General features: G+C 41.6%; 2 protein-coding genes across 8 annotated transcripts; both read right to left on the bottom strand.

The window, feature by feature from the left end:
- Positions 1 to 27301: 27301 nt before the first annotated feature.
- Positions 27302 to 62850, bottom strand: TGFBR1 (transforming growth factor beta receptor 1). Of its 3 annotated transcripts, XM_075417016.1 has the most exons (9): positions 62724 to 62850; positions 56384 to 56635; positions 55733 to 55975; positions 49576 to 49806; positions 42036 to 42203; positions 41155 to 41311; positions 34807 to 34931; positions 34008 to 34138; positions 27302 to 31737 (listed from the first exon to the last, which is right to left on the bottom strand). In XM_075417016.1, the coding sequence occupies exons 1-9, from the start codon at positions 62803 to 62805 to the stop codon at positions 31612 to 31614; spliced, it is 1515 nt and encodes a 504-aa protein (XP_075273131.1). In that variant the 5' UTR covers positions 62806 to 62850; the 3' UTR covers positions 27302 to 31611. The 3 variants fall into 3 exon arrangements, with proteins under 3 accessions (XP_075273131.1, XP_075273132.1, XP_075273133.1); XM_075417017.1 differs by lacking the exons at positions 27302 to 31737; positions 34008 to 34138 and adding an exon at positions 38304 to 38392 and having other exon boundaries at positions 34824 to 34931; XM_075417018.1 differs by lacking the exons at positions 27302 to 31737; positions 34008 to 34138; positions 34807 to 34931 and adding an exon at positions 38666 to 39135.
- Positions 62851 to 81288: 18438 nt separating this feature from the next.
- COL15A1 (collagen type XV alpha 1 chain) lies at positions 81289 to 246346 on the bottom strand. Of its 5 annotated transcripts, none has more exons than XM_075417010.1 (40): positions 246082 to 246340; positions 245875 to 245957; positions 185741 to 186288; positions 182292 to 182366; positions 181759 to 181854; positions 176727 to 176853; positions 175383 to 175501; positions 170897 to 171025; positions 165100 to 165162; positions 159433 to 159528; positions 157341 to 157403; positions 154290 to 154415; positions 148614 to 148676; positions 145988 to 146023; positions 145244 to 145387; positions 134970 to 135038; positions 128190 to 128252; positions 127265 to 127300; positions 127086 to 127169; positions 123047 to 123112; positions 120687 to 120722; positions 119094 to 119156; positions 116953 to 117030; positions 116793 to 116828; positions 112179 to 112232; positions 112039 to 112098; positions 109909 to 109977; positions 109489 to 109530; positions 107074 to 107119; positions 103541 to 103630; positions 98783 to 98832; positions 96903 to 97013; positions 95354 to 95498; positions 89464 to 89528; positions 87592 to 87720; positions 87374 to 87433; positions 85943 to 86002; positions 84830 to 85015; positions 83506 to 83621; positions 81289 to 83174 (listed from the first exon to the last, which is right to left on the bottom strand). In XM_075417010.1, the coding sequence occupies exons 1-40, from the start codon at positions 246090 to 246092 to the stop codon at positions 82958 to 82960; spliced, it is 3810 nt and encodes a 1269-aa protein (XP_075273125.1). In that variant the 5' UTR covers positions 246093 to 246340; the 3' UTR covers positions 81289 to 82957. The 5 variants fall into 5 exon arrangements, with proteins under 5 accessions (XP_075273125.1, XP_075273126.1, XP_075273127.1 ...); XM_075417011.1 differs by lacking the exons at positions 245875 to 245957; positions 246082 to 246340 and adding exons at positions 218096 to 218348; positions 239974 to 240174; XM_075417012.1 differs by lacking the exon at positions 103541 to 103630.
- Between the last annotated feature and the right edge of the window lie 6445 nt (positions 246347 to 252791).

Raw genomic sequence — 252791 nt, 5'->3', positions numbered from 1 at the left:
CTCTTCAGCTGCACGCTGTGCTGTGTGCTGCAGCCTAGCTGGCGGTGACCCTACCTTGGTCTGCAAGGTGGTCCAGAGAGCCTCTCCAGCAGGTTCATCGTCTGGGTCTCACACCTGGACAGCGAGGCTGATGGCTGTCACAGGACAGCTTTTGGGACAGGCTGGGACAGGGTCTCTATCCCTCTTACTGGGCAACAGAGGTTCGCCCACCTGCTGATGTGCCTCTGTGCTTCTTCATGTCTGTGGGGACAACCTGTTTATCACATAAACCAACATTGAATCAAATAATCTAATCCACTTTCAGATCTCTTAGTGTGTTATCTGCAAGCCAAAGAAAACCAGGACACAATCAGCTAGCTGCCTCTGGATCACCAGCCTTATGGCAAGCAGCTTGAGACCCCCTCCTTTGAAAAGGTTGTGAAGGATTTTACAGTTATGCTAGGAAACCAAAATGGGGAAAAATAAATTATGATACCTATTAGAAGTCACTCAGAATATAAACTGAAGAAAATATGCAACAATGGAAGTAAAACAAGTGGAAAAAATCCCAGTGAATGGAAAAAAAAACCCAGCTGAAGACAGACCCCATGTCTACGAGCTAGCACACTACTGCAGGAATTGTACGTGTTCCTTGCCTTTCCTCTTGCACTCCCCGAATTTTTCCAGCATGAGCCTATTGTCATTCCCATATCTCTGTAAAGCATGCTGCGGCTTCTGAATACCTTACGTAGGAGCAAAAGATGCCATCGTAAACAGCAGCACGCAGTTTCCAAGGTACGATTTCCACAAAATGCCTAAAGGCTCCATCCTGCTCCTAAAAAGGGGGTATGCAACAAACAGAGCAAACTCGTTCTTCCTAGAAAGCATCGAGGCCATGCTGCTGAACGCAATGCAGGTAAGGGAAAAGAGCATTCTGGCATATCGATTTTCTGGCTGGCTAAATTAACATCTGGGTTTTCTTCTGTGTTTATTGTTACTGTAGAACAGATTTTGTACTAGTAGTGCAATTCTAATATTGCTAATTAGTCACTAAAACACTAACTTATGGACAAGGAATCCCTAATTCTACTTACAGATTTAGAAAAACTCAGAATTTAATTTTTCTTTTCTTTTTTTTTGGACTTATCATTACCAAATGTTTTTCTTGCTATTGGTCAAAGATCCTGAACAAATGCCCACATGTCAATATGCTTATGAGCATCAAAGCTATCAACCAAAGTCAAGTAATCAAGAAGTTCTGGTGCCATTGTACCATTTTGTGCCAAGTATAGGAGTGTTTCCAACATCTGATCAGCTCTTTGTCCAGGAACGTGTTACTGCAACGCCTGAAACTGAGATTAAAAATACTTCAAAAAGAAAGTTTAATTCATATAGATTTGAAGTTAGCATTATCACATTTAATAAATCAGTATTATCTATTTAATACCAGATCAGGTATGTAGAAAGGCTGAAGTGCTACCGCAAAGCAGAAATGCTCTAACATGAAGTGGCAGATTATTTCATCTATGCTAATTAAACCCTGAAATTACTGGAAATTGCTAGCTAGCTGCCTATGGCCCTTGGTGAGGAAAAGTGAAAACAGGTAGAATATTGCCTTCAAATTAGTCCAAGGTGATGCATTCATTACAGACGTTTAAAGAAACAGCTGAAGTAACGTTGGGACTTGGTGCTATTTTGACAGCTTGTGAAGGATTGGGAATACACCAAAAGGTTAGGAGAGGGGGCAGGGATTCTTTTAATGAAGGACAAAGGAAAGTGATAAGAAATTATATAGCAGTCAATTTTGTTTTGATTGTTTGCGGAAAAAAAATGGAATGAAACATCCAATGTTATTTTTGAGTGCCACCATGACAGCAAGCAAGTCCACATGCGTTTTGTCACAAACAAGTTGTGGCAAACGTATCTTATTTCCCTTCCCAACAACCGAAGCAAGGAAAATTCAGGTTGGACACCAAAAAAAGCTTTCTAAAGATCAGGCTAGTGAAGTAATGAAATATATGGCCTATGGGAGTTGTAGAATATCCACCAGAAACAACCTGGCACATCTTTCAGAAACAGTCTATGCAAATTTTTGCCAAGTAGATGGATATGGTTTATCTTGCTTTGGTGGAGCATGAAAGGTTTGATGAGTTCCGGAGTCTTTTTCAGGGCGATTTTTCTCAGATTCTTCAGACAGACCTGCAGACTATGTCTCAGAAATAAATGGAGCCTTCACTAGCAGGGCAGAGAGCGCTGTAAAGGGCGTTTGGCTGTGAAGGGCAGATCTGAGGCTCCTCAGAAACAAACCTGAAGCATCTTAGAGCACCCTTGCTCTGGCTGGACCTTTGTAAGTGACTGCCTCTACACGGCTCTGCAAGAGAAACCTAGCAAAGCAAGCTGTTGAAATTTTTCAGCCTTTCTGGGGATTAAAAACAAAAGTTACATTTTCAACCTCAGAGTAAGACCTAATCACCACGAAAGACAGCAACAAACACTGTGTCGTCTCTGCATTTGAGAACAGCTTCTCAGTGTCAAGGCTCATCTCCCCCATTCAAATCCCTGGGTTGCATCTCTTTTTAGCATGAAGTTCAAACTCCTTGTTGCATATCTGTTCTATCCATTTTCTGCGTGGCACATTCCTAGATTTGAAGATACAGCAGAAACAAAATGGGATTACACATCACAGGATTTATGGCCTCAAATGCTTCAAAGGACATAGAGAGAAAAGGGGGGGGGGGGGGATTACTTCACTTATTATATAGTTGCAGGAGAAGTTGTGTTTGCTCGTGTGAGATTAATTGCTAGATCTTATCAGGTCAACTTAACTTTTGTAAAAAGTTCACTCAACAGCCAGTGAAAGTTCCCATGAGTGTGTTTTGCCCTAGCACGGCCACTCAGTGCGCTGCAGTGCTGTATCACAGTCGCCCTCTGCAGCAGCCTCGTAACACCACTACTCTCCGCTCCAGAACAGAAGGGATTTTTGAAAAACAATTAATAAAAATAGTCTGTCCTAGTCATGAAAACGAAAGGAATTATAGATATTGTGAAAGAAGTGAGAAATAACCTTGCAGAATTAGTTCCAAGAAAATTAGTTACATATACACCTTCCTTTCCCTATTGCTGCTGCAGGTGCTGGAATGACAACAGACAACAGTAAATCCTGACAAAATCTGTGCTTCGAGTTCAATATATTTCTAGAACTATTTTCTTCAGAAGAACATACAGCATAGGTTTATCTGGGAAAGCACAGTGCAGAAAATACATAGATAAATAAAATGAGCTAGATGCCAAAAGATATAAAAGAATTAGTTTTGCACATTTATGAATTGATGTGCAGTAGAAAGATATAAAAGAATTAGTTTTGCACATTTATGAATTGATGTGCAGTAGTTTATACTTTTTAATGTAGGATATTACAAAATTAAATAATATTTTATTTAGTATTTTGGTTAATTATCACAAAATTATTAAAATATTTAAATTAATTGTTAAAATGATTGTTCAATTATTTGATTATTTAATCTTAACTGTCAAGTGGCAAAAATCCGGAAGGTTTCAAGAAATGTTATGAATAAAGGCAGTTTAGATGAAGAATCTTTTCTAGTAATATTTATAATTTATTGAGAAGTTATCCTTGCTGTGTTTCTACCTTACTTCTGGAACATTGATTTTATAATCACTTCAACTATCACCACTGGTAATTAAAAGATGTGACATTCTTTTGTGAAGTACAATGCAGCCGCACAGACATTACGTATTTTCATCACAGTCTTTCTATTCTTTTAGCATTTTCTGTGTACAAGTGAATAAATCATGAACCACAAGTTATCAGTTGTAAAGTATTAGGATTAATTGAGTAGGACTTCTGATCAGGTTGGTATCTTATTCCTGAGACTACATATCATCTAGTGTTTTGTACGCAACACAAGCTGTCCAATAAATGCTACATTTTCCTCCTTCAAACACATGGCATATCTACTAACTGCAAGGAGAACAGGACATTTTAAATCCATAATTTGTTATGGAAGAGATTATTTTTCAAACAATGGAAATTCCTTACCGAGATCAGCAATGACGCAGCACAATTCCTAACAAAGATATTTTTACTTTTTAATGCCCATGTGCTGTTGCTGGTTTACCTTCTGACTAAAGATTTTAATATGCATATATACAAGATGACTTGCAAGAAATAGCAGAAAATGTAAGCAACCATAAATTATCAGCTGTCCGTCACTGCCAGTAGTTATACAGTGACTCCTTTTTGTGGTAGCAAGGCTGAATTTCTACTGGAATTTCTTGATGTCATGTCGGATACCATGAACCCTAAAACAAAAAGGAAATTATTCTCATTAACTTGCTTTACTATGCTTTCATTTGAAAATAATTTGATGTGGTGGGAAAGGATCAGTAAATCTGTCAGTAGAGCTGATAATTAACGCCACCAGTTTTTATCATTTAAAAAAAAAAAAAACAAAACACAATCCTTGTTTCTTATCAAACCATCTTTTTGTGCCAATGACTGTGAACTCACTAATCAGTAAGAGTTGTATTCTACAAAGAGATCACTTCCTCCTAGGTCTGATTTTAAAGACTACTTTTCTGTTTCACCAACTTACTAAGTAAAATTGTTTTTTATTAGAATTTAAGTAAATGAATGAACTATGAAAATTATAATTTTAGACAGATTCATAATGGACACTTTTCTCCAGTCACATAACATGTAAGAGAGCCTGAATGTTTGTTGCTTTAGTTTGAAAAAACAAAATTAAAAGCCTCTGTATCATATATTTCTAACCTCTCTCAGAAAAAAACCAACCAAAACCAGAGAGATCACTACCTGCAAAGTTACCGGCTTGTGAGAAAAAATATTTCAAAGCCATATAATTCAGATAGTTCAAGTATCTGAAGCAAGTTTGCTGATGACACCAAACTGGGAGGTGTGGTAGATACACCAGAAGGCTGTGCTGCCATTCAGCGTGACCTGAATAGGCTGGAAAGCTGGGCAGAGAGGAACCTGATGAGGTTCAACAAAGCCAAATGCAGGGTCCTGCACCTGGGGAGGAACAACCTCATGCACCAGTACAGGCTTGGGGTGGACCTGCTGGAGAGCAGCTCTGCGGAGAGGGACCTGGGTGTCCTGGTGGACGACAGGTTAACCATGAGCCAGCAGTGTGCCCTGGCTGCCAAGAAAGCCAATGGGATCCTGGGGTGCATCAAGAAGAGTGTGGCCAGCAGGACGAGGGAGGTTCTCCTTCCCCTCTACACTGCCCTGGTGAGGCCTCATCTGGAGTACTGTGTCCAGTTCTGGGCTCCCCAGTTCAAGAAAGATGAAGAGCTACTGGAGAGAGTCCAGCAGAGGGCTACAAGGATGATGAAGGGACTGGAACATCTCCCCTACGAGGAGAGGCTGAGGGAGCTGGGCTTGTTCAGCCTGAAGAAGAGAAGGCTGCGAGGGGACCTAATAAATGCTTATAAATATCTGAAGGGTGGGTGTCAGGAGGATGGGGCCAAACTCTTTTCAGTGGTGCCCAGTGACAGGACAAGGGGCAATGGGCACAAACTGAGGCACAGGAAGTTCCGTCTGAACATGAGGAAGAACTTCTTCCCTCTAAGGGTGACGGAGCCCTGGCACAGGCTGCCCAGGGAGGTTGTGGAGTCTCCTTCTCTGGAGATATTCAAGACCCGCCTTGACAAGGTCCTGTGCAGCCTGCTGTAGGTGACCCTGCTTCGGCAGGAGGGTTGGACCAGATGACCCACAGAGGTCCCTTCCAACCCCTACTATTCTGTGATTCTGTGATTCTGTGAAAAGTTCTTTTCTCTAGACAAAATTTCAAGTAAATTATAGACTTGAACAAAAATTAATTACAACATAACTCCTCTCTTCCCCCCAAAAAAAAGAACCCTGAAAGGACTTGACTAAGGTTTTCTCATTTAAAGAGAAATCTATGAAAAATTTGTTCTTTTTAGTTGGAAATAATGATACCATTGTACACTCATGTTGAAGTAGCATGGTACTGAAAATGCCAGCTTCTTTAGATCATGACGTTTTTTATCACTTTATGAAAATATTCTCAGAGCAACATTCTCTCCTTGCCACTGAGCTTTCCAGGCTTCTACACTGTGGTCTCTTCTTAAAAAAGCGGTATCAAGTTGTTGAATAATGATACATATTTCTGTTCAGAGATGGGTGCAGTTTAAGTAGATGTGTATGAAGGACCTTCGTTGTTTTTCTCTGCAGCTCTTTAGCTTTTATAATAAGATTAAAGGTGGGAGACAGTTGCAGGATTTCAGAGTGGTGTGGTGAGCATTCTGGAGGGTAGACCATCTAACCGCAATATTGCAATAGGTTTTTGTAAACAAATTCATTGCCGTTCAGTTCTCAAGGAATGATGTCTCTGATGCCTAAAGCAAAAATGTTCCGGTCTGGGGAAGAATAAAGATAGTAGACTTCCACTTGCAATTAAAAGATTGATTGCTATCTTGAGTCTTTGATCTTCAGCAGGGAAAGCAGAGCTGGCAGCTGTTCTTTCTCATTCTCCGTCTTCAAGCAGTGCTGATCTTTCAAAAAATCTTTTAATTATATTGCAGCAGAACAATAATTAATTGATGTTACAGCAAGTATATTCTTATTCTCATAGGTCCAAACAGGAAGCTGAAAGAGTTGAGTAGTTCCCTAACCAGACTCATATGAATGAAAAAATGACATGCATTATTTGTTGATGAGAAAAAGAAACAAACAAGCCAAAAGCCCAACAGAAAAACTCTTTCATAGGTATATGGAAAGCATAGTATTATCCAGACTAGCTCCACCTTCTGCCTCAATGAACTAATTACATCTCAATCATGCAATGCATTGCAATTTCAGTCATCCCCTCCAGTCTATCTACAGCAATATACTACTGAATGCTTTAAAATTAGAAGATGACTTGAGAAACAGAAATATTTTCTAATACTAAATTACAGTTGACTTCACCTGTGGTGTAGATGCATTGAACATGGAAGGCAGGAGAGCAATTGTTATTAAGACTTTACAGCTCATTGTCTTTACATGTGAAATAGCATTTGCTGTTTGTACATAAGCAGATCACTAAAACCAGCTGAGTAACTATCCAGTCCAGCCTTCCTTCCAACAAAGAAAATATGTATCAAATCATTTAAAGGTAGAATAATCTTATGTAACAAGACTTGTAAAGTTTTTAAATTCAGCTGTGAATGCTTCACAAGTATGACAAGTTTTGACAAATTGTTTTGATTAGGTGCTTTTACATTTTTGCTGTAAGACGTGATTAACTCTTGACCTACCTACATCTACCAGTGCTTTGCAGTAAGAATAGCAGTGCTGAGCCACTTCCTGAGGTGCAAGAATAGTCCAATAATTCCTCAACATGGGGGAGATTTTTTTTTTTTCAGTTAAAACAATCAAATTCTTGAAATAAAGCACAGATTTTATGAAGAGTTTCAGAATTTTTGGCTGGCATCACTTAAAATTGTCCCTCCTCTCTCCTGAGTATTAAGAAACCCTTATTTTCCAAATGAGCTAGATTTTGCAATGAGTACTAAATGCAATATTTAGTAAAGAAATATCTTCTTTTACAGGTTCAGCATCAATGTGCACACATAACTGATGCATTTGAGTTTGACCAGTTTTGTGGCAGGCTGTGACAGCCAAAACTGACAGAATTAGCAGCACTACAAAAGGGCTTATGACAAACGAGAGAAGTATCAGTACTGGACTCTATTGCATCAGATACTGAAAAAAAGAAAGCACACAAACAGTTTGCATACCTGCTTTTACTTCACCTAACTCCAGTTTTCTGCCAGGTCCATAGAAGTATGATAGTTTGTAGAAGATTTGAAACTTATTCCAAATAAATTAATTGCCTCTGATTAAAGTGAAATCAAGCTACCTACGTGGCTGTCAAGCTCACGCCTTTGAAACCAAAGAAACAGAAAAACCAGAACAGAGGCAACAAATACATGCTGTCTGAACATGGCAGCCAAAGAGGAAAATGGAAGTTGTTCCAATTTTTTACTAAGTACTTTGTCAAAAAAGAAAACTCCAGGTATTGCAGCGAGGAGAATAAAGGCGTTAAAAAAAAAAAAAAAAAGAAAAGAAAGGAAAATGTTTTGAACCACAACCTGATTTCTTTGTCAGTTAAGTGAGGAGTCCTTCTTTATAAGCTTTTTGTTAATATATCAGTAAATAAGACACTCACAAAACTGAGTGTAGGAAATGCCCGACTTCAATCCTGTGCCATGTGATGAAGAACTAGACTGAGATTTATAGAAGTATTTTACAAGAACTGAATGTTTCTGATCTCCTGCGCAGAATAGTTCTGTGTCTTTGTAGATAAGAATTTTTGGCAAGGAAGCGTCCGATTTTGATCTAAATAGTACAGTCAGTTGCAACAAAACCAGAATCCAAATACCAAAAAACTTCAACAGCATGAAAGCAATAAATCCTACAGTAACCAGGTCAAAATACTTGCCATATCCAGACAGATTTGTAATTACATAACAAACATATGAAAAGGAGTTTCATATTTACTAATCTGTGTAGTAAACACATTAACCAGAATAATAGAAATTAAAACACTCGTATCTTGGAAGTAATGGCTTTTCACTGATCTTCCAATTACAGAGGTTCCATAACAACACACAACACCCTGACTTACTGAGAGTGCAGGCCTGCATATAATTTCTCCATATTCTGGAACAGTAAGACTTCTTTTCTGGAAAACATACATGTCGCCATCCGGGATCAATGAAGGAAAACACTGCTGAATGAAGCAGCAGTTCTTTGTTTACACAATGGTGACTGAAGAGAAGAGCAAAACCATGCAAGAAGCATCAGGCATGCCTGCAGCTGAACCTAGGGAACTGTGAGTAAAACACAACAGTCTCTGAAAAATAAACAAACTTCCACTTCTCAATGCATCATCATTCCTAGACTCTTGGAACACGGGGTGAGAGCCCTGTGCTGTAAACCTAGGGAAAAAAACTGGTAGTTGTAGAGCTTCTGGCAGAAAAAGCTTCCCCTTCCCGGGAGATCCAAGTGCAGCTTTGATAAGCGCAGCACAACATGACTGCATGTGCATAAAACACCACCCGAATGGAAAACCTACTTTTTCCAGTCAGGAACATACAAATTCTACGGTGGGCAGCCTGGAGACAGCAGCGATGCTGGAATTTTCCCAGCTGCAGTGAATCCCTATCCTACTGTCCTGGGTTTGGCCAGGACAGGGTTAATTTTCAACGGACTTCAGGAAGGGGCACAGCTGGGCAGGCTGATCCCACCTGGCCAAACAGAGCAGGGTATTCCATACCATGTGCCATCATGCTGGGTTCTGGTGGGGGGGAGCTGGGAGGGCGGGAAAACTCACTCGCGGTTCGGGAGTTGACGGTGGCGGTCGTGGAGGGCGTCTCTCCGGGTTGTGCGGTTTGTTCTGTGTTTTCTCCTTATCTGCATCGTTTTTGTTCCTGTTCCCTCTGTTTGCTGTTCTGTTAAACTGCCCTTATCCCAACCCATCAGTTTCTGCCTGTTTCTTTCCATTCTCCTCCGCACCCCGGCGGGGGGAGGGGCGGCCGCGTGGCGCTTTTGTTGCCGACGGCAGCCAAACCAGAACATTAAATTTGGCGCCCAAGCATGGGGCGGGGATAACGGCAGGGCTGAGCAGCGTGTGTTAAAACTGCTTTCTTAGATTTTGTTAAATTCTGTTATACGCATTTTTCTGTGTTAAATAGTCGCCGGTAAAAATGTTTCTGACTTTGATCAGATGTCTGTGGTTTTTGAATTCGTACTTTCTGTACGTGTTCCCTGTGGTGCTGTTCATCATCGCGGGGAAAAGGATCAGGCTTATGATTTTACTGTACTGTACGATGTCAACTTATGACATGATAACATCACTGTGCATGAAATTAGGCTTGTATTTGCTTGCGGCACTGCGGTCATTTCCATACCTCGGATCCTATGTCTTGGAATTTGTTAATAATCAAACCCAGCCTGTGGGGAAAACCGGAGGTGATACCTTCCCCCACTCTTTTGCCCCCCCCCTCTCCTTCAGGCTGGTCCTAATGGCTTTTGAGAATTTCCAGTACCCATGGGATGCTCAGTCCAGGGGGTTTCTATTGTTATGCGTCCTGAATGGGTTGCAGGTTTTGTTTAGGGTTAAACAAGTCGTTAAGAACATCGTGCAGAGACCTGCCCCGGGGCTGGATAGCTGTGAGTGGCTGGGTGTGTGGGACAGCATGGGCAGGTGTCTAGGGCAGTGGGCACCCCCGGTGTGTTTTAAACTCACCCCTGAACAAATACAGAATCCGGACAATCTGGTAAAATATCTGCAAAAAGTGTGCTGCCACCCTGGGAACTCCAGAGAGACACAAATCACCGCAATGTGCTGGGGTCTGGCCCACGCCTACCGAGCCCTGTTCAACACTGTTCAGTGCCCTAAAGGGGAAAGGGGGGGAAACGAAGCGGCAGGCACTGCGACTGGCGCTGCCCCCCCAGCCGGCCCTGCAGCCCCTCCAGCCCAGCAGGCAGTCACAGCCCCCCTGACCGGCACCACGGCTGCCACAGCCACTGGCCTTGTCCCAGCTACCCCGGCAGGCACGGCAGCGGCTCCAGCCCCAGCTCCAGCTGCAGGCATCGCGGCTGAGCCCAATGACCAACCCGTGCCGGTAGCAGTCGCCCCCGTAGAACTAAAGAAAGACGCAAAGAGAGCAGATTGCTCCGGGAGGGATGACGATGAGCCAGGGTCATCGTGGGAGATAGACAGAAATCATCACCCGGTCCCTGTCCCCGAGTGAGCTGCGAGACATGCGGAAAGATTTCAGCCGCCACCCAGGCGAGCACATTGCCACCTGGCTGCTGCGGTGCTGGGATAACAGGGCCAGCAGCTTGGAATTAGAGGGCAAGGAAGCCAAGCAGCTGGGATCCCTGGCCAGGGACGGGGGCATTGACAAGGCCATTGGGAAAAAGGAACAAGTCCTCAGCCTCTGGAGGAGACTTCTGTCAGGCGTGAGGGAGAGGTACCCCTTCAGTGACGATTTTGTATGCTATCCTGGCAAGTGGACCAATATGGAGAGGGGTATTCAGTACTTGAGGGAATTAGCTGTGCGGGAGCTGGTTTATAATGAACCAGACGATGAGCAGTTACCCACAGACCCAGATGAAGCCCAGTGCACAGCATCTATGTGGAGGAAGTTTGTGCGGAGCGCACCATCCTCATATGCCAACTCACTGCCGGTTGTAAACTGGAAAGGTAAGGAGGCACCAACAGTGGATGAGGTGGCTGTCAGACTCCAGCAATATGAGGAAAGTCTCTCTTCCTCCCTTGTCTCAGCTGTGGAGAAACTGGCCCGGGAGGTGCGGGAAATCAAACAGAATATATCCTACTCCCAACCTGTACGGGCCAGCATCTCAGCTGTTAGGGGCAAGTGTTTCTCTGCTCAGGAGAGGGAATACAGAGGCTACACACCACGGGGCACCCTGTGGTTCTACCTGCGTGACCACGGAGAGGACATGAGGAAGTGAGATGGAAAACTCACCTCAAGTCTAGAGGCATGAGTGCGTGAGTTGCGAGGTAAAACAATCACCAAAGGGGATTCTCTTAGGAAAAATGCTGCTCCGGTTTCCAGCAGTCAGCTCTCCAGACCAGGTAGACAGTTTGATCTTGATTCCGATCCTCTTGAGGAGACCTCCAAGTCATTTTTACAGCAGGTGAGCAGCAAATTCTCTGACCAGGATTAGAGGGGTCCTGCCTCCAGCCAGGTGGAGGAAAGGGACAACCGTGTTTATTGGACGGTGTGGATTCGGTGGCCTGGCACATCAGATCCACAAGAGTATAAAGCTCTAGTGGACACTGGTGCACAGTGTACTTTAATGCCATCAGATTTCCAAGGGTCAGAGTCCATGTGTATTTCTGGAGTGACAGGGGGGTCCCAAGAGCTGAGTGTATTGGAGGCTGAAGTGAGCCTCACTGGGAAGGAGTGGCAGAAGCACCCCATTGTAACAGGCCCTGAGGCTCCGTGCATCCTTGGTATAGACTATCTTAGGAGATGGTATTTCAAGGACCCAAAGGGGTATCGGTGGGCTTTTGGCATAGCTGCTGTGGAGACGGAAGAAATTAAACAGCTGTCCATTTTGCCTGGTCTCTTGGAGGATCCTTCCGTTGTGGGGTTGCTGAGGGTTGAAGAACAACAGGTACCCATCGCAACCACAACGGTGCACCGGCGACAATATCGTACCAACCGAGACTCCCTTCTCCCCATTCATCTGCTGATCCGCCAGCTGGAGAGTCAAGGAGTGATCAGCAAAACTCGCTCACCCTTTAGTAGTCCCATATGGCCAGTGAGAAAATCTACTGGAGAGTGGAGACTGACAATAGACTACCGTGGCCTGAATGAAGTCACACCACCGCTGAGTGCTGCCGTGCCAGACATGCTAGAACTTCAATATCAGCTGGAGTCAAAGGCAGTCAAGTGGTATGCTACAATTGACATTGCTAATGCATTCTTCTCCATCCCTTTGGCAGCAGAGTGCAGGCCACAGTTTGCTTTCACCTGGAGGGGCATCCAGTACACCTGGAATCGACTGCCCCCGGGGTGGAAGCACAGTCCCACCATTTGCCATGGACTAATCCAGACTGCACTGGAAAAGGGTGAAGCTCCAGAACATCTGCAGTACATCGATGACATCATTGTATGGGGTGTCCATAGGAGGAAGTTTTTGAGAAAGGGGAGAAAATTGTTCAGATCCTTCTGAAAGCCGGTTTCGCCATTAAGCAAAGTAAAGTCAAGGGACCTGCGCAAGAGGTCCAGTTTTTGGGGTTAAAATGGCAGGATGGGCGCCGTCAAATCCCAATGGATGTCATCAACAAAATAGCAGCTATGTCTCCACCAACCAGCAAAAAGGAAGCACAGGCCTTCCTGGGTGTTGTGGGTTTTTGGAGGATGCACATCCCAAATTACAGCCAGATTGTAAGTCCTCTGTACCACGTGACCCGGAAGAAGAATGATTTTGAATGGGGCCCTGAGCAATGACAGGCATTTGAACAGATTAAACGGGAGATAGTTCATGCCGTAGCCCTTCGTCCAGTCCAGTCAGGGCAAGACGTTAAAAACGTGCTCTACACCGCAGCCAGGGAGAATGGCCCAACCTGGAGTCTCTGGCAGAAAGCACCAGGGGGGACTCGAGGTCGACCCCTGGGGTTTTGGAGCCGGGGATACAAAGGATCCGAGGCCCGCTATACTCCCACTGAAAAAGAGATTCTGGCAGCATATGAAGGCGTTCGAGCTGCTTCAGAAGTGGTCGGCACTGAAGCACAGCTCCTCCTAGCACCATGATTGCCGGTCCCGGGATGGATGTTCAAAGAGAGGGTCGCCTCTACGCATCATGCCACCGATGCTGCGTGGAGTAAGTGGGTCGCGCTGATCACCCAGCGTGCCCGAATGGGAAACCCCATTTTCCCAGGAATTCTGGAGGTAATCATGGACTGGCCAGAAGGCAAAGATTTTGGAGCATCGCCAGAGGAGGAGGTGACACGTGCTGAAGAGGCCCCACTGTATAACCAGCCGCCAGAAGATAAGAAACAGTATGCCCTGTTCACGGATGGGTCCTGTCGCATTGTGGGGAAGCAGCGGAGGTGGAAGGCTGCTGTATGGAGCCCTACACGACAAGTCGCGGAAACTGCCGAGGGAGAAGGTGAGTGCAGCCCGTTTGCCGAGGTGAAAGCCATCCAGCTGGCTTTAGACATTGCCAGTCGAGAGAAGTGGCCAGTGCTCTATCTTTACACCGACTCTTGGATGGTGGCCAATGCCTTGTGGAGGTGGCTGCAGCAATGGAAGAAGAACAACTGGCAGCGCAGAGGCAAACCTATCTGGGCTGCCCCATTGTGGCAAGATATTGCTGCCCGTCTGGAGCAGTTGGTTGTAAAAGTCCGTCACGTGGACGCCCATGTCCCTAAGAGTCGGGCCACTGAGGAACATCAAAACAACCACCAGGTAGATCAGGCTGCTAAGATTGAAGTGGTTCAAGTGGATCTGGACTGGCAACATAAGGGTGAACTGTTTATAGCTCGGTGGGCCCATGACACCTCGGGCCACCAAGGAAGAGACGCGACAGACAGATGGAGCCCGAAGTCATGGATTAAATGAACTCGACGGACACTTTAGAATGATGATCCATAGACTAAGGGAATGATATCTGGACACAGGAGAAGTGGTAGTGATCAACTGGACAATGGGGGACCTGGGCATGACGTAGATGGTATGGAATAAGGGGTGCATAATGTCCTGGGTTTGGCCAGGACAGGGTTAATTTTCACCAGACTCCAGGAAAGGGCACATCTGGGCGGGCTGACCCCACCTGGCCAAACAGAGCAGGGTATTCCATACCATGTGCTGTCATGCTGGGTTCTGGTGGGGGGGAGGCTGGGCGGCGGGAACTCTCTCGTGGTTCGGGAGTTGGCGGTGGGGGTCGTGGAGGGCGTCTCTCCGGGTTGTGCAGTTTGTGTTGGGTTTTCTCCTTATCTGTATCATTGTTGTTCCTGTTCCCTTTGTTTGCTGTTCTGTTAAATTGCCCTTATCCCGACTCACCAGTTTTCTGCCTGTTTCTTTCCATTCTCCTCCGCACCCCGGCGGGGGGAGGGGCGGCCGCGTGGCACTTTTGTTGCCGGCAGCAGCCGAACCAGAACACCTACCTACAGACATGGTCTTCACATTCCCTGATGGACTGCGTCTGCTAACAGAAATGTTAGAGCTGCCCAGTAGTGCTTGCTACAAGATAAAGCTATCAGTTGCTTTTCTGTGAAAGCAAAGGAAGAAGCCTCATCGCAGCTGAGGATGCCAGAGCTCCTGTTCCTGGCTCCCTTAAGCCATCAGCAAGACGCCCTTTGCAGAATCGAATAAGCAGGGATAACGTATCTCCTACATTCACAGCAGAAACATGATTTACTACGTCACTATTTTCTAGCTTGCTTTATGTCTTTTCACTATACTGGAGATGGCTGATACATTATAAGAATCATGGTTTCCCTCCTACATAAGGAGCGTGTTTTCCTTCAGTGGTTATCGTTTCACTCCTCTTTTGTTTACTGGAGAGCTGTGCTTTCTCAGTATCTCAGTGTTCTAGCTGCCTAGATTACAGCAGTCCATGTTTTGGGGTCTTTTTGCTGTTGTTGTCCAATGTCTGTATGAAAGCAAAATGCTTCTGGGATGATTTTCCATACGAAAGAACAAAGATAACAGTACAGACAATGCAAAACTTGTGTTATCTTTAACACCGCCTTCAAAATAGGATGCATCAGCAAAATTCTGTCTAGCACCTCCTCATATGCACAGATGGCATGAAAACTGCTAGCGATACATCTTGGTTTCTTTCTTTCTCACTTTCCTAAGCCTTGATTTTTCATCCTTGATTTTCACTTCCTTTGAATTTTTATTGCATAAGATCATGTTTGTGGTCTTGCACAGCCATTTCTTTATTGAGAGATTCAAAAATACCTGCATTATTTTCCTTGCTATGATGCTTTTTCTTTCTATAAATATTTTCAGATTATTAGATGACTCCCAAGCCTTCCTCGAGGAAGATGACTTCATTTCTCAGTGTGTGTGTCACTGTCTCGATACTGTTTTTAACAGGGTATTGGAGATACTTCCCTGGGTAAAAAGCCACCAGTCCATACTACATTGCACCTAAGCAACACCAAGTGATGGCCAGCTATCTTCTTCTCCTTTCCTCTCCCTGATCATCTCTGATTTTAAATACCCTTTCCCTGCTTTTATGCAAATTTTCCAATGCATTTCTTTGGGTAGGCCTGGCATGAACAACTTTGCTTGAGAATCAGCTTTGATTTCTTCCATCAATTCTTCAAAGTATTTCCCGTGTGAAAACTGGATGAGCCAATATCCCTTCAGCCTGGCCACCTCATTCAGGCCCATGGTCACATAGGCTGGTCGGACTTGTAGCTCCTACTTCCCTAGTGTCAGGATTCCTCTAGGGAGGCAGTTTGAAAGAGGCTGCCAGGGAGGCAGAAAAAGCACACAAGTCTGTGTTTGAGGGATTGATTCATATCCTAATCAATCACTTCTATGTAAAACATCTGTAATCATTTATAAAGTTACTGTACTCCAGCTTAGACATGGTAAACAGATCATCTCAAGAGATCACAGCTTCCTGAACTTTGGCCTGTATAAATCACCTCCAGTAGTGTTTAAGACTACAAATGAGAAACAAAGGCACCAAAACACAGGGAAACCTCAGTGACTAGACCACTGCCTGAGCAGTTATGCCGTAGGACAGGAATCAGTAACATAGAGCTAGTCTTGGAAGCTCCTTAAATGCTACTGCTGCTTCACACGTGCATGTCTGTCTATGTCTTGGGCAGAACAGCTAATTTTTTGCAATACCACTTCAATAAGGCATGTGCATGCGACTAAAACCCACAGGAATGCAGAAAAAAAAATTCTCCAAACTTCTTCTAAATCTCCTGGCTTTCTGATCAAATATGGAATCTGCAGGAGCTCTGTTGCCATGTTCAAGTATTACTGTAACCCAGGACTGCATCAACCTCTATGTGAGAAACTCCAACTAATTTAGACCTCTAAAGATCACAGTATCTCATAGCTTTTATATTTACCTCAGGGCGCAGCTGCCTTCTTAATCATGTCTAACACATGGACGCTGAAGGAAACTCATGTTGATATATATTGATTAATGAGCTAGTACTTCCAAGTGCCATCACTAGTCTTTGGATTTGATTCTTTTTCTATCTTTTTGGTTTTCTTAAGGGCTGTTGTAAACAAAGTGTTCTTTAAAGCACAGATTTTAGGAATTCCAACCAGAATGACTTTCTATCTTTTTACAGTTAAGATGGGAATGACATGACAATGGTTCTTTCACTCAAGGTAACACTGAATGGTCTCTAGTCTTGTAACCCTTCTTCCTTTGTCTCCCAAGCAATTTCATGAAAGAAATTATATCTAGCTACTGTATAGATATTTCCCAGGATGATATCATGAACCGTTACAGAAGTCTACTTCTGTAACTCACTGAAATCTTGCAACTTATTTCAGCCAGAAAATTAATACAGAACAAATAGAGCATTAAAATTTGCTCTCTTTTACTGTATACTTTTGAACTGCTTCATGCATGAAAACAGGAGAGATTTTGAATATTAAGGATGCTGGAGTCACAGTCCATACCAACAGAGACATTTCATTCTGCAAACTTCAAGCACACGATGCAGATATTTCATCCCGTGAAATTCAAGCAGTAAGGGACCAGAGCAAAAGCAATCACCTGTGATGTGTTCTGTGTGAAGGGGCGCACAAGTAAGGGAGCTCATGTCACAAATGGTCTGGGAAAATTCTTCTCCCCTCACCCAAGCCGATGGAAAGCCCTCTAGCCTGACAAGGCACTCCCACTTACAAGAAGCCAAGCAACCCTGCTATCAGTAAGGCAGTACAGCGTACTTTTAAAGTGCTGTCATACATGAAGACAGATTTGGGCCTGCAACAGATGCAGTGCAGTGCCAATTATTGACTGCGTTACTTTTTCTCAGCCAGACGCCCAATAGTGCAAACAGCAGTTAGATTCATGGCAGCTGGAAAGCGCAGCCTGATGTTTACTTTGGGTTGAAAAGGCCTGGAGAAAAACCTCTAGGACTAGGAGAATTTTCTTTTAAAAATTACATTCTATTAAAAAAAAACCCCACAGTTTTTTATGCCAAGGGGCCAAAGTCCTTTCATAATGCAACGGCTGATGCCAGTTGAGACCAATCAACAGCAAAGATTGGACTGCAGGGAGAAGGAGACCTGCTACTGGGATAAAATTTGTCATTAAAGGTTGCTTATGAAGAAAGTCTTCAAGAGCCACGCTGGAAGAAAAGCAAGACAGTTGCTGAAGAAATTCCAAAGATTACCTTTTCAAATGAAGTAAAACAAACCAGCTTTCCAAGTGGACCTCTCACATGGAGCAGGAAATGCAGCTGGTGCCGTCTCTTCTGGGGGAGACGGCGCGTGAGCAAGAGACTCAACACAGATACTAGCAAGCAGAATTCTGCATGAGCTAAAAAAGAGGAGGGGAAGCAAGCAAGAGGAGAGCTGGAATTGTCTTTCTCCACACTACAACAGTACATACACACAAAAAGCAAGACAAACATACCAGTGTAGTTATTCCCATCAGAGAAGATCCACTGGATGAAGAAAGAGCCAAGCTGCCATTAACTTTCTAAAAATGAGAGTGATGTGACATGAAAAACAGTAGTACTTAAACATATATCTGTTGAACTACATATTAAAGAAATTTCCTTAACCTGAGCCAGGTTTCAAATGGTCTAAATAAACCACCTGTTTTGAATTTAAAATAAGGGTATTGAATATACTGCCTTTAGGATAAATTCTTTGTTTTTAAAACAACTTCAAAATATCTTCAGCTGCAGAATGCAACTCCTTTGGAAGAGGAAACAACAAAACATACATCTGGCTACAGGAAACTGGAAAAATGGCTGCAGCAACACTGTCATGAAGGAAAAAATCATTAAGAGACTAAACTATATAATTTTTCTTATGCATGAGAATTCAAAAACTAGCAGAATAATGAACAAAGACAGGTTACTTACCTGGAATTTTTCTCCAAAATGTGTTATCTGTTTGTACAGTTCCACTGAGATTATCTGTAAGCAAGCACTCAGGTAAATTTTACCATGAGTTTCCTCAGTATTGTACTTCAAGCCTTCTGCGTGCAACTGCAACAACAATAAAGGGAGCAAATCATCCACCTCCCTTTCTGGAGATTCCTCTTCACCAAAGAGCCAGAAGATTTGGACTTCAAAAGAGAGGGCTGTGAGCATACTGTACGTGCTGACAACACAGCCTGAAGAAGTTAAAAAAGATATGTTGTAAAACTTTCCTTTTCCCAGTATTCCCTCCCTCTTCAATATGCTTTAAGAACTGGGGAGTGCTGACCTACAGTACCAGCGACGATGTGCAGAGAAGCCCCAAAGCGGCCGTAAGCCACTGTGATCACGTGAGCCTTAGCAGATGCAGCCTTGGTCAGAAATGGAAATCAGCAGTTCAAGAATATTATTGCAGTGAAGAGACAAAGAGTCCATGGATCTTTCAGACACAAACAGATGGAAATCAGGTTCTCTGTAAGGGCTCAGGCCTGCGAATACAAAAATGTAACGCCCTCCAACATCTAGTGTGGGAAGCACCATCTTTGCAAAACCAGCACAGGCAAAGCAGTTTCCCGAAAAAGGTAAGAAAAAGGTAGCTTGCTTTCATGAAGAGTTGCCCAGAGGGGTTTGGGAACTGAATCATAAAATCATAGAATCATAGAAAGTTTTGGGTTGGAAGGGCCCCCTAGAGGTCATCTAGTCCAACCCCCCCCGCAGCGAGCAGGGACACCACTAACTAGATCAGGTTGCTCAGAGCCCTGTCCAACCTGGTCTTGAATGTTTCCAGGGATGGGGCCTCCACTACCTCTCTGGGCAACCCCTTCCAGTGTTTCACAACCCTCATTGTAAAGAATTTCTTCCTTATATCCAGCCTAAACCTACCCTGTTTTAGTTTAAAACCATTACCCCTCATCCTGTCACTGTTGTCTCTACTAAAAAGATTCTCCCCATCTTTCCTATAGGCTCCCTTTAAGTACTGAAAGGCTGCAATCAGGTCTCCCTGCAGCCTTCTCTTCTCCAGGCTGAACAAGCCCAACTCTCTCAGCCTGTCCTCATAGGAGAGGTGCTCCAGCCCTTGGATCATTTTTGTAGCCCTCCTTTGGACCCGCTCCAACAGTTCCATGTCCTTCTTGTGCTGAGGGCTCCAGAGCTGAATGCAGTACTCCAGGTGAGGTCTCACCAGGGCAGAGCAGAGGGGCAGAATCACCTCTCTCGACCTGCTGGCCACGCTTCTCCTGATGCAGCCCAGGACACGGTTGGCCCTCTGGGCTGCCAGCGCACATTGCCGGCTCATGTCCAGCCTTTCATCTATCAGTACCCCCAAGTCCCTCTCAGCAGAGCTGCTCTCGATCCTTTCATCCCCCAGCCTGTATTGATAGTGGGGATTACCCCGACCCAGGTGTAGGACCTTGCACTTGGCCGTGTTGAACCTCATGAGGTTCACACAGGCCCACCTCTCCAGCTTGTCCAGGTCCCTCTGGATGGCACCCCGTCCTTCTGGTGTCTCAACCGTAGCGCTCAACTTGGTGTCATCTGCAGACTTGCTGAGGGTACACTGGATGTCGCTGTCCATGTCATTGATAAATATATTGAACAGCACTGGTCCCAGTACGGACCCCTGAGGGACTCCACTCGTCACTGGTCTCCATCCGGACATTGAGCTGTTGACCACTACCCTTTGGCTGCAACCATCCAACCAATTCCTTATCCACCGAACGGTCCACCCATCAAATCCATGGCTCTCCAATTTAGAGAGAAGGATGTTGTGGGGGACCGTGTCAAAGGCTTTACAAAAATCCAGATAGATGACATCCATTGGTTTTCCCTTGTCCACTCTTGTTGTTACACCATCACAGAAAGCCACTAGGTTGGTGAGGCAGGACTTGCCCTTGGTGAAGCCATGCTGGCTGTCTCGAATCACCTCCCTGGCCTCCATGTGCCTTAGCATATCTTCTAGGAGGATCTGTTCCATGATCTTCCCAGGCACAGAGGTGAGGCTGACGGGTCGGTAGTTCCCAGGGTCTTCCTTTCTACCCTTTTTGAAAAGGGGCACAATGTTTCCCTTTTTCCAGTCACTGGGGACTTCCCCTGACTGCCATGACTTTTCAAATATCATGGAGAGTGGCTTGGCAACTACATCAGCCAGTTCCCTCAGGACTCTGGCATGCATCTCATCAGGTCCCATGGACTTCTGTACATTTAGGTTCCGCAGGAGGTCCCGAACCTGATCTTCACTTACAGCCGGAGGGATTTTACCCTCCTGGTCTCCTTCATGCCATTCATCGACTCTGGAGGGGTGAGGAGAGAGGTTGCCAGTGAAGACTGAGGCAAAAAAATTGTTTGGTACCTCAGCTTTCTCCTCATCTGCTGTTGCCAGTTTGCCGGTCTCGCTCATGAGCGGGGGTACGCTTTCTTTGACCATCTTTTTCCGGCTGACATACCTGTAGAAGCCCTTCTTGTTATTTTTCACATCCCTTACCAAGTTCAGCTCCAGCTGTGCCTTGGCCTTCCTGACCCCATCCCTACACAACCGGGCAGCTTCCCTATACTCTTCCCAGGAAGCCAGTCCCTAGTTCCCTCTTCTTCCTTAGTTTGACCAGCATCTCTTGCCTCAGCCATGCCAGTCTCTTCCCTTCTCTGCTCGACTTCTTACACTTGGGGATCGAGAGCTCTTGCGCTCTGTGGAATACATCCTTAAAGACCTGCCAACTCTGTTTTGTTCCCCTGTCCCTGAGGACCGTTTCCCAGGGAGTCCTTCTGACTATCTCCTTGAAGAGCTGGAAATTTGCCCTCCTAAAATTTAGGGTCCTGACTATGCTCTTCGTTATTCCCATTTCCCTCAGTATCATTAGTTCCACCAGCGCGTGGTCACTGCATCCCAGGCTACCTCTGATCTTGACATCCCCAACGAGCTCACTCGCATTGGTGACCACCAGGTCTAGTATCGCATCCCCTCGTGTAGGGGTGCTTATTACCTGGCTTAAGAAGTTGTCTTCAATGCATTCTAGGAACCTGCTGGATTGCCTACAGCGTGCCGTGTTGCTTTTCCAGCAGATGTCGGCGTGGTTGAAGTCCCCCAATAGGACGAGAGCCTGCGAGCGCAAAGCTTCCTGGAGTTGGAGGAAGAACGCTTTGTCTGTCAGCTCCTCTTGATCTGGCGGCCTGTAGTAGACACCAACCACTAGGTTCCCTTTGTTGCCTCTCTCTCCGATTCTTACCCATAAGCTTTCGACCTGCTCGTGGCTATTCTTCAGGGACAGCTCTTCACTCTGTAATGTTTTCTTGATGTAAAGGGCAACGCCCCCGCCCCTCCTTCCTTGCCTGTCCCTTCTGAACAGCCTGTAGCCATCAAGAGACACATTCCAGTCGTGGGATTCGTCCGACCAAGTTTCCGTGATGGCAATCAGGTCGTAGCTTTCCAGCAGCACGACTGCTTCCAGCTCCTCCTGTTTGTTTCCCATGCTGCGTGCGTTTGTATAGAGGCATTTCATCTGAGCTGTCGGCCTTGTTACCTTCATAGCAGAGCACTCCTTTTTTCCCTTGAGGTGCTTCATGGGTATTTTCTTGTTGGCACCTGATACCTCAGGCGCCTCCAGCTCCCTGACCCTTCTGGTAATAGCATCAAAAGACTGTCTTCAGGGAATAAGAAATAAGATAACACAGTTTCAAAAAGCCTCTTGCTCCTTAGGAAGCAGATGTAGATCAGGGAGGCCATTCCACAGTTGGATGTTAATGGATGTAAGCAAAGCCTGATTTCCACTCTTTAGAAACATGTAAGAATCAGACAGCAACTGTGGTATCAAAGACTTCTTACATTGCCATTCCTTAGCCTGTTCTTGTACTCATTGCAGATTTGACCACTGGGACCATACTCATGAGTACAGGCCCACAGCATAGAAGGGAATGGAAATACATGATACATGGGAAAATGCATGAATGTAAATTTTAAAATGAGGGTGTCCAGAGCAATAGGTATGCTGTAACAACTCAGAGTCATCTTGGGATTCATCGCCATTCTCCCTTTACCTCATGTTTTCCTAAGACTGTTACCGCTTCTTTTCATTTTTTTAGATATTTAACTTAAAACCACAATAAAGTAGATGTTTTCTAAGTATGTTAGTCCCTGTGGGCAGATGACCAATGTCAAGAATCAAACCAGTGACCTCCAGTTCTGGAAGTACAAGCTTCTATTGCCCAAACTGTAAGAGGCAGGCATGTAATCTCAAGAACTGCATTGGGCCACAAATATTCACGCAAAACAAGTAACTCTGAGTATGTCTACACTGGCAGGTAACGCAGAGCTATCGGAACAGAGGGATAGATCAGAACTGCTAATACTAAGGACCTGACATCTACACTATACGTGTTAGGATTTTACTTCAGATCATAGTTAACCTGGCCCTTTGGACTGAACAACCCCCTTCAACATGGGGCTTGAAGCCATTCAAAGGAAAGCTCCAGCACAAACTCGCTTTCTGAACTGTAGCCCCTGAACAAGCCATGAGAAAGGGCCACATCATCACTTCTCCCGTCTCACAAGGGTGGGCCATACATCCGTGGCCTATTTAATAAATTTTTTAGGCATGTAAGCTTCATGGCTGTTAATGCTTGTTACAGGTGACACCTGCCATATCAATAATCTATCAACTCCAAGCACGGTCACCAGCCAACAAAGGGCAACAAGAGGAGGATAAGAGGACAACAGACTCAATACTTGCAGCAGCGACCTGAGGAGAACTAACCCTGACCCTCCTAGATGTTCTTTTGTCTGAGAAAGAAGACAAGCCACATGACTTCCCAGGTGTCATGACTTTCTAGGTCTCATCGCAGTGACTGCTTTGCCCTTAGCTTACCACAAACTCTCAGCATGCTAGCTGAACTCAGACTAGTGGCAACACACTGATCTGTAAGATGTGGGATAACTGGCAACGGTCACAAAAATGTTCACATGTAGACAAGCACAAAGTCCTCTGTTATGTCTTCACCAGGTTCTTCAAGGAGACTGAGAGCCTGTATTCTCACCAGTAGGAGGCCAGACAATTCTTGATGGACAACAGAGCCTAACATCTCTCTGTCCACCTCCCATGCCCTCTGTGAGTCACCTAACTAAACTACATTGCTCAGAATCTCATTCAGTCAAGTTTTGAAAGTCCCCAAGGAAGAACAGTCCATAACTGCTCTCAGCAGCCTATTCCTGTGCTTAAGCACCCTCCTGGTGTTTTCCTTCTGCCCAGTCAGAGCTCCCAGTCTGTGGCTGCCACCTCTTGTCCTTTCTGCTGCAAATTTGTCAGAAGAATCTGCCTCTGTATTCTCCATAGGAAGCACACGTGAGCACTGTGTCCTCTGCTGCCCCTGGGATGATGCGAGTGAGCCTTTCCATTCCACCTGGAGTCATATGGACTACTTTCTTCAGCAGCAGTATACTTTGTTCTCTGAAACTGCAGGATGGCAGCTGCACCCAGGCTGTCACCAGTGACATTACTGCCGATGGGCACAGCCACAGCACGCATCCACAGCCTCGCGGGAGCATGGAAGCGTGGGATTATATATTGCTACCTTTGCACGCAGTTTTGATGCACTGATTAAAAAGTAACTGACTTCCAAGACATATTTGTGAAGCAGAAAATACCATGCTAGATCCAACAGTCCAAGAGAGGCAAGGCTGCTGGAGCTCTGCATCCCCAATCTGGCCAGCAGTGAGGCTGAGAATGTATTCCCAGTATGCACACAGGATATGTATGCAGCACGTGTGTATGTATACATGGCTGGCCACACAGAGCACCCACAGGAACCAGTGGCCTCCGCCACCTCCTCCGCTGTCTGGCTCAGCAGGATGGAGGTCTGTTGGTGGGAACACGTATGTACAGGGTGGACCCCCACAGCAGCTGGACTCAGACACGCACTCTGCCCAGCAGCTACCCCAGGATCCCAGTCTCCCCAGTTGCTGGTGCCTGGGGCTGCAGTCCCAATCCAGCTGCTGGCACCCGGACCCACACTTGCTCCAGCCACTGGCACTATGGACACGCAGACCCCCATGCGCCACGGTCCCACTCCGGCTGCTGGAACTTGTGTCTGCTTACCCTGGTCTCTCCCGTGGCTGCACCACAGACACACGGAACCTCCCACCCAAGGTCTGGCTCTGGCTGCTGCACTCAAACACCCCCAGGCCCCCAGAACAGAGTCCCTCACACAGGAAAAGATGCAGAAAGGGACTTAAACAGAAGGTAAGACAGGCTGCACAGGGCAGGGCCAGACCAGCATACTGACTTGCTAACTACCTACACAGGACCTGCCTTTTTATCCCCTTATCCCTCCATTTGCCCATACTCACTCCTTTCTCGACCACCTAAGCCTCTCCCCTTTCCCCACCCTTTGTTCCTCCCCTACACATCCCACAAATCTGGCATCCTCCTCAGACTGAAAGGTGTATTTCTAACCCCTTCTCCCCTCACTTGAAAACCTACACAAATATATTTGATATTATATAAAATGAAAAATGAATATCAACTTAAGTGCTGAATTCTTCAACAGCTCTCCCAAACTTTGTTACTGGCAACTGGAGAGTTCTTTTCAGTTTCATAATGGAGCTAATTAGAAACACATCTCAAGGACGCTCAGTCTGCATCTCCATATACCTATTTTAACACCAATAAACATTCCAATTCTGCATAGGACCCTATCAGCATGGCATGCTCTGGCTTCTTCCTCTTCAAAAGAGAGGTAAGACTTCAGGTACCATTACATCTCAGAGACTAGGGATTTAAATCTTATTTTCAGTAAACTCTCAGGAAGACTCAAGGCTGTGGGTTTCCTAGGGACTTCTGGACACTTTATGTGCAGTCTAGTCAAATAAATGAAGGAAATGCTGTGCCTACATTTTTTTCCTCAACCTGGAAGACTTGGGAACAACCCCAGCCACTCCATGCCAGAACTATGAGACTCATAAAACCACAGCAGTCCATCATGTCAGTCAGAGGACCTGCAGTGTCAGATTTTAGTAACTCTCCTCCACCAAAACTACGAACACACAGAAATACCAAGACAAAAACATTCTCCAAGCAGTGTAAGCAAACCAACATACCTTCCACACCTATCTCAACTGATGAAACTCGGACCAAGCCCCTGTCGCTCGCCAGAGGAGCCCTCCCGTAGTATCCCACCACACCAGTGATCACTCAGACGGCTGTAAGAGTTACGCTGCAGTACACCCCCTACAAAACGTTCCTGTGCTTATGTGCTTCCCCACTGTTAGTACCAGTTAAAACATCACAGCTTGCTAGATAAAGAAAGCTGGTAAGAGCACTGAACAAGAACTTTGGAATTTTTAATTTCCTATTTAAAAGGAATCTATTTTCTACCAGGACTACCCATATGCTATACTACAATTACCTGGTACATTACAGTACATTAGTTACACATTTCACAAAAATTGGTAAATGGAAGATTGCAGTACTTACTTGGTACTGCATAAAAGTGTTTATACACTCGTCACGGTGCACCGACACAAAATATTCATTACTTCAGTGCAGTGGGTATTAAAAACCACCTATTTCAACAGCACCACACTTTTAAAAATAAAAATTATATCAGGCACAACCAACCAGCTGAAAGTCTGCCACTCTTCACACTGACTTGTAATCCAAGCTACAAGGCAGACCTCCTGAACTCAGCATCTCCTCTAAAACGATCTTAAAACATCCTCACATTTAAGTTACTTGTGGTTACTGCTTGCTGTTTCATCTTCAGTTGTTTGGTTCAGTCCCTCAAGGTATGAAACACACAAGACTGTTTAATACAAGCTAAGCTTTGTAGCCAGCAGCATTACTATGCTATTTCCAGGACATACGTTTCCTCTGCTAGAAGATGTATGAGTGACTCAGGAGTTTACTGAATTCTTGCTGCTTGCAGTGGTAGGAGAGGCCTTCCTTCAGCCACTCCTGGGAGAGGGGCATGTTCTCAGACAAATCATCACACCTCCTGTGAAAGAGCTGAAACAGGAACACAGCATTTTGACATGGCTTTTGGTTTTCTCTGGACACCTTATGGCTTCCCATTTTGGAGAAAGAGTTTGCTGGAAGAAGTGCTTTTTGGTAACTCCTGTCTGGTCATTTCTGAGCCAAAATTGATGCATGCGCATAAAGTTATGGAAGGGCAAGATCTCATTTTTTGTTGCGTCTACACCTTCACCTTCCTTCAGAAATGTAACACCAGTCTAAAACTGAGTTTTGCACAGAAACAATCCACTCCAACACAACCTGATTTTACCTGCTGTTCTATGATGCACTGAGGTCAGCTGTTTCAGTAGCCTGAAATCCTCAGCAGCTCTGTTGCTTCTACGTAAACATGAACAGAGAGAAGGAACACTTTGTCATCAGTTACTTTGTCCAAGAGATCAGAGACACCAGCAAGGAATTACTCCAACATTATTGCAGGACACAGGGAAGACCAGGCACTTTATCATTACCTGTACAGCATCCATGAGATGGATTGCCTCAGCATTAGCAAACCCCTTTATCATTTTTCCACCAGCAGAAATTCCTTCTGAGGAAAGGAATTCACAGTAAACCCACATTCTGCCAGGTAAGAACATCACACCCAACCCATACCTACCTGCAACTTCTTCCTCTGAAAGACAACTCATGCAATTTGAAAAAAAGTTATTTATTTTCACTGCTTTAATCTCTCTACTGTAGTGTTAGCACTTAACATAAGCATCCACTCTTCTACTACCGTATTTACAATCCATTGAAATGTATACTCTACAAATACAATACATATTTTCAGAAATGTAAGGGAAATGCACAATTTCGTAAGGTTTAAAAAAGTGTCATTCATCTGTACAGGATCCTCAAATCATCCAAAAAGTAAAATTTACAAGGCAGTATCCACACAGCTATGTAAGGGCAGGTGCTACACTGACAAAGCAGCAAACTGGCTAATACAGTAAAATATAGAAAATTAAAGTGTTTTGGGGCACCAGATAATATGTTTAGTACCACTGAAGTTGTAAATTTAGTAATACCCATATTTCTAGAAACACATAACTGCAAACCTGGAGAATGTTCTGAAAAATATTAAACATTATATACACGAGGTAAATGTACCTTGGTCTTTTAAGAGGTAATCTGAGTTTAAAGCAACTGATATGGTGACCTTTTTTGTTTATTTTTTTAAACACAAAATGATTAACACTTTGCAATCGTTTCAATGGCACAATATAAACAAGGAACTAACTACAAGGTGAATTTCATGGCAATCACACTCAGAACCATTACTGAAAAAAATAAAATAGCCTCTTGTTTCATTTGACACCTTCATGTCCCCATACAGTCAATCCCAATGTCTTTACCTATATACAAAGTCTTTCTTAGAATTACAAGTGGAATCATGGGAGGGTGACAGTGTGTCATACTTGGAAAGTCAGCTTGAGAAACATCCCAGAATTCCAGCTTTTAAGGTCCCTGAAGAATTCCAGCATTTCAAAGACAACGTTTGAGGCTTTTCAGCATCACACCATTTCCAGCGCTCCTTCTTCTCCATGTCCATATCCACCTAGTCACAAATCTGTAAACCAAACTGAGGCTTCAATGCTACTAAAACATCAAATTGATTAATCCACAAAACTTAAGTGACTCTATAATGTATGTAATATTTACAATAAACATTTGCATCAGTATTCATCAGAAACTGTTTTGGTATATACTTGAAATGATACAAAATTAATATTTTGAATGCTAAAATATTTTGGTCCCCCTGGATTTCCAAGAGCAGATCTGGTGATATTACAATCTTAATTTAAAAAATACTTATGTGTACCTGTGTCCATATATATAAGATATGATCTTACACAGGTAAAATTTAAAGTTACATAATATGTACAGACACAGCCTTTGTAAAAGGAGTTCAGTTTATATAATGGAAAAGAAGAACAAAGCTTGACGGTGTGGTGTCAGAACTGAGGATACATATAGCTCTATTCAGAATTTTCCTGTTCTGCATTCCAATACGAATAATAAGGTTGTCCCAAAATAATGTTCCTAATGTCACATCACATATTGTATCAAGCATCCTTCCTGTGCTTTGTTGTCACAAGCTTCTATTACAAAGCAAAAAATTAGAACAATGTAAGAATAGTCACTAGCAATTCTGGAGAATGAAGACTGGTAAGTAGCTGAGATGCGACAGATGTAACAAACCACCGTACAGTTGACTGAATAATCTGCATGCCATGACACTGTTCAGCTGCTGTAGAACCAGCAGAAATGCAACAAAACTGTTCCTTACATTTTAGGAAAACTAAATGTTATGGTGATAAGGTTTTGTAGGTGCTAAAATAAGTCACTAATTAAATTATTGGATGAATTGTATTAGAAGCTCTCTCATGATACCATCAAGATCACCATAAAGATCTGAAGCATGCCAGTAGCCTGATGATTCTAAAAGTATGAACTATACCATTTGTATCTATGGTGAAGATCCAGCTACGCCTATGAAAAACTCAAAATTTAACAAAGTTAACAAATTGTTTAAATAGGAAGCCTTTGAAATTAGTATGGTGATATAGCAGGTTCTACTTTGATGCTGATCTGTGTTCTTTAAATACTTGTCTAGATACATAGAACTTGTTAGAGAGGCATGCCAGGACAGCCAAGTAGATAGACTTCAGAGTTTAGTTATAGTCAATCATTTTTGTAGAACAGTTATAACTGAAAAAACTCTGTCCATTTGCACAAAGGCATAGCTTATTTAAAATACCTACATGAAGTAACTTTTGGTCCAGCTTTGATAAGAGGCCTGAAGGACATAAGCCTGACTAGTCAGATAATGCCAAACAAACATAAGCGTGACAGCTGTACATATGTTTAAAGCCAACTGCTTTTTAAGAACTTCTCTTATCTTTACCTCTTCTCCTTGATGCCATCTTCCAGTATCTGTAAACTCATCCATGAAGGTGGTTGAATAAAGCATTTCATTATTTGCAGTTCGACCTCTGAAGGTCTGTTAATTCCTCATTATTTAAACCTATCTCCAAGCAAGCATTAAGAATCTGGAAATATGCAAGAGTCAGTGAAGTGCTAAGGCTTATCTCGGCTGTCTTATGTCACCCATATAGCCTCTTCTTACGAACACCCATCCATCTTACAGCTTTAACTACCTTGCATTGCAGACCATGGAACACAACCTCAGCCATGCTTCTGTTAGCAGCCACCCTGCCCCTGCTACTAGTACTGTGAAAAACTCAATGGACTGTATGCTGAAGAATGGAAAGTAAGCAGATCTAAGACTGCCGCGTGTGTTGCATAATAGGATGGATACTGATGCGTTCTGAAGAGGAGGAGGGGGTTAAGCGGCATATTAATTACCAGGCATCTTTACATACTGAAATACTACTGACCGAGTGTTTTGGGCATTAGTGAAACCAAAGGTCAACCAGACTCTTCCTAAAACTGCAATTAAAAAAATATCCTGGTAACAGCAGGTTTTTTTAAAGACAATTTTCCATATTAATTCCTCCATCCCCCTCCAGAAGTTGCACAGTTGGGCAGGAAGCGATTAGATTTCTAAACTAGTTTGCGAAAATCTTGTGATATCCTTAATATCTCAGGCAAATCTTGAGTAAAGCCATGCACATTCTTCTGTGTTCTTACGACAACACAAGCCACCATAAGCTTTGTTCTTGTATCTATGAAGAAGATTGCTGGAATCCTCTGGTATTCGTATCCAAAGACCTGCAGCTCACCACTTTCCGTGTATGAGGCACATACAAAATATATGCACATATAAACTTATAAGCAGCTTTGAACTTTCTAGTACAAAAGCCCTAATAACTTCAACCTAATTACAGGTGCACTTAATCCTTGTTTAATTGTAAATATTGCTCTTTGAGCCTTAAGACTCTGCAGAACTGAACAGAAAATACGCTTTTCATATTTGATTTAATGGAGCAAAATTTCCTTTAAGAACATCTTACTCCTCTTGCTACTTTTCTGAAGTAGATAGGTACTTCAAGCATTTTAGAAGTACCACTTGATAAAAAAATCTTGTATATAATTATGACTCATGACTTAACAATTAAAAAATATGACAGTGAATTAACTATCTTACACTATTTAAAACTCCTACAGTGGTTTAAAGTGAGATTTTGGTAAAATTAAAGGCATTCCACAAATTATTTACTCACTTGCTGAAATGAGTGTGAATTAGATCTTACCTAGGCAAAGGAACATTTGATTTTTAACTTGTATTTTTGAAACCAACAGTACCATAGTTTTTGTATGCACCTACTATTTTGCATTAAAAGACTCAAAAGTGGCACTTACTGGTATAATACAATCTATTCTGAAGGCAATGTAATGTTCTGAAAAAGTGGAAAAAAACAGTAATCACGTATAAAGTATTGTTGCATAAATTACGTTCCCACAACTGAACGAGGTCCATTTGCAAATCAAGGTATGAGTCCAAATGATATACTACCTCAATAGCTAGCAAAGTATACTCCAACAGTACATTCATACTCTGAATCAAAGAACTGTGACAGTGGTTCAGAACAGTGAATGTACCAGCTAGGAAAAAAAATGCTTAAAGAGCCATCAATGCACTCTAGCACAATATAGCGAACCAGTTCCATTTTAAAAGTGACCTCCTATTTTTAGCACAGTCAACTAGAGGTTAAGACCAGCTATCAACTTTCTAAATAAAAAATTGTAGGTTAATCAAACTAGACTACACACTGTTTTGTAAGTAATGTGGGAAAGAGGTTCATAATGCACAGAAAGGACCCAACACAACTGTTCAGCACATCCACAAAAATCCTAACAAGTGACATTCCTATGAAGTACTAAAAGGCAGCAATATCCTTCTGTTCCCCCAGTGAGGTAGAACAATTAACCTTCTTAACACGCCACTCTGGTGCAGATACAGATTTTTACAGTGTTCTTCGGTAGCAAATCCAGGATTACATCTTTATCCCCTCCTGTTGACTAAGTTGTGATAAAGTTTTCTTAATGCGCAGCGCTGTTAGCCTCGCAGCTCCGTTGGCATACCAGCATTCCCGCATAATTTTTGCCATTACTCGTAATGCCTGCAAAGGAAAGACAAACAATTATATGTACTGCTGTTCCAGTGTAGTCCATGTACCCTCTGCTCTGCCTTAGCCTCTTCATGCATTTTTGAAGTTTGTTACTAGTACTACAGCTGCATGGAAGAATGTGTTCTATAAAAAAACCCTCAAATTTTTACAGCATTTACAGAAAAATGAATTTCTTAAAAATACTCTAGAGCAGAACCAATATTTTTCAATAAATTTCAGCCCATGCAAAAAGGTTTTAATAAAAAAATTAGTAGTTTGCCTGCAACTGTTTTCTGAATTTTCACATTAGACAAAAACACACTCTTTTTATTGTACCTCCAGTTAAGGAGTTAGTTCAATTTACAGCAATTAAGAACTTTATCAGCTGTCTTCCTCAAACTGAAGCTCTGTAATGACTGAAAATTTTTGGAGTCTTTTTATCCTTCAAACAGTCATTCTTTGAAATCTGTGAATGCTACTACACAAGTAACAATGTAAATAAAAACTGAAGATGAAATAAATAGCTCTGTGTTACAAGATTTTACACTCAGAGCTGTATTACATTGAGCTGATTAATAAATTTGCAGGATTGGAATGGCAGCATTTAAAAAATGACTCTACAGTCCGTCAGCGCGTATCGTCGCCCTTCTCTCCTAACCTGCATTCTCTTGCCCAATCTCTTATCTCGGGGCTTCACTCATGTAGTCATTTCACACATGCCACAACCCAGGTCCCTCTTCCATCTCAAGTACATTATATCTCATCAATCCCTTACTCCTGCTGTTGTCTGCCGCAGCTATTCTCCTAAGCTCCGAATCAAAAAGTGTTGGTTCTAGCCCTCATTGGGTTCCTCGATCAATATGAACAAAGTTGGCTGGAAAGGCAAGAGCTGGCTGCTGCACGTACTACTGCCCCTGCAGCGACCACCAGCATGATGAACTCACCACACGAGCAAGTAAGCACTTCTGCGGAGGCATGGTCAGGAGCAGTCACTACATGTACACCTCGGTTCTAAGTCTTTGGCTTACTAGAGTCTCAGCTTCCTAATAACTGTGTTCATCTTTGAGTAAGTACATACAGTACAACCTCCAACACAGACAAAGTACTAAATCCACCACAGTTTTGGATAAAAATTCCTAAAGGCATTTACTGTTTTGGCCAGTCTGTAGGATATTCCTTTACTACACAATGATAGGGCAAAGACCCCTGAGTGAGTAAGTTCCAAGCGAGCACTCACAGAAGGCAGCACAGCACTGTTGAAGATACCATTTGCATCCCAGTAAGCAGCACTGCTGTGCTGGCAAAGTACTGAGCTGAAACTAGCAAGTCCACTTCTTGAAAGAGATAACCAGCCTGGTCACAAACCAATTGGCACAGACCTGATCACATCATTCATATTTACTACCCCTGTTACGGGTTAACCCCGGCCAGCAGCTGAGCCCCACACAGCCACTGACTCACTTTGCCCCAGTGGGATGGGGGAGAGAATCAGGAGGGCAAAAGCGAGAAAGCTCATGGGTTGAGATAAAGACAGTTTAATAGGCAAAGGGGGCAAACAAAGCCAAAACAAAGAAAAAAAGTGATACAAAACCAACTGCTTACCACCATCTGACTGATGCCCTCTAAGTCCCTGAGCAACAGCAACCCCTGGAAAACTCCTCCCTCCCCGGTTTTATTGCTGAGCATGATGGTGCATGGTATGGAATCTCCCTCTGACCAGTTTTGGTCAGCTGTCCCAGTTGCATTCCCTCTGCCTCTTGTCCACCCCTAGCCTACTCAGCAGTGCAGGGGGCAGTGAGAAATGGAGAAAGCCTTGCAGCTGTGTAAGCACTGTTCAGCAACAGCTAAAGCATGGGCGTGCTATCAAACTGTTTTGGTCACAAATACAAAACATAGCACCATACAGGCTACTATGAAGAAAGTTAACTCCAACCCAGCCAGATGCAGCACAAGCCCCAGGAGCACAATTTATCTGCAGTGATGCTTCCTGTATAATGTAATTCAGACAAGCTTTAACTTTCATTAGTGTCACCTACACTTTACAGGAAGAGATCCTAGAACCCTCCATGCAGGGTTAGCTATTAATTTTTGTGAAACTACATTAAATGTTAATGTATAACCAAGGATCAATGACATTCAATAAAGCCATAATGATCAAAATGAAATTAAGTTCTCCTAGAAGCAACCCTTCTCCCTTCAAAAACAAGCAGAATTTTTAAGCCATTGAAATCAATAAAAGCTCTTGTGTCTGTTAAAGCAACTTTAGCAAGGTTAGTTAATACCTCACAGCTTTGCCATCTGTTTGGAATATTGGGCCTTAACTTCTGCTCACATACAACTTTCCGCATTTCTTCAACAGAAGGATCTGAAGGAACAAGGTCATAGTATGGCAACTGGTAATCTTCATGGATTCCTGTAATAGGTTGAAAATAGCTTTATTTCAGCTAACACTAAATAAATTACACATTCTTCGCTTTTTACTGTGTTCCTTATTAGTACTCTACCTTTTTTGTTTTTATATTTAAAAATTACATTACAATGACTGACAATTTTTTAAAAAAATCCTTAACTATACCTTAGGAGTTGTTTACATTACCTTTGAAGAATTTTTAACTTTGAAATTTATACATTTGGAAAAGATGGAAGCTATGTCAAATCTTTCATAGGCTATACTAAAGACATGCTTCTTGGAAGCATATGATTTATAATAGCATGTTTTATTTTAAATAAGGTATGGATGTTATTTGAAAACATTCTAGCTAGCCCTTACTTGTGGTATTTGTCCTTTGCTCTCAAGGACATTTAACTTCACCCTTTTCTCACCCCTATGTAAAGCTTTTTTCTAAAAGTTAATATGGACAAGAATATTTCCTATTTTCTTCAACAGGTATGGTTCATCAATTTGTAAAGAGGTCAAACAACCCAGTCATCATTTACAGCATTAACAGTTAGAAAGTCTGGGACATACTGGCTATTACGTTGCATCGTTTTTAGAGCTAGCTGTTTACTTAAACTTATTCAGGTTCTGTGAGTTACTTATAATTCCTTAGTATGTCCAGTTTTGTAAAGGTTGCCACATACCACCGATTGAGCATCGCCGAGCTATTTCCCAAAACACTAATCCCATTGCATAGATGTCTGCTCGTTTGAATGACTCAAAATGTTTCATGTTTATGGAATCATCTAGAACTTCAGGTGCCATGTACCTATTCGCAATGATAAAAAAAGAAGAAAACATTACATTTCATAAATACTTACTGCAGAGGAAGTTCACTACTACTGATCGGCTCAAAGCCAAATTTAAATATTTATGTGAAAAAGGAGACAAAGGAAAATCTGCTTCATTAAGGTTATCCAATCAAAGACCTTTCAGCACAAAGGGGACAGTAAGTAAACAGAGAGGAACAAGCAAAGGAATAGGGGAAAATAAGTGAAATGTGAAACGATAAACAGACAGAGCCATAAACCTGACAGACACAGGATAAGAGACAATGCCAAAGACCAAAAATCTCCAGTTGCTAACTGAAAGGCTATTGAGAAACTCCAAACATAGCTTTAGAGAGGGCCGGTCTGGACATTGTCACTGTTAGTAAGTGGGAAACAAGAGGAAGATGAGGATTGTGGATATTCCAGGGGAGGCCTGTGGGACTATGCCATGCTTATCCAGGAATGTTTTGGAGAAGGGTAACTGGGAGAAACAAAAGTGGGGAATAGATAGAAAAGCTTATCAAAGGGACCAGTTGCATGAACAGTTGCCAGTCACTGTGCCTGTCTGACTAAGTCCTGCACCTGCTCACAGCAGGGTATCTTTTCTTATTATTAAATCTTAACTGTATTTCTATGCATTCTCCCTCTCAAGCCCATATGCATGTGTGCTCTAAGGACTACACGCCAGCAGCTCAAGGCAGGCATGAGCAAACTCAGGACTAGCAACTGGAGTTAGACCAGGGATGAAGCTGCCCTTGGGTGACAGCAACTGGAGAGAAGGAGGGCCTTGGCATTAGCAGCTGAAATGGGAACTGTGGATCCTAGGAGCACATGTCCACAGGTGTTAGGAGCACATGCCTTGAGCTACTGTGGAGGGACCAGCGTGAATTAATTCTGGGCCAGCCACTGCAGTCAGATAGTGGGTGAAGGCAGCCCTGGTGCCAGCAGCTGGAGCAAATGAGGGTCTCTGCTTCAGCTACTGAAGTGGGACCATGGGTCACAGGCTTCACAGTCACATGCTTACAGGTACCAGCTACAGGGGAGAACTGCAATGAGAAAAGCAGAGTATGGGTGTCTCAGCACCAGAAGCTAGTTGGAATCACAGGTCATAAGGTCTATGTGCCTGGGTGCCAGCTGCTTCGGTGGGCCAGGTCTGTACTTCCCCCAAATCTGGTACGCATGGTAGGTGTGCATGGGTGTAATTCACTAGCAAACTTCAAGCTGGTCTAGCCAGCAAATAGGCAGCACAGGCAGGGATGTTTTACAGGGAGAAGGCCTGCACTGGTATGCGAGGGAATCCAAGCATGGAGGTGTGCACACAAGTACATGCAATATTTGCTACTGTGCATTAATCCAGCCCAACTGGTGAACAGGAGACCTACGGAGCACAGAAAGGTGCATTAGACACACTGAGGGTTGTACTCATAGTTGAGGGATTCATAAACATGCATGGGCTTGTGAGATTACAGCAGGGGGTGTGTGTTTTCACTAACGAAGTCCAATCCTGATCAGCTGAAGAGAAGGAAGGAGACTTGGCTGTCTATAATTATATTTTATACAAGTTCTGACAGTATTTTATGTGGGTGGTGAAGACAGCGCATGGTGTATAGCAACCTGTATGATCAGCCCTGTCAGTATTGTACACGTCTATTTATGCCCATCTTCACTACTGGCTGAATCTCAGGTAAGAAAGCAGCAGCCACATCCATGGGCCTGGGATGAACAGAGCTCCAGCCCTTTGGACACACCATGCTGGGCTCCAGCGGCCAGGCAGGAGGAAACCCCAGCTCCTGGAATCTGCCAAGATATAGCAGCCACTTACAATGTACCCTAGCAAGGCTAGGAGGGAATAGACATGAAGGGCTAGTTAAAAAAGCAGCATTGTTAAAGATTCCTTGGGAACAAAGGCGGTAACTGATTCTTCATCATACAGTTTGTAAGTCCCATCATAAACCACGCTTGGCTTTTTAAATAATAAATCCTATTTGGGTTATACATTAGCAACTAAGCTCACAAGAAAAGTTTACTTTATCAACATTTTCTGCAATAGGAAAATCCGTGACAGACTGTCAACAGAGAAACAAGGACTGAAAACTGGTCATGGCATCCAAGTGATTGTTACCTTGTTTAGTGACTAGGCCTAATGTGGGAACATCAAGCAAAATGTCAGTGTGGACCACATTGTGATAGTTACTGACAGCAATATGCCTGCTGGCTGCTGGAAGTAATGAATGGTATTTGCTGCATCAGTCACCATCAGTTGTAGTATTGCGCTCTCCATCTGGTATAGCTCTGGCAGCTAAATCCAGTATGTTCTGCTTAGCAGAGTTCAGTGTGTTTCTCCACATCACTGCCCTGTCAATCTCAAGCTGACATATTAATGAAGCAGGCAAACAATGACACCAGTGTTTTGGAGAGCACAGTTAACTGGTAAAAAAGCAACATGCATAGATTACTGGAGTGGAATGCAGGTGTCAGGCAATAGCTCAACCTCTGGAACAGCCACAGAAGACTATGCACAATTTCATTTAATCAACATAATACTAGGATTTTCTTTTCCTAGTACCAGGAATAGTAGGCAGAATACAAGACACTACTTCAAATAAATTTCAGGACTATCAGGCCTTTCAGAACTCTCTCAGCACTACTGTGTCTGATGGAAATGACATACACACAAGGTAGCGAGGGCTATCAACAAAAGAGAAAAAGTGTAACCAGTAGTCCAGAACTTCACAAAGGGTTGCCAACATGAGTGTTCTCCTAAGCACTGTACAGGCATATAGATTCCCCACAAGTGACAAACAAACAGAGGACAACTGTCTAGAGAGGAACATAAGGTTTACTTTGGCAGTATTTATTGAATAGAAGAAGAGTCTTAAGTTTACGTATGTCACAATCTTTGATATGGACAAGGCTCAAATTATTCTGGGCCACCTGTATCAAAAACCTTTTAATCAAGAATGCAGGATTGTGGTGGGTGCTTTAATGCTCTCCAAGGATTTTGCATTATTGGATAATCTTCTTACGCTACTACATGTACTTGACAGTATAGTAATCAGCTTTTGGCCTAGAAGAAAGAATATTTGATCTGTCTTAAAACTACACGGGGATGAGAAGAGTGATGGAGCTGGAAAAACACCACACCAAAAACCCCAACCATGCTGCCAAACTGTCAGCCAGAATCACCTATACAAGCAGTAAAGAAGATTGTCTCAGTTTCTGTAAATCATCCTAATGACAAAGGTTTTAACAGGGAAGACCACAAAAGGCCTGAATGTGGCAATGGAGCTGAATTCATACCCTCAAAGGAAAAAAATCCCTCCCCCCACAACGTGTCTTCCATTGAATTTATTGGCAAATTGACCTCTTACCATGATCCTCCATCAATGCACTTAGACTGGCTTTGGCTTCCATAACACAGAATGGTGACTGACTGCTCAAAAAGTCTGAGAGATTATTGCTGGAACAAGAGAGGCGAAAGGCAAGAAGGTCATCTAGTGCAGTTAGCAGATTAGCCATTTAATGGCTATCAGACAAAAGGGAGAGAAACATGCATCTCCTTGTCAGTTTATATATTGGAAATGCATTGCTTGTCAGAAACAGTATTTTAGGCTATGGAGAGTCTATTCTACATAGACTAACTTTGACCTTCTGCAGCTCAGTACTCTCCAAGAACGAAAGGACAAGTCTACAAAGAAGTTTACAGATTATGTTGAGCACAGCCTTGCCAAACTTTGGGTGCCTGCTGACCTCTTCCCCCCACCCCTTTTGGTCCAAAAGCTCTCTATTAGTTGCCTAAGTTTCTTGTACAACGTACAGGGAGCTTGGTGTCATCAAACAGGACCCATACGCAACAAGTCGAGTGTGAAGTCTCCCTTCAGCAAGCCAGTTCTCCACAAGCATAGCTAGAATTCTGCTCATACTAGGTTTAGGTAAACTGCAGAAAAGCACCCGTGTTAAGGTAGAATTTGCAGCCAAACTTCTTTTAAACACAGCCTATTTCAACCAAAAGTAACAGCTGGGCCACACTTCTCAAACAAACAAACAAAAAAAGGTGAATTAGTCAATTTTTTTTTTTACTTGCCTCAGGGAGTGAGAGAGGGATTCTATTTCCTTCTCAGTTTAAAGCTCACATTCCCTGCTTTATGCTGCAGGCTGAGCTGTGAAAGCACATAGTTCACACCCTCTGGTAAAGCTAAGCCTCTGAACAGAAAAGAAATAGAAAGAAATAGATTCATTCAGTCAGAGAGAAGGATCATCAGTCTGACTCAGCACCTGGATCACTCACCCAAGAGTGAGTCTTGCTTGCTCCCTAGACCATATATTTTTTACAACAGACAATCATTAATCCATGTGCAGAAGAGGTACCAGCAATGGCAATCAATGGGAGTTAAAATTGTCACTGAACAGATATGAACTTTATTATGAAAAATTAACCAGAAGTGCAGAGTTACTTACCTAAGAATGCACAAGAAGGAGGTAGAGGGGACCAAGCCTTTTTTGAGAATGAACAATTTTGAGAGGCAGAAGCGACTAATGTCTTTAAAGTGGGAAACAGACTTAGTCCTGCTGCTGCCCACTGCAGCAAGCAAGAGAGTTACTATAGCTTTACCCTTGTGAAGAAGCATAAGGCAGATGACCACGTAATTTAATAGCGCCAACGCAAGAAGAGATCTTGTAAGTGGGATCTACCGACATAGCTGAAAGGATGCTTTCTTTAAAGACTAAAGAAAGTAACTGCACATCATTTTTCTTTGCATGTAGGTGTAGTAGCAAATACTAAGTGACATGTAGTATGCGCCCTGCACACAGCTAAGTTTGCAGTGACAAATTCCAAAGTAGCCTGCTGTTTTACTGCCAATGATTACTGGAGACTTTCAGAAGCAGTAATGCCCAGTGCTTTGTAATCTAGGAGTAGTTCAGAAAATAAATCTCATCTGACCATTTGTGTGGTATTTTGAAGCTGGCAAATGACTAGTACTGCAGAGCTTTAAAGTAATTTCAGTGAGATAATTGTCAGTAAAATAAGTTTTCAGCACATGTTCTAAAAGCTTTTGTTCACTGAGCCTTAAAAAAAAAAAGGCTTTTTCTTCCAAAAAGCTAAAGGGGCACCCTAGTTCATTGTAAAACCCCGATCACACAAGCCCCGCCTCCTCTGCAGTATCACTCACTGAAGAGATACATATAAAAAAACTTCTATGTATGGATTGGAGATTGGGCAACAGCAACACAGAATTTTCTCCAACACTGCTATGGCATATGTTGAAGTTACTCATGTGCAGCCCTGAATCACTGGGCTTCCGCACATTTCTCTGTGACAGGTGTACAAACTTCAGTTTGACATACCACTGAACCTACATGCATCAAAAGCACAAAAAGTTGCCCACATCACATAACTCTGTTGCTGTGCTTCACTGTTAGTGCTGCTATCTCTGTATGCTGTGCAGCTGCACAGATTGCTACAGGAAATTCATCTTCTCTTCCAAACAGCTTCCTGTTATTATTGTCTGAAGGTCCAGCAATGGTAAATTACAGTCAGTAAGTTTTAATGCACTTGTGTTGATGGAGTTAAACACTTATGAGTTCTTCTGAGGATAAGAAAAATCTGTATTTCCAAATTCAGAAGCAGGCCTTTAAAAGAAAGGGAGTATACCAACTCATCCACTGATAATTCTATTTACGCATTAGCTGACAAAGATGACTGCTGTTTTAAGCTCTTGTATTTCTCTCAAAAACATGATCCCATGAAAGCCTGCATCCAAGACTCTGCACCTTGTATGTTCTATCACAGATTTTTCACACTGAAAAAAATCCAGCTTTTTACTTTCACTGTCAGTATCCTGTCTTAGACTCCTGATTGGGCTGCAAATAACACTTCCATGCAACACAAGGCAAAAAGAATGAAGATACAGCAGTGAAGTCTCCAAAACTGCCATTCATCAATTCTCCTAACTGTTTTAACATATACTTGTGCCCTACAATGTTTTGCAAGTTTTCGGTACTTTACACATGCTAGTAACAGATACTGAGATTCAACATACTTTTTAACACACCTATGGTCCAACCAAATTACAAGCTGGTAAGAAGTGCCTAGGAACTCTGCCTGCCATTATTTACATTTTCCTGCTGCTTGTGTTTATACAGACAAAAATCCTCTATATGGGACAAGAAAAAAGCATTTTACTATAAAAGTTGCCTGACACATCACGTTAATGATTTTACCTTTTTGTTCCCACTCTGTGGTTTGGGGCAATATCAATTGTGTCTGTAGCTGAATCGTGTCTAACAGCCAGTCCTAGGTCTGCAATGCAGCATGTTCCATTCTTTTTTACCAATATATTTTTTGATTTCAAATCTCTGTGGGCAATCGCTGGTTTGCCTGGAAGAGAGAAAAAAAACCAGAAATAACACATTTGTAAAAAAGATAATTACTACTATTCCATATTATTATTCTATCTGCCTGTTGCAGATTTTATTTGAAGTTACAGAATTCCTTCCAGTTCTGCTGCTTTATGTGCATCAAGGTAACTCCTGAAATCATTCACTGTGGACTGGCTGGCTGTCCAGAAAAGTGCCTTAGATGTCTACTTTATTACTTCACTCTACTGCTCCTTTCCCTCTTCCTGTAAGTATTTATTGCATATACATAGTACTTGCCACAAAAAAAATTTCTAACCTGTCTAGAAATAGACCCACAGTGCTGTCTCAAATCAAAGTTAAGAAGATACTACAGGCACGATTACTTAGTGCCTTTTAACAGGTGTTTTGTCAGAAGGATTGTTACATCACAAAACTTGCATATACCATAGAAAGATAGGTAAAAAACCCTTCCAAATTAAGAAGTTCTATTAGTTCAGAAATTATCACAGGTCCCAAACAGACATTTTTCAATTCACTCAGCTCCACAAGGGATTAACTTGGGTATCGATGCTTTCAGCTGCCTTCTCATCACGTAAGTAAGTAGCTGTGCGCAAAGCAACTACGCCCTTAAAAGGTTGAATGTCCTAATCAACAACAGAATTGCAGTAGAAAGAGCTATGTATGTGTCATTTCTTAAAAATCCAGAATTATCCACAAGACAGGCTGAATAGTTGTAAGATTACCTTGAGTGCCAACAATTTCCATGTGAAGATGAGCAAGACCACTGGCAGTGGACAAAGCTAGTTTTATCATTCCTTCTACTGTTACTGTGTACCTGTTCAGGTAATCAAAGAGTGATCCATGCTCATGATAGTCTGACACCAACCACAGCTGAGTCCATGTACCATTGTCTGCAAAATAACACTGGCATGAATACCACACATACACACACAGAACACAAGCAAACCATATATGCCACTTCTATACAATGCTTATGAAGTACAAGTCATGTTTTGCAAGTAACCGCAGCCAACTGGACTCATAAATCTTTACTTCTGTCCCTGCACTATTTAAATTCTGTAACGGCTGGGACTACCATGCAAGACTTTCTGAACAGGTTAGTGAGTAGTCTTTTACTTAAACTAAAAGACAAGCCATAGAAAGGCAATGCCACTCTGATCCCGAGGTGAACTATTCAGGGTATTAGCGAGGCCCTGCATTCCTCTAACTTTTCTGCTTGGGGGGAACCATGCTCAACGCATGATGCAAAATTAATCCTGGCACTATCGGTCTAGTACAACATTGTCCAAAGGAAAAAAAAAAAAAGTCTCTCAAGCTTTGTCATAACCTATCTGGCCTCAGCCTGGGAGACAATTTCCTTCTTGAGCAGAAGCTTGCAAGCAGCAGACACATTACTTCAAAAACAAAGTCAAATCCCACCTCTGGTGAACTTTAAGTTGCTGGCCAAAATTGAGGTTTCCAGGAGGTGCAAGGGTAAAAAGCATGAAAAAACACTGATTATGAGAAAACCAGTTGGCTGTATGATTTTTCACTGAACTATGAAGAACAAGACAGGCTATAACACATTTGCAGATATCGAAATGCATTCATATGACAGATAATAACTGAACGGTTCACCTTATTAAACTAGTGGACTCAAAATACCCTGATGCTTAAGCTGCAGAGAGAAGACTATTAAAGAAATTCAAATCAAGAGGGGGCGAAGTTTGGTTTTTTTTTACCTAAGAAGTAGAAATACACCCAGAAAAGACCAATCCTGCCACCAAATAGGTTTTCCAGTTTTGTTATAAAAGCAACTCTCATGTGGCAGATCTGCGAAGTGTTTTTATAGCTAGCTACTTTTGTAGAAGAGTCTTTCATCTCTAAGAGACTAGTTATTCCAGAAAAGATTTCAGTTTGAGTTCTATCCTGTATTACACAGCCAGTATTCCCTAAGAACAAGCGAGAAAACTCAGCCAGAAACTCTCTCTTTATGTGGTAGTCTCTAAGGATTATCAAAATGCATACTCAAGAATATGAAGAACAGGAAGGAGAGAAGTGAATTCAGAAGTTAGTTTCTATCATAAACATGCTGAAAAATTTTTAGTTTCCAGGCAGCAGGTTCTTACATTTCCCTCCCCTTCTTCCTCCACTCCCTTCAAAAAACCACTCTTGGCCCATAAAAGGGCCAGAGGCACAAAACGCCCGATCCACAGATTGACAGAAACTACTTTTATAAAAGTACCTGTGCTTGCCTTTAAATAAGCACTTGGGTGGGGGTGGGAACACTTCCAAGCATCCCTTCTACTTGGATTTTTTGAGGGAGGCCAATGATGCCATTAAAAATTAATTAAAAAGCCACCAAATGCTTCAGAGAAGAGAAATAAAAGTCTAATCTACATTCAAACAATTCTCATAACGGAAAGAGAATTCTGCCTTGCTACATTCACAGAATAGTCTCAAGTTGTTAATTTAAACACGCAAAAGAAAGCAGTCAAAGGCTCTAACCTGTAAAAGACTGTTAGAAAGCTGCTATTGCAGTGGGAAGCTTCTTATAACACGCCCACAGAAGTGACTCCTAAGCTGTGTTTTTTTAAAAAAGAAAAAAGGAAATTAAAGGGGTTTATTTAAAGTATCATCAATTATTTTATAGTTATGACTGATGCTTCTTTGCTACTTCGCATATCCAAGCATGAACTTGTAGAATTCAGCATACTATTAAATGTGACTTTTTCCAAAGGTAATGATGGTCTCTGAAAAGTCAGTCCAACAGTATTAGCTTCACTGAACCAGTTTGACAGAACCATTAGAAACAGGTATGTGTTCACAGGCATATAAAAGGTGACCTCAAATACATAGAGAGCTCCAAAATGCCGTAGAAGCTCAAAATAAACTTAATCAGCTGAGAGTATCCCCTTCACTCAGTTTTATTCTACTGCTTCACCAGTTATGACCCTATATTGCCTAAAATAATCCTCTCCTGGGCATTAACACTATACAAACTCCTCGCTTAATCCTGCATATGATTTCTTCTCCTGTTTGTTACGAACGGATACCTCATCAGGTGTCTAAACTAGATCACAATAAGTAGGGAAATTAGCAATCTAATTTTAAGTAGTCTACCAAACCTATTGTGTTCAAACAGATCTTCTAAAGATGTCACAAAGTTTCTAAAGAATTACCATTGCTTTGAACCAAGATTATAGCATCTTTGCATAAAGATTTTCCCATCTTAAGTCTAGATGCCCACCTAAGAAGAGAACATGCTGCTGATTACAGACTCTTCTACTTTACTTTTATTTATTACACTCCAGTCTTAATATTCAGTCTGTTTTTACTTTCCTCCCAAATGAGAAAATATAAAGCTGGGCTTACTATCCATTCTGAAAGGACCCGTGATTCTTTCTTATTGTATGTCATATTTGTGTCCCTTCAACCACATTCTAAGAAGGGATGGTGTTACATCCAAGCTTACATGAATAATATTAATTACAGACAAGCTGAAACGCAGCAATAAGTACAGTGTCCAGCTGTTAGATGGGACCCACTACATTTTCTTTACCTTGCTACATTTGACAAGCTACGCATTCATTTAGCAATCTAAGCAGAACACGTTATGATGAACTTAAGTCTTCTACTGTTGACAGTAGTTAATTATTACTTGGTAATAAGTAACCTGATCCTGAGTATTTTTGGCTGCACAGTAAACAGCATCTGCCATAAAGCTTTCAATCACAGGATTTGCATTATCAGGTAAGAAAAAGTAATTACACTCAGTTGTAGTCACATACAGTAGCACAGCCCTCCATGACAAGATAACCTAACCTAGTTCATATATGCACCATGATCAATAATCTAAAAGCAGTTTCAGAATGTTCAAGAACATTAGAAAAATTTACCTATGTTCTTGCAAACCTATCTAAGAGATTAATTATGGTTATTTCATCTGTTTGCAGGAAACCTGAACGTACTTTACATCAAAATCACTCGGATGATGTTTTTCTTTTGCAGTTCTAACAAAACTCGAAATTCTGAGTAAAGATGCTTTCAGATGTGTTGTCAGAAGACCGATTACAGTTTGAGAAAAACATTAGTAAAGTCCAAGCAACACCCGTTTTAGACAAGCTGCCTCTTGAAGCAAGGAATTTATAACAATTGCTTTATCAAATTAAAATCAAGTTTCAATTAAAACTGAATTGACTGAATTCACTTAAGTGAATGCTAGATGCTTTTTTCACATTGGTACTAGCAAAACAAAAATTTGGACTTGGTACATGCTTGATTTTAAATCTTATATTAGGTTTGAAGTTCAACTTACTAAGCTGAACGTTTAAAAGAAGTTACAGAAACTGCCTAATCGCATGTGTTCTCTAGTGTCATGTAGTAAAGTGTTACAAAGCAGAGAGTGGGATACATTAGCCTTTCTTGGCATGCAGATCACGCAACAGAAACCAGGAAAAAGCAGTGAAAAGATCAGATACAGATGGGATCTATAACTAGAAAACTCCTAGAAATGAGATATTCAGGGAGATGTCAGGGCAAACAGTCTTGTCTGTGGCTGGAGGAGGACAGATCTTTTGTTAGTGAAACAGCTTGACTCTATCACACTGAGACAGTCAGCTGATTAAATTGCTGAAAAGCACTGGAGTTGTGTAGATTAGCACGATTTTCCAGTCAAATTCCTCCTTCTCAGGCTAAAGCCAGAGCTTCAAAAAGAATAAATGGCTCAAATCTTACTTTTGTCAAGAGGAAGGAATTCTGCTCACTGCTCTACAGCATACTGCTTAACATCATTCTTGCGGATCTACTTACCACGTAAGGTAGTCTGACTGAATGAAACTTTCACCTAGAGAAATGCAGCTCTCAGTTAAGGGGAAGGAATGGAGAAGCCAAAGTGCACCAAGTTCCCTGAAAGTGTGCAGTACCAGACTTCACCTTACTTGTAACACCACTACAGACAGTTATGGTTACAGACAGCTAATCCAGGGAAACCTTTAGGACTGTAAATGGAGGTTGCTGTCACTGCTCTTCTGCTAGTACAACAGCACAGATAAGTAAACTCTGATTTAAATATTTAGGTGAGAAAGAACAAAACAAAAAAGCTCACCCAAAACCCAAACTGTCTGTTTCGGTGGTTCAAAATAAGGCAACGCATGGCCCAGAATGTAATTTCTATGACCTAGCAGTATTTGAAAGCATATACTCCTGGGTAAGTAAAGAGCTACCCAGCACACAAACACACTAGCCAGACGGAACACAACTGCAGCTGAAATCATTCATTGCTTCTCCACCCTCAAGCTGGCTTAACAGCAGCACCTAGTTCGCAGTAAATTTTTGGATAGGAACACAGACAGACTGGACCAGCTTCTGTGGCCTTCCGAACACCACACAGCTGTGAGGAAGTAGAGGAGGAGAACGTGCCTAAGGCACATGGAATGTCAAGCAGAACGGAGAGTGAAGACTGTAGTTCGGCCACAAGCTTTATGACTCCGCCATCGGAGCCGAACGCCACTGACTTAGCTGATGTACCTGCACTTGTAAACACTTTCTAATCTATACAGGCACTCTTCTACCTGAAGACACACCCCTCCTCCACAATTCTACAACTACAATGGCCAGCCAGATGCTCCCCAGAAGCTGTGAAAAATATGCAGCTGGGTTAAGAGAAGACACCTAATTAACGCCTTTACTAGTAGTGAGTATTGCAGCATGACACCAGCCCACATTTACACCACAAACTATACGTCAGGGGATACTAGTCCTCAGCGTTCGTTATGAATACACAAAAATCTACTCCTGAGAATTCTTCTCCACTTATCACTGAAGTTTTTAGCAAGCCCTGAATTGGAATTGCACAAGTAATCCCTTATACTGCTCTATCTCTACAGTCATCTTTGCAAGGTCTCAGATACACAGTTGGATTCTTACAGTCTAACGGCTTTGTGCGTTCCAGCTAGGCTGTAGTGACTCCTGAATGCATTCCAGTCTGCCCTATGGAGAAATGCAAATCCTTCACAGCTATTATTGCTGTGAACTAATACTTTGTCTTGCACCTGGCACCTAATAAGCATTTATCAGTTAGAACAAGCATCTACAATGAAAGACTGTTAATAAGTGTTTTCAAGCCATTGGTCTCTAAAGCCATGTTGTGATAGACTTGCTCCTTTCAGAGTACCATGATAGCACACCTGCTAAACTGGGAGAGCCACTCCATTAAGGGTCCCTCTATGTTCATTCATTTAATGGGATACAGGTGGCCTGAAGTATTCTAAACAAGAGCTGAAGTATTAACCTCCTGCAGTATTCAGGGCTTCTGAATACTTAACCTAGAGAGAGAATGGTGTGTAGATATTTCCTCACTGAGAGACTGCAGAAGGTTTTACTGAGAATTCTGTATTGTTGGGTTAAAAACAATAATCCAGCTTTCCACATTTGTTCATACAGCAATACTGTTAGAAAACAGAGTTGAGAACACCAGCCTTTTCAAAACACATCTTTATCCATGTTTTGTAAACCAGTTACCAATTAAACCTCAAGAAAACAGAAAAGCCTTGCCCTAAAGCCTTAAAGCCTCAAGCAATGGCATGACTAAGGATTATTTCTTTGTATACACAGCATATTAACAACAGAAATGAGAAACAATTTTATATCACCTTATATTATACTAAAAGGAACCTGAAGATGACCACTCAAACAATTTCATCCTATTGCATCTGGATCCTAAGCCAGCCATCAGGAAATTATTTTAAGAACCCATTTGTCTAGGAAACCTTCCTTGTAACTCCTCTGCGCAGCAGTCAAGTGTATTATTGGCACAAATGATCTACAGGTTTGCAGCAAAACAGGAGACTGGTGTGCTTAACTACCGATAGATTTTGTTAAAAGTTACATCTAAGGTATTGCAATATATTCTCTATGCTTTTCAGTGAGACATAGAATCTAAGTTTTCCGCAGAGATGGATTTTCATTTATGTCTTTAATGCAACTGATCTACTGACTTTAAACCCAAGCTCCAGATACTCCACTGTATCAGCAGAACAAACTCCAGCTCTGGCAGGTGCTATTAACATCCGATACAACTTTAGGCATGAAAGTAAGACAGTTTCTAACGGTAAGCATAATAAGCTGTAGGAAAAAGTTGCCTGGTATGTTGTACATCTGCAAGCTCTTGGAGGTTAACAAGTTGCACAAACATCTGCTGGGAGCAAGTTAGCTCTGGCTAACCCTTTCCTGGAGAAGGGCAGTATTCTGCAAAACCTCTTGGGTTCTACTCCAATTCTACAGATTTATATAGATATAGAAACTTGAAATTAATCTAGTGATAATTAAAAAGAACTCTATTTACACGCATACTACAACTCCTAAAACCATTTTGGAATTTTCCACAAAACCGATACCCCTTTAAGAATCCAGGATATGTGTGGATTCTTGACTTCTCCCCAAGGTGACAGAATTCTCTGCTAATGCTTTCTTCGCAAAAAAGTCAAAGGTCATTTCTGGTGAAACATGTAATTTCACATTAAAATAACTGAATGAAACAGCATAACATTTTAGCTCCCCTTAATGTAAGAAATTCAAAGCTTTTGTTGGTTTTGCCAGATTTTTGTGTCTTGAATTAGACTGCAGGAAAACCCAAGAAACTTTCATCTGACTGAAACCGCAACTAGTCAAGTTAAAAAAAATTAAAAAAAAAAAAAAACCTGTTCCACTTAGTGGATATTTACAAGATTATCAGAAGAGCTTCAGGAAAGAAATACAGTTTTTTCATGCCACGAACAAATAATTAATTCCCTTTTTCCAATTTCTTTTCTAACTAGAGTTTTAAATGAGTAACTTCTATCTCAGCCTTAAAAACCAATCGTCTACCTCCTACTTTATATTAGGACAAAAGGATTAGACATGTTCTCTTTTGGTTCCACACATCTATCTTATTAGGCTATTAGGGAAGTACAGGTATTCAGCAGATGTGTGGGCTGACAGGATAAGGCATCTCCTTTTTGATAGCAAACTTAGCCAGTATTTTAACTTGCTTGTAGAAATTACACCTCATTAAATATGCATTTTTTTCCTTTCAATTTAAACAACATGTTCTCCAGAAAAAGGAAAATGTACTTTTTTCCTTCATTAAACCTATGAAAAGCCTGCCAAACCCTGAAATGTTCTAGTAACAAAATTGGGTTTTGCTGCTCTTAACTGGATCCTCACAACTTTATTTTCCCCTCCATTTACCATCTATTCTGACTGCGTACAAAATCAGCAAAATTACTTCATAGTATCACTAACCTTTGTTGTCTGCAGCTATAAATCCAAGAATGTTTTCATGTCGCAGCATAACTGTTTGATAAATTTCTGCTTCGCGAAACCATGAGCGCTCCTCTCTTGAAGAGAAGATCTTCACAGCAACTTCTTCTCCTCTCCACTTCCCTCGCCAGACTTCTCCAAAGCGACCCTTACCAATGCTTTCTTGAAGTACTATAGTTCTTGCAATTGTTCTTTGCACAAGTAAAGGTAAACCTAAAAGGAAGATTTAACATTAAGCTCAAGCATCACTAACAAACTAAGCACTTAACATAAGTACTACAATCCACATTCCATTAAGATATTTCTTTTAGAATGCACACAATCTCTCTTAAGATTTTAACAGCTTGCTGTGAATTGCTAATAAGCACGTAGGTAAGATGTTGCTTTCAACTTTAAAGGCCAGCAAAACAAGTACTCAAAGATATTATGCTACAAACTGCCTCCACAGTTGTTAAAGGCACAAACATCCTTTCAGTTTAGAATTTTGACAGCTGTTGATCCATAAAGTTTTATTTTAATGAAAAAAGAAATAAGCAAAGCAGTTCAAGGCACTTTTGCTACCGATTAACTTTATTTGTGACATGACTTGGTCCATTTCTGAGTTAAAGTTAAACCATGCTTATCAGCAACACTAACTGTTGAATGTCCAAGTACACCAGTAGCCTGTTAGTACTCTCAAGCCACCGCAGGATAGGAAAACATCCTTTTACTGCAAGCTTCCCGTTTTACAGGCCATTCTTGTGCATGTCACTACACTTTTACTTGAGAAAAACACTTACATTCATGAAGGTTTTATAGCTTCGGAACATCTACCTGCTTTCAACTCACAGCACTTCATAACATGCTTCAGTAAGTTTATACAACAAACAAGAAGCACTGGCAACCCCCAGCCATCCGTGGGTTTCTGTTTAGTACTTTACAAAGTAATCTATTACTCCATAATCACTGTTTCAACAGCTGATAGAAGAACTTCTGTATTTCCTTAGGCTACAGAAAATAAATCCCAACTAGTAGCTCTAATAACTAGTTCCTGTCCATCTCTGGACTTTCTTTGCTAATAACAGCACTAGAAGGACATCTGATCTGGTCAGCAGCATTGCCGTGTTTGTGTCAGTCTGAGGAGTGCGAATTAAAACACTGCAGTGTTCAGAGGAGCTCTGCAAGACTTCCAGACCTACAGAAATTTTCTGCATGATCTGTGCTGACAACATACCTACGTGAAATAAAGAAGGGGAAAAAAATGGACACCACACCAGTGATTTAATCATTGTCAGGTGCTGGAATAATTCCTACAGAGAAAGTTCAAATTTTTGCTGTAATAGCTGTCCTCAGGTCAATTGAGCCTTTACAGTTTGGGTACGTAGCACATCTGTGAAGCCTAACCTGCATTCTGTATGGACAGACTTTTGAAATACAGAAAAAGCCAGACTAGAACAACCACAGGACCAACCTCAACCCTGAAAATGCAAAATTTGACTTTGCTGGACAGAGAAAGCTTCTTCCTTAGCACTTATGTACTACTGCAAAGTCCACTGGCAAATGTTAAACACAAGCTGATTCTGCACACTTGAAATGGGTGACATGCCCAATTTCTTTTTTCCCTACTGCTGTTTCAGAAACCTGTTTGCACATTCTCAGTTTCAGATGCAGTGCTCTCAACTTGCTGTACCATTTATAGACAGCCCTTCTTGTTTAAAAAGATGTCCAGGGATATCAGCTAACCCCTAATGAAACAAAGGTCTAAGCCTTCCAGACATGGAGCATTTCAACTTCACATTGCTAACCCCCAATCAACACAGTAACATATCACAGTACAATAAAAACTCTGCTAACTGATCTATCCACCTCACTCCTATACTTATTTTTACAATATTTACAAGATTCAACTTGCTTCTGTTTTTTGCAACTGTGCTTTCTCTTACTACTGCTGCTAATCAAAACCAGAAGATCAGAATCCATATTTATCTTACACCCGTAAGAATTCTTACAGACTTTCTGCTGCAACTGAGCAGTCTCGTCTTTTTGCTATAGAGGAAATACAGCCCTGTATCACCGGGAACTTTAGCAACTGCTTTACTGTAAACCAGACTGCCTGAGAAGTAGCTCACTGGAGATAGCCACAACATTAGACTGACATACATATTGGGCACAACTGTACTTCAAGCTCTTGGAGTACAGTTTCTTTTAGCTGCATGAAGAAAGATGATAGTCTGCTAATCAGGAGGATGAAAAAGTTCAGCCCATGTTAAATTCAACAGCAGTCCATAACCTTTGGCATCTTATACTCAGCCATGGTCATCTAACTTATCCCTGAAGCCTTCACCATCCTCTTCACACATCATAACACAGTATCCTCAAGCCTTCTGAGAGTTTAACAAAAGAGTTCTTATTCTTTTCCATATCTTAACTCCACTCTGATTAGTTTGGACCAATGACTGTCCAATGCATAGGAAGTTTGTACCCAATTTGGATAAATCAGGAACTAAGGAATTAAGTTCAAAAGCACTAAAGGTAGCCAACAAAAGCATCTGCTAGAACTTTGTTCTTGTGTAAGTCTCTGCCCAGCAGACTTCCTCTGAAAAGTAATAAAAAGAACCCCAAACCCATGAACTGTGAAACACTTCATTCCCTTCAAGCTTCTACGAACTACAGGTAAGTTTTTAAGGAACTTTACATTCATTTTTGTGACCCTCTGGATTTCTAAACACTTCAAGTTCCTGCTTGAAGTCACCTACCAGTAATAACCAAAGCTTCTCCCCCCGTTTCAGGCAATTCTTGCTATTTCCTTGCAATTTAGTTACTTTGTCATTTGTGGGTTGGAGAGTAACAGCTGAACATCCCAATCTGTCCATACAATATGTAGTTGATATTTGGAGACTTGCATCATGATCCAAAAATCATGCTCGGCTCCAAGAGACTTTGAAATACTTCTATTAGAAGCTGCAGCTTCAGCAGAAGGATCCATCTCAGATGTTTCAACAGTTCTTTTCATCAAGCCTCTAGTTGTTGCAGGTCTTGTTCGTCATGGAACAACACAGCAATACTAACAGAAGGCAAGACTGAATAATTAACAACTTACTATTCATCACTGCAGAAAATGAATCCTACTTCCCTTTTGATCTGAGTAGGAAGCTCATCTTCAGAGTTTTGATCACTTCTCTGTTTTATATGCTTCTCTTCAGAGAATATCACAATAAAACAACTGGTAGAATCCTTTTTATTTGAGTACCAGCTCTTTTGGTCCCTCAGCATGAATTTAAGAGCAGAATATGTGCTTTAGGTCACCAGACTAAACACTGCCTTAGCTGTGCCTCTTAGGTCTGGAAAATTTTGTCTGTTCTGTATATTTCCATTGTGTTTCTTGCAACCTCTTGCCCCAACACCATTCCTTTCACACAGTTCAGTTTGACAAGGTTAAGCACTATTTTAACTAGCAGTTCTGACTTTTCTTCCTTCAGTGACCTTGTTCCCCAACCCCAGTTTACTCCACAGATGTACAGTCGTCTTCATTTCAAATATGCTGTACCAAAGTCTGGATTAAAATCCATAGTTCAATGAGATTCAACTGCTGCAGGCATATTTCAGGACATAAGAAAATTATCAGTTCAAGTGCTGGGCCACAGTGAATTTATATAGTCATTGATTGACTAATTTGAGACAAAGTGATACAAGTCATTGCAAATATACAGACTGCCAACATTACAGAAAATAAGTACCTGAAGCACCTCCTATCCCACTGTCATAATAAAAGGGAAGTAAAGAACACTAAATAATGCTAATAATTGTCTTAGAAACAACTGCAGATGACGGAACTCACTGCAGCTGAAGTTAAAAGAGATCACTCTTAAGGAAACACCCAGTCTTGTTTTACAGGGAACACGACTTTGTCTTTCAACCCTAAAAACAAATTAGTGAAGAGCTTTCTTTAAGGGTAAGTCAAATTCAACTGTATTTGTTGGTTTTCTTCCTCTGATGCAGCCATCAGTAGCCATTGCTCAAATACTCATCCCCAGGTGCTCTGGGAGCCTAGACCAGCTTGAGTTTCCAGAAGGTCTGAAAACGAAGTAATTCCCCGGGATGCTGCTTTTACTTAAAGCGTAATTTGCAAATAGGCAAGGAAAGAGTCAGTAGTTCATAAGCCATTTGCTCTGGACCCAAGTTTCTTCTAACTGGGATTCCCCATCTTTCCAGAGCTTATTTTGAAGGAATACTTCTAGAGTTTTCAAATATGGAGAGAGGCTGAGAAGCACCACAGGGAAGAAGGCCAAAAGGAAAATGAAGGGATATTCCTGATAACAAATGGAAAGACCACTTGACAACTAAGTTTGAATAAACATTATCATAGGCTTGACTTCTGATCTAAAGAACTGTGAGAAAGGAGCCATGGCAGAAGGGCTGTGATTTTCTACAGAAGTTAGAAGGGAACTATCAACCAGACACTACTTTAAAACAAGTGTAACTAAACACAGTTTCAAGGGAAAACTTTGAAGGCTTTCTTTCCTGGGTCTAGTGAAGTAATAGCAGCTAGTAGATTGCAAGTGACTACTTACACATATAGAACATGCACCTGCTTTTTTAAGGTGTATTTTTTTTTTAATTAGATTTTCTTTTCAGCCTTCTTTAGGAAAAATCTGTACCTGTAGACATTAAATGGAGAGTTTTATGCTCCTAATAGTTTAACAATTACATATCATAGCTTCTTGCACTCCAAGAAAAACAAATCAAAGAACATAATTGGAGAAGTCCAGTATTTGCATTTATCAAGTTCTGCCCCAATATATTGGAAGTTCTATCAATCACTTTCATTATTTGATTTAGTTAGTAAATTGCTGTTAGTAAATGTGAAAATTTATATAAACACAAACTACCACAGCTCCATTTCTAATCAGAGAGCATCTTACCCTATGACCAAATCACAGTTGGACACACAAAAACTTTCCCAATTCAAACATAACTGCCTACACACCCGGTGCAACCTCACCTTCTTCAGTGAAGATATGGCTAAAGATGACTTATTCTGACCTATATTCTAAGCATATTCAGCAAGTTACATTTACTTTACCTCACAGAGCAATGGACTCTAAACAGTTTTACCAGTTACTGCCCTTGGGACAGAAATACAACCCAGATGCTTGGGTTTTGTTGTCATAATTTTTTCCAATTCTGGGAAATTAAAGAAATCAGCATTTGAGAATCAAACACCAGTATTTCTTTGCAGAAAGTACTCTGAAAGGGCACGGATGTTTCAGCACATACATTTTCAAGTAGTAGGAGTAATTTTCAGTATTTAATTATTTAAACTTTTTATATAGTAGAAGGCTGATAAGAGGTTGCAGTACACAATCTGATTTCTCGCTCCTTAACGTGGAGGAGAGATTAATTAATTTGCACAATTATTTATCTGACACATTGTCCCCTGACAATGTCTATTAAAACATTATCTGTGACACAGATCACCACAATTCTACAAGCTACTACATCATGATTACGATAGCAGAGACTATATGCAGTGAACAGACTACTACCTCATCTTCCCAGAGCAACACCTGTTAAAAGTCAGAATTCAAACAAAAATTAATGAAATCAAGCGACTGAAATTCTTCAGATGTGGCCCGCATACTGCACCCATTCTATACACATAGAAATGGCTATTTTCAACTCAAAAAATATCTTCTGTAAGGAGAGAACTTGCTAAAATACTGACTCAGAATATTCTTCGTATACTGATAGCTACAGATATAAATGAACTTTCAGTTTAAAGCTAAAGAAAAAAATGTCACAAATTATCTCAAACCACAGACCAGGGTAATTTAGATATGCTGTGCAGAACAAAACGGTAAATGACTGACCCTTACTAACAGAGGAAACAAAGAGTTGACTGTGATATTCCCTGCATATCAGACTGTACTCTCAAGAATGCTGAGGAACAGTAGCAGCAATTCAGTATGTTGCTTTTATTTCACTTATTTCCATATATTGAATCTTCACTGATACTGAACGAATCAACATGGAAGTAGCTTTTCCAGTCACTTCTCCAGTTAATTACAAGCTTAAATAGACTTGACAATATTAAAAAAAACCCTGATTCCTTACAAGGCTCTTACACACAGAGTAATTACTACCTGAAGTGTGACATTACCTGATCCAGAGCCTGAAGTTGTCATATCATAAATTAAATCCTTTAAAGTAGTTCCTTCCGATATAAAGGGACGATCCAGTGAGGGATCTTCTTCACTTGGCACACGATGATGAATTACAGTTCGATTATGACAAAGATATAGAATCAACATTAGTGAGATGCAGACAAAGCAGACAGGTCCAGCAATGACAGCAGCCAGTTCCACAGGTCCGAGATTAGAAGCTGGTTTTCCTGGAGTAGGGCCTGACAGTAAAAATAAAAGAAAAAGGTAAAACTATTTCTGTCTTTTTATGCAACTAAATTTATTGCATGTTGCAGTGATCTTCAAATCACTTCAATGTATTTACTAAAACTTTTGCACAGTAAGTTTTTCAAAAATCAAAATAAGTATTACAAAGGCCAAAAGCTACTATGTGCTTATTCACAGTTTCCATTTAACTTGCATATCAGTCTTCAAAACTGGCCCTAACATCCCTATCCAGAAGATAAAATTTCGTGTTCCAAACCTCTTGAAATTTTATTTCCAGAATCTGAGGTGTACTCTAGGCTTTCACATTGACTTACAACCTCAAAACGGAAATTTCCATTCTTACAGAATTTTCTGCTTAAAAAAAAAATAATAAAAAACCCAAATATGTCAAAATCCCTTACCTGGTGTTGGAATTGGAAGTTCTATTTTATTGCAGTGGTCTTTGTCACAGCAATGGGGCAAAGTAATGACTCCATCTCTGGAGGAGGGGGCACAAACAAACGGCCTGTCTCGGGGAATCAGATCAATGTCTGCTATACACATACTGTTGTGTATGACTTTGTCTGCAGTTCGTGTTACTGAGATAAAACATAGCCCATCTGTCACACACGTAAAGTTGTCTTTTGTACATAGATGGCAGTAACACTGTAATGCTGTATTGAGAAAAAACATTAATGTTAGTATTGGTACATGTTCTGAGTCGAGAAACAACTGGAATGACTAAAGAAATCAAAGTTCAAAACACTAGGAGGCATATAATCTTTTTTGTTACCTAAACACAGAACTGTAACGCTCAAGAACAAGGCTTTTTAGTGGGACAAAAAAATAGGAGACAAGCAGATGAAAGAAAGTAAAATTTGACGCTGAAGTAATCTCTCCCTATACAATTACGTATTAAAAGAGAAAGGCTGCAATCCTAGATGTTCCTCCAGGTAAAGAAGTTCCATTGCAGTTCCCCATACTAAAGATCCAGATTTTTTAATACGACTGTATCCTCTACAGCATCCAGTTCTGCTGTTTTCAAACCTAAAACAAATAATGCCATTATTTCCACAATAACCACATGTACAGCTTCAGTAAGTGACAAATAGGTTGCTGCTGGCTACCCAAGATTAACACTTTACACATTACTTGCTGACTTCAATTTTGCACCGACGAAAGGGCATATAAAGGCTTAATCCTCATTAAAAAACAAACCCTAAACAACAGAACGCATCCTTTCACACAAGCAGCATACGGTTTAACGTTGTTATTTATGAAGCCACAGGAAAACATTGCCTTACACTACTCTTGCTGCTTAAGAACCAGGCCTTTATCTCACTTGCTTCACCCATGACACTTTTTTTCTATTTAAATAATATTATTAGCTTATCACAACTGCACATGCATCTGAACGTCTACAGCAAGAGACAGATAGTCAGTAAGCTGTATTTACATCGAGTCACTATACAGAGGCCAAGTTACTTGAAGTGAAAAATGGGGTTTGGGTTGACCTTGTTACACTTCATTTTCCTGATCTTGTGGAGTTGTAGAGACACATCGATACCCCTACGACTACATACAGCATTTGGTGTCTTATCCTCCTCGCTCACTTTGTTGCCACCTCTCTTTTGCTACAGAATTCCCAGTGAGTGCAATCTGATACAATTTAAACTTTTGTTCCGGTTTGATGTAACAAAACAATGTTTGATGGCACCATCTTCTAGACTCCTGCCAAGACAAAGTACGCTGTCACGCACAACTCAACGGTTTCCTCAGCACAAACAGCTCACTACTTCCTTCTGAAGCTACTCTCCCCCTCCCTTCAAAGCAGAAAACAATGCCTCATCAGCTGAATAGCCAAAGCTTCTGGGAATACAAGTTCTTGCTGCTCTCTAGTGGACACACTCTGAGGAAAACCAAAACCCCCCATTAAAAATGCTTCAGCCCCCTTCTTGCTCTTGCCACTCACAGTTCTTCTGTGCCTTCCAGCTCACGTGGGTAACAACAGTTTCCATATTTTATTAACAGGAAAAATAATACAACATTCAGCAATAAGCCATACCAGGAGCAGAGGAAAGTGAAGTGGAATATCCTTGCCCATGTCTCACTCTCCAGTTATCTATGCGTAAAAGAACAAAGACTATGACGATATAAACACACTGCAGATGAGATTTAACATCAGTGGGGTGAGGATATGTCAATGACCAATTGTAGCTAAACTACTTCATTCCTATAAGGAAGTGTTTTCACTTCTAGCTGATCTCAAAGAAAAAAATATCATACTGTTGTTCTCTTGGAGATATAAATTCTTGCTTTGTCTCCAAGTAGCCCGTGTTCCTCTCGGTGAAGAATTACAGTAACTTTAAAAGCTCAGAAATCAGTCAGGTCTCCAAGTTCACTTAAATGAATACATGCATTTCTAGCATGGGTTGATAACAGTATGCAATGAGAGAATGACAGCTCTGATGTAAGCTAATCTTCCAAAGCCAGTAGTATCTTTCAGACATAACACATTTCAGTAGAAATTGTTTAAATCTACCACCACAAAAAGCTCCTTCAAAACTACTAAACTCAAAGGGGGGGGGGAAGTTTTCACTCAAGTCTTAGTCCATGTTTTCCACGGCACAGAACTTTTTTTTTTTTTTTTTCTTTAAGCAGTATTACAACAGTGTTTGGATGGAACCACTAGCACGAAGCTCCACTACCAACTAATGAAAGGTCATGTCTGTTTAAGTGATATGTGGCTTGGGAGACAAAAGTACAGACAGCTAAATGAATGCACTGAAGGTTATATAGACAGCCAGTGACAAACCCAAGAACAGAAACTGGGTCACCACAGCAATTCAGTGCCTTCTCTATTGCATTTCCTTACTGTCATGACTATTTTTCATAATCATTCCTGCTTTGTGTGACTGACCACCATAACAGAAAACAGTGAGACAATGCAGTTATAAAAGCATGTGTGTGTGCATTCTGACACATATCATGTCACAGAAGTTATCAACAGCATAATTCTTCTACCTCAGCCTGATCTAATAATAGATTAGCCTCTTGTGTTGAATACAATTGCTTGGGTAATTTCTCAGGTTCAGACTCTAAGTTCGACGGTTTTGTATTTCCTTTAAAAAGTCTCTCTTCCATTGACATTGCAGCCTGAAAAGCCCGCAGTGAGGGCAAAGTAAGTTGGCAACATGAGACACTGAAACTATATAGCTTGACAAGACTTAAAATAAGCTAGTTCCCAAAACTCAGATATTAATACTATATACAAAACATGAACAAAGAATTAAGTACACCCCATCCACTTAACTTTTAGAAGTCTGTACCATTAGGTACTTATCAAAACAGGTATCTGTTGTCTTTCTGAAGTAAGAAAACTGAACAAAGCCTTCATTTTTAGAATTGCATAAAATCCTATAAATCACTATATGGTACTTGCTAACATCCTGCAGAACTGCTTCACAACCAGACAGTTCAGCACACACTACCACCTTCAGCCAAAGAATTTTTGGTTGGAAATAGTATGTTGAAATAATGTCTTTCAAAGGACACTAACAAAGGATACCACAGCAGTTAAAACTTGTGACGTGCTCTAAAAATCCTCCAAACCCACATCTCACTATGAGTGACTAACAATTCAGAATTATTAATACTTCTATTTATTTAATCATGTATCTTTGTTTTACAAATTTAAAAAAGGCAAATAGTCTCAGGCCCACAACAGCAGTATTACACCGAGGAAACTCCAGATGCTTCTTTTGTGATATTGTAACTCTTCTCCCATGGAAAATACAATTTTTGAAACAAAAATTTTACCAGAAGGTGGAACTTCACCAGAAGAACAATCAGAGGTCCTGGTTCCACAAGATGCAGAGTTTCAATGGATAAAGGAGAAAGGCTATGATGTGCGAGAGACAGTAATAGATTTTGAGGGAGATGAGCAAGAGGGCTGCAGTGTTTACTAGTAGTTTTTTCCCTGTCCAATAAACACTGCCAGAAGCAAAAAAGCATAATACTGAAAGGTGCTGTCAGCTTCCTATTCTCTCATTCAGACAATGTGCTCCAACAATACACCTGACTCATCTCTGTTCTCTTCTAGCTCAAGATACAAAAATGCTCAGGTCTTACAATACCTGGGACATGGGTACATTCTTTTAACCATGATACTTCATAACCTTCACTAACTCCTCCTTCTCACAGAGGCACGAATTGAGTTTAACTGTTGTAAAGTAACAGCACTGGACATTCAGTTTTCAGGACAGCTTTCCCCATACATTTAATCCACCTTTGTTAAGCAAAACTTCCACTGAAAACAGCAGTCTTTGGCAACCAAAGGCAAACACTCAAGAAAACAGACAAACTGTTAAGGCACTACGCTCAACTCGCAAGTCATGATAAAGCCTTGCGAAAAATCCCACCTTCAAAAAAGCAATATTAAATTCTCTGTAGTGCAGGTGCCAAATGCCACTATCAGGTTTTTCTGCACCTCATCCATAAAGCTACCTATAGATATGTTCATGTCTCTTACAGCAAGATACATTAAAGTTTTGTTTCCGGTAGCTTTCATAGAAAAGTATGCTTTAGAAAAACAAAAGAAAGTTAAAATCAAAAGTCTAGGTTATAATTTTACCAACATTCTGAAAACAGAAGAATAAAGATCTCCTTCATTTGTACTTTTAAATTCATTTCAGCATACAAATTAGATTTCCATCTTCATCTGAAGTTAGGAGCAATTGTGTGAATGCAAGAGTTTCCAAGAGATGACTCCCTGGAATTTTGGGGAGACCAAAGACTATGACTCACACAGTGAAAAAAGAAAGCGCTAAATTTCAGACTCTGTCTTACAAAGTAGGGCTGCTCTACTGTTTAGCTAGCTGCTGTGATTCATTACACACCTGATCTCCATACAAACCGTATCACAAGACAATTCATTCATGTAATATCATTTAGTATACTGCGGAACAGTAGCATCAGAAGATGCCTAAGTTTCATCAACCCACAATAAGAATACTAAAGTAACAATAGCCAAATCATACCTTGGGCTTCTGTGTCAGCTTAGACCAAGATGTTCAGACAAATTAACCCCTTTACCAGTACCAGGACTTGTCTGAGTGATGGATCAAGGACCCTGGATACCCCCCAGCCTCCATCCCCTTGGAATGGAAGGATTTATCCTTTTTTAAACAAAAGGTATTAAACACCACTTCCATCCTTAAGCATTTGTATGGAAGTCTATTACCTTTTTTTCACATAAAGCTTTTAAACCTTTATTTCATGACTGAGATTAAGTTATAGCTGTTGACTGATCAGAGACATTAAAAGGGGAAAAGTTCAAAGCTCAAATCAAGGTAAAATTTCCTTCAACTTCTAAATTGGATGTGTTACATAAGAAAGCTTTAAATTACTAAAGCCCGCTGCACCTTTTCAAGAACACAAAACAAATGACGAGTAACTTCGGCTTATTTCACTGCTTCCACGTCAGAGATTCTCCGTCTTCTTCAGTAATACGTACAATTAACACAGCATTTTAGAACATCAAGTTACATTTTCTTGAAGTCATATTTTCTTTACAGCACGAATACCATCTTAGATTGAATTATGGACAGCACGGTAAAACTCCAGATCGAGGAATGTCTTAAAGCTGTAGCTGAAGAAGAAAGTCACTGTGCTTCTCCACTTCTTTAAAACCCAGAGCAATACACAACCCACCTACAGAAGAATGTAGGAAGTGGACCGATTATAAAATACAGATTTTGTCTATCTATCATCATCATTTAACTTACTAACTACAGCTGAAACTGAAACCTAAACCATTTAGAGTAGGGCGTCTATAGCATTTGTATACCCCATTAGGACATATGGCCCAAACTCGTAACTGAAGAACAACAAGCTTTTTTTTTTTTTAAAAAAAAAAGGACAAAATACCCATTTTGTGCATTTCTGAACGCTGTTAACGCTGTTAAGAACTCCTGCTTCATCCATCAGCTCTGCCACCGCATCTCTCTGAGGAGAGCACGGGGCAGCAGGCGGGAGGAACCGAGTCCCCTGCCGCACACGGCTCACCGCGGGTTTCACCTCCCCGCGGTCCGGCAGCATAGGGTCCGCTCTCCGGCCGCAGTCACCCACCTCCGCCGGCACCACGCCGGTCCCCAGCACACCACACAGCGCCCAGTAACGGAGCTGAAGGCGTCTGACGCGGGAGTCCGGGGAGTTTCTCCACCTTCGCTCCGCGGAACAGCCCGCCCGCACCCAGCCCGGCCGCCGCCGCCCGCCTCTCCTCCCCCGCGACCCCGTCTGCCGGCGCCCTCCGGGCCGGCCGCTCCGCCACCGGCAGCGGGACAGGCAGGGCTGGGGCCGGGGGGGCTCACGGGGCGGGGGGCGCGGGAAAGTTACGGCGGGCAGAGTCCCCCCCAGGCGCTGCTCCCCCGGGCCGCCGCGGGTACGCGTCCACCCGCCGCCGCCCCTCCCCGCCCGGCCGCCCCGCGTCTGCCCTGCGCCGTGGCCCCTCCCGCGGAGCCGCAGCTGCGCTCGGCCAACAAAGCGACGAGCGGTCCCCGGGCTCCGCCGGGCTCGGACACCAGGGGGGGAGGGGGGGTGTGGGGGGGGAAGAAGGCGACTCCGCCCCAGCCGGCCCCTCCGCCATGTTGTTGAAAGGAACCGACGGGGACCCGCAGCCCCCCGCCGCTCTCCCCCTCCTGCTTGGGCGCCACCTCGCCCGCTGCCCCCCCCCCTCCTTCCCCCGGACGCGCGTGCACTCACCGGCCGCCCCGGGGAGGAGCAGCGCGGCCGCCGCCAGGCACAGCAGGGCCCAGGGCCGCCGCGTGGCCGCCGCCGCAGCCATAGTCCGGTCCCGAGGCTGTAGAGCCAGGGCGCGCGCCCGCCAGGATTCCGCCGCGCGACACCCCCCCCACCGCCCCGCCCCTCCTGACCAAGAGAGAAACAGAAAGACGCTCGCGCCGCCCGCACCTCCCCGGCTCGCCCCCGCCGCTAACGCAACCGAGGCAGCGGCGCCGCCCGATTGGCCGCCCGCCCCGCCCCGCCCCGCTCCGCTCCGCCCCGCTCCGCTCCGCTCCCGGCAGCTGCGGAGAGCCCCAACAACAGCCGCCGGGGGTGCGCGCCCGAGGGGCGGGGCGCGGCGCGGCCGAGGGGCTGGGCCGCGCCGTGATTGGCGGCTGGCTGGCTGGCGGCGCCTCGTCGCGGGGCCGGCGGGCTGCCCTCCGGGGTGGGCGAGCCGGCGCCCAGCGCCCCCTGGCGGTGGGGCAGCGCCTAGGCGTGTGGCCGAGGCGTGTCCCCCCCCCTCCTGCCCCGGTCCCGGCTCCATCACCCGGCCCTAAACCGGTCCGGAGCCCCGCGAGCCTGCCCGAAATCTTGTGCACCGCGTCAGCTTCAAAAGCCAGAGTAAACTTGGGGAAGCAGCAGCAACCGCCAAGCTAGTGAAATAGATTCTGTATGTCCCCTTTCTTGCCATGCTTCTGTTTCATGATTCCTGATTCTTTGGACTGCAGCTTCTGGTCTTGATTAAGGCGGAGTCTAAGAACTTCTGATTATGACACAGACTCTTGATGTTAAAAGGTTTCTGGTAGACAATTGGATCTTGTTCTCGTTGAAAGGTCACTGACAGTGAGGGTCAGTGCCAGCAGCTTCCACCATTAGCTCCCCCTTGTTACTGTAAGAACCATCCCTGTGTTTTCCGTCATCTTTCTCCCGCTACTACTTCTTCAGTCAGTTATCCTCTTCCAGTACTTCAGTGTTCCCGTTCCTTCGTACGAGCTTCATAACTGTTTCTAGTGCAAAAGGGGGTTTGCTGATCTGGGTAGGACTCTGTCTTCAGCAGGGTTAAGTGAGAGGTGCTTAGATATACTTGTTGAGTGGCACAGTAGTTCATGTTACGTATTAGGTTTGATAATTAATAAAATCTGTCTTTTTTTTTTGCTGTACAAGGTGGAGCAGTTAGATAAAAAATACAAAATACAAATGGTAGCCTGAGAAGATTTAAATCATCGGTTTCTCCCCGTGTCTACAAACAACCAAATGCCACTCCAAAGTGGCATAAGGCTAAGTCAGACCATGACACAGTCAGCAAACAGTTTCCAAGGTACGCCTTTCTGTAAAAAGATATTTTATTTTGGAAGAAAATAACCCTTTTGCGATTTCAGATTTTTCAAAGTGACAATATTTGTTTGGCCTTTTTCTGCCAAAATAACATGAAAAAACAATTTCACTGTACAAATTTGCCGAGTTCACTAGAAAGTAACTCCTCACCATTGTATTTTTATGACATTTTAACCTGATGTATTACACATGCTGTTCTTCAGCATTTCATATGAGGGAATCCTTCAAACCACTTCCTAATCTATCTTTGTTTTCACAGTGCTTACTGAGAATGGAATTAATGTAGTCAGTGGAAATATGTTTAGAAGAATAGGCAAAAAAACCTATTTTGCGTAGTCTCACTTATGTCATAAATCAGCAAATTTCCACCTTTCCAATTACGGAAAGATGCAGCAAATGCCATCTTTTTTTTTTTGATGCAAGACAGAACACAAAGCAAGACAATATAGAAAATCCAAATCACATGGCTTTATGAGGATTAGATCATCAAAATGATTGAACCTATTTTAAAAATCCTTGCTTTTTAGATTGAGTAAAGCAGGTTATTATACAGGGAATGTCTGCAATTTAAACACAGATTAATTTCTTGCTTCTGTACTAGAAAGTGACATTTATACGGATATGCAGCACCCACAGGGAGAAAGGCTGAAATAATTAATCTTTACTTAGTGCTAGTTTTATGTCTTGCAAGCTTTATTGACAGTTTTTGAATGTTTCTCATGCTTTCTTTCTGGAGGATGGAAAACGAAATATTTGCGACTGCATGAACAGTTCAAATAAAACTCTGTAATGCAAAAACCCCACATACTAAGAAACTACACAGAGCATTAAGATTTAACCAGTTTTGAATAGGGACAAGTGGTGAGATACAAAATTATACAAAATGAATTGTTTTACAGATTAGTGTTTGACTAAGATCAAGGATATGAATGTTCTTGCATCATAAGCTGATTTACTTAAGAAAACAGGCACTAATATATACAATTTTTTGAGCTTTTAAAGTAAAAATGTAGGGAGGTGTGGTAGGAAATATTATTAATGGTGACCACTAAACGCTTTATTAGACTTTCAGTTTAAGAAATAATCTATGAAAGAAATAAAGAATTCTAATAAATCTGTCTCTCAGCAAGAAGATATGCACAGCTAGTGCTAGAGCAAGAGGAAATAAAGGTGTTGCAAAACTTCTTTTGCAGTTTTTACAGTTATGTCTCCAAGGTAATTAGTTAAATCTTGAGTGCTTTTTTAAGAACTATTCAGTGCATATTTACAAATTGCTTTCACCAAGGAACTCCGCAAGAGTGAAAATACTGAATTTGTAACATTTATCAAAGCAACTGAATAAGCTATTTTCAAACCCACCCCCCCACCCCAAAAAAACAAACACCCATCCCCCCACCCCGGGCCTTGATTTTCCCAAGCAGTTTTACTCAGGCTAGGACAGAAAGGATCGAAGTGCTTATTAGTGTGCAATATTTGTAAGCAAACAAATCAGAAAGTTTATCAAAGATCTGTGATCTTGCTAAATCAGAGACAAGCAAAACACTTTTTTTGTAGTCACTGCTTCATAAAATACTCAGAATTGCTAATTTCATAACCTTTAGAAACATGCCTGATTTGCCTCATCAGTGCCTCCAAAACTAAATACAGCAAGATCTTATTCAAAACCCAGTTAATCATCTCCATTAACAGAAGGCCGGTTAAAGCCTGAAGACCTTTTTACTTAAAAGCAAAATTCACTGCCTCTGAAGTGCACCAGATCCACACTTTGGAGTTCCGAACTGGGTAGCCCAGCAATTTGGCGCATCAGTAGGCAGCTGCTTGATCCCGCCAGCTAACGCTCTCCCCATTACCCAGCTAATAGGTTGGTGGACACATTATAGTGTTGTCAGTTCCTGCATTGCAGTTAAGCAGCTCTCAGTGATGGCAGTTTTGTGCTGCTGCTGTTAAACCGCTTGAATTTAGTGTTTCATTCCAGCTCGAAGGGTCCACCAGCTGCTGAGCTTGTTTCCTACACATATGATGCCCAGCTTCACTTGAAATCAGGTATGAATGTATTCAAAGAGAGCAGGGTTGATTGTAAGTCTTGTTAAAGAGAGGTCTAATTTATGCTGAAAGCACGGAAGAAGTGTATAGTCCAGGACATTGCTCAACACAGAAATGACGAAGATGACTGGTTAGCTTAGGGAGTGGTTGCCAGAAGCAAAGAGGCTGACATCGATGAGCTCTGGAAATCACTCCAGACTGTATGTCATTCCCTGTTTGAAGGCCTTCTATTGCTATAGCAACCCTGAAATTGCGCGAGTATCTCACCTATGAGTACAGTGAAGGACAGATGCAGTAAAGTAGCTTGCCTCTTAAGAAAGGATATTTTTTTTCGATGGAAGTACAGCTTTTACCTGCTCAAAAGCTACTCCTCACACCAAGCTCATGGTGCCAGTCACAATGTGTATCATTCTGCTTTGCAAGAAAGGTCACTTTCCTCCTACACTGAAACCAGTTTTGAGACTGGACTCACAAAACTGGACTCAGTTCAGACTTGAGTGGGGCAGGAGCAGTGTGTGTAACTCACCAAAACTAATGTCTCTCCAGCAATGTACAGATCGCGAGATTTTCCTATCGTAGATCTCTGTGTACACAGTAACAGGTAGGCATCCGGTGGGTCTGACAAACTTGACTTCTTCTTCCATGGGATTAGGGCTCATTACAGACAAGAAATTTCTTAGAGCAGGAAGTGGATATTGTGGTGATAAGGTGCTAAGACCCCAAAGTGTTAGGTCTGGGGATCAAGATTCCAGCTGGGGTTAAATAACAGCCATCCTTAAAAAAGATTTTTTTTTTTTTTTTTAATAAAACTTTCACTCTGTCCTTAAAATAGCATCTTGTTCAGTTAAGTGTAAACCCACAATAAAAAGAGAAGAGAAGAGAAGAGAAGAGAATAACACACCTTCAGGAATGGTTAATTCCTGACACTGGTTTATTAACCCTGCCAAATGGGAAGGAGAGAAGCGAGAGTTTCTTCCATAGCGTGCTGTAGGAATTTCCTGTTTCACTGCAGCTCTTTTATACTTGCTACATATTCCCCATCCACTCTGCTTCCTCTGTGCTTGTGATTGCACGTCACCTGAAGTGATGATGTCAAACTTGTTACCACAGTTCAGGTTCTACCCGGTTGTTTCAAAATCCTGTATCTGTAGCCTCTCTTAGCAGTGCTTTCTGTCAGTTTTCACTTGCTTGTCTGCAAACAACAGCTCAAAGGTGCTGTACTTTGAGCAGGCCAAGAAAATCTATGGAGCTTTCTGTAGTGTGTTCTAAAAAGGTGCTTTTTCCTTTAAATCAGGTAACGGACTTTGTACCGTACCTACTCAGCAATAAAAATTAAAAAAAAAGAAAAATAGACTGAAGATGTACTTGAATACGATGACAAATTCTACAGTGAAAAGAGAGGTAGTGGAAATCAACTGTAGAACTTTATTCTTTACCAGTTCTTGAGCAGAAGTGTCCTGAGTTCAGCCAGGACAGGGTTAATTTTCACCAGAATCCAGGAAGGGGCACAGCCAGACAGGCTGACCCCACCTGGCCAAATAGAGCCGGGTATTCCATACCATGTGCCGTCATGCTGGATTCCGGGGGGGGGGGGGGGTGGGGTGGTGGTGGGGGGTGGTGATGCGGCGCAGCGGGAATTCACTCGGGGCTTGGGAGGGTACAGCGGCGGTGTGGTCCGGGAGAACGGCTCTGTGGGTCGTGCGGTTTGTGTCGTGTTTTCCCCTTATCTGTACCGTTGTTGTTCCTGTTGCCTCTGTTTGCTGTTCTGTTAAACTGCCCTTATCCCGACCCACCAGTTTCTGCCTTTTTCTTTCCATTCTCCTCTGCACCCCGGTGGGGGGAGGGGCGGCCGCGTGGTGCTTTTGTTGCCAGCCGCAGCCCAACCAGAACAAGCAGTTAAGTTTCTTATTTTTCTCCAAGAATATATAATTTTGACATTAAGTCCTTATTTATTTCTCCATTTCCAAGAGATATTATTAACAGGGAAGGCTTTTGTCACTAGACCTATGCAAAAATAATAAATCCGGCTGTTTTCATTTCTGAGTTAGTATGGGAATTCTCCTGAACAACATTTGCTGGTTGCAAATCATAGCTTACTTCATTCTGTTTCTCTACAGAGATAATTTTCCTTCAGCCATGTCCCTTAAGTGTGATGCCAAAGGTTGACTTTTATCCAAGAAGTCTTATTAGACTGGGTACTGGATTGCTGAGGAAACAGTCTCTCTTGAGAATTTAAGAATGTAGCAAAAATGCTAGCCCTGAAATACAGCTGGCCAGAAGCATAGGGCTTGAAGAACACAGTGAGCGTGAAAAAGTAGTGAGCGACCATGGAGTTGCTGGAGGCTCTCAAATTCTTTTAGGGAAGGCTAGACATGTACAAAACTGTTTCGTATATTGAGAAATTATTTCGTCTGCACCATAAACCACTTGGAAAGATGTATTTTTAAATCGTGACCTTAGTAAACAAACATTTGAAGCAGGATTTTTTTTTTGGGAGGGGCACAGTAACAACTACAATATCCTTGCACAAGAAATCGAGTCTTCTTATTGAGTCTGGAATGTTTTGCTGGTAGGGAATAACTGTTGCTTTTCTTACTTTCTGTTCTATCTTCAGGCATTTTTTCAGGTTGAGTCTTTGTTCTCTGAGCGGGGTTGTTGACCACCGATTACTGAGGTCCCCATAACTGTATACACAACCAGACTCAGCAGATATTCAGTTCCTGTGTCTTTGGATATAGAAATACTCTTGCCTCTGTCTGTATCTGGTGCAAAAGGCTATTAATTACATTATAACATGTATTCTTGTGAATGTCTGGTGATATATTGTTGTTACCTGACATGAGCCCTATCTTTCTGAAATGTGTGTCGATTGTTTTTTATCTTTGATGGTTAACAAATTATTGAACCATTTTATCTTTCCTTCTGATGTAACTTCAGTGCTGACTGGAACATTGTCTCGAATATTGCTACATATGCAACAGTACTGCTTTCAAAAGCTTAACTATCCTGCTTCCAAACAGTATGAAATATCAACAGTGATGGTTTGGAAGGGTGCCAGTTGCCCAGATCAAGTGAAAAAACAGTTGCAATCAGGAATGACCTTCTATTGATACACAGTTTCAGTTTTTTGTAAGTTTTTTTTAACCAGACTTACAATTCTGACTTTCAAAATCTAAAAAAAATAAACTGTTCCTATCATATCACCACATCCTTGACAGGCTTGAGAAGTGGGCCTGTGCGAGCCTCATTAAGTTCAACAGGTCAAGTGCAAGGTCCTTCATGTGGGTCGGGGCAACCCCTAGCACAAACACAGGCTGGGCAGAGAATTGATTGAGAGTAGCCCTGAGGAGAAGGACTTCAGTGTGCTGCTGGACGAGCTTTTCCTATGAGGAAAGGCTGAGAGAGTTGGGGCTGTTCAGCCTGGAGAAGAGAAGGCTCCAAGGAGAGCTCACAGCAGCCTTCCAGTACCTGAAGGGGGCCTGCAAGAGAGCTGGAGATGGACTTTTTACAAGGGCATGGAGTGACAGGACAAGGGGTAATGTCTTTAAACTAAAAGAGGGTAGATTTAGATTACATACAGGGAAGAAATTCTTTACTGTGAGGGTGCTGAGGCACTGGAACAGGTGAAGTTGTGGGTGCCTCATCCCTAGAAGTGTTCGAGGTCTGGTTGGATGGGGCTTTAGCAACCTGGTCCAGTGGAAGTTGACCCTGCCCACAATAGGGGGGGTGGAACTAGATGATCTTTAAGGTCCTTTCCAACCCAAACCATTCTGTGATTCAATGATTCTATGTCCTTCATTTCTATTTTCCCTGCCAGTGACAACCTCAACTGGCAAGTTCTTCAGGTAATGCTCTCCCCAGGTGTCCATGAAAGCAGGTGGGTCTTACAGCACATAAATAAGCCCAGTTCAGGGAGAAAAAAGCCTTTTTGATGAAAGGTCCTCATAGGTAGCTGCTGGCATCCATTTCCTGTCAATTAATGTTTTTTTTGCTAGCGTTTAAACTCGTGGGAATATTGTCTAAAAACTTTTCAGAATTTCCTAGTACATAACAATAACAGTTGACTCACACCTCTGATTTTGTCTACTAATCAAGCTTCAGATTTCTCCTGAAGTCATGAGTCATTTCTGTTTTTGTTTTAAAAATTCAGCACTGCAACAGCCCAGCACAGTCACAGACCTAGCAAGCATCATGCAGGCTTCCTGGCACTCAGTTATTTGCTTGCCCACATCAGGTAAAAATGCTTCTAATATATTTGACAGGAAAAAGGCTTTTTCATGTATCTTTTAAAATTAGGAGCCAAGAGATGTGGGGATTCTATTCTTACCCTCCATTGCTTGTTTCTGCCAACATTTGTGAGCAGTTCGCAGATCCCCTTTGGTGATCGACAGAATAGTGAAGCTGCGTTGTACCATGCTGGGCTGGGCTGTGAGCACTGACATCTGGGTGCTGGCTATCCAGCTAGCGAAGCTGAATCAATACACTCAGCTGCCCTTGCTGTAACCTTTTTGCTACTAGAATAGATGCCAGAATCTGAACACCAAGTGTTCTCCAACTTCACCAATAGCTATGCATTTCTCCAACAAAATTAACTGCATGCTGCTTTCTGGAAGGCAGCATACTAATCACTAACCACTTTCAGCCCAGTTACCTCCATTCATTTCTGAATAGGTTAGGTTCAAATTTAAGTGACTGTGCAAGAAGGAAGATGTAAATAAAAAAATAAAAAAAAATATCCCATGCTAGTACATCATACAGTTTCTCTGCACACTTGTGAGAAACCCAAATTTGCTGAGTTAGAACTCAGTATAGGACTGCTGTCTTAGCTTACTAACACTGAAAGAAAGGCACATGAGTAGAAAATACCACAGAGTTTCAAAAATTATATGCCCTGAAGCAAAAAATACGTATGTCACTTAAATGTTAATGGGCAAACGTGTCTCACTGTTTCAGTGGTCATTGCTGCTGTGGACTGCCAACCTTTAGCATCTCTATCCAATGACATAGACCTATTGATTTGCTGCCCTTCACTGAATGGCCTTGAGTTTCACGGTATCTTTTTGGTAAGATGGTACTTGTACCTGAAGATTAGACCCTTAGCGGATTTGTGCCGCTAACTCCCCATCCCTTTTTGGTACTCGGGACAAAGTAGCTGTCCTTTCTGGGGACTATCTTGCTTCTGTGGCGCGTTACAACCCGCTGGCAAGAGCAGATAATAGTATTGGACTCTGGAACCTGTGAATTCATTGCTGGTCTCTAAAACAAGACTAGTTTTTATAGACTATGACACAGTGAATACTGCTGTACTACAGTCATTCTTTCCTATGACAATTCATGAAGAACTGCACCTGAAAGATAGGGTGTATCAAATCTATTAACTTATTTTCATACTTCTACTGGAGCTACTGGAGAGGATCCAGTGGAGGGCTACGAGGATGATGAAGGGACTGGAGCATCTGTCCTACGAGGAAAGGCTGAGGGAGCTGGGCTTGTTCAGCCTGAAGAAGAGAAGGCTGAGAGGGGATCTCAAATGCCTATAAATATCTGAAGGGTGGGTGTCAGGAGGATGGGGCCAAGCTCTTTTCAGTGGTGCCCAGCAACAGGACAAGGGGCAATGGGCACAAACTGAAGCAGAGGAAGTTCCAGCTGAACATGAGGAAGAACTTCTTCCCTCTGAGGGTGACAGAGAACTGAAACAGGTTGCCCAGGGAGGTTGTGGAGTCTCCTTCTCTGGAGATATTCAAGACCCACCTGGACGCGGTCCTGTGCAGCCTGCTGTAGGTGACCCTGCTTTGGCAGGGGGGTTGGACTAGATGACCCACAGAGGTCCCTTCCAACCCCTACCATTCTGGGATTCTGTGATTCTGACAGTGAATGTTAACTGCTGTTAAACTATGTGGAGACCATCACAAGTCACAAAACAGGAAACGCAAGAGGAAGTTGACACTACGAAGTAAGTAATTCTGTTAAGGTCTGAGAGGATGTTTAAATTTCTCCCACTGCAGTCATCACAAGTATTTCCTGTTCCCGAAACCAAGAGGGGTCACTAACCAAAACTGGAATTAAAAGAGATACTATCCAATCAAACCTGACCTCTGTCTTGCATCTGGTTAAATCAAGGTTCTAGATAACTTGCATATCCCAGAACTTCTGTAATAGTAGTGCCAAAAATGCTTTCATCACACCTGCTCAGCCAAACTGCCTATTGTCAGTGGTCTTTAAAGGTGACCATTGCCAAAAAAAATCAGGAGAAATGTGTCACTTCCTAACTTAAAGACAGGATAAAATTAAGGAAAAAATGAGCATCTTAAATGAATCTCAGGAAAATGTCCATCATGGCACGGGATTATTCTGCCAACAAAATATTGGAAATGATGGTAATAAGAACGTATATATTTGATTGAATGAAGAGTAGAAGACGGGAAAGGAAAAGACTTCACTGGTGTCCTGGTTTTGGCTAGGATACAGTTTATTTTCACAGGAAGATGCGAGGGGACACAGCCGGGATGGCTAACCCAAACCAGCCAAAGAAATGGGATATTCGATACCCTGTGATGCCATGGTCACTGTATAGCTGGGGAACCTGGCTGGGGAAGGGTAATCGCTGCTCAGGAGCAGGCTGGGCATTGGACGATGAGAAAATTGCACTGTGTATTCCTTGCTTTGTGTATTCTTTTTTATCAGTATTATTGTTGTTATTTTCCTGTTGCTTTGCTGTTCTGTTAAATTGTCTTTATGTCAAACCACGAGTTTTGCCTTTTTCTTCCAGCTGTCCTTCCCACCCCACTGCAGGGGGGAGGAGTAAGCGAGCGGCCACGTGGCTCTTTGTTGCCAGCTGGGGCTAAACCATGACAACTGGCAAGGAGATCTTTTCAGTTTAACTAACTAGTCATGGGATTAATTTTGTCAAAGTTAATGAAAATGTATTACAGGACAGAAAATTAAGAGCTCAGTATTGATATCCCTGCCTTATTCAGTGCACAAAATCAGCAGAGCCCACTTAGTGATCAGCTCTTCAGGAATTTGTTTCATTCTCACAGCTCAGTATGTAGCCCGTACATTAGAGTGCAGTACCTCAACAACGTAAACAAGTACTACTGTTCTCTGCTTCTCTGGCTATGTGATTCTGCCCTCCCTTCGGCTGACACTTGCCCATATCTTATCCCAGAGGAGCCAAATCAAAGAGCTAAATCAGCAAGGAACAAGTATCTTTTACTTTGCAGGGTTTGTTTTTGCTCTGTTGTGCTCTCTGTGGGTCTCCATGATAACAAGGGTGGGTACAAGGGAGAACACAGGACACAGAGCACAAAGGTGTTTCTATCTGATTGAACTTAGGTAAATTTTAACTCTCATGGAATTGCAAGTTGATCTACTCCATGCTATCCATAACCTGCTCGAAAATGAATCAATTTCTATGGAACTTTTCTTCCACATGTGAATCAGGGACAGAATCCAGTTCCTTTGGGCACTATTCTGTTGCCATAAACATGAGATCATCCTTTCTCTTTGGCCACACCACGCCTTCATCATTGTAGCATTTGTAACATATGAAGCTGAGGTTTTCCGGAGAGCCTTACCCTTGATGAATAATCCGAGTTTGCTCTCTGGACATTGCTTTCCTGTGAGCAAAATGAGGAAGAAAAGGAAACCACCATAAGCCACCCGAGTCTGAAACACGGTGTGTATTCAAACATTGCTATCAAAACATATAAAGGCATAACTGGGTCTGAGCATGTTCCTGTCCTGTTCTGTGCTGTTCTAACTTTGTCCTGTACTTACTTCTCTGTATGCTTCTGAGTTGGCTTGGATGGGAGAGTCACAGCTGTCACTGGGCACTACTGACAATAATGAAAGACACTGCCCAGAAGCAGTGGAATAGGTGGCCACATTCATCCTCTGTATTCTACTTAGGGCTAAAGCAAGTGTAGGCTTCTCTTGCATATGAGCTAGGACTAATTCTGGATGATAAGAAGTTGCTGCTCTACTTTTTGTCTTGACCTGCCTCTGACTAAAATAGGTTTCATCAGTAGTAACTTATCATTTTGGATTTAGGCAGTTCAAGTCTTATCACTGTAGTTTTTTACTGTTCAGTTCTTAAGCTGTCTGCACAATGTACGGAGAGATACGCACTTAAAAATTAACAGAAAGTCTTGTGAGCAGGGCACCAAGGGTTGCCTAAACTTCTTCACTCTCTCCTCATAGTGAAGTTTCTATGAAGAATCAGAGCTTTTCTGCAAAAATATGTCTGGGAACTGTTACCTTTTAACCCATTATCCTAGTGGGAAATACAGGTTTAATACCCAAGGGATTTGTGCTCACAGACCTTACTTGCAAGACCAAGGATATTTGGAGTGCTACTCTGAGTCCTTCCTACTGGAGCTATTTCAATGTCTGTGGATTCTCATTCATGAGGTACAGGAAGATATTCTTGCTCTCGAATTGCCCACAGTGTCAAAGGAAGCATAGCTGCCTCTGGATATTTACCAGTGGCTGAGGGTAAATTAGAGGATCATGAATTTGGACATGGATACATAAATCCTTTTCATCACTGTGTTTGACCTCTATTAGATTTAACTAGGCTGCTCTTCACAAACATCTCCTCTGAGTTCACTGTCCCTGTTATAGCTCCAGCCTGTAGACGAGTGTATTGAGTTTGATGGAAAGATTTTGGTAGCAGGGAAGCTACAAGGGTGGCTTCTGTGAGAATACGCCAGAAGCTTCCCCTGTGTCCAACAGAGCCAATGCCAGCCGGCTCTAAAAAAAACCCACCTCACCCGAGGCTGAGCCCATCAGTGACGGTGGCAGTGCCTCTGCGATAACATATTTAAGAATGGTGGAAAAAACCTGTGCAAAAGCAGTCAACAGAGAGGAGTGGCAATATGTGAGAGAAAACACCCTGCAGACACCAAGGTCAGTGAAGAAGGAGGAGGAGGTGGTGCTCCAGGCACCGTAGCAGAGATTTCCCTGCAGCCCATGATGAAGACCATGGTGAGGCAGGTAGTAGCCCTGCAGCCCATGCGGGTCCACGGTGGAGCAGATCTCCACTTGCAGCCTGTGGAGGACCCCATGCCAGAGCAGGTGGATGTGCCCAAAGGAGGCTGTGAGCCTGTGGGGAGCCCACGCTGGAGCAGGCTCCTGGCAGGTCCTGTGGACCTGTGGAGAGAAGAGCCCATGCTGGAGCAGGTTTGCTGGCAGGGCTTGTGACCCCATGGGGGAACCATGCTGGAGCAGCCTGTTCCTGAGGACTGCACCCTGTGGAAGGGACCCACACTCGGGCAATTTGTAAACAATGGCAGCCTGTGGGAAGGATGCACATTGGAGAAGTTCATGGAGGACGGTCCCCCTGGAGCTGGGGCAGAGTGTGAGGAGTCCTCCCCCTGAGGAGGAAGAAGCAGCAGAGACAACGTGTGATGAACCAACCGCAACTCCCATTGCCAGTCCCCCTGCGCCGCTCGGGGGGAGGAGGGAGAGAAACGGGAGTGAAGTTGAGTCTGGGAAGAAGGGAGGGGTGGGGGAAAGGTGTTTTAATATTTAGTTTTTATTTTCTCACTATCCTACTCTGATTTGTTTGGTAATAAATTAAATTCATTTTCACCAAGTCAAGTCTGGTTTTGCCTGTGACGGTAACTGGTGAATGATCTCTCCTTGTCCTTCCCTCTACCCTCAAGCCTTTCGGTGTATTTTCTCTCCCCTGTCCAGCTGACAAGGGGCAATGATAGAGTGGCTTTAGTGGGTACCTGGTGTCCAGCCAGGGTCAACTCACCACAACTAGCTTGCTTGCTGTCTTCAGAGTTGCTTTCATAGATCCTAAACAGAGCTGATAATTTGGTATTTTCTTCTAACCTCTTGTTCATAAGAGTACACCACAACTTCAGTGCTTTATTATTCCTCCTCCCCAATCCTTTTGACTCGTCTTACCCATCTCCTTTCCCACCTTATGTCCTACTGAGTGTATCAATGAAAAATGATGCAGCTGTAAGTGACTATTTTGATCCCTCCTCTAGGCTATTCATCAGTATTCCTGACCTTTTCTCCTGGTGATGAACAATTGGGTTTTTGTAAGAAACATACTGTGATTCAGTGATTTTGATAGAATGAGTACCTTATTATTTGTCATTATGTGGCAGTCATTTGAGAACAGGACTTCGGTAGTGTGTGCCTAAGGCTTGCAGTGTCCTCTGGTATATCATCAACAGCTAGACTGGGAGGGTTGACTCTGCTTAGGGTTATGGCTACAGGTTAGGGTTTAGGGTTAAGCTTAAGGTTAGAGGTTAAGTGTTAGGGCTTAGCGTTAGGTTTAAGGTCTTCTAGTAAGCTTGACAAAAAGCCATAAAATTGTACTGAAGTGTGTCCCATGAGTATCAGACATGCATGTCCTGCAGTCCCTCTGGAGGCTTTCAGTTGGGTGAGGCCTCTAGCTGGCCCTGAGACCAGGCGCACTGGTTAAGCACCTCTCAGTGTAGCGAAACCTTTCTGTTCCAAAATAGGGTGGCTCCTTCAAACTATCCACAGCAGCAGTTGTTGGCACATGCTGTCTCCCCAAAACATACCCCAAGGCAGTGGCTAGAAAGGTTACAAGTGGCACTGACAAGAACTGTGCCAGGGAACAGTTCAGCAATCAGTCATGCTCTTTATGCTAACCCTTGATAATTCTCTAGTATAGATGTAGCCTCAGAGATGTAACTAGTCTCAACTGAGACCTTGGAGCCTGTGAAGTTTAAATAGGTAACTCTACAGCAAAAGCAAAATTAACTGTTTTTCAGAGGTTAACACCAGCCCATCCTCTAACTGAGCGAGGAGATAACATTTTTCCAGTAGCAAACCACTACTGTGGCTAGGATCTCGGTATGTCTGGAACCAAAGCAGGCTCAACAGGACCATGAGGTGGTATTGGTACTGACCGGTGGAGAAACACAGCTAGTAGGCAGTCCCCTTCTGCTATTCAGATGAACATACTTGAAGTGCAGCATACAAAACATACCTTTACTGCAGATTCACTGTCATCATCACCCTGGCTTGAATTTGAATTTGCAGGTGATCTTACCTACTTACAAGGTCAGACAGGGCTGTCACCCCCTTTCCTGCTGAAGCATCACTAGTACCCCTGAGACCAAGCTGAGGAGAGCAGGTTATAATGTCACCCCCAATCAACACCAGGGTGTGGTGCTGAATTGACTTCACACTTAGAAATTCCCACAGCCTGTCCCATCTGTAATTCTGTGCACTGAGCTTGAAAGAGCTACAGCATAGTACTCTGCAGGAGCATGCAGGCAGACAAGCTGCTTTGTAAGGGAAGAAGGAGCTGTAGTTTCTTTTTGGCTCCAAAGCAACCTCTCTGGACTCCCTGCCATCCTATCACCATACCCAGTGGTCCCAGCAAAGCACACACAAATGGAAGTTCGCCTTCAGTGCTTATCCGGGTGCTGCGGAAAACAGAGTGCAGAAGATCCACGTAAAAGTTTGAACTCCTATGTGCAGCGTGCTGCACCAGAGCAGCTGGCAGCTCCAAATGGTGTCCACCTTTTCTGTGGAGGAGTAATGCAAGCTTCAAATAAAAGACAAGTGGTTGGGGAAGGAAAAGTGAAAGGAGGAGGTCAATCACGAGGTGGAGGAAGGGACAAACGAAAAAAGTCCCATTCCCTTTCTCTCTCCTGCCCATACAAGACGAACACGTGTTCTGACTTCTAGTTCTCTCTCCCCCCAGGCTAAGCCATCCACCTGGGTGCACCTCCAGGTTAGGTTGCGTACACATGGCCATTATTGAGAACAGGGTTTTTTGGATTATGGATACAGTGAAAGAGAATCTGGTAAGCAAAACGCTAAGATCAACTGGTAACAGTGGAAGCTGCACCGAGGTGCAAAATAGACCTTTTAAGATGCAACAAGTAGCAGCCCTCTGACAGGTTAAAAAAGGGAGGCTAGGCTCAGGTTAAAGCAGCGAAATACTTTAGGTACTTTGCTTAAGAAGGTGGTCATCTAGGAATATTTCTATCTCTGGCTCAGTTATTGTTGAAGCATTAAGGAGAGACATCAGGGAGGAACTGTTTGAGCATAGGCTCTAACTACATACCAGACCAACAGATAACAGCCAAACCCTGATCAGAGGTTTTTTAAGATGCATGCATACCATTAACTCCAATACTTCAGCACCAAACTGAAATTGCAATTCTGGCATCTAATTCCTTTAAAATCTGGAAGACAGGTTCTCTTCTCCAGGCAGAGGACTGGAGTGAAAACAAGAACTGCAAGTGTTACTTCAGCAGAACACCTAAACCTCAATGCAAAAGAAGACTGTGAAGTCTTTGAAGGAGGACGTACTGCAACTCATTCTTTCTTCTTTCACCTGAACGCACAGCTCAGAAGCAAGGCTGGGCAGTCTTTGACTACATGAAGATGAGTTTTGTTGTCAGCCCTTTGAGGTGTACATGCTGCACTGCAGAAACTCACAGGTTTGGCTTGCTTGCAATAGCAATGAGAGGAGAGACACCCATCCCACTGGAGTTCAGATGGACAGAGCAGTACACGACTGATCAACGATAACATCATCTTTTGTGCCTGCCCAGAGTAAAGATCGCTGAACTGTAAAGGGGAAAAAACCTGCTGATCACCTACCACTAACACAATCAATGGGCCAGAGCAGGATTGCGGGGTGTCTGCAATCTACTGCTTGTGTTCACAATTTAGTACAGATATGACCTTGTGGGAGAATCTTTGCTACCATGAAAAAACAGAACTGTAGGAAAGCGAGTTGAGGGGAAGCCACATTTTTGTTGGGCTGAGATTTGTAAACTGATTGTCAGAAATTCCTTCATCCTAATATAACATTTACCTGCATGTGTGAGATCAAAGAAGCTGATAAGGCGGTTAAAGACTAACTCAGCCATGGGGTATGAGGTGGCAGGGATGGAAAAAGTTCTTTGGAGATGAGTGCCTGTATTTACATGTGCATACACGCACATTCCTGCCTGTTCTCCCAGTGTGACTTGCCCCATTTTCCTGATCAGATTAAAGATTATAGTCTCCCACGCCAAATTTTAAACAATTTGGAAGGATGTGCTACAAAATCAGAAGAAAAAAAGATTCACAACCCTTGCTATTTCAAGTCAAAAGATAATTTTAAAATTAATTGCATGATACCAGAAGTTACTTTGGATGTGGTCAGTCAGTTCAGACAGAGGTATTATTGACTGTGCTGAATTGCTTTCAAATTACTAAAGAGTTAACATTTCTGTAAGTACACATTTACTCTGCGAGCAGTAGTTGTATTCTGGCTGCATAAAGTGGTGATGATAACAGATGTGGGGCTTTTTTTATTTGGGGGGGGATCTACTGCAGTATTAGCATTTTTTAAAAAGCATAGTCCTTGAGGAGGTAAAACATACAATGAAAAAATGTTTTCATTTGTTACTGAGGAGTCTTCCTTTTGATTATTAAAAAGCAAGTAAATTAGAACAAAAATGTCTTGACTTTAAGCACGTCTTTCAAAAATCACACAGTTGATGCCTCCTGTTACTTTCTTTGGACTGAAGATAGTTGTCAAATTTGATACAAACCAGTAAAACACTGCAGTAAAAAGTGATGTTTCCACTGAAAATGTGTCTAATAACGTTCAGTCTGGAGTGGTATATTCAAAATCAATTTTCAATTCACGTGCCAATTAACCCTCACAACAACAAATTAATTTCACTTAGCAAGAATCTATAGTGAGCATTCAACTATGCATTCCTGTATTTTGCACCATCCCCAGCATATCCAGGATAAATACGTGAATAGTCACAATTCAATATTATTTTTTCAAATAGTTATTAACTTTTCCTAGACTTTACTGTTTTTTTTCTGGTTGTTTTTAAAATTTTTATCTTATTTTTTTTTGTTAAGGTTAAGCACCAGCTTAATTAAAATTTAATTGTAATTATTTTTAATGGAGAAATGACTCTTTTGCAGAAGTGCATATCCCACTGTGGATTCTTCCTGATGTAAAGGAAGCTTCTGTTGTTATAGCTTGCAACCAAAATTCCTACAAAGAAAAATCTATCAGCTCAATTTCTAGAAATACTCGTTCCAATAGCTGAAATGGATCTGCTGTATTTTATTCATCAACCAGCCCTGGAATTCTGGTGGTTTATAAGATTTTCATCTCCTCTGTATTTACAGTGTATTCACTTCTTCCTTCTAAAGTGCATCAGTGCTCTGATTTCATCCATTCAGACTGCTGCACTGGTTCTAGCGCAGTCACTCTTTTCAGCCTTGCTCTGGTGCTCATTCTGGTGATTCATTTGCTTTTATACACAGCTCCTGACCTGAATTAGCAAATGTTCTTCCTCAAGTGCACCTGACCTTTGTGCTGGAATTATGCTGAAAAAAATATTCTGCTTTGACAGGGAAAGCTAGTTTATTTTTAAGTACTGGGCTATTTTTTTCTCCATCATATCTTCAATGAATATTGTGTTTCTCTTCAGTTATGCTAGGAAGTATAAAGAGCCTCACTGGCTCCAGTTAAAATGACAAGAAGTGTTTTTTCCACAGGAAACATCATCTTTCTAATGGATCTCTCACGCCATTCTCTGGTATGACAGCTCCCTTGCTGATGCGTGAGCACAGCATGCGAACCCAGCACCACACCAGTCCAGATGATGCATGGTTCATGCTCTGTATTAAATTGAAGGTTGTGCAACAAATTCCTGCAGCCTGCAGATTCATGTTAGAGGTGGGAAGCAACCGTTGAGAGTTCTTTAACATCTCATCGTTGGTGCCTAACCATTCCAGTTCCCTGCTAAGCTCCGGCAGCTACTCAGGATACAGAGGAGGGTTAGCCCTGTGAAAGGATCGGCACAAACAGAATTCCGGATGCATTTTTGCTGGGCCTGACTTTAATGCTACTTCAGTACCTCCTAAAACCTCCATGTTTCTTTTAGTCTCCTCCCCTCCCCTTCACACAGCTCTTCTGTGTGACCCCCTCTCCCCCCTGCCCCCCCGGCTTGTCACTGCGATTCTAGGGAAAGCACCAGCCAGCTCTGACTGCTGGCTCTGGTTCAGGAGTGGAAGAGTGAGAACTGAGGTGACCGCTGGGTGATGTTGGGCTGCAAGCAGGAACTCCACTAGCCAGGACCTGGCTGAGCTGACGGTCTGCCAACGATTAAAGGATTAAAGGCAGGTAGATAGTTCCTGCTGGAAGCATGTAAAAGTACTTTATTTTGCCGCTTGAACCTTCTGTGACTCAGAGCGAAACCCTGCTGTGCATGTACGACTCTTCCAACCGTGTGAACTGAAGGTTTTTGGCATTTCACAAGAGTGCTCAGCATTTTAGGGAAATGGACTATAAATGAGTACAGTGACTTGTTATGCATACATTTTAGATGCAATATAAACTGGGTTTGCCTCATTGCCATGTTGTAATAATGGAGTCAACTTTTCCAAGAAAAAAAGAAGATATGATTCAGCTGACCCTGGGAAATAAGCTTTTATAGTAAACTGGAAAAATAAAGCTGGATTTCACAATATTTTGCTATATAATTATATCAGTTTAGTATAGTTAGCATGATTTGCTTTTGTCTTTTCAAAGTAGCTATCTAGTAATTTAACACTCTATTTGTCAGCAAATGAACATGTGTTTCCAACACCAACTCTAGATTAAATCTTAAAAAATGATAATATGGAGTTTGACCTCCATAGTCAATGCCTGATAAAATAGAAGTAAATATGTTGTTTAAAGTATGCAGTAGACAAATACATAGGCAAACGACTTCAGATACTATGGTGATACTGTTTGCGAAGAATATTAGCATTCATGGATTACTCCTGTCATTGCTGCTGTTATTTTATGTTAACATTTCTTTAATTATGTGAATGCCTGAAGTGTAAATTCACAAAAGGGGAAATCACTTTACATATAACTTAGTGGGATAACAATGTCTAGAACTAATTTTAAAGAAACCATGACAGACGTCTTTCATTCAGCAGTCTGCCACAACAGGAAATTACTTCCTCTAATACGCAGTGAAATAAATAAAGGTCAGATGGTTCATTTGTCTCCATTTACTTTGCTGCATTCTACCAGTAAAACAGGATGTTTTCTATTAACATTGCTCCAGATTTCCTGGTAACAATAGCACCAAAATAAGGACCATATTTTGTCTAGGTGAAATTCAGTCCTCCTGCATAAAGCCCTATGCCTAGAATCTGCAAAAAAAAAAAGCTGAAATAAGCTGTGGAAGCTGCTAAATTTACGTGCAAGCATCAGGCTGTGGTCCATACAAGCTTACAGGAGTTAGGTACTCAGTTTCCACTGAAACTCAAAGGAGGTGAGCACATTTGTTCTTACTGCTTTTTTGAAAATCCCAGCCCTGCAGGATGTAACAGCCTCCCATTATTTGCTCAGGGATAGTACGTATATATGAATAGCGCCGTGGGTATTCAAAATCTATGCAAGTGAAAAGAAGAGGATGGACCACACAGCCTCTCAACTGTGAAGAAGCAGCAGCCTTGCTAAGCCATATTGGGTATCAGACAGGCTACTGGATCTTCCTCATATGCCATGCTTGACTTGTGCCCTGAAGTGATCTTCAGCTCAGCCAGAAAGACGAGGGGCTATGAGTTAATTGTTGACAAACTTTGAACCATGAGGGGTTCAAACGGAAGGAAGGGCTTGAAGTCAGCTGCATGTACACTGGATGTTCCACCTAACTGGAATGTGGTTTGTGTTGAGGTATGTTTTCTTTGGCTATTTTTTCCTGAAATGTGCAATTACAAAAAATAAAATATTTACATCATTACAAACGAAATTTCAGTGTCAGCATTTTCTGTCATAAAATGGAAAATTCCTATGTGCAGCAGGTGAATTATTGCCCTTGGGGATCAGATACAAAGCTGTTTTCAATACAGAGAACAATAAACTGATTACTACAGCTATATACTTTCTGATCAAGAAGTTTCCCAGTTTTCAGTGGTGATGCTTGTCCCATAGCTCCCACATCCGCCGTATGCCAGGCTTCACAGTAGTTGCTAACCAGCCGGATCCCATTTGCAGTTGAACCATGCCATATTACTTTTTGAGGCCTGAAAGGTAATGTTAAGAAGTTATTTCCTGAAAAAGTATCTTTTTTTGCTTTATTCCACTGCACACTTATATGTGTGGTGACCTGTATTTCTGTTTTCCTTCTGCTTGAAGCAAACAGTGGGTAAGGAAAGATGAAGACAGAAAGGAGAAGAAGAAAAGGAGAACACAATCTTATATCCCATTCATAGGCTATAAGAAACAGAAAACAAAGATGGTAGAAGGAAGGGGAGAAATTTTTATCACATTTCTAGTAGCCCAAGATATTGCTACTTGTAATATCTGATAAAAATAAATGTCATGTAAAACTTATAAAGGGTTATGTAAACTCACCAAGACGGATCGGTCATCACATTCCTCCCATCAAAGGAGTATATTGGAACATGAATGTTGAAATGTCCACCGTTTCCATTAAATAGAGATTCCCAGTTATTGAAGAGTGTTTCTCCCTGGTAAAATTTCAAAGCCACTTTTACAAAGAAAACAAATCCCAAATCCACGTCATACCTGACTTTTATAGACCTCTCTATACATCTAAAATCTTCTCTGCCTTTAAGAACACTTACGATTCCTGCTTTGACATCAGCTTCTGCATGATGCTCCTGAACAAACTGTCTCATCTACCATCTCTATGCTAATAGCTCTCCGATGCATGCCTTCGCCTCACAGTCGCATCTCTGTTCTGTTGTCACTCCAAATGTTCAGCTTGATCATCTCCACTGTTCTTTTCCTCCTAACTGTCTATGGGGTTGTTTGAAAAATTGCTTACGACTACTGTAGCTATAGAGAAAATATAGAGATAATTTGTATTGGAACTTCTGTTGAGCTCACAGTTTTGCGAAAAGTGTTGCAAATGTTCAAGTCAAAAGCTTTGCATCAGGCTAGCTCTCAAACTGCTTTTGAGATTTCCCAGTCAGACCTGAAGCAATATTTTCATTACAAATCTGTCTCCAAGGCTCTGTGTTTGGATGCACGTCAGAATAGCATCCATTCTGCACGTTCCAAGCACCATGTGTTATTCCTGTAGGTTTCTTCAGCCATTTGTTCTGGAAGCCAGCCAGTGCTACAGAGACATGGTTTGTTTTCCTCAGTTTTAGAGGGTGTCTGCTTATGAGAGACCACAAAATGACTCCTGCTCCAGACTCCTCTCAGTTTCACTGGGGCAAATCCAGCATCACTCCTAAGCATTGAATTTGCCTTTGTCTTTAGAGATGAGGAAAACAGGTATTTTAGCCTACTATACTCTGTAGCCTACCATAGTAGCCTACTGTACTCTACCTGATAAGGTAGAACACTATAGCTGTCCTTGAGAAATGAAAACATTCCCCGTGGATATAAAAAATATCCAGAAAGCTGAACATCATACTGTTGCTTAGTCAACAGCCTCCTCGAAGTAGGCTGTTCTCATAGCTCTGTTTCTACCCTTAGCCTTAGGATACTGAAAAACGCAACCCCTGGAAATGGAAATGTGAGGCAGTCTGTAACTTTCTACTTTATCTCTACTTTTGTTTCTTGAACCTGACTCTGCAATATGAAGCAAAGCTACTTCTTTAGCAAACGCAGTTTGGGTTGAAACTTTCTGCTTTTGCCATTTTCCAGGATTTTGGGGCATCTACAGCCTATCCTAATATAGCAAGTACTAAGCACTCATTTTTACCTTAAGATTGACTACCGGTAAATGGTATCGGTCTGTTTTTCTGACAATTGTGGCCAGATCTTGCAAATGTGAGGAGAGAAAGGCTCTATACGTAGATGTCAAACCTGCTAGTTGGGCCTGTTGAAAACACTGAAAATCTGCTCGCATGTCACCAGAAAATGGCAAGTTTAAAGCCACCAGATGCAGCTGGAGAGAAAAAGAAGAAAAAACCCCACAATCTTTTTAAAAGCTTATAATGCCAGGAAGACATATATTGGAAACAAACTAGACCCCCTCTCCTCCTGTCAGCACAAGAACTAGCACCTTCCATACCAGGCTTGTTATTTGCTGCCATAAAATTACATTTCTTAAAGCTATGAGACCCATAGCAGAAACAACTATTTATATTTGGAGTTAAGGAAACCATGAAGATTATATACTCATAGAAAATAAAGTTCTTTTGAAAGCAGCTAATATTTTTAAGCAGAAGTCTTGGAGTTCTCATGCAAACAAAATCTCAACTCCTAGAATCATGGAAATAAGTAGTAAGAAATAACCACACACCATTTATAAACTCACTGTTATCAAATACAAGAAGTGGCATGCTTAAGTCCAACAGTACAGACACAAGAGCATGTTTGGGTTTTTTGTTTTTACTTTTTTTTTTGTTTTGTTTTAGATATAACTCAGTTGCCTTGCTTTCTTTGTCTAAATATTTTACAGTGTTGTAAACGAAGGCTTAGATTCTAAACTGTCTATCTAAAACAAGCAGTGCCACGAAGATAGAAAATATTCTAATGAATATTTTAATTATTTAATTGTAACGCTGTTAACTTAAAAATTACTGTGTGTTGTAGGTACACCCACTAAGTGAAGAGGTATTTATAATGCAGAATCAGGATTTTTTTTCTTTTTTTTGAGATGGGAAGGGGGCTAGGATAATGAAAATAGATCTGGGGGAAACAATTTAAAATTGTCTCTGAGATACCTAAACCAGTTAAAGAAGTGCATTTGTAAATTTCTGAAGTAAAACCTGTGAATTTGAAGAGGAAATGTCACAAATCTCCCTCAAGATGCAAATTGCCATGTTTCAAACCACAGCTAATGCAGCTGCAATACAGCTCTCATACTCACTGCTGGTTTTCCATTGTTCATATTGGATATTGGACTCCTTGCTGGAAGAGATTGAAATCCCTGTTGTTTAAACACATGCAAACAGATGCGTTAAACATGTTACTCAGATCAGAATTTTAGACAGTAATTCTCTAAATAAAGCAAACATTGAACACTGGAGAACCTGAAACTGTATGGCCTCTGAAACATCAACCCAAACCATGTAGCCAGGATACCTTATCTACATATCACCAACTTGGTGTGTCACATCAATGTGTGTTTGAAAGCTGTCCTGGCCAGAGCTGCTTTGCTAAACCCGAGTGTGCCCATTCCACCGTGCTCTGCCAGAGCTGGTGTCAATGACAGGTTGCATCTAAAGTCCCGCATGGAAGCAGCCTGCTTTTGGCAGGGGCAGAAGACCAGTTCAGGAAAATTAGAACTGAAAGGGTAAGAAGGATGTGGAACTGAAAATGTAGTGGGTGGGAACATTTCTCAAGGCCTCAGTAATTCCCTCTCCTAAGCAACTGGCACGTAGAGACCAGAATGTCGATGCTCTTCAGAGCTGTTTCAGGAACAGCAAAGTTTTCTTCTCTACTTATGTTAAGTATGAGTAAAAAGTCACTGACTGTACCAGTTGTGAAACTCATGTGGTGTCAGCTGGAGGCTGCAGACCATTTCTTGTAACATGAGGTCTAGACATTTTCCCAGTGTGCTAAGTGCACTTCTCTCTGACCTACTCTAACTTTTTTTTTATTTCTTTCTGGCCATCTCCCTTCTCGCTGCTCTTTCCTAGCACTCTCTTGGCCTTCCACTATCTCAGCAGTCAGGTCAATTAACCTGTCATCAACAAGACACTACTCTCTCCCCTTCGTCACTTCTTGGCTTTCAGCCTCCTGCAATTTTTTGGGACACACAGCATGTTCACATGCAGGTTGGTACAATAACTTGCAGAACGGGCTCAGGTACCAACTAACAACTGAGGCTTTAGAATAGACCCTCAGCACACTGTGGAATAAGCTACATGCAGATGATGATGTACCCTGAATACAGGACTATAATCTTTCAAAGAAAACCTGCTTTTCAGCAACATTTTTCTGAGTTTCCTTGAAAGGGACCAGGGCTTGATATGACTGCCTTCACTGTTATGAAACAGAATACTGGTGGTGCTTGTTTTTTTTTTTTTTTTTCTGTAGGCTACCTGCTTTGTTCTGCTTTCTGTAGATTCTGCTGTGTCTCTCTAGTGTTTGGAGTCTCAGAAGATAATGGAAACAGGTGACTGGCCAGTGTGAACCAATTTGCAAGCTTATGTAGTGGCAGGATGCTTATTTTGAACTGATGAGTCTCAGTGGAAAATCATATTGTACAGGCATCTGCCTGCAATATCTGCCAAGTGTATCACCTGGTTTTGCAGATTTAGACTCAGTTTTTCACAGTCCAATATTGTGTACTTACATGGCTTGATATGGCTGGAGGAGGAAGGCTGTCAACAGGGATAGGGATTAGCTCACCAAGCTGAAAGAAACCAAAAGGAAAAGCAAGCAAATCTGATCACCAGGAGCTTCTGAACAAAAAAAGGAATCTTTGCACCTGTATTTCTCCACCCATGTGAAAAATTCCTGCACTATTATGAGTAAAGGAGTTCAAAGGATTAGGACTTCGTGCAATAGTACCTGCAATTTTCTCCATCCATTTCGAACACGGATAAAAACCTCACTGGTTTCACTCAGATAGATTAGCGTACCTTCTGCTACCAAATGAACTCTTTCCAACATACCCTCAATGTTTTGAAATGTCGTAACCTGTCAAGTAAGAAAATGAAACACGCTTCATCAGACACACAAAACATGTTGCAAGTTCAATTACTAAATTGAAGTCTCATCTGAACACATGAATGTCAAGGCTTCTTCTGCAGGAAATTCTCATAAAGTCAGTTTTATGTCCTTTCATACAAAAAGCTTCAGTAACATAAATGTCTTGCTACTTTGGCGTACAGCATCATGATTCTGTGGATTGTAGAAGAACCACACCAACAGTTAATTTTGCACAGAATGAAGATCATTGCATCTCTGCAGTTTAGCATGTTAGATCAAAAAGGCAGACTTCAGAAGAGATTTGATAAGACTTATAAATTTCACACACAATTCTAGATACATTAGCTTCTGTCCTATTTTTCTTAGTATTGTTGTGATGTCTTTTCTTTAAGGGTGTTTTCTTCCATCCCATTCATTGTATTTCCAGATGGTGCTAGTTTACACAGCAAGTATTTTTCGATTTCTCTTTTATAGATTATCAGGAGACTTAAACTGATGTCTATCAGATATAGACATTGTACTCACCTATGTCTTTGTCACCTGAAGATAACAACACAGTCCTCTCTAAGATGGGTTGCTTCTAAAATCTGTTTGATAATTGCAGTTAGTGCAAAATCAGGGGCAAGTTTCTTGAGAGTGTCATGTCTTGACACTTGAGTGTCATTTCTTATTTCTTCAGTGTCAGAAGGCATATTAATGCCTTATGAATCACGCAGACCCTACTATAGATTTGAATATTGCTTATTTTTTAATATTGGTTTTGACCTAAATGGGCTTGGATCTCCTATTTAAGACAGTAGCTCCCTGCCTGCAACTACAGCCTTGGGGCACCAGTCCTTGAATGTCTGTTTCTCCCCTGATCTGTGATCATTGCCAGGTCCTGAATTTCTACGAGAAAAGGCGCTTAGCAGAGGTATGACACTGCGGTGGAAAGGCATTAAGAAACTTCCACTCAGATTCTTGTTAATTCATTTGATAAGATGTAGATGATCTGAAAGTCTGCTTGTTTATTAGTGCATTCTCTAATGATTGCCAAAGATATCTAGTGAATTTGAATTGGCTTTTCTGTCATAATATCAGAATGTGGAAAAGGAAAATAATTGTAATGCACCCCCTCTGCTAGCTTGAATATTTTTTTTCAGAAACTATGAATATTTAATTTAGAAATTAACAAGATGGAAATCTTAGCTGTCATTTTTACTGCATGAATATCTGGGATACAATTCTGATTTGATTCATGCAGTAAGAAAAGGAAACTGTTAAATTTATATGTATTCTCTGGCACATTAATTTTTAGATTTGCTAGGGAAGTCTACAGTTTTCTTCTTAGAATCAAATGACCTATATTACTGGGTTTCAATCCAGTAATGTAAAGTGTTTTTTTCATGGAAACTGGGCATTCAGTAGTTATTCTAGTATCTCACTGTGTTAAGTTGCCACACTCTCAGAGACATTGCTGTGAACATGGAATATGCACCTTTCCATTACTTTAGCATGCATTTGTTTGAATATGCTGTTACTAACAAGGCAATGGACAGACTTCTCCTCTTGTCACTTTTCCCAGCTATATGGATTCCCTGCTGAAAAATTATGAGGTTCAGAAAACCACAAAACATGCTGTGAACTAAAACCACAGGACAGAGCTTTCCCTGCTCTCTCAGTACTACCAATGACCATCAAAAGATCTGAAGCAAGGTTTCAATGGCAAACTTCCTTGTCTTGCTGTCTTACCAGATTCCTGGTTGCAGGTGATCCTGGCTCTCCAGGAGGACCTGGTGGCCCAGGCATTGCAGCTGCTAAAATAAAACAAGCATACAATACATATTGAAGGTCATCTTTTTTGAGAGAGAAGGTGAATGACAAAAAGCAAGGACTCAGTGGTGGTGTCTAGGAGTAGTGGGAGCTTTAAATAGCCATAGGCCTTACATAGTCAAGTTCTGAATAGCTGTGTTTAAGCCAACTACAGAAAATACATTCTAAGGATTTTTTTTAATAGCAGTGGCGAAACTTAGTCTTTTCACTGTTATTTGGGACGTTAAGGCAAACAGATTGCAACCTATTGTAGATACTCTGCAAATCAAGAACCAGATCCACTTAAATTGACCAGAATGCTCTTCTGCTAGCTGCTAAGGATGCCCATATGGAAGAGGAAGAACTTCTAGCTCCTGCCCATGTAGGCTTTGAGGGAGTCATTATCTTTTGCTCTAACAGTAAACAAAAATGAACTTTTCCTAAGACAAAAATTTCACAAGTGTTAGCTCAGTTCATGCTTCAAAGCAACAAAGAATTCTCCAGTTGTATGAACTTGAACTTCTAAGACTGCAGTCCACAACTTCTAGTACCTAGGTACCTGTCTCTACTCCAGACCTGAATGTCTTCACCTTGAGCTGCAAGTCCCTGTTTTCTGGAGTAAACACTCCTTTCTTTTAAGGAAGGAAAGAAGGAAAGATATGGAAGACTGAAAGCAAGCATCTTATGCAAATGCATATCATGACAATGCAATTTTGAAGCTGTTTGGAAGAAAGAGCTTCTACACACGGACCCTGCTGAGCATCACGGTGTGTCCCAGCAGCTGAAAGCTGGGCAGATCTTGTGTTAACCATTAGTAGAAACTCCTTCTGTGGAGGAAATGAGAGATGCAAAGTGGGGGCAGCAAAACAGGTCCAGGGGTATCCAGGAGAGTACACCACTGTACTGCTGGGAGGGAATATAAAAGGCTCAGGAAGAAAGCTGAGAGCATAGTGAGAGCTAGTACGACACGGAAGCAAGAGATCTAATAGTTGGTGGACAGCTGTCAAACTACCTGAGCATGGGGAAGTCTAGCATGTCCTAGCATGCTGGTGAATCTGGAGTATGAAACATGCACAAAGAACTGCAAGGTTCAGCTTCTAACCACTCCCCAATTCCTACCTTGCTGGGCACTTGGAAAAAGCGTTCAGCTGCTCTTAGCTATGCAAACAGTTCTGTAATACCAAATATGGACAGAATTGCTCTTCAGAAGTGAAGCGTAATAGGAGGAATGTAGGAATATTCTCTGAAACCACCCTTTGGAGAAATTACGGTGAGCACATCTGGTAGCCCTCCCAACAAAAAACACAGTCCACTCATCCACAGCCTACTGGATTCAGCAACTAAACGGACTGAAGGAGAGTAGCAGAAGATAAGCTAAAGGAGTGTAACTCCTGCTTTCATAAAATTCAGAGGAATCTGGATTACAGTGATCTTCAGTGAAAGTGGAGCTATAGATTCCCCTCCACCCCTGTAAATACATTAAGTGAAGAAAAACTATTGACTATCTTCTCTGTATCTTTCCACTCGAAAGTAGTATGATAGTCTGAATAAAGGATTGCAAAGATAGTTTTTAAAAATATACTTGAACCATTGAAGAGCCAGTTAAGGCTAACCCTGAGAGCACTGCTGCATTCCAGAGCTTGCATTTTACTGATCTGTAACTCTGGAGTTAGGAGGCTGCAGTTATGCACCAACAAAGGGAGTTACAGTATTCAAAAACGTTTGTTTTTGTGAAGCTCAAAGAAGCCTTGAAATCACCTTTTACAAATTGAAGAATCTACGCTCTGCCGCAATTACAAGGATCCTTCAGAGCAGTTCCTTCATGTCAATGCCAGGGGAAAGGGATTCAGTTCTCTGATGTGTTCAGAGCTATTTATCTGCAGATCAGCCATTTCTCTTTCCCCATATTACAGTATGTAAGCCCCACATTACAGTAAGTAAGAGCTTTAACAGAGATAACCGTGCCTTGAAGGTAGGAAATAAATAAACATCTGCATTCAGAACATTTAGTAAAATGGACATCCATCAGCGTGCTGCCTAAAGAAGCTTCTTACAAAGCACAGAGGAAAATGCGTAGGAGGATGATGAAGACTAATGGCAGAAAGGATAAGTGAAAGTATAGGGATGGAGTACTAATAATAATTTGTTATGTCTGACTGAATCTGTTAGCTAATATTCAGAAGTACTTAATATAAATCACACAGGAAAAGACCTGAAGGCCTTTGTGGACTTTATGGATGCCGAGGATCTGTCCTTATGATGATCCATATGATCAGGGGCTAATTCAAGTACAGGCCTATGTTCCAGTGTTGAACATGTTAAGCATTTCTTCTTTCTCAACTGTTCTTCAGAGGGTGAACACTTCTGATAGATGCTCAATTGATAATATTTACCGGATGACAGGCCGGGAAGTCTCCCCTTGTCCCTAGGCAGCTGTATAAACCAGTCTGACCAGGTTCAAGAAATACCTGGAGAAAACAAATTAGAGACAGTTCTGCTCCCCAAATGAGAATACTGGAGGCACAGGTCTTGCAGGGAAACAGGCTGATCATTAGTTCTCAGAAGTGGTGATCTGTATTAGCTAGACTTGCCCAAATTTTAGGCAGGACAGATCTGCATTGTAGCCTCTCTTCTCAGTTAACAATTCCCTTTCTGTTAGTATGCCATCTGCAGCTGAGGTTAAGGAATGCTTTGCTCTGCTTTACCTGGCTGGATTCCCATGCTGGTCACAGTTACTAGAGGGAGGAACCAGATTTGCTCGCTCAGGCAGGCCTGTCGACTAATGTCAGAGGAGCCCAGGACCCCGAGTCTAAGGGCTGGTATTAGCAGTATGAGGCTTGTCACTAGCAGACCTGTGATCCAAGAGGAGTCAAGAGCACGAATGTCTTGAACTGTGACACTTGGTTTATTGCCACATATTCACTTTGATGCAAGTTTGAGAAAATCTACCTGAAGCTTCAGTGCCACTTTGTTTGAGAATTTCCTCACGTGATGTGACCATTTGTGGCACTTTTTACTCCTTATCTAATCCAATGAGTTGAAAATCATTAAAGGTACAGTAACCAACCCTCCCAAAGTTTTGTTTCTATTCAGTGTTTGCCTAACAATTAGTTTTTAAAAGCAGTTCTCCAGCAGTTTCATTCTAGACCTAAACTCTACTGTGGGTATTGCCTTTCTATCATAGAATCACAGAATCATTTAGTTTGGAAAAGACCTTTAAAAGCATCAAGTCCAACCGTAAATCTAACACTACCAAGTCCACCACTAAACCATGCCCCTAGGCGCTATGTCTACATGTCTTTTAAATACCTCCAGGGATAGTGACTCAATCATTTCCCTGGGCAGCCTCCTCCAATGCTTGATGACCCTTTTGGTGAAGAACCTTTTCCTAATATCCAATCTAAACCTTCCCTGGCATAACTTGAGGCCATTTCCTCTCATCCTATCACTTGTTGCTTGGGAAAAAAGACCAACACCCACCTGGCTACAACCTCCTTTCGGGTAGTTGTAGAGAGTGCTAAGGTATTCCCTTAGCCTCCTCTTCTCCAAACTAAAAAATAGCAGTACCCTCAGCTGCTCCTCACAAGAGTTTTTCTCTAGACCCTTCACCAGCTTTGTTGCTCTTCTTTGGACATGCTCCAGCAACTCAATGTCCTTCTTGCAGTGAGCGTCCCACAACTGAACACAGCACTCAAGGTGCAGTCTCACCAGTACTGAGTACAGGGGAAACGATCCCCTCCCTGCTCCTGCTGGCCACACTATTCCTGATACAAGCCAGGATGCCGTTGGCCTTCTTAGACACCTGGGCACACTGCTGGCTCATGTTCAGCCGGCTGTCGACCAGCACCGCAAGGTCCTTTTCCGCCAGGGCAGCTTTCCAGCCACTCTTCCCCAAGCCTGTAGCATTGCATGGGGTTGTTGTGACACCAGTGCAGTACCTGGCACTTAGCCTTTGGCCCTTAGCCTTGTTGAACATCATACAATTGGCTTCGGCCCATAGGTCCAGCCTGTGCAGATCCCTCTGTAGAACCTTTCTACCTTCAAGCAGATCTTGCCCAGCCTGGTGATGTCTGCAAACTTAATGAGAGTGGACTTGATCCTCTCATCCAGATCATTGATAAAAATATTAAATAGAACTGGCCCCAATACTGAGCCCTGGGGAACACCTCTTGTGACTGGCCACCAACTGCATTTAACTGCATTCACCACAAGTAGAGCACCTAGGCCTACACGAACATCTTCCCAAATTTAGCCAACTGCCCAATTTGATAGATTTCGCAAAGCTCTCAAGGTAGCTTGTCTCCGTTACGTAGAATTCCTCCCAGCCACAGCCATAGTGTAACCAAGGTGATGGAATTAGTTAATCATAAAGCACGAACAATGCTGCTATGTCCCTTGTACAGCCCTGCCCATCTGGACATTAGGTCTGGGAACAGAGGGTTTAGTCCCTAGGTAATCATCAATGTTAAACAATAATAGTGAAGGGGGATTTTTAATAGAAATAGCGTTACCAAATGGTTGCAGGTGTATTTGTGGTACCTATCTATTGTGTGAATTAATTGAAGCAAAAAGTCATACATCTCCCCCCAAAGAAGTTAGTTTTAATTAAAACCAGCAGGTGCCTAGAACTGGTCAAGATGACCCGTGCTGCAGGGACAAGAGCCAGAAGAGGACTCAGTTTGCGCAGAAATTGTGATGAAGAGGATATGCCTTCATCTTGGGACCCCCGACGACCACCACTAGGAGGCACTGCGCAAGCGCGGGTGGGAGGAGTGTATGAAAATGCACTGATTTGACTATGAAAGGAAAGGCTTATGTAATCCGATGAATATGTATATTTTGATCTATATAGACTGCACGAAAAGGGTATGGGGTATGCACTTTCGGTGGAATTATCCCCCGTGCATCCGCCGCCGCAATAAAGAATGCCTGCCTTTTAACACTACATTGGTGTTACGAGGTTCATTCCCGGATTTTCGGTGACAATAGTACGGTTTTCCATGCAATAGGTCTCCCATGGCACTAGTCAGTGAAAACTGTTTGCAGAGAAGTTGTCCCTTTTGTTCTCTTGTAGTAGAACAAGTTCTTCCCTTGGAAAGAAGGGGTATGGTTTGTGTTTAATAGTGCCTCTTTCATCAAGCAGCGCATGACCAGAATCATGTTAATGTTTAGCCTAAGCTTAGAGACAGAATATATTGGCCATCTGTTTAATCAAAAACAAATTCTCCTTCTTGAAGGAACAAAGGAAAATTGGCAAAAGAAAGTAGCCTTAAGTTGTCCTTAGGTGACATGCAACCACATATATGGATAAAAGGATTTAGGGTACTCCATCCAGGAAGACCACTGAGGACCACCAGAGATCCCCCCAAAAGTAGGAAGACATACGCAGAAGGGTCTGAAAAGGAGCCAAGAAGAATGACGCCATGTAGTTGCACAACATATGTACATTAGAATGAATATGTATTAGATAGAGAGAATACACATGCATTTAATGTATAAATGTAACGAAGAAGCGGCACTGGGTGTGCTTGATTTGTGGGAAGTCCACTGAGTACCCAGGCCTGAATAAAACAATATCTCTTCTGAGTGTGTGAAGACTTTACCAGGTAAAGAATCCGCTTCTCGGACAATACTCCCAGTTCCAACCCACCCCCTAGGAGAAATGAGGAGAGGGCAGGAGGAGAGAGGGGAGCAACCTGATTTGGGTGTGCGGAGTGGGTGGGCAGGTGGAAGAACAGGTATGTAAAGGAAGTGGCAGTGTACGGGGGCTGTGTGGGAGCATGCCCATGCACTCGCGTATACAGTGAAAAGCAAAATCACACCCTCTCACCTGAGCCATATATTGCAGGGGGTCCTGGTGGGCCTGGTGGGCCAGGTGGGCCAGGAGGTCCAATTTTTCCATAACCTGGTAAGCCAGGTAGGCCAGGTAACCCCGGAGGTCCTCTAGGTCCGACAATGGAATCCCCTTTTTGTCCCTGTCAGCAATAAAAAATATTTCTTTGAATGCACCAGTTTCATTGCTGCAGGGCCTTCACCTCTGGTGGCAACGTTTTCTGAAAGCCTGCCACCACACCACTATTTAGACATGAGTCTGTACATAATTTTCTTCAGGGAGGCAAGGTTATCAATGGAAAATGAAAAATCTCACCATACACTAAACCAAAATCAAGAATTTAAGTTTCAGAAAGCTTTCTGAAAATTCTTGCACCTGTTCCTGAGTAGCTGATATCTGCAAAACTGTCGACAGTACAGTCAAAGTCCTGCACCTCAATGCTGCTTGTGCTGAGACTACTTGCTTTGATGTGCTTAGAAGATGAAAGTTTGTCTGAAGGTACATGGCAGAAAGCTCTAACATAAAGTATGTCTATGCAGGGTGTATGTCTCATGATGAACGTTGTCTTCCCCCTTTTGTAATCATCAGCTCATATCCCTAAGCTCTCCAGCTGACAGTCTTCCAGATGAAAAAAGCTCCAACTCTCTACGTTTCCAGTTTAGCAATGTGTCCTCAGCCTGAACGAGGAGGGCTTGCGCTCCCCCGTGCGCAAACTGGCCTGCATACAAGGAACAGTTTCTGGACCCTGGACTAGGAGGGCTCAGTCTCTGATGGAGCTTGACTGGGCCATCCAACTCCTTGTTGTCAGTGGAACAGTTTTTAAACAGGAAGATGGTTCTCAGCAACATGGAATAGCGCCAGGGGGTTTTCTGAAGGTGGGCTTGCCAGCGTCCTCAGCTGTGACACACCCATTTATGCTCCTTGGCACAGAACATGACAATAGAGTAATGCAATGATACATTTGTTGCCAGATCCCAGGGATAAACTAGTTCCAAATAATTAGTGCATTTGATTCCAAAGCATCTGTGGTGGCAATTACTAGAAGATAGAACAACTAGATGGAGATTAGACAGTGGCTGAATTTTATAAGAATGATCTAGATAGGTACACAATGGGACTGTTCATTCATGTTTTTGGATTACTGGAACAGAAAAGAAGATTAATTATTTAGATAGCAAATAATTTTCAAGTCAGCCTCTGTCTAACTTTATCTAGCCTATTTTGGCCTTGATGGGGCCAAAATATATATTTATATATACTGCCTTGATCTGTAATGCTATCAATAGCATACATCTACATACTGATGTAGTTGTATTAGACAGTCAAACATAACATCACAACAATTTTTCACAGCAAACTAATTCCATGCACAACAGTGAAGTATCTGTGTTTACACCTAATGCAACCCTCTCGTATTCACCTAAAGGTCAGCATATGAGATTTTATATAGCTCTTGGCATCATCTTGTTTGTCTCTTTTTAATGCCTTCTAAATTAAAGAAGTAGGTACCCACAAATATTCCTATTCTACAACTTGTTTGACTTACATCTAATCCTGGTCTTCCAGGCGGTCCAGGAGGTCCTGTCAGGAAAAAACCTCCGTTTGGTTCTCCTTTTTCTCCTTTTACACCAGTGTCTCCATTGTCTCCTTTTTCACCCTTCAAAGATAATAGGTTTTAAAACGTTGAGCTGAAGTGAGATCAGAACTCTGGGCACTGATCTTCTAAAGTTAGGTGAAATCTCTGAGCCTAATAAAAAAAAGCATCTGCTTACAATCTTTTTGACATCAGTCCCTTCTTCAGTGATATGGAATGAAAAGGAATGCTTTCTCTACTGAGGCTGCAAGGCTCTCTCAGGGCAAGGGCTAGAGGAGGTGGGCTTAGGTGTAAGCTTCTTTTGCTCTTTCCTGCTATGCTACCCAACAGAACCTTGTTCTGTGCTGTAGCTAGAGGCAAAGAGAAAGTCAGAGGAAGCATAAAGGCCTGGCTTGCTGCTTTTCTCCATCAAGGAAAAAGCAAAGCAAGATTAACCTGAAACGGACAGATACTGTATATGGCAAAGTGAAGATTACTGTGTATAGGATGAGAGAGAAGGGCGGGAGTGTGTACCAGGATAACAGCAGAGACATCACACAGAATTGCAGACACTTGAATTGCATGTCTTCTCCTGTCCTCCTTTGTTGATTATCAGTTAGTTTTGGGAAAAAGAGTGATATGTAAGAAGAAGTGTTTAAATACTAGGTCATTATCTCCCTATGCAAAATAGCCACAGCAATTTTAAGTTCCTCCTCACGTTATTTTCTTCTGGTTGCTGGTTTTTTCCTTCAACTTCTGTCAGTCTACTTTGTTTCACCTCTCTTAAGAAATAAACCTGTGAACACAACAGGCAAAGGGGAAAGCAAGAATAGCAAGTAGCTGCTGAAAGCCAGTAGACGTGGCTCTTCCTCTGACTTTTCTTCTTTTTGTTTTCCCAGTACATTGGACTATAAAGCTTTCTGTATGGTGTGTCATTTTGCAGAGATGAAGGACTAGATAAAAAATGAGTTCTTTGTAGCTAAAGCTGTAAAGCTGCAGATACTACTCTATAAGATCAAAGAAGCCATACCAGCTCCACCATGCATGCACGGGGCACTTTACGTTGTAGGGATAACCCAGGTGCACCCAGCCAAGCAGAAATAAAATCCTAAAACCAGACAGCACTCAGAGTCCTTCTAGGAAACTGACAGTACTCTGCTTCTGACGGCATCAATTAATAACTTGATTCAATTTTTTTCAGATCTTCTACTGTTAAAGAGCCTTGTTCACTTAAAAACATTTAAAATACTATCGCGTTAGTATACATTTTTGTCACTTCAAGCAGTCAGGAGAGTAATGGAACGGAGACAGACCAAGCACATCAAGGCGTGGGTATACTTTCTTGTAAGAGATTCCACCTAAAGTAGTTTCCATTACTTTAACTTATTTCATTCAGTGTGTTTAAAAGATAAATAGCATTACACCAAAGTTATTTTTTTCCTCCCATGCGTTAACTGTTGCTAAATTTTTCTAGAAGCCCTTTAGATAATGGACGTCTCTTACCTGAGCTGGCATGGAAACAAAAGCACTAGTTTATGGCAGATAATTTATACCAACTTCTGTTTTGTGACAGTGAATTATGACTCACTTTAGTACCATCAGGAAGGTAAAAAGCCTCAGTAATAAAGTTGTTTCAAAAGTAATCTTTATATACTACTGACATCTACTATCTCTATACTTGTAATAAACTTGTCTATGCAGCTGAATTTTAAGGAATTAATATAATTTGTTATGTCAATGCTCTTATCTGTTTTCTGTATTTCACCATGCTGTACTGTTTTATGCTTAATTGACAGTAAAGTACACTTTAAAAAAAGCCTAGCAGAACTCAAATACAAATGGGATACAATTACCTTTATACTATTAATAAAGTGGCTGAAATATGATGGAGGCAGAGGCGGACCTGAAAAATGAAGAAAATAGGATAAAGTACAATAATTATCTGTAATTTTCTTTTTAAAAGCACTGATTTGGATATTACTGGTTTAGGAGTTTAAAGGAAAATTATTTATAATAATAACATTAACCTTCAAATCTAGCAGATATTTTTAGTCTGGTTTCCTAACAAAGCAAGGCTTACATGACCTATCTTGTCTGTCACTTCTCCACCTTAAAAACTTCTAAGTCTGATTGTGAATTTCAGACAAATTTGAAAGGAAAGAACACTCAAAGATGAAAAATTCCTAGTTTTCTGAAAAAAGTGGCAGCTGGGCAAAGGGTGAAAGAGAAGCATCCAAATTAATCCTTTTGATGGAAACCAAGGTAAAAGAAAAGCTTTCCCTATGTTTTGCCAGCAATGGGGTGTTCAGTCAGTAGTTGTGTTATCTTTCAGGCAAGCACAGTACCATAACTGCCAAGGGAAAAAAACAGCGTTACTGCTGTGCTGCTGATCATAGAATAACTGTTCCTTGATGTTTTTTTTCAACAACAACCAACAACAGTATCAATAGTTATACCACCTGTGTTGTGTTGTCTGCCAATGGTGGTCAGCGAAAGCTGTCAAGCCAGCATCAAAAGTCTAAAAAGTCTTCAAACATTCTCTGTTTGGCATACACTGTTTTACAGCTGCCCATAACAGCTCGATGCATTTTCTTCAAATGTGTTCTGATTAATTTCTGAGATCTTTTGTTCTAGCCCTACGCCAGCCATAGGATTCAGATCTCAGTATGTCATCTCCGATACAATTAGGCCAGGTAGACATTGTATACATACATACCCTGGGACAGAAATGTATTCCCACTATGGCAGCTATTTTTATCCTATTCCAACCCTGCCAATTATAGCTCGCTACAGTGATTTGCTTGATTCATGTGAGGGGATGGGGAACAGACAGGCGGAATGGAATGGCAGGTGTCCTTCTCAGATGTTGCTTAGCATTAATCCCTACACTGGGCAGTATCTGACTTTTTTCTAGGAGGACCAGCAAGCAGACTAGGCCTGGGCAAGGCACATGAAGAACATGGAGGTCACCACTGAAAGTGGAGGTCAAAAATCTGTGGGAGGGAACCAGTAGGCTCTACCGACACTGACAGGTAAACTGTATTAGACCAATTCCTAAGCTCTGAGGTAAAGTGGCACAGCTTCCATCCATACAGTTAAACTGTCCTCCTCACTCTCGAAGCATGAGAGACTTATCCATACAGTCTATTCCACCAATCCCTGGCCTAAGTTATTCCCCAGACCATCCTGTCGTCTGGGAAAATGTTACTTGTTGTAGACCAAATCCAGGCCAGGAAACATGGGAACAAATAAACTGCGGAACAGCTGTCCTCTGCATCCTGGGTCTGTTTAGTTTACTAGTCTACACAGCCAGAGAAGTTTGTCTGGCATGGCTTCTCAGTGGGCAAACCTAGTTGAGTCTTCTGTAGACATTCAGTGGAGGGTTGGTGGGCATTTTTTGGCAGGACCTTTAAGGATCTTAACATTAGTCAGAGGGAAACATACTTTGTTGCATGGCTTCTGCTGGTAGACCAGACCTTTTCATGTCACTTTCATAACAGCACTTTCCATGTGCATAATCAATGGCAAAATCATGCCCTCCCAACAATCATAAAATTATACAGCTTTGGTGACCTTTCTTTTAGAAAATGGGAAGCTATACTGCTTTCAGATCTGGGATCAGACCTAGAAATTAACTTAGCCCCTGGCTAAGACTCACTTATTACCAGAATTGAGTTTGCCCAGTGAGAAGCCATCTTGCTCTTCCTCACTGATTTTACTTTAGCTCCATTCTTTCCAGGATTTACAGAGAAAAGGGTGAAATTTCTTCTTTGTACGGAAAAGAAGGATTCAGGGCAACTAAACAGGCCAAAGGGTGGATTTGGATGAGTGTGAAAACTTGTCCAGAATGCCAGGCTGGCCTTTTGGGGAGCGACCCGGGAGAAGGAAGAGGGTTGACTATGGTCAAGGGCCAGCACACTGCAATAAACACCGCATTTTCGATTAGCAGATCTTCAGCCTTAGGCAATTTGGTCTGAGACTATGATATAGTGAAGTATCCTCCTCTGTCTCCTAATGTGTTTTCTTACAAGGCTCCAGACTGTGTTCCTCCAGCCAGCAACACCAGGGCTGCGCTGGAGCATTGCACTTGTGGTTGGAACACAGCACCTATGCTCTGGATACTGACTACACCTGCCTCTATGCAGAGCAGCTAAATAAAGTGTGGCCTGCCATTTACCCACTCTCTGTATTGACTTCATATTTTTGCATGGTATCAACTAATAGAACCTGTTTGTAAGGCTGGAGAGGAGACATTTTGTGAAAAGAAAAAATAAATCCACTGTGTGGACAAGTACCACAGTTCAGAAAGCTTTTCTGATTGGAACTCAACAATTCTTGCAGTGGAAGGAGCTCCAGCCATCTGCCCCTCAGAGAAAGTTCTGAAAAATTCCTGTATTTAAATCGTGTTCCACCACCCTGCAACTTCTGGCTTGTGAATTTTTACTGTCAATGATTATGTTGATATCTATGAGACCTAGAGAATTGGTTTGTATGAAAGAATATTTTAGTAACTACATCAAAAAGCATGAATCAAACAGCAATATTTGCTACAGCAGCAACAGAATTGGTCTTAGTTATCACATTTTAACTTCACAAAATATTGAAGCTAGTTGATCTATTTGGATCTATTTGGATTCGGTTGGCAAACAAAATAATAAATCTCTGGTATTTTAGGAGAAAGGTGAATTCAGTTTTCCATTTAACCATAATTCTTGTGTTATTTTCACCATCCTTCACTTTTTACAACAGTATCATAAGCATGATCCTTTCACAGTCCTCTCCTTCTGAAGCACCTGAAATCATCAGGTATAGGCAAAAATATTGTAGGACATTAATTTGCATTAAATACAGAACCTGGAAGGGAACAGACACTTCCATGGTGGATAAACCAGTATAGAAAAAAATTTTTTTAGTTTCTGTTTAGGAATGCTTCTTGCTTCTTGCTTCTTTTTTTCACAAGTTTATTGATGACTAGGAAGCACTAACCACTTATTTTAAGACACAATATAGATCAGAATGAAAATTAGTGAGGACAAGACAAGAAAACATATTATTAGAACAGATGTCCTCTTAAAAATTACCAAAACACCATCTTCAGTCAACAGAATTATGTCTTTGGATCAAAGACAGAAATATCCATATAGATGTAGTTTTGTATTTGTTATCAACACATTAGAGGACAAAGATTATAAATACGGTATAGCAACATGAATTTGATATACTGCTTCTTCTACTACAAATGATTTCTGGCATTGACCAAAGCCTTATCACAGTATATGCTATTTCAAAAAATATATAGAAAAGGAGGAGTTTGTAATAGCAATCTTTTCAAATAGGTGCTTGCTTCTGTAACTATTTTTGAATGTGTAAGAAGTAGCAATGTGTATCAACTTTTTGATACAGGAAAACAAATCATGCATAACGAAAAACATGCATTACAATGCCCCTACTACTAGTGAATTGCTGTTTTTAGGTCACACAGATTTTTCATGATTATCATAAATAAAGCATAGAATATTAAAAAGTTGGTTGAAATGGAGATCATCTAGTTCGATGTCCTGCTGGAAGCGGGACTGTTACCAACAAATGACTGCCTTGAACTCAGAATGCAGAGATGTGTTACCCTGAAATGGGAAGCACTGCATTTTAGCCCAGTTGGCTCAAAAAAATTGACAACAAAATGCTATCTCAGGAATTGGACATGATGCCCTTCTAAGATTTCAGAAAATCTCTGACCAGTCAGTTACATTTCAATATCTATCCTTGTACTTAACACATTCATAATATTCACAAAGGTGCAGTGTTGGGGTTGATGTAGCTTGAGAGTTAGCACGAATAGGCCGCTTAAGCAAAACAGTTAGCATAAATGAACAGGCTGCTGGAAAAGACAGCTAAGAATAGTCATTGAGAAAGTTCTGATAGTGCACATGATGTGGGTTAGCAAAAACAAGATGTGTTCAAGGACGTGGAGGCAGTCTGTTGCTGTTAGCGCTAGTGCATAGTTACCAATCATAAGGGAATATGGGGTGCATGAACAGCGCGTGATTTATGTCTGTAGCCTATCCGAATAAGCGTGATCGCGTGTACAGGTATGAAAAATGTATATAACCACGCAAGTGGAGCAATAAAGTGAATTGACTGTGCATTGCATCAATGTGTGAGAGTCATTTCTGTCCCTGCACGGATGCTGAAACTTGGCAGTGCAGTACAGATATTTCTTTTCAGAAGACATTTTTGATAACATTCTGGGCTTTGTTGTTCTGTGTCTCAGTTCACCAAGGAATCTAGGTAGAAGTCTTTAAGCAGGTAAGGCTGCAGGGGTAAGTACCAAAATACTTTGCTGAAACACTTTTTAAGCTAACCATGTATTCCTTTACCGGATGTCAACGACATATGGGTGGTGAAACACTGGAACTGGTTGCCCAGAGAGGTAGTGTGGCGGCCTCATCCCTAGAAATATTCAAGGCCAGGTTGGACTGGGCTCTGAGAAACCTGGTCTAGTTGAAGATGTCGCTGCTCACTGCAGGGGGGTTGGGCTAGATGACCTCTGAAGGTCCCTTCCAACCCAAAGCATTCTATGATTCAATTCTATGAGATCAGATTGAGTATACCTGGTGGTCCTGGAGCACCTCTGTCTCCTTTTTCTCCTTTTAAGTCTGCTGAACTGTGCAGCCCCCAGGCATCTCTGTTTGCTTTAGCACCTGCCATAAAAGCATCACAAATTCATGAGAACCTGGAAACAGCAGATACTACAGCAGAAACATCCAAACCACTGAAAGTGACAGCAGACTTTTCCATACACGTGTAGCACATGGCTCCAGACCCTATATGCTGGTCTCACTCTCTTCATGAACACTGAGTGTCTGCTTGATTGACCTCTCTTATCAACTCGAGTATGTGCAAGACAAGCTCTCTCTTACAAGTCAATTTTTCACCCTCCCTTCCCTAACCACCTAGCCTAAGACCCTCTCAACAAACCTGTTCTCGCTGTGTTTCTGAATTTCACTGGGGCAAGTGCAGAAATGGTTCTTGAGTTATGGCTCCGCGTTTGATACCACGTCTCTTACTATCTCTAGACACCAAACCACACCAATAAATGATAATATCTGCAACTGTGAATGTAAAAAATGTTATCATTTATTGCTTCTTCATGTCATAAAACCACTAATAATGAAGGAAATGATCTATGAGAACAGAAATTCTTTTAGCATAATTTTCCATCCAGGTGAGCTAAGGGTAGAATTGCACCCAAATACATCTGGATAAACCAGATATTATTCAACTTTCATGTTAACCTTACTCTATAAAATATCTGGGCAAAATGACCCTTGAGTATTTAGACATTTTAGGTCTGATTTTTCTCTTTGTTCTGCCTGCGTAATTGCTAATATCTTTGCAAAATTCATGTAAAATAACATCATTCTGCCACAGTAACATCTTACAGCCACTTCCTGCAGGTAGAAATGCCTTTTCAAGTTTAAGGTCAGGTGGTCCTATTCTGAGTTATGAGCAGAAAGCATACAAGACACATCTCTTAAAGTAATTTTTAATGGTTCCCTGCCCATGGTATCTTCAGCCCTTGTGGACATTTGTAATCTGTTCTGAGAATCTGTGGATCACTAAGAACGCTGGCTCTTTTCTACCCTGATCTGATTACATTTTTGAATTTCACTGGGGTAAGCACAGAAACAATCTCTTGCTTGGGTACCCAGTCCATGCTCCATGAGCTGGTGACACTTATATATAAGACTTTATCGCTAAGAAATAAATAAAGACTTTATTGGTAAGAAAGCCTTAGTCTGAAAAATAGTTATCACCTTTTTCCTACATTTAGTTGTGCAGAATGGCTACAATATGGAAGAAAGAGATCGGCTTCTTCCCTTTCAGAGCCCCATGTTACAATAGAAGTTTCCAGAGAGTTCCTCTCTGCCCTCCTCTTTTGTCTTTCAGCCATAAGCTGGTCATACTCCCATGGGTCTCCCCATGATTTGTCTGGTGACTCAGCCTCCAGCTGTGAGGTCATGTTCAAATTCTTATTGACAGAACAGTGGGGTCTCATTTTATGTTGCATGGAGGCCAATCACATAACCTCTCAGGTGTACAGTTAGACATTTTTCCTAGTTGTCAGAGGAACCCTAACTGTCCAACTGTGACATCTTCAGAGTTATTTGCCAGGCAGATTTCCAGTTCAGTCATCAGGATTTTAGGTCATCTTAAAATACTAAGAGCAATACAGAGCTTACGCAAGCAAGCTCTGACTTTCTCTTGCTCAAGGTATCTTCCTTCACCACTTACTATGTCCACTCTTGTCCCTTACCCTGATCCCTTGCACTCTTTTCACAGAATCACAGAATCACAGAATAGTAGGGGTTGGAAGGGACCTCTGTGGGTCATCTAGTCCAACCCCCCTGCCGAAGCAGGGTCACCTACAGTAGGCTTCCTTTCTTTTTGGTACAGAATTGCTACCTGTTTCTCTCTGCATGTAACTGAATTCACCCTTGGAGCATGTCTTCAAGGAAGGACAAAAGCACTGAACCACAGATGGAGGCTTGCATTAATTTTAATGCCTGGTATGCACAGTTAGTCACGCTTTGTGGTCATCTGATGGAGTACTAACTCAAGAATGGAATGGTCAGATCCTTACAACGTTCTTAAAACGTGATGAAAACTGTATGTAAATGCTGACTTTTCCTCCTTAAACCAAAGAAAGAAGGGATGCATTCTGGACTGACTTTAGGATTTACTGTTTGGGTTGAGAATTAGTATGCAGTTAGAGAAAAGAAACTATAACGATTAATTGAGTAAACCCGACAAGTTTTAAACAAAATTGTCATAGTCAAAATCCTCACTTTCCAGCTTTTACCTAGGCTGAAGGTCTGAAAAGAGCAGAATGTCCTTTATCAGCTTGGAGTCAACTCTTTGAACTAAGAAAAATGCCTTGAATGAAGAACTTTGGGCTCTCTGTGGGCATTCATACTGTTAGATCATGGATTCTCAAAAAAATATGGACAGAAATTTTTTGGAGTCCCTGTGTGCAGGGGAGACTTTGAATTTAGGAGCACCACTGGACAGCCTGCCCTCTATGGACTTCATTCTGTGGACGTAGCCCTGAAGAAATGTGGACTGTTTGCCAACCACAAGACTTAGGCTTTCACTCGTAAGAGGTAAGTCAGTCATTCAGCAGTAAGGATCCAGAAAGAAAGCTCAGGGCATTGTTGTACCCCACAAATTTTACCCTCTATTTTCCTGAACCCCCCCTTCCATGAAAGGGAGTGAAAACTAACAAAACTTCTCCAGCCTGGTGGCAATATCCCCAGGGTTGTCACGTGTGGAGTTTCTCATCCTCCTTCCTCATTAGTCTTCCTTCTTTGTCTGTCCATCAGGTTTTTGTCTTAGCTACTCCTGAACCCCAGAAATTACTTTCTTTTCAACAGGGCTCAACTTCCTAGTGAAGGAGGGGATGAGAAACATTTCTTCTGTTCTGAAAATTCACCCCTCACAGAAAGAATTGTTAATAGCTTACTTCTTTCCCTCAGCAGTATTCTCTGGAACTCCAGCAGCCCGTATGTGTTGACCCTGCCTGCGATAATTTTCTTTCAAGCAAAAAGACAGGAACTCTAATTACATGCTCTTTTTTTTTTTGGTATCAGTCAATCAGAGAAGGTAAGTGTTTCTGACACCATCAGTCAAAAACTGGAGGAATGAGACCACCTGGTTTCTTGGTGGGATGTAGAATCAGGTGGACTTCGGAATTTGCATCTTAGGAACACTGTCAATGCAGAGAGTAATGATTTGGCACAGCCATGTGTGACACCTTTGCTCTGACAGAGGACTTCCAAGATGAGATCTTGGAGAAAAAGTGTTGCACTGCTCAATTCATAAAACTTAGACTTCTAAATTAAGACCTAGGCTCATTTGTTCTTTGGCCTACATGTTGACACTGGACCAAGAAATGGTGTTCCAGTTTCACCAGAAAAAGAAGAGAGACCACGTTTTTTTTTTCCTCTTTTTTTTTTTTCCTTTTTTTTCCCCATAAACCCAATTTCTTGGCAATAGCCAAGAAAAAGTGAAAAGACTTTAATTAAAAAAAAAACACAAGAAAAAAAGCATATTTAAACCAAGGTACAAGAAAAGAAGTGCTCACCATGGACATTAAGAGCTTCTTGATTTCCAGGATAAGGAGTGCTCACCTAGAGATAAAGAAATCTGTCAAAAATTATCCATACGCATTAACCAATGGAAGTGCATTACTTGGTGTGACTAAAAAGCCTGGAAAATTTGCATGCTATCTCAGTAAATATTATAACAACACTCTGGGATTATCTCCAGCTTGACAAGGTCCGAGCATTAGCTGATCAAGCTTTTTCAGGATTGTGCTCTCTTTGACATGCAACATGCTTTTAGCAAGAGGGTAACAACATGCTTTTTGGAGGCGTCAGCAAATCCTACTCTCAGTCATGCCAGGCATCAGAAAACTCATTCTCCAAGAACAATTCTGAATTTACATCACTGCATTTAAAAGCAGAATTTGATTTTTTACTGTAAGATAACAGTCTGTGTTTGTAAATTTTACATCAGACCATGACTATGCCTGCTGCCTGATACTGACCTATGCTCCAGATGCATCAAGACCACAACTGGGAGGCAGAAGCTACTCCTGCCTATCCTCTTCTGACACCAGCCACCTGTAACAGTGGACATGCTACTTACCTCTACTGCCTGTCTTCAAAATAGGGACAGTGCAGGAATCAAAATGTGACACAGTGCTTGGAAATGGACAGAGCTTAGTACTAGCTAGTACTATTTATATGAATCTAAGCAAGCATATGTAGAAAACTGAAGGTGGTGCATCTGGCTAATCCTATAGTATTAGCTCTTAGAAGTCTTACTCACATGGATAGTTCCATTAACTTCAGAAGTTCAGTTCACATGAGGAAAACTTGTGGGGTTCAGTCTGTAGTTCTTTATCGATATTCATTTATGTAGGCATGTACAGCAGACTTCTTATCTATAAACTTGGATAGGTTTAGGAGGTTATTCATAAATGTAGGACAAATCTATCTAGCATACTCAGATGCACAAAGAGGTGTTTATAAGTACAGGTTTCTATTACTTGTGCACATAAAAGCTACTGCTGCTATTCACTGATTATAAACTTCTTGAAAAGTGACTTTTTATTGTTATCTGAAATTCAGCTAGAATAGGCTTGCCTTGTTGGAATCATTCCACAGAGAATCATAGGAGAGGTGAGGTTGGAAGGCATCTCTGGAGATTGTCTAGCCCAAAACAGGATCAACTACAGCAGGTTGCTCAGGGCCTTGTCCAGTCAGGTTTCAGAGGTGAGGCTGACTAATCCATATGTGATTACAGACGTATGTGATTAACATACAAGAATGTTATATGGTGGAAATGGGAAGATTTAAGGGAGGAATTCAAAGAGGTAAAAAGATGGTGCCTGGAGGTGGTAGGCCCAAACCGTAGAAATGTCAAATTACCATAGAGTAACGACTGTTTATCATTAACTAACAGAAAGCTCCATAAGCTAAGATACATCTCTCTTCAGCAGTAAGTGTAGGGTGATGATGAGTATCAATGCATCCAGTACAGTGTAAGTCATGAGCTGCTTCTCTAAAATAAGTGAAAAAGGTCTGGAATGGAAATTGGAGGAAGGTGGACAATACTATATAGAGCTATACTGTCTAACAGAAAAGCCACACTGCGCACTACACTACTCAGAGGAGGACTGTGCTCTCAAAGATGGAATCCTTTCCAGGTACCTAACCCATGGCTTAAAAGTACAATATTGCCCTAGGGAAAGTACTTCCAGGACTGAACTCTGTTCACAGTTCATTGTAGGATGTAATATCCATGATTCATTAAACAAAATTTGCATCAAGGCATTCTGAAAATAGAACCCACATCTCTTATGTTTTGATACTATGTGTGAAATTGCAGGTCCTTTGAAGGTAATGGGGGCTTTGTCATTCCCTTTGGAAAGCAGGGACAGAGCTTCACCTGCTGCCATTCTTGAGATAATAAATGTTCATATGTGAACAGACTGTATTTGAGGGTCAGATAAAGAACATGATCTTTCTTCTCTGATGCATCTTTCATGCCACAATGAAATATATAAGAAGTCTTATTTTGGACAGAGAAATTGAAAGCAGACATAACAACATGGAGACAGTATTTACATATACATCTGAAAAATGTCTACATGTGCGTATAAACATTCAGCTCCCTAAAGTAACTCTTAAAACTACGGAAACACAGGCTTTGAATGGCATAAAAGTGTTAGGACAACCAAGTAATCAAAGTGCTTTAAGCAAAAGGTTCTAGCGTTTCTAGTTCTGTTATATATTTTATATATGGCTAATTTTGGGTATCTGAACACTTCAAAATCTGTTATCTTGAAGACTAGGTAAAACACATTTCCAGTGCAAAGCAGAAGGCAGGGGAGAAAAGCTGTAAAGCTACTGTGGTTATGTATATATCTACTTTGGTTATGTACTGTCATTGCCATGCATTTTGCTAATAGCAGATTCTGTGTGTGACTTACTGGCATTTTGCAATGAGGTCTGGGAGAGACTGGGAAAAGTGTCTGTTGAAAACACGAAGGGAAATTATTTTAATGAACATAGGTATAATAAAGCAGATAACACAGCAAACAGATCTAACAGACATGATGGGACAAAGCCTGGAAACAAAAATCAGCACCTTGCGAGCAGCGAGCCCAGCTTGCTGCCTGGAGCTCTCACAGGTCTGTCAGTAGGTCCCACTCTGTGTGTGTGGGAGGGCAAAACTCTCACATGACAGCGGTTCCAGTTAAGAGATTTTTTCCTATGCACACAAGCAAGGTCACCCACTGTAAAATGTGTTGCCTGAAGCAAGTTTTGATGTTTCCCTTTGCAAACTGTCTCCAGAGCAGCACAGTTCTGCTACAGAGATAGACCAGCAACTGATTGCCAGCTGTACTTACTCCTTTGATATAAACTATACGTCCTGGAGGTCCAGGGGGGCCTGGGGGTCCAGGAAAGCCAGGAAGGCCCTGGTAAGAGAAGGTGAATGAAGGAAGATATTAGACATGCCTTTTCAGATGCAATACAACTGAGTCTACAGAAAGAAGGCCAAGGGGCTCAGAGGGCCCCATTTAACCATGTAGTTTTGTGTTAAAAATGGCTTGAGGGGAGACTGAGCATTCAATGACAGGGACCAACCTGTCAGATGAACTTTAATATTTAACTTAAAGCACTCTGTGGAAAACAGAATAGTTTAAGATTGTTGCTTCAGGGGGGAAAGGACTTCAAACTGGAAACCCCAAAGCACTAAAAATTGAAACTAAAGGCAGTGGATCTCTCATCCAAGGAAAATCAGGTATTCAAGACCAGTCTGTGATTCTCAAGACCGCTGAGATTCACATATTTTCAAGTGCCAGTCAGACAACTACATGCTAATTTAGCGCCTTCAAGGAACCCTGATAGAGTGGAGGCATGACTGTCCTTTACAAAATAATATGCCAACTTTTTACTGTGTCATTTAAAAACCTGGCACCAAGCCATGTCCATCTTTCACATCAATGTGAACGTCTGACAGGGGACACATGTAATCTCATCAATAATTAGAGATCCATTAGATTTTATCTTCCCTGAGCACTCCAGGGAGTACTACTAGAACATGTAACCTGTTTTGTTTGTTTGTTTGTTTTAATCTCCCAGCCTGATACACTTCATCTACTTATACTTTCTTTAATAGTTCTTGTTTAGTTAAGGCAGACAATCCAGAAAATGAACCTTGACACTGTTTGAAGATATGAAGGCACAGAAAATCTACTTTAATATTTTCTGCCAGTTGCTAGTCGTCTTTTCTGTCATTTTCTTCCAATTAGAATTTGTCTAATCTGTCTGGTTTCACCTTCCAGCAACTAAATTTCTATTTACACCTTTCTCTGGAGGTGTAAGCAACCTTTAGTACCTGGTCTTTTCTTTCTGTGAAGATACCTAGATACTTACCAGTTCTCTGTCTCCCTGTCAGTCGGATAAAGCAATATCATCATCTTACTTCTATTTCTTGTCCAGATAGACAATACACATGTGTTTTGCAGTTTGTGTGCCATGTATTTTTTCTGCTTTAAAACAAAGTAGAACCAGAGGACTCATACAACTGAATTCCTATACAAAAGTGCTCTACTGAAATACAGTGATCTTGAGTAGATCACCTCTTCTGATGCCTAGCTGACCCCTACCTTATGATTTCTATGCTAACACAGTAAAATATTCCTCTTTTTTCAGCAGATCTCGGGTGCAGATGAAACATTATTAGCTGTTGTGGCACAGGTGCCATTTTTTCTAGCACAGATTACCCCATGACATCAGAACAACTACACAAATTACTCTGCTGTTGTGAAATTTATTGCTTATGCTCAGCAGTGTTTATTGTTGCATAGTCCAGTCTTCACATTTGCTGTGAGAATGCTTGTATGAAGTCTTCTTACAAAAGCAGACTTGCAGCACCAGGACCTTGGTTCATCACTTGTCATTCCATAATTACAGGTTGTATGTGGGCATGGATATGCAATCTATCATCTATGCAAGTGGTCATTTTTCTGAATACATGTGCATGGCAACCAAAGAAGGTAGTAGGTATTAGCAAGTATCTCTTTTTTAGTAGAGTAGATGCTGCTTCGCTATGATATGCCCAAGTGCTGTTTGTACCTATGCTAGATAGCTAAGAGCCTATGGGAGTATCTGCACACCATGAGGGGTCATACTGATGGCCTGGATCAGGAAGTCTTTGATATATAGAAAGAACTGACAATTGTAGGTCATTTACTATTTGAACCAGCTATGCTAATAGTGAATCACACATATAACTATTACACCTGGGAGTTGATACAGTTATGCATATCTGCAAGAACTGCCCAGGTGGACCCAGAAGCTGACTTTTCAATGATTGTTACCAGACAGGAAAAGCAGCAGAAACATATAATGATTTCTAGATTATTTCAGGTTTTTAGTCCTGTCATCATTTTAAAGGAATTCATATTAATCAGACTCTACTTAAGATTTTAGCAGGATTTTCTTTCCACTAATTGCAATACATAAGAACTCACACGAAACGCTTCGCCTCGATCACCTTTCACACCTCTCAGTCCATTCAGTCCTGGGCGGCCCTGAAATAAGTAGAAATACTGTAGTATGTGTCAGAAGCAAGCTCCTCTATCTTTATTCCACTTGAGAGCATAATACATACTGGACGTCCTGGGAAACCAAGTTCTCCTTTGGGTCCAGTAGGTCCTATTGGTCCCTGGACAAAAAAGAAAATGTGATTATGGTGAATATATGGAACATATCTTTGACATATATTTGATTATTTAGAATAAGAGGCATAGTTTTATATTTGCATCAAAAAATGAGACCGTGATTGTCTGCAGAGAATGCACAGAACGTCCTCTCTACTTGCTCTTCTGAGTGATCTCAGAAGATAAGGCCTGCATATAACAGTCAAGTCTGGCTTGGAAAAGCCTGGTTATCTGAAATGCAGTCTGAATTCTCAGCCATTTGTAGGGTGTGCAATTCAAAGCTGAGTCACTGTGTATCAAAGGAAAAATAAATGTATCAATCAGTAGAAAAAAGGCAGCTAGTGGTGCATGCTTTGTGCATCTCCTTTTTGTTTGCTTTAATTTTGCAATTATTTTTTAATCAGGCCCTATGAGGAAATGTCTGTGGATCAGGTTGAGAATTCCTATAGTGCCAGGCTTCTACGTGCCTCTTGCCAGCCTGGATATATGCATTTATGGTTCTGATAGTTGAAACAGAATAGACCCTTCTTTGTAGAAGAGGAGTGACTGACCCATCAGGCCTCACAAAGTGATAAAAGTGACTGCAAAGAGAAAGGGCAAGCAAGCTGCCTGGGAAAAGTGGTCTAAGACTATGGATGATCTAGGACTGGGCAGTTGCAAGCATGCAACTTCTAGGCAGCTGGCAAGCAATCAACAAAAAGCAATAAACCTGAGGATATCACAAACTTGCATCTGCTGTCAACTACTAGGGTCTAGACAATCTCTTTGCATATGTATCAAACCTTCTGGTTTAATTTCCTTTTTTTCAGTCTAGTGAAATGCTAAGAGATACCCCTTCTTGTATTATTGGTTAAATAATCTCTGCCTATAGATCTCACGCAGATACCACTTATAGGTGACAACTGACGTGTTTAATCCTAAGAAATCACAGTAGTTTCAGTATGATTATTGTAACAGACTTTCCATTGCTACCTGCAGTATAACACAGACCTATGCTGATGGAAGAAAGACATTAGCTATTGCACTGTTTACCACAATTTCAGCACACCACTTTAATGGCAGCAAACATTTGTTGGCAGTCTGACTGCTACTTCAAGGGATAACTAGCAAACAATCAAAAAACAAGGGGAAATCCCCATCTTGCCACTCACTTCCTCTTATTCACAGTCCACTTCTGCTGCCATGTTATCTCTCAGTTCAAGGCACAGAAGGAGCATGGCAACTGAAGAACTAGAAATAGTTCTGTAAGAAATAGGCTAACATTTATACTTTGATGATTTACTCCGAATTTTACATACTCCGAGTTTTGCATCTCGTATTTTGCAGAATATTGACATGGGAATACCTTCTGGATACAAATACCAGTCTCTTACCAATCCATTTTACGAATTAATCTATTGCCATGTTGTCAGAATTTTCAATTAACAAAACCTTTTTTTTTTTCCTGAAACTGGCAAGTGCTTGTCCTTGCCTTTAGGTAATACCACTTCATTGAAAAGTGATGTACATTCATGGAAAATCTATCTGATGATGATGTGATGATTTCTCTTAGAATCAAGATGAAATTAATGGATTAATTGTTGTAGTATTTATCATGCCAAAACTGACTGGATTAGAGACGAAATTCAGAAATTGTTAACATGTGAACATATTGATTCATAACACCACCACTGTAATCAGAATTTAAAGCTCACTAATGGCAGCTGACAAGGGTTGAAGATGGTAGGATCTGTATTAAACTTCTCTTGCATTTCCTGTTTGAAGGTGATTTCTGCCCATATGATCAAAGTTAACGCCTGTATTTAAAGCAGGCAATAGATTGCTGGTGGACCCTGGCAGATATGAACTTCAATATTGTGCCCCCAAGCTTTCAAAGTGATTCAACCCACCCTTCTGTGCACCATATCCAATAATGAGGTTTGAAAAAGAAGAAATCCAAAATGTTGCACGGTATTTTTCTATTTATTTCACTTTACGGTATTTGAGCCTTTAAAGACTATGCAGATTTGAGCTTTACTGAGCAATGAAGATGACTAGAAATAGACTTTTAAATTAGCTTAAATAAAGACAAGTGTCTTGATCTCATGCTTTAACTGGGACCTTAAATAAACATCAACAATGTGAGAGTTGACCATGCTGGAGCCACCTTTACTATTTCCTCTGTCAAAGTGCGACCCCACTCCTGACAGACATTGGCGACTCCCTGAGACAGAAGCCAGCAGTCACAGCTAGAAGTGAAACAAGGAGGTGATGAAGCCACAGGAGACTGCATAACAGAAAAGGAACTTTCATTTACAACAGCAGAGAGTCGATTTGGGCAGACTGACACTGTGGTTCTTACTAAGGGCTCTTATTCAATAATGTGCAGTGGTCTGCTTCACTGATAGTGAACAGCGTAATCGAGCACATAAAAATTCTCATTTTCCCTGTGGCAGGAGGTTGGATTCAGTCTGTCTCTTCTGCTTTTGCTATTAACAGTATTAACCTCCTGACTATCCCTAGCTCTCATCTGCCAAACCACTACTTCTCTGTAGCTTCTTCTGCTCCAGGCTCCTGTGATACTCTCTTCTGTCCAGCTGAAGTCTCGAAACGGAGGAAGCAATGAGCAGGGATTTTTTATTTTTTAATTCTGGAAACTTGTGTACAGGTTCATTGTGTCCTAACAACATAGGGGAACGACCAGATCACCAGCTACGTCAGAGCTGTTCTTGAGCCAGAGTCTTACTTCGTGCAAAGTGGAACAGAACTATCATAATAAAAACTTTGATAAGTCATGCCACAGAGGCTCTGGCCCAGCAGTCTGAAGTCTGTATATTTTTGCTGCACAGGACTCCCACTGACTACAAAGGGATTTTTTCTACGGGACAACATCAAAATGAATCATTCCCATTAGGAGCGATGATCAAGCTAGACTTCTGCACTAAGAGGAGGAACTGGCTGAGCAGACTCTTAAGACAGGTTCGGTACGCAGTGTAATCATTTACATCAGTGCTGTCAAGAACTTCTTCTGAAAGGCCTTGTCTGCACGCTGAACTGTATGAAATATCTCATGGCAGTACAAAAGGAGATGTAAACACAGTTTGGGGCTGATAGAAAAAAGACAAGTCTGAAGGGTGTACAGCAATGGGATGAGAGGCAATGAACACAAGTTAGAACATGAGAAATTAAAAAAAAAATACACCCCCTCCTCATTTTTTTTTACACAAAAGATTGCCAAATACTGGAACATGCTGCCCAGAGAGGCTGTGGAATCTCTATCCTAAGAGATGTTGAAGACTTAAGTGAGCAAGTCCCTGAGCTAAACAGATCTGGTTTGGGCAGTGATGTGGACTAGATGATCTCTGAAGTTCACTTCCATTCTAAATTATTCTATGATTCTATGTCAAGGTGAAAGGATAGACTCATCTTGCAGTCATGAAAGTTGGAGAAAAGGAGCTCCCCTTCTGGTAAGTTAGGATAGCCCCCTCAAGGTATTCTGATATATGGTAATTATGCAAGCAGTTACTCAGCATGCCCAGTTAGCCTCTTCTAAAAATCACAGAAACTGGTGGCAAAATCTCCTACACACGCTGGTGCACAGAACGACAACACCTACTAATATTCACTTAGGCACAACAGAGACCAGGCTACATCAAAAGCAGAACCAAAGAAACAGTATCTTTGATCTCTAGAATACTAGACTAGAAGAAATTAATTCCTGCTCTAACACTACTGAGTCTGGGCAACAGTTCTTATTTCGTAACTAATTTCTTCTGCTTTCACACAACTTTCTCTATCTAGTCCAAAACATCAGGCCAAGTACCTGAAAGAATGCCTCTAAATCCTGATTTTGGTGTAAGGTCTGACTCTACCGCCTGATTTGCAGCTTCCTCAGAATGCAAGGCAGCTGCAAATTATTGGCACCGACAGAAATTGAGCCTGATTCAGTCAGTTGTTTTAATGTGAATCATAGAAATAGAGAATAATTTAGATTGGAAAGGACCTTTAGAGGTCATCTAGTCCAACCTCTTGCTCAAAGCAAGACAAAGGACAAGTTAGGACATGCTGCTCAGCACCTTGTTCCAAATCCACCATCTCTCTGAGCACCTATTTCTGTGTTTGACCACATTTACTGTGATTTTTTTTCTTTGTATCTAATAGGAATTTCCCTTGCTGAAGCTTGTGATCATTGGCACTTGTCTTTTTCCTCTGCACTTCTGAGAAGGACCTGACTTTGTCTGTTCTATAATTCCCTTTCAGTCAGTGGCAGGGAGCACTTAGAGCTCCTCTCAGCCTTTTGTTTCCAGGACTAAAGAAATCCATTTCACTCAGAGTAATAAGTTATGCAAGTTTCTAGCTCTGATGATATTTCACTGTCTGTTTATATAGTAATGGATACATTTGTGCCACCGAATTTAAATTCTGAATCGTCAGTTGTTTCTTTCATGAAGTATGAATAATCTGTATCATCCCTACTCAGAAGGAATGAAAAGATAAACCAAACTACCTTTATTTTTTCTATTATCTGTAAGGCCAAAGCAAAATTAAAAAAAAAGAAAATCCACTAATCTTTGGAAATGCCTTACCATTGGTCCCACCGGTCCCACCACTCCAGCTTCACCCTGTTGAGGACAGACACACACAGAGCAATGACAAGGAGAACTCCTGTAGTGTCTAGCAGAGGTGGCTGGTAACAAGGCCACCAAACATTGTGGAGGAATACAACACAACACACTATTAACTCACCTTCTCCCCTTTTCTTCCTAATAACTCAGTTAGAGCTCCATCAGCAGCAATGATAGCTCCTGGTTCTCCCTTTTCACCCTGCAATTATCAAAGTTGTTTTACAGTGCTTACAAAGCAGTTCTTCTTGAATCAGAAGAAGTGAAAGCAGCATTACTGCTGTTTGAAGCATGACAGATTAGTCATGCTGTGATATCAAACAAAAAGTGGTATCAGTGTGAGTAGGGTGAAGCTTGATTCTGGGGAAGAAAACGGCTGATCTTTCTTAAAACATAATAAAGTACACTAAAACTATCCTAGTCCTGTATATCTCCCTGAGGTGAATAAGTACTTATTTTTTAAAAAAAGACTTTTAATTGCTATGTAGAGTAACTATGTGAAACATGCTGTGTTCACATGAGATCTCTGCCAAAGGCAGACAGGCTATTGATGTCTTCTTGTGTACCATCAGCTTAGGTAGTGGCCAGGAAATCCTGCTAGAAATGTAAAATCTTGATAGAACACTAAGTGTCCAAGTTTTACTATCAGGAAAGCATGAACCATTCTCTCTGTGCCTGGCATGGTGCAGCCTCATTACCTTTAATAGAGGCTAATTCCCAGCATTCATATTATGACCCTCTGCATTCCATTTCTTCAATGGCTAATTCCATTGAATAACAGCACCACAAACAAGAATTATCACTCCCCAGTGCCAGCACATGGTTCCCACACCGGATCTTTCAGCTGCAACTTCCATCCTCCTAGCTCAGGCAGCTTGGTAGAATAGCTTTCCCAAGATCTCTAACGGAAGAAATCTGACTTGAAACTAACAATTGCATTGCTGATTAAAATGACAGTCCAGGTCATAGTGGGCATCCACTGAGCAGCAAGTGCTATAACTCAGTTCCTCTTGCAGGTTCTTAAATCTTTGGAGTCTTTGGAGTCTCCCTGAGGATACTTAGCACGTTTTGGAGTCTCCCTAAAGCTTGCCTTCACTGACTTTATCTATCTTCTGTGATTTTACGGACCTGAGGTTGCAATAGCAGTATCTCATAATCCTTAAAGCAAAATGCTCCTAGGTGTCTGTGCAGCTTCTTTGTGGCTCCCAGTTTCATCACTCCTGAGCATAACCTGGTGTTCACGCCTCAGAAACGTCACTGTGTCATTCATGGATACAAAATGCAATGGCTTCCAAGTTTTGAATTCCTTCCAGTGTGGACAGCAGAAGCCCAAAAAAACCCAACAAAACCCCAAACAAACAAACCCCACAACCCAAACCGAAACCCACCCACCTGGTTTTAAGATTTAGCTTGATCATTTTATGTACTCTGTAAAAGAACAGGAATCCTTTTGACTGACAAAAGGGGGACTAGTATTTGTGGCCTGAGATGTTTCCCTCTGAGCAATGATGCTGTTGATCTACAGTCTCATTTCAAGCCATAATTAACCATTTCCAAGCCTTCCTATTACTTGTGAGAAAGTGAGGTCAGCTGCTTACAAATAATAAGGAGCAAGTGTTTCTGTTTTTCTTCTTGTTATCCCCAGGACTGTAATAACTTAGATGTTCCTCCCCCAGCTTGCTGCAGATGGATGAGAAGTGCAAGAAAAACAGAACGAGAGTTGCAATATTTACAGAATAGCAGAGTCAGTCCTTAGCCACTTCTCAGCAGCGCTACAAAACAAACACTGCTGTGCAGAAGTAAGAGACAGGATCCTAAGGAGAGAGCTCCCCACATCTCATGATTTCCTTGGGAATGGAAAACTGCAGTCTTCACTCTGTAGGCAAATCCCTCTGTACCAAAGGAGGAGGAAAAAATGAATCTTTTTTAATTTGGCCTTTCAATTAGGATCCCAGGGTGTCAGCACAGACAATCAACTGCTAAGAACAGGTCAGCTCATGTGTAACGTTTATGCAAACCTATTCTGATAAGCGCATACTGCACTGCAGAATTTCAAGACTGGGGCAGGAATGTTAGCTCTCAGTAGTATTATATCAAGATATTTTATTTAGCACTCTTCCAATTTCCACTTAGTAAATTCTTCAGATAAACTTAACATCCCAATCCCTAGTAAAACTAGAATCCTTGAACTTCTAATGTCACTAAGTATTTATCCTCTAACACATTTTGCAGCATGTACTTTTTCCCCTATGCATTTTCTCTTACCGGTTGTCCTTTGGGTCCTTGTGATCCAGGCAAACCAGTATCACCTTTCGGTCCCTTAGGACCCTAAGCAAAAGCAAGGGCGTAAATTCATGGTGAGATCTTCTAAGAACGTGGAACTAGGCCATTTTTCTAAATGCGATTTTAAATAACTGGAAAACTTGAATCACTCTGGCTGCAATCTAAGAACTCTTACAAGACTAAACTGATGTCTGAATCAAAGTATTCTCTAAAATAAACACCATATGGGGGGAAACAAAAAGAACAAAACAAGACCCCCCGATGTTTATTCCAGTGTAGATGATACACACATTCACAAAGAGAAATATGCAAACATTAATAGGAGCGGAAATTCAGCCTAAAATTCTCTATTTCCTCCCTACTCTATTCTCTCTCCCTCCACATCACTCATCCAGATTGATTTCAACAGAATTTCTGAGACTATATTTTTAACTGTATTTCAAAAAAAATTTATCTGAAACAGAGATTATATATTTGAAAATGAGATAATCTCTGCATTTGTTCTGTCATGAAAGCATTCCACTCAGATCACATTTTGTTTCACAATCTTCCATACTAAGTGCATTCAGAAGCACTTTTTTTATCCACCAAGAACTAAATTGAAGTCTACATGATTTCTGCATTAGCGAAGAGATGAAGAAAAGATCTGAGATAAGAAGAATGGTATTTACATGTCTGTAGAAATTCGTTAAACAACAGAAAGACTACGAATTCATTATATCACTGTCTAAATGTTATCAGCTATTTTCAAATGAAAAATATTTTTAAGGAATTTTTTCCCTCCTTTCTTTGGCTTCCTATGCAGCCCACAACACCCAGGACTTAGTAAACAAAATTCTGTAGATTCTGGGGCAATTTGGCAGTGTTTTGTCAACATCATTTGTCAGCTTTCCTGATTTTCTCAGGCAATAGACAAAGGATCCTGAGACCATATGCATGCATCTGAACTGTAAAACAATCATAACAAAGGAAAATAATTCTATTACATTTTATGCAATATAAATATAATAGTATAAACAATACTATATGAAGGCACAAGCCAGATGGTATCTATATGGTGTGTCACTCTGAGCACAATAGGTAGGTAGCATAGTGTAAGGCACCTTTGAATACTATGGCTGTGCAATGCTTTCATAGTGGCACTGGTATGTTATTATAAAAAAGACAGATCTTTCCTAAAGGATAAAAAAAAGGGTGCACCTTTAGAGCTTTACTGTGCTCTGTAGTGGTGACAAAAAAATGCTGAAGAATAATACAATTACATATACATGTGAAGGTAACTTTTAGAAATTCATTTGTTCCATTTGTTTCTCTTAAATGGCATAGGTCTTTTCCTTAGGTAGTGATTTTTCATCAGCATCAATTACATTTAGATTTAAAACTACATGACTGATTCTGAGATAAGCAGAAATACGAGATGTGCATATTACAGTATACTTGATTTCCAGCAGATTTAATTTCTACCATAGCTGTTGATTCCATAAAGACCTACAGTGTCCCATTTGAAAATGTATTAGACGTTTATTAAACTCTATTGAAAAATACTTACTTAAATCCAAGGAACATAATACTTACAGGAAATCCTGGTAGACCTGGCTTGCCATCTGGCCCCTGCAAAATGCAAAAACAGCACCCTCTTACAAAGATATATCACAGGCCTGCAAAACAGAGTACGCATTTTCCATGTATTGCTTAATTTGTGAATATTAATTGATCTGAAACTGGATGAAGAACTTCTTTCAGCCACTCATAAAGTTGTGAACACTCCACAATGTCCTATGCTTCTAATTTTTTCTGGGACATTAGCATTTACTTTCCAAAACTGACGGGACAGATATCCAGGAAAGGCTGAAGAAAGGTGACATTTACCACATGTGAAGGACATACAATCATTATTCATTCTCCTTTGAATCTTTTCCAGATTCCAGCACAGAGACCACATTAGCCCTCCCACCTTTGCCATTTTGCTCCTGGTTGTCTGTGGATGGAAAACAGAGTGTGTAATAGGCTGTGAATAGAAACATGGATTTGGATATGTGCTGGGCATATTTAAGATTGCCTCGCTGTGGTATCTGCAGAGAGACACTTTCGTTCTAGTTCAGATCACCTGGATGTGTATTAGGCGAGCCACTGTAAGACTGCACCTCTTTCCTGACTAGAATGAGCCCAGAGACTGAGGTTCAAAGATCTTTCCAATTGCAAACGTGCTTCAGGCTACAGGACCTACTTCTTTCTGTTGGGACGGTAACTCTAACAACTACTACAAATCATTGAATGTCTGCTGGGCTTATGAGCCCACTCATCTATGTTGTTTTGAGAACCCGTCATCTAAGGCTTGAATGGCAACTACCTGCAGTAACAGAGCTCACACAAGAGGGCCCATCCTATCCTGGCATCTTATTATGCCCAGGGATTAGTAGAATCAGGTCTGTAGGAAACACACCAAAATATCATCCCATGAAAGCTGTATTACCATAAGTACAGCTGGATGCAACCACAATAATATGATGTTCTCCTACCATGTGACAAGTGGAAAAGATGCATGCCAGGCTAACAGATAAAAGTTAAAAGCTGTTACTGGACCTAATGCCCTTCTTCCCACTTCACTGACAGATTTACTAAATATTTGGTTTGGAACAGCTGCATTAATAAGATACATGTAGAAGTCCAGTGATGTCCAGATACATGGGTAGCCCAGTGGGTAGGGCCACAAAAATGATGAGAGGGCTGGAGAACGTCTCCTTTGAGGAAAGGCTGGGACAGCTGGGGCTGTTCAGCCTGGAGAAGAGAAGGCTCCAGGGAGACCTTCTAGCAGCCTTCCAGTATCTGAAGGGGCCTACATGTAAGAAAGCTGGAGAAGAACATTTTGCAAGAGCACGCAGTGATAAGACAAGATGTAATGGCTTTAAACTGAAAGAGGGTATATTTAGATTTAGAAAGCAGTTCTTTATGATGAGGGTGGTGAGGCACTGGAACAGGCTGCCCACAGAAGTTGTGGATGCCTCCTCCCTGGAAGTGTTCAAGGCCAGGTTGGATGAGCAACCTGGTCTAGTGGAAGGTGTCCCTGCCCATGGCAGTAGGATTAGGACTAGATGGTTTTTAGTTCCCTTCCAACCCAAAGCATTCTATGATTCTACGTTTTTTTTCAAACTATGGATATGTAGAGTGAAATTCTGCTATCGGGTACACACATTCTGGTCTTCCTTGTTCCATCAGGGATTGAATGTGAGGGTGAGAACTGGGCTCACAAACAAGAAATTAGGTAAAATAAAATAAACAAACAACAGTACACAAATGAAACTAGCTGTGAAGTAAGATGCTTTGTTTGGGAGGTTTAAAATTTTGCAAAGTGAAATATATTGTAGACTCTCAGGCAAGTTTGAATAGACTCCACAGCCTGGAAAAGGTAGATTTCTCATTGGATCCAGTCCTAGGAATCTGAAATCATTACGAAGAAGCATTCAGAACTTCAAACATTTGACAGAACTATTTTGCAGCTATAGTCCTAGCTGAAAAACAGAACCTGAAATTTCACATCTGTTGCTCTCTCATAAAATTTTCAGCTTTTCATCCACAGCTGTAATTGCTGAGACTTAACTCACACACAGCAGCCTAGCATTCCTAGTTGCAGTCTCAAGCAGAACTGAGCAAAATATTTTATCCCACCATTTTATGACTTGAAAAATAAGAATAGATAAAAAGATGGAAGAAATGCTATGTAAACTTTGATCCCTATTTTTGCATCAGTTCCACATTTCTGCCATTCTGAGCACGTAGGTCAGATTCAAAGCTAAGTACTTCCACAGAGCTTAGTGCTGAAGTTAGCAGCAACACAATTCTACAGCACAGGAAACTCAACTCTAGCTGATACTTAAAAGCAGACACTGCAGATGATAGAGCAAATCTGAAGATTTAGTAAAGAAGTATATACTCACTGGAGGCCCAAGCAGTCCTTTAATTCCAGTAAAGTTAAAAATCCCATCTGTATCATTGAGTAGTAGCTAAAAAAGTGGTTGAGAAACAGGTTATTTCAAATACCAATCTAGGGCACACATACATTTTTAGAAACGTACAGACAGTTAAAGCATCTCTTTAGAACTATGGGGAGAAAAACGCAAATAAGGCTACTGAAAAGGCTCTCTACTTTTAATTTTTGTTACACATTTGGAATAAGAAAACCTAGCACTTGTTTTACACTTAGGTAAGGATCTCAGAATGATTTCAAAACTTTAACCAGACTGACTCTCATTTTTAATTTGAAAACTATGACACCAAATGCTGCAGCCTGAAGTTGTTTCTCCTCAGTAAGGTAGAGATCAAAATGAGGGTTTCATACTCCAATATGTCACTGGCATTCTAAGATGGTGAATCTGTCTGACTACACTCATCCTTTTGTAGAGTTATAGTTATATTTTGGATATGTCTGCATCATACCGTGCAGTGCCATGTAGTGATTTCTAAGTCAGTCCTGATCTCGCTGCTGTGTCTGCAGTCAATGAAACTAGCTTGGATGCCCCAAACAGTATGGTCACTTGGATATAGAACACTACCTAAGCTAATCAGTTGTGAGTCTCAACAAGCCTGAACAGAGCAGTACAATAGCAATGCTGCTATACTGCTTCCTATCCTGGAATTAGTGAGCTCAGCATTAGCTCAGGCATTTCTGCATACATTGATCGCAGAATCAGAGTGATGAAGGTGGACAAAATCTGGTCGAACCCTCTCCTCAATGCAGGTCTAATTGGATCAAGTCACTCAGGGACTTGTCCAGTTAAATCTTGAACACCTCTAAGAATGCAAATGCCACAATTGTTCTGGGCAACCAGTTCCGGTATTAGAGCATCATCAGGGTAAAAAGTTTTTGCTTGTATTAAATTGGAATTTCCCATGTTTCAGCCTGTGTCTGTTACGTCTTGTAATATTGCCATACACCTCCAAGAAGTGGATGCCTCAGTCTTCTCTGTATCCTCTGATCAGGTAGTTATAGACAGCAACTAAGTCTCTCCTTAGCCTTCTTTCCTCCAGGCTCAGCAGACCCAGTTCTCTCAGTGCACTGGTCCCCCAACCACCTTGGCAGCCCTGCATGGGTCTTGCTCCATTATGTCCATATCTTTCTTGTACTGGGGCTCTCATAGCTGGACATGGTACTCCAGAAGCGGTCTCATGAATGCCAATCACCACCCTCTGAGTCTATCAGTTAAGCCAATTTTCCACCTATTTTATCATCCACTTATCCACTTCAAAGATCATCTGCTTGGTGACAGCAAGAATATGGGAGACTGTATCAGAAGCCTTGCTAAAGTCAGGGTATACAATGTCCAGTGCCCATTCCTCGTCCACAGACAAGCAATCATTTTGGTCAGGAATGAAATGCCATTAATAAATCCATATTGGCTGCTCCCAAGCAGATTCTTGTCCTGATGTTATGATTGGGCTTTCATTTTGGTTTCAGATAGCTACCTTTCTGGTTTAAATAAGTGTTTCCAATACTGTATCATATGGTCATACATTACCATTTAGGACAGACAATATGTAAGTGCTAGAGCGCCACATAAATGTTGTAGGCGAATAGAGATCTGTACTCAGCTTCTGTCATGTTTCATTTCTTTCACCCCAACAGTCCCACTTACTGTGTGACAGTTTAGCCTTGTTTTGGATTCAGAAATATGTACTGAATCTCTTTAGAGGCTTGAACTAGCCCACTTGTTTAGCAGGCAAGCCATGCCATCCATTTCAATACAAGGCCCCGTGTGAAGCAGTATATTCCCATTCAGCATACTGAAAATCTGAATTTCACAAGGCTGGGTCAGGGCATGCCTTCAGATGCCAGGGATTCACTTAGCATATGAATAAGTGTGTGGTCACTGAGGTATTGTGAAATCTGAATGGCTCTTCTGCTTGCATCCATGTGCAGCTCAATGCTGTCAGATCAGAATCTTTTGCAAGATTTGTTATGAATACAGCATACAGGAACTAAGTCTGAAGTTACCCCTGCTTTGAGTAGGAGGTTTGACCATATGGCCTCCAGAGGTCACTTCCAATTATCTTACGAGTCTCTGAATACCATTTTTCTAATCTGGGATGGGCAGGAGGACACAGAAGAGGACAGACCAGCTTGGTCACAGCACACATCCCAGCCTAGCCTAGCCTAGCCTAGACTGTCATCTGAGCATGGCAGTGTATGGTCAACTTTCTGTACTTTGAGGTCTTGTTGGCATCATGATTCATGCAGCTAAAGTCTGTTACTTATACTAGATGCTGCTACCTGCTCTCTGTCCTCATATTCTACAAAAAAAATTGGAAAATTATCAAATAAAAAGACAGTTTAAGCCCCGCAGGCAGCACTTCCTCTCCTAGCCTGCATGAGCTCTCTGCTGCATTGCTCCAGTGGTAGCATGATGCTGTTGGTCCCACTGAATTCACAGCTCTATATGGCCCAGAAAGTGAACAGGACATGGTCTATTACTTTAACGATAGTAATAAAAGAGTCCTGCTGCTGTAATTGTTCTGCTTTATCTACAGCTGGTGGCAGAAATCCAGGAACCTCGGGTTTACGTTGCTTTTCATTGTGGAATTACTCAGTATTCATTCCTTTCGGGCTCAATCCAAACTGTGTTGAAGTCAGTGGAAAGAATCCCAAAGGCTTTGCTGAGCTTGGGATCAGGCACTTTGTACATTTTATAGAGTTTAGCTGCAAATAGAAATTGTGGTTGGAAGTCAGAAAACTGTACACGGTGCTCAAAAAGACATGAAAACAGAGGGTAGAAGGATCATGATTAGAGAAGAAGATTGCACTCTTCACAACCTGTTCCAGGTATACAGTTATTTATCTTCCTTTTTGGAGAAGCAAGCAGATTAAATAGCAACTATCCAGCAATGTAACTTTTTAACACATCCAATCAGTTCAGAAAGTGCTGACTACAAAGTAAGTGCAATGTTATTCTTCATATTTTCTTCAATGCTCTGAAGAGGAAGAAACAGTAGTTTCTAATGTGATTGTCTGGATTGGGTTCTAAGTAAACCTTCATCTTTGTATCTGAATGGCATGAATATACCCTTATTAGAATAACAGAAAGAACATATAGGAATCATAAAATCTTTCGACATTTGCTTTACACACCCAACATTAACTTTTCTCTAGACCTTTCATTCAGTTCCTGTACCTAAACTGTGGATGAATAAAGGCAGCAATAGATAATAGATAATTGTTTAAAAGTTTTAAATTTAAATCCAATAAAATTTCTTTATTCAAAATTGTTTCTGTACTGTATCCAACTAAATTGGAGTGATAAAATTGTAGCAACAATTAATATGATTTACTGGTTATCATGATTCTATGCATGAAAATGCACTGAGTACCAGACATTATGCTCTAAAAGCGAAATAGCCAATACAGGATGAGGAATACTGACTTTAGTATATTGGAGCATCAAACAGCAGCAAACTGAGGGACATTGTTTTTTAAACGCTAGTTTAGAGCAGACTTCCTTATCGACAGCAGGAGGCCACAGAGGAGGCAGACAGGACTACAAGACTCTGAGACCTACGGTGTTGGTAGGTACTGCAAAAGCATGGAAATGGCTGGGTTCCACTGCAGGTCTCAGTTTTATCTCACCATGTCTTTTCACAGTGTTAGAAGTGGCCCTGTGGTTCACTTAGAGCACTCGATCTCTGCTGCTTTACCCATGTCAAGCCAATATCCACATTACAACAGCTGGTAGTGGTATTTATTTTAGTTCTGTAATTCCAACTGCAATTGATAGGTCTGCTTGCAGTAGTTCTTCACCCACCTTTCTTCCTATTTCATCTTTTCAAAACAAATCCATTTGACGTAGAGACATACAGAGATTTTTTTGTTTTGAGTAGACTTCTGACCTGAACATCAACAGCAGAATTGCTGGTTTGTTAACTGCTTGTGTCCTCTTCTCTATGAGACGAGTTACAGAGACTTTAATGCTTGGCAAGCACGCTTACCTCAGGTATTGCTATGATTGGTCCTGGTGGTCCTGGTGGTCCAGGTGGTCCCACAATACTGTTCCCGTCCTGTCCTGGTTCACCCTATTTTCAAAAGCATTACAGGTGGAAAACCCCATTTACTAAGTACCACATTTCACATAGGTTTCTCAGGAAGAATGAAATCCGCATAATCTGACCTGAGGTCCTGGGTCACCCTTTTCTCCTTTTGGACCCTGCAGGTGATAAAAAAAAATCAGCATAAATGAGTTAAAGGGAAAAATTGTGAAAATGTTTTTCTCTAGCTTCACAAAAAGCACGACAGTTAAATGCAAGCACAGCTCTCCCAAACCACAGATGGGGTCAGCTAGTTTCAACTCAGATCCTCTGAGGGTATAATGTTTAGAAGTATTTACCAGCACGTTTGACAGAGTTCACAGATGACGAGAAGCAAATGGGCACACAACATTTCACTAGTTGGGGATTAATTCAACAAGGCTTTCTTTTACTGCACTGAAATCAGCCATGCCTGGCTGCTCCTGCCCTTTTCAGCATTGATCACCTCAGTTGTGTCCAGGACTGCCCAGTGCACTGGGCAGGGGAACACAGATGAGCTGAACAGTCATTTTTCAGGCAGATTTTATTTCTAAGCTTGATCAGCCCCTCGGCACAACTCACCGTACTGGGGACACAGACAGCTTGTCTGGCATGAGTGAGAGGAAGGTGGCAGAGGACAAGTCCTGGGACTTCCCAACTAAAGAGCTCTGTAATCCTCGCAGCTCTTAAGTATGAGAAATGCATCAAAATCACCTGTGAGCCTGTTGGCTTCCCTCTAATTAAAAGCAGAGCTGATTTCCAAATAATTAAAAGCAAAAAGAGCATCAAAGAATCGGAACTAGCCTCTGGAGGTGCCTGTATCGCTTCTGGCTGATGAGGGAGGCAAGGGCAAGGGACACTCTGCTCCTGTGTGTCTGAGGTAACCACTCCAGGTTAAGTAGGACAAATCCAGGCCCAGCTCTCCACACGCTACTAGCAAGTACTGGTAGGGCTTCTGCAGATCTTTAAGACATAGGTTTGGGAGCCAGTGTGTGTCAGGTGATCATGGATTACAATAGTCCTACTCACCACATCCCCGGGAGGTCCGGCAATGCCAGGAAAGCCTGGTTTTCCATCTGTACCCCGCATTCCCTGCCACAACAAATATACTGTTATCCTCTCTAAATTGCATTTCATTTCATGCAAGCAGAAGGCTACCACTCTTGGGAAGGACATAGTATGGTTCTGAATGGACTAGGGGGCAGGTCTGCGGGTGGCTCCGTAGAGTCAGCATCATCTCAGTAGTAATCTGCTGTCTCCACTCCTCCTGCTGTTTCCCCCTGTCCAGAGCAGGTTTTTTTTAATGCAGCTCAAATCATTCTTCCCCACTGCTCCCACCTCCACTTAGCAACAGGGTGAATTTTGTTCCTTTCACCCAAGACACGTTTTGTGGGTTATTTCTACCCTTCAGTTAAGTGACTCTCAGGATGGAGGAAGAGGAGGGAGAGGTACTGAATGTAGACAGGAGTTCGTATGTGGGGCAAAAAGTTGTATAGTTCCTGCTCTAGTTCAATGCAGGACTGTATATTACTGCTAAGAACCTGATCAGTTGCTCTATTCTATGTGAAAAACAGAAGTATCACTCCATAATGACAACGTAGTTTGCCCAGAGAAAAATGGATAAATGAAGACTCTGAATTCTTAAAGGACCAGATAAACAATGAACTACATTTTTTGCACCTATGGTTTTCTGTGTCATATGAAAGAGCAAAGGAAATTTCACAGAATAGCCCTGTTTTGTTTTATTTGTGGGGCTGTTTTTGTGGGGTTTTGGGGATTGGTTGTTTTTTTTTGGTTGGTTGTTTTTTTTGGGGGGGAGTGTTTTTGATTTTTGTAGCAAAGGGCTGTTTTGGTTCTTACTTTTTGTTCTGCTTCAGGGAAATATTTTTGGGCTTTTACAGCAGATAGTACCATGAAAATACAGTAGACATAGACAATTCCATTAAAAGGTCAGCTCAGTAGCTGTCAAAATGGTAAACTGAATACAAGAAATTATTATAAAAAAGACAGGAAAACAAGAGCACAGAACATTACTATGCCACTGTATGCCCATAACCTCAATTCTGTGCAGTGGTTTGTTCACATTTCCCATCTTGAACAGGATCTAGTGAAACCAGAAAAACTTCAGAAAAGGCCAGTGGCAATAATGGAAGGTACAGAATGGTTTCTGTATGAGAAATGGTGGTGTAAGCTACGAGTCTTTAGCTTGGAAAAGTGACAAATGAGGACGTGGGTGAAGTACATTGCAGAGGCTGCTAGAAGTAGAGAGTAGTTAAGGACTCACACTTCTAATAGAAGAAATTGTGGGCATCAGATGAAAATAACTGGAAGACCTTGCCCCAAGGTCTTGTAAATTGTACAAGTTTGCATGAGTTCCAGGGGAGACTTCAAGTTCACTTGAAGAGACCTAATTGTGGTTCAGAAACCATTTCTAACTGAGAAAGTCCCAGAATCACAAACTGTTGGAGTCTAGGAGATCACTCAGGAGAAATATTATGTAATACTTGCCCTTTTATAAGGTCAAATTGCATCTAAGCACCTGCTCACACTGCATATGCTTTTGACATTGTTGGAGACAGGGTACTCAAATGGATGGATGTGACCCAATAAAGCCACTGAGAATTCTCTAATAATCTACAGCAGTGTCTTAAAGAACAACAGAGTTTCAGAGCATCCAAAGTCAAATGGTCTTCTCTGCTGTGTTTCTGGTGTGACAGAAAAAATTCAGATTAAGAGTTCACAGGACTCAAAAATCCTCTCTCTTCTTATGCCTTTCTACAGAACCACCTGCATAAAAGATTCAATGCGTCCATTTCATTAAGAAAGGATATTCTCACTGTTATTTCTACTTTTTGTCTGTGATCAGCAAAACATATGGCTCAGGAATAAACACTCGGTTTATTAAGGTAAAGTATAATTTCTGAAGCACTCTTAACTTTCATCTTACAGACAAGTGCAGGATAAAAGGTGTGTCTGAATTCTAACAGAATTTAGGCACCTAAGCAACTACTGTGGTTTAGGCACCTTCATGGCTAGTACAAATCGTACCTGGGACTTAAGTCTCTTCAGTGCTTGTGGAAAATTATATGCAACTATATACGTAGCAAAGGTAACTGGGCAGAGGAAATAACCTTGGACCAACTGCATTTCTGCAACAGAATGCTGTTGTTTCAGGTATGTTGGTCACTGCAGATCAGCTTCCTACTATTACAAATGCTGGATAATTTCACCAATTGATTTTCCTAACAGAATTTCATTTGGAAGAAAAGATCCAGGATAGCTAAGATGTTTATTGTAAATCATGTATCCAGAGAAATCCGTATTTCTAACTCCCTCCGCCCTTTAAGAATGTAGCTCATTGCTCAAATATAAGAAAACAAATATCTTTTTTAATCTGAGGATTGAAGAGATATATTGATCATTTTTAAATAGCACTGTAGTCACTGCACTTACAATATACGCATGTGTTTGAAATGTATCTATCACACCAACAATAATAATTACTCAAACAAAGATCACAGAACAAAGCACTTATATGTATAATAACTTACAAAATAATTGAATGTCTCAAACAGATTAAACAGTTAAACAACTATCCTATGTATCAATGCATCAGCTTTAATTATCATGCCATTACAATATTTCCACAATATTTTAAAACCAAAAACTCTAGTTAAGGGCAGAGAATAAGTTTTTAACAAAAAATGTATTTTCAGCATGGAGACTTGGCACCTACTCGTGTCCATAGCGCAGTATCATGTGACAGCATGTCTATTCTAGCCAATCCTTTGCAGTATCACTCACCAACACATACTGTGCAGATACTTGATATTTTCACTCAGAAGTAATGTTGTCCTCCAGCATTAACGGGAGGAGCACCCAATGGAGGGACTTTCTTCAGCCCTACAAGCTGAGCTCTATGGACTCTAGACATAGGGGACTTCCAGATCTTTGATTGCTATTGTTCTATGAAACAGATGCATGCTGTTATTGTTGGCAATATGCTTCCTGGCTAGCCAGTGACTTGTGCTCTGTGTGTTCAGGCACAAATTTTAGGAACAGACGATGGGGGCTCCCACCTATTGTTTTCCATTTCCTGGTCCCTCAATGATGCTGTCACTTCCCAGAGCGATGAAGATTTTGAATTTCTTTAACTCCACATTTAAGGTGCTGAAAACATGTTGCCATGCTGTACTATTAACCTGAGTGGTACTAGAGCTCTATATAGGAATACAAAATCCTTGTTCTGTCTAAGGCCCCATTCTGTGAATCTGCCCTTTTTTCTCTGGTTTTTCATCTCTCCACTTTTCCTCATGCATTACTTAACCAATAGCAGCATCAAAGTGGAAAAATCCAGTCACTACTGAGTTCAAATCAAAAACAAGACAATGTAGTCATGGCATCTCCCTTCTTCCCCCCAGCACCTTCCAGAAAGTTTTCCTATCACTTTCTGGGATCATGTCGGAAGGTCTCATCCTGTGACTTTCTCTTTCAATAGCATACACGTAACCTCGTGAAAACCAGAATGATGTGTAAATGAGTGTCAGAGAGAAACTGCCCAATGTCTTAAAAAAAACTAAACAAAAATACACGAACTGCCTTGGAAGGTAATGCCCCAGCTTGTATTTACTCACTGTTCTGGTGGGATAGGAAATAATTCTATTAATACATATTCTGGGTTGATACCCAGTGTAAACGGGAACAAAATTTGTCCCACACGTAGTACAGCATATGAATGTTAAACAAAACCTGTTTTGTTAAGGCAAATGCTGGGAATACAGAAATAAAAAATATATGCTGAAGCAAAATACGTTAGCTTTCAAGTGTTCCTTGTTACATAGTGTACCTTTGGTCCTAATGACCCATGCTGTCCATGTCTTCCTGCAGAACCCTATAAAATTACACTGAATTTACTGGTAAATCCATGTAGCATTTCATAATAAATTTCTCAGGAAAAAAACTAATTCATAACCACAACTGTTACAAAAGCAAAGTTGGAGACCAGTAGTATCAACAGAAAGTAACAAAATGCAAGCATTGTTTTAGCTTTGTTTTTCTACTAAATACTGCCTTGCTCTATATTATCATGCAAAGATCTAAAGATTTGTTTTTTCTTATGAAGACAACCTTAATCTTGTCACTGCATACTATATACATTTTTAGAAAATATTAGAAATAGAGTTGTCCAAGTGCATTTGTTGCAAGGGATTTTTTCCATTTGCTTAGAATTTTCTGAAATTTCTTCCTTGGCTAAAATTAGGACATGTTACCAGTTTCAAGGCAACACAGCATTGTCTTGCGAGGTTTACAAGTAGCTTGAAACAAACATTTAGGAAGGAAATTCCTATCCTGTCTCTATATGGTGATATCAGTTGTAAAGTACAGTTATGACTCTCTGAAAGTAAAATGAACAACAGCTCATTATTCATCATTTTAGAAAGTTAAATGGAAAAAATAGAATTCAACAAAGTGATTGAGTTGTCTTCATCTGCAATAGGAAAACAGGACACTAATAAAGCAAACACCAACAAAACTTTACACTGATCTGTGGAAGAAAGAGCATAGAAACCCTGCAAATGATAGCTGAGCCTACAGACAAAGTAAATTTGATACTTCTACTTCAAAACATAACCACTACTTTCTCATAAAAGATTAATAAAAAATGCAACAGATACAAATATAGTGCAAATAAATGTAATTTATTTCCTAGCAGCTGCTTTGAGTTACAGCCCCATAACAAGCAGATATTCTATTTTCACTCCAAAATGAACAGAAACCTCTTGAGTTGTCATAGGGTGTAAGCGACTCATAATGCTTTCATGCAGTTCCAGTAAGCATGTATAATCATTTTCATAATTACAGGAAAGTTCTTATGTGTCTTCTTTACTGACTCAGACTTTGTGGAGTGACTAATTAGTAACAGGAAAGCAAAATTCCAGGATTTTGTTCAGCTGCAATAAGACATTTTTTCAGTATTTCTAGCTGAGTGACTTGGAAACAAAGCCTGTTATCAAACCAAAATTAAGAGTAAGGCTGTCATTGAGGCAGGTCAGAATGGGCAATTTTGGAACTGGGTTTAGACATCTCATTTTGGACACTAGCTTGTTTCAGCTAACAAATTCTATTCTTATTTTTGTAACTGCATTTTTTGTGCCACTTTTTTAGTATCTAGGAAAAGATGTAAGAGGGCACAAGGTGTCTAATATATTAGCTAAGATATTAGACAGTCAGTTATAACTTCTGTGACTCACAATTACTAGTACTTTAAACCAGCACAGTAAAAAGCTTCTCGAACTCGCTCCTGTCTCCAGTGTTCAGTACATTTCCGATGATTCATGGAATCATAGAAACACAGTTGTACAGGGCCTCTGGAGGCCATCTAAACCAGTCGCCCCCTTGAAATAGAACCGTCATCCACTACAGATCAGGTCAGTCATGGCTCTGTCCAGTAAAGGCTTGAAAATTTCAAACAAATCCATAACCTCCCTGGGCACATTGTCCCAATTCTGCACCAATCCCCTAGTGAAGAGGTTTCTTCTAAGGTTTAGCATGAATGTCTCAAGCTACAAATTGTGACCGCTGTCCCTTGTTGCATCATCTGATACTACAAGGAACAGTTTGGCTTCATCATATTTGCAATTGCCCCTCAAAGACGTGTAAGCTTCTATCACGCCTGTGTCTCCTTTTTGCCAGACTAAACTATTGCAGCTTCTTCAGCTTCTCCTCACTGGTCATTTACTCAAGGCCTCATGCCATCTGTACAGCTCTCTGCTGGCCTGGCTCTGTCTTATCCACACCCTTCTTGAAGTGGGGCATAAAAAAAACAGATTCAGTATTTCAACGCAGCCTCACTAGCCCTGAGCAAAGGGCTATAATAATAATGACTCCGCATCTGTTGGTGATGCTCTTTCTGATGTATTCCAGTACAGGGTTTGCCATATTTGCAGTGACAGTGAACTGTTGCCTAGTATTCACTGTGGCATCTACCAAAACTCAAGGCTATCATCATCAGCTTTTTCTCCAAACTTGGACAACAAGACTCATTCTTGCAAAGCTATGCTTTAAAAGTTTGTATGTTTCTTTAGGAGTGAGCACAGGGGCAGGACTTCTGAAGACCAAACTAGAACAATGCAGGCAGCCCTGGGAGGAGGAATACTGAATCATTGCCTGCTTTGGGAAAGCATCATAGGCTGCAGTTTTGATGTTATCGCTAAGCATGAAGATAAATCCCAATGATCTGGTAAGTACTGATGCATTGTATTCCCATATATCCTATTTGGTGTTTTAAAGTGGCCCACACTCGCAAAAATCTCCTGAGACATGGTGATGGAGGAAAAAACATCCGTTCTTCTGGGACATGGCTTCCACACTACTGGGAACACTTTTTTAGTTTAAGTGGTATTTCAGATTATGCACATGTGATAGTCAAACTATAACGTTTCAGTATCATTAGAATGCATAATTCATCTTCATATGCAAGAAGGACCTCTATTACGGTAAACCAAGAAATAGAGAGCTAGATAATACAAAAAGCCCTGTTTCACCCTTTGATCTCTCAAAAATAGACCATAGCAGAATCTAAAAATCATCAGCTAACTAGGTATCAGAGAAATACCATTCAGATTCTTTGGACGACACAGTTATTGTAATGTCATTCCAGAGCAACTGAATCCAGTGCAGTACAGTGACTCCAAATCTACAGCTGACTGGGCCTATGCAATTACAAAAAGCAGAGAGGGGTACACTTTCATTTTCGGAAAAAAACCCCAACAACAAACAACACTCCCTTCTCCCAAAACATCCACTTACCTTTGACCCTCTTGATCCTGGAATTCTGGATTCACTTAACAGGCCAATGGTACTTGATCCTTCCATGTCCTAATGGAAGAGAAAAAAAAAAGCTACAGAATTTAAGAATTTTCTTTTTTTTTCCCCCAAATGCCCTGTTTCCTGGAGTCCTGTAAAAAAACAGAAAGATATTGAACACAAATATTTTTATCATCAATAGTTTTTTGACCAATGCATGATGTTCTGGAGACAGGCTTTGCTCATATGCCATAAGGGCATGTTGATCTTCCTTACAGAAACTCTGGTCTTTACAGTCTTGCCAATTTGACACTATTTCTCCAACACTACAGTCCGGACAGCACCAGGTAGGAGTGAGACAGCAACACGGTTCTAAGAAGCATGCTGTAGCAGTACTTTTCTGTTTAGCATTTGCCTGCCACCTGGCTACTGAAATACTGTAATAACTAGTAAGGGTTACATAACTGATTTAAGGCAGGGACGCCTTGCAGGCAGTTTGCTAAGAGCAACAATCACTATTCAAAAATAGAGGTCCTCTCTAAATCTCGCAGCTGAATGTTAAACTTCTGCTTAAAATACAGCTTACTGAAATGAAACTGAGCAGAAAAAAATGTCCTATCACAAAACTGCAGAATTAATTATGTTGGGAGGGATGTCAGAGGCCACCTCCTGTTGAAAGAAGCATCAACACTGAATTCAAATCAGGCTGCTCAGGGTTTTGTTCCCTCAGGTCTTGGAACCCTCCAGAGATGGATGTTCTGCAGCCTCTCCAAGCACCTGTTCCAATGCTTGGCTGTGGGCAAGGTGAAAAGCATTTTACTTCTATCAAGTTAGAACCTCCTCTGTTTCAATTTATGATTGTTGTTGCTCATCACTTTGTGCACCACTGTAAAGATCCTGGTTGTGTGTCTTCTCAATAACTTCCTTCTAGGTTTCAGAAGGCTCCTAAAATGCTTAAGCCTTCTCCAGACTAAGCAAGCTCAGTTTCCTGAGTCTCTCCTCACAGGTCATGTGCTCCAGTCCACTGACTATTCTTGTGGCCCTTTGCTGACTTCAGAAAGATCTCTGTGGAAGCTGTTGAGAGCAGCATCTGTATTTGATGTGGAGATTTTCTAGGGGTTTTAAAGGAGACTACACCGAAAGCAGCAACCTCCCTCTAGCTCTCGTTGTTCTGACTGTGACATTCCAAATCCACGAAAGAACCAGGGGCTGCCAATTCCAAAGCAGCCAAAGAAATAAAATTGCAGTTTGCCACAATTATCTGTTTTACCCCCAGCACCACCCCAGCCACTTGTTCCCTATCCCTTGCCTTATGTCTAATCTAGAACTTGTCAGACAGACAGTGCTTCAAACCATCTGGATGAACCGTGCCATCAGGAACATGTTTATTTGTTTTTAGCTGCAGCTTCCAATGCAGCTGTGCTGGCTTAATTGTTTCATTTTTCTGAAAAGGGAAAATCTTGATCCTTCTTCACTCCACTTCCCTGCTCACAGCCATACAGCGTTCATTTTCAACATCAGTGCCATGTTTTGAATCCTCTCACTTTCCTGTGAGCCACTTCAAATCACTAAAATGGCAGAAAATGTTACTTTTTTGGGGTGGGATGGTTCTCTAAAACTTTAGTAAATTAAATTGCTTGTGGAAGGATTGATGGAACACTGGATGTTAGTGCATGTGAAGGGCAGGCATGCACCAGGAATAGCTGCAGATGGTGGAGGAGCAGGAGGAGCAAAGTAGAATCTCCACCTCTTAGTGACAACAAACCCTTGTATCATCTTATCATGTTTGGAGGACCCATACTCCTTGCCTACTTAGCTTTCTGCTAGTTAGTGACTTGAAATGGCTCAGATTACCACAGGTCTGATGCACTCTGGGGACGGTGTAAGGGAAAGGGTGGAAGACCAATTAAATGAGCTTAAGCTGCTGTGGAACAACAGCCTAATGCTGAAGTTATGGAAAATATCAACTGATCTGACTCCAGTCAGAAAGTGAGATCTCGTTCTTTTGGCCTTTTCCACCAACTCCAAGAGAGCAAGAACAAGAGAAGCATGAGTGCATAGCTGGCATCATGTCCTTCCTTTCAGGGACCAAGGTGGGAGATGTTGAGTCATCAGGCTGGCTCCCGTCCTTTCATGTAACTTCACCTGAGACTGAATGTTATTCAGACTTTCATTTTGCTCCTCCACTACCTATCAGTGTATCAAATATCAACAGAAAATCTGCTGATACTCTGGCCTGTTTAACCAAACACTCACTACTTAGGGTAAACCAAAAGCTGTGTTTCTGGGTCCTTCTTCCCCTTGCCTCCACTGTGCCAATATATTCTTCCCTTTAAGAGAGTGCTTGATGAATGTTTTATATAACACACCATCACTTTTGACATCTGCATATTTTTAATGAGTTTACCAGGTACCTTCTGTGGCTCAGACTGCTCTGTTGGCAAGCATAAGTGCCAGCAAACCCCATGCCATTTGAGTTTTGTGTATAGCTGATCACAGATGCTAACAAGTGCTAACAGGAATGTTTTGCAGAAACAGCCTTACAGCAATAAACAGACTGCCAACCAAAAGGTAGTGTTGCCCTAATGAACTGGCAGACCACACTGCTGCCTTAACAGATGGCAGGGGTGGGCATCCAAAAGATCAGCTAGAACTAGCTGTTAACAGTAGTATTCCTCTCAGGGAAATTACAATCCTGCCAGTTCTTTTTGGGCTAGATGAAGTTCAAGACTAAGCCAGTCAAGATATTGTTGCTGCAGTTAGAGCTGGGATCCTTCTGTGTTTATGTCCATAAAACTGGGGACTTTCAGTTTTCACTCTCTCCTGCTCATCTGCTAACTTTGCTCCTCCAAGACTTAGGTATCAGAAGTGGCAGAGTTTGGTCCTAAGAACCTCCATGCAGGGGAACTCTTTGGTGGCATAATGAGGCAAAGTTGGCTTCTACTCAAATAGTGTGCATGGGGAAGAGGGAAGAATCTCTTAACACTGGATCATCAAGGGTCGCAGAAGATGACTGCAAGCCATAGAAGCCACGATCCTGGGCTAAAACTCAGACCAGGCCTAGGATGAAGACATGGCTTACCAGTAGTCCTTATCTCATTCTGAGACAAGTACATTATTCAGGGGAGACTCTGTACCAGCCTCTATAGTGTGTCTAAGTTAACGCAATGGAGTGTTTGTACGCTTAGACTGTATGCTGTTCCTTGCTAACAAATGCAGTGCTGGCAATTAAGCACTTGTAGACTGCTGGCGAGACTTTTTCATCCATTGAAATCCACGGACATCAGTGAGATTATTAACAAGTAGTGTATCTAGTACACTATTATTTAGTCAGACATCAGATATCAGAATTTAAGCATTAGTGGTCACATCTGTACTTGGAGTACTCAACGTATCTCTAGAGTAAAGAAAAGAAAAATACAAAAGGGGTAGTGTAGATACTAGGAGAAAAATGTGAGTAAACAGGTATCTTTAAAACACCACCACTTTACTGCAGCAGTTCCACAGATGGTCAGAAGTTTTGGTCAAACATTGCTTAATTCTTTGATGAAACTGCCCTCAGTTTCTATGCAAGCTAGTGTTATATCCCATGACATAAAAAACCCGAAAATTGTGGAAAGACTTTCCTGAGCCAAACAGCCAAATTAGAAACGAAAAATGCATGGAAAAGCAAAAAAAGGGAAGACTCATATGCAAATACTTATGCAGGCAATTTGTCAACCTCTCTTCACAAAGGTGTTCATGCAGCAGCTTTAGTTCTTGAAGCTGAATGTGCTCCCTTTGCCTTTTTGTACTGCAAAGCTACTTTCTGCTCCAAGATAATCAAAATGAACAATCATCAAATGACAAGCAAAACTCAGCTTGAGCTAGCCAGATCTCATATTTTAAACTGATGAAGGTATTATTTTCAGAAGTGGAAAGAGTAATGTTGGGGTCGATGTAGCTTGAGAAGCATGACTAGGCCGCTTAAGCAAAACAGTTCGCATAACTGAACAGGCCGCTGCGAAGGACAGCTAAGAATAACAATTGAGAAAGTTAGCAAAAACAAGATGTGTTCAAGGACGTGGAGGCAGTCTGTTGCTATTGGTGTTAGTGCATAGTTACCAATTATAAGGGAATGTGGGGCATGTGAACAGCTTGTGATTTATGTCTGTAGCCTATCCGATGTAAGCGTAATCGTGTGTACAGATATGGGAAATGTATATAACCGCACAAGCGGGAGAGTAAAGTATCCGACTGTGCATCTTACCAATGTGTGTGAGAATCGTTCCCGTCCTTTCACGGATGCTGAGACTCGGCATTATGGTGACCCTACGGATTTATCGCAGCCAAAAAAAAGAAACAGGCAGGGGACTGCCAGCTGGCGAGGTAAGCCGGGCTGCCCAAGAAAGGCAGGAGCGGATCCGCGGCACGCCAGGGGGAGCATGAACATCGGCAGCATGGGTTCCACTGTATCAGCGTCAGAAAGCACGGCGCTGAAAAGCCTGTTGGAATTGGCGGATCGAGCCGATGCTAAGTTAACTAAAGCAGACATATCGGCACTATTATTATGGTGCCGCCACCGAAAGCTGATAACAATGGATCAGCTGTTCGATCCGGATGCGTGGCACAGAGTTGGGATGGACCTGTGGGACTCTGTGCGGGTAGGAAACAAAGAGGTGCGACAATTAGCCCCTGTTTTCCGAACTGTTAAAAATATGATTGCTGATATGAAGGACGATGCTACTGTGGCTGCAGCCGCCGCGAGAGCTGTTTATGCAATCAGTCAACCCGCGGGAGAGTATCAAGATCCCTGTACAGCGCCGCTGGCTTGTGAAACGGAGCCCTGCGGAGAACCGAGTGTGGCACCAGCGCCATCTACAGCCCCACAACTGCCGGAGAATGTGCCGCTCCTGGAAATGGATACTGACTCGCCCGAAGGACCAACATCGCTATTATACCCAAAGATTCACAAAAATGAACTTACGGACACATTGAGAAAGCAACAGGATCAAATGACAAAGCTGTTGGACGAGATGCAACGACTAGATAAAGGATCCCGTAACGCCACGATTAAACAGGCATATCGAAAGGCTCACCAAGCCATAACGGACGGTTTGCGAGTGGTCGAGCAGCAGATATGTGGGGAGTCAGACGGGATGGGGGAGGTGATTTCGGGGGGGTCAAATAATGGAAGCATTAACGAAAGTGCACCGGCACAGCATTCGCAACGGCACTGGGTTAGGCTCATGCTGGAAGACGGGGAAATGAGCTTAGCTGACGCTGATCACTATTTACGCAGTAAATACGGTAAGGGGGTGGGGGACGACGAACGTGAGGCGTGGAAGAGGGGCGTGAAGTGGAGAGAGCAAGGAGGGGGGGCATCCGGTGTTCACAAGCCTGTTTGCGCGTACAGTGGGTGTGGTCTGCAGGGACCCGGTGGTACAGAGGGGGGTGGTGTGGCCACTGGAGGTCGGATTGGAGACGGGACGCCCCCGATACGCGACCCTAATTTTAATATGGGACAACGATGGAGGGGGGTAATAGAACATGCTGTAATTGAAGGACAAACGCTACCAAACAGTTTAACAGCATTCCCGGTGTTTACGCAGGGGAATCAACAGATATGGGCTCCTTTTGACTGGAAAACAGTGAGTGAGTTACAAAAAACCGTAATGAACTATGGTTTGGATAACAAGCAAGTTATGACGCTGGTTACCACCTTTTTCAAAAATCAGATATTAGTGCCAGCTGATGCCCAAGCCTTGTTAGAATTGGTGTTGCCCCTCCACTGCCTTTATGTTGTGGAAGGATAAGTGGTGGGATAAATGTGAGGTTGCAATGATGCAAAACCTTCAGCTAGGTGCCGATGATCCTTTACGTGTAGTTACACTAGACCAGCTCATGGGTACTGGTGCTTTCCGTGACGGGGTGGCTCAAGCAGCGCTACACCCTCGAATATTGCAACAGTCACAGAGCTTGGCCCTGGCCGCTTTAACTGAGTTACCACAGATTGGGAAGCCTGTATTACCTTATACGCAGATTTGTCAGGGTCCTGATGAGCCGTACATGCACTTATAGACTGATTAAAGGAGACATTAGATGCGGCACCGAATCTGCCAAGTGAAGCAAAAGGTGCAGTAGGAAAGGATTTAGCTTTTCAAAATGCCAACACTCAACGTCAACAGATAATTGCATCCCTACCTAGTGGGTCTACCCTTAGTCGGTACGTGGAGGCTTGTTCCCGATTACCTTGCTTAGCGGAGGAAAGAGAGAAGGCCAGAATACATGCGGCTGCTATGGCCACTGTTTTACGACCTGCCATGCAAACGGGGAAAGTGGATCGAGGTGTTAAAGCAAAAACTGGTTGTCTTATTTGCGGAGAGGAAGACCATTACAAAAGAAACTGTCCTCAGATCAAGAAGCAAAAGGTGGTGGCTGACGAATTTGTAGGGACATGCCATAGATGTGACAAGTTCGGGCACAGAGCAGCTCAATGCAGGTCGCAGTTTAAAAAGGATGGTACCCCCCTGTTGGGAAACGGGCAGAGCAGCGCCAGGATGGGGGGCGCGAGGACAAGAAAGTGTCCCACAGCTATGGCTGTCTTGACGAGCTCCGAGCCGCCACAAGCGGCTCCACAGGAGTCGATCTGGCCGTGGGACAAGACATCACTACAGAAGATGATAAGGTGCATGTCGTTCCCTTGGTAGCCACAGGACCCTTAGGTCATGGGCTGAGTGCATTGTTGGTGGGGCGATCCTCTACATCTAGTCAGGGAATTTTTGTCCTACCAAGGGTAATAGATGCAGATTTCACAGGCCCAATAGAGATTATGTTAAAGGTATTCACGCCCCCATTAACCATCAAACGAGGCAGCAAGGTTGCCCAACCGATTCCTGTTATTGCTCAGGTCCCCGTAACTGATCCTAACTATAGGGGAAGTGATGCCTTTGGCTCAAGTAGACCCCCCTTGGTGGCATTCGTACAACCTCTTTCCACAGAACAGCCCATAAGAGAGATCACTATTAAAGGACCGAACGGCATTGTACTAAAAGACCAGAAAATGTTGTTAGACTCCGGAGCAGATGTTACTATAATCCCGAGGGCCCAATGGCCGGAGTCATGGCCATTGACGGTAGTGTCGGGAATGGTGACAGGAATCGGTGGTGCAACAGTGACACAAATGAGTACTGAATTCATTACCTTTGTAGACCAAGATGATAAGTTGCTGGCACAAGCACGCCCTTATGTCTTGAATACTACTATTTGGTTATTAGGCAGAGACTTATTATCACAATGGGGTTGTGTCACTCAGACGCCTTTTTGACAGTGGCCAATGAAGCGAGCGCATCCAGGCCTACACTGAAGCTCACGTGGTTGACAAAAAAGCTGATCTGGGTGGACCAATGGCCGCTGTCTACTGAAGAGCTCGCCCATCTCCAAGAACTGGTGGATGAACAAGTGAAGTTGGGGCACTTGGTCCCGTCCACTAGTCCTTGGAATACTCCTGTGTTTACCATTCAGAAAAGTCCGAAAAATGGAGACTCTTACAAGACCTAAGAGCAACCGCCGTGCGGACCAACTAGTGACAGCCACTCCCGTACAACTGTCCATGAGCTTTGATGCTGCATGAGCAGCGCATGATTTTCTCCATCAGTCTGCGGCGGCGCTGCAAAGACAGTTTTCATTATCTAAAGCAGATGCGCGTGCTGTTGTTGCAGCCTGCCCTGACTGTGCGAGATTCACTCCTATACAGGATGGTGGTGTAAATCCTCGAGGTCTACAGCCCAGACAACTTTGGCAAACCAATATGACTGAGTTCCCCCAGTTTGGGCGTTTGAAGCACATCCATGTCTCTGTTGATATGTGTTTGGCTGCCATCTGGGCAACAGCAGCTACTTCTACCAATGCCAAAGCAACCCAATGACATTGGGCGCAAGCCTTTGCTGTATTGGGAGTACCTGAACAAATTAAAACTGATAATGGCCCAGCCTACAAGTCTCAGGTGGTGGCCCGCTTCCTTCAGCGGTGGGGTGTTAAGCATGTACGGGGCATCCCATACAACTCCACCGGTCAAGCTATTGTTGAGCGTTCCCATCGCTTACTAAAAGATCATTTAAATATTTTAAAAAAGGGGGGAGAGCAATCCCCGATAGACTGTCTACACAAAACCCTTTTTGTCCTGAATTGGTTGAATGTTAGAGCAGGTCATAGTGACCCCCCAGCTGTTTGGCACAGGGGAACAAACAAAAATGTCTATGACAATGATGTGGTGTTAGTAACAGTATTCTGCCCAGATAAAGGGGTTTGGGAAGATCCAGTACGACTACTCACTTGGGGGAGGGGATATGCTTGTATTTCTACAGATAATGGACAGACAGAGTGGGTGCCAGCAAAGTGGATCAAACCTATCTTGAATGAACACGGAAGAAGAAGGGGAGGTGATAAAAAGACAGTGGGCCTGGTTAACAAAGATGCTAACTACATGGTTGAAGGCACTACATCCTAACGATGTATAGCTGTTATCTGTACTATCTGACGAGTGTCAATATGAGTGCCTGCTTTCTAGGGCTCCGGGGTTAAGTTTTGGAGAGTGAATTATTTTGCTCCTTTCTGGTAGTAGAGTTTGGGTACCCAGGTAGGACCCTGCTCTTGAACATCAGTGGTCCCAGGGATCGCAGGACCTCCAGCCGGCACCGAGGGATTCTCGGGGAGAACCTCTGATCACTGGACCAAAAAGTTCTGAGCAGGGACTATTAATAAGAGAAAGGCATTCTTCCAGTATCACTTTTGTTGCCTGCCTGCTGTCTGTTCATAAGTCTTTGTAATATTTGGATTTATGTTGAAAACTTGTTGTTCCTGCGTGTGTGTCTGTGTGTGTGTGTGTGGTTGCGACCATAAATGTGTGATTTTATGTGTTTGTTGTCATAGTGTTTGTATTTCTGTGTTCTGATGGATTTATTTGGTTTTTGTGATCTAATGGATTTGTCTGGACTAAGTAACTGCCTTTGCATCTTCCGGGTTCTGCCTTTAGACTATTGTATCTGCATTCTGATTTATTGGGGCTGTGGAAGTATTTGATGGAGCAGGAAACAGATGGGGAATTTCTGGCTGGTTAATGTCACTAATCAAAATGTTGTTGCTTATTGTTGTAATGATTATGGCAGTGATTATGTTGGTCCCGTGTATAATACGCATAACACAAAAGGCACTAGAGGTAAGTGTGAAGAAAATTTTTGTGATGCAGCTAACACCAATTGAGCAAATGTTTTTACGACAATGATAAGATAGCTTAGCTTTTTTTGAAAAGAAAAAGGGGGAGATGTTGGGGTCGATGTAGCTTGAGAGTTAGCATGACAAGGCTGCTTAAGCAAAACAGTTCGCATAACTGAACAGGCCGCTGGAAAGGACAGCTAAGAATAACAATTGAGAAAGTTAGCAAAAACAAGATGTGTTCAAGGACGTGGAGGCAGTCTGTTGCTATTGGCATTAGTACATAGTTACCAATTATAAGGGAATGTGGGGTGTGTGAACAGCTTGTGATTTATGTCTGTAGCCTATCCGATGTAAGCGTAATCGTGTGTACAGATATGGGAAATATATATAACTGCACAAGCGGGAGAATAAAGTATCCAACTGTGCATCTTACCAATGTGTGTGAGAATCGTTCCCGTCCTTTCACGTATGCTGAGACTCGGCAGAATAACATCCGCACTTTATTTTTTTTTACAGAAAATTTTTCTGCCGAGCAGAACAGACCATGAGGTCAGAAATGTCCAACACCTGTCTCTGTATTCACGCGTTATGTAAGTGACCTGCCTAAACTAAACCCATGGCCTCAAGAATGACAGCACGGGAAAAATCCTAGCTTAAGGGGGAACCGCAGTTTGATTTTAATGAATACTGTCAGGTCTCTATGTATATTTAGATCATTGCTCTAAATTACTTACATGAAAAAAAGTGCTAAAGAAGTTTTCCCTTGTAGTACAGTATTTGAGTATTTTATATTAGAAATGATATCAGCATCAAAAATAGTATCTGAACACTGTTACTACTCCATAGTTTCATGAAAATTGCTGGAAGAAATCCATTACTTCCATGGTCTAAGCATGGCCAATTATACGGTCAAATGTAAAAGGATTTGTAGGCTACTTCTAGGCAAATTTCAGTCTAGAGCAAATGACTTCTCTGTCACCAATTCAGCCTTAAATTGCTGTGAAATATACAGGTGCTTACACTGTATCTCCTCCGAAGGAAGCAGATCCATAGTTACAGCAAATCCCATTATAGCAAAATACCTCAAATCCCAAACTGTAGCTTATTCCTGGGGATCCAGGAGGTCCAGGGGGCCCAGGAGGTCCTGGTGGTCCAGGTTTCCCAGGAGACCCAACAGCACCAGCTTCTCCTTTGGGGCCTATTGATCCAGTGACTCCAGTATCACCCTAAAATAAAAAGTCAGTCAATTGGTATACTTACTGAGCATGCATAAGTAGATGCAAGTAAGTAGAATCATAAAATCACAGAATGGTTTGAACTGGAAGGGACCTTAAACTTCATGTAGTTCCAACCCCCCTGCCATCGGCAGCGATACTTTCCACTAGATCAGTTTGCTCAAAGCCCCATCCAACCTGTCCCTGAATACTTCCAGCAATGGGTCATCCCCCTGATCATCTTCATGGCCCTTCTCTGGACCCACTCAAGCAGGTCCATGTCTTTCTTACGCTAGGGGCCCCAGAGCCGAGCACAGTACTCCAGGTGAGGTCTTAAGAGAGCCAGGTAGAGGGAAGAATCACCTCCCCGACCTCCTGGCCACATGTCTTAGAGAAGTACTTTGGCCAACTGAGAAACCAAGTTTACCGACTTCGTTGGATGTTGCGATAAAAACCTTTTAGTCTTCTCGGCCCTTTTCAGTAATGCTGTGTTAGAGTGCTAGTCTATGTACAGGATACTGTTATCCTATAAAAACACACTCTTTTTTTTTACCTTTGGACTCTATCTATACTATACCATTATCCTATAAAGACACTTTCTTTTTTTTTTACCTTTGGACCAACAGAACCACGAAGACCTTGATCACCCTGTAAAAGAAAACCAATCCTAATTAATTACAGCAAGAGCATTAGACAGGCAACAAAAACGCATTTATGATATTTTTGCTTAATTAAAATACCCACAAATTTCTGTGTTGTTTAATTTGATGTCATAACATCCTTCACAAGAAAGATTAGACCTCTTAGTTACTAAGAAAGTAATCTGCAATTTAGGAGTTATAACAACAAATGAATAGCTCTGGTCTGGTGTGCAGACTGGATGCAATCTTGTATTTCAGTTATCGCTGCAGATTTTAAAGGTCTGGAGCACACAGAATTAAGCATTGCGGGTCACATCCTCATGCTTCTATACTTCAATGTCAAAACTCTCATGCGATGTATCAGAAGTGGAAACTGATCCCACACAAATTGTCCAGGGCACCGTTGCTAACAAGGGGTATGATGACTAGTATGATTTTAAGGCTCCTCTGCAGCAATCAAGCTATTTGATTTGCCTTTACACACTTTACTTAGATACTAGTTTTTCCACTTCTAGTTCATGGAATAGACTGAAACTCACAGTATGCAAATACTTCTTTTCCAAACTGCACTGAATCTGATGGAATTAATTGTTATATTCGCAAGCTCCTGTCCTTACTCATTCGGTGGAAACACTGCTTCACTACGGTCTGAAAGAAATGAGTAAGTACCAGGAGTAAAAAGATAATAATGGTTTCTTTCAAAAGTAATGGCAAAAAAACCACATCATATTTCAGTCCAAGGAACAAATTGACTTCACTTTCAGTGCATCCTGCAGTTTCTCTCTGTAATTTTCTCCGGAATAATTGGGAATAAAGATTAAAAATAGATATTGAAATACAGATCAAATCCAGTTTTTCAGAAAAAAATTAATAGTAGAAATGGAAAAATCCTATTATCCCAAGGTGCTGGGGACTGGATTCAGCAGGTGCAAATATGTAGTGCTTAGTTTCTAATTAAATTTTAATTAAATATACACAATGCAGGAAACAGGCTCAGTGAGGCAAAATATTTGAGATTTTGTCCTTTTTTTTGAGGATTATGCCCTCTGTGAAAATTTAATTTTTCTTCCAATTGCTTCCCTTTCCACATCAGTCTCTTCCTATAATATGCAATTCAGGTCCAGTTTACTTCACCTAGACTTCTTTCTGTTCTTAGACTCCTTTGTGTAAAACACTTACCACTGATTACAACGGACAGAAGTTTCAGACGCCTGCTTTGTGACATACACACCGCGTTTTCTGGATAGCTGCTAGTTCTCATTTGTGCTGCAGTTTTACCAACCTCAGGCTTTTGAAATTACAACTCAGATCCTTCAGTCTCCAGAGGAGATATAAAAAAAAAAATCTTGTGATTTAAAAAATGAACAAATAAATATCAATATTCTGGCAATTTAGGACTTGCCTTTTCATTTCCCTTACAGTACGTGAGCTTTCAATGTACACTTCGGAATCTACTTTCAAGTTCTTGTGCATAAAGTGTAGTATAGAAGCTCAATGGAGGACGAAATTTTCCTGTAGTCTTTATCTTCTCCACATCCTTCTTGAAGTAGGGTGCAAAAGAATGGATTCAGTATTTCACATGCGGACTCACTAGCCCTCATTAAAGCATTATAATCACATCTTTATAGTTGTTGGGCATGCCTTTGTCTCCTTTTTGCCAGATTAAATGTTTTGGCCTCCTTCAGTCTCTCCTCATCAGTCACGTACTCAAGGCCTCCGGCCATCTGCATAGCTCTCTGCTGCACCATCTGTGTCTTCTCCACATCCTTCTTGAAGTGGAGTGCAAAAAAAATGGATGCAGTAATTTGTGGAAATTTAAAAAGAGTGGCAATTTCACAATATGTAGGTTTTGGTTCCACAGCAACACAACAAAATTCCTTGATTTCATTTACATGTTCCCCACTCCTCCTGTTTTTGCTGGCCATCGTGCTCACCTGATAATGCAAGAAGCCAAGCAGTGCAGCAAGTCAACAGAAAACTAAGCAACCCTTTGCTGACAGGTTAGGACACTGAAATGTCTCATCAAGCAGTGAGTGAAAGCTGGAACTGCCACAAATGTGGGGGTGCGATATCGCAACTGGGGGCAGCAGCAGTGCAGTAGTCAGCAGTTCAGACAAATACGGGCTTCTGCAGAAGTGTACAAAACTTGATGTCTCAGTGGTCCACAGAATCCAAGCTTAAGAAATTCCAGCTGCCCTGGTATGCACTTGCGCCATGGATGGCACTTTCTGCAGGGAATATGCCATCAGAATGTGCCAGTCTGGACTAGCCAGAGTTCTTTTCTTCCCCCTACAGACTCGTCTGCATGAGTCCAGTCATGAGTGGCTTTTTACTGGCGAATCACAACAGAGTAGCTCATCTTGCATTTTGAATATTGCATGCTGCAGAAAATGAGACTGTACCCAACAGGGAATCCTGGATTTCTGAATATGCCTTTTGAGGTGTGTTCTAATACACCATTAGCAGCTGGATTCAGTTGCAAAAAATAGTGAAGTCAGCCAACACTGTGTTACAGGGACAACTATTTATGATTTTTATAGTCTAGAATTGACAAAGCTTTTCCACTGAAGTAGGAGCAAGACAGACATTTTACTTACCTTTTCTCCTTTACATCCTGGTGAGCCAACCACTCCATCAAGACCAGGAAGACCTTGAGGACCCTGTAGACGACAGTAAATCTAAAGCAGGTGCCACTTGAGAGCCCTCTTCCTAGCACATGCATGGAAGTATTCTGGACCAACTGGTGATACAACATTATGAAACACTAATGTGTAACACCTAAAACCGTTAGGTTCTAATGCCTGCATTTCTTGTCTTCTGAGAGTTTGGCTTTGTATCAAAACAGTATTTATTTTAATAGAAAACTATATCAAACAATCACAAAATAATAAAAAGAGAATATAAACTAACATAATGTAAATATAATGTTAGCATGCAAAATAGTGGTGCTATCCAAGCAGGTTTTGACACAGATGCAATGGGGTTAAAACCCACATGCACTTCAGCCATCCACACTTTTGGCAACCTCAGTGCCAGACGAGAGCTAGCTGAAAAAATGTTGGTATTGACAAAGTCAGAAGCACATGGCCCAGGTTTTCCGTGTGATGCTTCACTTTAATTTTGCCTTGAAAAATGTGTATTTAGTTCTCCACCCGATTTCCTGTGTTGAATCCATGACTTAGCACACGTTTCAGTGAGCAGCCAGGCTGGGAAAAACTGGCTTTGTAGGGTCAACCAGACAATCAGTCCAGCCCACAGTAACCATACATGTGAGAAAGGGAACAGTTACACGAGCATTTGCATGCCATATGTTTTTAAAATATGGCTGTGAAAGTCTTTAATTAAATTTACAGGTGTGCTTTCTGTCCTCTGAGAATCTTTTATCCATTTATTTAGCCATCTCTTTTGGGGAAGGATATAAATGGTTGCAGGAAGGAGATTCTTTTTCTCTGGTGTTTTCAAACTGGTCACAAAGTCCTCTTTTTTCCCTGGTCTCCTTACTTTCCACCCCCATTTTTGCACTTTGTATGCACTGTATGTGATAAGAGTAACTAACCGATTCTTATTAATATTTAAAAAGATTGGAAATATTTTCAGTATGTTTCAAACATTTTCATATTGTGTTTTGGCATGATTACGTATACAGAGGAGGATTAGAAGAGAGGCTGGGCTAATAACAATTGTTCTAAACGTTAGTGACTATTTTCCCTATACTGCTTAGCACTTTTAAGTTTCATTACTCTAAGATTGCTTATTTCCTTTACAGCTTTGAACAGACTCTCTTTTGTAGCTAACAAGCATGGTCTTTAGCACTTGCCATTCTCTTAGTCTGAAGTATTCACAGCACTTAGTGGGAAATATTTATGGCACATCTTAAAAAATCCCACTTCAACAAGTTTGTTATTACTCTCCAACAATGCTGTAGTCTTGAAATATTACTGGAAGTCTAGCAACATTGGGTATCACCCCCACAGCCAGGTGAGAATCTCAGCTTTTAACTGAAAGAACAAGTTTCTAGCCTTTTTGGTTACAAAATGAACAAACTCACCAACATGAAAACACGTTTGTCAGAGATAGTAATTGCAATCCAAACAGCAAATAAAAAGGACTCAGTATCATGAGACTGATCTCATGGATTCTCAGCCAAGCTTACGCAAGCTTGTGATTTTAGGGAAGTAATAGCCTGACAATAAAGTAACAAATCAATAAAGCAAGTAAGCAAGCTCTGTCCTGGAGTCAAGTACTGTGATAAAGACAGTAGCCTGACCAGTGCTGGTCCAGTTTGTGTTCATGGATGAGCTCCTCATCTCCTTCTTTTACTGCCAGGGAGGGAGGGTCTGGCATATTGTAAAAGAGTCTGAAAAAGACTAGCTGGGCCATGGAAATTTTTCCCCTTTGCAATCAATGCAGCAAACATCCAGGGAGGACTGACGGGCCATGTGTACGGCAGGACAAGCAGAGCATGAGGATGGCATTCTAGGAGTGTGGCCACTGTGCAGGACACTGGAGAACTGCTGTCAGTCCACCTACATCTCTTTTCAACTAAACCATGCAACTCTTCAGGCATTAATTCCTTAATTAGAGTAATTAAGAATAGGAAAGAATGAAAAATGGCTCTCATTACATCCTTTTGTCCCGCTCCATACGTCCTCTAGACCAGACACTTCTTTCCTTCCCAGTCACTGGGATTTTCTTCAAAAGAACCTATGCTATAGAATGACGTAGGTGGAAAGGCACTACAGACAGCTGGGTCCTAATCTCTTATGCTATCAAGATATGACAAGGTCAGCAATCTAAACCACAGAAGCACACCCAGGCCCTACAGCTTAGACAAGTTCAATGACACAGAAACCACTGGAGCTCCAGGCACGTTTAAGGCTTTTCCTTGCAGGATATGTCAGGAGTGCACTAAATTAGCCTGTGCAGGTTGTCATTGTTGTTGTAGCAGCATGAAGTTCAGTGCAGGCCAGCCCTGGTTTTGTGGCTGTCAGGTTCTGAGCTCCAAGCTGCTACATGAGCACTGCTGACTACTTCCACGCTAACCCGGAGTCTACAAGAACTGGCCTCCGCTACTGTAACTGCAGGACAAACCTGTCCTGAGTGCATCCTGTTGTTGGATCAGAGACTAACTCTGTAAATAGCACTGATCATCATCAAGCAAGTGGAGGAAAAGAAGATTATCAGGAGTAGTCAGCATGGATTCACCAAGGGGAAATCACGCTTGACCAATCTGATAGCTTTCTACGATGGCATGACTGGCTGGGTAGATGAGGGGAGAGCAGTAGATGTTGTCTACCTCGACTTCAGCAAGGCTTTCGACACTGTCTCCCATGATATCCTCCTAGGGATGCTCAGGAAGTGTGGGCTGGATGAGTGCTCAGTGAGGTCGATTGAGAACCGGCTGAATGGCAGAACTCAGAGGGTTATCATCAGCGGCGCCGAGTCTAGTTGGAGGCCTGTAACTAGTGGTGTCCCTCAGGTGTCAGTACTGGGCCCAGTCTTGTTTAACTTCTTCATCAGCGACCTGGATGAAGAGTTACAGTGTACCCTCAGCACGTTTGCTGATGACATAAAACTGGGAGGAGTGGTGGATACACCAGAAGGCTGTGCTGCCATTCAGCGTGACCTGGATAGGCTGGAGAGTTGGGCAGAGAGGAACCTGATGAAGTTCAACAAGGGCAAGTGCAGGGTCCTGCACCTGGGGAGGAACAACCCCATGCACCAGTACAGGCTTGGGGCAGACCTGCTGGAGAGCAGCTCTGTGGAGAGGGACCTGGGAGTGCTGGTGGACGACAGGTTAACCATGAGCCAGCAGTGTGCCCTAGCTGCCAAGAAGGCCAATGGAATCCTGGGGTGCATTAAGAGAGGTGTGGCCAGTAGGTCGAGGGAGGCTCTCCTTCCCCTCTACACTGCCCTAGTGAGGCCCCATCTGGAGTACTGTGTCCAGTTCTGGGCTCCCCACTTCAAGAAAGATGAGGAGCTACTGGAGAGAGTCCAGCGCAGGGCTACGAGGATGATGAGGGGACTGGAGCATCTCTCCTATGAGGAAAGGCTGAGGGAGCTGGGCTTGTTCAGCCTGAAGAAGAGAAGGCTGAGAAGGGACCTAATAAATGCTCATAAATATCTGAAGGGTGGGTGTCAGGAGGATGGGGCCAGACTCTTTTCAGTGGTGCCCAGCAACAGGACAAGGGGCAACAGGCACAAATTGAAGCAAAGGAAGTTCCGGCTGAATATGAGGAAGAACTTCTTCCCTCTGAGGGTGACGGAGCCCTGGAACAGGTTGCCCAGGGCGGTTGTGGAGTCTTCTTCTCTGGAGATATTCAAGACCCGCCTGGACGCAGTCCTGTGCAGCCTGCTGTAGGAGACCCTGATTTTTCAGGGGGATTGGACTAGATGACCCACAGAGGTCCCTTCCAACCCCGAATATTCTGTGATTCTGTGATAACAAACCATCACGAACGCAGAACACAACCTTACCACAGTTAGTGCATAAAATCATTGAAAAATCCATGGATAATTTCTAGAAACCAAAGAATAACAGAAGAAAGCACAATGTTTACAATCCACTAATTTAATAAATGTTTGATATTTATTTTCAAATTTAAGTTAAGTTTACATTTTTAGGGATCTGGAATATAACTGTTCATTGCGGTGCAACCCAGCTGTCAAAGCTGTTTGTGTACAAAGAGAAGGCCTTTTCTGAAACATATAGGTGAAAAGCCTGGATCAAAAATACTGCTTTTTGAGCCTGCTTCTGTGGGACCAAGTTATTTCACCTTAGTGAAACACCTCATTACCAGGCCAGAACCACTAACTGCCTCATCAATCACCTGTACAACTGTAAAACAAAAATACATTTCAGTTAATAACCAAGCCAATACTCAAAACACAGCCAAAGCATTTGAGTGCAGCAAATGCTGAAACTGTGTTTAGCTCAGCAAAATAGTAGTCCATGTAAAGCTGTATCTTCCACACTGTTTACCACAGCTTTAATTTAGTGAGGTTCATAGCGATACAATTTATTCCAAGAAGGAATACTGTGAAACTTTGAAGTCCAATAATACCTGATTTCTGACCTGTGTTGAGTGGACACTCCATCTTGCAAGAGCCTAAAACTTGGATAAACAAATATTTGTGGCGCTTACCCTTCCTTGTAGCCTGAGAGTATGAGACCCAACTCCTGACAGAAAATGACTAGTTTTCAGGATAGGGCGCTGAGGTATTGGATGGAGGTACCTCCTTGCAGCTCTAAGTGAGAAATCATATATACAGCTCAGGCTATTGTCAGTGCTTCCCTACTGGCTAATTCAGAGTACATACATCCTCAGCTCTTGGTTTTCATTCACTTCCCATTCACGTGCTTCTTGGATCCCATTTTAAAGATTTTGCAGGTGCTTAATTTCTCTTTCCACAAAGGATGCTGCCTTCCATCTCGATGGCCAGATACTTAAAATTTACCATACCGACCTTTTTAGATTTTGCACCAACTCTCAATGTCGTTCTCCTCAAAAAAACCCAGCACAGCTGAGATGCAGTGAGATCTTCTTTTTAACATGTCACCAATACACTTCTTTAATATATGCTAATTACACTTTGTCAGATACAGCACTGGTGACCTACTCTGAAGTCCTCAGAACAACTGCTAGTAGCAGTTGGTCAATAGGGAATAAGGGAACCATATTACTAAATACAGTTCCAGAGAGGATTCACAGAGCTGATCAATGATAAAAAAATAGTTTTCTTCACTGAAAAAACACTTTACTGAGGATTTATTAACAAATAGGTAACACTCAAACTTTGAGCCACCTTTTTTAACAGCAGAACTGTATTTGACATGTCCACAGGAATAAATGTTTCTATATAGCTGAAGAAAATATGGAAGACAGTTGCTGAAAGAGGAAAATTCAATTTATGCTAAAAAATTCCTGCAGATTATGTAAGTGATTCAGCAAACTTCATTTTCCTGAAAGCACCACATGAGAAATAATCCCTAGTCTTATTCAGTGTTGGTAAAAGCATCCTTACTTTTTATTTATTCTTGTCCAGATTTACCAATATCTGTCTGCCAAATGTACATCCTGCTCTGGAGTAATGTGCTTTGGTTAACTAGACATTTATTTTCCTTTTTTTTTTGTAAAAGAAGTGCAAAATTCCAAGCTTTTCAATTAAATATGTTGTGCAATATTATTAAGAATCCTAAAGACTCTAAGCCTTAGAACTTAGTGTTGTAAGACACAAACGACATTAACGTTTGTGTACAAATAGGTACTTACTTCAGGGCCTCGTTCACCAGAAGCTCCATCTTCCCCTGGTGATCCAGGAGGTCCTACATCTGAATCGGGTGCTGGCTTTCCCGGAAGACCAGGCAGTCCTGGAGGGCCTGCTGGCCCAGGAAGACCCTGGATAAATCAGAAGCATTGTTAGAACTGACCCTAGCCAGGTTCATTTGTATATACATGGAACAGGAAAAGATCACACAGACTGCCATGTTCGTAAAGCCGTCAACCTGGGTTACCATCCCCCTTCTGCTTCATTAAGACCCAATGTTAGTTTCACAGATAAACTTCTTACGTGGGGTCACACTGACCTCCTCCACTCTTGCTTTCTGAAGTGTGCCACCTCATGGCATGTAACAACAAGCAGGAAGTTAAATAACTAAAAATTTCTGTGTCAGCCCTCTGTAACCCAGGAATGTCTTTACCTTAGAGACATTCCAATGATCAGCCTAAAGTTTAAAAACTTCACCAAGATGAAAGGGATCACTGAACAGAAGGAAGTGGTCAGTTTTTTCTTGAGTCATTTCAAAGGGTTTCTCCATGGTATTGCTGGAGCCCTGAGAATCTGTACTCATGGTCGAGACCTGACTGTCTTAGTGCTACAGTTTAATGCTGTAAAAATGGCCTCTGCTAGAAGATCAATGCTGCATGGACATGAGCAGCTCTACTCAAATTAGGAGAAATAGTATGTTTGCAAACATTCCCTCTCATGTGCAAGTCCATCCTTGTTACTAATTGCACTAGCAGGCAAACATGGACAGTTTTAAATTTTGGGACATGGCACTGTGAAGGCAAGATTGCTTTAATTCTGATTTAGGGTCATCTACAGGATTCTGGTAGGAAGATGGTCTTCTACAGGGAGCCATTCCAAGCACTCACCTGTCTCATTAACTACATAAGGTATCAGTATCCTAAACTAGGCAAGATAACTAACTTTCAGCATGTGCCAGTTCCCTCCTGAAGAGCCTTGGGAATAAGGTATACAGGACTTTGGTGGAAAGAAGAAGCAGAAAACAAGTCTTGAGGCAGAAATCAGTCTGAGAGAATGAAAAATATTCCTAGATGTGTTGCAAAACTGAGGTCTCAGAATGCTGTAGCCTTCTGGAGTTCATAGGAGACCGGCATCCAGGGATTTCACTCCTCAGAAAGCTCCAATATTATTGATGAAACAGTTGCTAATCAATGGGTCAAAATGCTCTATCCCAAAGACTGCATAAAAGATTATCTCTCACAATCTCATAGAATAGTTGGGGTTGGAAGGGACCTTTAAAGGTCATCTAGTCCAACCACCCCTGCAATGAGCAGGACATCTTCAGTCAGTGCAGATCGTGACCATTCATATTTCATGGGCAGAAATACAAAAAAGTGGCCAATTTCTCCTTTCCTGTCTTTCCGCTTTTGTTACTGCTTCTGCAATGTAATGGCTCAGCCCCTCACTCTCCACACATTTAGGGTTGAGCACACCCTATACGTGCCCCGTTAAGCCTTCTTATGTATGTCTCTTCCTCTTCAGCCACTTGACTTCTCATTTTCCTACCATTTGTCCTTAACTGTAATACATCGCCTGATTCATTATATATCTAACTGGTTCTGTGGATGGAAGCCCACATTATATGCAACTGCAATACACAGTTTATAGATTGCTACTTGGATTTTCAACAGAACATGGGAAAAGTAGATCTGTCTGACTGTCTAGAGATAATGGGTTAAGAAGTGGCTTGAGAACAAAACAAAGCATACAAAATAATTCCAGATCTGGCAGCAAGTTCTAGCCAACTGATGTTATTTTTCCCCAAAAAGGCACATTGCTCTGTGCAGGAAGTATAGGAAAGATCGCTTCTCTTCTGAAAAATATAGTCCAGCGAAAAATAAGTAGAAAAAAATCTGCACTCCAGATGTTTCCTTTGTCACTCAGCAGCTCAGAAGCAGAGCAAGTAAAACAAGCCAGACATCCTATTTTTAATCCAGTGCCATGCTCATCTGAGTATTGTCTCTCAAAACATGCCAACCCTCTGTGAAAGCATAGCACAACACACCAGTTCAGCCCCTAAAACAAAGCTTATTTGAGGTTGTTGACACATAATGCTAAGATTGACAGATCAGGCTAAAAATGTTAAACCAGTACTCCTCATCCCACTCCGTTCCTGGAGCCTGCTGATCCCAAGCACTGCTGAAAGCTTGCAAATCAGCTGCATTTTACAGCACAGCCTACTGAAATGAAATTGACATTGACTTTCCTGAATATCATCTCTGCAAATTAATTAGTTTAGTAGATTCACAAGACATATAAGCTCTTTCTGAAGCTGAGATAGACACCTCCAGGCGAACAATGAGGTGAACACCTAAGGCAGCAACTGCGCTGACTGTCCCAGTTTAACCAATGGCCAAGTGCGCGTTAATAACCCAAGACTCAGGTTTACCTGGCATGAATACTCCTTCCCAATGACAGAAACCTGGTCTCCCATGTTACACAACCCAGACAACCTCACTCGGGAACATGTGCATCAAGATCTTATTAACTTTCATTAAGCCAAAGCATCTCTCTCTGTAGCCAGCCTTGATGTGACAATATTACAACTCTTCACAAAGGCAAGGATACAGGGAAATTCAGAGGACCATCAAAACTGATCAACAGTGGAAGTTGCAGTGCAAAGTATTTTATACAGATGTACTTATTTTTTAGAACAGGTACTCCAAATTTAAAAAAGCAAAGAATAGTATCATTCCCATCTCTCCTTTACTGTCTTCTCAGAATCAGATTAGAAACATTTTCTCATTTTAAAAAGTCCTCTTGCCATTATTTCTTTGTTGTCCTCTCTCTTTCTCATACTTCTTCCCCACTCACCTACACTTAGGCCTTTTCAGATCTTCACATGAAATCCCCAGTGTTCCCTGCAAAGCACTTCTGGATGCTGTGAATTAAGCATGCGCAAAATTTGCACTGTGAAATTGTACAACTGTCAATGAAAATGGACTTTCTACAGTCTGGATGAGTAAAGTAAAGCTCTTTATTATGTTAATGAGTAATAAACTTCAATATATACTTACTCTTAAAATCCCAGTCTCTCCGTCAATGTCTCCAGAACCCGATTCTTCATGTTCCAGTCTATTCTGAAATGAGGAGAACTCCATTTTAAAATGTTGCTTCTAAAGATGACAAATAAAAATATCGCTTGCCAATTACTGCAAATACTGTTTATAGTCAATATTCCTTCAGCAGACTCTCACTGGTGAAATAAATTATAACACAACAAAAACATTTCATTATATTTGTGGTGTTTTATACCATTTTATTTTGCAGACACTCAGCTGTATATCTCCCTGCAGATGCTCTATGAATACAGTGATAACAAGCCTGCAGCACACACATGCTGTGTGACGGTTTCAGTGAACTGAAGATGAAGCAGTATCTCAGACAAATTTTAACTTTGGAAAGACACCTGTCAACATTAAGAATATCCTAAAACGTATACCTAAAAACTAGCCACTGTTTCCTACAACGTGGCTCTTAGTTCAAAAGCCAGATTCTGAGATTCCTACAACTGGAATCCGAAGAGGCATTTGATGAAGGGAAATTCATATACTAAAGCATTTTCTAAAATATTTTGTTAGAAAAACAGTTCGGGTTTAGTATCACAATCTAGTTGTACTCATCTATAAGACAATTTCATAGATTCAAGCTTCTTCAGCTTCAAACCACCTTCCTATATTTTGGAACCTATAATGCAAACTACAGTCAGTGTACATACCATCAAAGAATTTTTTAAAACCTCTAAAGAAAACCAAGTATTCTTCATGGAAATTTTCCACTATTTGTCTGCATAGTTTATATATGAAAGCGAAACGAAGCTCATTTATCCTTTTCTTTTAAATTATAGAACTTCCTATGAAAGTTTTATAGAACTCAGGAATAAACCAAGATGTGCAACAAACAAACTTAGCAGTTGAAATATGACCTTTCTACATGTGTCAGTTCCACAACATCTAAAACGAAATCATGTCAACTCACACAAAAGTAAATTAACTACAGATTCCGACTGCAAGTCCTTGGTGAGTTTCATGGCTGTGTATGCTTTGTAAACTGCAGCCCAAAGTACACAGAGAACTAGTACCTGACTCAGTTATAACAGTACCAAAGATAATGTTTCAAAAGCCCATGAGTCAGGGACGCATTCCCCAGCTGCACCGAAACTTTCTTCACTTCACTCCAGCATAAAAGGCCTTTAAACTTGCTACCACAGACACATGAAAGCAAAGGTGGTGCAGGAGCTGGTGTTCACTGCTACATTTAGAGAAGTGGCCTTTGGGTGAGAAAAGCTTTGGACTGGAGCACCTTGTCCTAGTGATGTGGAGCTGCCTTTCTGGTTTCTTGAAGTCGGTATCAGTGGAGGCTAAAAGGTGCAGCCCTTCACAACACTGTTACTCTTTTTTTCTGCTACAGAAACAGATTAGTGTAATTTAGCAGACCCTAGATTAGGGGAGCGTATAATCCATTTCAGTCACTTGAATATGTTGCAAACTATCTTGTTAAATACTTATAACACTCAGTGCGACAGATAGTTTTGTTTAAAAGTCCACCACAGGACTTCCACTGGTGTCAGTGGTGGGCCATGTCTATGTGTAAAATCAGCTCTCACACCACGAATTGAAAATTAGGTCAGATTCCTTCTTCAGCTGCATACACATGTGTTCTCCTGGCAACACTGGGAAAGGTCCAAGTACAGAAGTGATATGAACCTGAAACACATTCTTTAACATTACCTGAGTACTGAGCATTCAAAATATGAACACTCTCACCACTCTGGTAGGTGTTCTAGTATTTAATGACAGCAAATATTAATGACTGTCAAAACCATTTCTGTGTTCAGCAGCGGCAAGAAATTAATAATTCAGGTTTATAATGCCTTTTTGAGGAAATTCTTGTCTCTTGTTCTCCCATATGTTACTGCTTTTGCACAGGAAAGCTCACACATCAACTGGCTTTTTAAAATGTGAATACTGGGTGTTTACGTAGTTTACAGTACTAACACACTTTAGCCACGCATTTGTTTGCATTACTTTCCCAGAGAAAGCCTCCTATTTAGTTCTGGGTTCGTCTATGGAAAGCCAAGGTCATTGACAGAGATCCCCAAATACTCACTAATTCTCTGGAAGGAACAGATGGTCCTGCAGGTCCTGGTAGTCCAGGGGGTCCAGGCAGTCCAGGGGGTCCTGGCAATCCCTCACCAGGATCACCCTAAAAGACGAACAAAGATAAATCAGCAAGGATTTAATCACAAAAATGCAGAGCAGGGTTTTTCAGCACTAGCTGCAATCTGTGTGGATTTAGAGTCACAAGAAATAACAAAAATATCTGCTTAGATGCTATGAGCGGAGTTGAATGTTGGTCATTTCTAAGACAAGCTTGAAAGAAACATGATCTTTTCACTGGCAAAGGAAGAAAGGACTTTTCCCTTTCCAGCTTCTGCAATAAATTTGCAAATGTACAAGCAGCATTAACAGCGTTAGACGGAATAATGTTTTACTGTGGATCTCGCATTTTAGAGTATGTGATTTGTCCTCCTCTCCTCCAAAAAACGAACAAGTGGAAAGTGTGGACACACCACAGTACTCTATAAGTAAATTTCTTCATTTTATTGCTACCATCTGTAGTGCTTTTTCCAATACCACCATGTCATGATTAGTCTCCTGTGTTGACCTTTATCTACTGCCAACACAACGAAAGGGCCTGTTCAGAACTGTGTCGTTTTCTCTCATAATGACGACCTTCTCTTCTTCTTCGTCTTCCTTACATCATCTCTGACACTTTGCTGAGGTTAGTTTGAAGTAAATAAAGACATTTACAATTTTTATTAAATTTTCTGCTTGACTCCAGCATTTTTCATTCCAGTCAAGAGTTGATATTCTGCTTCAACCTTTTTAATCTTAAGTTGGAAGTCTTTTATCATGTATCTTTTCATTCTCAACCATCTATGTGCCGCTTTCTGGAGAATTCATTGAGCAGGATTTGGCCTTTGTGTTTTAAACACTTTTGGGAGGAGGATCTACCTCGGCATCCCCTGGAGAGATACTTCAGTCCTATTCACAAAGAATGTGCTTAACTAATTTGGGGATATTTTCCCTGTCTGCCATTCATTTAAAGATACTCTTCATTCATTTTAACTAATGCTTTGCTTTTTTTCAGTGATTCTTACATTAGCTCCTGTCAGTGTTTTGTGCTTGTTTTCATGCAATTTCTTCCACTTCGTGTGTATTATAAGGAAGAAAAAATCCCCAGCTCTCACATGTCAATCACAGTCATGTCTAGAAAGTTTAATTGCACCCATTCCCAAGCAGCACCCCACGGCTGTATCTCTGCACTGAACCAGCTCCCCACTGTCCATTGACATGCAGCACCCCATTCATTCCTAGCTTCCCATTTTCAATGGGAAGAACGAGAAACAGGCAGGTGGATCCTGCTACTGCTCCTCAAATTTAAATACTATTATGCTGAAAAAGTGATGACTGTCTTTAGTGAGCATAACTGGTTTGAATTTTTCGTGTGTGCGTATAGAATAATTCTTTAAGGTTTGCTCACACTATCAACATAATGGCTCCTAGGAAATCACACTGATTGGCATAATGAAATAATTTTCTGGACAACTAATAATTTAAAAATTAATCATGTGTAAAAGAGGATAAGAGCAGTGTCTTCTTGTTTGTCCTGCCTTCTGCTGCAGGAACCGGGTCTGGTTAAAGTATCACCAAGAAAAATCTCTGGATATGAAGCTGTCAGTGTTCCTTCTGAACATATTTTAGGACTTTTAGCACCTGTTTGCCACTTATTTTCACAATGCCTCTTTGAAGTATCCCTTGAAAATACTAGCCCAATTATAAAAAGGGAAAACAAAGCTTAAGATGCCTTTACTAAAATCGCCATATAAACAATCAGGAATAGGCTAAAGGAGTCTTTTGCTTCCAGATACAGCCTTATCTCACTACAGCTAAGCTGCTTCCCCTGCTGCCAAAACCTTCTCCTTCTGATGTCTATTCTAATCAACAAAATAAGGCTGCGGATCATCCTTTGGCCCCGAGGTCAGGTAGAACAGATTGGCTGTGTTCACAGTACTTAGGTACTTGGGCCTGGGCCTCCTTTTAGCCCTCTATGTTCAAAGCTAATATTTTGAGTATGGGTTTTCATGCAATTTTCATGAAATAACATGAGAACTATACTGCAACCCCTCAGCATGATGAGTATTTGAAAGTAAAAAGTGTACTGGGATAGTACTGGGGGAGCATGTAGAATGAACAGAGCCAGCCTATACACAGTCTCATCTTGCAGTACACTGGGAACAATTAACAACACATGCTACCCCTGAACAATGTTGAGGCATTATCTGAGAGATCTATTTGACAAGGAACAAAACACTGCAGGGACCATGCTCACAAGTCTGAACTGTCAACAATTTGGTCAGTTCCTGGGCCTGTTTCATTTAGCAGTGTAGATGTAGCACTTGCTGCTGGTGATCAAAATGGCTACCTAACAATAGTTGCAGCTGCAGCAGCTGAAAAATAAAGCTTCTTTTGCTAATTTGCACTTATAAGTAGAACAAATGTAAACAACCATAATCTTGACATTTTTTCTGTTCGCTTTGTTCTCGTTAAAAGCAGAGTGACTGATTTTATGGTTTACTAACATGAATTATTTATGTCAGTACCAAGCATCCTGGAAATTACTCTGGTCACAAGAATGACCAAAGCAGCTTTGCAGGAAACTTGGGAAGCTAATTTTCAAATAATGTTTAGGCTGTTTTATTCAGCTTTTTCACTGTGTGGTTGACAAACACTATAGGGGAAATTGAACTTTTCCTAGACGGGCGATAGTAGCTCCACAATGCAGAAGAACCAAATGCGGATACTGGCGACCGTCCATAGAGAGGGATGGCACCCTGCATACAGATCTGCATGAGCTCTGTATCTGGAAAGAAGAATGTAAACAATTAGCCAAATGGGGCGAGAGGGTTGTAGAGAATCATTGGCTACAGACACCTGTGTAGCTCCTGGGCTACATTCAGAGATTCTACTCCTACTCAAGGGCTTCAGCAAAAGTTATGGAAGGGCTGACAAGTGTGTACACATGCCATGAAGGATTGACCAATACTCCAGACACAAAGTGTCTGAGACCAGCACCAGCTCAAAAGCAAGCATGAATCCCTGCCATCAATGGGGCTATGCAAGATGTTACCTTTCTTCTCAAACTGCTGTACCACGCTATCAAGTTTATGAGGAGGTCCTATTCCTGCATGTCACTGTCCCAGTGATGGCTCTCCAAGAGAAGAACAGCCATGGTTTCACCCTGCCATGCAGTCCACTCATGCAAGGGAACAGTGAGTTGGCAGGCTCTTGAGTTCACATAGCTCCTGGGGTAAAACTAGTCTGCCCCAGCCCCTCAGCACAATGCTGCTCTCTGGATACAGTCTTGTACAAAACGGGCAACTACCACGACATTAATTCCTAACATCTATTGTTCATCACTCATGACCTTGTTAACTCATTTGTTGCAGAATATTTTTCCTTGAACTATGCTTTGCCTTTGAGTTATACCAAGATACATGTACGTATAATTACTAATATTCCATATAGAATTGTTATTATTAGTAAAACCTAGAAACTGTGTATTACTATTCTCAGCAGCATTTGTGTGGTTTATCTTAGAAGCACTGTGCTGGCTGGGAAGTGCTGTAGAAAATCCATCTCTGTTGGAAAATTATTGTATTGGCTACACATTATGGTATGATATGAAAATACGATGGAGGTTATTCAGAAAGGAAGGAAAAATCATCTCATAATGCCATCATGAAGAGTGTTGTGGTATTTACCTGACAGCTTATAGTACTGAAAGCCACTTAAGTCATAGCAGTGACATCCACTTACAAACTCTACAGTCTTTTTGGGGAGCCCATTTAGAGTAGGGACAGTTTTAGGTACATGACTGCTATAAGTCAGTGCATGCTGCTCTTCCTGGGTTTGGAAACCTCAGCCTAGCACTTGCACAACTAATTATGCCACACTACTTAGAGTATTCTACTGTTAAAATGTATCTAGAACTGCTGTAATATTTTTCAAGTGAGATTAATGGCATGGAAGTTCTTGGTGGTATCACAATCACTTCTTTCAGTGCCTGAACCACAGAACATGTAGACGATACTAATTGCTGCATTGCCAGTAGGTTGAGGGAGGCTATCCTTCTGCTCTTCTCATCTGAAGTACTGTGTCCAGGTTTGGGCTCCCCAGTACAAGAAAGATAGGGACATACTGGAGTGAGCCCAGTTAAAGGCCACAAAGATAACTGAAGCACTGGAGCTTCTGACTCACGACGGGAGGCTGAGAGAGATGAAACTATTTAGCCCAGAGAAAAGATGACCTGGGAGGGATCTTGTCAAGTGCATGTATATGTGTGGAGTGGGAATGAAGAAGACTGAGCCAGACTCTTCTCAGTGGTATCCAGCGAAAGGACAAGAGGAAATGGGCATAAACTGAAACATAAGAAATATAATTTAGATATACAACCCCCCTTTTTTTACTCTAAGGGTGATCAAACACTCGAACAGATCACTGCGAGAGGCTGTGGAATCTCCATCTTTGGAGATATTAAAACCAAACTGGACACAGACCTGGGCAACCTGCTCTAGGTGCCTCTGCTTTAAGGGGGTGTGCTGCACTAGACAACCTGCAGAGGCCTTCCCATCTCAGTGATTCTGGGATTCTGTAATTCATGTTGAAGGTTTTAGCACCAACAGAGATGTAAGTAGCACCCTGTCAAAGTCCTCCACTAATACCACTGTCCTTAATCTGGAATTTACTTCTCATTAATTATTTCCCTGCGGTCTAGAGTCTTCTGATTTCTGCTGCTAAACTGTCAGTGCTGTTCAGGGTTAGGGATGTGGTAAAGAGTGGGGAGGAATGGAGAGACAAAGTGGAGAGAGAAAGACATCTGGCTCAACAAGTCCATCAAACTGCCCTTTGCTAATCTGAGACTGCTCAGAGGTTTTAGAAATGAGGCTCTGAAATGCCTGTACAGAGCACTGATAACGCCTGTTGCCAACTGATTTAATGCCTTACTGATAATCTGCCTTCCTAGCCTATCTTTCCTGAAGAGCCTGTATCCACACACTGCAGCACTCTAGCTGTGAGCTATCCCACCATGTCTCTGTAACCTCAGACAGGTGATCACCCTGTAACTGTGCAGGTACTTCTAAGTACTCCTGTTTGTCTCCCTGCCTGCCTGCTTTTGTGAACATGTACCTGAGATGGGACCCAGACACGTTGCTTTCACCAGGGGAGTGCAAGAGTGTCCCCAATCATGTTGCACCTGAGATGCTTCCTGACTGCCTCACGTGCCTTCACTTTTTTTATGTTTATGATAACCCTTTTGCCAACATATCTTTCCATGACAAGAGACTCACTATTCAGCTGGACAGAGAGATGGGGGGTTGCCGTGCAGTCTCATCACCTGATACCCGCACTGAAGACTAATTTTACCTTTGAAATGATTCTGGAGCCTTTCAAATTGAATCTGAACACGTGCGCTTTATATGCTTTATGTCTGTGAATTTACGAAGCCTGAACTGTTTTCATATTCTTGAAAAATTCTTATGATTCTGTTATAGCTGCCCTCCATGCAGATTCACAAATGAATAGCAGGATGTTTAAATTCTTCCTATGATTCCCTATTATTGCTATTTTTTCTCTCAGAGTGTACCAAATTAACACATGTCCAAGCAAAAATGGTATCTGATTGATTGTTTGCTATTAACAGGACACATACCTTTTCGCCTTTTAGGCCTGCTCTTCCTTTCAGTCCTGGCAACCCCTGAAGTCCATTTTCAGCCTAAAAGGAAAAAATTTTTTAGTTAAACATTATCTTTTATGTAGGTTAAACAGGCTGTATACTTCGCAGCAGAGGCTGGACGAAAGGGTGCTAGATTCTAACTCTTGGTTTGTGCAGTGGGAGGAGATATCGGACTTCTATCTCTATTCAGCTGGCAGTGCACAAAATGTGCCTCTCACCACATCTCCTCTGCTCACAACAAAGTGGCAGTCAGGCCTGTTTGGGGGATACAGATGGAAACACTTGGCAGGCTGCATCTGGATTTCACAGGACGTCAGCTGGACCACACAGCATTAATGACGAATATTCTGAAAACTATAATGATCCACTAAAACAAATAGCAACAGCTGTCTGAAAGGTCCTCTTCAAATTTTCTGTCTCTTAGCCATTTACTTATCTAAGAGGTAAGTCAGTCTTCATTTATTCCAAAGTTGCTGAATATGTTTAGAGCAGGTAAATTCTGGGCTAGAATTCTGTCTCTTTCCTAACAACTTTCAAAGCATGAGAAAATGAACACTTGGAAGAAATCTACTTCTAATGTCATAGAGAAGTGACAGTCAACAGAGAAGAGTGAGACATATTTGTAGCACACTACTACAAACTGCTGCCCTGAGTGCACCATATCATCTCACCGGCATCAGCCTGTTCCCATCTTCTACTGAAATCATTTTGCCTTGACCCACCTGAATATATTGAGTGCCTACAAAGTCGGATGCTTTCTGAGGACACATATCTGACAGGGAATGTGTGGTACTACATAGCATTTCACCCCATTTTCCATTTTAAAATTCACCAGTCAAATTTATCCCTGTGCTGGTTTTGTCTGGAATAGAGTTAGTTTTCTTTACATTAGCTAGTCCTGGGCTACGCTTTGGATTTGTGATAAACGGGGCTATGTTTTGGATTTGTGCTAAAAACAGTGTTGATAATACAGAGATGTTTTCGTTGTTGCTGCGTAGTGCTTACACAGTGCCAAGGTCTTTTCTGCTTCTCACACTGCCCCACCAGCAAGTAGGCTCGGGGGGCACAATAAGCTGGGAGGGGACACAGTTGGGACAGCTGGCACCAACTGACCAAAAGGGATATTCCATACAATAGGGCACTGTGCTCAGCACATAAAGCTGAGGGAAGAAGAAGGAAGGAGGGATGTTTGGAGTTATGGTGTCTGTCTTCCCAAGTAATTGTTACGCGTGACGGAGCCCTGCTTTCCTGCAGATGGCTGAACACAGCTGCCTGCCGACAGGAAGTGGTGAATGAATTACTGCTTTTGCTTTGCTTGCGTGTGGGGCTTTTGCTTTACCTGTTAAACTGTCTATCTCAACCCATGAGTTTGCTCACTTTTACTCTTCTGATTATCTCCCCCAGCCCGCCATGGGGGAAGTGAGCAAGTGGCTGTGTGGTGCTTAGTTGCTGGCTGGGGTTAAACCATGACAATGCCAAATAACCTTTCTATGTATGTTCATCTTATCTACATGTAACACACACCCCCTCTTCCTCTAGAGACTTGTTAATTGGCTAGAAAGAACTCCCACCACCTTTAAAGTCAGTGCTATTATAAAGTGGTGCTATTTATGAAGTCACTTAGGACGCTGGCAAAAAAAATCAGAAAGCGAATAAATTCTGTTTTCTCTAATGGCATTTTTGGACTCTAGACAGCTGCGATTATGGACTCTACTGCTCAAATTTTAGGGCTGTACTAATTTTGAAGATGGGTTATATAAACTCATAATGGAGAAAAATGTATCTGTAAGACTAAAAGTTTATTTCTCCTATTATTATTTTTCCTGTAGAGTAACTGGTATCAAGTTTACAGAAAAGTGGCAAACACATGGCCAATATAAATCTATTGCATAATTATAATAAAATAATATATAAATTATTATTACAATAAATACAATATAATATAAATCTATTGTATAATTTATACCACAAATCTATTGCATAATTATATGCTGAGTAACGCCCCATCAATCTAAAAGTAAGTTGCACAGGTATATGCAAGATGAGAACCCAGCTGCACAAGGACAGAAGTGCATCTGTAAAACATATGCGACAATGGTTCATTTCACGAAATACAACAAGATGTCTATGATAGAAAATAAGATCATTTTACAAGGATTTGTTTACGTGGATAAAACAATTGCTTTTGAAGCATTTGAATTACATTTAAAGAATTTTCTCTAAGACATTTTGCTATTAATTTGGTTTCCTAGAATTTTCTTTGAATATTCTGCTTAAAAGTAGTCAGACTTCTGTCAATACAGAAAATGTAACCTCTTGTCCATAAACACCCTAATGACACATAACCAGAGTTTAGGCTAAATATTTGCAAAACCAGCTACATTTCTCTGAACATGTACACAGGCAGCATTCACGCAGGAGCTGAATAATGAGTGAGTACTGAATTATTCTTCTAATACCTTAAAACATACCAGTTTCACTTGAGGCTCACTTGCAGGGGTGCAGGAAGAGACAGGAAGTTCACAGCAGTGGTGCATGGCAGTAACCAAAAGGAGGAGCAGGCATGGAAATTCTAATAGCCTCTGTGTGGAAAGGTCTGAGCGAGGGGAAGGGCGCACAAAGTGGCAGCAACAGATAATGAGTAAGGAAACAAAGAAGCCAGGTAGTAAAGCATCAATGGAGGACAGATCACAGAATCACAGAATCACAGAATGGTAGGGGTTGGAAGGGACCTCTGTGGGTCGTCTAGTCCAACCCTCCTGCCGAAGCAGGGTCACCTACAGCAGGCTGCACGGGACTGCGTCCAGGCGGGTCTTGAATATCTCCAGAGAAGGAGAGTCCACAACCTCCCTGGGCAGCCTGTTCCAGTGCTCCATCACCCTCAGAGGGTCGAAGTTCTTCCTCATGTTCAGACGGAACTTCCTTTTCTTCAGTTTGTGCCCATTGCCCCTTGTCCTGTCACTGGGCACCACTGAAAAGAGCTTGGCCCCATCCTCCTGACACCCAGCCTTCAGATATTTGTAAGCATTTACAAGGTCCCCTCTCAGCCTTCTCTTCTTCAGGCTGAACAAGCCCAGCTCCCTCAGCCTCTCCTCGTAGGGGAGATGTTCCAGTCCCCTCACCGTCCTTGTAGCCCTTCGCTGGACTCTCTCCAGTAGCTCTTCATCTTTCTTGAACTGGGGAGCCCAGATACACAACAGCAGCCAAGACACTCATGGAATATGACAACTAGGGATTTGTTATTGTGTGCACTGCTGGACAATACTTCACCACGGAGGATGCACATGTAATCTATCAGCGGCTCGTGGTGAACTGACCTACGGGAAGGGAGTCATCTGGACAAGGAAGGAAGGAATAAAGAAGGACAATGACAGCAAAAGTGAATAAAAAGAGGTAAAACAGGGAACGCAGAGTAAGGAAAGCAGGGAGGATGAAGCAGAAGGTGCAGCTGAATTACTGCACAAGAGCTGAGGGGTGAGAGATGCATCTGGGAAGTTAATAGCTGAGGTCAGGAGCAGGCAACATGGCAGCATGTGTCTATGAAGGGTCAATGAAGCACTCTGTTTTGGCCTGGAAGAGGCCTGGGTCTGAGTATGTCCTCTTTTTGAAGTTCCTCTATGCAAAAAAGCCAACCTGATCAGAAATGGACTCCTTGTATAGCTGCTTATGGCATGCCATGCCTCTTACTTTCTTTGCAACTGGGAAATCATAAATTTCTCTTGGAAACCCGGGTCCTCCTCTCTCGGCAACAGAATCACAGAATCACAGAATAGTAGGGGTTGGAAGGGACCTCTGTGGGTCATCTAGTCCAACCCCCCCGCCGAAGCAGGGTCACCTACAGCAGGCTGCACAGGACCTTGTCCAGGCGGGTCTTGAATATCTCCAGAGAAGGAGACTCCACAACCTCCCTGGGCAGCCTGTTCCAGTGCTCCGTCACCCTCAGAGAGAAGAAGTTCCTCCTCATGTTCAGACGGAACTTCCTGTGCCTCAGTTTGTGCCCATTACCCCTTGTCCTGTCACTGGGCACCACTGAAAAGAGCTTGGCCCCATCCTCCTGACACCCACCCTTCAGATATTTGTAGGCATTTATAAGGTCCCCTCGCAGCCTTCTCTTCTTCAGGCTGAACAAGCCCAGTTCCCTCAACCTCTCCTCGTAGTGGAGATGCTCCAGTCCCCTCACCATCCTTGTAGCCCTTCGCTGGACTCTCTCCAGTAGCTCTTCATCCTTCTTGAACTGGGGAGCCCAGAACTGGACACAGTACTCCAGATGAGGCCTCACTAGGGCAGTGTAGAGGGGAAGGAGAACCTCCCTTGTCCTGCTGGCCACACTCTTCTTGATGCACCCCAGGATCCCATTGGCCTTCTTGGCAGCCAGGGCACACTGCTGGCTCATAGTTAACCTGTCGTCCACCAGGACACCCAGGTCCCTCTCCACAGAGCTGCTCTCCAGCAGGTCCACCCCAAGCCTGTACTGGTGCATGAGGTTGTTCCTCCCCAGGTGCAGGACCCTGCACTTGCCCTTGTTGAACTTCATCAGGTTCCTCTCTGCCCAGCTCTCCAGCCTATCCAGGTCACGCTGAATGGCAGCACAGCCTTCTGGTGTATCTACCACACCTCCCAGTTTGGTGTCGTCAGCAAACTTGCTGAGGGTACATTCTAACTCTTCATCCAGGATGTTGATGAAGAAGTTAAACAAGACTGGGCCCAGTACTGACCCCTGAGGGACACCACTTGTCACCAGCCTCCAACTAGACTCAGCGCCGCTGATGACAACCCTCTGAGTTCTGCCATTCAGCCAGTTCTCTATCCACTTCACCGACCACTCATCCAGCCCACACTTCCTCAGCTTCCCCAGGAGGATATCATGGGAGACTGTGTCAAAAGCCTTGCTGAAGTCAAGGTAGATAACATCCACAGATCTCCCTTCGTCTACCCAGCCAGTCATGTCATCGTAGAAAGCTATCAGATTGGTCAGGCATGATTTCCCCTTGGTGAATCCATGCTGACTACTCCTGATAACCTTCTTTTCTTCCACTTGCTTCATGATGGCCTCCAGGATAAGCTGCTCCATCACCTTTCCCGGGATGGAGGTGAGGCTGACCGGCCTGTAGTTCCCTGGGTCCTCCTTCTTGCCCTTTTTGAAGATTGGAGTGACATTGGCCTTTCTCCAGTCCTCGGGCACCTCTCCTGTCTTCCAGGACCTCTCAAAGATGATGGAGAGTGGCTCAGCAATGACATCCGCCAGCTCCCTCAGCACTCGTGGGTGCATTCCATCGGGGCCCATGGATTTGTGGACATCCAGATCGCTTAAGCGATCCCTCACACAGTCCTCCTCGACCAAGGGAAAGTCGTCCTCTCTGTAGGCTTCCTCTCTTACCTCCGGGGCCTGGGATTCCTGAGGGCCAGTCTTAGCACTGAAGACTGAAGCAAAGAAGGCATTCAGTAGCTCTGCCTTCTCCGCATCCTCCGTCACCAGGACACCCGCCTCATTCAGCAGCGGCCCCACGTTGTCCCTAGCCTTCCTTTTGCTGCTGATGTAGTTGAAGAAGCCCTTCTTGTTGTTTTTGACATCCCTTGCCAGCTTCAATTCCAGGTGAGCCTTGGCCTTCCTCGTCGCAACCTAAGGAAGTCAACTACAACACTAGAGCTGCCTTTTGAAGAGAGAACATGTATGAGTGTGTGAGATTGTGGAGTTTCAGCCCTTTACGCACATGCAATGAGTATTACCCTTTCTAAAATATATGCATTCCTTCCATAGACAGAAAATACTCACAGGCTGACCATCTTGTCCAAGTTTCCCTGGAGGTTCAGCAGGTCTTTGATCTTTTTTCTGCACATCTTCTATTCCTGGCCTTTCTGGAGATTCTGTGGGCCCATCCTCTCCTTCCTGACCTTTCTGGTCCTGAGTAATTAAAATGCGAAACATGAAAAATGTGTTGCATTACTTTTTCCTATTTTTCTCTCTTGTTTTTCCCCTCTCTTCCCTCTCTCCTAGAACCCTGCTTTGTTCAATGCAGTCAGAAACCTGTGAGGCACCCTACAAACAGTATACTCCATTCAGAAAAGGCAGTTCATATTAGGGATCATTCATGCAAGTACAAATAAATTGCTCACAGAGTTGGAAAAAATGAGAGCTGGTTCCCTAGATGCAAATGACTGTAGTCTAATTTCATATCTGCACAAATCTGCATAGTCTAAATCAATAACGTAGGTATGAAAAAGACCAGTTTCACAAACATAGTCTGCCTGGGAGAAAATTGTGAAAGTTAAAAAGAGATGTTTAGGAATGTTTTAGACAACTCCCCTGAGATCTAAAACTTTAACAAAAGAGGGTTACATACCCAGCTTGGTTAAAAAGGAAAGTGACAGAGGATGAAATGAGGAAACTGATAGCAAAGAGTAAAAATGGACAACAAGCAAGAGCAAAAAGTTGCTAAGCATCAGTATTTGGTCAAGAGAAAGTAAAAATAATAAAAAGAATAATTTAAATACACCAGGAACAAATTAAACCCTTTCAGTGGTGAAGCTCAGACACGAATACTTTAAATAATATTTAAAACCCAGTGTATGGGATGGAACACTTAAGTAATTTTTGTATCATATTTTGAAAAAGCAGTAAGATTTACTCACATTTTATAGCACCAATGAACTATTTTGTACTCTATTAGTAGCTAATGAAACTGCGAGGGATGTAATATAATAACTATCCAAGCATTTTAAAGTTAGCAGGGTGACAGCTTTCAGCAGAGGAGCTGTTAGCTGATTTTTTAAAGATCTTTCTGTGTTTTGTCACTAGGAAAGTTCCCAAAGACCAGTGATTTTTTCATCTGGTCTCATTAGAGATGTTTTTCCACATCTGGAAAAGTGTTATAAGAGAACATAGTTAACTAAGCTGTGGGTAAGATCATAACCTGAGACAACAGGATTGTTCATACAGGTTTCTGGAGTACTGAAGGAACTAGCGGATGTTATGGCAGGACCTCTCTTCATCATCTACCAAAGGTCTTTGGACTCTGGGAAGGTCCCTGCTGACCGGAAGCTAGCCAGTGTTATTCCAATCTACAACAAAGGCATGATGGGAGACCCAGGGAACTACAGACCTGTTAGTATAACCTCAGTTCCCAGAAAAATTACAGAGAAGATTACACTGAGTAGTATTGAAAGGCATTTAAATAACAGGGTAATCATCAGGTACACTCAGCATGGGTTCACAAAAGGAAAGTCCTATTTAACTAATTTGATATCCTTCTATGGTAACGTCACCTGCCCAGTGGATGAAGGGAAGGTGGTGGATGTAGTTTTTCTCAGTAAGGCTTTTGATACTGTCCCTCACAGCATCCTTCTGCACAACTTGTCCAACTGCGAGATGAGCAGGTTCATGGCACACTGTGTGAAGAGCTGGCTGAAGGGCAGAGCTCAAAGGGTTGCAGTGAATGGGGCTACATCTGGCTGGTGACTGGTCACCAGCGGTGCTCCTCAGGGTTCAGTTCCAGGGCCAGTTCTGTTCAATGTATTTATCAACGATCTGGATGAAGGATTTGAATGCACCATTAGCAAGTTTGCTGATGATACTAAACTGGGAGGTGCTGTTGACTCACTCTAGGGACAAGTGGCCTGGCAGAGGGATCTAGACATATTGGAGTTGTGGGCTACGATTAATGGGATGCAATTTAACAAAATGCTGAATCTTGCACCTAGGAATGAGTGATGCTGGGCACAAGTCTCAACTGGAAGAGGAGCGGCTGGAGAGCAGCCCTGCAGAAAGGGGTCTGGGGGTGCTCAATACGAGCCAGCAGCGTGCCCTGGCAGCCAGGAGGGCAAACTGCACCCTGGGGTGCATCAAACACAGCATCACCAGCTGCTCAATAGAGGTGAGTGTCCCGCTGTATTCAATGTTGGTGCAGCCTCACCTGGAGTACTGTATGCAGTTCGGGGCCCTACAATTTAAGACGGATGTGAAGGTCCTTGAGTGCATTCAGAAGAGAGCAACAAAGCTGGTGAAAGGGCTTGAAGGAATGTCTTACAAGGAGAGGCTAAAGACTTTGGGATTGTCTAGTTTGGAGAAAAGGAGGCTGAGAGGTGACCTCCTTGCTCTCTACAACTTCCTGAGGAGAGTAAGTGGAGAGGGAGGTGCTGACCTCTTCTCCCTGGGATCCGGTGCAAGGACGTGTGAGAATGGTTCAAACCTGCACCAGAGGAGGTTTAGACTGGATATGAGGAAGCATTTCTTTACCAAGAGGGTGGTCAAACGCTGGAACAGGCTCCCTGGAGAGGTGATTGATGCCCCATGCCTGTCAGCGCTTAAGAGGCATGTGGATAACACCCTTAACGTGCTTTAACTTTGTCAGCCTTGAATCAGTCAGGCAGTTGGACTAGATGATCATTGTAGGTCCCTTGCAACTGAAATAGTCTATTCCCATTCTATTCCAATATAAAATTGAAGTGTGAACATAATGAATGCTAAATCAGCATGCTTTGGTCTGACAAACAGGTCATAATTTTTTTTATAATGTGTGCTTGATAAAAGTTGATCTGTCAACACTGTTGATCTGACTTTAGCAACTTTTCCTGAGGGGCATCTGTCTGAGTTCTATACAACATTGAAAAAAATAATGCTGTGCCTAATCAGCATCACCCATATTAATTGGATTACAAATTGCATAACTGGTACAATGGAGATCTTGTTCAATGGTAAACTTACAGAAGATAGGGCACTTCTACCATGTACTCATAAAGACCAGTTATCAATGCACTAACAATTTTTTAAATTATTATTTTCTAAAAGATTGTTCAGTAGCATATTGTATAGCCATCTAGGGTATCTATGTAATAAAAATATGTGGAAATTGGAATAAATTCAAGAAAAAACATGTAAAGATGAGTAAGCAGCAAAACTACTTGTCACAATAGATTTAAGCTTTTTGTGTCACACTACTTCAGTCAAGAATGGATTTTTATTAAAGAAAAATAGCCCAAAACTGAAAAAAATAGATTGTAAGAACAATAGTTCATCCTGACATTAAAATTGCTGCTTTTAAGAAATGTGAATGCAGGCATGAAAACGTTAAAAGAATCTTATTTGGAAGTCCTCCAAAAAATATTAAAGCCTCTTATATGTCAGCTCTAGTGGATGATCCTTACTCTAACGTCTCACCATTTGTTAGAATTTACCACAATAAACACAGCAATGCTAGAAGACCCTGTAAGGAGCAACCTGAAACATTTGAATAAAACACATGATGTAGAACCTTAGAATAAGAGTTCAGTGTGTCTTAGTGCTAGTCTTTTGTTTGGATCACCTGATAATGAAGCATAATGAAGCATTGTGATAACGAAGTGCTTCTTTGCACTTTGAACTTTGCACAGAAGCACTACGTGAGCACTCAGAGGTTGTAATTTTAAATCTGTTTACATGCCAGACTTCTGAGAAGGAAGCAGGACTTTCAGCTGCAAGGCAGTTATTGTGAGTAAGGCCAAGATGCCTGATTTCAGGGAATAAAAATTGTGGGCCTTTATGGTGTTATGGTTTGGCTGCAGCCGGCAACAAAAGGGCCACGCGGCCGCCCCTCCCCCCACCGGGGTGCGGAGGAGAATGGAAAGAAACAGGCAGAAACTGGTGGGTTGGGATAAGGGCAGTTTAACAGAAGAGCAAACAAAGGGAACAGTAACTACAACAATACAGGTAAGGAGAAAACACAACACAAACCGCACAACCCACAGAGCCGCTTTCCTGAACAGCCGTCCCTGCATGCTCCCGAGCCTCGAGTGAGTTTTCCCGCCCCCCAGTTCCCCCCCACCGGAACCCAGCATGACGTCACATGGTATGGAATACCCTACTCTGTTTGGCCAGGTGGGGTCAGCCCGCCTGGCTGCGCCCCTTCCTGGATTCCAGTGAAAATTAACCCTGTCCTGGCCAAACCCAGGACATATGGTGAGTATTTACATTGGTTATTTTCTTTGTTTCTCACTTTCTTAAATGCAAGATGAAAAAATGCAAAACTAACAGAACAAATTAATTTTGTTAGTCAAAAATCTCAAGTCCATCTCAATGGTTATAGATCCAATTTCTGCATAGTGTCAGTGCTTTGCAGTCTGATGTCATGAGAGGACATTCAAGAATTTAAGAAGTAACTTCTGTTTTGGCATGCTGTTAAGATGGAATAGATACAGCTACCAACTCAGGAAAGCACCTAAAATTCATACGTTTTCCTGCTCTTGGGACAAAAAGTTAAGGCATATGACAAATCTGTTGTACAGACCTCTTCTCTGCTTACTCCCGGCAAAACAGTAGCACCGGAGCCATCTTCTTCTCTTAAGATGTTCTGTGTGACAGCAGTAGGCTCACTATTGCCTTGTCCAGTTTCCTTGACAGCTGAATCTAGATAAAATAATCACTTATTAATGAAGCCAGAGTATTTATCAGAGTGCAGATGCGGCAAGTTGTATGAAAAAAGAACTTATTTAGATTATGACCAAAATACATTCCAAAGATTAATATTTACTCATTTTGTAACACTGAAAATTTTAAAAGGAAAGAAAAAGAGAGAAGTGCGAATAAAATAACAAATCAAACGTTTATTTTAAGTACAAGATGGTATTGCATCATTTTCCTTGCCCCAAGCTCCAGACTAAGGGTTGCCTGTTTTTCATCTGTATAACATAAAAAATAAGAGCCATGTACAACAGGTACTATCTGAAGTATGTATGAAATTTAAATAGCAACATTATCTTTGGCCTTATTAAGGTAACTAGCTTTATTTTTTCTTTTCTAGGAGTGCACTGAAATCGTCTTACTAGTGGAGGAGTGAATTCATCAGCGCATTATGCCCTGCTCTTATTGTTTTGCTGCCTACACTTGCATCCAAAATACCCCACTGGTGCACTAGGCAGATTCACGTCCTTTGCAGGGAACATAAGTAGGATATCCTTTATTCAGTGGTGGTATTTAGTTTTACATGAAAGGCTGTGTTTCACTGCAACACAATGTCATCAAATCAAAAATTCACCTTCAATTCCTTTTAAAGGTGCCATGCAACTTTAGAGCTGGTAGCACTATTTGCAGAGAAATATTTCAAGAAGTGCCATGCTTCTCACTGATCTGAGCAGAATGAAGAGGATTTTTGTCCTGTCATTCACCATGCCTAACACTTGCACTTTACCAGAGTGCTGCAGAGTATCTAAGCATCATCTCCTCAGGTCAGCTTCTTCATTTTATCCACCTGTTTTTTCCATTTTAAAATATAAACCATAGTTCTGTGACTGAAACTCCCACCCTATAGCAGGATAAATCTGCAGGTTTAACAATGACAGAGATCAGCACCCATGCGGAGTGAAAAGTGAGGGATGTGTTGAACGGTAGCTGTAGTTGCTACCACTTACCTTTGATGCTATTAACAAATTGCAGTCTAACATACCGCAGTTTCAAAGACCAAATGTTTGATGTGCTAGTTCTTTTCTAACACACAGGATGTCCAAAACCACAGGATTATCCATTCCTGGCAGCACCCAATATATGACAGTGGCTTTTCATACACATGGAAATGACAGACTCATATCTAGAACACATAAATGACCCCACCCCCCAAAAAAAAAAGGGGCAGTGCCTTGTTCTTTAAGTTTAGCTGCTTCAGAGGTTTCTTCTGATGTGTGATTTCCAGAGAAATCGTTTTCTTCCAAATAAGACAAAATAGTTGGGGGGGCTTCCACTGGCTCAGTCAACGTGCCTTCATGCTAAAAAAAAAACATAAAATCTCAAAGAACTGTTTAGAGAAAAGGCTTATCACACATTTTAAAGCATGAATCAGTAGATTACTTTCCTCAAAGCATAGTAATAAAAACTAACACATTTATGGAGCAAAACACAAATCCAGATCTTTCCCACTTAGCATCTTGCCAGTATCTGTCCTTAGAAACATTAACTGTCATTGCTATCACAAAAACTGAAATTTATTAATGGCATATATATACACCGTCTTTCATTTACAAATTTTTAATTTACTTCCCCTTCTATTTAGTTTTTCCTCTTCACAGTACACATCTAGTTTCTGCTCATCAGCAGATGTCACACTAATTTGGTCAAGCTCTTGAGAAAAACTAGCACACCTTTGAAATCCATTCCTCCAAACCAAGTGATGTACACTTGACAAACCCACAGAGAGGGAGAAAACCACAAGAAATGTAAAGTTGTCACAGCAGGTCTGAGAGCCTAGAGCTGGCTGGTACTCACCCTTCCCCATGCTGGCTCTGGGTGGGCAAGAGGTGGCTATTTTGGTAACCCATAATCAGCTGCATGCAGAAATGTAGGGTCTACTCCCCACTGGAATTAGTGACCTAGAGATGTGCTGTCTCAGGGTAGTGAGGAGATTACTTCATGCAAACCTGCATTTGCAATTTAAATCAAATTTAATAGGGAGTATGCTGCCGTGGTAACTTGGGGCAGACTTAATGGGTCAAACATCCTGGTCTTGAACCAGGCTAAGATGAGTAAAATGGCATAATAGAGCTGGCTGAAATAGTTCCCAAATTGTCAGCAAAAGGAAGAGAGGTAACATCATTGGCATGTTTTTTATCCCACTGGTTTTGTATCCTTGTAATTAAGGAAAAGGTTCAAGATACTTCTTGTTATTAAGAAACATATTGAAAATAGGCTTTAGGGCTCCATTTGAAGGGGAAAGGAAATCTGATCTGGGGCCGGATCTGATCTCCACTATAGCTGACAAAAGTACCTTCATTTGATTTCAGTTTTATTTACTGCATTTGAGAAAGAAACAAATGCATTTTTCCTCCGCTCTTATTTCTCTTATAACTATATACCTTTTTTCTTGACATTCTGTGTAGGAATAAATCAGTTAACCCTTAGAGACCAAGAAATCTTTTTATGCAGCCTGTTTATCTGAACCATATTAAACTTACAATGTTAAGCTAGTCAAGGTTTTGTGTTTTAATGTCTTTAATAAGATGTGTTTTAACATAGAATCATAGAAAGTTTTGGGTTGGAAGGGACCTCTAGAGGTCATCTAGTCCAACCCCCCTGCAGTGAGCAGGGACACCACTAACTAGATCAGGCTGCTCAGAGCCCTGTCCAACCTGGTCTTGAATGTTTCCAGGGATGGGGCCTCCACTACCTCTCTGGGCAACCTGTTCCAGTGTTTCACAACCCTCATTGTAAAGAATTTCTTCCTTATATCCAGCCTAAACCTACCTTGTTTTAGTTTAAAACCATTACGCCTTGTCCTGTCACTGCTGTCTCTACTAAAAAGATTGTCCCCATCTTTCCTATAGGCTCCCTTAAAGTACTGAAAGGCTGCAATCAGGTCTCCCGGCAGCCTTCTCTTCTCCAGGCTGAACAAGCCCAACTCTCTCAGCCTGTCCTCATAGGAGAGGTGCTCCAGCCCTTGGATCATTTTTGTAGCCCTCCTTTGGACCCGCTCCAACAATTCCATGTCCTTCTTGTGCTGAGGGCTCCAGAGCTGAACACAGTACTCCAGGTGAGGTCTCACCAGAGCAAAGTAGAGGGGCAGAATCACCCCTCTCGACCTGCTGGCCACGCTTCTCTTGATGCAGCCCAGGACACAGTTGGCCCTCTGGGCTGCCAGCGCACATTGCTGGCTCATGTCCAGCCTTTCATCTATCAGTACCCCAAGTCCCTCTCAGCAGAGCTGCTCTCGATCCTTTCATCCCCCAGCCTGTATTGATACCGGGGATTACCCCGACCCAGGTGTAGGACCTTGCACTTGGCTGTGTTGAACCTCATGAGGTTCACACAGGCCCACCTCTCCATCCTTAATAATTTGTGTTTTAACATCCTTAATAAGATTTAATAAGACTGAGTCTTGTCTACTTTGAGAAAGGAGGATAAATTTTTCACTTTAAATGCAATGTCCAGTGATTTCCCTCTTCTGATGCAGAATAAACAATACTTCATATGAACGGTAGAAAATAATTCACACCATTCAGAATGTGCTCAATTTACAGTCTATAAATCATTCCTCATGTTTATTTCTCACTGGGAAGACAAATAGTATGACAAAGATGTAAATACTTCATTTTGAGAAATAATTTTTAAAAGCTATAAAATGGACCCCATCCCCCCATAATACTTGTAAATATCCCAAACCTAACTCTCTGCTCTAGAAAACAAAAGGAAAACCAAAGATATTTACTTGAAGATAGTAGAAAAACAACCCGTACCTTACGCTACGCTACAATCAGGGACTAGGCTACTGAAAGGTAAAATCTGTTAGTGGATTTTATATTTAACTCTGACTGAACAAACAAGGAAAAATACAGAATACCAAATACTAATACTCAATCCAGAACATACTTTAGAATCCCCATAAAAAGAATTTAGAGCTTCTTATATTTCTTGTGATCAGTGTGTGGATGATAAAAAAATCAGTTTTAAAATGGTAAAAATCATTTGGAACATTTACTCTTGGATTATCACATTTACTCTAAAGCCAAAAAAACAATCCATACAGACTGCCCACCCTCACTTTGATCTCTGGGAAAACCATGAGGCTAGTCCGCTTGGAACATGTTTGTAGGCACGTGAAGGATAAGAAGGTAACTAGGAACCGCCAGCATGGATTTACAAGAGGTAAATCATGCCTGACAAAACCAATTGCCTTATGTGACAAAATCACTGGATTTGTGGATGAGGAAAAAGCAGTGGATGTCATCCACCTTGATTTTAGCTACACTGTCTTCCATGATATTTTTGTATCCAAGCTAGGACACTACAGTCTGGATGAAAGAGAAATAAGTTGGGTAAAAAACCAGTTGGATGATCGTACTCAGAGCAAAGTGTTTAATGCGACATACTCATGGGTCCAGCCTGGGATCTGCTCTGTTTAACATCTTTACCAATGACCTGAGGACACAGCAGAGTGCTTACTCATAAAGTTTGCAGATAATGCCAAAGTGGGAGTTGGAGGTGCATCAATTAATGTGCTCAAGTGCACGACTGCCATCCAGAGGGACCTGGACAGGCTGGAGGAATGTGCCAACACGCACCTTATGAAACTCAGGAAGGACAAACATAAAAGTCCTGCACCTGGGAAGTAAGAATCCCTTGCAGTGACACAGGCTAGGGACAGACAAACCAGCAAGCAGCTCTGCAGAGAAGGACCTGGGGATCTTGGTGGACAACAAGCTGAATATGAACCAGCAGCATGCCCGGGCAACAAAGAAACCTATGTTCAGAGGAACTCTGTCTACATGCTAGAAGGTCTAGGGAAGTGATTATCCCCATTTATTCAGCACCTGTTTGACAATATCTGGAACACTGTGCCTGCTTTTGTTCCCTGTTACAAGACAGACACCAATAAACAAGCTCAGCAGGTAGTGTACAAGATGGACAAGGGCTGGAGCATTCGTCCTGTGAGGAAAGGCTGAAGGAACCAGTCTTCTTCAGCCTGGAGAAGAGAAGGCTTATGGGAGACCTAGTGGCAGCCTACCAATACCTACACAGGGTTCATCCCTTTCAAACTCAGGTAGTCTGTAATTCTATGAAAAGCACAAGGCAGGCCAAAAGAGCTTAATGAGCTATATGTAAAAGGCATAAAAATTATAATAAATCTATTTTCAAACACATCAGGAGCAGCAATCCAGGTCAATACACAATCAAGTTGTAAAAAGAGTGCTCAGGGTATTTTAAGCCATAGCAGAAAAGAAAAAAAGTTTTCTGCATTCATGTTGACCATGGAAGAGTTAAAATTCCTGCAAAAAGAATACTCTTGGGAAACTCAGCAGAGGATATGTCTAAAACCGAAGTTTTTAAAGAAAAGGGGAGGAAACGTAAGTCACCACAACCAAATATTATTCACCTATGAGTTCTGAAGGATTCAGTAACGAAAGAGCTGAAGTATGTGCTATATCAGGGAAACATGAGCATGGTTCCTATAAAGTAATTTCTCACAAACCTACTGGTTTTCTCCAAAGGAATCAGTAAGAACTTGGATAAAAGAAGTATGCTTGATACAAGCTGCATGGAAAGCTTCACTGTGAGGAATGAACTGGAACATTTTGGCCTGGCACAAAAAGGGAGGGGGAACATATGATAGGAATCTCTAAAATCACAAATGTTATGGTGAGTAAGGAACAAATGTTTACTCTGTCTTCTAGCAGTGTAACCACCACAGGAGAGCTGCAGTTAGCATGTTCAGAAGGGCAAGCAAAAGGTGAAAGTCCTTCACAAAACATGTCGTTAAATAAGCTAAGTAACTATGCAGCAGGAAGCTGAGGATGGTAAAATTCCCATTGGTTAAAAAATACAAAGCAAGAAATTCAAGGGTGAAAAACTCAGCTGATGTCCACTAAACACAAACAGACACACTCTTGGCTCAAACATTTCCTGAGATGGAAATTGTGGCAGAGTGAAAGAGTATTCCCATTAAGTGTCATATTCACGTTCCACATCTGTTATTACACTCTTCCCAAATACTGGTTGCTGATTTTTGTCAAACACAGCAGATTTTTGATCTGTCACAGTGCAGTCACTGTTATGGATGTTGTTCTCACAAGGGTCTTTGAAAACTGCCACACGTGAAAAAATAGTGACAAAATCCACACCTCGCTATCTAAAAAAGTAGTATCAAACCAGAAATGTAAAGCAAATAAATCAAATAAATTTACCCTTATGGGAAGACGAGAAGGTGCAAAGACTTCTTGTGTCTCAGAAACACCTTCACGTTCTTGAATGCTGCCATTGCCACTGCTGTCCCCTGAAGCCTGTGCAAAATCCAACCACCACAGAAAGTTCATAAAAGTAACGAAAAAAAAAGTATGATCTCCAAGCAATTGGCTACTTCAGTGCAGAAAAACCTTTTTTCAGTTGGTGAAACCTCAGTGTCATTATGATGTTAACTTCTTTCAGTACTTACAACATTTCATGAAAATGACACTTCAGAAAAATGAAAGTCATAGTTCATTTTCTCAAAGGTGTTATAGACAAAAGAAAATAATGCTTTTTGAAAAATCACAGTCTTAGAGGCTGTGTAGTCATAACCAAGAGATTCACACAGAGAGATAGTTTTCAGTACGATGTTATGTTATGTTCCCAAGAAGAAATACTACATTTAGTCTTATGAAAAATATCTAATGGCAAATGACTTCAAATTCTCTGAGGCACTGAGGACAGAAAAAGAAGTGTTTATAAAAATACTCACATAGGCATCATCATCTTCACAAGGGTCTTCAGTAGCCCTGGGGTCAGATTTGATTGTCAAATGCTGAATTGAGCCCTACATGAAACAACAGAAATGGTTCGAGGAAGTAATATTTTCAGTAGCACACGTGAAGGGGGGCAGATGTGTGGCAATTAGACAAATCAACAAAAACCCCCAGAGTTTGTTCTGATTTGCTTGGAAAATGATCTGAAGCCTAAAATTTTGTGGTAATAAACCCAGTTTAAAAATTTAAGTATGTTCCTATGTTTTACTTCTTCAAAACGAAGAAAAAATTTGAAGCTGTCAGAATACAGTGCCACATTGCATTGTTAGTGCACCAACTGAAGAATCTAGTCCTGGATTATGTCCTACAGTGTGTAAAGCACTGTTTGCTTTTTCTAGTTAAGAAGTACCTTGCAGCTCAAAAAATGGCATGTGAAAGCCCCTAAAAATGGAGATAAAGGATGGGAAGGAAATACCAGCAAGTGACAAAGTGGGTCAGGTTAAAACCAACTTAAAACTTTTTAAAGCAGAAAGTAAATGGGTTTCATGATAATAAATGTTTCTTTTTTCAGAGTTACAAATTACATTTCTCAGTCTGACATGCTGAAGGAACAGCAAAAATTTCATTTTAAACATCGAAGTCTTATTTCTCAAATTACAAGGCCTCAAAGTGTTTTAAGAAACACAATGGGGGACATTTCCTTGTTATGAGGTCTCAGACTTGGGCATGATGCACATATAGGACATGAAGATGGGTATTCAAATCAAGAGTCATCTTACTTAACACATATGACCTGCCTCTTCCTGTTTTGCTGACTGTTTATTTTGTTTCTCTGCTCTTATATTTTCTGTAGTGAAGAGTTTGAAGAAGCTGACAGATTTAGTCTTTATCTCTAGATAGACACAGAATACTTCTCAGTCCAGTGATTCCTCTTCAAGGAGATGGAATGTTTACACCATACAAAGATATCTTGGTTGTGCTCTGTCTGCTGAGTAATACCACAAACACACAGCAGCTCTGCTCACTCAGGGGTACAGAAAGCGTGAGACTCGGTAACAAAAATTGCAACAACTGTTGAGATGAGAAAAGCAGTATGCTTTGCTACTGCTTAATGCCATCAAAAAATGCAAACTCCAGAGGAGTACTCGCCATTTGTATGCGCTATGTCTGACTTTCCATTCACTCTTTCCTCTCTGCAGCAGTCCTCTTTCCCTGTCCTAGAAGCATGGAAGAATTATAAGTAAGGAAGTACTTTTGAAGCAAAGCAATCTGGTGGCTTCTAGAATATTTCAGAAAGGAACAAAATCTGAGATTCTATCTTTAATGATCTTCTAATTTCTGTACCTTCAAAGACCATGACACTTATGCAGTTGGTGCCTCCTCAGTTTGTAGACACATCTGAGATAACAGTTCAGTGAAGTGAAACATCCTATTTCTCTCAAAACTTACTAACAGGCAACTCAGATACTGAATGATGTCAGACTAACCAAACAGTTAATTGAAAGATTATATATGAAAGGAGGCACAACCAGACACTTCAGCAGACTCTTGGAAGTGATGCTTTACTTTCACAGCATGAGTGAATCACATTTGAAGAACACATTTTTCTTCTCTTGCTCTAGTCTGTGGCCCTGGATGGTGAAGGAAGCAAAATGGAGAGCCCTAATGTTTCCCAAGCGCTGCTATTAGCCAATTACTCCAATGAAGAAAATCATGGGCAAGTTTGTTGTGGTAGGGACGGTAGGTATGAGGTATTGTAGTCCCCCTCTGGGTCTTGTGCCTTCTGCTGCCTTCCCTGTTAAAGCTGATTTGCAGAATCTGGCATCATCACTGATTCACTTGTATTTGTTGTCTGGTTTCTACTTTTCTTCACAAGCAGCAGAGCTAGAATTTTCTTGTGTTTCCATAAAATCTGATGACAGTTATGTCCTTTTGCATCTGGTAACCAGAGCCTTACACACACGAATTCTCGTTAGCCAGAGCAAAGCATCAACTGACATCCATTCAGAGTCATTTGTACAATCTGCTGTGAATGGCTTCTGTTTTCAGCAATTAATAAAAACAGCTCTTGTCATACAAACAGAGCTTGAGGAGGAATCAACTGTTTAGTTTTTCTACCCAAAAGCAATTGTGACATAAGACACATGAACAAATAAATGCACAAGACCTAGAGTACGTCACAATTAAGAATACTGAAGCAATCACAATATTGGCTGAAGTGTATGTACTTGATAAAGCATACAGAACAACCTATTTCAGTGGGAATGCTTTAGAGTGTAATCCACCATGCATTCCTGTCACCATATTTACAGATGTATTGGTGATAGTGTCAGCAACTGATCATCACATACTTGTTTTCCAGCTGGGATGCCAAAGTGGTCTCATTTTCTTGAGTGTTTCTCATTCCTACTTGCTAATGAGGCACCCCCAATAATCCAGTCATCCCACCTGTCTAAGAAATACAGTGCCAGCAGGCAGTTTTCCTACATATCTTTTCCACCACTTCTTTGCTGCTGTTCAATACATTCCTCTAATTCTAGGTGTTCAGGCTAGTCAGATAAACAATCAAAGTACATTATCCTTCTAGCTTACCAGATGGAGCTCACAACCTGCCAGTACACCTGAACTTTGGAAAGAACATCATTTTTCTCTAAAGCAAAGCATCCGCTCAGTTTTATGCTGCTGCTTTACTATTTTAGGGGAAAGATACTAATCTCACAAAATACTGTACAAGTTTTGAAGTACAAGAGAAGTACAAAAACAAGACAAAAAAAGCGTGATATTTCCTTTTCAGTTTGACGATGAGTTCATCTCACGCGTATTGACAGCTTTCACATTTCCATTTGGAAGCTCAAAGGCTAAGAATTCCAGTCAGAATGCAGCAGGAAGGATGCCTGCACTCAAGTCAAGAAGGCTTGGGAGCCTTGTAGAAGTGGTTTCTGTCCATTCTATTTTTTTAAAGCATCTGATAAGCTTCACGGAATACATAAACTGTAGAAATAAAGCTTTATCTTCCAACTATCTTTATCTTTGATGAGATCATTCTCTTCTTCACGTTGAATGCGAAGTAAACATACCTAGCTAATAAGAGTTTAAAATACTGACTTTCTTACTAAGGTATTATTCTCAGAAGTTAAACAAATGGATAGCTTCAAATTTGACCTTCATAAAAAGGCCATATAAAGTTACGTGATATATTTACTTTGAAATTCCTAGTATTCAAACTGAGAACTGAGCTTAATATCCGGACCATGACTAAACTTCTGTGGTTCTAGGAATATCTGTGTTTATATATCTGCATTGCCTGAACCCCAGCCAGGTATGGAAAATATAAGCCATATAATTTGTAATCTCATTTGGGATATAACCATTGTAAGCAGACTTTCTTAGTAGAGAGTACATGCATAAAACACCGAGGCATGTGAATTTATCAGACAGTACTCACTGTGAACTTTTCCAATCCTGTGGCTCCTGCATTACCAACAAATATCCCAGAGCCAGATTCAAATACCAAGGCTCGAGCTGACCTTTGGAACTGAATTCTCTGATATTCTTCACAGTCCATGAATAAAGCAACATCATTTCCCTGAACAGTCACTGTAAACCTATTCCACCTGTTAGTCATCACTGGCACTTTAAATGCAGCAGCCTCTCGGGAGATATGTGAACTAGGCTCTGTGTAGTACATAATTATTCTCTGGGTGCTGTCATCAACCGGTGAAAGTCTCATTCCCAGGTAAACCGTTTTCTGGAAGGCATCTGTTATTGCAAACAGCACTCCTCCACGATCACTGTTTGGTTTCACTGTAACTACGACAGCGAAATCTGTATAGAAAGGCGATGGTATTATAGCACTTGTCAGTCGACCGATGTTAGCTTCTGGACCAAAGCTGTAAGCTGGAAACCCTCCATAGCCGGTGACAAAGTAGACGGAAGGAGGAAGAGGAACTCCTATTAACTCCGTGAGGTCAAGATGTCCTTTTGAGCCTCGTTCTGTAAAGTGTGTGAGAAAAACCATGTTATTTATTCTCAAGGTGCACAGCCCATTTAATTTAAATGATCTAAGAAAGGCCTGAAAAATTGTAATACAGTGTTATAATATGAGCAGCATACTGCTAATACTTCAGGCCCCAGTTCAGTTAGCACTTAAACATGTCTAGCTAAGTCCACGTGTCATTCTTTGTCCTTTGACTGAGATTACTCATATACTAAGGAAAGGCACATGTAAACATATGGTGAAATTGAGTGGCAACAAGTAGCTCCTGTAACATGTATTTAACTTCAGCTGTCCATAAACTACAAAGAAAGGTGCTGAATGTGCTTGCAGAGTTGATTCAGTGAACTGAGATCCTTTATCCTCGCAAACTAACACAGCAAGAATTCTCTACAAACAGCATGACACAGTTTCACAAATACAGGATAAAAACTGCAGTGGATTTGCTTTAACCCTTGCAGTCACCTGCTTCTACAACAGATGTTAGATTTTTTTTATGCCCTTCTTCTCAGATTTACCTTAGTTGCACTTTGTACATCAAAAATACTATTCAGCAATCAAAACTCCATTTTGAAATGAGAGTATTTTTGCTTTGACAGACACACAAAATCAAGTATCTCTGCCAAACATGCCCAGAGAGACAGCTCCTTCCTGGCAATGAAGGAGCAATAGACAACAGCTAAGTATCTACACCCAACTTTAAGCAGAGCCTTGGGAACGCATACTCTAGCAGCATACCAGAAGCACAACTTCTACCAATTTTCTCCTTCTAAAAAGTAAAAATAAGCAAAAAAAGATACCATATTTAATCATAACGAGCGATTCAGATCTGAATCTGCACAGAACTCCACTCAAATCCAAAGCCTTTCCACCCTTTACAATCTCCTCTAACCTTACATTTTTAAGTTTCTCATTTTACTGAAAAGTCTCAGTTCTTCTTACTGGTGTAAATTTTCACCCTTTTGAGAATATTTATGTTATGCAGAAGCAAACAAAGTGCTAGGGTATGTCATAACATAGCTACATCACGTAAAACTATAATCACTTGTAAACTCCAGTTCATGACTAAGTATTTGCTGGCTTTCTCAGCAGACACCAAAAAAAAAATCTCCATGATCCAAGAAAGTAAAATTTTAAGCCTTTTTCTTGATCAAATACATCCTAACCTCTCTACATGCTTCTTCGCTGAAAATCTTCATATCCTGGATAAAAGAGGGGATGTATTTTGACCACTGTTTTGTAGTTCCTTTCTTTGTCTGTCTCACACACCTGTTTACCATGGTTCTCAGATTAACTCCATCAGATAAAAAAGTGGCATTGAAAACAGAGTTCTTGTAGTAGAACAGTACAGATGATGCAAACAGTCTTGAAAAACCACTAAGAACAGATTGAATTTGTGTCTCGTACTTCACTTTTCCCCTTTTTACCACAGCAGGTGTCAACAACATGCCTGGAAGAGTATCTGTGGTGGTGAAGTACTTCTTTGTACCCACACAGAGCATGTCATCCACTTGGGCTCCCACTGCTAGTATTCCAAAGGCCCTTCCTTGTGATGACATCTCTGCATCAGGAAAGTTCCTTAAGATGGTGTCCCCAGACAGCACTAAGCAAAGTTAACTTGCTAATTGGTTACTTAATCTTCAACACCACATGGCGAAAACTAATGCCACCTATGGTATTCTACCACTGCAGACTTTTACAGGGGACAGGAGCTAAAACCAGCCCACCTTCTTGTAAGCACACTAGGAACAACAGATATGAGTCAGTCCCCAGATATGTTTTTTGAAGAAGTACTTACAGAAGCTGAAAACAAGCTCCCAGTCTGCCTAAAAGTAAGCAGTGATGAGACACCTGAGGCTGGCTCCTAGTTCAGCCTACCTGTCAAGGAACAAGTCACCCCCAGCTTCTGATGCATTTCACCCTGAGATGACCTGCATTTTAACAGCAGCCCGTACACTCCGGTCACAGGATGCGCTGAAGTTTCTTGTTGGCCTATAAAAAACCAGGGGATCTACACATGTAATTACAAACAACTTTTGCTTCAGAACTTGTAAAACCTGATTTCCTAGGATTTGCATCCTGCATCATTATTTTCATTTCAGCTCCGCATATCCTACCAACCTCAAGCTCCTCCTCATGTGCATCGGACCGATTTCTGCCTCCAATACCTGCAGCACTCCTACATCCCTCCCCTGTCCCAGTATGTGCTAACAGATGGTTACAAGCTCCATGTGTATTAGCTGGCCAGTTCAGGCATGATAATTGGCCATCAAGAAGGAGAAATTGGATAATTAATCTCAGGACTCTCACCACAGCTTTTTCTCCTTGAGCTACTAATATGCCACTCCCACATTATGAGGTTGGGGGTTTCCAGAATATAACAGTATGGGTGCCCATTAGCTGCTTACATGGAGAGTCCCCCATTACAGGGAAGATATTAGAATGAGATCAAACTGAGAAAAAGAGAAAATGATCTTAATATGAGGAAAATTGTATTGACGCTGCCTTCTCTTTGCCTACAGTGTAGTCCCTCAAGGGAGACAGTGACCCTCCCCCAAGACAGTGATTTAAAACAAAACTGTACAAGACAATTAAAAATTACTGTAGAGAATAATTTCAAAGTTGTTAGTTGTAACATGACTTCTAATCCTTACTCCATGGTTTTTAAGCATTCCAAGTTCTTCATACAGTATATATTTGTGCAGTACAGACTGATAAAGTATCTTTCAATTTTTAAACTTACTCAGTTACTGTAACTGTAATAGCCAGATGGAATAGAAATGGAAAAGGTATGACAGTCCACCTGAATACTGCAAACAAAGTGAACTGAAAAACTTTGCTTAAAATACCTGATTAAAATCAGGCAAAATTAAAGAATCTTGCAGTTTGCTATGATACCTGGCAAGCTGGTTCTGATGAAGAGTTAGAGAAAGGTTCCTCAGCTGAAATACACTTCTGTAATCCACTATTCATATGCAGTACCATCCTGGGCTCTGTGTGGCAAAGCGATTTCCATTGTCCTAGTGGCTTTGTTAAAATGTTCTCCCTGTGCCAAAGATGTTATAGTCCAGTTGAAATCAATTCTAATTTAGTATCTTCTCTGTATTGTAGCTTTGGCACTTACTTGCTAGGGGAATTCATTAATTGGAAAAAGTCTGATGTGCTCCACACAGAAGCAGTTTCCCTCACATATTTTTAGAAAGTATAGAAGCTATGTTTAGAAACAGAAAAGTTAGCTCCTTCTCCAGAAACTATTTCCCCTAGGCACTTTTAAATGCTTTGCCTGACAGATTTTGTACCTTCCTAATAGTTTGGAAAGTGGATACATTTCTGTCCTGGCCATGTAACCAAGGGGATGAAATCTGTTAACCATAAACATAAACCATGCTGCTAGTTATGTCCCTTGTATAGCCCCTGCCCATCTGGACGCTAGGTCCAGCAACAGAGAGTTTGGTTTCCAGGTAATTATCAATGTTAAACAATAGTAGTGAAGAAAATTTTTAATAGGAATAGCGTTACTATAGTTGCAGGTGTGTTTGTGGTTTTTATCTATTGTCTAAATTAACTGAAACAAAAGTTTCCCACCTGAAATGTTAGCGGTCGCCTAGAGCCAGTCAAGGTGACCTAGCTACAGCGACATAGTTACAGCGACCTAGCTACGGGACAAGAGCCAGAAAAGGACTGCGCATGTGCAGAAGCTGGGGTCAACCAGCGGACACTGTGATGAAGAGGATGAGCCTTCATCTTAGGACCCCCGACGACCACCACTAGGAGGCACTGCGCAAGTGCGGGTGGGAGGAGTGTATGAAAATGGACTGATTTGACTATGAAAGAAAGGGCTTATGTAATCAGATGAATATGTATATTTTAATCTATATAAACTGCACGGAAAGGGTATGGGGTATGCACGTTTGGTGGAATTATCCCCCGTGCATCCAGCGCTGCAATAAAGAATGCCTGCCTTTTAACACTACATTGGTGTTACGAGGTTTTATTCCCGGATTTTCGGTGACAGTTTCTGGCGACCCAGGTGGGACCCCACTTGTGAATACCGACGGATCCGTGGGATCACGGGACCTCCAGCCGGCATCGAGGGATTCTCGAGGAGAACCTCTGATCCCCGGACCGAAGGATTCCAAGTAAGTCCCCTGGAATTTAATTAAGGCATTCTTTAGGTATAATATATGCCTGCTCATAAATCGTGGTGAAAACCTCGTAGAGTTGGGCTAAAAGGTACCTTTGTGGAAAGTCTCTGCTCGGTGAAAGCCGGTGGAGCGGGGCCCAAGGGGGAGGTCTTCAACAGCGGGTTGAAGTCTCCAGGATCTCAGCAGGGGGCTGGGATCCCAAAAGGGAGCTCCAACAAGGGCTGCGGTCCCTCTGATTAGTGTTTGTGATATAGTGCACAATCACTACCACTGGTCATTTGAAGGATGGGCACCTTTCCGAGTAAAAAACCCATCCCAAAGGGCATGCCTTTGGCATGTATTTTAAAGCACTGGAAAGAACTGGGGGGGGCACCCTTTAACTCGGAAACAGTTAATTGAGTATTGTAATCATCGGTGGCCGTTATATACTCTGGATGATGGGAAGAAGTGGCCAGAGAACGGGACACTGCGTTATAACACCATTTTGCAATTAATGTTGTTTTGTAAAAGGGAAGGTAAATAGGAAGAAATGACATATGTAGATTTGTTTTTCTCGTTGAGAAATCATTCGGAATGGCAAAGGCAGTGTGGGATACATCTGCGCGGTTCTATGGTAATGGCTTTAAAAAAAGGAAACTGCCAAAAGGGTTCAAAGAAATCTTGCGCCGCTTGTAGTGTTGGCAAAGAGTGTTTGAAATATCAGCCTGAGGAGGAGGATGTTGAATTAATGGTTGCACCTCGCCAGAGATGGGGAGGTGATCAGGAGGACTGAAAATCTGAGACTGATAGTCCTTCTGTTTCTCCTATGGGGGGGGAGGCAGGAGGATTTAGCCCAGTTTCGGGAAGGACACGGGGAAGGACGGGGCGGGGGGTAGCAGAATCGGCTTCTCCCCTCCAAGCCCCTCTCTGAGAAGCTAGGGAATGAGGAAGTAAAATTTTTAATAAATACAAGGACCACTTATTTGGTATTAAACACATGTAAAGGGAAATGTACTCATAAATCTGTAGATGTTGTTGGTGCAACAGGGTAAAAAGAAAATTAACCTTTCTTAGAGCTGTTGAAATTTAGATTGAGAAAACAGTGGGTAACTCACCAGTTTCTATATATGCCTGAATGTCCGTTGCCTTTGTTAGGATGAGATTTATTAAGCAAATTAGAGGCATAAATAACTTTTAAAAATGAGAAAACTGAATTATTGATACCAGAATCAAAAGCCGTAGAGGCAAGGGTGTTTATGTTACAGGATTCTTTTAAGGAGGAACAAATTCCAGAAGAGGTGGAAAATGCTGTAACCCCCTTGGTTTAGGCAAATGAAGTTCCGGGACAGTCCAAATTGGCAGAACTGGTAAAAGTGACCTTAAAACCTGGATCCAAACCGGTAAGACAAAAATAATATCCTATTAAGTGGAAGGCATAAAAAGAATTGGACAGGTTAATCACGAAATTTTTGGAATGTGGACTTTTGGTAGAATGCGAGTCAGAATATAACACACCTATATTACCGGTAAAGAAACCTGGGGGACGGGAATATCGACTAGTCCAGGATCTAAGAGCTATAAATCAAATAGTTCAAGATGTACACTCAGTAGTGGCCAATCCCTATACTTTATTAACATCCCTGAAAGAGGAGTATAAATGGTTTACTGTACTAGATTTAAAGGATGCCTTCTTTTGCATACCTCTGGATGCACAAAGTCAAAGCATATTTGCTTTTGAATGAGAAAGCCCTGCAACAGGACGAAAGATGCAACTGACATGGACTGTACTTCCACAAGGATTTAAAAATAGCCCCACAATATTTGGAAACCAGTTGGCAAAGGAATTAAAAATATGGAAGAGACAAAACCAGGAAAAGGGGACATTGTTACAATATGTGGATGATATTCTAATAGCAGCAAAAAGCAAAGAAGAATGTTTTGAAATTACTATCAGTTTGTTAAATTTCCTGGGCCAAGGAGGATATAGAGTCTCCAGAAATAAGGCCCAGATAGGAAGAGAAGCAGTGATTTATCTGGGATTTGAAATATCTCAAGGGCAAAGGCAATTAAGCAACGAAAGAAAGGAAGCCATTTGCCAAATCCCAGAACCTAACAGTCCAAAGGAGCTGAGAACCTTTTTGGGAATGATTGGATGGTGTCGGCTTTGGATTCCAAACTATGGACTATATGTGAAGCCACTTTACAACGCTTTAAGAGAATCCAAAGACTTGTATCTGACATGGACACCTGAATGCCAAAAATCATTTAAAGAACTTAAAAAAGCATTGATGATGGCCCCTGCTTTGGGTTTACCTAATTTAACCAAACCTTTTGAACTGTTTGTCCATGAGAGGCAGCATCTGGCCCTTGGAGTGCTGGCACAACATCTGGAATCCTGGAAGCGACCAGTAGGATACTTCTCTAAACAACTTGATAACGTGAGTAAAGGATGGCCGGGATGTTTGCGCGCTGTGGCAGCGACAGTATTGCTGATTCAAGAAGCTCGAAAATTGACTATGGGCCAAAAGATAGTGGTGTATGTACCACACATGGTGGTAACTGTTCTAGAACAAAAGGGGGGTCATTGGCTGTCCCCCAGCAGAATGCTAAAATATCAAGTTGTCTTGCTGGAGCAAGATGATGTGGAATTAAAAACCACAACCATTGTAAATCCAGCAATGTTTCTATCGATGGAGAATCCGACAGAAAATCTAGAACATGACTGCCTGCTAACTGTTGAACAAGTCTATTCTAGCAGACCGGACCTGAGGGATGAGCCTCTGGAGAACCCTGATCTGGAGTTGTTCACGAATGGAAGCAGCCTTGTGAAAGAAGGAAGACGAATGGCCAGTATGCTGTTGTCACCACGACCGAGGTATTGGAGTCAGGAACGCTACCTGCAAATACCTCGGCACAGAAAGCAGAACTGGTGGCATTGAGGCAAGCCTTGCGAATGGCAGAAGGAAAAAGGGTAAATATATGGACTGATTCTAAATATGCATTTGGTGTAATTCATGCTCATAGAGCCATCTGGAAAAAAAGAGGACTGCTCTCAGCCCAAAGTTCATCGATAAAACATAAAGAAAAAAAATCCTTCAGCTCCTCGAAGAAGCGCAGAAACCAAAGGAAGTGGCAGTGATGCACTGCAAGGCTCATCAATTTGGTCGGACAGCTGTAAACATAGGTAATCGATTGGCAGACAAAACAGCAAAGGAGGCTGCTGAACAAGGTATCTTTGCACTAGTACCAGTAAAACAAATAAAAATCCCAAATCTAAAGCCAAAATACAGTAAATTGGATGAACAATTAGCAGAACAATTGAAAACATCACAAAATACAGAAGGGTGGTGGATAACGCCAGAAAAACAGGTAATTGTAACCCCGCAAGTTATGTTAGAACTTGCAAAAGAAAAACATACACAGACACATTGAGGCGTAGATGCTATGGTCTCAAGGCTAAAATCATCTGTGGTGTGTGTAGGAATGACAAAAGTAGTTAAATCCATAATAGCTAAGTGTCCAATTTGTCTCAAAAATAATCCTTTAAATCGGAAAAGGGCACCCCTAGGGGTAACAAAACAGGATAGCATTCCAGGAGATTACTAGCAAGTTAATTTTTCTGAACTCCCCAGGCAGAATGGATTCAGGTATCTATTAGTATTAATTAATACTTTTTCTGGATGGCCGGAAGCCTTTCCTTGTCGCACCAACAAAGCGAGAGAAATAGTTAAAATATTGTTAAAGGAAATAATACTGATAACTGTAAATGTAACAAATGTAACATGTAGGGGATGTTATCACTTCAGGTTGTCAGAAACAAGTCTTGGTTCTTTGTGAATAATTCCGATGGTTGCAAGACAAGGGACTCCTGAATAATCCCTTCAGGCGCCTGGGCCTTGGGAGAACAGATATGCAAACTACAGAGATAAGGAGGCTGCAGGATAATCTGAAGACCCCTGCCGAGAGACGCCAAACAAACATGTGCGATGGACATTACCATATATTAATGAATTCTCGGAAAAGGCATTACTATGATAAACATTTCTTGGAAATGTAATGAATATGTATGTTAACATAGCATAAGTACCTAGTAACTGTGTCTCTTCGGTGCACACGTTTGGAGGAGAGATCCCCCGTGTGCCCGGCGCCGCAATAAAGAATACCTGCTTAATAGTCTGCCGACTATTGAGTCTTCAATTCCGGCTTTTCACGGCATCATTTCTGGCGACCCAGATGGGACCCGCTCTGCTCGGCTGCAGGACCCGCTCAGAACAGGACTCCCTAGGGTACCCCCGGGATTTCCCGGAGGGACTCCTCGCCTCACACGGATCACTGCGGGAGCAGACAAGGACCATCTAAAGGAGTAAAGGTATTCTTTTTTTTCTTTCTTTCTCTGTTTTGGTATGTGAGACCGGTCATTTGGAGAGTTCTCATAAGTCGTAGGAGACGTCCTACGCTGAGCGCTGTACACCAGGCTACTAGTGCCTGAGGGTGTACGTCTTGGTGCGTTGGTGCAAGCACGGGTTGTGTTTTGCACTTCTGTAATAACGTGCTTTTGGTATTGTTGTCTTGGTGCGTTGGTGCAAGCACGGGTTGTGTTTTGCACTTCTGTAATAACGTGCTTTTGGTATTGTTGTCTTGGTGCGTTGGTGCAAGCACGGGTTGTGTTTTGCACTTCTGTAATAACGTGCTTTTGGTATTGTTGTATTGGTGCGTTGGTGCAGGCACGGGTTGTGTTTTGCACTTCTGTAATAACGTGCTTTTGGTATTGGTACACTTAGGAAACCTGCTTAAGTTGTACTTCTGGTGATACGGCTTTGTTGGTATTGAACTTGGATATCGGATATCTCGGATACTGGCTTGTTAAGAACCTTGTACGGCGAACCTCTTTTTTTATGTGACCAGAATATTAATTGTGACATTTGCGGAACGTGGTCAAAGCGGGACAGAAGGGGACAACAGTTTAGAATTTTAAGACAAAGATAACAGAAGTACAGAATCAGTAAAGTAAAATGGGGGGACAGCAAAGCAGTGATATTTTAAAGAAAAGCCCCTTAGGATGTATCCTAGCACATTGGAAGGATATAGGGGGACCACCAGGTGGGAGTGTGAATAAGAAAACACTGATCAAATACTGTAACCAGTGGTGGCCCCTGTATAAACTAGAAGATGATGAAAAATGGCCCTTTAATGGATCTTTGAATTATAATACTATATTACAGTTAATGTTGTTTCTACGGAAAGAAGAAAAATGGGATGAGGTTATGTATGCAGATATGTTTTTTACTTTGCGAAATCATCCGGAGTGGCAGAAGAATTGTGGTATTAACATCCCACCACAGGACCCTCTAGTCTTATGCTTAGAAAAGGAAAAGAGAAATGGAAGGAAGGAACAGGAGAAAATTAAGAGGTGCTGCTCAGCATGTAGTATCGGACAAAGGTGTTTAAAAGTGACAAGTGCTAGAAAAGAAAAAGAGGAGGCAGACGATCAGTTTGAAGATTTGGAACTATCCCCTCCATTACAAAACTTGCCTCCTCCACTTCCATCATTACTATCCAGAACAGATAGTAGTAGTGAGGAGGAAGGAGAAACAAATAAATTTACTCCGATTACCACACGGACTCGGAGTAAGACTCAGAAGGCTCCACAACTCCTGGCCCCATTGCGGGAGGTAATGGGGGCGGGTGGCCCAGCTAAAGTAAAGGTTCCCTTTACCACTGCTGATCTAGATGCTTGGAAAGAGATAGCTGAGGGATACCGAAATGACCCCTCTCGAGTGGCAAAACGATTTGAATTAATAGTAAAAAACCAGGATCCTGATTGGGCAGATGTAGATTTGATTCTGGGGGAGATGACTGAGACAGAAAAGCAGCTGGTATTAAAAACTGCGCGAACTCATGTACAAGCCCAAATTAATGGAGGAGCCTTACAAGGGAATGTAGATAATTACATTCTCCTGAATAACCCGCATTGGGACCCCAATGATGAGAGGGACTATAGAATGTTAAAAAGATATCGAGATTGGATAAAAATGGGGTTAGAAAATGCGATTCCAAAAGCTGTAAACTGGTCAGCATTATATGCTGTCAAGCAAGGGCAAAAGGAAACACCTACCGAATTTTTGGATCAATTGAGAAATGCTATGAGAAAATACACTACCCTAGATCCCTCCTCAGATGTGGGACAGCAACAGCTTGTCTCTCTGTTCCTGGGACAATCATCTACAGATATAAGAAAGAAGTTACAGAAACTAAGAGAACCAGAAATAAGAAACTTAGAAAAACTACTTGAGGAAGCATGGAGAGTTTTTAGGAATCGGGAGGATGTGGATAGAGGAAAATTAACCAGAAAAATGGCAACGGCAACGGTGGCAGCCTTAGAAGAGAAAGGAATGACAGACAGAAGGGAATTTAGAGGACGAGGAAGGGGAAGATCCTTGGGAAATAGAGGGAGACTGGGGAATGTAGTGGGAAGGAATCAGTGTATGTATTGTCGAAAGGAGGGACACTGGAAGAATGAATGCCCAAAACTTACTAGAACTTTGATAGCCGAGGCAGGGGTTAACTGATGGGGACCTGGGGACTCCACCCTAGCGGATCCACTGGTTAAAATCAGGCTAGGGGGACAGGAGAAAGAAGTAGAGTTTTTGGTAGACACAGGTGCCTCTTTCTCTGTCTTAAAGCAAGAATTAATACCTGTAAGTAGCGACTTTGTAACTGTAGTGGGAGCTACTGGCCAACAAGAAAAAGCTTTCTTTCTAAGACCCCTCACTTTCAAATTAGGGAAACAGGTTGGTATACATCAATTTTTATACTTACCAAATTCCCCAAAGCCACTGTTAGGTAGAGACCTATTGGAACGATTGGAAGCAGAAATAATTTTTAGACAAGGAATCATGGAATTAAAGGTGAAAGAAAATCAATTAATTGAAATACTAAGCTTAGCCCTAATGGACCCTGGAACTTCTGTCACATCCACACCAGAGAATGAAGAAATTACTAATCAGGTATATCCAGAAGTATGGGCCACGGGTATCCCAGGCCGAGCAAGGCATGTAGTTCCCATAACAGTAGAACTCAAGGAAGGGGCAAAACCAATACGACAAAAGCAATATCCCTTGAAATTAGAGGATCAAAAAGGAATAGAAGGACCAATTAATAACTTTTTACAGTATGGACTACTAGTGGAGTGTGAGTCAGAATACAATACTCCTATATTACCAGTGAAAAAACCAGATGGAACTTACCGGGTAGTACAGGATTTAAGAGAAGTGAATAAGATTGTTAAGGACATACACCCTGTGGTAGCTAATCCCTATACTTTACTTACTAAATTACAAGATAATAAAGTATGGTTTACGGTGTTAGATTTAAAGGATGCATTCTTCTGTCTGCCTTTAGCCAAAGAAAGTCAGAATTTATTTGCATTTGAGTGGGAAAGCCCTACCACGGGTAGAAAAACCCAGCTTACCTGGACAGTGTTACCCCAAGGTTTTAAGAATAGCCCAACGATCTTTGGAAATCAACTAGCACGAGAACTTGAAGCATGGAACCCGCCCTCCAGAGATGGAACCCTTTTACAGTATGTAGATGATTTATTAATAGCAACTGAAACAAAACCTGACTGTATACAGTGGACTGTCAGTTTGTTAAACTTTTTGGGACTAAATGGGTATCGAGTCTCTCAACAGAAAGCTCAGATGGTGCAGCAACGGGTAACCTACCTTGGATACGAGCTGTCTGGAGGACAGAGAGAACTAGGAACAGAACGAAAAGAAGCAATCTGCAGGACTCCCCTCCCTCAGACGGTAAAAGAGCTCAGGACCTTTCTGGGAATGACAGGTTGGTGCCGATTGTGGATTTATAATTACGGAATAATAGTGAGACCTTTATATGAACTTTTGAAAAACAACCCCACCCGACTGATCTGGTCCAAAGAAGCTCAAAATGCATTTAAGACACTTAAGAAGGAACTGATGAAGGCCCCAGCTCTGGGCCTGCCTGATGTTACCAAACCCTTCTGGCTGTTTTCTTATGAGAGACAAGGCATAGCTCTGGGGGTCCTAGCTCAACGGCTGGGACCCTACAAAAGAGCTGTGGCCTACTTTTCTAAACAACTGGATGAAGTAAGCAAAGGATGGCCAGGATGTCTGCGAGCTGTGGCGGCGGTGGTCTTGAATATTCAGGAAGCCCGAAAATTTACCTTGGGCCAAAAGATCACAGTGCTGGTCTCACACACAGTATCAGCTGTACTGGAACAAAAAGGGAACCACTGGCTTTCCCCATCCCGATTTCTACAATACCAGGCCATTCTGATTGAATCAGATGATATTGATATTGTAGTAACTAATATTACAAACCCAGCTTCTTTTCTCAGCGGGTCAATCTCTGAACCATCGGTACATGATTGTTTAGAAACCATAGAGACTGTGTACTCCAGCAGACCAGATCTGAAAGAGGAACCCCTGGAGGATGCACAGGACTCCTGGTTCACAGATGGAAGCAGCTTTGTCCGACAAGGTATTCGAAAGGCCGGGTATGCAGTGACAACAACAGATGAAGTAGTTGAGTCTCAGTCATTACCTGCTGGAACATCAGCTCAAAAGGCTGAAATTATTGCCCTAACTAGGGCTCTGGAGTTAGCAAAAGGAAAAAAGATAAATATATGGACAGATTCCAAATATGCTTTTGGAGTTGTCCATGCTTATGGGGCAATTTGGAAGGAGCGAGGACTACTAACTGCGCAAGGGAAGCAGATTAAATATGCTGAGGAAATTCTTCGACTATTAGAAGCTGTTCAACTACCAGCAAAAGTTGCCATCATGCACTGCCGAGGACACCTGAAGGGTAACACTGACCAGGAAAGAGGTAACAGGTTGGCTGACTATGAAGCTAAACAGGCAGCAGAGAGAATGCAAGGGATTTTGGCCTTAATTCCAGATAATAGAAATAGAAACCTGAGTGACCAAGAAAATGTTGAGTATTCTAAAGCTGATGCAGAGTTAATAGAGGGATTAGGGGGCCAAGTTCCATCCCAGGGGTGGGCCTACTTAAGTGATGGCAGAATTATAATCCCTGCTAAACAGATATGGGGGGTGGTTAAAGAAGAACACAATAGGACACACTGGGGAGCGGACTCCCTGTACAAATTTTTAAATCAGAAATTAATAGGGAAAAATTTGTATACTACAGTCCGACAAGTAACCCAACAGTGTGAAACATGTTTAAAAAATAACCCAAATACAGGTAACCGGGTACAATTAGGAAGCATTGGGAAGGGAAGTATACCTGGTGACCGTTGGCAAATTGATTTCTCTGAACTTCCAAGGAAAGGAGGGTACAAGTACTTATTAGTACTTACGGATACCTTTTCAGGTTGGCCAGAAGCATTCCCTTGTAGAACAAATAAAGCAAGGGAAGTAACTAAGGTATTATTAAATGAAATAATACCTCGATTTGGGGTACCGACAATTATCTCCTCAGATAGGGGGACGCATTTTTGTGCAGAAGTAGTGCAACAGGTCAGCAAACTGTTAGGAATCAATTGGCAGTTACATACGCCCTACAGACCACAAGCCAGTGGGCAAGTAGAAAAGATGAACCACATGATAAAACAACAGATAGCAAAAATATGCCAAGAAGCGAATCTATATTGGTACCAAGCATTACCTATTGCACTACTTCGGATACGTGTAAAGCCTAGGGCCAAAGAAAATTTGAGCCCTTTTGAGATACTATATGGGAGACCATATCTGGCTAAATATCAGGGGGAAGATTTGAACCAGTTGGGAAATCAGTATCTACAGAATTATGTTATATCCTTAGGAAAACAATTAGAAAGGATTAGTAAAAATGTTTTGGGTACCAGGGCTAAAGGGTTAGATCACTCGATCCACCCATTTAGCCCTGGAGATTGGGTTTATGTTAAGAATTTTTCAGGTGATCCACTGAGAGAGAAGTGGAATGGACCTTACCAGGTATTGCTGACCACCTTCACTGCAATCAAGATTAAAGAACAACCGGCCTGGATCCATTATTCCCGAGTGAAGAAGGCTCCTAAACCAGGATGGATGGTCGAAAAGGCTGGCGGTTTGAAACTACGATTGCGGCGGTAACTTTGTTAAACCTAGGCTTATTAGTAAACGCTTGGAGAGAGAACTTATATTACAATGCAATTCAGATGATAGCGAATGCCACGGGAGCTAAGGATTGTTGGATTTATACTGCCTTACCAAAAGGTGACATGAGACTCCCTTTATACGGGGTAGGATCCACTCATTGGAATTGTGATAATAATACTTGGCCCGAGTTTTGGAGAAGACACGACGGAGGATACTGCGATCACGACAACTCGAACTACATAACTGGACCAAGATTTGACCTACAGATATTAGATAACAACACCCAGATACTGGTCAGCAATAATAGCTGCCTATGGAAAGCAAGATCCAACACTTGTTTGTGCCGACCCCCCTTCCATACACACAAAAATTGTACTTGCAGGGATGGGTGGAATGATTATTGGATCAACAAAACTACAGTAGAAGTAGGAACTTGGGATTTGAAAGGGACAGGCGCGATATATATAGATTTTTGTAACAGAACCCAATTAGAAACCTATAGCTCCTCGAACTGGGATTATTTTAGGAATGTACCAATTGGCTGGGTAAACCGCGGAACATTTTACGGAGCTAATCTCACAGCCACTGATGGGCCCTGTAAATTACCCGACGGGTATTGGTGGCTATGTGGTGATGGCATTAGCAGAAAGCAGCTCCCTGCGGGTTGGAAGGGAATGTGTACCATAGGACATCTAGTCAGCCAGGACCGAATATATAATCAGTCCCAAATACCTAAAGGCATATTAAGAACATCATGGAGACGAGCCAAACGGGAAGACAACCCAGTTGTAAGTAGGGGAACAAAGTTGCATAGCTTTGTCAGATGGTTCTTACCATGGCTAGGAGTAAGCGAACTGGAAAAAGCCATAATAAACATTTCCACGGTTTTAGAAAAGATGGAAAATCTAACAATAAATACTATGGAAAATTTACAGACAGAAATATCATCCCTTAGTAAAGTTGCGCTACAGAACCGAATGGCACTAGACTTATTGACTGCCAAAGAAGGGGGAGTGTGTATGATCATCAATACCAGTTGCTGTGCATATATCAATAAAGACAGACAGATAGAAGCAGATTTGAACACACTCTGGGAGAAAACACGAGTATTCCATGAAGTATCTTTGGATGATACTTCCTTGGGATTTCGAGACTTATGGGATAAATTAACCTCTTGGCTCCCCAATTTAGAATGGTTGAAACAATTATTCATGGGAATGATCACACTGGTGGTTTTGGGAATACTTGTTTGCATGTCTCTCAAATGTTTCCTTTGGTGTTGTCAGGGCTCAGTTGAGACATACAGTGACTGGAAAAGGAACAAGATTAGGCACCAAATAGAAACTGGAAAATACTTTTCCCAGAGCCTTGGCGTGAAAGGCTAAAGGAATTTGAAAATAATACCTACAAAATAGAATAGTGAGGATTCATAGCTTTCTAGCTACAAATCCTCAAAAGAAAAGGAGGGATTGATAACTGTAAATGTAACAAATGTAACATGTAGGGGATGTTATCACTTCAGGTTGTCAGAAACAAATCTTGGTTCTTTGTGAATAGTTCCGACGGTTGCAAGACAAGGGACTCCTGAATAATCCCTTCAGGCGCCTGGGCCTTGGGAGAACAGGTATGCAAACTACAGAGATAAGGAGGCTGCAGGATAATCTGAAGACCCCTGCCGAGAGACGCCAAACAAACATGTGCGATGGACATTACCATATATTAATGAATTCTCGGAAAAGGCATTACTATGATAAACATTTCTTGGAAATGTGATGAATATGTATGTTAACATAGCATAAATACCTAGTAACTGTGTCTCTTCGGTGCACACGTTTGGAGGAGAGATCCCCCGTGTGCCCGGCGCCGCAATAAAGAATACCTGCTTAATAGTCTGCCGACTATTGAGTCTTCAATTCCGGCTTTTCACGGCATCATTTCCAAGGTTTAAGGTACCAATTGGCATGTCTTCCGATAGGGGACCACATTTTGTAGCAGAAATGGTTCAGCAAGTAAGTAAAATTTTAAGAATAAATTGGGATTTACATACCCCCTGGAGGCCACAATCAAGTGGAAAAATTGAAAAAAATGAATCAGACATTAAAGCGACAAATAAGTAAAATTTGTCAAGAGGTGTCTTTGAAGTGGCCACAAGCTTTACCATTAGCACTTCTGAGAATCAGAGTTCAACCTAGATCTAAAGATGGTGTAAGTCCATACGAAATTCTGTATGGCAAACCTTATCAGACTCCTTTGATCCCAGGGGATATGAAAATAACAGGGGAAACAGATTTAAAAATGTATTTGATTTCTTTAAGAAGAACACTTGAAGCACTCAGAAAGTACGTTGTGCTGACCAGATCACTTGCTTTAGATACACCTGTGCATCAATATCAACCAGGTGATTTCGTGTACATAAAGACTTGGAACTCTGAACCACTGCAGGAGAAGTAGAAAGGACCTTTTCAGGTACTGTTAACAACTTACACTGCGATCAAAGTAGAAGGGGTAGAACCATGGATACACTACACTCGAGTGAAGAGGGCCCCTTCGTGGAAAGTCATCAATAGAGATCCAAAAACTGCAAAACTGACTTTGAAATATATCTAAAAGAGTAGCTATTGCTGTAAAATGCGAGAAAACTGTATCTCGATCTGGGAACTGATGATAATAGGAGCACTGTTCAGTATATTAGAAATAAAAACAAAAAACGTCGATTCACTGCCAATAAAAGCGGAACAATTAATATACCTCCCAAGGAGGACTCCAGAAGAAAATTTAATGATCGGGCTTATAAAAGAATTTGCAAACTTACAAAACGTGACCCAAATAACTGCATGTCTTCCAATCCCAAAGGCTGTAAGAGAATCAGTTCCGTGGGGAATCTTAACAACAAATCTAAGTAACAAAGAACCCAAAAATGACGGTACTCATTGTGAACAAGTTCCCATTGTTAAGTGGCAAGAACGAATAGATTATGTTAGAAAACAATGGAAAACCCCTGGAAGTAGAACAAATTGTAAAAAGTTACTAAATTATGTTTTTGTCCAAATAGTTTTTCCCAGTATAGGTTGGTGTGCTTATGATGAACCCGCTAAGAAAAATGTTACTCGAACAATCATAAAATAGGAATGCAAAAAGTCCAACAAAACTAAACAAAAAATAACTTTGTGGGATTCAGTATGATCAATGACCATCACATCTCAGTTCCAGTATATGGCCAGTGCTCCCTGGTGTTTCACCTAAGATGGAATGATTTTTGCAGCTTTCCCATCGGTCGATGACAAAGAAGTACTTCCCGAAAAAAAAAAAAAAAAAAATTGTAGTACCCTGGTAGAATTGTACAAAAATATATAATTGCAGTACAGTTAGTAAAGCAATCCAAAGTGTTCCACCTTTGGCAGCTGCCTTAAAATATGGATGCCAGTGTAGGGGACTTAAAAATGATTTACAGTTGACTAATACCTATAAGCCCAAAAGAGGAACATTCTTTAGTTGTAGAAAATCAACAATTCAAAGTCCAAGACACTTAGTTTGGGCAATGAGTGATGGAACCTGGTCCACTCACCTACCGGTTGATGGTAAGGTAAAACAAATTACTTTAGGAATACCAACATTAGGTCCAATTTGGAAAAAGACTCCCTTTAAGGGGAACTCCGAAAATTTAAAATTAATACGAATAAAAAAATCAAAAGTTGAAAAAAATGAAAACTGGAATGAGCCTTCAACAGGAGTAAAAATTGGATGGGCCTTAGAATCTTTATTGACTCCCTTATCGACTTATAGGAATAAGGCCTGGTTATATAAACTAACTGGTCAAGTAGAAAAATTAGCAAATGTAACAAAAAAAAGAATTCAGACAGTTAAACCTACAGTTGCAAGCAACCTCAAGAATGACTCTCCAAAATAGAATGGCCTTAGACATGCTTCTGTTAAAAGAACATGGAGTATGTGAGTACCTAAAAGATAGAATAGATCATTGCTGTCTACATATCCCCAACGTCACTCAGGATGTTGAACATGACTTAAACTTACTAAAACAAATAGAAAAAGACACTCAAGAAATTCAACAGGACATGTAAGAAAATTGGCTTGATAAAATTTTTAACGGATTAGGGTGGAATATTAGCTCTTGGGTCAAATCTTTAATCGGTACCGGACTGCTTTTATTGGTAGTAATTGTAGTAATAATGCTCATATACTATTACCTAAAAAGAGAACTCACCAACAGAACTGCTTTTAATCGGAAAATTATTCAAACTGTTACTAGAAGACAAAACCCTGGTGAATCGGCTGCTACGCCTCCACCACCCTGTAGCGAAATAAATGAATTATAAAACGAATATAACAATCAATAATTATCTAACCATTGTGATTGAAATAAAGTTTGAGATAGAATAGAATGGAAGTATTGAAAAGATAATTATTTCAAAACTTCCAAAGGGGGGAAATGTAACCAAGGGGATGAAATGTGTTAACCATAAACATAAACCATGTTGCTAGTTATGTCGCTTGTATAGCCCCTGCCCATCTGGACGCTAGGTCCAGCAACAGAGAGTTTGGTTTCCAGGTAATTATCAATGTTAAACAATAGTAGTGAAGAAAATTTTTAATAGGAATAGCGTTACTATAGTTGCAGGTGTGTTTGTGGTTTTTATCTATTGTCTAAATTAACTGAAACAAAAGTTTCCCACCTGAAATGTTAGCGGTCGCCTAGAGCCAGTCAAGGTGACCTAGCTACAGCGACATAGTTACAGCGACCTAGCTACGGGACAAGAGCCAGAAAAGGACTGCGCATGTGCAGAAGCTGGGGTCAACCAGCGGACACTGTGATGAAGAGGATGAGCCTTCATCTTAGGACCCCCCGACGACCACCACTAGGAGGCACTGCGCAAGTGCGGGTGGGAGGAGTGTATGAAAATGGACTGATTTGACTATGAAAGAAAGGGCTTATGTAATCAGATGAATATGTATATTTTAATCTATATAAACTGCACGGAAAGGGTATGGGGTATGCACGTTTGGTGGAATTATCCCCCGTGCATCCAGCGCTGCAATAAAGAATGCCTGCCTTTTAACACTACATTGGTGTTACGAGGTTTTATTCCCAGATTTTCGGTGACAGCCAAAGCTAGTGATTTTTTTTTGATTGTGAATCTAATATTAAGTCATGTTTTCAATTCACACATACATACAGGAACCTCAACTACAAATAAAATGCATAAGCCATTACTCAACACTAAAAAAGGTAAGGAAAATAGTAAGCTTGAAGGAGAATATAGGATCTGTATGGAGATACCAAACCTTCTCCAAAGAGCCATGGGAAAAGTGACCTAGAAAGCAGACGGAGAATGTCTAAGGTGGCCAGCAATGAGCTTATTGGACTTGGATAGCAGGATGCACCCCAGAAATGAATCTAAGGAATAGAACTGTACTTTCCCACTTCCCATTTGCAAAGGAAGATTTGCAAATGCAGAAAGCCTTTTAATTATCTCCACATAGCATGTGGAGCTGCAGTCGAGTTGCAGTTTCCTAGTCATGTACCAAACTGCAATATACAGAGCCCAAAACACTTGGTCTTTTAGCATAAACTCTGAGGCAAATGAAATGTATTTGCAAAAGGTGGCAGCAAAAGACAGTAAAGAAGAATCAGGATTTTCATTTGAGTAAAACGAGTCAGAAGGCTCAGTAAACACCTGAACTTCAGTGAGACTGGAGTAGAAGCTCGCACCTATCCACTACAGAAAAGCAAAACAAGCAGCTCCTAGCCAACAGAACTAAGAGTTGTAACTCTTTGTTACAACTTAGTTACAACTCTTAGTTACAACTCTTGATGGATTTATCAGGACCTACAGTTATAGTTAAGAGCAGCATATGGACTTAGAGCCACAGGTTTTGTTCCCATTCAATTATGTCTCATAAATTCATGTCCCTCTGCTGCAGTTAGAACAAAAATGCCCTCTTCTCCCCTTAAATCAATAGGTAAACGCTATGCTATTTTGTGTACCTTTAAGCCAGCAGAGCACTATTTTGCACCAGTATAATTTTGTTTCAAACAGGTATTCCTACTAAGCCACTGGATATTGGGGAGCATCCAGAATTCATGCCATTTATGTCTATGATTCCTAGACCAGGGGCACTGCAAGGTGTGGTACAGAAGCAGCCTTAATACTAGCTATACTGTATTTCAAAAAAAGAAAGTAGTAGAATACCATAAATTGAGATGGTATTTTTATAATTCTAGGGTTATGAGCTGAGCATTTGTTACTGTTGTATGTTACAGATGAAATTGTTACATGAAATGAATTAGCAGATAGCTGGAGATTCCCACTGAGTAGCACTTAAGTAATCATTGTGTTCTAAGAATCACCCCATAAATCAATACATCGATTGTTTCAAGACTGCAGATGACAATAGCAGGTTTTTTTCCTTTTAATTCTATTTTTTGCATGTAATTATCTCACTGCTTTACTACTGAAAAGAGAGTAACTGTAAAAACGCAAATCATCATTTTGTCATTGGAAGATACCTGGCTTCCCTATTGTGTCTTTAGCACAGCAATCAATAACAGTGGAAGACCATGAAGCTCAAAACGAACTGGGAAAAAAGGCAAAGCTCTTTAGAAACAGGTAGCAGGAGAAGGGTTTACTTATTAAACAGAAAAGGAGACCAGAAAGAAATTTGATGTCAACAGTAAAAGGGCAGCAGTTGGAGAAGTTTCTAAAACGGAGTTACTGATATAGAAATGGCATTCGTGGGAGCCATTTTGAAACTGCAGCTGTGAAGTGACAGCTATTGTGACTTAAGCCTCGGTGCTCTGACCCCAAATGTTGCTACTGTTCTCCAGATCACTGTCAGCTATGTGTAGCGCAAGAACCATGGACCTGTGGGATCCAAAATTACTTTTCCACTGCTCACAAGAGGTGAAGGACAGAGGAAAGGAAAAACCTGCTTGGAGGTCTATTACATTTGCTTTAATTGTTCAAGCACAAAACCAGTATTTGTATCTATTAAATACAAATGCGAATGGAGGCAGAGGCAGAGAGAGGCCCAGATTCATATCGTTTAGCTTATTATATCCATCTGTAACTTTTAGGTTAGGAGTCTTCTTTCAGATGTGTTAGTTGTCTTTATAGAGAGAGTGCAGAGGGTAACCAGTGACATCAATAGCCAACTTGCTCCAACCTTCCGGCTTCTGGAGGCATTTCACTCTCTCATAATCTATACACACAGATTTATCTCTTACCCTTAAAGGAAATGGACCTGAGTTTAAGTACGTGGATGCAGATGAAGGACATACCCAAAGGTCGAGCTCCATCTGTGCTATACAATTGAGAGCAGTAGCAAAGTTCAGTAGCAAAGTTCCCTGAATTATTGCAAGAACACAGACACAGAAAAAATGCCGGTCAGTTAATGTGGGGCACAGAGCCTGGTTGGATCTACAGTTTCTGGAACCCAGAGGACTGCTCTCTGGACTGCACACATGCATGACCTCATACCTGCTGCTTCGAGAGGCAAAAGTGGGAAATAATTAGCATTTCAACTACAATGGTGTGGCAAAGCTAACTAAGCTGTTAACCAGAAGGTCAATAGATTGAAAACCATTCATTGTCTGCTGCATAAATCAGGGCAACCTTACAGCCCAGGCTATATTTCAGGTCAAACAATCACAGTGACCCACCTAATTTTGTAATAATAAACAACTATGTGCACACACGTGTAGGCATATATGTGACTGTAAAGAAAACGAAAGAACTTATGGGCCTGGTACATCCCCAAAGGATTAGCACAAGAAAAGAGAATCATTTTTGAATGTGGTGCTGTGAAAAGCCGGAATTGAAGACTCAATAGTCGGAAGACTATTAAGCAGGTATTCTTCATTATGGCGCCGGGCACACGGGGGATCTCTCCTCCAAACGTGTGCACCGAAGAGACACAGTTACTAGGTATTTATGCTATGTTAACATACATATTAATTACATTTCCAAGAAATGCTTATCATAGTAATGGTTTTTCCGAGAACTCATTAGTATATGGTAATGTCCGTCACACATTTCTTTGGCGTCTCTCTCCGTGATCGGTGGGGTTTTCAGATTATCCTGCAGCCTCTTTATCTCTGTAGTTTGCATACCTGTTCTCCCAAGGCCCAGGGGCCTAAAGGGATTATTCAGGAGTCCCTTGTCTTGCAACCCTCCCCATTACTCACAAAGAACCAAGACTTGTTTTGGTTGTGCAGTGATTCTGACCATCTGAAGTGATAACATCCCCTACAAGATACATTTGTTACATTTACAGTTATCAAATGGATACCTTTGCTGGGTAACTAAATGGCTCAAAAGGCCTCATAAACACAGAGTAAACCAGGCAGGGAAGGAGTATAGCAAGTACAGAGAAACGTGTCGGGGGGGCTCTAAGGTCAGGAGAAACAGAACTCTGATTCCCATGTGCACTAGCACAAAATGCAAAGGCAAATTAGTAAAGATGCCCTTCATGGAAAAAGACATTTTCCAGAATTGCACGAGTATTTCTCCATAAAAAGACCTTCAACGAAACACACATCCCTTCCCCCCCAACAACTTGCTCTCTAAACATTGCAAAATATTTACCGTGAATTTAGAAGCCTGCAAGGGCAACACAGCAGAGCACAAGCAGTCCGGGCGACTTCTGGAGTCCATTACTGATAGTCTCTCAATAGAGATGATCATGGAGCCAATGAAGGGATGCTGGGCCTCATACTTACAATCAAGGAAGGAGAGGAGGATGTGAAAGTTGGGGGCAGCCTTTGCTGTAGTGATCATAAGATGATCATAGAATGATCTTCTCAGGATCCTCAGAAGATGCAACAAGGTAAACAGTAGCTTTACAGCCCTGGACCTCTGAGTATCTGGCTCCAATAGACCCTGCTTTGAGCAGGGGGCTTCGACTAGATAATCTCCAGAGGTCACTTTCAACCTCAACGATTCTTTCATTCTATGAGTCTAAGCATATTTATAATGTCATAGTAACAGCTTCACTCTCTTCTGAAAGGAGAATTTTGCAGCAACCTGCTTTTCTAGTATTCACACCAGTATTCAAGCAACCAAACAGCGACAATTCTCTAACACTGTCACAAGAAAGAAGCAGATCTGTACCTGACTACACAAACAATTTCTTCAAATACAAAGGTTTTTTTTTCTGCTTATATGTGCCAGAATTGCTAATTTGTCAGTGTCTGCTTTAACAGAGATCCAGATGTATTTCTGAAAGTGGAGGAACAGGAGTCCTCCATGCTTCCTTTCAGTAGAAGTAGTCACGTGACACCTGTACTCACTTAACAAGTTCCTCAGACAGATACAGACCACCACACCTAAAACTTCTTCCATGCACTTTTTTCACTCCTGGTTAACACAGAATATATTCTAGTTGGCCAGTTCTATCTTGAACACATGCCTCAACTGATCAGATAGTTGCTTTTAACTACCTGAAGCCTATTACAAAGCTGATTCAGAAAACTCTTCCCAGAAGTGCCAGATGACATAGTAAGGATTAAGAGCCACAAGCTTGCAGTGTGGCAATTTCAGTCTGGACTTCAGGATGAACTTGTTTGTTAGAGGGTGCAGCAGTTCTGGCACAGCCTGCTAAAAAAGGCTGTGGAATCTTTTCCCTGGAGGTTTTCAGGACTTGGCTAGGCAAATCTGCAGTCTTCGTGATGGTGATAGTCCTGCTTTGAGGAGGGGGTTGGATCAGATGACCTCCGGAAGTTTCTTCTAAATGACATTTCTCTGATGAAAAATGGACCTCTTGGCTATCACAATGGTGTAGTACTACAAATACTCAGAAAAAACGGTTGATTACTCCTATGTACCTTGTCAAATTACACTGATGGAGAATATAGTCATTCCTCTATTCTGTTCTGGAATATTAAGAACAGTGGAAGTCTAAAAACTGAGTCTTTCAGAAATCTGATTGATCTTTTTTAACTCCTGCCATCTTCCAGTATTTGGGACTATTGATTCTTTACCCACTCTCAATACTTCAGGAAGGTTGATCAGTGGCTTTAGCAACAGGCATCCACAAACATTTTCAGCTTGGCTGTTACGTCAAGAGTTACCATTTTAACTACTTCTTCTCTAATTTTTATCTTCTTAACTGACTTCATGCTTTGAGCTGGTGGAGTGCATGAACTTTCTGACTGAATCAATCCTCTCTTCTCCAGCCCTTGAGGGACAGATTGGACAAGAAAAAAACCTTCCTCTTCTCCCTTGTCTGATTGCACTTAGATGACATCTGCTGCTGGACAGTTGGCAGCTGTGCATCGTGGTTTGTCTCTGTGTGTAACTAGTTGTAGTTACTCATAACAAGAGTTATGAGTAACTCACGCACTACGCAGCCGAATAGCCAGATCAGATAGCAGATACACCACGAAACTTTCTACCAGGCAAAGTAAAACTGCTTGTCAGCACACAAGAATGCTTGTTGCACTGTAGCATCAGTGTATGTCTAGAGATGTTGAAGATTTCTGCATAGGTCAATCTCGCTTTGAATTACCAAGCACTCATTTTCTTACTTCGGTATATAAAGAATTGCTGTGAAGCACAGTCTGTTGCTGGCAGCCTGTACCCTGCATAATAATTGAGCTCTGTGCAGAGATATTTAATACCGACTTGTTTATGATAAAATCACGTACCACCTTTCCATTCCCATGCATGGTTAAGGGAGATACTATGCAGCAAGATCACTTGGCTCCTTTGTGCATGCACAGTTCTGGTCTCAGCAAACAGCAGCAAACAAGATGTTATCTGCAGTGCACAGCAAGCTCACTGAGCCCTTGACATAACAGAAACCATGAGATGCATTCACATGTGCCATCTGCTGAGATTTTTTCTATCAGGTAATTGTTTACATCCGTGAAAACAACTGTCCTTACATGACAGATGAAGGCACAGGGATGTGCAGAAGGCTGCTCCACAAATATTTTTATCATGTTCTACAAGTCAGTTTAACACTGAGTCTTAAATGTTTTCACCAGCTGGTACAAAATATAGGCGCAGTATCAGGTCATTTTTTACATTAATTAAGATTTCAGTGGGAAAAATATATTTCCAGGATAAGGTTTTGTGTATTTTCTCAGTTATTAATTGTTAATATATTTGCTAAATAATATTTTGCATTTAAATTTCAAAAAGTGCATTTAATCCTGTACTGCTAGGATATATCCTTTATCACAGGGAAAGAAATTTTTCTCAGTGGAAGTTATTTCTTAAATCATAGATGGCACATTACTGCATCCATCTCCCTAGTACTACCTCAAATGTGTTCTGGCAGCATAGCAAAACACTTTGTTGACCTTTAAGGTCAAGAAGGAATCAGAACTGATCAATAAGTTTGCCTGAACCTTATATTTACAGTGCTTTCTTTAAACACTGTCCTTCTAAATAGGTCAGATTTTTCTCAGAGACCTGTTAATAATTCTGAAGTTAGTAGGAATGTCAATGGATGTGAGCTTTCGTCCTGCTCTATTTTAGTAGTATTTATTCTCTTTAAAAACGTGTGGGTCAGGAGATAGTACAATATTGAAAGAGAACCCTAAAGTGGGGCAAAGCTTTGTGAAAGGGCTACCCAGTTCCTCTTCTGAAAGTGAATGTACTAAAAACCTCCAAGTGTCTGACCGATGGTTCCTCTGGCACTAAGCAGCATTCACAGTCACAGCAGCATTACATAAAGCTCATCTCTCTCATGGCAGTGTAAAGCAATTCGTGTTTCTTTGTGTCCAATGCTGACACCCTATAGATCACAGTAAGGAGCCCTCTTTGCTGGATGTTGAATCAAATTACTAGATTACAAGTTATCTGTAGAAAACTATAGCAAGTTCTCCACAAACATAAGATAGTTGAGTAGTGCTTTCATTCTCCAAAACACCTGGTTGTGAGAGGAATGGTTCACAGCTCTGGAAGGTGACAGAGATATTTTGAGAACAAAGGCTGAATGACTAGGCTTCACGGAGTTAAAGGGCGTTCTCAAGGCCACACATTCAGCTGTAATCCTGGCTAAGGCTGACTAACAGCAGCAACAGCAGGAGGGCAGGAGAGAAGGAGGATTTGCTGGAAGAGAGGAACAACAGTGTGGGGTGCTATGCCGGTATCTGTCAGGAAGAACGTGGAAATAGGCTGGGTGGAAGGAAAAAAAGTACTGGGGGGAATTAGACACCAATGCAGAACGGCTAAAAGGTGGTTGGAGGCTCAGCAGGCACAAGGCTTGGGATAAGCAGGAGCTCATCTGAAAAGGGATTCAGCACCAGGTGGTAGAACAAAACCTTATACAAAAGTATAAGTTTGAGCAACTTTACCATTTCTTTAGAAATACAGAACCCTATCTCAGCTACCTTCCTGTGACAAAAGATGGCACTGAAATGCACTTTGTGCAGTTCTTGCACTCAGAATGATGCAAAGCTGCTCTTCCATCCAGCCTTGTTCAGGGACGGCAAGTGTGTACATGAGAGGGAAGGAGCAGGCTTCTAGGACATCCACCCACCTGAAGATAACTGAACATAGTTAACCAGTACAAGAATTACAGAGTCTGTATCTGGACGCTGGCTTTATGGAATGAAATTGGTGTGTGGTATAAATATATAAGCTATGATTCGGGCAGTATCATTGCCAGCTAGAGGGACAAGTAGCCTTTAATGATTGCAGGAGAGCAGGAGCTTTTGCATTTCTCCACTAGGCAGCATCATAGCGCTTCATAAATCAGATTGGAGCTTTGGTTTATGAAAGGAGAACATTGCTTATGAATCATCAGTGTCTGCTGTGTGCACTCTTTTACAACATCTCAGCTAGCATATGTTTTAATTTCCATTACGTTCATAACAAATCAGACGTGAGTTATCACCTTGCCCTTTTTCTTTCACAATGACCTTGGAAATCAGTCAAAACACATTAAGCTAAGTCTGCTGTGTATTTTCATGGGGAAAAACAAAATTACATTTCTTGCTTTCTCTTTCCCGCTCTCTTTTTTTTATCTTGAATTTTACAGGAAAAAATTCTTGAAAGGCTATGACCAACACCCTCACTGCCCAGACATGCCTTTCTAAGGTGATGAAGACGGTTTTCTTTTAAAGCACTGGGAGAGACGTCTAACACTTTCCTAGATTTAACAGTTGTGCATGCCAGCAGAGTCTCTGCCCAAATGTGGAAAAACGGACACCTATTTAAAGACACTGACATAGTCTGGCGCACTGACCTGGACATAAATTCTCATTCCATATAAAGAGATTTAATAGGGAGCCAGGATAGGGAACATTTAATCAGCAGCTCCTGCAGTTGCTCCTGCTGTCTTTGCTAGCCCCCACCTGCACTACAAGATTCTGTCCTAGACCAGAGGCATAAGAAGGCTACGAGCAGACAGGAACTGTGGGTCACAATTTGCTCTATGAAAATAAGAAACCTTCACACAGAAGCGCCCTTTCCCTCACACCTACCACACCATATCTCTTAGCTCAGTCAAATGATCTGAAACACTACCATCTCCCTGTGTTCCCCATGAGTAATTTAGCAAGCCTTTTTGTTTTCCCTCCGACACTCTGAATGACCCAGGATTCTCTCTCCTGTCAGAAATTCTTGCTCTGGGCCATCATCTGCATAATCAGTGCTGCTTTAAGAAGACAGATGTCATACTCCCTGCTCATACCACTTCATGACATCTGTTCCACCACAGGGTTAAGAGCCAGAGTCTGTACATCTAGTGAGGCTTGCCTTCAGGTCAAATTCATATGCTACATGCAGTTTAATCTTGCAAGCAGAGCCTCAAGCTTACCCAGGAACACCCGAGGGTAAGCATTATCCCAAATACTGCTGGAAAGCCTGCCTGCAGGGAGTCTGAGTGGGACATGAGAGAAACAAATAGCTGATACAATTGTGTAGCTTCTATAGTCTGGTGTGGTCTCTGTGTGATGGAGGCTGATATATCTATCAGAGCTTTAGGCAAAGCTTTGTGAGATGCTCCACTAATCTGAGAGTGGAAAATCACTTCATTCCTGGTCCAGTTAGCTCAGAACAGAAAAAAATTACAGTAACTGGGGTTTGGTTCTGGAGGTTTTTTGATGTTGAAATTCAGGGCTATTATGATAACGAAAACCAAATTAATTTTTTAATGCATCCTGAACTCTTTCACAGCACTTTGAAACCTGGTGGACTGCATTCCTCTCTCAGATGGCCAAGCTATCCATGCTTTTATATCAAGCAACAGAAACTGATATTTTGTTACTAAAGTTTTACTTTCAAGTCCTTAGGAGGACTTCTCTTGTCTTTCAGGTGCATCCCTTTCATAAACGTTCTTCAGTTTATGTACCTGACATTTATTATTGCTTTTTATCCTTCTAAGTATATTCTCTACACCATTTGATTTAGCAGCTAATAGATTTGATATTATAAAGGGCTGGGATTCAGAGAAGTTGAAAAATAATTTTGCAGAGAAGTTGAAAAATGATTGTGCTGTATATGATATGGGAACAGGAAAATCTAAAAATATATCTTGGACATTAATATTTCTTACAGCTAAATGCTTTTATAGCATGAATGCACCAGTGAAAATGTAGAAAAAAATAATCCAGGCAATGTAATCCTACTTTTTCCATCTTCCTTTTCCCAAGAATTTCATTTCCCAAGAGCCACATTATACTACTTTTATATCTTAAGTGTAAATCACATATGGTTTTATTATGCTTACATTCTTTCTTTTCCCCAGTGAATTCACTGAATGGATTAAATAAAGTATCTTAAAAATGTCATTTCTGGTACAAAAAGTTCTAAGTCAAAATCCTGGCTAAAGTCTGAAGTGAAAGACTTTCTTGTTTTAAACTGACTCATTAGTATAAATGATCACGTCCCACAACACACTGTTAATGGCAGCCGAGGGCCAGACAAAGCTTTCACAGTCAGAAACATTACAGGCGAGTACAATTTGCAAGAGCACACTCCGCTGCTGTGGTAAATTCAGCCAGGGACCCGTAGGACCAGATCCACTGACAGCTGTTTTAGATACACTTCTGCCGAAAAGCTGGAAATACATAGCTGATTACATCATTTTTTTTCTCTGTGTCCATGTTAATTTTCTAAATGCTGACCAACTTCACCTGCCATAGCTTCCACATTGAAACTTAGCACGCTAAAAAAGCTGGGACAGAAATAAATAGGCTGTTCAAAGGCTACTTTTCACCTCAGGACAGATGGCTTTGAGTAATTGTCCCCTAGTAACAGATCACAATTATAGAAACATCTTGCTTACAAAACTCCAACTGGGAGTTCTGTCAATTTAATGTTCTCCTGACACTTTGGACTAAACTTGGAAAAAACCCTCTGTACAGGAGTCTCTCAGCTCTGTAGGAGGGGAACCACTCACTATAACCCGCTATGGGTGGAGAATGAGCTGGCTGGCCACTTCTATCTTTACTCCAGTGGAAGAAAAAAACCAACTGGCCACCTGAATAAGAAACTACTGTGAGCAGCAGAACCACTGAATCCTCCTTTCAAATAAAATTTTGTCTTGTGATTTGGATTCTGCTGTCAGGAGAGGGTAAGCACTCCCTAAAGCTTTTCCAGCATTTAAGACATCTTATGCAAATTTGCTAGATCTCCAAACAGTCCCTTTCTTAGTGAAGACATGAACAGCGTTTCCCACCCTTACTCTGTTGCTGCTCCATGAGACCTGGAACAACGCAGTGGCCGTCAGGCCTCTCCATTTTTGTCACATTTGGTGCATACAAGCTCAGACTCAAAGCAGGCTCAGAAATTGTTGCACAAACACATGCTGCAATTATGTACGCCTTGTTTCCTTGTGGAACCAGCGTAAACTCAATGCATCACTGTAATACCATGCCTACAGCTCTTCTCTTGAACGCAAACACAGCAGGCTCTTTCTTCAGCTCAGTGGAATAACCGCTTTCACTGCTTACAAACCACAGATTTCCCACCGTGGACCTCACACGTTATCCTATGCAACAGTAAACTAAACAAGTCTGATTTTATCTACAGGGCTTCCTGTCATGGAAGCGTGAAACTGACATGAATATATTCCAAAAATCAGTTTTAATGATCAAAACCAGAACAGTTAAATTGAACGGGGGTCATATATTACAAACACTTCAGCAGACAGAACTTATTTACAGGTTCAGGATGCCAGCTGGGAGCGAGGACTACATGGTGTGTAGCTAGATCTACTTGACCAAATGTTAAAGCATCACCAAAAATAAACAACCAAAACTAACAAAACAGGAGTAACCAAGATGACATTCCAATAACACATTACAGGCCCGGTATGACAGCTGGGGATGCTATTCACTACACAACAATGCTGGCCCAAGGTGTGCACACATTCACCCACTGCGGGGAAGCTCTTGCTCAGGAGTACGCAGAAGACAGGATCACTCACCAAAGAGGCGAGGGCTCACGCAAGCATCTCCAGAAGAAACAACCGGTCACTGAAAGAGGGGGAGGGCCCTCAGTCCCAGGAGGTGTCCGTGGGCGATGTCTAAACCCACGGAGAGAGTCTCCAATCACAGAACCACTGCTCCCTGAAGAACCAGCGCTCTCTCAGGGGGTCTCCGGCGGGGGCCCATTTTATAGCCGTGTTGGAGCCAAACTGTGGCCATTTATGGTCAGTGCTCTACACAATCCTCTCAGCCGACGTGAAGGAAGGGTTTAAAAGGAATGTTGGTGGATCGCTGAGCGCTGTCAGTGTAGCTCTTTGAGGTGCATAGCGGAGGGCTGGGTTGATGGTGCCTCATGTTTTGCTAACTACTGTGTAGTCTGATGGGGGCTGGGAGGTGCCTTAAAGAACCGCTTGGGACTGACCCCACAGTTTGGATGGAAGCCAGGAAACAACTGAGTCTGCGCAAGAACAAAAGGTCAACTAGAGGTGATGAAGAGGAGTCACCTATCTTCATCCCCGACGACCACCACGAGGAGGCCCTGCGCAAGCGCAGTCGGGAGGAGTCCATGGAAATGACCCCTTGGAACTAATTTTAATAGGAAGTGGGGATAGGTTATGCATATGTATAGGCGTATTGGTAAATCTAATGCATATGTAATACTTGGTTGTATAAGGTGAAGAGATGAGTTGCTGTTCGGTGCGCACAACTTTGGTGGGGCTACCCCCATGCCGCCCGGTGCCGAATAAACATCGCTACTGTACAGTCTGACGGATCGGGGAGTCTGCTTGCCGCACGTGAGAGGCACCTCATGAACGACGACCCTGCCTGCCGGCCGAGGGGTCCCGCCTTTCTCTTTCTCGCCAAGGGGTGGGGACGGGGGTGTCCATGGCTGGGTCGCGGTGGTTGGCACCTATCAGGGCTGTGTGCGCGACCGGTGCCGTGGCAGGCCGCCAGCGGCGCGGAAACAAAAGGGCGTGAAAGCACTGGCAGCCGGCGTGTTACAAAGCCCCGGTTCTTACCGGGCCGGTGCACTTGCCACGCTTTGTAAACTAATATTTGGAGATCCACCTCTTAGGGGAATTGCTATCTTCATTAAGAAGAACTTTAAAGTTTTTATTAGAAGAAAAATGAAATAAAAAATGAGTCTGCTTGAACTTACCATGAGACATATTCATGGGATGCTGGATATAGATACTTCAGACTTTGCACCCACATTCATGTAGATGGAGTAAATCAGTGTACTGACTTTACTTTCACCTGGCTTCCGATGCGCGCAGCCTCGTGTACTACGTTATCCATGTTTCTTCACAACCGGAAACACAAGTTCAGAATAAATCTTCAGGTGTAGACCTATACCGGCCTCACTGCTAGCTCTGTCAGCTCCAGAAAAGCCAATACACTGATGACAAGTTCTACAAAAAAGATTTATCATAATTTTTTCATTTTAACCCCATGCTTTTAGATGAAATAATACCATGGACCACTGATAAACCACTGAATTTTTCTAGAAAGGCTCCACGCAGAAAGTAACCATGCTATGAGATGTTCCGTGGAGCTGGAGACCAGAACTCTTTCCTCATAGCACAGTCGCATCTGCAGGCACATCTCCCTCCTCCCACTCCATCCTTATCTGCCCCCATCCCATGGCCCAAAATGCAGTCTCACGCGGTGACTTGAGAAACTGGAGAGAGCTAAGACAATTTTTTTGTCAGATTCAAAGCTACATTTCCTTTGCGCTATTTCTAAGGAAACAGGACAAGAGCAGTATGTCAACATTAGGACAGCCGCATGGATCAGATATTTCATCAGTGCAGTTCATTATTTTAATCAGACTTTGGCATATAAATAAGATTTTATATGTATACCAAAGCTTGAGTTAACTAGCTATGACAACACTGATCACTGCCTGGTGACTAAATTGGATAGACTACACTGCCAGGTAGGTTATAATTAACAGTAAGATCACTGACTTAAAGTGAAATAGAATACATTTTCCAACTTGCTAACGTTCATTTTAACAGCTCTACTATCATGTTTAATTATTGAACTAATTCTTTAGTCTCTGCGGCTCATTGCCCTCAAGAGCAGATCTCCACTGCTTGTACACAATGTGGATTAATCAATAGATTATGTCTAGAATTACTGAATTGTCCATTAGATTTTATCCAGGATTTACAGATGTATCACCAAAGGGAAAAAAAATGAACTTTTTTTTTCGTATAAAGAATATATTATTCTTTACATGTGCATGGCCAAAAATAACTGAATCTCCTCCAGAGTATGTAAAGAATAGCAGAAGTCTTATTTTTGGTGAATAGTAACTTTTTAGCTCACTCAAATGTTATTTGATCCAAGAGCTGAAAAAAAGACAGAAAAAGCATACAGCAGTTATTCTGAAGTCTTAACACTTGATATACTGTTGAAAGTCTTTCACAGATAAGTCTCAGCTTCATGCTATCTCAGACTTCAGGAATATAGCTGATTTGCATCTGTATCCAATATTTATAAATCCATTTAAAGTGCGTTGGCATGTTGGCTTTCTGCTTTTTAAAGTTAGTTGACAAAAAATGGTATAAATTTGGTTTAAATTTCAAAGGTTACTTTCTCAAGGCTATTATTTTTGTGATAATAAGAAAAAAATAATGGCTTTAGAATTTATTGCATTTTTTAATGCTTGTTTGAACTGAATATACAGAAAGTCAAAAAAAAGAAACCCACATGATAAAAACCACAAACCATAGGGTTGTTGGCATTTTTTTGGCTTTGATCATAGGCTTTGCTCTTTATTTTCCCTGTCTGAACCCTTGATTCTATTGCAAGTCACTGGTTTCACCAGTTTCACTGGTGATAAGCACAGATGTGTGTTAGCAAAAGCACAACTATGTTGCATAAAGTTTTAATTATGTCTGAACTTTGATGTGTCAAGACTTCAACAGAAGTCTTCAGGTACTGGGAAGTATAGCATCATGCAGACTAAAGGCTGAGCTTTCCAAGTTCTGAGCAGTGAGTCCTCCAGATCCTTTCAGCTGTCTGCTCTCACCTGCTTTTTCTTCCACCATCAGCTGGAATCACTTTCCTCTTCCACCATGCCATACACAGTTGAATATGACTTCATCTTTGTTCTGACTTTCTATAGCAGCTTCTTGCCAAAACCACTGGACAAAGATATGCCATACAATGCACTGAGCTCCAGCTTCAGGAGGCACTTCTCAAACCTTAGGGCTTTTTGAAAAATATTATAGGTAGTGCTACAGCCCTGTTCCCTGAGAACATACCACAGCTTAGTCTTGTTCTGCAGCGTATGCTGTGCAAACTACTGCCAGGCCTGTGAACAGTGATGACCTTGCATAAGACCAAGAAGCATCAGTCTTCAGTCTTTTCTGAATGTGTTGTCATCCCAGTCAACAAAAATGTTACAGTAATCTTCCCAACCTCTACCTCTCTCCGTCTCCTGTTCCCTGCTTTCATTAGCACAGCTATCAAGAAACGTAAAGTGAACGGGATCTAGATATTCCCTTTCTTTTATCAGTCTTTGCAAAGAATATTAAGCTTATATGGGTTTTTTTGGTTTTGTTTTACAAACTGCCCTCATAATTGAGTATTAATACCATGTACACATTTCTAAGCATGCACCAATTATCATGACTGCTGTGGAATCAACAGAGATAACCTATTCTTCTGGCCAAAGTATTTGACAACTAAGCATATTCCATAACTAAGTAGATTACTCTCCCTGCACATGTGTATGCATGCATGAATACAACATGTGATTGTGAAGGGAGGTTATAGCTTCAGTTAAGGTCACATTTTCATTTTGACTTCATTGTGAGAAACCTAGAAACTGATGCATCTGGATATAGTTTTGCTAAAATAATTTATCTTAATAAATCCATTTATTGGAAACTCCACTGTCAAACCACAACTCATATCTTGGAATAATATATCTTAAGAAAAGACCAGATACCAGAAATGTGATTAACAAGAGAAGCAAGTGGAAAGATCCAAAGCTGCCTTAGTCAGTCCTCCTTCAAAGTTAAAGATGAACATGACTTGCTTAGAAAACAGAGCAGATGCACCTCCCTACATCAGTTTTACACTGGGTAGCCTCACTGATTTGTCACTGGCAGTCAGCCGGTCATAAAAGTCCTGCCAACATAAAACTCAACATGTTCAGGTTCATCCCCTGAAAGTCAAACATTAGGAATTCTGGTGGCAATCAGTGAGCTTTGATCTTTTTTTTACATGCTGCTCTATATGCAAAATGCAGCAGTAATAAAGAACATTCAAGTAACAGCAGAACCATGTTGTAATAGGTTAAACCTGAAACAGTTCTGAGAATTGAGGAGGAAAGATTGTTTCTACATTAGTTTCTTGGTTCTCAAAAGCTCTGTAGTTGTTAGAAAAACAAAGTAGTGTAATTAATTTTCCGATGAGGTGAATTATGCTAGTTCTGCTGCTTTCAGTACAGCTGTGACAATTTTATATAATGTAGGAGCTACACCCAGTACTCAAACTGAGACTCTGCAAATGTAGGGACCTAGAGTTGATGGTAAAACCAAACTTACATTCATCAGTTATTTCATCAGCCTCTCGTTTAATCATCATCCTCTTGTTTAAATGCTAAATATGTTTCATAGAGACATAAATTACAATTTTACATGCTCATTGCAGCTGAAAGTAGAAGGTATAACAAGAATATTGAAATTTACAATACAGAGATCAAAAGTATCAATTTCCCACACCCTTCACAAGAACTTTTCCATAAAGATCAACTTCCTTGTGAGCCAGGTCCGTTCCCAGAGGTCTATCTGGCAGCTGCATCGCTTGCTTTGGAATAACAGAATAACACCAAGGAACTAGCTGATACAGCCTGTGGGGTCCTATGTAGTGGGGTTTTATGTTATTTTAAATAAGGAAAGTAATCACGAAATTATTTTGGCTTATAGAATGCAACTGCAGAACTTCAGACTCCACAGGGCAAGACATTCATCTTGGATCTGACAGGATGTCTCTTTTTGCAACTGAAATTTTGTGGTTCTGTTACATGACCGCATAGCCAAAGTCACATAGATGTTAATGTGTTTGGCTACACTCTCGTATCTGGTAGTGAACATCTGCAGTGACCTGAAGTGACCTAGCAAATTCTAATAACCACAAAAATAAAGACAGTTTTTTAAAAAACAGTGAGTAGATATCTGGAGTTCAGTCCCAGTGGAGGGGTCTGTGCTGGTCTGAAAGGGAACCAACAGACAGATACACATTCTGACTTGAACAAAAAGTAGTGTTCAAAAGAAATACCAGCAATACTGCCACTATCTTTATGCTCCTCTCTTGCTTTGGAACTTTTGGTGGCGAATACGAACTGCTATTAATTCTCTAAGTAGTAGCTACTTAGTAATACAGCTCATGGCAGCAATCTGTTAATAAAAAATCTACTTATGAAGCAGTGTTGTATTTCAATGGCAACATAATATATGTAGTTAAAAAAGGGTGGGTGTTTCACCATTGTCCTTCCCTCGGAACCTTTTCCTTGCCTTCATAAACACTTGCTGAGAAAGTAGTACCCCGGTCCATTGGTTTGGTTATAGTGGCAAAGACTTCATGCTGTGGCAAATACTTCCTTGTAAGCAAGGGAAGAATGAGTTATAAGGAACCAAACAGAGCTTCTTTATATATATACATATATACACATATTTATACACACACACACACACACACACACACACACATGTGTTTTCCACAGGAAATATGGCTGGAGAAAAGAGAGCTTGGGTCCTTTGAAGCCTCATATTTCTGTAGCTATTAGAGGCAACTTTCTCAAAGGAGTGTCAAGGACCTGAAACACAGGACCTTATTATCATATTCTTGTTAACGTGTATTAAATAGTGCAAGGGAGGGTGCAAAGAGGATGGAGCCAGGCTCTTTTCAGTGCTACCCTGTGACTGGAAAAGAGACAATGGGCACGAAATGAAACACAGGAAACCTTCTGAGCAGTAGGAATCACTTCTTCACTGTGAGGGTGACTAAGCACTGGCAGAGGTTACTCAGGGTATTTGTGGAGTTCCCATCCTTGGGGATATTAAAAAACTGTCCGGACATGATCCTTGGCAACAGGCTGTAGGTGGCCCTGGCTGAGCAGGGGAGTTGGACCAGATGACCTCTGGAGGTCACTTCCAACCTAGACCATTATGTGCTTCTGTGATTCTGTGGTTCTGTGACCAAGAGACAGGATTACAACAGATGCTTAAGCCTACCTTTACAGTTCCTTCACCCTTTACCTCCATCCAGAACCGATTTTAACAGTAGAATGGCAGAACAGTTGTGCAAATGTCTTGAAAAACAAAGGGAACAGAAAGTGTCCAAGCACAACATTTTGCAGGAGAGGAAGTTCAATTCTTGAGAGACAAAAAATGTGAAAAGGTATCCAGATAGGCCACATGTTAATACATATTAAAAATAATCTATGTCTGTTAAAAAGTATCAATGAATAGATTCTAAAGCATTTATTTTTCACTTTTTTTCTCATCCTTTCATTTCAAAATATGCTTCATAGTGAAGAGAGCCACTGATTGACTTCCCACTTGGAAGTCCCATTTTATTTTCTACAAAACATGCCACCAAGGAGAAATAGTCTAAACACCAAGGACTGAGTATCTCTTGCTGTACAAACTGATAGACTGCTCAGGTAGTTAACCATGATAGCAGGATAATGCACCAAAAGCCTACAAGCCTGTACTCTGCTCTCGATCAATACTGCTGAGATACATATGTGTGTATGTATATGTACGTATGCACACACATGCACACTTATTTTTTTTTTTATTTAACTTCTCCAGTTCTGACTTTATAATGAAAAAATTTTCTTTCTGGGACTGCATGATCCAAAACGCACAAGTATGACAAATTCAGTCAAATTACTCAACCACTCTGGAATCCCCATAAACATTAAAACAGTATGTGGTAACAGATTTTTTTTCTGAACAAGAGCTGCTCAGTCTAGTTTTGAAGCAGTTGGTGAAGTGTTTGCTAACAGCAGGACCTTATGCTGCTTGATCCAGCTTTGCCTATGTGGCAGCTACAGATATTTCAGACTGAAGATTGGATATTTATTGCTCATTTTTTCCTGTTAAAACAAGTCTGAAATAAGCACTTGTTTTTGCACTTAGTCCAGTAGTGGGACAGAATGAAAATACAAATACAAGCCTAATTCTCCAGCATGCTTGCTGCACCCAAATACAACAAGCACCAAGGAGATGTGGAGCACTTCAAGTAGAACAGAACTGCAACATTTACTTACCATAGCCACTAGTGACATTAACTAAGTGCACCATTTTTGAGTGAAAAGGAGACTTCGTATAGGCCAGACAAATTTAGTTCAACAGGCAAATGCAAATGCCTTGTGAACTCTGATTATTTTCATGCACCCATTTTGTGTTTGTTTTACAACAGATTTTTAATGAGTCTTTTTAAATTCATGAAAGCAACACAACCAAATTTTTATGATACGTGAGTAATTCTTTTAAGAGATGCACTGATGCACATTATCTCATTGTAAAATAAAACATGAGGCAGTGCCAAATGTCTTCGGATTATAATTCTGGGATAATTTAAGGATATAGTAAATTCAGATTCCAGGGTTTCTGGAATTGTATAAAAAATATCATCACTACGTATTGGTAAGGCAGCATTTTCTAGTTTAGCTTTGTATAGACTGCCTTCAAAGTCTGCCAGCAATTGTTTGTCTCCTCACTGGTACTGTAAAGACAATATGGTAGAATTAAGCCTTAAGCATTAAGCTGAAACACTTGAATTCCTGGACTGCCCAGTTCCAGTACTTTGATCTGGATTTCACACAGGCATACAGCAAAATTCTATGCAAACCAGTGAAACATCCTGCCTGATTGATATCAAATAAATACTTTATCATGACTGGATAATGCGCAGATGAGCTATTAATGGTTGTGGAACCACGATTTTTTGTGGTTCTTAATTACTGAAGCAGAATACATTTCTATAGCTTATTCCTAAAACATTAAAAAAAAAACCTCTATTCAAAAATCTTCACTGTTATTCAGCACATCTTAAAATGTGGTCCCAGAACATTAGTTGATGATTACTTAGTCGTGTTTTAGGTGAATACTTCCATAAATTGGACAGATCTTGGAAAACACACTTACTCTACTTCAAAAGATATTGATCACACTATTATTCTTCTTTCTCATAACACAAAAAATTTCTTGCATCCTAGATAAGAATCTTGTAAACCTAGATATGTTAATGGTTATTCAATGACGCAACTGAATAGATTGGATTTTGCCAATTTTTTAGCCAGTTTGGCTAAAAAATTTAATTCACATGAGTAAACTCATCTACAGATGTCTCCCTCCTATGTCAAGAGCAGCGTGAAGCAGAGAAAATTACCAACTACCAACTCCATGCATGAACTCTGCAGACTGAGTCTTCTTTTATCCATTAGAGCCTATCAGTGAAGACTTCCTAGTCTGTAAATACTTTGGCCATTTTTTTCTATGATAGAAAATGAATAGAGTAATAAAAAAGATGCTTTCTGAGCATGCGGGAAAAGTGGAATATACTATTTGGGAGGAATAAACAGCAAATTGCCTCTTTCATTAGTCCCTCTGCATGACTCGTAATTATTCACTTCTGTATGAATAACTGTGTGATATATCTTTGTCACTTTTTGTGGTGGATGCAGAAATATTCCAATATTTGTAACTCTGACTTTTAAAACATACTTCAGTGCTTTCTGTGTAGGGACATAGAAAGAAAAAAAGTAATGCCAGATATGTGTATGTGTTTATTTCCAAACCATATTTTGATATTACTTCACAGCCTGTTTGTTCAATAGCGTAATTATCTTTAATTCACACAGGCCTACATCTATACGGGTTTATAAATCCTTCAGCCCAATAAGAGGATTAGGTCCTGTCTGCTGAAATTATTCTACTTGGCTGACAGGCTTTCTGTCTTTATTTTCAATTTCTTTTCTCTTGAACACTGTGAAATCTAATCAAGTCCACAGAAGATTTGTACATTACACATATTACTCCATCATTTATATATTGATATACTAGGAATATTTCCAGAGTTCACTCTCTGCAGTGAACTAAACATCCTCCACAACAGAAAAGAATCAATGCTTTACGGAACACACGTAGTTTCAACTTTTGGAAATTTAGAGCTAGGAAAAGGTAAATTGAAAGTACATTTGAATACTTGTCACATTTTTCTACTTAACTTCAAAGAGGATCCCAGGCTGAGAGAGGAAGCATATTAATTGTGTGCCTAATCATGTTCCTTCTCCATTTTTTTCTTCATGTCTTTGTAATTTCATTATACATATTTATGACAATTGTGCTCCTGACAAGCAGTTTTAAAATTCCCTTCTAAGTCTTCATTTTGAAGGTGAAAATGAATGGGAATGTATTGCTTAGCTTCTGAATCAAATTCACTTATGGCACAATACGTTTTAACTCTCAAAATAAAGCCCAGCAAAGTATCATCTGCTAAACATACCATATAAATGTTAAATGTGTCAGCATCATATCTAAAACATGATTACAAAATAAAAGGATTTTTTTCAAAGTACACACTGCTCAACTGTTTTCTTTATACACACTGCTCTAGTGGTTACTTTTCTCTTTCTACAGTTTCCTACATTCCATAGGAATTTCTTTCATTCCATACATTGATCAATGGAGTTACTGTTTGAATTACAGCAGTCTGGATTCACAGTTTGTGAAAGATGTTTTTCTAGGAGCAGATCTTTAAAAAAAATATCCACTGCCATGTTTTAACATTTTTTTTGTGCAGGTCCACTTCATTTGTCCCCAGCATGCTAAGGGTTATGAGAAGCCATGAGGAGTGAAACTATTTACTTTAGAATCACTTTTAATAACTCTCACATTTTTAAGCACAGATTTTGCAAACCCCATTTAGAACTGAGAGCAGTCAGAATTCTATGCTTAGTTAATATAGTCTTCAGACACGTGTTTCACAGCAAATTGTTTGCTAATGCCAGCAAAATGAGTACATAATGTTGGATTATCTAATTAAAGCATAATTTAAAAAGTAGCCCCTTATAATAGTTACTTCATTTATGTATCTGTAATTTAAGTTCCTTTTTCATTCCTTTCTGTTCAATGCTCACACCAGAACTACAGAAGATAATAAAACTAGGTAAACCGCTTGTTTCTTCCTTGGCCATACAGTACAACCCCTTCTAGTTACAGACTCTAATGACTGGAATCCAGTGTTGTATCAGGGCAGAACTGAGGAACAGTGTGCACAGAAGAGAATGATGTTGCCAGTCCTGCTTGCAGGATCATCACCCCAAGAAATGTTTTGTTTTGCTTTCAGTTGGAAAGCTATGGGCAATGCTGTGTATATCAACCAGTTAGAAGTGTTAAAAGATTTATCTCCAAAGTACATCATATCTAGGAAGTTCAAGGCTAACCAGACAAAGCCGAAGCTGATCTGATCTAATAATCTGATCTTTCCCATTTGAGTGGGAAGCTGGAATAGACAATCTTCAGAGTTCCTTTCCTTCCAACCTGAATTTCCATGGTTTTGCTTTACAGTTGGACAATCATCTTTTGTAGCTGTCATTACTCACTGATACATTACTGTGAACATTATTGGCGTTTTAAAGATGACTAGGAGTCTGCTCGGAAAACTTCAAGGCCACATTGCACAAATTTTTGTGCATGCACTTGAAGTAAAGAACCTGTCCCACTGATTTCCTAGAGAAGTAACATGCCTTCAGAAAAATCCTGGAGGAGTGGAAGAGTAGTAGAGAGCATTTCTTTTGAAGAAGACACTTTAAAAAAAGGCCTACAGAAAAGTACATGAGGGTGAGAGGGAGTACTAAGTAAATACCATGTACATCTACTCCTGTTATTCAGGTACACAGTTCTGATGTTTTTTCTAATTGTTGTGAGAAGGAATTCTCCAATGAAGTGAGTTTTCAAAAAAACCCCACTGACTAAAGATTTTTAGAAAATATGTTAATGTCAATGAATTTCTGCCAAAACGCAAGCATGCTTCTTTTGGCAGATCTCACATGCTATGTAAAATCAGATACTAAACATAAAACTATAACTGATTCTTTCAATTCACCTGGATGTCTAGAGTTCATGGCTTCAGGACAGTCCCATAATACAGAATTCCACAGAGACAGGGACTTCATGGCTTCCAAAGTTCTGCTTTCAGCTCCACAGCAACAGGCAAAGAAGCCCTGAGACTAAGCTGGGAGCTTGGAAGATCCATCACTTGGACCAGAAGAACCTGGACTAACCTTGACTTCAAAGCGAAGAGCACGAAAACCTCAAGACGTCTTTCTATCTTCCTCACCTTTAAGCCAGCATCACTAGAAGACCTGAATCAGATGCTTCTCACATTATGAGGAGGACTTCTATGGCTGATAGCCCCTCTGAGCTCTCTGCATCTTGTGACTGACACAGAGTTAGGAGTTTGACTCTCAGGAATCACAGCTGAACTGGGACGTGTTAGAACAGGTTTCCAAGGCTCAATAGCATTTCAGAATTTAGTGAGGGAAGTGGAGGAATGTTCAGAAATTTTCAAAGTTTCACCTTACATTTTAAAGAAATCCAAATTTTTATTGCTATTATGATTTTAAATAATGTGTCAGAATTGCCTAAGGAATGCCAATTCTGACTTCTGTCTAGACTAATGGCTAAATCTATAGAAAGCTGATTCTACAGCTCGCTCTCACTTCCCAGAATAAAACTTGTAAGCAAGGCAAACATAAACCTTTTTAAGGCAGGCAAAGGTACAAGCTAAAAAAATTTATGTTTAATCATAGCAGGTTTGCCTTGGCCTTGGCATAACTTCAAGTGTAAGGATATAGCCAGCAGTAATTAGGCCTAATTTTGTTGGCAACAGAAAGAAAAGAGGCAAATAAAATTCTAGCACAGTCTCAGCAAGTGGCAATTTTTCTGTACACCATGAGTCATACGCTGTTAGCAACAAAGAAGACACCGACTTCCTATCTCACCTATCTCATCTGTTTGCTTCAGTCTTCAGTGATGGCTGATACCCAAAGCAGAGTACAAGAAAATCTGCAATGAGCAATTCTAAAATAGGCTTCTCACAGAGAAATCTAAATCCTTCAAATCTTGCAAAATCTTTGCATTTTTTCACTGATCAGTGTGTGCCTGGAGGAACAAGAGCAGTATTCCTTCCAGAATTTAAAAAAAAGTCCTCCCTAGCTCTTGCATTCATTTTAGCATTCAGTTCATCTGAATGAGTGTTGATGTAGGAGAGTAGAAGAATTAAGCCACTATTAGTACAGAAAAGTTCATTTCCTTTAGTAGTAACTGGAGGCCATCTGCTACAACTAAAAATTATAAAAAGTTGACAGGCATCCAAAAGCAGTTTTCCTTCATTAATGTCTGTAGATCAACTGCTACTCTCTGTGTCACGCTTGTATGTCTTCATTCTGGGTACACAGAGCACCTCACAAATATGCTGGTTTATAGCCAGGGGTCAGAGGTGTTACAGAAACACCTCAGAAAATAAAATTACTGTCTTTACACAATGCATTGCAATTAACATTTCTTGAGAAGAGTTACACTGAAGTACTGCAAATCTACACTCACCTGTTTGGAATTCAAAATAATCAGAGTGAAAAGAACAGAGTTCAGAAAGTGGAGGGCAGTTTCTCTTGAAATGATCCGGACTTCAAAGTAAAGGTTCAATGTTTTACATACACAGAACTAAATGTTTGAACAGCTGGCTGTAGCATAAAATGCTTTCATGTAGAGAAAGAGCAGGCTGGAACAGTTATACATAACAATTTCTCTCAGAACAATCTGGACATTCCTGTATGCAATTCCTAACCTACAGTTTAATAAATGACAATGGACTTTGTCAGCCCTCTGGCATGAAATAGACACCATGAACACAGACAACACTGATCTCTGAGATACTTCAGTTTTTACAGTTACAAGGCTGCTGGGTTTTGTCAGACACAGTGAAGAAAACTTCAACCCCCTTCTTTTTTTGTCTGCCAAGGAAAGAGATTCTCGAGAAGTACATGCCATTCCTTCTCTCAAACATCTTCTGTCGACCATATTGAAATAACAGCTACAAGGCAGAAAAGTTAAGAAAAATTATTGCTAATAAGAAGGCAACATCGTTTTCTCTGGATGAAACATTGTCAATCTAAACGTAAGCTATGCTGCCCCAAAATCATTATGAGCTCCACACAGCTCTCATTAGATTTTCTTATCGGTAGTCATTATATTAGTCACCACATCAATTATCAATTTTCATGTCAATAGTTAAAATGGCATTGAAAATCCAAAGAATATCTGGTTCTCAGATTTGGGAAATATTTTGGGCATATTTTTCCTCAGTGTGAAGTGTAAATAGACCAGTAAAAATATGATGGAGCAGGGAATCCCAGGACCAGGAAAGAACTCATGATCATCAGTGACAGAGTAACTTCTGGCATATCTGCAATACAAGCTGAAAAAAAGAAGATTTGCATAGCAACATCTCCAAGCTTTTCAATATCCAAATCATATGATGCCCATGCTACCATAGGGCTCTGCTCTGTACCACAAAGCCTTGTAAACCTTACTCTATACCCTAGGTGCGACAAAGTTCAGATACATAGTTGCACCACAGATATCACAGTAGGACCACACATCAAGGCTTAGATTCCTACCATTCTGCCTTTTCCTACCTGACAAGAATTGCTGCTGGCATGCCAGTGGTTGCATCATTGCTTCTGTGCAACAAAGTCACCTAATAAGCACAGATGAATAATAATGCTGCATCCTGCAGCAAAAGCCTAGATCAAAAGATCATGCAATGTAATTATGATTCTCCGTGAGAGTCAACGACATCATCAATGATGTAACCACTTCAGCTTTAGTAAAAGCCAGGACGAGCTACTCACTATTCTGCATTCAGGCAGATAACCAAAAATTGCATTTAACACCCTGCACAAAAACAGTGCTAAGAAGCCACAGCAGGGTCTCCCCTCACTCTTCTTTAGGCAGCTGCCTTTAAACTGAGTATCTTGCCCTTGGTCCCTGCCTGTGCTATTCTTCAACTCAAATGCAGCAATGTCCGTGTCTAGCCATGTATCCTGCTGATCCAGACCCAGACCTTTACCTACAAACCTGAACTCCTGACATGACATTGGACCTGCCTCATTGCCATGTGTGCAAAATGATTTGGACTCTTGGCTAAACTTCAATACCATCAACAAACATACTCTGCTCATTTCACTTTGCCACTGTGGAACTGTGCTCCTGTTGGTGAGGTCACTTTTTAACATGGTTGGCTTCCTCTACAGAGAAGCCTGCCTTTGATGCTCTCTGAGAGTCTATGCCTGCTATCAAGAAAATAAGAATTACAGTAACATCTTCCTGAATATATATTTAGAGTACAGACATATTCATCAAATGGCTTCTAAGTGAAGAAAAACTGAATGAAAAAAATTGATTCATGCAATTGGATGTGAAAATTTTCTTGTGTCTAGAGAAATGTAAATGTGTTTTCAGATCAACATAACACCACAATGAAATTTGTAAGGCAAGTGGTTCTTAGTCTTCAAAGACAGAATTTTGCCAAATAATTATTTGTAAGGTCATATAGCTGTAAAAATTTACATAATGAGGAACACACATAAGAATTTATGAGTGATTTACGTCATAACTAAGACGGGCACAAGTCTTTTCCCAGCAGTGATTGATTTCTAGTTTGTACAGTGCACATATATTTGTCACTCAAATAGACTGTTCTACGTGAGTTTTTCATCATGGATTTCAGTCTGCATTATTTGTGTTGCACTGATCTACATTTCAAGATTTGTCCATAAAGAAGAGAAAACACAGCAGAGCTAAGTATTCAGACAGGGGAAAAATAATTTTTGTTCATATCTAGTAAACGTGTCACACAGGGATAGTGTAAGGATCTACTTAGTTAATATTTCCAAAATACTTCAATGTATGGCTACAGTATTGTAATTATACACAGAACAGATGGCAAGACAAGGTATTCATGTAGATCATCCAGCTTAGTTGCCTCATGGATTTGTACCAAATCATGCATTTACTAGTAAAGTTTTGTTCTGCTGACTGTATACAAGCTAAATGAGACCCTAAATTCTTCTGAATACTCTTAATGGAAATTCTGCAATGGGTATGGAAACAATATACCTTGAAATAGGATACTTAGTGTACAAGTAACTTCAGTATCCAATAGAGCTGCTAAGTAAGTATTCATTTAACATTCACACTGTAAATATTCAGAGGTGTCTGCATGAACTCCTAGTTGGACCAGCAGTCTTTTCCCACCGGTTACGTCTTTTTTTCAGAAATAAAAAGAAACTTTCATCAACATAGAAAAAATTAGTTTTCTGAAGGGTAATATTTCAAGAGAAATGAGAAAACCTCCTTGCTGGACAACTCAAAGCTGATGTGGGCAAAGCAGTTTGAGTTGCCACAATTTTGTTCTCTCTTTTGAAATTCTGTATGAGAAGTATAAAAAGGACCTACAGTGCTTCAGGTCACCAGTGATTTATTTATTCTTTCACTGAGAATACAACCTTTACATTTTAAGCATGTTCTGATTACACTGAACACCAGTCGTCCACCCCCCCCCCCCCCAATCATATTTCTGGGCCAGGAAATTGCCATGCGGTACTTACTTGTCAGATTTGCATCTCCTGATATATGTTTCACGGTAAGGGCATCAGAAAAAAAAACACAGCAAGAAATATACATGTAGAATCAAGGCCTTGATTACAATATAAGGCCACCTTAGCCGTATTTTGAGTCCTGTCGAGTATTGTTTGTTAAAAACAAATGCAGTTATACACTAATATATCTAATTGATAATTCAAAAATCTTTCTGGTAAGTGTTTTTACATTAATACCATTTCACTACAACAACTGATAGGTTATTTTGATCAAGAGTCATATTTTTTTCAGCTGAGAAAACTTGCATGAGTCATATACCTTTCCTGTAACTGCATGTGAAAGAAAACCAAAGACAGAAAAAAGAAAACCCTAAACCATGTGTGTTAAACCACATTCACAGCAAGTCTGAAAAGGATGAAATGTCTGCTTGTTTTTTACAGTGAATAGCAGGAGAGGGTTAGGTTCATAAACACACACACACATTCACAAGCACCACGGAATGACAGTACTGCTGTGGAGCATTCATTGTGGATGAGTGGTTTCTCCTACCAAGTCAAGACCTATGCTCGTTTGGCAAAGTGTTGAAACAGGTGGAACTGGAACAGCTTGTGAAAAGCTGAAGACTAAAAAAAGCTAACACCTTGGCCCTCTGAGAATAAAAAAAGCATCATAGTCACAGAAGTTGTGCAGTGTATTAAGTTAGTACATAGCTAACCAAAGTGGGATGGCAGAAATAAAGATCCATACTGTGGAGAGACACTGTTCCCTCACACCTCACTCTGTGATGCAACCAATGGACTAGGAAGGATGATTATTGAGCTTCATCAATGAATATTTTGTTGTTAGGATTTCCATAGAAGAGAATTCCTAGAAAAGCCTCAGATTTGCACTATTCCCCCTCATGTTCTTCACCACTACATACTTTGCTTTGTACACCACTATCTGTGTATTGCTGCCTAATAATTAAACAAGCTACTAGTACATTTGTTTTGGTTATCCACAACAGCCCTTTGCCTCTCGGAGATATACCTTCTAATGAAACATAACAGTACTGAGCCAGAAGTTTTCTGTGGGACAGAAAGAAACACAGGGACAAACAGCAACAATTCTAAATTAATGTATTTCAAGAAACAATGTACACTGCAATGTATGCTTAAGTATGATGGCTGTTAGTTATACAATTAAGACATCAAACACAATATGATGCAATATATGCATATGATCGTGGGGAAAAAAGGACTTGATACACACTGTCATCTGTTCAGCTGCTTTGGTACCATCATGGAAGAGAGAATAATACATCTAGAAAAGCTACTAGTTCCTCTCCCACGCCAAACAGATCTGCTCTATCTAGGTGCCTGTTTTTCCCATAAGCATGGCTCATGGCTCAACAAGTCTCAAAATTTTTGCAGGGATCATTTTCAATAACTGGACTATATTCTACCCAAGACATTCAGGTAAGATTGCTGTCAGGTAGTTATTTCCATTAAAAGGCATTTTCAGTTTTGTTTGTTTAGCTTTAGTGAGGTAGTTCTGTCTTCTTCCAAAGCAATCCTGAGCTTCTGTTGGCCTTCTTCCACTATTGTTCCCCAAGGCAAAACTGACATCTCTTACTTTGTAGCCCATCAAAAGCATGTAGTGTGTTCTAGTTAAACAGCTTGCCTAAGTAGAACACTATATGTAATGACAGTGTGAGAAAACAGTACTTCCTAAACAGAAACTGAATGCACATAACAGATATGCTTTGAATTTTCAATGACACTTGGTTGAAAAATCAAGTGGAAAATGGAGCAAATTTTCCTCCAACTATATTCTTTCCTTGAGGAAAGTGGTAAGCGTTTCTTTTTCATATATTTATTTCTTGTACACAGACATGTTTGGATACATAAATGAAGATCCTGTTGTCAGACTGACAGTCTTTCGGTCTTCTGTAGTTTGCTTTTGGGACTCCAGTAAAAGAAAGACCTTGATAAACCAGAGTAGATTCAGTAGACTGCTGACACACCAATCCTTTAATTATTTCAGTTGCCCCTTACTGGACTTGTCCAGTCTGTCCATGTCTCTCCTAAACTGGGAAGCCAAGAGCCGGACACAGTACTCCAGATGTGGCCTCACCAACTGAGAGGAAGGGAAGGATCACTTCCCTTGTCCTGCTGCCTATGCTTTTCCAAACACCACCCAGGGTGCCCTTGGCCTTCTGTGCCACAGGGTGCATTGCTAGCTCATGATCAGCTTGTCCACAAAAATCTCCACGACCTTTTCAGCAAGTCCTACCCCAGCTTGTACTAGGTCCGTCTTCACCAGGTGCAGGACTTCGCATTTGCCTTTGCTGAACATCAGGAGATTTCTGTCAATACATTTTTCCAGCCTGTCAAGGTCTCTGAATGGCAGCACAACCATCCCATGTATCAGCTGCTCCTCCCAGCTTTGTGTTATCTGCAGACTTGCTGAGGGTGCAGTCTATCACATCATCCATGTTGTTAATGAAGATGTCAAAAAGTGTTGGTCTCACTATACACCACAGGGTTTACTAGTAGTAACTGGCATCCAGCTGGACTTCATGTGACTGATTACACCCCTTCAAGTACATGTAGTTCAGACTGTTGTCAGTCCACCTCACTGTCCACTTAGCTAGTCAGTACTTCATGAATTTATCAACGTGGATGTTACAGGAGACAGCACTGACAGTCTTGCACAAGTCAAGACCACAAATATCAACTGTCTTTCTCTTACCCATTGAGCTTGTCATTCCATTGCAGAAAGCTACCAGATCCTCGGCATGATTTTTCCCCTCCAGAAATATGTGCTGACTACTCCTAATCATCTTGTTCTTACTGAGTCTGGAAATGGCTTCCATGATTATGTGCTCCCACACCTTTCCAGGGACTGAGGTGAGCTGATCAGCCTGCAGTTCCTCAGATCCTGCTCCCTGCTCTTCTTGGTATTAGAAGTGACATTGGGTTCCTTCCCATCCCCAGGAACCTCTCCTGATCACTAGGATCTTCCAAAAATAATCAAGAGTCCTATCGCAATTGATCCCTCATGGATGCAACCCATCAGGTCCCATTGACTCACGTACGTCCAGCTGGTTTCAGTGTTCCCTCACTCAGTCCTCCTCAATGGAGGGTAAATCTTCATTGCTCCAGACTTTCCCAGTGGGCTCAAGTGCTCAGTTTCCTGAAGGGAAATCCTGCCAGTAAAAAATGAGGCAAACAAGGCATTGAGTACCTTTGCTGTTTCCATGGCCCTGTCACCAAATTCCTTGTCCCATTCAGCAGCAGGTCCACATCTTCTCTAGTCTTCTTTTTGCTTCTTGTATACCTGTAGAAACCTTGTTGTTCTTCACATCCTTCACGTCCCTGTATACCTTTTTGTTCTTCACATCCCTTGCTAGATTTATTTCCACGTGGGCTTTGGCTTTCCTGACCTTATTACTATACTCTCAGACAGTGTCTCTATATTTTTGCATGCCACCTGAGCCTGCTTCCACTTCTTGTATGTTTTCTTCTAGTGTTTGAGTTCAGTCATATGAAATATCACCAGAGATGAATCAGAGCTTGGGTGCCACACTGGTTTATGGTCTATAACTGTTTTGCAGTAAACTCCAGTTACAGGCTATGCAGAATATCCATGCAACATAGCTAGTGCTTATAGGAAACTTTGAAGCATGTCTTGGAGCAATATTATTTTCTCTCAAGAGTCGTCAACTTGCTTTTTAGCAGGCAGCACAAAATTAAAATTATTCCTAGGTGGGTTCTGTTCTCTTTGAGTTAGGTAATGTGTACCACTTGTAAGAAGGGAAGTGGATATAAAATGAAATGAGCAATGGCCGTGCACTAAAATGCCCCCTTTAGTCACTGACCACCAAAAAAGTACAGAGAAAGTCCAAAGCTATATGCAGCTTTCCAAAGAAGCAGAGTCAGACATCCTGACTATGTATGGAACTGTGATTTCACAGTTCAGAGAAAGACATGCCACAAATAGGAATGAAAGTCAATGCTACCTGAGCAGTTATAAGTTACTATGGTAGGAGATGATCACAGCAAAAAGTGGATTCAGTGGCAGCAGTGGAGGCAGACCTAGAGTCATAAGACACTGGAGATTCCCAAGCATAGAATGAACTGGCCAAAGCCCGTTCTTGTTAACATTCTCTCTTTGGTACTGAAGATAAAGCAAAAGACTACGAATGAGGGTGCAGTTCAAATTAAAATGTCATCACTAAATCACTATTATCAGCTTCAGGCCCCCGATTGAATGTTTGGAATGGAACATGCTGGAGTGGCTCCAGAAAACCCTGGTTCCTGTCAGAACCCCTCACAAAAACTTGATTCAGACCTTGGATCTTCTCAGATTAGGCTGTAAGATGGATACTCATTTAAAATACTGCAATTCTTTGACAGGGCACATTCAGCCCTGTCTGTTGATTTTTCCAAGTCTTTCTTACCAGAAGGTATCCTGAATAATACATCTGTTGTTTCACACTCCTCATACGCAACTACGTTAAAATTAGGGTTTGCCCATTTTACTCATTCTTTGGGAGAATTCTGCCTGCACTCTACTCTCTGCAATGTCTGTGACTTTCAGTGTTTGGGAACAGGAGTTACTAGAGATGGGAAGATTACATGGACAGAATTCACCACAGTCCAGATTGCTGGCTAATTTTGTTGGGTTTTAAGCCTGCTGTAATTGTGTGGGTTGGCCAAATGGGAAAAAGTTGTTTGGTGACCTAGAAATAGTGGTGGTAAATAGACATTCTCTCTTAGATAGATAACGTTAATGACATCTGAAATAAAGCAATCAGATTTCACCAAACTGCAGAATTCGTCTTTCTAGCCAAGGCACACTGTATGAATTGGCAAAGGTACTACATGCATATGATCAAATGTGAGATATCGCTATGAGAAAAACCAAACCAATCCATAGCTCACACACCAAAGGAAAGGGGAAGAAATCACAGCCAAAGGGACAGGCATCCTCCAAAATAAGCATTTGATTTGGAAATTAACATGTTACAGTAAGAAATAAGGTCTCTGGAACTCTTTGAATACCCCAAACATCAGTAGTACAATCAAATCTTCCCTCCTGCTGCTCATTTATTGCAATGGCAGCTTGCAGCTGAAGTCTGTATTTGTGTCTGTGTTCACCTGTCTGAATCAAACAAGCCAAAGGCTATTCTTGGGCACACAGCGTAAATCACTGCATTCTGCTAACTACTTCTAGCCACTTAAAGCAGTATTTCTTGTTCTTTCCAGTCATCCATTCTCTTCTGTAGCAAGGAGTGGTAGTTCAGCACCTAACCCTAGATCATCAGGATCAGGCATTGTCCTTAACATATAAGACATAAATCACAGCTGAAACATCTTAATTAAATGGGTGTTTGTTAGCAGGCACTACCAGAAGTACCTGCAATACCTGGAACTAGCAGTTTTTACACAGTAGCTGCGGCATAGGACACAAATTGAGTAACAGAGCTATAGTACAAGACTGTGGGAAATCTGTGAGTGGGCATGGCAGTGCCCGAACAGGTGTATGTGCATTTAAACATGCAGAAGACCACTAGCATTTCTTTCAAGAAATTCCTTGTGTTGCATTGTCTACAGCTGAGCTGGAACAACATAGAAAGGAAGTATTTCAGTATGGCCTTTCTCAGCACAGCGGATCCTGCAAATGCCATTTAGTGGTAAATGCAAGCACAATTGAGATTTGAATTTCTGTTCAGATCATGGAAACAACTGCTTACTGCAGACTTCCTGTACAACCATAATGACTTCAAAGAGGAAATGCAGAAAGCCTTTTTAATGTTATATCCACCCCAGCTGGTTTACCCTTCTAAGGCCTCAAAAAAGGCCACATTACACAGAAAACCAATCCATTTAGAAAAGTGACATAATGGAACAAATTTACTAGATTAGTTTTGTTCTACTGGCATTATCAGTCTCTTCAGCTACTCATACAGATGTCCCTGACTGAACCCAGCTGATTTTCTGTAGTAAATTAACTATGCTTTGCATGGAAAGGCATTTTATCAACTATGAAATCAGGCTCAGCTCCATAGTAAAAACATGTACAACAGCTGGAAGCAGCCTGAAGACGCCTCTGAAAGATGCACAATGGTTTGTTGAATTTAGACTCCAGTGCAGTCTGATGATGTCCAAATGCTGAGTATGGTACAAGAGGATATAGTGCCATCTAAGTTATCTTTATGAAATACTACTCTCCATACACACTAGCATTGTGATTGTGTTCTGTCTTTGGAAAGAATAGACTGAGCCATCCCTATCATCACATAAGTCAGTGAGATTGTACACTTTTAACGCTCAAAGCACGTACAGTAATTACTTGACAGAAACAAGTTTTTATATGTATGTACACATTTATTTACACTCATTATGTTGGCTCATTGTGAAGAGAAGTATTGGCTAGCTTGTATGAATCACAGCCAATGCAAGTCAATAACTCCGGATTCCTCCATTAAACTCAGCAGGTCACAAGCACAAAGTTTATGTCAACAGCCTAATGACAGCCGTTCTGTGTACAGAGAGCTAAGGAAAGAGACAAATATTTATTTTATGTTAACTATTACTAAGCATGTTACTTAGGGCAAGAAAGCTCTGTTCAGCTTGGGTAATAATAAAACCCAGATGTCACTAAGAAATTTGTAAAGCTTCTTTTAGAGAACATAAACATAATACGAACTGCAGAACCACATGCATTTAAACAATTTTTTTTCTATATTTTTTTAAAGGCATGCACTGATTTGAATGCCAAGAACTGACAAACAGATAACTGCCTAGATAGCCTGGAAGAATAAATATGACTTCTGCAAGAGGCTAGAGCAAGGCGTAGGGAGGAGTCTATCATTCAGACTTCAGCAGGGTTAGCACTCAGATTTTGTAACTTTAGTTCTGTTCACAATCTGGGTACCAGCATCTTCAAGAACTGTGTTCTGAGCACCTTCTATTCACTAACTTAATTTGTGGTTGAAGATGCAAAGCAACATGGAAAAAGCAGCCAGGGTAATCAATGTAAATCACGATACATTATGAGGTGTAACTAGAGGCCAAGTTACACCACAAGGCGATACCAGATAGAGTAAGACAAACTACACTTTTATGTATGGGTAGATACATAGTTAATTGTGATTTGAACAAAGGAGAAGTGATGAAGTAATTTGTTAAGACACTAACATATCTTTAACCCTCCCTCACAAACCCAAGCAGAACAGGATATTATTATGTTTGCACAATTTTCATAACACAGGAGAAAAGCCGCAAAAGCGCTCCATAGTTCAAACAACATTGTATTTAGGTGAAGAGGAAGAATGCATATTATTCCTTACCTTTTCTGTAGATGTACAATGCTAGCTGCAGTGAAAGAGACTAAAATCTTCTAACAGAGTTAGAAAAAATTCAGAATTGTAACGCAGAGGTACTGCTGAGATTTCAGAAATCTGGTTCAATTTCACTCTAAAGCAAGATCCAAGTATTTCTTAGGAGTTACAGTGACTAAATCCCATCAATCTGCAGAACATGCAACAGAATTTGAGAGTTCTGAATGAAATGTTTCTTTTTTCTTTTACATTCTGTCACAACACCAATATTGATCTACAAATTACGTAACAGATATCAAACTTAATTTTAACAAGCTAAACAGGTGTAACTTTGATCAAAACCGAGTTTCAGCTGGTATTATTTTAAGTATAAGGTTTTAAATACTCTGTTTTACTGTCTGTCCTATCTTACAGTGAAAGCAGTAGTCAGACATTCTAGGACTTGGAAATAAAACACTTCTACTGAAACAAAAGTCCCAGCATCACACAAGTTCACTAAAAAGTTAAAATAAAACCCAGAAGTTCTTGAACAATTTCAAAGACTGCCACCTGAATTTTCCCCGTTTGTTTCCTCCTTCTCTGTAGGAACTGTCCATAACTATATGACTTCCTCAAGAAGAACAAGATTCGGTCAAAACACTTCCTGATAGGAAATTGATCAAAATTTTCTAACTATCTTTCTAATATCATTTTGCTTTTATCTGCACCCTCATCCCACTCTCCAATTTACTACTCCCCTGGGGAAAACAAGAAGACAAGGCTATACCTGCCTAATCTCATACCAGTAAGAAAGTTCACTAGACAGCATTTAACAGGTTGTTTGATTTGTGAAGCCAAAGAAGACAAACTTTTCTCTTCTAAACTCTCTGAGGGTCACTGCTTTGTCTGCAGATTTGTAAAACATAAGTTACTCCTTTCCCATCCCTCAGTGAATCATTTAATCAATGAGAATTTTCTTGGCATTGTTTAACCAACTCTAGAACACCTCAAGGTATGTTTTTCCTTTTGCATATAGCCTGCACAATGGTACACCAGAAAACACCTGCACTGGTGGATGAAGAACGAGTCAAGAGCTTATGGGTTAGAATTAAGGGACAGCCTCATAGGGGTAATGTTATTGTGGATGTGTACTACAGGCCACCTGACCAGGAGGAGGAAGTTGATGAGGCCTTCTACAAGCAGCTGCAAGCAGCCTCACAGTCACAGGCCCTGGTTCTCCTGGGGGACTTCAACCACCCTGACATCATCTGGGAAGACCACACAGCCAGGCACATGCAGTCCAAGAGGTTCCTGCAGAGCATCAATGATAACTTTCTGATGCAAGTGGTGGAGGAACCAACAAGGAAAGGCACTCTGCTGGACCTTGCATTAACAAACAAGGAGGATGTGAAGGTTGAGGTAGACTCAACTCAAGGAGGATGGTTGAGGATGTGAAGGTTGGAGGTAGACTCGGCTGCAGTGACTGTGAAATGGTGGAGTTCAGGATCCTGCATGGAGGAAGCAGGGCGATAAGTAGCATCAAAACCTTGGACTTCAGGAGAGCTAGCTTTGGCCTCTTCAAGGAGCTACTTGGAGGAATCCCGTGGGCCAGGGCTCTCGAAGGCAGAGGGAACCAAGAGTGCTAGTCGCTGTTTAAACGTCTCTTCCTCCATGCTCAGGATCGTTGCATCCGCCTGAGAAATAAATCTAGAAAGGGAGGCAGGAGACCAGCATGGATGAGCAAGGAGCTTCTAGCACAGCTCAGAAGGAAGAGAAAGGTCCATTGAATGTGGAAAGAGGGACAGGCCACTTGGGACGAATACAGGAATGTTGCCAGAACATGCAGTGAAGCACCGAGGAAAGCTAAGGTCCACCTAGAATTGAATCTGGCAAGGGATGTCAAAGACAACAAGAGGGCTTCTTCAAGTACTTCAGCAGCAAAAAGAAGGCTAGGGACAATGTGGGGCCACTGCTGAACGAGGTGGGTGTCCTGGTGACGGAGGATGCAGAGAAGGCAGAACTACTGAATGCCTTCTTTACTTCAGTCTTTAGTGCCAAGGCAGGCCCTCAGGAATCCCAGGCCCTGGAGGCAAGAGATGAAGCCTACAGAGAAGATGACTTTCCCTTGGTTGAGGAGGACTGCGTGAGGGATCACTTAAGTAATCTGGACGCCCACAAATCCATGGGCCCCAATGGAATGCACCCACGAGTGCTGAGGGAGCTGGCAGCTGTCACTACTGAGCCACTCTCCATCATCTTTGAAAGATCCTGGAGGACAGGAGAGGTGTCCAAGGACTGGAGAAAAGCCAGCATCACTCCAACCTTCAAAAAGGGCAAGAAGGAGGATCCAGGGAACTACAGGCCGGTCAGCCTCACCTCCATCCCGGGAAAGATGATGGAGCAATTCATTCTAGAGGTCTTCATCAAGCAAATGGAGGAAAAGAAGGTTATCAGGAGTAGTCAACATGGATTCACCAAGGGGAAATCATGCTTGACCAATCTGATAGCTTTCTGTGATGGCATGACCGGCTGGGTAGATGAGGGGAGAGCCATGGATGTTGTCTACCTCGACTTCAGCAAGGCTTTTGACACTGTCTCCCATAACATCCTCATAAGGAAGCTCAGGAAGTGTGGGCTGGATGAGTGGTCAGTGAGGTGGATTGAGAACTGGCTGAACAGCAGAGCTCAGAGGGCTGTAATCAGTGGCGCTGTCTCTAGCTGGAGGCCTGTAACTAGTGGTGTTCCCAGGGGTCAGTACTGGGCCCAGTCTTGTTCAACTGCTTCATCAATGACCTGGATGAAGAATTAGAATGTACCCTCAGCAAGTTTGCTGATGACACAAAACTGGGAGGAGTGGTGGATACACCAGAAGGCTGTGCTGCCATTCAGCATGACCTGGACAGGCTGGAGAGTTGGGCAGAGAGGAACCTGATGAAGTTCAACAAGGGCAAGTGCAGGGTCCTGCACCTGGGGAGGAACAACCCCATGCACCAGTACAGGCTTGGGGCAGACCTGCTGGAGAGCAGCTCTGTGGAGAGGGACCCGCGTGTTCCTGGTGGATGACAAGTTGACCATGAGCCAGCAGTGTGTCCTGGTTGCCAAGAAGGCCAATGGTATCCTGGAGTGCATTAAGAAGAGTGTGGCCAGTAGGTCGAGGGAGGTTCTCGTCCCCCTCTACTCTGCCCTAGTGAGGCCCCATCTGCAGTACTGTGTCCAGTTCTGGGCTCCCCACTTCAAGAAAGATGAGGAGTTACTGGAGAGAGTCCAGCGGAGGGCTACAAGTATGATGAGGGGACTGGAGTATCTGTCCTATGAGGAAAGGCTGAGGGAGCTGGGCTTGTTTAGCCTGAGGAAGAGAAGGCTGAGAGGCGACCTAATAAATGCTTATAAATATCTGAAGGGTGGGTATCAGGAGGATGGGGCCAAGCTCTTTTCATTTATGCCCAGCAGCAGGACAAGGGGCAATGGGCACAAACTGAAGCAAAGGAAGTTCCAGCTGAACATGAGGAAGAACTTCTTTACTCTGAGGATGACAGAGCCCTGGAACAGGTTGCCCGGGGAAGTTGTGGATTCTCCTTCTCTGGAGATATTCAAGACTCGCCTGTACAAGGTCCTGTGCAGCCTGCTGTAGGAGACCCTGATTTTTCAGGGGGGTTGGACTAGATGACCAACAGAGATCCCTTCCAACCCCTACCATTCTGTGATTCTGTTCCTCTAAAACCACATTTACTATATAAAAAAGGTTTTTAGATATGTAAATATGTGCTATGGGGTCACAGAGGAGAGGTCAGCCATCAGATAAGCAGCGCAGCAATATTCAGTGGGCTGGAGAATCCTGGAAAGCAGTAATCTTAAAGGAGACAGTGACAAAAGGGACTCTGGATAAAGCATAAGTTTAGCAGCAAAAAGCCTGAGTTTCAGATGGTCCATTAATCTCCCTGTGTCTCCAAATATTTTCACCTTCAATACACAATTTATTTCTGGGCACTCTATTACTAAAAGAAACTGTGGGAAAATAAAAAGGTTGTTTCTGCAATAGCTAGACTAAAAGATTTGAAGTATATACCTCTTCACTCTCCAATAGTTACAGGGAGAGTTTAGATTGTTTGTGTATTTGCAGCACTAGAAAGAAAGGGAGATTATTCCTATTTCTAACCCCCAACACCTGATTTCAGGAGATGAAAACATTTAAACCAAGCATCAGGAAAATATTGCTTATAACATAGTCTGATGTGGTGGAACGGAGAACATGACATCCCTATTATATCAGGCACTTAAAAATCAGATGTAAAAATATTAGGTAAACATTTGGGAACAGGAACTTTTGTAGTCACAGACAAATGAGTTGGGAAGAATATTAGGCTGGGACAATCATGCAGAAACACGTTCCAGAACAGTCTCCAAGTCTCCAGTGATCTAACGAGACTTGCATAAACCCACTTGATATTCATTCATGGTGAGGCTACAAGTCCTTCCAGCAGTAAAAAGATTCTGCACAGGAGGAAACTGTCCAGTATCAGTAGGGGCTATCTTTTCCACTCTTGACTTCTGATCTGACTTTCACTGAGTAGGATATTTAAAGAACCAAAGCTTCAGGTAACAGAAACTGACATAGATCCACCAAAAAAAGAAATTATGTGTCAAACAGATATTTGTTCTTTTTATCACTGTGCTTGTAGTTTTAATGAGCTTCTGCTTATTAACTTTTATGTGCCAAAATTTGGTTCTCTCCTGTCCATATCTCAGTCACTGTGCTGTCATTCGTAAGCTCAAGAAAAACATTTTTGCCTGATGCAACAGATTTATCTCCAGTGTATATGCAATTGATTGTATTTTTGTCACTATTCAGACATACATCAACATTTTCCTCATTCTAATAGCTGGTTCCAGTCCGTTTCCTTAATTAAATTATCTGTAATACAGCATTACATATTTCTCATCTGTACTTGTAGCATTTGTTAATGATAACTAATCTGTGGCTTTTTCTCCTGCTGAAATAACTACCTAGAGCTTTGGCTCTTTTATGTCCCATCTATTCTATGGCAGTGACAGTTAAAAACGAAAAAAACAGTGTGAGTAACATTAAAGTCTTTATGCGCAATTTCTACTTCCCTTCAATAATTTCTAATGCTCCTATTATGCCGTTGTCTAGGGGTTATTTACATAACAAATTCAGACTATTTTTGATAAGATAGCAAAAAACCTTTTTCACATAAGTATCATTGCTCATAACGTTAAAGTAATATATGAAGCCTTTTCACTTTTCTCAGAATTACATGTAAACTTTTAAATCAATGTTTGCTCTCTGAAGTTAAATTTGAGGCTATGTCTTCCAGAGATGCTGAGGGATTTGGCTCTGTTACAAGAACATATGGTCTGCAATTACAGAAAGACTTTTCACTGAAAGTCCAGAAGGGCTAGGCTGGTAAAACTAAACATTTAACTCAAGACATCTGAAAACCACAATTTGCTCAGACACTTACCAGGAGAAATCTCTATGCACTGGAACAAGCATCACATCTGTGTCCTTGCACTCACATCATGCCTGGCACATTCCCGATATTTCTGGAGTCACACATTCTTCTATCCTAATTGCTTTCTGCTACCTTTCATTGACAGGATACATCCAAAAACAGTATTCACTGTTTCTTTGAAGTACTCTTTCAATTATTACACTCTGAAGAAATATTGAGAGAGCAGGCATGATAGGCTACCTCACAGCTGGGGGACCTGGGTATTTATTTTCCCGTTTCCAGAATGAACGGCAATTTAAGTTCTTAACTTGCAGCAGCTTCCCTGTTCGAAATGAAGAACAGTAAGCAGCGGAGAAAATGAAGATCTGAAATACAGAGTCTCTTTCCTTATTAGGAAAGCGTATCTTAAAATTAACCCTTACTCTCAATTTATAGACATGATTTGGAGAAATCTTACCTTCTATGATCTGAGCTGCTGAACCGGCACGGACTGAAAAGCCAAAAAGCAGTAGCAGCAAGTCCCAGGTCCACCAGGCATGCCTGGAGCAGGTGTGCCAAAAGAAAAAGGGAAGTGAGGGGTGGGAAAGAATGAGACCAAAGAGTGCAATACAGAAGCACAAGGGGGAAAAGGGAAAAAGTAAAATCTAGAAGTGAGAGTTCTTACCATGAGAGCATTTTTTGAAAGTCAGTTGAAAGATCTCAAGTGAGGAAAAAGTTCAGTGCACATGAGTTTTATGCTTACGAAAATAAGAAGTTAATAAAAACTGGAGCCTGCTGTTTCTCCTCCAACGTTCAGACACAAGTGGAACAAAGGCAGCTCTCAGGCTCTCTGTGTGACTCACTGCAATTCAGTGCTCCAGCTCTGAAATCTGACTCCGGGTACACTTTCCTGTCAGACTACTGATGAAAACTTCCTACTTTATTTACTCATGGACACCCCTTACTGCTGTACATCATCGCAACGTTGTCATTGTATGGTCTTGTCTTTAAATACTGTGTACCCTGACAGACAGTAGCACAGCTTCTCCAACTTCCCCTTTCCCCCTCCCTGCCCACTCAAAACCTCCACTTACTTTCCCAACATCCTTCCATCCAGCATTATATAGCCAATGATAAGCATTCTTACATGGAATAGGACATTTCTCTGGCCATTTTAACCAAATTTTAACAGAAGGAAGTTTTAAGATATGAGCAGGACAGAGCACTCACAGCTAAATTGCAACATATATGTGGGAGCTGTACTGATTTGCTGTCACCTACAGAGACATTTTGAACCACACACTTTCCTCTGACAAATTTTCTCGGTTTAGTACTCCTATTTGCAAAAATTTACACCCTGCATGTAGATTAACAGTGTGTATCTACCTGAACAGCTGTACATACATGTGCCTGCTACAGAGATCCTGTAGCTAAGCATTTCTAATAGTTTCCATCAAAAGTGTTATTGCACCCCTCCGTCCCGACTTCATGAAAAGCCTTTTTTCCACGTGCAGTTCCTCAAAGCCAATTCTTGCTTAAGGAACAATTTTTTGAAGAATAAGCTTGAGATTAATCAGACAATTTTTAAATCATGTGATTTTCAACAAAGACTGAAATTGTCACTTTTTGACTGGGACAGGAGGGAGCCTGGAACGCACTGCATGAGGAGAGAGATCAGCGGGCTTTTGGTAGATCTAGGCTGGAAGATCACTTTCGGAGATTCAAAACTAAAAATGGATTTACCTAGGATGGGGTGTGGAGGACAGAGAGGACTAAAGTTATAAGTAATGAAAGAACTGTCCCAAGCAATAAACAGAATTAAGGAGAATTTCATTGCACCGTGAATAAAATGCTTGAGTTTGGGGGTTTTGCTTTGTTGACTATTTTTGGAGAGATTTCTGTGTTTGGCGGGGAGGGGGATTTGCTGGTTTTGTTGGGGTTTTGTGGTTTTTTTATAACTAAATGAGGAAATACAGAGGTTAGGGTTTTAAAACCTAGAATCTTGATTCTGCCCCAGTCTCCCCTTTTAGGTTAGAAACCACAACAGGTCAGCTCTTCAGGTGTATTTTTAGCTGAGCCACAGACCAGCATTATTTGCTATCCACCTTCTGCTTAATGATAAGGAAGCAAGAGATCAAACTATCTTTTAATCAAGTTTCTTATTATAAACACACACTCTTTTATCTTCTTCAGAGGACCAAGGACCCCCCTTTTTCTGTTCCATAGTACTATATCAGGGCTGAAAAAAGGTTTCGTCATTCACCTTTTCTACATGAGGCTATCAGCTCTTTCCTTTCTCTCTCCCTAAATTTTCTCCATTGTTAACACCACCATCAGCGCTGCTTATTAGAACAATGTTTGAAACGTTTGTGCATGTCATATACCAAAAGCATTTATTTTATGCCTTTATCTAGGATGCTAGATATATTTTATCCCAGGAGAAACTGTTTTTTAAGCAGTATTGTAGAATGTATGTATTTACAATCCTGACTGACTTTTCCTTTTTTTTTCAGGTAATCTTTAGCAATAGCTACCAAGAGCCATTATTACACCTGTCGAAATATTTTTAAAATCGGTTCCTTCTTTCAATAGTAATTCTTCTACCTCTCTATACATAAAATGTCAGAGGTTCACCTGCATAATGCCTTCTGTTGCAGTATAGTATTTGTCTAGTATATATGGCCAAAACATACATCTGCTTTGGTGCCTTATAGTAGACTAACATATTTGAGAGACAGATATATGATCAGAGTCCAGATTTATAAAATTTAGATGATTAAGGATTTTTTTTTTTACAGTATAAGCTGCAAAGATTTCGTTTAAAAATAACCTTTCTTTAATTGTTTACCATTTGATGGATTTTTCTCCAATTTTAGAAAATGCATAGAAAAAAAAGAAGTAACACCTCTCCTTTATCCATAGGTAATACACCATGCATTCATGCAGATGGTCTACAAGAAATGCTGCCGAGAGAGCCTTTAGTTTGTGCTGGATATTTTAACATGGATGTCTGGCCAATGCTGAATATTTTTAGTGCTACTGGATAAAGGAAAGCATGGCAAAGCATGTTCTTGACCTCTGCATTCCATTATTTTTCAATGGACAGCAGTGGAAGAATCTCTAAATAGCAACAGTTTTATTACCCCCATGCCTGTAAGGCCTCGATGTTTCTTGAGTTTCTAGTGTTCATTTGGAGTCCTAAGAATTACAGAATATTAACAGGCTCTCTATATCTGCTATATCTATCTACTTATCTAACTATCTATCTATTTACTTACATCTATCTTGCTCCTTATAAAGGCAGCGACATTTGTACACATCTACTCAGTGTTAACCTTGCTGTTTGTCTCTTCCTTCTCAAACACAGCAGGACTCCTTTGAATTAGGATGCAAGTGCTTCAGTACTGTCTCCAGCTGTCTTCAACTAAGCTGGAGTTTTTCTGCTGGTTAAAAATCTCCAATTTCCAGGCAGAAGTTTTATTTACTTTCCTCAGCTCTGTCAACTGATACCATTCCTTAAGATTTGAAATGGCAGACTACAATTCTGCTGTTGCAGTTCGTACTTGTTCACCAAGTTAGTCTGGCTGGGTGTTCTTGTATTTCTGATAATCTCAGTGTTAAGAAGTTTATTTTTTTCCTCCTGACTGCAACACAGATTTCTTAGCTGCACATTTCTAGCCTCTGTAATCACAGGATTTAAGAATCATAAGAATATGCTTGTGCAGTTGTAGTGTTAGAGAAACAGTATGCATCAAGGCCTGAGTGAAGAACCATGCTAGAAAAGAACAAAAGATTTCTCTTTTGCTTAGACTTCTCCTGAGCTTGTATTAATGGCATTTACAATATCCTCTGGCAAGGAGGTCTACTGCTTAGTTATGCCTTTCATAAAGAAGTCTCTGCTTCTTTGTTTTCGACTTGGATCCTGCTGATGCTCTTTGATGCCTCCAAGTTCTCGTACTAAATAGGGATCACCCATTCACTGTCCATTCTGTTTTCTCCATGCTCTTTGTGATTTCAGAAGCCACTTTGTACTCCTTCCACTTGTCTGCTTTCTGTAGAGTGTGAACTTACTTGGTCATTTCTTGTACTGCAATCATTCCACAGGTCCGGTTATATTTTTAGCCTTTTTCAGAGTTTCTGTGTTCTAGTATATCACTTTAGATCTTTGGTGGAGTTGGGGGAATCATAACTGCACATGATGGAAATAATCACAAGATTTCTCTGGTGACATAGCAATGTTCTCTGTTTTCCTGATGAGGAACACAACCGGTGTAACTTCTTGACCACAGCCAAGATGACATTTTCGTGGAACTCTCATAAGCTCAATAATTTGCACCTAAGTGGTAATTGTATGTGTAACTAGACTATCTCCTCCCTCTCTTAATAAATTTATAACAAACAGTAGAAATTAATTTCATCTAACATTTTATTCTCCACTCATTCACTCTTCGAAGATTACAGAATTAATTACATGTCCTGGGTTTGGCCAGGACAGGGTTAATTTTCACCAGAATCCAGGAAGGGGCACAGCCGGGTGGACTGACCCAACCCCAACCTGGCCAAACAGAGCCAGGTATTCCATACCATGTGCCGTCATGCTGGCAGGGGCGGCCGCGTGGCGCTTTTGTGGCCAGCGGCAGCCAAACCAGAACATTCTTTGGTGCCCAAGCGTGGGGCGGGGATAACGGCAGGGCTGAGCAGTGTGTGTTAAAACAGCTTTCTTAGATTTTGTTATAATTTGTTGTACGCATTTACTGTGTTAGTTAAATAGTCGCTGGTAAAAAATGTTTCTGTCTGTGATCAGATGGCTGTGGTTTTTGAATCCTTACTTGCACTATGTTTTCCCTGTGGTGCTGTTCATTACCTCGGGGAAAAGGATCAGGATGATGATTTTGCTGTACTGTATGATGTCGACTTATGACATGACAACGTCACTGTGCATGAAATTAGGCTTGTATTTGCATGCGGCACTGCGGTCATTTCCATACCTCGGATCCTATGTCTTAGAATTTGTTAATAATCAAACCCAATCTGTGGGGAAAACCGAAGGGGATACCTTCCCCCACTCTTTTGCCCCCCCTCTCTCCTTCAGGCTGGTCCTAACGGCTTTTGAGAATTTCGAGTACTTGTGGAATGCTCAGGCCAGAGGGTTTCTATTGTTATGCTTCCTAAATGGGTTTCAGCTTTTGTTTAGGGTTAAACAAGTCGTTAAGAACGTCGTGCAGAGACCTGCCCCGGGCTGGATAGCTGTGAGTGGCTGGGTGTGTGGGACAGCATGGGCAGGTGTCTAGGGCAGTGGGCACCCCCCGTGTGTTTTAAACTCACCCCTGAACAAATACAGAATCCGGACAAGCTGGTAAAATATCTGTAAAAAGTGTGCTGCCACCCTGGGAACTCCAGAGAGACACAAATCATTGCCACGTGCTGGGTCTGGCCCACGCCTACCGAGCCCTGTTCAGCCTGATTCAGTGCCCTAAAGGGGGGAAACGAAGCGGCAGGCACTGCGACTGGCGCTGCCCCCCCAGCTGGCCCTGCAGCCCCTCCAGCCCAGCAGGCAGTCACAGCCCCCCTGACCGGCACCACCGCTGCTGCTGCCACAGCTGCAGGGGCGGCCTCGGTTTCCCCAGCAGGCACAACAGTTGCTGCAGCCCCAGCTCCAGCTACAGGCACAGTGACTGAGCCCAATGACCAACCTGTGCCGGTAGCAGTCGCCCCTGTAAAACTAAAGACGCAAAGAGAGCAGATTGCTCCGGGAGAGATGACAATGAGCCAGGGTCATCGCGGGAGATAGAGGCAGAGATCATTACCTGGTCCCTGTCCCTGAGCAAGCTGCGAGACATGCGGAAAGATTTCAGCCGCCACCCAGGCGAGCACATTGTCACCTGGCTGCTGCGGTGCTGGGATAATGGGGCCAGCAGCTTGGAATCAGAGGGCAAGGAAGCCAAGCAGCTGGGATCCCTGGCCAGGGATGGGGGCATTAACAAGGCCATTGGGAAGAAGGAACAAGTCCTCAGCCTCCGGAGGAGACTTCTGTCAGGCGTGAGGGAGAGCTACCCCTTCAGTGACGATTTTGTATGCTCTGCTGGCAAGTGGACAAATATGGAAAGGGGTATTCAGTACTTGAGGGAATTAGCTGTGCGGGAGCTGCTTTACTGTGAACCAGACAATGAGCAATTACCCACAGACCCAGATGAAGCCCAGTGCACAGCATCTATGTGGAGGAAGGTTGTGCGGAGTGCACCCTCCTCATATGCCAACTCACAGTCAGTTGTAAACTGGAAAGGTAAGGAGGCACCAACAGTGGATGAGGTGGCGGTCAGACTCCAGCAATATGAAGAAAGCCTCTCTTCCTCCCTCGTTTCGGCTGTGGAGAAATTGTCCCAGAAGGTCCAGCAACTCGAAGAGAGCATGTCCTATTCCCCACCTGTACGGGCCATCATCTCCTGTTAGGGGCAAGCGTTCCTCTGCTCAGGAGAGAGAATACAGAGGCTACACACCACGGGGCACCCTGTGGTTCTACCTGCGTGACCACGGAGAGGACATGAGGAAGTGGGATGGAAAACCCACCTCAAATCTAGAGGCATGAGTGCGTGAGTTGCGAGGTAAAACAATCACGAAAGGGGATTCTGTTAGGAAAAATGCTGCTCCGGTTTCCAGCAGTCAGCTCTCCAGACCAGGTAGACAGTTTGATCTTGATTCCAATCCTCTTGAAGTGACCTCCAAGTCATTTTTACAGCAAGTGAACAGCAAATTCTCTGACCAGGATTAGAGGCGTCCTGCCTTCAGCCAGGTGGAGGAAAGGGACAACCGGGTTTATTGGACGGTGTGGATTCGGTGGCCTGGCACATCAGATCCTCAAGAGTATAAAGCTCTAGTGGACACTGGTGCACAGTGTACTTTAATGCCATCAGATTTCCAAGGGTCAGAGTCCATTTGTATTTCTGGAGTGACAGGGGGGTCCCAAGACCTGAGTTTATTGGAGGCTGAAGTGAGCCTGACTAGGAAGGACTGGCAGAAGCACCCCGTTGTAACTGGCCCCGAGGCTCCGTGCATCCTTGGTATAGACTATCTTAGGAGAGGGTATTTCAAGGACCCAAAGGGGTGTCGGTGGGCTTTTGGCATAGCTGCTGTGGAGACGGAAGAAATTAAACAGCTGTCCATTTTGCCTGGTCTCTCGGAGGATCCTTCCGTTGTGGGGTTGCTGAGGGTTGAAGAACAACAGGTGCCAATCGCAACCACAACAGTGCACGGGTGACAGTATCGTACCAACCGAGACTCCCATCTCCCCATTCATCAGCTGATCCGCCAGCTGGAGAGTCAAGGAGTGATCAGCAAAACTCGCTCACCCTTTAATAGTCCCATATGGCCAGTGAGAAAATCTACTGGAGAGTGGAG

Source organism: Opisthocomus hoazin, chromosome 3 (genome assembly GCF_030867145.1).
Source record: "Opisthocomus hoazin isolate bOpiHoa1 chromosome 3, bOpiHoa1.hap1, whole genome shotgun sequence".
Classification (NCBI taxonomy): domain Eukaryota; kingdom Metazoa; phylum Chordata; class Aves; order Opisthocomiformes; family Opisthocomidae; genus Opisthocomus; species Opisthocomus hoazin.
This window is presented reverse-complemented; position numbering and strand designations above follow the sequence as displayed.

What these genes read in the sequence shown, in the direction of transcription:
- TGFBR1 (XM_075417016.1), bottom strand. Translation starts at nt 62,805, where the DNA reads ATGGCTGCGGCGGCGGCCACGCGGCGGCCCTGGGCCCTGCTGTGCCTG. An exon ending in CACAGAGTGGGAACAAAAAG is followed by an intron (nt 34,932 to 41,154) that starts GTAAAATCATTA and finishes CATTGCGAATAG; the next exon opens with GTACATGGCACCTGAAGTTC. An exon ending in ACAGATGGCAAAGCTGTGAG is followed by an intron (nt 31,738 to 34,007) that starts GTATTAACTAAC and finishes TTTCCTTTGCAG; the next exon opens with GCATTACGAGTAATGGCAAA.
- COL15A1 (XM_075417010.1), bottom strand. An exon ending in CCGGACCTCCCGGGGATGTG is followed by an intron (nt 127,301 to 128,189) that starts GTGAGTAGGACT and finishes TATCACCTGCAG; the next exon opens with GGTCCAAAAGGAGAAAAGGG. An exon ending in CACCTGCAACCAGGAATCTG is followed by an intron (nt 87,721 to 89,463) that starts GTAAGACAGCAA and finishes CTTACTTGACAG; the next exon opens with GTTACGACATTTCAAAACAT.